The 288,358-nt window shown below is 38.9% G+C and overlaps 2 protein-coding genes across 8 annotated transcripts in view; both read right to left on the bottom strand.

Annotated features, from left to right (window-relative positions):
* Window positions 1-7,823, bottom strand: part of CHRNA1 (cholinergic receptor nicotinic alpha 1 subunit) — a 17,361-nt gene extending 9,538 nt beyond the window's left edge. Inside the window, exons 1-4 of one of the 3 annotated variants that reach the window (XM_037020657.2) lie at window positions 7,646-7,823; window positions 1,595-1,740; window positions 1,439-1,483; window positions 301-410 (exon numbers count right to left, since the gene is read on the bottom strand). In XM_037020657.2, the coding sequence (XP_036876552.2) occupies window positions 301-410; window positions 1,439-1,483; window positions 1,595-1,740; window positions 7,646-7,742 (398 nt within the window). In that variant the 5' untranslated portion in view covers window positions 7,743-7,823. The remainder of the gene's footprint in view (window positions 1-300; window positions 411-1,438; window positions 1,484-1,594; window positions 1,741-7,645) is intronic. The other 2 variants (XM_073218667.1, XM_017657562.3) reach the window with 2 other exon arrangements.
* Window positions 7,824-45,949: 38,126 nt separating this feature from the next.
* CHN1 (chimerin 1) lies at window positions 45,950-270,194 on the bottom strand. 5 transcript variants are annotated; one of them, XM_037020641.2, is made up of 14 exons: window positions 270,039-270,187; window positions 232,482-232,598; window positions 221,120-221,158; window positions 217,327-217,382; window positions 193,219-193,250; window positions 191,062-191,175; window positions 147,752-148,040; window positions 97,224-97,301; window positions 74,397-74,481; window positions 64,815-64,988; window positions 64,020-64,097; window positions 60,481-60,618; window positions 48,114-48,219; window positions 45,950-46,728 (listed from the first exon to the last, which is right to left on the bottom strand). In XM_037020641.2, exons 1-14 carry the CDS (start codon window positions 270,055-270,057, stop codon window positions 46,557-46,559), a joined length of 1,497 nt encoding a protein of 498 aa, XP_036876536.1. In that variant the 5' UTR covers window positions 270,058-270,187; the 3' UTR covers window positions 45,950-46,556. The 5 variants fall into 5 exon arrangements, with proteins under 5 accessions (XP_036876536.1, XP_036876538.1, XP_036876537.1 ...); XM_037020643.2 differs by lacking the exon at window positions 60,481-60,618 and having other exon boundaries at window positions 270,039-270,194; XM_037020642.2 differs by lacking the exon at window positions 232,482-232,598 and having other exon boundaries at window positions 270,039-270,188.
* Between the last annotated feature and the right edge of the window lie 18,164 nt (window positions 270,195-288,358).

The raw sequence follows: 288,358 nt of genomic DNA, 5'->3' as shown, positions 1-288,358 counted from the left end.
GGAACTCAATCATACAAAGTTTGGGTTCCTTGGATAGTTGCCATATATACTTCAGGAGCTCTCTGGGATTAAATGTCCCCCACCCCACAGCCCTAACTCAATTTGGCTTCGTTAATTGTTTCTATTCATTAACATGAGACACCATATGGCACCCCTAGCATGTCAACTTGGCTCTTGGATTTTGAGGGTTATTTAATGTGAACAGTGGTGAGCAGCAGAGCGGCGGCCTTTCCATCAGCGCACTTTGTTTGACTCACCTGCCCCTGGAATGCCCCACCACCACCCGCCTGTTTTGCTTACTTGTTATAGAGAACGAGGTCTGGGCGCCAGATCTTTTCTGAGGGAATGTGAATCTTTTTCAGGCCGCCATAGTTGTCTGGATTCCATTTTAGGTTGTAATCCACCCATTGCTAGAAATAAACATAATTAGCCAATTAAAAAGCTAAACACATTTTTAAAAATCTAGGGTTATCTAGAGTTCTGATGGGGTGATAATTCAGATATTGACAGAAATTGTGCTCCAGTAAGAAAGGTGTGATTCAGAATTTGGCTTTCACTTTAGTGACTAGCAGCAAAACTTACATATCACTGACTAAATGCAGGGGCTGTCGAAGCGTTCGGCCTACATTCATCATTTAGTCCTCACAGCAGTCCTGTGAGGGAAGAGCGAGCCCTGACCCTGTGTGCAGATGATAAAGAAAAGGCACCCCCAAGTCACACCACCACAGGTGGCAAATCGCCGAGCCCCATGGCCCGCCCCAAGGAAGGAGAGTGACCCTACAGCGAGCATTTTCCTCAAGGAGGAAACATCATTTTTTAAGTTTTTTTTTTCCTACATTATAAAAGCAATATATGCTCAATGTAGCAATTTAGATAACACAATGTGCTGGATTGAACTGAGTCTCCCCAAAATTCATATGTTGAAGCCCTAACCCCTGGTACCTCAGAAAGTGATCTTATTTGGAAATAGGGTCTTTAAGAGGTTATTAAGTTAAAATGAGGTCATTAGGGTGGACTCTAATCCAGGATGACTGGTGCCCTTATGAGAAAGGGATACTTGAAACCTAATACATATTCCGGAAGAAAGCCACGTGAAAGCGCAGATGGCCAACCCTGAGCAGAGGGGCGAGGCCTGGAGCAGATGCCCCCTCACAGCCCTTAGCAGGTTCTGCCAACACCTTGAGTTTTAGACCTTTGGCCTCAAGAACTATGAGACAATGCTTTTGTGTTGTTTAGACTGCCCAGTTGGTGGCTTTGTTCTGGCAGAAAAAGCAGCGAACACCCACTAACATCCATGAAGCATAAGCCCACTACCCCAAAGTATTTACTTCCAACATTTTGGTACCTATCCCTGTTCGCCAAGTTGATTTCCTCTGGGCCCTGGTTAAATTTCTGGGTGAATACAAACAACATAAGTGCAATTATCTAGGTGAATTACCTGTTTTAGTCGAACATTGGTTGTTACGATCTGATTTACTTCATCCTGAAAGAAGATAAGACCCCACCTTTAGGAGGTAAAAGGGGAGTGGGGGGAAGGGTGCTCTGGGGTGAGAGGTGCAGGTGCCATGGGGAACCTGGAGTGCTCTTGTCTCACCACATTGATGAGCTGTATCAGCTGCAGACCCACGGTAACCTCCACAGCCTGGCGGTGATCTTCCACCGGCCGTACGACGCTGTTGTAGTTTTCAAATAGCTTTCCCACCAGACGGGTCTCATGTTCAGAGCCCAGGACAAGGCCAGCTGAGATGGCAAATGACACACACTGTCAGATTCTGCTCCCCACCTTCCACACACAAGAATGTGAGTAACTGAGGTGTGAGCAGTGAAGGGAGGGTATGCAGGCCCCCATGTTGAAGGGCTCCTGCATGCAGCTTTTGTGCCTTTTCTTTCTAAGCACAGCTGTGGGTGTGGCCCTTCCCAGAGGGATGTGCCAGATGGTCATCACACTTGTGCTTTGGACAGATGAGATTCCTTAATACAGCCTCTGGCTGCATCAAGTGTGCTAGGGACATGCACACACACGAGAAGAAAGATCCACACAAAGCCAGCCTCAGTATTTCAGTCTGGCATGGTGGAATGAAATCTTGGATGGATTTCATTACTGGACTCAGATCTCAGGATGGTATGAAGAGCCAAAAATCAATACTGGTTCACACCTACTAGGATGGCCATAATTAACTACATTGAAAGTGACAAATATTGGTGAGGTTATGGAGAAACTAAAACCCCCATAATGTTGCTGGTGAGAATGTAAAATAGTGAAGCTGCTGTGGAAAACAGTTTGGCGGTTCCTCACACATATGACCTAGCAATTCCACTCCTGTGTACGTCCCCCAAAGAATTGATCACACAAGCACTTGTTTACAAATATTTATAGCTTCACCATACATAATAACTAAAAGATAGAAATGATCCAAATGTCCATCAACAGATAAATGATGAACAAATTGTGGTATTTTCATGAAGTGGAATGTTATTCAGCCATGAAAAGGAATGAAGTATTAATATGTGCTACAACATGGGCAAACCTTGAAAACATTATGCTAAATGAAATCAGACACAAAAAAGCACATATTGTATAATTCCATTTTTATGAAATATCAAGAATAGGTAAATCCATAGCGACAGCAGATTTGTGGTTACCAGGGACCAGGGGGACAGGGGAATTGGGAAATGACTGCTAATAGAACAGGATTTCTTTTTGGGGTGATGGAAAATTCTGGAACCAGATATTAATGATCATTGCATAACATTGTGAATGTATTTAATGTCACTAAATCACATATTTTTAAATTGTGATTTTATGTAATAGGTATTTTACCATGGAAAATTTTATGTAATGTGTAGTTCACCATAATTTTAAAAATATCACTATTGGTGAGTATGTCCCAGTTAAGTTGTTAAGATGTGCTTTGCTGACCTAGGTTTGGGGCTCCTGTTTGGAGCACTAATGATTCTAAGGAGCCTTTACTACATTTTCCTTCAGGTTGAAGAGCAGCAGCATCTAGTGCTCTCAGAGCCCTTGGCCCTTTTATGTCCAGTGTTATGTGGTCCTCACCAGCTCCCGAGAGGCAGGTGTGCAGGCAGACATTTCCACCTGAGATGCTGGGCAGTCAGATGCCTCCTTGTCCAAGGCCACACAGCAGTGCAGAGCCTGGATGGGAGCCCTGTCATTCCGTGTGGGCTTCTGCAGTGACTCTTAATATTATGAGTGTGCTGTGGGCAGCCCCGGGAAGTCTACCACTGCATGTACCATAATTTCTATGAGAAAAGGGTTCCAAATTCCAACAAGTGCCTTATGAAGGCATCTTTGTAACTCAAGCCTTATATGGACTGGGGATTGTCTCTTCAGGGTTGGGAGAGGAAATAGATACATGACCCATTTACCCTGAACCAGATCTCCTCTTTCTGGGGTTACTACTGAAACCACCATACCTTCTCCCTGGGCCAAGAAAACTTTAAAAATTGAATGAGTGAGATGCTCTCCCTTTTTTCCTTGGTAGTGTTAACCTATTGCCTGTAAGATAACCTGTACGAAAGGTTATTATTTTTCTCCTTGGATCCTGAGTTTGGAGGAGATTTTCTGAAAAAAATAATTTTTAAGTAAAATGTAATTGCTTTTTCTATTTTTATTAATCAGTAAAAATAATATCCAACATATCCAACTTGTTATGAGCCAGACACTCTTCTACATGCTTTATATATATAAACTAACTCTTCCAAACCTCATAACCAGGTATGGTAACTACTGTAATTGTCCTCACTTTATAGATGAGGATACTGAGACAGAGAGAGGGTAAACGACTTTCCCAGATTTCAGGAGGGGTGGAGTCAACATTCAAACCCAGAGCCCAGGCTCTCAACCACTATTTGTCACCCAGAGTTTTAGATTAGCTTAAACTGATCATGCAGTGGGTTGGAACATTTTTATCCCCCCAAAACAATGCCTTTTAATCCATATGTAGAGCTTTATTAAAGGTCATACATTTGTACTATCTCATTGAATACAGGCAGTAAGTCTTTTACTCCTACTTTAAAAATGAGAAAACTCAGGATTGGACAGATGAACAATGTATTTATGGTGCCCAGCTATTTGAAGGCATGGTTATAAGTGGAAGCATCCTGACATGAGGACCTGTGCTCCTCAACACCTCCCTGAAGGTAAATGTACCATTCCCATTTAGATTTTTTAAAATTTATTTTGATTTATTTTAATATTTTATTTTATTGTATTGTATGGTATTGTATTGTATTTTGGTTTCATTAATATACAATTACATGAGCAACATTGTGGTTACTAGGTTCCCCCCATTATCAAGTCCCCACCACATACCCCAATATAGTCACTGTCCATCAGCATAGTAAGCTGCTATAGAATCACTACTTGTCTTCTCTGTGCTGTACTGCCTTCCCCATGCCCCCCCCCGCTATATTATGTGTGCTAATCATAATGCCCTTCATTCCCCTTCTCCCTCCCTTCCCACCTACCCTCCCCAGTCCCTTTCCCTTTGGTAACTGTTAGTCCATTCTTGGGTTCTGTGATTCTGCTGCTCTTTTGTTCCTTCAGTTTTTGCTTTGTTCTTATACTCCACAGATGAGTGAAATCATTTGATACTTGTCTTTCTCTGCCTGGCTTATTTCCCTGAGCATAATACCCTCTAGCTCCATCCACGTTGTTGTGTTAGGATTTGTTTTCTTCTTATGCCTGAATAATACTCCATTGTGTATATGTACCACATCTTTTTTATCCATTCATCTACTGATGGACACTTAGATTGCTTCCGTTTCTTGGTTATTATAAATAGTGCTGCAATAAACATAGGGGTGCATCTGTCTTTTTGAGACTGGGAAACTGCATTCTTAGGGTAAATTCCTAGGAGTAGAATTCCTGGGTCAAATGGTATTTCTATTTTTGGTTTGTTGAGGAACCTCCAAACTGCTTTCCACAATGGTTGAACTAGTCCATTTAGATTTTTGAAGCATTCAGTGTAGATTAAGTATATTCATTATGACCTTCCTGGACTCTATGTAGGGAACCCCTGACCTAGCCTACCTCTTCATTTCTTGTCTCCCAAGTTTTCTGAACCCAAAAGCGTCCATGCAGAGTTTTCAAATGGCACCTTCCCCATACCATCTGCTCTTGAGGGCCCTTCAGGGGAGGTGTTATCCAAAGACTCAGCTTTTGTAATCACCCCATTGAGCCCCTGGGACATGGCAATCCTCTGTCCTCCACACCTGCTATCCTGCACCCCGTCATGATGGTCACTTATTTTTAAGTGACTGTGTATTCCAGTTTGACAGGAAGAAGATACTAGAAAGCAGCAGATAGAGCAGATTATCCATATAATCTAGCAGGAAAGCTGTGCAACCTAACCCTCCCATCCACTGGGGAGAAGTGGGGGAGCAGGCATGGCCAGTATTCCAGTGACATCCACTTCCTCCTCTCCCACCCTTGCCAGTAACAAGGGGCCTGGTTCCTTCTGTAATGTATTTCTAAGGAATTTCCAAGCAGGTGTCCATCTCTTAGATTAGATTTGTTGGTATTCCTTCTTCCTTCTCAAAGCAGGGTGAAGTGTTAGAAAACTTAATAGAACTTGAAGTCAGAATTCTATGATTCTATTCCCAGCTCCAATATGGTCCAGAGAGTTGGACTGTTTCTTCATTGACCAGTGAATCACAGTTAATATCTTCTTAAACAGGCAGTGTGTAAATTAAAAAACATATAGATAAACAAATAAATAATGTCAGTTTCCCTTTTCAGCAAAACCATGTAGGTAATCCTTACTCAGATGACTGTAGCATTAATTCATTAGTCAAATGTTTATGGATCATTTACTGTGTGCAAAGCATTGTTTTAAGAACTGAGTTATTCCAAGGTGAAACTGACATGAATCTTTTCTTTCCACCCTCATGGAGGTTGGCATTTGTCGTTTACATAAATTACTTTGAACAATTTGAAAACTAATATGCCTTAAAAAAAAGGCAGCAATGAAGTACTTGGGATTTCAGAGATGGAAGAGAGGAAAAGGTTGTAATGAAAGGTGCTATATTAGTAGGACAGAGACCATTACATGTTAAGCTACCACAGGAGAAAATGTACTGATATGAAGGAGAATTTTGCCCATAAAGGACTGATTCTAAGTAGGGGAACCCAGCCACAATTTCAAAATTTTCTTTTTGTAACTCTGATTCCAGTCTATATTTTTATGTAGGAAACTGCCTGCTGGATTGGGCAAAAGGAATTCTGTACTGTTACTAATCACCTTGGGCAATCTCAATCTCAGCGGATGCTGTATCTCTTGCTACCCTTGGCAATCTCAGGCTGGGTTTCCTGACTTCATGTAACAAATGAAGTCTCCAACTGATCACATCCCAAAAGTTATAAATCAAGTGACCTCAGGCAGGTTAGTTCAAATCTTTCAGCCTCAGTTTTTCTACAATAAAAAATTGAAATTGTTGGACCACCATGTGAATCGATACCATTGAACCCTAGGTTCAATCTAAATACATATAACATGCTTTTAAAAAATAGCCAAACATGCATTTTTGGAGGTCTTTGATGTCATAAGAGATATTTTAAAGATTTTTATATGTAAGTATACCACTTAAGAGTTTTCATTGGTTGTAGTGTTTGCACATACACACACACACACACACATATACACATTACCACCACCACCACCACCACCAGTATAGCTTTGGTTGGATCAAGTCCAAATCCCGCAGGATATGATTTGTCTGACTTTAGGCTATTTCTCTCAACTCTGCTTTTGAAAAACTTTAATAACAAAACTCCCTACCGTTTTTGCCCAGAAGGCATATGTTTGTCAGAGTGATATTGGGAGAAATCATAGAATGTCAGCTGCCTTATTTCTCAGTTGAGATGATATCACCAGTACACTTTAATGTGAAGCAATCAGCAAACATCTATTTCCTGCTACCGGAAGTTTGGGATTAAGGATACCATTTCAGTTGCTGTGTTGTGACACATTCCAGAGTTGAATGCAGGTCAAGGGCTGTGTAAGGTTTTGTAGTTTCAATTCAAAGCCAAACCTACATACAGTAATGTCCTTAAAAAAGAAGAGTAGGTAGGAATGTATTCATATGGACTTTTTTAAATTTCAGAAGTTTAAAAAATTACAAGATATTTAATCTCTTATAGAGAGAGTTTAGTTACAATTATTAATAGGTTTCTCTCTCCGGCACATGTAGCTGTCAATCATTCCTCTTCCTTATCAGAATTCTCCGAGAGCAATAAAAGGACTGTTAATTAAATTGTTTGCATTTATAACATTCCCCCAGGAGTCCCTATAGTTGTTCAAATATGAAAGCAGCTCCCAAATGGTAGAGGTCGTGCTGAATCTGATCATGTGGCTGAGTCAGATACCAGGCTCTGATGGAGAGAGAGAGACCTGCAGGTCTGTTTTGTAGCCATTGACCAGGCAGCTCCTATTTTAATTCAGTAACACCAGCTAAAAATCTTTACCCAGAGACCGAATCATGCCAACACTGGTGAGAAACTGACAGAGTAGCCATGGGCTGGCAAAGCCCTGCCATTCTGCATTCCCATCAAAGAGGCAGGACTGTGGTTTAGAGGCTTCTAGTGCTTCCGTCTCCCAGGAGAGCCCCCCACCCAGGCACTTACCTGAGCAGAGCCCAAGGAGCAGGAGGAGCGGCCTGGGCTCCATGGGTGCTGAGCACCAGCGCGGACTGATGGCCGGGAGGAGGCCTATGCTGCTCATAGGCACTGTCTGGCCGGAAGCCTGGCTATTAGAGGGTTTGGAAAGTGAGTCGGAGCTGTTGTTTCACACCACCTGTCTGTGGGAGTGACAGCTGGGCTGCTCAGAGCCCTGGAGCCCAGGGAGCTGCTGAGGGCCTGACGCTGGTACAGGGTGCCCCACTTCACACAGCTGCTCTGCCCTTGACAAGATGAGTGTGACCTGTGCTGTATTTTAAATGCCCCATGAGTCAGGTTTAATAAAAAAAAAAACTTACAGTAGGGAATGAGTTCTATTGAATGGTGAGCAACTCCAGCCCTTTTGGGTAAACTAGGACCTCATCTATGTGGATTGATTTGATCGGGGTCACTTGGTCTGAGTAGATAGTCAGCTGTTCATGTAAGACACTGATCACCCTAGATGAGAGTATAGGTCCACAGTGTACACACAGGACAGTTCATTTGTTCTGGTCTCTCCAGACTGAGAGTACCTGGGGCTTCGGTGACTGAGTGGATTCAAGGAGCATGTGGCTGGTGCTGCACCTGCTGTGGAGAGGTCCGTGTGCGATGGAGCAGATCCCACGGTGGGCGCAGGAAGGACGCACGGCCCACCTCCCATGGACTGACACTCAGGTGATGAATCATACAGGCAAGTGTCCACGGCGGAAGCAGTTGGTCCAGGTTTCCACGTTCTCCCATCCATTCCTTTGCCTACTCTCAGGGAGCAAAGAGTAGAGAGTGATGCAGCTTTTCAATTCCTTTGTTAAAGAAAAACCAACCCTAAAACCAACAGTCAGTAATTGCTCAGTCTGAGAAGTTTTTTTTGCCAAAAAGAGGAAGGAGGCAGTTATTTCAAGACACCTGCCTGTTACTTCTTGCTTCCCAAGTTGAATCAGATGAGGGTGCCCCCCCACCTCAAGTCCAGGGCAAGCATCCTAACAAGCCCCTCATTCCCATGAATCCAAACAAATAATTAGAGAAAGGGATTGGAGGGGAGAAGAGAGAGCTGCAAGTTCACATTATTTATATGGTTTCTGTTTAAATTGTAGGAGATTTATTTAAATGAAAAAAATTGGTTCCCTCCCTTCTATAGCAGAGCACCGTGACTGCCTAGCCAGGAAGCAGATCCCTCCACCCTGCGTCTTGCATCTAGATGGAGCCATGGGACTGATTTCTAGAAAATGAAATGTGAGGAAAAATTCTGAGACTTACAAACCTCTCATCAGAGCTCATCCATGCTCTTCCAATCTTCTGACTAGATGGAATGGGTATGACCCCCAGGGAAACTGTCACACCACATGCTGAAGGTAACTTCGCTCTTGACATCCTGGATACTTGAGTAACTTCAAGGAGGAGGGCACCCCATTGACCTGGTCACCAGCTCTATTTCATGAGTGAGAACAAAACTTTTATTGGGTTAAGGTACTGAAATTCTTGGGTTTATCTGTACAGCAGCTAGTGTTACCATTATTAATACAAAATTTATTGTCTTGCCTTGAGGTCTGTAGTTAAGAACAAACTCTAAAATATATAGCACTGCAGAGGAAGGCAAAAAGAATGGTATTGGAAGCTGAAAAGATAGAGGCCCACATTATTTAATAGCAAACTATTTAATAAGACTCTTGGCCTTGATGGCTTGGTGACTGAAGTGTCTATTGAACCTGTGGCTCCAGAAGTTGCAAAACCCAGTCAGTTCATGTTGGTAGTATTTGCTTTGCTTAGTGAGTCAGTACAAGGAAAAGTCAAGCTTAGGCAAGAGTTGTCTGGTTCAAGAGCAGAAATGAAAGGGAATAGAGTGAGTCCAGAAATTTGGGCCTTCCGCTTTGAACCCCAAAGGGTAAGTGATGCCATGGAAAAAAGGCTTTGAACAACAGCAGTCCTTTAAGACTTCTCATTGAACAGATACTTCGCACCACTGCAACAAAGATCAGTTTAAGGGTGCTTTCTTCACACTCCAACCTGTTTTTTCCCAGATGGCTTCAGGATGGTTGCCATTGAGTTGAAGGGGAGAAGCATAAGGGTTAGGATGCAAAGAAGAAAATGAGGCTGGAGAATTATGTCTAGTAAAGAATCCTGTGTGTGCATGCTGGCACATGAAAGTGACTGTAAACACGTGTTTCAGAAGCTTACTAAGTAGTTAAAGGAATTGTATTGGCAAAGAGTTCTTGAATACAGACCATGAAAACTTTGTTTAAGTCTTGAAACAGTCCTTGGGTGCCCAAACATGACAGAAAGCAGGCCGTGACATCTGCACAGACTCCCCAAAAGGGCACTCTCTCTACTGCCCATGTTAGACATGGCCATGGAGGTGAATGGGCAAGCAAGAATCTTGCAGGGGGCATAGCCAGGGACCGATAGACACGTGAGCTCCTCCCAGCAAACAAAAGTCAGGGTTCAACCAAGGAATTGTAGCAGACCCTCTCAGCGCCCACCAGTATTCTGTGAGCTTTCACCTCTTCTCTGAGAACTTTGCTTCCTGTCAACGCCTGCAACCCTCTGCCCCAAGGTTATTTTTTTCTGGCTATAGGAACACACGGGACAAGCTGAAAGTGCAAGAGAGCTACTGCCCCCAGACACAGCCTTCAGCCCCAGAAGGAGGACAAATACCCCAGTGTGCTCCCGCCTTGAACGGGGTCACTGAGGCACACTCTGTGCTGTGTCTGGGACTGAGTCCCTGTGGCCTGTGGTGGAAATGGCTTGACAATGATCCTTTTTCTGGCTTCCTTCTGTTGTCTGTCTCACTTTGCACCCTCTGCCGCCTCTCACATAAGCTTCTTACTGGGGTCTGCTTCTGGGGGAACTGAAGACAGAATTTCTTGCACTGTATGGGAGTGGGTCACAAAGGTGTAATTGGGTGCCTTTACCATATTTTTACCATCTTCCCAATTCTCTTCTATGGATTAACAGTTGAAACTGTAGGTTTAAAAAATTGTTAAAGCTGCTATTGTCCTCAGGAGCAAACTTCTTTTTCACTTAAATTTTATTATTCAATTGATCCAAATTTATTACATATAGACAAGTTAGAAAATAGATAAACAAAAAGAAAAATGTTTGCCATTAGGCTTCTACCAAGAAATATCCATGGTTACTGTGTTATTTTATATCTGTTCAGACCCTTTCCATGAATTTTATGTATTTATGTATGTATGTATCTTTCACTATATTAAATCCCTGCTTTATGTTACTGGAAATAAAAAGATTTACTCTAATTTTTAGGTTTTCAAGTATTAACCACTGCTAGGAAATACTCTTTTCAGGAGAAGAATGAATCAATCTTTTTTGTTTTAGCTTTATTGAGGTATAATTGACCAATAAAATTGTAAGGTATTTAAAATATACAATGTGATGATTCAATATGCATATACATTGTGGAAAGATTCTGCCCATGCATTCCTTTATGAGGATATTTTTCACTGGGCATTGCTATGTGCCAAGCAGCGTTCTAGGCATTTGGGATACATCAGTAAACAAAACAGACAAAAGATTTCTGTTCCTCAGGAAAAATGCATTCTAGCTAGAGAAAACAGAAAAACAGAAAATAACAAATATACATAGTTCACAAGTAAATTGTTTAGTATCTTCTCATGGAATGTTATGGAAAAAAGAAAACTGAAAGCAGGGTGGGGGCACCAGGACAGCTGGAGAGGAGATTGCAGCTGTCAACATGCTTCACTGAGGATGGGGCATTTGAGCAGAATTGAAAGAGGTGCAGATATTTGCATGATGATCCTTCAGGGCAGCTGAGCATTCCAGGCTGAGTCCTAAGGTGTGGGCCTGGTGTCCTCACAATGTCACAAGGAAGGCAGCCAGCCTGGGCAGAGTGTGTGATGGGGAGATGGCTAGGAGATGAGGTCGGAGGGTAGCGGGGAAGAAGGGACACAGCACTCCTTGTAGACTTTCACTCTGTGCAAGATGGGGAACCTCTGCAGGGTTTGAGCAGAGGAGTGACATGATCTGACATATATTGTAAAAGGACAGTTTTGGCTCCTGTGGTGACAAGAGGCTGTATGGGAAAGATGTTAGAGGCTACTGCAGTGACTCAGGCAGGAGAGCAGTTGCAAGAGGGTGATGAGAAGCAGTTGGATTTGGGAAATACCTTTTGACACCAGGGCTAAAAGGATTTCCTAAAGGATTGGATCTGGATGCAAAAGAAAGAGAGGATGATGATTAAAGATGATTTGCAGGGTTTTGGCTTGAGCATTAGGAAGCATTTAGGTGCCAACAAGTGGATTAAGAAGAGGCTGTGAATGAAGCAGGTTAAATGGAGTTGAAAATTGTGAGGTGTCTTAGCGACATGGTGAGTTTGAGATGTCGATTAGAAATCTGAGTAGCAGTTGGAGTATGGGTCAGGAGTTTAAGGGAGAGGTCTAGGCTAGGGTAGATGGTGCGTAAAGCCATGACTGGGTAAGGAATGCATATATGCAGAGAAGAGAAGAGAACTAACATGAAAATGTTGGGAAGAAGAGGAGGATGGGGCAAAACCTGACAAGACAGAAGCAATGAAGTGGGAGGAAATCCAGGAAAGGCGGGGTGCTGGAAGTCAGGTAGAGAGATCATGCAGAGAAGAGGATGTGCCCGGTGTTAATGCTGCTGACAGCCTGTGAGAGGAGGTGAGGACAGACTTGATTATGGAGCTTAGCAATATGGGAACCATTGGTGACCTTGACATGTACAAAACCCCACTGGAGTAGGTTTAGGAGGGGAGGCATTACAGCAGCTTTACTGCAAAGTGTAACAAAGAAATGAGGTGGTAACTGGTGGAGGGAATAAATAGAAGTCTTCGGTTTTCTGCCTTTTTCTGCCTTTTTTTTGGATGGGAAACATAACAGCATATTTGCATGATGATCATAATGATCCAGTAATGAATTTTTAAATGCTGATTATGTACTAGTGAGCTGGAAGAAAATACCCATAAAAATGTTTTCAAAAGTGAGATTTACCACATATAGTTTTCTATAACTTACAGAGCATATAACTAATATGTTTCTAGTTGAATAATGTGGCTCTGCATTTTCACTTTTAATAGTTGCAGAATATTCTATTTTTTGAGTGTATCATAGTTTGTTTAACCAACCCCATATCACTGGACCTTTGCGTGGTTTCCTTTTTTATTTTTTATTTTTTATTGTTTTGTTTTATAAACAATCATGCAGTGGACACCTTTATAAATCAGCCCAGTTTTCTGATTGTTGCCTTGGGATAAAGTCCTAAAAATGGAAGTGCTGGGTCAAAGAATGAAAACATTTAATATAATTTAATGCATATCAAACAGCCCAGATCTCCACTTAGAATGAACCAAAGTCAGTTAGGCTTTCCCTTACCCTAGTTATATTTTCTATTATACCTATCCCAGTTGCATACCGCTACACTCATTTGTGTGATTATCTCATTAATGTCTGTTTCAGTAAACTGCAGACCAGTGAATGTGGAGAGGTGCCCATTTTTGCTGGCTGCTAGATCCTCAGCTTTTGGCCCAGGGCCTGTCATATAGTGGCCATCATTCAGTCAGTATCTGTTCATGAGTGAATGAATGAATGAATGTAAAGCTCAATTCAATGAATAGGGTAGAAGAACACACTGGATAATGTCATTTGTGGATAGAGTGAGGTGTGACTATCAATCACCCACAGTGCCTTGCAGGGTACCTGGTATATAGCTACAAAATTGTGTGTAATTGACTACTTAAACAATGTATGAACAAAGGGCATCACTTTTATAAAAGCCAACCTTGTGTGGCTCAGTGAATGGAATAATTTTGCATCCTCCCGTGCTCAGCTCTTTTGAGAAATCCGTGTCTATATTTTGGTGCAGCTCCCACGAGCTTAGCTACCCCTTAGCTAAACCCTCCGTCTCCAGCGCTGATTGCTTTCTTTCAGTGGCCAGCAGGTGGCAACAGGCAGTTAGTTATTAAAGTGACAGTGGAGCGCCTGGAGCCCTCTGAATGAGACTGCTGTCGGGCTGGAGCACCCCCTGCTGTCCCCAGAGACCTGTCAGGGCCTGTCCTCCTGAAAATGCCCTGCGGGCCCTCCTGGCAGCTCCTTCCTGGGAGGCAGGCTGCTCAGGTGTGTTCTCAGGGACCCTGGGAGTGGGGGTCTCCCCTCAGAAGAGTCAAGAAAGAGGCATCAGCAATCAGCCTCTGAGAGTATGACTGCTTTTCCATTTTACAGGGTTTATACGGACAGCTCAAGAATCAAATGAAATTCACTTGCGAGTCCAATTTCTTCAAGCTCTGAGAGTTTATCAGTTCACATAAACTGACCTGCCTCTGTTGTTGTCCTGTCTGAAATGGTCAGTTTCTTTTCATTCTTTTTTTTTTTTTTCCAGCCAAGCTCAGTGCCCTGCAATTCAGGCTGATAGTTTTGTAGGAATTATTGAATCTATAACCATTAAATTCCGTAAATGCTTCTTATGATGTATGAAACAGGTTGCTGCCCACGTGCTGCGGATCCACCCTATCTTGGTGCAGTTTTTACCCCCCGTCAGCTTTACTTGCTCCTTTGTCCCCTTGAGGCTGACGGTAGGGAGGAAGTCACCTTTCGCCAGGACTCCCACTATCTACCACTTCACTGCCCCAGTGACCCCTTCGCGTGAGGGTTACATTAATGTGGCCCAGCCCACTTAGGGCTCAAGTAGCAGAGCTTACGAGCATGAGAATCTGATACTTCTGATTTCAAATGTGCTGTGCTGTCCCCTACACTCACGGTCCAAACTGTGTTCCAAGAATCCCTCAGAGGTGGTCACAAGAGAAGGGAAGGAGGGGGGGAGGTGGAAGGGGGAGATGTGGCCTATAGGATGGTGTTTTTTGCCTATCACCCTTGCTTCATCTAGAGCAATTGCACTTTAAAAGAAAAGAAAATACATATTTTTTTCCTTCTAAAAGGAAAGTTAGTGAAAGTTGTTATATATATGTGTATAAAATAAGGGAAAAAAATACCTCTGAGGATTCACCCAGTACATAGTCTCCAGGCTGCCTTCTGACTCATGGCAGACGTGTGGACCGTGACGGTAAGACACAGCAAGGCTCACAGAGACTAGAGCAGGGCCTTGGCCCCTGCAGCTTCCTCATCCAGGAAATGCTTTGACAGCAAAATTCTTTTGCACCCGCCTTCTCATATTCCCTGGCACAGATACAAGTCAAGAAAAATGAACCTGATGCAAAACTGATCATGTCCACTCCTACTGTCTGCCTTCAACAAGTTTTGACCTTCTCTGTGTCACACAGAGACTGAGTAATAGCGATCTGAGGAGGCTGGGAGGCCCAGCTGAAGGACAGCTGAAGAACTGAGGCAGGGAAAGGACAGCGTGGAGAGCCAAGAGCCTCAGACCGGGGCTCTGGAGTGGGTACAGGAAACAGAAGTGGGAGGGGCTGGGCAGAGCGCTGGAGACTGAGAGAAATGTCCAAGCAGTATTTTTAAGGAGCTTTGTTGGGTATTGAAAACACACTCCTAACTTCAGCATTTTTTCAAGAGACAGAAAAGATTCGAATTGTTTTCAGTTATGTTTTTCTGCAGGCCTAAACCACTGCCAAGACCAGATCAGGTGGGCTCCTGGGTGTACATCGGTCACGTAAGCACGCTTCAGTCATTGCTGTGGCCTGGGAGAGCGGAACCATGACTGTTTCTCAGCTTCATTTGTCAGCTGCTTGAGTTTCTATTCTGAGAGGTGGTAACTGTTGAACATTGTTATTCACTTGTGTTCCCTAAATAACTTCTAATTAATTTTAATTTGGACCAGGAATGTTCTACTGTTAACACAGTGACAGGAACTATCAAAAATAAAATTAATAAGGAACCCACTTCAGAAAAAATATTAATATTACATTACTTTACATTTCAGCAGAGATGCAGATAATACAAATTAAAATAAATGTTTTTTGCTGATTTTCCTCAAAGGAATCGTTGCATTGGAAAAGAGGTTACTTAAACATGATTTTTCACCTCATGTATTTTTCACAATGGAATTTTTCTATTTCAAAGGAATCAATTGCATTGCAGCAAGATATGCAATCAAATCAGTAACCGGATGTAGCCTTTGAAACCTCGTTTCTTAGTTGCATTAGGTATTATATTCATTACACAGTGAAATTAATGAACGATAATCCTTTGACCTTAAAAATTGCCAAAGATAAAAGTTTGTCAGGGTTCTCAGAATATCATGAAGCAGACAATACTAGAAATTAAAAAGGTTTTGTTGGAATTTTTCAATCGAATCCCCTCACCCACTACCCCATCCTTTAAGACAATGGTGTTGTCTCCTAACCATTAGTGCATGAGTCTGACAAAAACCTGAACATCCCTTTGGCTGAAAAGTGACTAAAGGAGTTAGTAATCTTGGGGTGAGTTCTTGGTCTCTTCCAAGGTGAATAAAGCCTTTTGAATCCTTTTGGATAAAAGTCGGCAAAGATCAAAGAGAACGCGAGAAGGATTTCTGATACATCAGTGAAATAGCCTGTGAAGATTCTGTACATGACACCAATCCAGGCATGCTCAAGTGTGGTCCCCAAACCTGTAAACTAATAAATGTATCGGCAGGTTTCTTTAGTGAAAGCCTGTGATACAATGAGTAAATCTGCCAAGTGCAGTGATCAACTGTGATCTTGTGTACAGTCTCATTTTCATCATTTTCTTAAGTACTATGTAATTTGGTCTTGGGACCACTAACTAATTACAGATTAGCAGGATGGGCCTTGTATGCTACTGCACAATTGGCAGGATTATTTAGATTATATTAGTATTCTACAGTTCAGTGGCAAAGAGTATAGATGTGCTTGAATATTTATGGAGCTTTACTATCTCTTTGTTAGAGAGGCCTTGCAACAAACTTAAAACGTGTGTGTCAGCTCCATAATTATCTAGGTAGACTTTTAAGTATGGGTTAGCCAAAACTTAGTCTTATTCAAGCATTATTTCATCTGTCATACTAATTTTAAGGACAGTAGCCTATTATATGATCAGTCCTTTCTAAATTGCCAAAATCTATGTGTCCCTTCTATGTGCCGACTCAGTGCATCAGCAGCACTAGCTTAGTTTTGTCACACTCTGGGCACACTGGCAGTCCCCAGGGGTGTCCGGAGCCCTTGGATAGACATGGTGTATTTGAAGGTTCGATTTTACTAGAAGACTCTGAGGGTGAAAAAATTAATCAATTTAACCATTTATTTAATGTGCTGCCAATTTCTTTATATAATTTGCCATGAAGCAAACAAAAGTATGCATTAGCTATGTTATGACCAAAAACCAAATGCTGATGAATACTTACAGTGATAGAATAAAATCTTGTAAACTAAAAAGTGTGTTTAGCTTTCACAGCTCCAGCCAGAAACCAGCTGGTGAAGCTGAGAAAAATATACTATGACCTTCATCCTGGGAGAGTCAGGGGCGATAGTCCCAGCTGGCCAGGCAAAATGGCCCAGAACCTGCTGCTCCATGTCCTGTTGAGGCCCTCTCGTTGGGTAAGAGCTCTAAGTGCTGTGGGAAGAAGGAAAAAGGATCCTTCAAGTAAAAGAACAAAACCTTCCTGTTAGGAGAGATCCTGAAAAAAGCTGGACTGGCTGAAAGCAGGCAGAGCCATTTAGGAAGCGCCCTCCTACCTCAGCTAAGCCTGCACCGGGCAGGAGCTCTCTGGGGCATAAAGGTAGCCTCCGAGGACTGTTCCCATTGCTCTCTCAGACCTAGCCATGGCACCTCCTTCGTGGAGCCTGCCCCTCTCCAGCCCACCCACCATGGGCACACAGCCGGGGGCAGGTCCAGCCTTTGCCTGCCAGAGTGTGCATTCTTGACCCCGGCCCAGGCTTCTCACTCCTGTCTTTATGTTGTCCACTCCCCAGACCACAGACTGGATTTAACCAGTGAAGAATTTAAAGCCTGGTTTTTCTATGAAAATAAATATAAAGGCAAGATTGTTTAAGATTAAGACCTCAAAGATAATGGGTACTGTTTGTGGCCCCTTTAAGCAGTCCCTGGGCCCTGTGGGGAGGCGTTCACCCTCCTCTGCCATCATGGTACCAACAGCAGACATGTCTGAGAAGCACAACTCTGAGGGACATCCCTGCAAGGTGAGGGGTCCAGACCACGTATGACGTCCTCCCCCAAGGTCAGAGGCAGCACTCTCCAGAGGGCACGCGTCCTGCAGGAGTCAGGGGCAGTTCCATACAGCTCCAGATATCCAGCCTCCTAGCAGCACATTCTGCAGGGCATTTACCCCTCCTCCCAATCTGTGCAAAATGTCAGAAAAATAAAACCAGTGTTCTTTCTTAAGGGGTTCAGAAAAGTGGTTGTGTCAATTTTGTGCAGACTGGCCCATTTTTCTATTTTCCTGTAAAATTGTTCTCAGAAGCATTTAAAGTTGTTTTGGTAATTCAACTTTTTGTTGCTTGTTCTTCATTTCAAGAAAAGATCAAGGCAGCTGTAGCTGCTGCTTGGGGAACCTGAGCTCAGGCATGTGAGGCAGGACTGCGGGGGATGGGGAAGGGGCCTGAAACGCCGTCTGAGCAGCAGACTGTTGCATGGAGGGATCTGAGGTTGAGAGTGCAGGAGGGGTTTGCTCCTTTTCCTGGACCACCATCTGCTGCCCCATTACCTGACCTTTTTCTCCTTTCTCCTGCCCCAGGGGTTTTAAGGACACATTTTGGGTGGGAAGAAATGCACCACAAGAGGACGCTAACTTAAGCTTTGATTGTGACAGTCTTTAGTTCCAGCCAGGCAAGTTCTGGGCTTAATCCTATTAATTTTGGATGCATTTTGAAGGTTCTGACGCTTCTCAGAGAGCCCCTCAACCTCTGCCTCTTTAAGATATAATTTTCTGGGGACTGATCTTTGGCTTGTTGTTTCCCAGTGAAGAATAATTTGCACATTTGGAGGGTTGTACTTCCGTTTCATTTCTATTCTGGTGGCAAAGTTGGTTAAAGAGAATCGTGTGCATTTATGAGAATGGTCACCTGAAGAAAGTGCAAGGTCTGGCCAGCAACAAAGCCAGCCCTGTCCCCCAGCCCCCTCAGGTGCACAGGGTTGTACATCCCCTTCTGCCATGAATCAGAGCTCTCTCCTGTGCCATATGCAAGAAGACAGATACTTTGCAGATGGAAATGCATCCCTGAGATGGAGACAGGGATCAATCTTCTGCCTCCCACATGGCTTAGGAAGGGCAAATTCAGAGGAACTAAGCTAAAAAAGTGAGAATATGGGAATTGGGTTGGGTTCATTCTAAGGTAGAACTGGGAAGCAGGTTTTCGGAATGAGAGGTTGTCATCAGACACCCAAGGAGGACACTCCAGGGAGCTTCCTGGAAATGTGGCCTGAATCATTACACTCGACCTGATATCAGGGAGAAAGGTCCGTGCCTTCCAGGATGAGGGGCTGAAGGGACAGGCTGCCTGGGGACGGGGGGCAAATAGGTGCAGAAAGGGCTGGAGATGAGCTGCTAGACAAAGAAAGCAAACTTGGATGATTGAGAAAACTTGGCAAGCTGGACAGTGCTGGGTCTACAAGGACCTGTGACATCCTGTATTTGCTGTGTCCTGAATTTCCTCACACTTTAGTAAAGTAACTCTTCCGTCTGGATTGGAATGGGGTATGTGCCCACCTTTCACCCTGTCACCCATAAGATGATAATAGAGGGCAACTTATTTGGGGGCATAAATTTTCATACGTTTTTTTAAAAAAATCCGTTTCATCACACCAAAATTATGCTTGATGTGTTCATGGCCTGACTTTAGCTCTCTGAATTTGCCTTTTCAAAGCCAGGCTCTTCTCCAAAAATTTGCTCTGGCAGAAGATCAAGGGAGGGCCCTATGCTCTCTAGCGAACAGTAAAATTCCGATGGGAACTTTCCCAGCATCACAGCAAGAACCCTGGCTTAACAGTCTGGCTCTGATGACTGCAGAGCATGTCCCCGCACAAGCTGTGCACCCCATCTGAGCAACAGCCCCGGCCCCAAGCAACAGAAGGCCTCGCTCGCCTGGTGTGGCAGGCGGTGCCTGGCACAGCACACCCCCCAGGCCCTTCTCCTCTGTTGCCTGCAGGCTGCTGGGCCTAGCCCATTCAGAGCCCTCCCTGTGGCCCCAGAGCCACAGCCCTGCCTGGCCCCAGTGACGGTGCTGCGGTTTGCTTATTTTGACATATTCTTCCCCAACACGTCCAGATGAAAGGCAGGAAATGTGCAGTCCCAGTTCCCATGCACAGAGTGGCTGAGCCATATTGTATCGCACCGGCAGGTTAGTCATGGGATCCCGGAGGCAAAGCCAGCGAGGGCCGATCTCAGGCCCAGGGCTGGTCTGGCACGGCGTGCACTGGGTGTTGCCCACCCTGCTTGCAGCCACAGACTGACCGCAGCCCTGCTCACTCCCGCCAGGCCTGGACTGAAGCCACCTCTGAAGGTCCCTCCCACGAGGCTCCCCTTTGCCCAGAGGGCGCTGCCCCAGAGAGAGCCCACTTCCTCCTAGGCCACTCCCAGGCCCCAGTTGCCTGCTCTTGAGCAGTTAACATGGGGCTTTCCCTGCCTTCCCATCCCTGTGAACAGGACGTCCTCCAGGTCCTCAGGACAGAGGTCTGGAAGCCCCCAGTGTTCTAAAATGGTGGTAGAAGTTTTGACCCACTAAGATACAAAGCAAAAAAATAAAAGCTGTTCTCCCCGAGTGACCTCCAGCCCTTCCGGCAATCACCCCAGTAAGCTAGATGATTCTTCTATGAACACACTGTCTTTTCCATAAGCCATAAGTAAGATTGCTTCCACCCACACTCAGGATGTCACATTTGAAAAATGACTTGTTCTGGACTAGAAAACAAACTTGCAGGAAGAATTCTATTTCTCTTCCTCCAGGTGTGTGCCATGTGGCTGGGTTATCGGGGCAATGGGGACTGTTAAGTGTCCATTTCCTGGCTTTGTGCAGTTAAACCAAGCCCTCCGTCATTAGGCTGCAGGAAGAGCATTTGCACATTTCATTTCCTTGGGGAAGATTTTTTAAAGTGGCTCTAATGCATCTACCTGATCACATTCAGATGTGTTGCATGGGAAGCAGGCGATTTGAAAGTGCAGTAAAGCCAGCTCACATGGTGCCCAGAGAGGTGTAACTTCTTGTTCAACAGAAGCCACTAAAGACAGACACTCAAGGACAAAAATGTCCTCCTGTGCCTTTGCCTGGGGCAGCTCATTAAGCAGGGACCACCTCAGCATTGACAGGACCGTCAACCGTTTTCTGTGTGTTCCAGAACATAATTGACTACAAAAAAAATTTTTTTATGTCACTCTGCCAGATACAAACCCAACGAGCAGCTGAGTTAGCTCAGATGAATCCTGGGAACATGGAAATAGCACGTTCTACAGCTAATCAGACCCAGGAATGATGACACATCTGGATGCCATCAGGAAGGTGGGATCCCAGGGACCGCAGGGGGCTGGACTCTTGCAGAGCCCACATGTTCCACTGATTTCAGAGGCCCCTTTCTGGGTGAATTCCATGGCCTCTGAGGATTAACAATCAGAGTCAGGCTTCTGTCTGCCCAAGGCTTTGGGTCTAGGAGAGTCATAGTTTTATTAGGAGCCCAAAGATATTCAAAAGAAGTCATCCAGTTCTTAATTCAAGTACAGCCCCTTGTTCCCCTCCAACTTGCTCCCATAAATTTGGATGGATTTTAAAAGACCCTTTGTTTGTTGTTATCTGACTCTCCTCCCGAGGACTAAGGACTCATACAGACTTCGACTCTCCTAAGAGTAGATGAAAACGAGCCAGGGAGGGATGCTCTGGCTCGAACGTACCCCAGTTTAAAAAGTTAATGTTGCCAGGCAGGTGCGGCATGTTCAGAGAGAAAAATAACAATGCAAAAGAGCAAGTAGAAAAGGAAATGCTTCCTCAATTTTCAAATTATTGTAATGGGGTTACGGTCACTGTTAATCACTGCCACGTGGATTATAAAGTGCGAGAGACACTGTAGGCTCTGGAAACCTTGTTTTTAGTAATGAAAGTCCCATTTAGAAACAACCGTATGACTCTCGCAGCTGGGCTCGAATCAACCAGTCAGTCAGGGCCGTGCAGGAGGTCGGTGGGGGCTTCCCAGGACGTCACACTGGACCCCGACCCTGATTGCTGGCTTTGGGGTTTCCAGTGTCCTCTACTGCCTGTGCGACATGTTACTCCTCCATCTGCTCAGCGGATTGATGGGAAAGGCCACAGGAGTAGATGAAGCCCCCTCTCAGGGTGGATGGCCGGGATGCTGCCAGATTTGGAGGCTTTTACCCTCCCCGTTTGACAGGTGGCACCACTCAGTTTGTCAAGAGGAGTGGGTCTGCACTGGCTTCAGAAAGGCAGAAAGCATTTCAAAAGAAGTAGGGTGGAAGTCTCTGGAATCTGAGCCCAGAGACCTGAAGAATCAGCCGGAGTTCTCACCTGTCAGCAGTAGAAACCAACTTTGGCTGATTTAAGTAGAAAAGAAGTGTATTGAGCAGTAATAGGAGGACTGGAGAGGGGAGCCTGGGAACAGAGAGGCAAGACGGGCTGCCACAGCCAGGCCTACAGGCAAAATCCCGCCACAGCCCCAGTCCCCCGGGGACTCTGGCCGCTGCTGGGCATCACCAGGTGGCAGCCCCTCCAGGTCCCCCAGGGGCCCCTGCAGGCTCAGGCCCCGCCCCACCCCAGCACTCCTGTGGGTGCCTGTTTCACTGTAGCAAGAGCTCCTCACTCAAGTCTAGGGGTACCCTTAACCTGCCTGTGCCTCCTCACAACGTCATACTCCCACCCTCACCCCAGCCCCGCCTGAGTTCTGAGGCTGATTCTCCCACTTTCCGGAAGGGAAACTACTGAGTACTTTTTGTTGTCAGTGGGCTATAATGAAACAAGAGGACATCCTATCCTAACCCAGTTGCCTTTGGCCCAAGCGGATGTTCTCCTCGGTGGGTGCCCAGGTCCTTCCTTCCCTTTCTCCATCAGGTGTGTGAGGCAACATCAAAGCTGTCCCTGCTCTAAAGGAAGTTTAGGATGGAACTAGTGGTCAACCAGTGGCCACGGCAAAGGTGAGAGCTGGTTAGAAAATGCTAAGCACTGGTCACAGTTCTCAGTTCTGACATGTGAAGCACAGCCACAGCTGGGGTCCCGAGCGCCCCGAGGAGCAGGAGACCCCCGCGAGCAGTAGCAGTGGGACCACCTCTCTGACGCAGGAGAAGGGCGTGGGCTGCAGAACACTGAGAGACTTTGAAAGATCATATCAAGACTTCTCTGTTTGTCTTCTCCCCAGCTTCTGCAGCCCGTCTGCAGTTGAGATAAATTCAGCACAGGAGGAAAAAGCAGCATTTCCTCCCCCTCTCTCCTCCCGTTTTAGGTGAGAGGAGGGGGTGGCATGGGGGATAGAGGAAGATCTGGCAAGCTCACCAGCTGGTGCCGTGCTGGCTGAACGGAGTGAGCTGGATCTGCGTCCCCAGGCTCCTTGGGAATCTGGTGGGTCTCAGCCATGGAGGGAGTGTAACCCCGACACCCCAGTGTCCCACAGCCAACGTGCCCCGAGCATAGCCCCATCACCAGGCTGAGGGCATGTGGCTTCTGGTGGGGGCTGTGTTTTTGGAGTACAGCTGTACTTTCAGAAGGACCCGAGGGAGATGTAGTCCTGTGGCCCGGGGACGGTACCGTAGGAACAGCTCAATCCCCTCCACAGAGCCAGCCATCCAATCACTGAGGGGTGGGCTACAGGGCAGTTCTGAGGATAGGACAGGAGCTGGAGAGATTCGATGCACCTGGGGGTGGGGAGGCACGCCCTGGGAGGTGTGCTGCGCATAGGGATCACACGAGGCCCGTGGATGACAGGGCCACCAGTAAGGCTGGGTGAGCGGGGAGCAGCGGCTTGGGGACTGAGTTCACCAACATGAGGCCTCCTGTCGGCTTAGATGCGGCCCTGCCACCCTGCTGCACGGGCGAGGCCCTAGAAAGCTTTGCAGGCAGCTTTTCAAGCAGTCATAGCATCTCACAAGAACCTGGTCTGAACAAAAGGCCCAGATTTCTCCCGGGCTGTGGAGGAGGTGGTGAAGACACAGAGGCCAGCTCACTGCTTAGGGGAGAAGTAACTCTCAGCAGTGCTAGGGACAGACGTAAGCAGAATTTTATTTGTTTCTATTTCCTAAATGGTTTGTTTTAAAATTTGGCTAGAGGCACTGTAGCTATGGAGATGAGATACTTGGGCTTGACTTCAGTTCTGTCTTGTGCATTTTAGGAGCCATAGGAGGGGCTGTCACAACTGGCCAGAGCTTTGAGCTACAGTGTCTGTACTCTAGGAGCAATGCAGTTTATTGTCCTGGTGATAAAATTCTAGTTACAGTGTTAATTAATATTTAAAAATTGTTGTTATTGGTCTTCCCTGTGATTGAGCTATGCAGATCGCTTCCTGCTCATCACCATAAACACGGGTTAAGTTTGGCTTTGTTTCGCTTCGTATGCAAACTTCTATTTGTGGCCAAGCTGAGACACAAATTGTTTGCACCTAACATGTGACAAGTGAGGGCTGGTCATCAGTCCTTTTAGCTCCTGATTGGGAAGTGTGAGGTTCAGTTACTACTGAGCCCTGACTGGGTGGGAGGGTCCTTTTGAGTGGGTGCAGCCTAGGACCCCAAGGCCAGCATGCCAGGGAGTCCTTGGCCACCAGGCAGTTTGAAAACCTTAAAGGCAGGCATGGGAAGTGGGTACGAATGGTATTTTGATAAAGGCATTACCAGTAAGTGAATATTACATTGTATGTATATACATATCTATGCAGACATCTTAATAGTAATCTTGTGGTGGAATGAGGATAAATTTCTGTTCTTTATGTTCTGTGATTTCCAGGTTTCTGCACTGAGAATACCTTACTTTTGTAGTTAGAGAAAGAAGGCAACGGAGTTTGTAAAGAGAAAGACCAAACTTTCATTTTCAAGTAACTGGTACAGTAGGATTTGTCTTCTGGAATTGTATATATGACTTGTATGTCCGTCTACCTGTCCCTCTGCCCATTTGCCATCCACCCATCTGCCCAACTACTCACCCACCCAGCTGTCTTTCCATCTGTGTATTTGCCCAGAAATGTTCCCGAGATGATATTGATCAAATGTTTGTGAAGGTTATTTCTGGGTGGTAACATTTTTAATGTCTTTACGTTCTTCTTTGTACTGACCTCTGTTGCTTAAAATTGGTAATAATGAAGTGAATCTTTTAAAGAGCAGCACAGCGTCTCCGCCCTGTTCCTGGGTGAGCCTCGGTCACAGAGCCGAGGGCATGTCCCAGCGGCAAGGCCAGGGAGGCCTCTGGCCATGTGCCCTGCTCCCTGTCCTGCAGAGACTGCCTGTCGAAGCCCCGGTCAGGGCATGTGTGTAGCTCAGCGGGAAGCAGAGAGCGAGTCTGCAGGCGACACTTGGGTCCTATTTAAACCCACAGCCAGCAACATCCTGAGCCTTTGATGTACTTTTTATGCCCAGCTGGCTGGGTCAGTAGCTGGCTTGGGTTCTGTGGTTCACAGCTCCACTGTGGCAGCAACAAGCACTAGAGTCCCCCTGCCCCTAAGAATCTTATTCTTGTGCTGTGTGTCCCCCTCCCTTGGTGCCCTGAAACTGGGGTAGAGGCTCCTGTGAAAGGATCTCCAGAGGTCCCTGGACATGGAGGTTGCTAAAGTCAAGGCTGTGTCTGTTGAATCGTTTTTAGCTCCAGTGGAATAGACAGAATCTCCTTGGTTATGGATTTGCAGAGCATTTCCTGTTTGTTGAATAGCTGGGGAGCACTTTCTCACTTGTGAGAAGGAGAATGACAGAACCACTTGGGAAAACAGGTTGGTATTCCTTACCTAGTAGAGGTGCAGAAATGCAGACTCAATGACCTAGCACATCAGCTCCAGGCAAAGGCTCTGCTTCTGCAGCTGTGTAAGGATGAGCATAAGAGTGTTTTTCCTCAGAGCCCTAAACTGGAAACAACCCACTGGCGGGACACAGGGTGAACACAGGGCTCGACATGTCCTGAATAAATTGACCTGTGCTGTACCATGCAATGTTATATGTCTGTAAAGATGAACTAACTCCAGCTAGGTGCACTGACATGGATGTAATTCACAAACATAAAGTTGAATGAATGAAGCAAATACAGAAAAAGTATTAACAGAATTATTTCACTCATGCAAGGTCTAAAAGCAGGTAACATCACACCATATTTTTTAGAGATGCATACAAAAGTGGTAGAACTGTGGAAAACATCAAGAAAAAAATTCAGGATAGGGTTACCCCAGGGGGAAGGGAAAGAGTCAGAATTGTCCATGGTTTCCCAAGGTGAAGGGGCTCCCAAGTGCCTGGCATTGTCCTCCTTAACTTTGGTGGTGGCGGCGAGGAGGTTTGCTTTCAATTATTTGTTAAGCTGTTCAATTACATTTCATGTGCTTCCTCAAATATATGTTGTATTTGACAACAACAACAATATATATATAAAAAGCAAAATGAGGCACAGGGATCTCCCAGCCTCTACAACTAGAAATGCCTCTTCTGTTCCCTGTAGGCTTGCTTTACTCCAGGGGCCTCAAGCTGCATGTTTGTCCAAGTCTCTGACCAAGGTCATAAATCACTGTGCTCTTACTTACTGTTCTACAAGGTTAGCCTTGTACCAGACCCTGGTGGGGATCAGGGTAGGGAATGTGCTGCCCCCGAGGAGATGAACATTAGAAGTAACAGTCTAGTCTATAGAGACCACGAGTGCCAGGACATTCTCAGAAGAAGGAGATCTGTGAAGGCCAGTGTGGTGTGGGTCAGCTTCTGCTGCTCCTAAGGATGAGTTGGGTTGAGACAGAAGGGGACATGGGAGTGGGAGGGGGTGTTGTGTTGGTGGAAAGGCTGTCGTGAGAGGTGGCAGATCAGGAAGTGTCAGGTGAGGCCCAGGAGGTCCCCCCGGGTGTGTGGTGAAAGCCAAGTATTGCTGGGTGGATCAGGTGGCTCAGGCAAGTTTGGAAAACCAGGAAGATGAGTTTCCTCCTCACCCTCATCTAGTTGCTAGTCTAGGTCTATCAACCAATCAATAGACTCGTTGACCTGCTATCCCTAGACACATTAAAGTCGAAACAATCTAGAGAAGAGAACTGAACTAAGAACACATGCAGAAATCCTCAGAGAAAAATAGGTGACATAAGATGAGAGAATTAAAAAAGAACTATTGTGATGCTCATTGCCAAACTCCGTGAGGAAAGAGTCTTCATCTGCCTCACGTAACACACTGATCCAAAGATCACAGGTCTCACTGTGGAAAACAGTGTGATGGCTTTTCAGAAGGTAAAGAAAGTTACTGTATGGTCCAGCAATTCTGTCAGGGTATTTACCTAAAAAATTGAAAATAGGCACTCGGATACTTGCATGCCCATCAGTGTTCATAGCAGCATTATTTGCAATAGCCAAAAGGTGGAAACAACCCAACAGTCCATCAGCAGATGAATGTATAAACAAAATTGGTATGTCCATACAATGGCCTGTTATTCACCCCGATAAAGGAATGAAGTATGGATACAGCTGCTTGAACCTTGATCACATAATGTTAAGTGAAACAAGGCAAACACAAAAGGTTGAATATTGCATGATTCCATTTATATGAGCTACCTAGAATAGGCAAATTCATAGGGACAGAAAGTAGAATAGTTGTTACCAGGGACTGGGCAAAGAAGAGAATGGGGAGTCATGGTTATGGGTACAGAGTTTGTATTTGGTATGTTGAAAAGTTCTGAAAATAGTGGTGATGGTTGTATGACCTTGACCTAAAAATGGTTAAAATGGTAAATTCCATTATGTGTATTTTACTACTTACCAGAAATAATTCCACAGGGACTATTACTGACTAGGCATATCCCCCTGCCCCCAAATTCATATGTTCCGATCCTGCCCCCCGTGTAATGGTATTAGGAGGCAGGGCCTGTGGAAGTGGTCGGGCCATGAAGATGGAGCCTTCCAGGTGAGAGGACTGCTCTTACAGGGTGAGATGAGAGGACTTGCTCCTCTCTCTGCCATGCAGCATTACAAGAACATGACTGCCTGCAAACCAGGAAGCAGGTGCTCACCGGAACCGATCTGTCAGCACCCTGATCTTGGACTTCCAGCCCGTAGAAGTGTGAGAAATAAAGGGTTGTTGTTTAAGGCATGCAGTCGGGGGTGTTTTGTTATAGCCACCCAAACTAAGGCAGGCTCAAAAGACAGTTCCTGTGGTTGAGCTGGAGGAGAGAGAGCAGGAAAATAGAAAACAAAGTAAAGTTTCCTCATTGAAGATTGAAGAAGGAGGAGAAAATGCTTTCCTTGAACTATCTCTGATGCTCTTTCTACTCCTGAGCCCCATGTGACCCTGGTGATGCCCCAGATGCCCCCAGGGAAGCATTGCTGCCACGGGAAAGTAGCCCAGCTCTCCTCCCTGTGCTCACACCTAAACAAAGGCTGAGCCCCAGATCTCCTCCGTGGAGCCGTTCCCTGGAAGATTACATTTTATGCTTCTTTTAATGTGTGAGCTCAACCTGGATGCGATTTGAAAAAGAAAATGAATTTAGAAACAAAAGATGCTGCAGTATGTCTGTATATACATGATGGAAAATGTACTTCTCAAACAGCTTGAGCAGAAAAAACTACATCCCCATGGCAACCAGATTCCAGCATGACCACGCATCTCTGCCAGGTCACCCATTCATTGTAAGCCTCAGCTCTTCAGCCCTCCCAGCAAACACAGGGGACCCCGGTGATCCACCCACTGCAATAGCTCTGTGGCGCCAGGATTGCTGGCTGAGGGCTCTGTTCTAGTCCATGAGGGACATTTCTGGAGACTTCATCTAGTCTGGGGCAGGGGACTCTGGCACAAGACATTGCCCTGTGGAAATGCAAGCCCACAGCCTATTCAAGTGCCAGGATGAGTGGGTGGGACTCGAAGCAGTTATATGTTGCTGACCAGAAAACCAGCCCCTTGGTGAACAGAGAATGCAAAAATAAAATAACTCAGATAATAAATAGATCCTTAAAGGTTTATTCCCTTCAGTAGACTCCTGATCCCTTCATGGAGTTTCCATGTCTTCTTCCCTTTGATCTTTTAGAACAAGCACTTCTTTCAAATGTGTGTTCTCAGTACCATTTTCACATTTTCATACAGCGTTTTGGAAAAGCAGACCTATGATAAGGCCCCCTTCCCCTTCCCTGTGGGAGAGGCCAAGGCCTTCTTCCCAGGCAGTCACCCTCCCTGTGGACACAAGGAAAGCTTTGAGGGGGGCCTACGGGTAGAAAGAGCCTGCAGTTTTGATGCTGCACGGCCCCTAGCCCCAGGCTGGCCAGCCTTCTCTTCATCTCTCCTGCAACATAGTTTTTTAAATCATCATGTTTTGTTCTTAAAGTCCAGTCCTGAAGTCTTTTTTCCATAACACTGCAGAAAGCCTCGGCATTCCGAGAACAGAGGCTGTCCACCCTCTGGGCATTTGACGGGGCCAGGCTTTCAGTACAAGACAAACAGACGACGGCCTGTGTTGTTCGCAGGTCATGGGGACGTTTGCCTTTACCACTTTTCCTTGCCTTTGCGCAGGGACGAAGTGGGGGAGTGCCTCCTCAAGGGCTGAGCTTCTCTGCATTTTAGCCTGAAGCTGGTCTGGGTCAGTCCTCTGGGGAGCCTCCCCCAAGGCGGAAGCACTGCAGGGCCATTTGGCACTTATTCCTTGTGAGAAATTCCCAACCCCCTCTCAGAATAACTTTCCACCAGACCCTTCGCTTCAACTTTCATAAAGTGGGCTTCAGCCCTGGACAAGTTCACCAGGGATTCAATGAGACCAAAAAATGACAATGGAATGATGTGTGGGTGAAAGCATTATATCCAACTTTATTTCCTCGGTGGCAGGTGAATCACTAGAATCCTGTCCACTCAGAGTGAGTCTGCAGGCAGCAAGCTGGTCTCTGCCTCTGGGCCCCTCTGTCCCTGCGGCCGTCTCAGTCTCTGTCCTCGGCGTTGCCACCACTCCAGCCTCTGCTCTTCTGCAGCCGTGCAGCCGCCCAGAGCACAGGGCAGAGCTCTTTACAGAGTCAGTAATAACATATTGGCCACACATGTGTAGTGGGCAAGCCGACCAGGGCTGGGTGAGAATCCTGGCCATAGAAATTTTCATTTTCTCTACAGTGGGAAAGAAGTTAATCTGGGGTTGTAGGCAAGAAAAAACCTTTGGCATAACCCAACTTCAGCTCAGTAGCAGGATGAAAACCTTTGGCTTCCCTCTGCAATCAGACAGCTGTACAGTCTGAGAAGCTCACAGGAGCTCAGAGACTTGGCACAGAGTGCAGAGAAGCGGTGTCCCTAGGAACTGAGACCTGAGCGCCAAGTCTAAGCATCTCTAGGTAATGCCTGTGGCTTTCTTTCCCTTTCTCTCCTCTCCTCTCTCCCTCTCTCTCTCTCTCTCTCTCCTCTCTCCTCTTTTTTTTCTTCTTCTATTCATTTTCAAAGTGAGATGATGACACGTCCTCCTTTTGGCAGTCATGTTTGCCTTGCTGCAGCCAGCCAGAGCTATAAGGACAAAAGCCTGTCTTCACAGATGTTTCCTCTCACAGTGATTATTTTTAATAAGGACATATCAAGGAATATACTGGCAAAATGCTCACTGATAATTTGAATAACCTCTTGAGAGGCCATTTGTCTCTTTGCTTGACCACCTGTCACATACATGCACTGGATACTAAAATTCTCTGCTAACTTATTAATTTCTTCTCCCAGATCTGGGACAAAACCAGGGTGTTTCCAGAGCAGAAACAGTGGAGACGTTAGCTGTCCTGATGGCTCTCCTCCCACCTCTGAGAAGGCTGTGAAGGGATTAGATGGGACCACTGGGAACAGGAATTGTTATCTGGTGAGCATTTGCTGACTTCTCATTTTGTGCGAAGTGTAGCACTTGGCTTTGGAAATCCAGGACAAGAGGGGGTCCCAGCTCATCCTGTTCTGGCAAAGTGGGTGGTGCCTTGTTTGGGGGTGCCTCTGAGAATGGCCCCCTGCAGACAGACTGGTGGATTCCAAGAAACCTTCCCCATTGGTCATGTGGACACTCCACTCCCCAGGGCAGCCAGCCTGGCCCAGAGGCTCTGAGGGAGTTTTCTGAGGACCCCAGTGTGGAGAAGCCTGGTGCCTTCACACTCACTAGTGGCTTCAGGGTGTCAAGTTTATACTTTATATGCCTAGTACTCCTTATTTCCTCTTGAATCATTCATGCCTGTATCAATGTTTTAAAAACTGATACTAAAGTTTTTTTTTTAATGCATAGTTTTCAGGAGCTTTACGCTAACATGATTACAGTCCTCATAAAGGGAATTGGTATATAGTATTTCCCAAATTTATTTGACTACAGAGCCCTTTGCTTTTGAAATAACTGGTGAGCTCCCCCACCTGCTAATAAAGCAAAATGAAGTTAATTGGACTGAAGGTAGTCAGGGACAACACCATACAGCTGAGCGGTGTCTCAGAGTGGGTAAGTCAGAGGAGGATATGGAGGGTTTTGGGGGTCTGGACTCAAGTGGTTAACATGTGTCTTTCAAGATGGGGGAGTACAGTAGTATGAGACTGGTGAGCATAGCAAGGGTTTGCAGGGAATCTTGACAGGTAAGCTATTGCTGGATAAACAAGCTGTTTGCCCAGGTGAGCAGTCTGTTGTCTCAGGTAAATTACCTGAAGGAATCCTCTGAAGCAGTCTTATTCTCCTTGGGCAAAGGTTTCTTGGAGCAAACAGCTAAGGCAAGTTGACACAGTGGTCTCAGCTCCTGTGGATAAAATGAGAGTTCCTGTGGCCAGGATTCTCACCTGGCCCTGGTTGGCTAGCTCACTGCACACCTGTGGGCAATACATGGCTGTTGACTCTATATAAAGAGCTCTGCCCAGTGCTCTGGGTGTGACACGGTGGCACAGCTGAAAGGTGCAGGAGAGCAGAGGCTGGAGTAGTGGCAGCGCCAAGGACAGAGGTCCAGAGGATGGCGGTGCCAGCAGAGGGGCCCAGAGGCAGAGACCAGCTTGCTGCATGCAGACTCGCTCTGAGTGGATGGGATTTTAGTGACTGACCTGCCACCTGGAAATAAAGTTGGGTATAACACTTTCACCCCAAGAACGTTTCGCTGTCAATTTCTTTGGTCACACTGAATCCATAGTGACCTTGCCCGGGTCTGAAACCCATTGGCAGGACAGCTCCTCAGCCTTCTAGCTGTGGCGGGCTGACGCAGGTTGTTGTAGTCCACGGAACAATTTCTATTTCTTACCTTTTGTGGAGTGCAACTCTCATCAAACGCAGTCTGGGAAACACAGAATTCTTCTTGAAGTGATTTTACATTGTTCATGTTGGAACCCATCTCCTTTTTTTCTGGCTTAACATCTAATTAAACTAAGCAATTTTTTAGAATAAAATTTGAGTAAGAAAACAAAGCATTGAGGACAGAGTTAGACTTAGGTCAGAAACTGGGAGGTGAGACTGAAGGGAGGCAAAGGTAGCCAAGTGTATTGACTCTATTTTCTTCTCCTCCATGTTCTTGATGTTCTGGCATTTAGTGGAGAGATTCCCCTCCCAGGGCTAGCTAATTCCTGGAGACACTCAGAGGACTCCCCTGCAAGCACCACTGTGATTTGCAGGCCAGTCAACCCACAGCCCCCATCCCCAGCTGTCACCTTCCTGGTACTGTCACACACTGAGCCAGTATCTCCCCTAGTCCTGAGCCACCCCAGAGCCAGGTACTGGGCACCTCAGGGCCACCCCTACAGTCCAGAGTCTGCTGAAACTGTTCAAACTATCCAGTCCCAGACTGCCCCAGGGAACTTACCCCGCCTCACCCATTTCCTCCTGAGAGAACCCCAGAGAGGCTCTGAGCCGCGCTCTGCCCTCCCCTTTCTGCCTCACGACCGGCCCTGGTCCTTCCCCAGGTGGCCTGCAGGGCGCACTCCGTTTCCCATTTCCAGGGATCTGCAAGTATAAACTTCCTCCTTCAAGACAGTCATTTCATGTGACTTATCATCCCCAGTTATCACAAACCCCAGGGACATTTTAACACACCAGCGGGAAATGAAGTGGAACTAAGCCTGCACACCGGGACACGTTAGAATCACCTGGGGAGCTGTCTGCCCAGGCCTTGCCTGAAGTGTGTAACTGGCCTGCAGTAGGGCCTTGGGTGACTGTTATGCCCAGCCAGGGCTGAGAAACACTGAGTTGTTCCCAAAGCGTGAGCCGGGACCAGCAGCATCACCTGGGAGCTTGTTAAAAATGCAAATTTCTGGGCCCCACCTCAGACCTCCTAATTCAAAAACTGGAGGTGGGGCCTTCATCAAGTTTTTCCAGACGGTCCTGGAGGGTGCTCGAGTTTGGAAACCATTACCCTGGGCTTAGAGCAGGGTGGAGTCAGAGAAGCAGGCCAGCAGGGGGCCGAGGCCTCATACCTCTTACATTTATGGCTGGAGGTTGTGCCAAGTCCCCGTGCTGACTGTTCGCTGCTTCTGCTCCTAGAATCCTCATGCGTCCCATAGTTCCGGGAAGCTGTGTTTGCATTTTCACTTGTCGTGGGTATTTTTTTTATTTCCATATTGATTTCTTTATTGCTCCACTGGTTGTTCAGTCACATGTTGTCTATTCTCCACATGTTTTAAAATTTTCCAGTTTTCTTATAATATATTTCAGGTCACATACCATTGTGGTCAGAAAAGATGCTTGATGTGATTTCAATTTTTTTTTTTATTTATTAAGGTTTGTTTTGTGGCCTAGCATATTGATCTATCTTGGGGAATATTCCATGTGTATTTGAGAAGAATATGTATTCTGTTGCTTTTGGGTGGAACATTCTGTTTATTTCTGTTAAGTCCCTATGATCTGACGTGTTACTTAAGAGCCAATGTTTCCTTATTGATATTTTTGTTGTTGTTGTTGAGAGGGTATCTCTCATATTTATTGATCAAATGGTTGTTAACAACAATAAAATTCTGTATAGTGGAGTCAATGCTCAATGTACAATCATTAATCCACCCCAAGCCTAATTCTCAACAGTCTCCAATCTTCTGAAGCATAGCGAACAAGTTCTTACATGGTGAACAAATTCTTACATAGTGAATAAGTTCTTACATGGTGAACAGTACAAGGGCAGTCATCACAGAAACTTTTGGTTTTGATCACGCATTATGAACTATAAACCATCAGGTCAAATATGAATATTCGTTTGATTTTTATATTTGATTTATATGTGGATCCCACATTTCTCCGTTTATTATTATTATTATTTTTTTTTTTTTAATAAAATGCTGAAGTGGTAGGTAGATGCAAGATAAAGGTAGAAAACATAGTTTAGTGTCGTAAGAGAGCAAATGTAGATGATCAGGTGTGTGCCTGTAGACTATGTGTTAATCCAAGCTAGACAAAGGCAATAAAACATCCACGGATGCAGAAGATTTCTCTCAAAACAGGGGGGGTGAGGTTCTAAGCCTCACTCCTTATTGATTTTTGGTCTGGCTGGTCTCACCAATGGTGAAAGTAGGTTATTAAAATCTATTTTTATGTTGCTGTCTATTTCTCCCTTTTAGGTCTCTGTCTTGCCAGCGCGTTTCAGCCCTGGACAAGTTCATTATGGATTCAGTGAGACTAAAAAAAATGACAGTGGAACGTTCTTGGGGTGAAAGGGTTTATACCCAACTTTATTCCCAAGGTGGCAGGTCAGTCACTAGAATCCCGTCCACTAGAATCCCGTCCACTCAGAGCGAGTCTGCAGGCAGTAGGCTGGTCTCTGCCTCTGGGCCCCTCTACCTGCAGTCATCTCAGTCTCTGTCCTTGGTGCTGCCACCACTCCAGCCTCTGCTCCCCTGCAGCTCTGCAGCCCAGAGCACTGGGCAGAGCTCTTTATGTAGAGTCAAGAACAATGTATTGCCCACATGTCTTTAGTGAGCAAGCTGACCAGGATCAGGTGAGAATCCTGGACATAGGAACCTTTACTTTTTTCACAGTCTGATAATATTTGCTTTATATATTTAGTTGCTCCTATGTTGGGTGCTGTGATGAAAATGGAAGTTGTATGGCCAGGATTCTCACCTTACCCTAAACTACTTGATGAGGTGATTAGCCTGCTGCTAGGCTACTGCTTCCACACCCTAGGCAATAAACTGTTGTTGAGTGAGTTACAGTATAAAGAGCTCTACCTGGTGCTCTGGGCAGAGGCAGAGATGGAGCTGGATTATGGACCTGCAGACTGTTGGATGCAGACGTGATTCTAGTGCTTGACCTGCCACCAGGAGAACAAAGCCAGTTATAAACTCTTTTATCTAAGAATGTTCTTAGTCTCACTGAATCCATAGTGAATTTGCCCATGGCTAAAACCCACTGGCAAGACAGGTGCATGAATATTTACAAGCGTTACATCCTCTTACTGGACTGACCCTTTTATCATTACATAATGCCCTTCTTTGTCTCTTATTATAGACTTTGTCAAAGTTTATTTTGTTGATGTAAGTATAGCTACCCTAGCTTTCTTTTGGTTTCCATTTACATGAAATGTCTTTTTCCATCCCTTTACTCTCAGTCTATTTATATCATTTTATCTTAAATGAGTCTCTTGTAGGCAGCAGATAGATGGGTCTTGTTTTTGTATCCATTTCTTTTGATTGGAACATTTATTCCATTCACATTTAATTGTTGATAGGTGTGTGCTTATTCATTTTGTTGTTGGTTGCTTGCTGTTTCATAGTTCCTCTCTTTTCCTTTCTGATTTTCCTGCTCTCTTTCTTAGCGATTTGATGATTTTCTGTAGTGGTATGCTTAGAATCCTTTGTCTTCTATCTTTTATGTAGCTATTATAGGATTTTGCTTTGTGGTTACCATGAGACTTACATAAGACAACTTATGTTTATAATAGTCTATTTTAAGATTACAGCTTAAGTTTGACTGATCCGAAAGCTTTACGTTCTCATTCCTGACTCCTTCCACATTTTGCATTTGTGATATCACAATGTTCCTAGAATCTTGGGTCAGACTGCCATTGCTGATGTAGTTGAACTTAAATTTTGTGTGCTTTTCTCACCTCCTTTCTCACATGGTTTGGATATAATTTTTTTAAAAAGCTTGAACAAATTCCTCATTATTATGAATTTTCTTTGGTAAGATTAAAAGCTATCACAGGAAAATGTGCACTTGCATGTGTGGGGAAGTTGGGGTTCCTATGGCCAGGATCCTCACTGAACTTAAAATACCTGATGATGTAACTGGCCTGTTGCTAGGCTACTGCTTCCACACCTTTAGGCAATAAGCTATTATTGTGCTGTATAGAGAGCTCGGCCCAGTGCTCTGGGTGGAGGCAGAGACGCTAGTGCTCGACCTACCACCAGAGAACAAGTTGGGTAATAAACCCTTTCACCCCAAAGAACGTTTTGCTGTCAATTTCTTTGGTCACAGTGAATCCATAGCGAACCTGCCCGGGGCTGAAACCCATTGGCAAGACAGCATGTTAAAACATTCAGGTCTTGGTCCAGGCCTTGAGTTCTTGCATGGACAAGCCCCAACTTGTGCCCAGTTGTACCTATAGATACATCAGAGGAAATTCATAATCAAGACTGATACATGTCTACATATCACCTCTAGAAGGCCCTTCTTGCTAATTTCTTTCAATGAGTTATTTTAATCTCTACACATTACAGTTACCTCCTCTGCTTTTCTGGGTTACCACAGTGACATGGGCATTAATTAGTTTCAGAATAAGATAAAATAATGCTAAGATTTTTTAGCTCACATGCTGATGTTACCACTACAATATAATTGTGACTGTGTCTGACCCCCCCAGCACTTCCAGGTGTTCACTAGAGCTCCAAAAACTAGGTCAGCTACATGGCACTTATACTTGTTGTGTTGTTTTGTGCCATTTGTGGAATAATAAAGGAAAAATTTACATTGTGAAACACACTATGGCTGAAAGACTGCATTAAAATGTAATCTCTTCAGTGGAGAACAATAAAACTCATAAATCAGATTTTCCTTACTCTCTATGGTGAAGAATGAATCATAATTTTTAGCTTCACTATGTCTTGGTTCTTGGTTTGATATGTGAAATATCATTTCTTGTGAGATCCCTGTGTGATGTGCAGGACTAGTGAAATAATTTGACTATAAAAACTAAGCATATGCTGAGAGGCTCTTATTTTAATAAGGTAGAAGAATGTGTTAACACCAACAAATATTTGACTCTATAATAAAAGTGTTAATACAACCTTTATTAATAAAATTGCCAACAGGCCTTAAATAGGATTTGGTGTATTGTGATAACCCAATTTCTTGACTACAAAACCAAGGGAAAACAGTAACTTCAGTTTTTCCTTCCTTACTGTTTGGGAAATGTGAATACTGTCACACTCTGTTTTAGATAAATGGTGAGACTCTGAGCTGTCAGGTTGAGACCACCTTTTGTTCTAGAATTACCATAACTGTCCGTGGAATTGTTAGGAGCCAAGCGCACCTGGCTGCAGTGGACTGAGAGCATCTGTGCCCAGCCTCGGGGACGCAGGGAACCTAGGGGCTAGTGGATCCACGGCAGAGGACAACATCACAGGGCTCTCTATGCTCTGTTGTCCCATTCCAAATAACACACACTCCCCTGGGGCCAGGCAGCTAAGTACTTAAGTTTTTGATGCTTCCAAATAAGGTCACAGTGGGTGTGTGTGAGGTCATCTTCATTTTCTATCTTCTTTTCTTATTGGTCAAATGAATGTTTATAGTCAAATTCAAAGTATCAAATGAAATGGTAAGAGTGTGCCTGTGAGCTCACATTTCCCCAAAGAAAGGTGATTACATCTTGATACCCTGTTTTAGCTTTTATTGACGTCTAGTGCTGAGGCTCATAGGAAATAAGATGCTCACTGAGAAAGGACAAAACTCAAGTCTGACGAGGCCAATCTGGCCCAGTAAGTCCCTTGAGAATTGGAACTGATCTTGGTCCCAGACCTAGCACAGTGCCTGACCTGTGAGGAGCAGGCAGGAAATGGGTGTGGAACAAGGAGTGTGGACGTACTTGGGCGCAGGTGGGGGCTTCACTTGGGGAGAGAATGCAAGTGAGGACTAGATCTCTGAAAGCTAGGGAAGCCGACAGATCTCCGACAGTGCTATATCCTTCTTAGCTTTCTCCTGCATTCCACAATGCATGCCTGTGCAGGAGCAGAACAGTCCAGATGTTCAGTGGAAGTGTGAGGTATGATAATGATGTAGGTAAAGGTCACTGTTACTCAGCTTATGAAAATAAATGCCTTTCACTTAATAGTAATAGACAAATGTGAATGCCATACAATTATTACAGACAAATCATGTCACAAAGATGCTTAAAGAGTTCCATAGAGGTTACCATCCAGTGACTACACAGTTGTGAGAAGAGTTTTGGGTATCCTGCTTTTGCAATGTGCATTTAAAAAACAAACTTTTTTGCTCTTTAAGTGGACTTACCAAAAATACCTAATTGGCAGTGGGGCTATAAGCTCTAAAATGCTTTGTTAAAAACGAATAGTTAGAAACCTGAACCTGATTTATTCAGAGGCCTTCCTTTTGAGCTCAAGTAACCAGAAACACAGTGATAAATAGCTGTTTTTTCACTTAGAGACATTTTTAATCTCAGTTCAATGGAGAACTAATTCCTCTGGCCAGCTGATGTAACTAACACATTAAAAAATTAGCAAAATTGGAGAAGGGGAAAATCTTTGATTTCTCAATTTCTTTAAAATTATATACAGAAAGTTGAGAAGAATTGGACTTTACATTCAGAGCAGACTATTTGTAGGGTTGCCAAATCTGTGGGTGATCATGGAGAGGTTTATTGATTCCTGCTTTCACTCCTGACTGTGGTGGAAATAAACAGAAACCTCTGCCTTAATATAAAAGATCATGAGTTAAGAAATCTCCCATTAGTCATAGAAATATACATATAAAAGACTCTAGTTAATTATTGAGAGTCCCCCTGGCTGGGAATTGTTTCTTCATTTCAAGGAGTGTCACCCAACAGCCCAGGAGTGCTCAGGGGTAACACAGCTGCAGCCTGTATCTGTGTGTCCTGAGAGGACAAACCCTGTGTGTATCCAATCTGTTTAAAAACATACCAAATGCACTTGATCACAGTGCTGGTAAACATTAACTTTGCAGACATACTCAGAACATTATCTGAACATCTGTTTAACATTTAGTATGGTCGGGCATGGCTTCAGCCTCAAGTGTACCTCTAGTTCTAATATAAGTATCTTAAGTCAACCATATCTATTCCTTTTAGGTAAAAATACAGGGTTTACATTCTAATAAAGCGTATTTCTAACTCAATTTCTCCTTTAATAGGACTTTGTACAAAATGAACTTCAGCCATGAGCATATAACAGTTCAGCAGGTTTGCCTAACCCAGGGACAGGTTCATGTGATCAGATTTCTATTGGCAAATGAATTTCATGAGTCAAAAGCACTCCTTTAGTGTATAGTACCTTTCAGTGGCCTCCATTTTAAAGAAAATGTCTGTTATATAAAATAAATCTCTGTAATTTATTTATCTATGTATCTTATGTTGCCAAGTGCCATTTTTAGGAGACTGTGTTTAGGAAGATAGCTGTGATGAACTATCTCCTGAATAACCACATTTTTCTGAAAATGAACATTAAAACATACTGCCAACTTCCGACTATAGCCAAATATGGCTAAAATATGGGAAAACTCCATATTTCTGTCAGCTCTCATCTTTGAGATAGTCTTGAAAGTATCAAGGATTGAAATAGCAAAAATGGAAATGAGTCTTGTTTTTTTTTTCTTACTTTTTAAAGCAGGATAAAACTTTAGTTCCGGAAGCATTCATTGGACAGACAAGGAAACCAGTTCTGAAGGGCATTTGCTCAAAGCCACATGGGTGGCTAGTGACATCAATCAGGCCCATTCCATGGGTTTCCTGTCATCTAGATATAAGCAGACCACCCTCCTCGGGCTGCCATGTTGTTATCTGGGACTTGTTGCAGGCAGCACTGTCTGTCAGTGCAACTGCAGGTCACCATCACGCATTGCAGATACACCAAATACTTAGAAAGTCATTCTTGTCAGCCTTTTTTCTTCTTCTGAAGGCTCTAGAAGAAACTTCTGCCTGCCCTCCCCCACCTCCCCAAAGTTAAGAAAAAATCCTAGATTTCAGTTGCAGTATTCGAGAAAGAAAATAAACCCAATGAATATTTCTAATTGAGCAGTTTTAAATTACTATTTTAGGAGCTGTGGGTAAAACTGTAATATTTCCAGAATCTCTGGCCTGGCTTTCGTGCATGTCCATATCAACAGGTGTTTCCAAGGGGTGGAGAGAAGTCCATCTCCATATCAATGGGTAATTACATGAATGAGTGAGGGCTTATCTGGACTGGAGAGGGTAGGGGGAGGATTTTCACTCGCTTTTGCTGTGGCAAGAGGGAGAGATGCCGGACGACTGCTTTTAAGTAATTAAAGGGTTTTAAACTTTATTTCTCCCTTTGACTGACTTTGGTTTCAAAGGTATTTTGCCCTGGGATTTCCCCTCCCCAGAGTTACATCTGGCGGTAGTTGGCAGGACCTCTGAACCCAAAATCTGCCTACATGGGTGGGGTGCTGGGGCAGGCTGCCCCAAGAGATGGTGGAGACATGTCTGGAACCCCTCCTGTGGATAGTGGGGAGGCGCCACTGGCTGCAGCGGTAGAGGGTGCAGCTTTACCTGGGAAGCCTCTATCTGTGGGGCTTCCAACTGGGAGCCCCTAGTGGGAAATTGGTCTACGGTAAAGCACCTCCTAGAGGGGTGGGCCTTCCCCTGAACTGCGGAAGGATGGAGACACCAGAAGCTTCAGAATTAGCCCTTCATGAGAGAGAAGACTGCTTAGAGGCCCTGAGTGGCCATGTAGCATCTGATATCATAGGGTCTCTTTTCCTCGAGACAGTTGAAAGCGTTATTGAGGAGAGAGACAAGACTTCGGCATCGCTTGGAAGAGCTGGACAATGGCCTGTGGGATGCCCTTAAGGAAGAGAGAGACTTATTGAGAAGATGGGTTGCACTCCTGGAAGATTCCTTAGCAGCGGTGAGGGGGGGAGGATGCTGGAGAAACTTTAGTGCAGAGGCCATGGGGGAGAGGGAGGAAAGATCAGTGCCTTCAGTCCTGGAGATGGTGGGTGAGCCGGGGGAGGTGGGGTGTAGTGAGGGGGGTGAGGAGGCGGGGCCGAGGGCCGATCTGCTTCCTGTCCAAAGCACCCGCCTCTCCTTATTAAAGGGCCACGTGGCTGTAATAAAAAAAATAAAAACAAAACAACCACAGGCTCCTCAGGGGGAGAAGCCGCCCTTCCCCAGGTTGTGGAGCGCTCCATGCTCCGTCCCTATACCCAGGATGAGCTGGTGGACATGAGCGTCCAGTATATGCAGAAGCCATTGGAATCTCTGCCTACATGGCTTTTATGTCTCTGGGATATGGGGGTGGAAAACATTGTTATGTCGGGTACTGAGATGAGTAGACTGGCTTCCCTGATGACTCACCCTTCCCTCAGGCAGCAGTTGCAAAGTGCCCATCATGCCTCAGGGAATCAGACACTTCTGGATTGACTGACAGCTGCCATCAGGGCAGTCTGGCCTGATCAGGGTGATTTACCATACTTACCCATTAGCTGGAAAACAACTGTAGAGCTCCAACAGGCATTGTGGGAATTGGGCATAAAAAGTACCCTCTATAATATGGATCCCCAGGGCCCTGATGAGGAGTTGTTCATGGTAGGAATGAGAAATCTGGTGCTGCATACAGATCCCACATCTCTCTTTGGGTCCCTAGTGACTACTCTTGCTCCCCACATAGGGCATCCCATAAGTGAGGCTACTTGTACTTTAGAAGATCTGGGGGAGGTTGAAACAATAAGGGCATGGAGGGAAGTTCAGGCCACAACAGAAAGGAGAGGTGCAAAAGGCCCAGTGAAGGTCTCAGAGACCTAGATGTGGGTTGATTTGATAAAGGCTAGGGTATAAAGAAAAACTTGACGGGCAGTCCAACAGGATCTTGTTAGAACTGTGGCACCAGTTAAAGCCAGAGCAGCCATTCCAGCCGTTGAGGTTCAGGACACAGAAACTGGAGTCAAAGCCTCATGTCTAGCCTGCGTTTTTGCAAAGCTTCCTGGAAAACAGTACTCAGGATTTGCCTGGGCCCTCACCCCCATAGGATGATGATTGGGCATTGCAGTTCAACTGAGGGAAGGGGTCAAGGTCCCTACCTTGGGGGAGATGAGGTGGGGCCAGAGGCCACATGTAGAATTAGCAATTCATTGGTCCCCTGTGAATGTGTCCTCATGCTGGTGGACACAGGAGCTGAGTGTTCTCTGGTTCATGCCAACCCTGAACATTTTCCCAGGCCCCCTGCTATGACAGATGGCCATGGGGGGAAGGCAATTAGAGTGAAGAAAGCCCAAATCCCACTGGGGATGGGGTATTTACCCTCAAAGGAGTACACTGTGTATATTCCTTCCATCCCTGAATGTATTTTGGGGCTGGATATCCTGCAGGGCCTGTGGTTACCGATCACTGCAGGGGGGTTCAGACTGAGGGTACGTGTGGTGAAGGAAGTTCAGAGGGGACATGCTAATCACCCACCTGTAGCTCTGCCTGTACCTCGGCAGGTGACAAATACTAAGCAGTATAAGTTGCCAGGGGAGGCACAAGGAAATTGGAGAAACTCTACAGGAGCTGGAGAAGGTGGGCATCATAAAGCCCACTCATAGTCCTTTTAATTTCCTAGTGTGGCCAGTGAAAAAGCTAGACGGCTCCTGGCGTATGACCATGGACTACAAGGAATTGAATAAAATCACAACCCCTTTGTATGCTGCTGTCCCCTCTATAGCAGCCATTATGGACACACTCAGTCATGAGCTGGGAATGTATCATTATGTAGTAGACCTTGCTAATGCTTTCTTCTCTATTGACATAGCACAGGGAAGTCAGAACAGTTTGCCTTCATGTGGGATGGTTGGCAGTGGACATTCACTGTCCTTCCACAGAGATACCTCCACAGTCCCACCATCTGTCATGGACTTGTAGCCCAGGACTTGGCCACATGGAAGAAACTACAAATGGTGCTACTGTTATCACTACACTGATGATAATCATGCACATGTCTGATTCTCTTTCAGATTTAGAAGGGGCAGTTCCTAGACTGCTGCAACATCTACGTGAGAAAAGATGGGCTATGAACAGCACCAAGGTTCAGGGACCTGGTTTGTCTGTAAAATTCTTGGGGGTTGTCTGGTTGGGTAAAAGTAGTTACTCCTGAAACAGTCATAGATAAGGGCCAGGTTTTCCCTACCCCTACCACTGTGGCAGTATTACAAGAGTTTTTGGGTATTTTTGGCTACTGGAGAGTGTTTATACTGCACTTTGCACAAATTCTGAAGCCCTTATGCTGGTTGGTACAAAAGGGCATCAGGTGGGACTGGGATGAAACATGTGCAGCTGCTTTTACTGCTGCCAAGTGGGCAGTCAAGGCTGTACAGGCCTTGAGTGTAGTGAACTCATCAAGGCCCTGTGGGCTAGATGTTCATGTAATGGAAGATGGTTATGGATGGGGTCTTTGGCAGCGGCTTGAATGAACGTGCCAACCTATTGGATTCTGATCACAACTATGGAAAGGGACAGAGGTCCGGTACATCTTAATAGATATAGAGAAGCAACTGGCTGCTGTGTAACACGCCTTGCTGGCTATGGAGCCCATTGAAGGATCAGCTCCAACCAAGGTAATAACCACCTATTTCATCGTGGGGTGGGTGTGAGACGGGACCCAAAGGCCACAGAGGGGTGTGGCACAGATGCCTACACTGACCAAATGGGGTACATATTTACAGCAGTGTAGCACCCTCTCTACTACCCTTTAAGTGGAGAACTCCAATGCTCATTGCAGCCAGTGACCTATACCAGTGGAAAGAAGATAGAACTTGCTTTTCAGCCCTTCCTAGCTGAGACTCCTTATCAGGAGGGAAAAGCCCCTATACCTGAAGGTACTTGGTATACAGATGGCTACAGTCTTGGGCAGCCCCTGAAGTGGAGGACTGTGGCTTTCCATCCTAAGACTGAGACAATATGGATGGAGGATGGAGAGGGGAAGAGCAGCCAATGGCCTGAGTTGCAGGCAGTATGGCTCGTGATCACCCAGGAACCCTCCCCTAGAGTTGTCTGCACTGACAGCTGGGCCATCTGTTGGGGCTTGACCCTGTGGCTACTGACATGGTATCATGCCAACTGGATGGTTGGTCACTGGCCCCTTTAAGCAAGAGTTGTGGCAAAACCTATGGGCCTCTGGTCAGACTAAGACTGTTACCGTATATCATGTGACTGGCCTTTTGCCTTTGGCATCCCCAGGGAATGAGGAAGCAGACACATTGGCCCAGGTGCACTGGCTAGAAGGAAAGCCTGCCTCTGATGTGGCCCAACGGTTACATCAGCGTTTGTTGTATGTACGGCAAAAGACAATGTGGGCTGTAGCCTGTCAGTGGGGCTTGCTGTTGACCTTTGAAAAAGTCAGCAGAGCCCAGAAGGAGTGCCTTGTGTGCTCTAAGAGGGACTTACACTGAGTCCTACAGCAACATGGGACAATAGGAAAGGTGGAAGAATGACTATATTGGACCCCTGCCCGTATCAGTATATCAGTTTGCCATGACTTGTGTGGACATGGCTACTGGCCTGTTGGTTTTGCTTTTCCTGCACATCATGCAGACCAGCAAACCACCAAAAATGGCCTAGAGCATCTCTCTGCAGCCTATGACTTGCCACAGGTGATTGAGAGCGATCAACATACCCACATTCCTGGACATGTGTTACAAGAATGGGTGCAGCAATTAGGAATAAAGTGTAAGTGTCATGTACCATATAACCCTACTGGGGCAGGCATGATAAAGAGGTACAATGGTTTGTTGAAATCTGGCCTGAAGTCAGACACCAATAGTCTATGGGGCCGGTCAGTTTCCTTACGGACAGTCCTATGGCATTTGAATGAGAAGCCCTGAAAAGGAGCCTTGAGCCCTGTGGATATGCTCACACACACACTGCTGCTTCTCCTATACACCTGTATGTGCAAACCAAAGAGGAGTTACTGAGGTCAGGCTAGGCCAGCAGAGCAACATCTTGCTGCCAGCCCCAACTGCATTAAACCCTGGAGACACTGTTGAGTGGACACAGCCCCGGAGTTTTCAACACATGGACCAGTGATGGCTGGCCCTCCTGGCAAGTTGGGGAAAAGGCCTGGAAGCTGGCCTCCTGTGTATTCCTGGAGTAACAACAGAGTTGCCCCCAAAGGTCACAGTAGTGTACCAAAAACATCCAGGAGGTACGAGGATCTTACGGGGAAGTTTTATCTTTATGGCCAGTGCATGTGCCTCTGGTAGCCCTACACTGACTCATCTCTAACTCCCACAGGGTGGGGAGTGAATTTGGTAACTAGACCAGGACAAGATCCCATTCCTGCCATTGTTGTATCACAGGACCACTCTCTTCCATGTGTTCTACCTGATGGACAAGATTTGCCTATGCTGGTGTCATTAAAACAAGTATCTTATTACCTTTAAGGTTATTTTCTTCTACAGTCTCTGTGGCCTGGACACGCCCCCTGGCTGCAGCTGCTGCGGACCTTGAACCTTGCTGAATCCTCCTGCTTGAGGATTGTCACGACTTCATTGCTGTTGCTATTGCATGTCATTAGTCTGGTTACAATGCTCCGGTTTTCTCACCCAGGGACCATTGCTGAAGTAGATTGTAAAGCAAGATTTCTGTAGGGGTGACCTCTGGGTAAAACTGCAGTATTTCCAGAATATCTTGCCTGGCTTTAGTGTATCTCCATAACAAAAGGTGTTTCCAAGGGGTGGAGAGAAGTACCATCTCCATATCAATGGGTAATTACATGGGCGAGCAATGACTGGACCGGAGAGGTTGGGGTGAGGATTTTTCGCTCCCTTCTGCCACAGCAGGAGAGAAATGCGGGATGACTGCTTGTAAGCAATAAATGGTTTTTAAACTTTATTTCTCCCTTTGACTGATTTTGGTTTCGAAGTATTTTGCCCCAGGATTTCCCCTCCCTGGAGTTATAGGAGCTCAACACAAAACTTTCGGCAGGAAACAAGGGAGTACTCAGTATTAAATGGCCAAACACATTTTTCCAAATACTCTCAATCATGGGAAAAAAGTAAGCTATCAATATTTTTGATTTCTAAAAGTCAAATTTAATTAGTAAGTGCATGCCAGATAATAACAAATCACAACTAAAAACCAATAATAATTTAACAGAAAATGTTCCGCATTGTACTTTTTTATTGGCATGGATAATTTACTGAAGTAACAAATCTGAAAACACACTTTGCTTTTTTGCTGGAAAGGAAATACTATGTTAGAGAACTAAGAGAAACCAGAAATAAAGCATTTGAAAGAAGTAGGCATATGTTATAGTCTACGGCAATGCAGCAGCAGCCAGAGGTACTGTTTTATTCAGTTGAGTGCATGCTTATATAAGCAGCAGAAACCAATGGCATGGAAACAAAAGCGAAGTCACGACAGATTCACTCTGTGAAACATGCTGAATCACCACCACAGACCACCCAGGATGAAGTGCTGCAGGCTTGCTGTCTCCTTTGCATGGGGTTCTCTCGCCAGACAGGGGGCTAATCATGCAATAGCCTGAGTTTCTCTTAACATGATAAACACCCAGGATTACTAGAAGGGAAAGCATTTGTTCACTGTTTTACAAGGACAGCTTAGCAGTGCTACAAAAACAATGAGAAGTTCCTTCATTTTAATCTGGTTATATGCCTAAACTTCTAGCCAAGAGATAATCCCACTAAGCCAATTAAATTACTATAAAACATTCCTTCATCTGTAAAACATTTTTTTCCTTCCAAAACATTTAAAATAATATGTCTTCATTTTTGATAAGCAGCTCTACCACCAGTCTCTGATACCGTATATCATTCAATGCAGCCATTGCGTCTAGTTCTGGAGATCTCATAAGGGTTGGGCCAAAAACAATTCCAAGGTTCTCTGCGTTCATAAGGTTCTCCTTCTCGTGGAGGGTCACTCTGAAAAACACAAGCGAGGGAGGATGATGTCGTGGGAGCCTTGGGGTTCTTCACTGGGCCTGCGCCAGACCAAAGGCCATGTGTAGGAAACTCATTAACAAACTCTGCTATGTTGTTTCCCTGCACATGTCTTTACCTTCAAGGTACTGACTTTTCATAACATAAATTGTGTTAATAAAATAGTTTAAACTTCTTGTGATCACTGCAGCTGGAGCTTGAGTGAATGTGCTGGACTGCATGGGTTCAGCTCTATCTTTGGACTCTCCTGCCCCAGGCCACAGCTGCAGGCGTATGTTTGCAAGTAGTAGAGCAGGGACCCGGCTGTCTTCATTATTCCTTCAGCCCTCCCTCCATTTGGCTACCTTGTTTGCTGTAGAGTATTTGTTTAAGTGGGGCAGCTTGTTGAGGACCTAGGGAGAGTGGTGGTGATATTATTAGGAAATGGCTCAGGATAAGCAACCCTGTCAGGGACTGTAAGTGTTTATATTCTCTTTACTGCCACAGCAAAGGCACAGAGCCTAAAATGTGAGTTACTCCTTCCCTTTAATGTGGGGTACTTAACTGCATCCATATATGAGGCAGACTTGAATTTACAAGTGAAGTTGAAAGTGTATTAAAGAAGTTTTAACTCCTGGTGCTTTTAAAGCAGGAAAACACATCAATGTTAAAAGTACCGTTGAGTTTAAATATTCATTTCCTGGTAACTCATGCCTAAAGGCAAATAAAATAGATGTCAAGTTCTGCTGTCTTTTTGCTTCTAATTAGTCTTATGTTTGAAACCCTAAAAGCACTGAAGGTTGATTATATAATTTTAGAAACTTTGCGTAGACTGGTAGAGATAGGGGGTGACCAAGCAGGAAAAGAAAGCTGCATCACCATTGATCACTTAAAAACATTAAACCAGAAGTAACTGAAATATTTTGTTTTCTATTTCTTCCTTTACTCCATCATTTTTTACAGATGATGTAAATTTTCAGCACTGGCAACATTAATTCAGTAATCTAAAATCCATCACCAAGTCTGAGGTGCCTATTTTAGAGCAGGAAGTAAGAAAAATTAGCCTTCTTGCAAGCTCCTTTTCTCTTGCTTTATTATACTAATGCTAGTGTCATTACAACTGCAACTTTTCCCTTTCCACAAAAATTAGTGCATGTCCTTGACAGAATATTGGTATTTCTAACATAGTTGCAAACAGAACTGCAATTACATTTATATCAGAATCAAGTCTGCATTCAGCACTACAGTGCAGAATATTTTAGCATTCCTCCTCTTCAACTTGAGCGATTTATTCACTCAATAGACCACTTGTCCTTCTGTCACCTTTGGTTTTGTTTCACTGAAATGTGGATGCAGTGCAAGCGTAAGCTTCAAAGTGTGTAACTTGCCTCTTCAGATGAGCCATGAGGTACCGGAGGGTTTCGCAGTGAGCAGGCGGCAGAAGCTTCAGTGCATTGTGGAGGGTTTCTAACTGCTCATCGGGATCCATAATTTCTAAAATAGGAAGTTGAATACCAAGGAGAAAAACTTTTAACAGATACCTGGTATAAATGGTTCATTTCATTCTATTCTTGTGGTGATCTTCTAAAAGTGGTAGGAAACACCTTCTCACAGATCCTTCTCTGCAGCTTTGGAAAATGTTTTTAAGGTTCAAGTCTCAGATTTCTATAGATTTAGTTTCAATGTGGCAATACATTTACTTGGAGTTTTGGGGAGAGCACCCAGTTTTTTTCACTTGAGTATCTTAGAGTCTGGTAATTATAGAAATCAGATATTGAATATATAGGATGTCTGACTATAAAAACCTCAGATACTTTTTTACCCACAGGTAAAAACTTATACTTGTAAATGAGGTCATCTTAGAACATTACAGACATATTTAAGGGATGTTGCATTGTTCAAAATATTTTGAAAATCTCCTTACTATGATGGCATGTAAGGTATGCCACCCCACTGAACCCCTGTCCAGGTCTTATTAACTGATATTCATGTTTTCTTTTTAAACCAACAAATGTTAGCCAATATTTACTTCCTCTATTCATTAGACTTAGCTTTAAATTACTGTTATATAGAAAAGTCAAATCTAACCTCAAAGCACAAAAAGATTCCACTTAGGATATTTAGAAGAGGGCAATGAAGACTTTGAAGGCAATTCCAAATGTTTTGAGAGACAACAGGGACCCTGAAATAAATGTGACTCTTCCAAAGGTGTAATCTTTGAAGGGGACCATCTTCATTTGGATATTTTAGTTCTGTATTGGCCAAAAACTCAGCACATTACTTTGAGATCACAGACTGCATTTAATTCAACAATTATTGCCATAATCAGAAACAACAGACATCTTTGGAATTCTATGGTCTCAAAAAGAGCATCCTAGTACATTCCTGCTCCACCCAAATGTAAGGAAGCTGGTTTTAGGGCAGCTGCAAAGGGACCCCAAACCACTGAGTCTTAATCAGGATAGCCACGTGGAATGCTGGAAGCCCACATGTGACCAGAATATAACATCCAACACACATGGCCAAGACTCCTAGCTAGTCTTTTCTAACTTATAAAGCAATTCATTGGCAATGTATTGGGGTCAGGTAAGAACTGATGTGGATGAACGTGGTAAGTTCCTGGCATTCACAGAGCAGACTTGATAAATTTCGTAATGTATACAGTGACTGAAGCCTTTCAATTCAAAGAAACTTTGGTTATTTTATAATTTCTGCCTAAAGCTTCCTCAGAGTTCCTGGTTTGTTTCTTAAGAAGAGAAGATTCCATTTACTGTAGAAAACTATTACTTAGTTTTTATTCACATTAGTTTTATTTTACCATAGGACTAATTAATTTGAAACTACATTATTCTGAAAATTAAAAAATGAGTAACTTAGTTTCATTTTAACTTCCATAATTACTCTATGTAGGGAGAACCATGAAATAATGTGAAGTTAAGGGTAGTGTTGGTGGGTTAGCAAACAAAATACCCTGCTCACAGAGAGCTGACAATCTCTATTGCAGGGTGACTGACAAAACACAATAAATATGGTATCTTGGAGTTGTACTATATTAAAATGAGGTAAGTAATATGGAAAAAACATGATAAGAAGCCCTGAAGTGCTGGTGTATGTGTGCAATGTTAGTGGGGGTGGTCAGGCTAGACCTCAACGAAGAAGGTCTTGAGTAAAGACTTTGAGGCAGTGGAGGAATGAACCACTTGGAGATCGGGAGGAAGAAGGTTCCAGCAGAGGATCGGCCGTGCAAAGACGCTGAGAGAGTATGCCTGTGATGTCCGAGGAAAGGCGAGGCGATGTGGCTACAGCAGAGTGAGCAAGAGGAGAGAAGGGAGTGAGGTCAGGAAGGCAACAGGGCAGGCGTCCCGGCTTTCGTGAGGACTTAGCATTTACTGAGGGAAGGGTGGGGAGGTTCTGAACTTGGGCAGTCACAATCTGACGTACATTTTTCTCAGAATCTCCTCTGACTGCTGTGTGGTAAACAGACAATGGCAGAGCAAGAGTAAACGCAGAAAGACCATCTGGTAATTATCACAAAAGCCCAGGTGAGGAAGGACACTAGCTTACATCAGGTGCGAACAACAGAGGTGCAGACAACTTACTGGATTCCCTCCCCATGAAGGATCGTGAGAAGGAGAAGAACCAAAACGAGCCACATTTTGGGTTCACGCAACTGGGGAAGAGTGAGGGCTCCAATTCGAGACGTCTTCCCGACATGCCCGTAAATGCGCGCTGTGCCTTAGTCTGGTGTTCAGGGATAGGTCCAGACTGGGGATATAACTTTGGAAACATGACAAAATGCACTTAAATATACTGATGCTGACTTCATACAGTCTTCCCTGGAATTAATTTCTACCTCATTTCCACTTAAAGGCGTATTATTTCAGCAAACACAAATCTTTAGCTACAAGAAGACCACAGCATAATTTAAGAGGGAGAAAGACAAAATGGAATGTACTAGAGATTTAAAACCATCATTGGTTTTTTGAAACACCTGAAAGGCTTGCATGTGGAAGAGGATGATGGATACTAAGACCACTGCCAACAGGAGGGACTTGAAAGCAGGCAGATCTCTGCTGCATGTAAGTAGGGCTTTACAACATGACAACTGTCCCCAGTGGACTGGCTGCCTAGAGAAGTGGTGCTCTTGCAGTTACTGGGTATTTAAAAAAGAACGTGTTGTAGAAGGAAGTCTAGTTATAAGACCCTTTCAGTACCTAAAAACTCTATGATTCTATGGTTCTCAATATAGACTTATGTTTACTCATTCAACAAATATTTAATGAGCACTTTTTATGTCAATGAGGGACTATCACAGGAGAAAGAGAACCACTGCCTGTTAGGGGGTCACTGTCCATCGGGGGGTTGGGGGCAAGACATGAAGGCAAGCTTCTGGCATGAAGGAAACAGTTGTGAAAGAGGCCCAGGCCAAAGGCAAGGGGAATGCACAGGAGAAAGATGGCCTGGGGCTGAGAGGAACAGAGAAGAGCTGGAGCTGAAAGACTGGAAAGGTGGATGTTGTGAGGGCAGGAAATGAGCACTCGGAACCTGTATTAAGATCTAGTGAAAAGCTCTTTTTAAAGTATGTACTGCCACTTCTTTATAGAGAAACTCCAATACAAGAAGAGTAAAACTTAGTCAAGCAAAAGGGGTGAATCAGTGGCAGAGCTGAGGGGAAAAATTCAGCAACTTCTCATTCCCAGGCTTCTCTTCAGGACATGTTAGTTGACTGGGGCAAAGAACCCTTATTTCTGAGTTTATCTGACTCACTCAATGTTACACATTGACAGAGTCATGTAGCTTTTCTAAGATCTTCTGGGAACAAAGTAGGCCTCTCAATTTGGTCACAGGAAGATTTCCACTCAGTGCAACCAGGAGCTAAGCTCTGGTTTCCTCATGGTCAGGAGGTGCCTGGGAAAGCACGGTTACTGAGCAGGTGACGTGAGCAGCTCCTCTCTTCCTTGTATCGGAGGGCAGCACTTCGCTAACTGGTGAGGAGAGGGGGTGAGGAAGATGGAGACATCCGGGTGGCTCAGAAGGGAGTCTCCTGGGTCGGGTACGTGAGAACCATCAAGCCTTTGATGGGATGCCCTGGCCTCCTCCAACCTTGTGTGTCCTTTCCATTTCCTGTAGCCACTACCCTTTCAAGTTACAGGTTATCCAAGGGAGGCTGCAATGGCACAGCTTAAACAACTTTTGCAGGAGAAAGCTCTAATATGAATTCTGATAATTCATTGGAAAGGGATGCTAATAAATGCCAGAGACACCTGAGACCTAAAGGACATGGTCCAGGTTTTTTTAGGGGCTGAGAGAGAAAAAAAGCTCAAGAGCACCTACAGCAGGGAGGGTCAGCTAACTCTGCCCTCCATTGGGAAGGGGCTCCTGTCCCTGCCCTCCTCCTTTTCCTAGGCCTTCTGTTCCCTGAACCAGGAGGTATGCAGAGGGGAGAGTGCAAGGGCTTTGGTGTTAAGAGAGCTGTGGGTCCGAATGCCAGTGCCCTGTCCTCTAGCGATAAGATCTTGGACAATTATACCTATACCATCTCCTTCCTTCTAAAATGAGATCATGGATGAAAGGGCCTAGAATGATTCTCAGCAATGCAGATATGCTTTATAAATCTTAGCTTCTTTCACCTTCCTATCTGCCTATACAGATGAGAGAATGGCTGTATCTATGTGTCTAAAGAATGAAATAGACTCTATGATTAGAAAAGATGCATACAAGGACACGATGTTTCACAATGATATCAATATCAAACACGAACAATAAAAATTTATGTTCTGTATATTATGTCAGGGTTTTGGTACCATGAAAATCAGACATCAAAATAGCTGAAAATAAAAGGAAAGGAATTTCTACCCTGACTTAGGAAGGTTTCTTTCTTATGAGGTGCCTTCGAAAGCGATCTGAAGGGTAAGGTAAGGGGACTTGTTGATTTTAGACAGAAGCTGTTTCAGACACCAATCCCAGGAAAATGGCCAATGGTTTGTGAGAATAATAAAGAGGGGAGATTTTCTCCAGTAACTGAGGTGGGTGTGGGGAAAGTAACTGGGGAGTGTGGGGCAAAAGGCCTTGAAATTCAGTAAGGAGGGCTTGGATTTTCTTGTAAATAGGTTAAGTCAGAGTGTAGAATTTATAACCTGGGTTTAATCATTATCTTGGCCTCTGCTATTTGGGTGCCCTTGGGTCAGGCACAGAGGTCAAGTTTCAGTTTTACTCGCAAGCAAAACAAGGACAGAAACAGAATCCAGGTGAACGCCTAGGGATGTCCTGGGGATCAGGGCAAAGCATGGCCTCAGCAGCCTTTTGTGACTGTAGTGTGCGTCCGGCGCTTTCCACAGGAGCAGCAATCACTTCTGTCTCTGGGGAGGAAATGCCTGCCTATGGAACAAGAAACCATAACCATGTTCTCAAGATCAGCACTGAATCCATCCCAAAATGAGAGGGGTTAAATTCTTATGGAAGAGGAATGGATGAAAGATGGCGGCATGAGAGGTGAGACAGAGGCTTCCTCCTAAAACCGCATATAATACGAAAATACAATTAAAACAACTAATCCTGAAAGAGCAACAGGAAAGAGGACTGTGTCAGACTGCATACACCTGGAGAAAACAGCAGACCTCACAGAACGGGGTAACGTACCACAGCTGTGTCCCAGCAGGATCCGAGCCCCTCCTCCACCCCAGCTCACCAGTGGGAGTTAGAGAAACTGAGCAGGGAGGGAGTAGAGGCCTGGGACTGCTGAACACCTAGCCCTGGAGATCTTCTCTGGGAGCAAAAACCTACATTTCATGGTACTTTCATGATACTCTCATGATTAGGGGATTGGAAAGCTGGGACAGGCAGAATTCCTGGAGAGACTGAGATCCCAGTGGCTTGTGGAAAGTAGGGATCCGTATCCGGCTGCTCTGGGACAAAAGAAAGGCGGGCAGTCTGGGAAACTTCCTAACAAGGAAGCCCTTAGCAAGAGGGCAGCTAAAGGGGCAAGGATTGAAAAGCTTACTGCTCAGGAGAAAGGACAGGTAGAAAAAATTGTCTGGGTGCACATTGCCCAGCAGGTTGGGAGCTTTCACAATTTCCAGGTGGTCCAGCTCCCGGGCTGGCTACACAACTCCAAGGACTCCCTCTGAGAAAGGCAGCCTACTGCGCCTTTCTCCCAGCCAGCCCCACCTGGCTTGCAAACCGGCAAACCCTACCCTGGCATTAGGCCAGCCAGAGGGAAGATCTGTCTACAGAAACTACAAATGCAAAGCACAGAGGCTCATACCTGTGTGCTCTGCCCACTGGCTCAGGCAGTGGTGACAGGCATAGCGGCTAGGAAACAGGAAACAGCTCTTTCTTCTTCCCAGGCACCAACACCACTCCCCTGCAATCCCCAAAATTGCTTCAGGGGCTGAGCAGCTCCAGAGAGTAGAGCTTCTAGACACTAGAGCCGCCATATACAAATATGAAAAGCCATAGGAATTTGGTTCAGAGTAAAATTAATCTAACTCCTGAGAAAGATGACATGGACCTTATGACTCTTCCTGAAAGGGAGCTCAAAATAAAAATCATTAACATGCTCATGGAGGTATGAAAAGATATTCAAGAACTCAGGAATGAATTCCGGTTGGAGATCCAATCATTGAAGAGCACAGTGGAGGGTATTAAAAATAAATTGAATACAGTGGAGGAGACGATAAATGAAATAGAAACTAGAGAAGAGGAATACAAAGAAGCTGAGGCACACAGAGAAAAAAGGATCTCTAAGAATGAAAGAATGTTGAGAGAACTATGTGACCAATCCAAACGGAACAATACTCGCATTATAGGGGTACCAGAAGAAGAAGAAGAGAGAAAACGGGATAGAAAGTGTCTTTGAGGAGGTAATTGCTGAAAACTTTCCTAATTTCAGGCCATGGAGATGCACAGATCTCCCAACACAAGGGACCCAAGGAAGACAACACCAAGACATACAGTAATTAAAATGGCAAGGACCAAGGATAAGGACAGACTATTAAAAGCAGCCAGAGAGAGAAATAAGATCACATACAAAGGAAAGCCCATCAGGCTATCATCAGACTTCTCAGCAGAAACCTTACAGGCCAGAAGGGAGTGGCATGATGTAATTACTGCAATGAAGCAGAAGGGCCTGGAACCAAGATTACTTTATCTGGCAAGGTTATCATTTAAATGTGAAGGAGGAATTAAATAATTTCCAGACAAGCAAAAGCTGAGAGAATTTACCTCCCACAAACCATCTTTACAGTGTATTTTGGAGGGACTGCTATAGATGGAAGTGTTCCTAAGGTTTAATAGCTGTCACCAGAGGTAATAAAACCACAGTAAAGAAAGTAGAACAGCTAATTACTAAGCAAATGCAAAATTAAATTAACTATCCTCAAAGTCAATCAAGGGATAGACAAAGAGTACAGAATATGATACCTAATATATAAAGAATAGAGGAGGAAGAAAAAGGAGGAGAAAAAGAAAAGAACCTTTAGATTGTGTTTGTAACAGCATATTAAGTGAGTTAAGTTAGACTCTTAGATAGTAAGGAAGTTAACCTTGAACCTTTGGTAACCACAAATCTAAAGGTTGCAATGGCAATAAGGACATACCTATCAATAATCACCCTAAATGTTAATGGACTGAATGCACCAATCAAAAGACAGAGTCACTGAATGGATAAAAAAACAAGACCCATCTATATGCTGCCTACAAGAGACTCACTTTAAACCCAAAGACATACACAGACTAAAAGTGAAGGGATGGAAAAATATATTTCATGCAAGTAATAGAGAGAAAAAAGCAGGAGTCACAGTACTTCTATCAGACGAAATAGACTCCAAAATAAAGAAAGTCACAAGAGACAAAGAAGGACATTACATAATGATAAAGGGATCAGTCCAACAGGAGGATATAACCATTATAAATATCTATGCGCCCAACACAGGAGCACCTACATATGTGAAACAAATACTACCTGAATTAAAAGGGGAAATAGAATGCAATGCATTCATTCTAGGAGATTCAACACACCACTCACTCTGAAGGACAGATCAATGAGACAGAAAATAAGTAAGGAGACAGAGGCACTGAACAACACATTAGAACAGATGGACCTAACAGACATCTACAGAACTCTACACCCAAAAGCAACAGAATACACATTCTTCTCAAGTGCACATGGAACATTTTCAAGAATAGATCATATACTAGGCCACAAAAAGAGCCTCGGTAAATTCAAAAAGATTGAAATTGTACCAACCAGTCTCTCAGACCACAAAGGTATGAAACTAGAAATAAATTACACAAAGAAAATGAAAAATCCCACAAACACATGGAAGCTTCACAACATGCTCCTAAATAACCAATGGATCAATGACCAAATAAAAACAGAGATCAAGCAATATATGGACACAAACGACAACAAGAATTCAACACTGCAAAATCTGTGGGATGCAGCCAAGGCCATGCTAAGAGGAAGGTATATTGCAATACAGGCCTACCTCAGGAAAGAAGAACAATCCCAACTGAGCACCCTAAACTCACAATTAATGAAACTAGAAAAGGAAGAACAATGGAGGCCCAAAGTCAGTAGAAGTAGGGACATAATAAAGACAAAAGCAGAAATTAATAAAATCGAGAAGAATAAAACAACAGAAAAAATCAATGAAAGCAAGAGCTGGTTCTTCGAGAAAATAAGCCCCTAGCCAGACTTATCAAGAAAAAAAGAGAGTCTATGCACATAAACAGAATCAGAAATGAGAAAGGAAAAATCACTATGGACACCACAGAAATACAAAGAATTATTAGAGAATACTATGAAAAATTATATGCTAACAAACTGGATAACCTAGAAGAAATGGACAACTTTCTAGAAAAATACAACCTTCCAAGGCTGACCAAGGAAGAAACAGAAAATCTGAACAGACCAATTACCAGCAATGAAATTGAACTGGTAATCAAAAAACTACCTAAGAACGAAACCCCTGGACCAGATGGCTTCAATGCTGAGCTTTATCAAACATTTAGTGAAGACCTAATACCCATCCTCCTTAAAGTTTTCCGAAGAGTAGAAGAAGAGGGAATACTTCCAAACTCATTCTATGAGGCCAGCATCACTCTAACACAAAAACCAGCCAAAGACACCACAAAAAAAGAAAATTACAGACCAATATCCCTGATGAACATACATGCAAAAATACTCAACAAAATATTAGCAAACCGAATTCAAAAATACATCAAAAAGATCATGCATCATGATCAAGTGGGATTCATCCCAGGGATGCAAGGATGGTACAACATTCGAAAATCCATCAACATCATCCACCACATCAACAAAAAGAAGGACAAAAACCACACGATCATCTCCATAGATGCTGAAAAAGCATTTGACAAAATTCAACATCCATTCATGATAAAAACACTCAACAAAGTGGGTATAGAGGGCAAGTACCTCAACATAATAAAGGCCATATATGACAATCCCACAGCCAACATAATCATTAACAGCGAGAAGCTGAAAGCTTTTCCTTTAAGACTGGGAACAAGACAAGGATGCCCACTCTCCCCACTTTTATTCAACATAGTGCTGGAGGTCCTAGCCATGGCAATCAGACAACACAAAGAAATAAAAGGCATCCAGAATGGCAAGGAAGAAGTTAAACTGTCCCTGTTTGCAGATGACATGATATTGTACACAAAAAACTCTAAAGAATCCACTCCAAAACTACTAGATCTAATATCTGAATTCAGCAAAGCTGCAGGTTACAAAATTAATATACAGAAATCTGTTGCATTTGTATACACTAACAATGAACTAGCAGAGAGAGAAATCAGGAAAACAATTCCATTCACAACTGCATCAAGAAGAATAAAATACCTAGGAATAAGCCTAATCAAGAAAGTGAAAGAACTACACTCTGAAAACTAGAAGACACTCTTAAGAGAAATTAAGATACCAATAAATGGAAACACATCCCGTGCTCATGGATAGGAAGAATTAATATTGTCAAAATGGCCATCCTGCCTAAAGCAATCTATAGATTCAATGCAATTTCTATCAAAATACCAACAGCATTCTTCAACCAACTAGAGAAAATTGTTCTAAATTCATATGGAACCACAAAAGACCCTGAACGGCCAAAGGAATCCTGAGAAGGAAGAATAAAGCTGGGGGGATTATGCTCCCCAACTTTAAGCTCTACCACAAAGCCACAGTAATCAAGACAATTTGGTACTGGGAGAAGAATAGACCCATAGACTAATGGAACAGACTAGAGAGCCCTGATATAAACCCAAGCATATATGGTCAATTAATATATGATAAAGAAGCCATGGACATACAATGGGGAAATGACATCCTCTTCAACAGCTGGTGTTGGCAAAACTGGACAGCTACATGCAAGAGAATGAAACTGGATTATTGTTTAACTCCATACACAAAAGTAAACTCAAAATGGATTAAAGACTTGAATGTAAGTCATGAAACCATAAAACTCTTAGAAGACAACATAGGCAAACATCTCCTGAATGTAGGCATGAGCAACTTCTTCCTGAATGCATCTCCTTGAGCAAGGGAAACAAAAGCAAAAATGAACAACTGAGACTATATCAAACTAAAAAGTTTCTGTATGGCAAAGGACATCATGAACAGAACAAAAGATACTCTACAGTATGGGAGAATATATTTGTAAATGACATACCTGACAAGGGGTTAACATCCAAAATATATAAAGAACTTACAAGCCTCAACACCCAAAAAGCAAATGACCCGATTAACAAATGGGCAGAGGATATGAAGAGACACTTCTCCAAAGAAGAAATTCAGATGGCCAACAGGCACATGAAAAGATGCTCCACATCGCTTGTCATTAGAGAAATGCAAATTAAAACCACAATGAGATATCACCTCACACCAGTTAGGATGGCCAGCACCAAAAAGACTAAGAACAACAAATGATGGCAAGATCCGGAGAAAGGGGAACCCTCCTACACTGCTGGTGGTAATGTAAGCTAGTTCAACCATTGTGGAAAGCAATATGGAGGTTCCTCAAAAAACTAAAAATAGAAATACCATTTATCCCTGGAACCCCACTCCTTGGAATTTACCCAAAGAATACAACTTCTCAGATTCAAAAAGACATATGCACGCCTATGTTTATCACAGCACTTTTTATAATAGCCAAGATATGGAAGCAACCTAAGTGTCCATCAGTAGATGAATGGATAAAGAAGATGTGGTACATGTACACAATGGAATATTATTCAGCCATAAGAAGAAAACAAATACTACCATTTGCAAGAACATGGATGGAGCTAGAGGGTATTATGCTCAGTGAAATAAGCCACGTGGAGAAAGACAAGTACCAAATGATTTCACTCATTTGTAGAGTATAACAATGAAGCAAAACTGAAGGAACAAAATAGCAGCAAACTCACAGACTCCAAGGGGGAGGGTTGTTGGAGGGCGGGTGGGGAGAGAGGGAGAAGGGGACTGAGGGCTATTATGTTTAGTACACATGGTGTGGGGGATCATGGGGAGACAGTGTAACACAGAGAAGGCACATAGTGGATCTGCGGCATCTTGCTGCCCTGATGGACAGTGGCTGCTTTGGGTTATGGGTGGGGACTTGATAATATGGGTAAATGTAGTAACCACATTGTTTTTTCATGTGAAACCTTCGTAAGAGTGTATATCAATCATACCTTAGTAAAAAATGAAAGAAGGGAAGGGAAGGGAAGGAAGGGAAGGGAATGGGAGGGGAGGGAAGGGGAGGGAAAGGAGAAAAACATCTTATGGAAGAGACCTAGAGTCTTTTAGGCTCCTAATGGGAAAACTGGTAAAAATCAGGGTAATTCTCACGGCTGTCCTCTACATGAGAGCTGAGCTGACCCAAAAGAAATCCAGGCTTCATGGAAGTGACCACAAAAATGCTTAACAAAAGCTCTAAAGAGGAAACTAAAAATGACAATAAAGTTGTATTTCATGAAATTTCAAAGTCAATACTCAAATCAGTGTTACTGAGGAAATGGTATTATTATTTAAAGATAAAGACAGCATATGATTTTTAAGAGAAAGAAGCTTATGACAGAAATAGCCTATCTTTTCTAAAAAATGGTAATGCTAACACTTAAAAGTGTTTCGAATTCTCTTACTTAAAAAAATGAAGTGTGAATTACAGGTATGAGTTTTGCACCATAAATAAAATCTGGCAAATAAGCCTTTAACTTGTTCTCATTTTCATCTCAACCAGAACTTAAAAAATAACACCTTGATCTACAACAGTGCTCCTTAAAGTATGGCCCACGGACCACTGCCAGTGTGCAGGCTGCCTGTTCACGGTCTGTCACAGGGTAAGGATGGAAACCGAGATAAGAATTACAAAACTTCTATAGCACTGTGACAGAGTGATTTTTATTCTGAATCTAATAAAAAATTATTGATCTTTTCCAATTTTATTTTTCTAGTTATTCTTTTTTATTTTATTTTACAAAAGTGTTGGCCATTATATAAGGAGCACTGGTATAAGCTCGACTTTAGAACATGAAGGTTAGCATATTACAAAGAAACTTCTGATGACAGAAATCATAAAAAACTTCTGTTAGAGAAGAGCTCAAAATTCTTGTGAGTGTATTAACCATGGAGAGAGGCTAGGGGGAAATATTGTATCAAATACACTCAAAGTACTCAGCAGGAAAAACAGGAGCAGTGATTGTGGAGGAGCATCCGTCTGTCAGGTGACGATGTGTAACAGGTGTCTGCATACTTACTGGCCGACTCTATAAACTTGGGGTAGGCATCATATGTGATGAGCGGAATTGGTAAATCCCTGAAGTACAGTTTCAGTGCACCAGTGATAATGTTGATATCTTCATACATGTTAACAGAAATATCTGCTTTCTCACCATCTTTGAAGGACGTTAAAAGAAACAGTAAGTAAATATATGGATTCACATTTTTGTATATAGTTTTTAAAGATTAGCAATGTCTCAGGTTTTAATATCAAACTTAAGTGTGCTGATAGATACAAATCAATTTTCTGTGAAAAATAAAATCTACTTTTTCAAATTTTCTATTCTGCAGTTACTGATTTTTTTCCATGTTTAATTATGGAGAATTATAAAACTTAGTAGGAGAGAAGTAGGAGATGACAACAGAAATATTTTTAAATTTCATAAGAACTTGTGAATTCCTAGGGGAATAATGTGGCATTGCTCTTCCTTTCTTTTTAAAATAAACATAGAGAATGTGAAGAATAACAACAGAGGCACTCCCAAATTGCAAAAGGCCACCTTTGATTTACACTAGGTTACACATATGTTTGGATCTTGCCTAAGCCCTGGGTGGAGGGGAGGTAATGAGAAGTAAAGGAGCAGAACAAAAAAACTTGAGTGTTAAAATAATTACAGAAGAAATTATAAAATAGAGGAATACTTTGGAGGTGCTGGGCCCTAAGGCTCTCAAGCAAAGCTGTCATTCCTTCAGAGTGGCCCCCTTTGCATTCTTCCACATTTAGTACTTTGTTCAAATACCAGCATTTTCATCTACTAATGATTTAATTAGTATCTACTGGATCTTATACTAGCGTTCTTTCATTCCATTTGGCTTGTGACAGATTTCTATCAGTTAAAAAGCAGCCTCTTCCCTACACAGCTCTTAGAACGGCTGAATTACACAACACTGAGAACAACAGATGCTGGTGAGGATGTGGAGCCACAGGAACCCTCACTCGTTGGTGGTGAGAATGCAAAATGGAGCAGCCACTTTGGAAAACAGGTGGTTTCTCACAAAGCTAAACATATTCTTGTTAACCATCAATCACACAAGATCTTAGGTATTTACCCAAGGGAGCTGAAAACTTATATCCATACAAAAACCTGTAAATAAATGTTTATAGCAGCTTTAGCCATAATTGCCAAAAACTTGGAAACAATCAAGATGTCCTTTAATTGGTAAACAGATAAACTGTGGTACATCCAGAGAAAGAAATATTATCCAGCAATAAAATGAAATGAGCTATCAAGCCATGAAGACATGGAGGAACTTTGAATGCATACTGCTAAGTAAAAGAAAACAGTCTGAAAAAGCTATTACAACTCTATGACATTCTGGAAAAGGCAAAACCATGGAGTCTGTTAAAAGGTCAGTGGTTGCCAGGGGCTCAGGGGGAGGAAGGGAAGAAAGAATAGGGGAACACAGGGATTTTTATGGTAGTGAAAGTTCTAGATGACACTGTACTGGTGGATACATGACATTATGCATTTGACAAAACCCATAGAACTGTACAATGTAAAAAGTGAACTTTAGTGTAAACTGTTGACTTTGGTTAGTAATAATGTATCAACGTTGGTTCATCATTGTAACAAATGTACTGTACTAATGCAGGATGTTGACAGGGTTAACTGTGGGTGGCATGAGGAAGGGAAGGGTTACATGGACTTTGTACTTTCTGCTCAGATTCTCGGTAAACCTCAGACTATGTAAGTCTACTTTTTAAAATTTTAGGACAGTTTTAAACAACAGGTGTTTATTAAGCAAAATAAGTACACTCTCTCACAAGAAGGGTGGAAAGCAGGCTGACCGGAAACTAGAAGCAGCCAAGTCTTTTTTTTTTTCTTCTTACTTTGGCCTGTCAGACATTTACGTTCAAGTGTGAATTAGATCATCCGTCTTGGACTTTTCGCACTTGGGTTGAAATCACATGCACTGGCAGTAGAAATATACTGTTTTCTGGAAGGAAAAGGCAATGCAGATCACCTCACTGGGGGACCTTAGGGAAGCGCACGGGTGCTGAGGGCCTAAGGACCTGGAAAGGGTGGGAGCAGAGTGTAAAGGAAGGCAGAGAATGACAAAGGCAAACTGCACCACTGTCAAAATTTTTCCTCAGGAAAAAGGAAAGGAAGTTAAAAAAAAAAAGTAAATGGTATTCTCTCCTGCCACATGGCTCTTGTATCCAGTATCTGTAAGTCATTTTTCTATGAGGGTCCAGATTTCAAAAATCCTGTCTCATTATACACATCCGATTTTTGGTTTGTGAAAATAAAGTCACCATTCTTATAGTTTAGTTACATGACGGGTTGAACAAAATTTGGAGTTTGGTTTGGGAGCCTTCTATCATTCAGGTAGTTTTCTCTATGCTAAGATATTGTATTTGTTCTACCTTAGTCCACTCTCCTTTCCTGTGTTACTCTCTAAGCCACAGCACCTTTCAGTGGTTTGACAAGGACAGGCTCAGGGCCTTTACACAGAGACTTCTGTTTCTTTGCTTCTCAACCAATACACAGCCAGTTCCTAGTCATTCTTTAAGCTGTAGCATAAATGCACAAATACTTCTTTGGGAAAGCGTCTTCTGATGTGCAGTATCACCTCCCAACCCTGACAGAGTAGGTTAAATTCTCCAGTTGTTAATTATTTTCTTTTATGGCATTTAGTCATAACAATAACCACTGTGTGATTATTACTTAATGGCAGCCCTTCATGAGTACAAGGAGCAAGTGTACATGGTTAATTGCTGTATCTAGGGTACCTGGCACAGGATAGCTGTTAAATATGTTTGAGTTAATGAATTAACAGAAAACAGACTTTAAAAAGCTAGGAGCCTAAAAGAGTAATACTGTGGGACTCATTGTATTATTATTCAACTGGTTCTTTTAAGATCTGATTCTTGATAGGAATCTCTATATTCTTTTCCAACTATTTAAAAATAATGTAAACACATTCTGGAATTTGGTGTTCAGACACTACATTCTAAATAGGGCTATAATGCAGCATTCTGTAACATTTTTTTGTTCCCTGATTGTTTCATTATTTTCGGCTTCTGACTCCTCAGCCAGATGAGGGCTCTCCCAGGGTGAGGCTCAAGGGTTTTTATTTGCTTTGATATTCCCATGGACCCTTGCTGTACCGGCATATGTTTTTATTATTTCCTCTTGACTCAAAGATGGTGATGAGGATGCACAGATGACAGGCAGAGTTAGGTGGGCCAACTCAAACCTAGGAAATCTGGGATCTGTAATGACTGAGATTCCCCCACACTTGTTTTCTCCATGATTTTTGGTGAATTTAATTGCTGTATATATTTTCGTGAACACACACCAGCCTTGGGTACTCAAATACTAGTAATATAGTTAAATTTCTTTCTTGCCCTGAAATTTAACAGTTTATTACTTACAACTGAAAAAGAAATAAAAAAAAATTATAAGCTAAGTCATTTTTATATAATAATCATCGATGACTTAGAAAAATAATTCAAAGAATAACATAAGAAATGGTGCCTTTCCCAAGGTAATGGACATGCTGAAGAACAAACCTCTGTCAAAAGCCATCTTGACATCTTCAATTAGGTCACTGAATCCTGATACTCGGTACAGCCCTTCAGAGTTAAGGCCTATAAAAATAAAGCAAGGATCTAATTAATTTGTTTGGAATTATGACTTCTCTTCAAATTTTAACTTCTTCCCATATTTCAGGCTGGGGAAGTTCTAGGTCAGAAAGAATGATGAAACATACTTATTTAGAAAGCCCTTTGCACTTTTCTAAAAGAAAACCCTTTCACTCACAGTTCTTTAACTTGGACCTACTGTCACCTGGATATTTGTAATTTACCTCATCACTGTGTCTAATTAGATCAAATATATTGAGTCTTAAGGGAAATAATTCATCATCCCACTTAACACCCTAAATTCCATTACATAACAGAAACTAAGATTTTCCCAAGTGGGAAAGAATAATGAGGGCGCAGCTCTGGTGTTTGGCTGAGGACAGTTTTAATAAAGATTTACACCTTTGCTTCTTCGACCTAAGAAAAATACAAAAACTGAAAAGTGAATTGGTATCTGTATGTCAACTATTACAGATCTGAAGCATCATCCATAAACACATTTTTATATTTCCTATAACTGGTTAAATGTACTTTAAAATCAAAGCTGGTTTATTACTTGTTAAATTAATTCAGTTCAGAGATTTCAGGTCATTTGACATCTGAAATCATCCCCCCCTAATTTTACACAGGACAACCAGGTTATGCAGCAAGGCACCCATAATGGCATTAGGGCACATTCATGGTGAATTATGAGTGCTCTGAACTGCACTGGAAATGCCTCACCTCTGGATTCAATTTCCCTGATGCACATGTCCACCACCATTGGCCGCTTAGTGATATGAGCTTTTACAAGTGTTGTGAGGTCACAGCTGTACACTTTTTTGACATGTTTCAAGTCTGGCTTACAGTCGTTTGGAACCATCTTGGAACACTGCTTATGAACATTCAAACCACAATCTGGAAAAAGAAAAAAAGGAAAGGAAAGATTCATTATTGTTTTCAGAATTGTGAGCATTCTGGAGTGTTTATTTTAGCAAAAGATACCCCAGCTTAAGTTAAGTCTAAAAGGGGAATTGCTTCTAGCAATTCCTGCAGAAGGGAAAACATTTTCCCCCTCTTTTCTCCTGGAAAATTTTGGTTTTTAGTCAGAAGACCAGAATTCTAGTTTATGCTTCATCATTTACTGGCTCTACCAACTTGGGAGAATGCCAACCCAAACCAAACTAAACTTAATATTTTAAATAAATGTCTATAAAATGTAATATTAGGCCAACTAGCCAACTAAAAATGTATCCACTTCTTTCAAGTTACATAAAAATTACACTCCATGTGGGCTACACTTGCATTTTAATACATCTGATATGAGGTAGAACTGGACCTCCACAAGAAAGAGCATCCCAGGGCCTTCTTAAAATGGTGCTGCTCATATTTATATCTTTTCTTAATCGTTGTATCATATATAGATAAAATAATAAATATGCAATTCACCTAGTAGCCTAAAATGACTAGAGCTAGTATTTGTTACTACTATTATTGCCACCTTATTAATGCCATGCACTGTTTCAAGTGCTTTACATTTATTATTTCATTTAAGTTCACAAAACTCCATGAAATAGGTACTAGTACTCTTCTCATTTTATAAACCTGATGAAGCTAAGCACATAGTAACTGGTTTTGTAATTTACCCAAGGTCATGCATTTAGTATATATTAGAGCTGAGATTCAAGCCTACGGATGATTCTACAGTCCACAATTTTAACACCTATACCACATTACCTCTACTGCAGTTATTCCTTTGCTCTGTAATTTTACTGGGTTCTAACTTCCAAAATGTCAGAATCCAAATATTTTCTAGTTAATATTTTGAGATATTTTATTTTCAACAAGAGCACACTGAACTTTGGAAGGGATAGAGAAGGCTAAAAATATCCTGCTAAATTAGATTGAAGAGTAATAAACCACAGCTGAATAAAATAAATGTCATTATGTTTTTAAGAACATAACCCATTTGTTTCTAAGTTCATGAAAACTTGATGCTGACCTCTTGTAAATATGATACAGGTGGTGTACATACAGTTTATAGCCAGGTCTTAATGGAACCAATTTGAAAATCATGACGCCATGACCACTGTCTGTGGTCCTTGGGCAAGCTCCAGTTTTGCTTGCTGTTTTGGCAGAAAGGGGAGTATAACATTTATCTTGCAAAATTGTTATGAGAATTAATGAGCCAATGCATTCAAGATGCTTTGCATATTATACAATGTTAAGACAAATGCTGGCGATCATCGTCGTCATGACTTCTGGTAAAGCTGTGATCTAGCTATAGATGGTAGTAACAATTAACGGAGACTAAGAAAATTAGCCTAAACGTATAAACTGAATTGTTTTCATTATATAGACACTCAACTTGAAGTAAGAACTTAAGGCCTGTGGTGACTCTAAGGTAGGAATTCATATGTACTGAGCACCTCCCACGTGCAGAGATGGGTGAGGTGTAGAGGGAAGTTGAATCCTTGCACGCGTGTAAGTGAGCGGCACTGGAGAGGGCATGGTTAGTGCTAAGTGTCCAGAGGTCGTCGTCACAAAGAGTAACAGCTTCTTCCTTGAACATAAAGGCTTTCAGAGCAAATTGCTTGATCTATATATAGTACCTGAAAAAATGACACAAAACCATTCTGTACAGTTAAATAATATCCAGGTGACTATATGATCCAATGCCCCAATTCCTCTTTATGTCTACATTAGAAACAGGTACCACTTCTAACTCAGTTGTAAGGCAAATCAATGCAAAATGTCCACTTAAAAGACCTTCTTTCCCCTGGACATTTTAATATTTTATATAACTTACATAACTTGGAGTTAAGGTCCACGGTCTATTAACTATGCAATTTTGAGTGAGTTACCTAACTTTTCTTTGCCTTAGTATGTAAAAGGGGAAAAAGATTTTCTTTATCTATTATTAGGTTCTATTGTTATCAACCTATTATTAAGGTCATGTGAGGCTTTAATATTAATATATGTAAAGTGCTTACACATAGTAAATTCTAAGCATTTAGCATGACTATGTTCTTTTTGTTATTATTTAGAAGAATAAAATATTCTGAGAGGTCCTTCCTACATAGTGCCCCAGGATTCATTATATGGCATAGTCATAATCGGCTTACAATCAGAAGCTAAGTTGAATTCTAGGCCAATTCTGTGTTTGTCAGAATTGATAATGCATGTGTGAGTGCAGGTCCTGAAAGGACTTGGTTGACTGCAGGTATAGAAGCTTCCTCATCTACACTGTTCTTAACCCACTTCATTTACATAAAACTATCTCCAAGTAAATATGTAATTTTTCTGACTGCTTTTACCAAATATGGGGAATTTTCAGGTACTATTTTCTCAAAGAGTTTTTGTATCTCTTGGGCCCCACCAACACAAATGTTAAATCTTTTGTTATTGACCTACACGTCTCTGAGGTTTGGTTCACTTTTTAAAATTTATGTATCTCTGTATTTTTTGAATTGGATAATTTAAGTTCACAGATTCCTGCCTCCATCATCTCCATTCTGCTACTGAGCCCATCTGGTGAGTTTATTTGTTAATAAATTTTTCAGTTCTAAAATTTCCATTTATTTATTTCAATTCATAGGTAAAATAAATTTTATTAACATTTATTTTTTATAACTTTATTTCTAGTATTTTTTCATTTGTTTCAAGAGTATTTATAAGTACATGTTGGAGCATTTTTACTGCAGATGCTTTCCTTGTCTGATAATCCTAACATCTAAGTCATCTCAATATTAGCATCTGTCATCTTTTTCCATCTGAGCTGAGACTTTCCTGGTTCTTGGTACCAACTGTAATTTTGAACTGTCTGGATATTTTGAGGGTTACAAGACTCTGCTTCCTATTGAAATCTTCAATCTTTAGGTAAACAAGTAGTTAACCTGTTTAGATTTAGCATGCACATCCTGGTCACTTTTCTAGCCTGTGGTTGAAATGTCGACCTAGTTTACAACATCTCTGTAATGCTACTGCAGCGCTATTTTGCCTACCCTATCTGTATGTTACCCAAATGACAGGACTCTATCCCCACATTCGGGGAAGGCAAAGGGCCACCTCCTAGTTACTGCAAGGTGGAGACGGAAGCCAGGGTTCGCCCACAACCTGGTTAAGGAGGAATGCTCTGTGCATGGAAGGCAAAATTATGATCAGCAGCCTCATTTGCAGGCCAGGGATGAAAACGGGGCTCTGCTCATACACTCGGGCTGAGAGGGTGCTGCTTCTACTATAGGGTTGGAATGGAAGACAGGGTCCCAGCCGCTGGCTCAGCCAAGGAGGGGTACCACTTTCTTCCTGCAAGACAGTGATGGAAGACAGGCTCCAGATGCACAGGAGGGCAGTGCACCCTTGTTACTGCAGAGCCAGGTGGAATCAGGGTCCCTCCCAGACTGCCGCTGCAGCACCCACCGAGGGGCTGGCACCTACTGATGGGGGGAGCAATGTAGCTCTCACAGGGGTTCACCTGGAGAGCAGTAGCTATGGCTACAAGATTTCTGTCTAGCTGGGCTGCCCTTTTCCCAGGGCTTTGGCTAGGAACAGCAGGCTTCTCCTGGGAATATTTTTTGTCTGCCTGTTGGCATTTATCGTTTGCAGGCATCTCTAGTGCCTAGTGTGAACACAGAAGGTTAAAAGAAGCAAATCCTAGAACACTTCCAGGAAACTCATGCTGGGTTCCTTGAGTCCCGAGATCCCTAGTCAGGCTTCCTTCTTTTCCCCAACTTCCAGAGTCTTCTGATAGCTGATGTATGTATTTTGTCTTTTGTTACTACTATTGTAAGGAATAAAACAAAACATATTTATTCACCTTGTCCAGAACCAGAAAAATTCTTACATAGTATTTTAAAGGCATTAAAATCAGCAAAGTATCATAATCTAATAATAATGTTGATGTGCCGCTTTAAATGTGTACATCGAAGTCACAGATCCATATGGAAAGGGCTGTTGGTAAAAAGGGCTGTTGGTAACAACCTCTCTCCATGTCCTTATTACATCAACAAAGACAGTGAGGCACAGAACTCAATGACTCACTCGACCTACTCAGCCAGAAAGTATTTAAACTTTGGCTTCCTGATTCTCTGCCTGTGCTCTTACCGCTGAGTGATATATACCACTCTTCACCAGGAGTACACCATGCACCCTGAGTTACTCTTTAGCTGTTGAAGATGAATTTTTTATTTTCAACTTCTTATTCAATGATCTATGTTATACTTGTTATTTGTTGCATATACTTGAGTTTAAAAGACACTGCTATTTTACTGTTATAGAGATCTATATGTGATTTGGCAAGGACTTTTAAAAAGCACTGTTAAAACCTCCACATTATATATTTTTTTGTCATATTCTTTCTTAACTGTAAATGGAAACCCAGTAGAGAGCAAATCAGTAAAATTTTGATGCATCCACATAAAATCAAAACATCTGAATGGCATAGTCTGATATTAATTTTAACTTCTCTCCTTTGAATATTTAGAGTTATCTCCCATTTTAAACATCAGCAAGCTCCCAAGTTCAATTGTGACTCAGTGAAAATGAGATAAAGTGATAACTGAGCTCAGGTTTAGGTACTGAAGGAAGAGGGAAATGTTTTCAAAACTGACATTCCTTCTTCCGTTTGAGTGAGATTAAACGATGGGACAATGTATTCTTTGAATACTTAAGAAACAAACTTTAAAAGTCAAATTTTGGCAGAATTGGATATAAAGTCCTTTACAAGACCAAAGGACATGGCAAAGTCATTAAAATAAAGCATCTTTATACCCTTATTTCACAGTGCAATATACCAGCTCTGAGCTTGCTCTGAAAATTGCTGCTTCAGAGAAGAACAGTATATCAATATTTCAGTTTGTCATTAAGACTTTATTTGGTTTTCATACTTATTTATTAAAGACATATAACTCCTATATAGTTCCATTTCTCCCAGGGACGCTCTACACTATAAATGAAAGAAAAAAGTCCATAAAAGATCATTTCATTTGTTGCATCTCTTGGTTTGGTAGGGTTTTTTTTTATGTTACTATTAAACCACATTTCTCTCTCCCAATTCTTCAAGTTAATAAGCATAGAATAAACGTAGGAAAGGAGGAATGAAAAATTCAAATCACATTTTATTCTATTCTTTAATAAAATATTTCTATTACTTAGTCTAACTTCAGGCTACTCAGATTTTCTGGGGCTTGATTTCTTTTAAGAAACTTGCATGCTTTATATCTAGAAAGCACTGAAACCTATTTTTTGAAATAAATAGCTGATATTACTTATTCTATTGATTGGATTAAGGGCAATATTAATGTGTACTTTGAAAAAAAGTTATTCATTCTTTTCTACAAGTGTTTATATTTTAAATAATTGCAAATAAACGTTTTCCCTTTAATCACCTCTCTTAGCTGCCCCACCCGGGAGAAGGTGGAACAGCCCATTTCTAACACGCATCAGAGGTCATTGCTTTCACAAGCAAAATTAAGAAGAATGCCTTGCTCTTTGAGATATTTATGAATACTGCTTTCAATTAAAAGGGGCTACATGCAAATTTTAAGCAAGTCTGACCCAACTTCTCACTGGCTTACAAGGACAAACATAACTTCTTAGATACAGTCAATTAAAGCAGTTATTAATAAAAGATATTACTTCCACTTCTTCAACCTTAAAGTCAAATGCTAATATACTTGAAGCAATAAATACATTTTATTATTAGGAAAAATCTGCTATTTCCTTTTGGGGGGGGTGGCAGCAATGAAAATGATGCACTGGAAAAATGAAGTCACTTTAATAAACAACCAATACTAAGTAGGTCTTACAGCAATTATTATTGGGCTTAATTTCTTAGAATATTCTAGTAAAGCTAAAATGAAAACAGTTCAGAAATGCTGGTGGGATAATGAACGGCCTTTTGGTGGGAGGGATATTTGGAAATCTTTGTGATTATGTAACATGTATATATAATATATATTAAAACTAGATTAACCAATAAGCTAACATTTCATAAAGAAAAGAAAAATGGTTTGGAAAACTATCTGAACAATGACCTTTTGAACTTCACTTCTGAAGGCCATCCAGTCCGCGCATCAGTTAGTAGGAGGAGCGCCGTGCCGAAGCTGCAGTTAGATGCTCCCTTGCGACATCATTTTAGTCACTTTAAAAACAGCTAGAGTCAGGGACGTGGCAGGTGAGATGACGCCTCATGGAGCCTTGTGGGCGGGGCTTGAGATCACGCCTACGATGACTGGCGTTCTCACAGTGATACCTCCCACCCCCCAGCTGTTCTCGCCGGCTGTGGAGTGCTCAGCAGCAGGCCGGGAGCGTTCAGTCCCGCAGGCCGGGAGCGTTCAGTCCCGCAGGCCCTGCTTGCCTGTCAGCTGGATTCCCAAGGGTTCCTACAGTGACTCTGCCAGTCTGGTGACTGGAACACCACCCAGCACTTTACATAATGTTGCAAAAAGAAAAAAGGAGTGGTGGTGGATACAAAATTGCTGCTTTTGGCTAACATTCCTTTGAAACTTCCTGACAAGCTCTCTTCTGTCTTGGTGGAGTTTTGAAAAAAGAAACCAGAACAAAGCAAACTGTCTCAGGGATCCAACGCAGATAAATTCTATTTTTTCTGACAGGCACTAAGCCGGCCTTCTCCTTTGGAAGTAATTTCTTTAATGCTTACAGGGCATGTGTATTGATTTAATATTGTTGCTGTAACAAATCACCACAAACTTAGTGGCTTAAAACAACAGGAGTTCATCATCTTAGAGTTCTGGAGGTCAGAGGTCCCAAATCCATGTCACTGGGCTGAAATGAAGGTGTGAGCAGGCTGCATTTCTTTTGGAGGCATTAGAGGAGGATCTCTTCCTCTCCTGGCCTTTCCTAGCTGAGTGAGGCGGCCTGCATTCCTTGGCTCAGGGCCCCCTTTCTCCACCTTCAAAGCCAGGAGCATGGCATCTTTTCTCTCCTCTGACCTCTGCTCTGTCCTTACATTTTTTCTCTGCTCTGCCTCTTCTGCCTCCCTTTTATTACTGTGATTGTGATAGCACTGGGCCCACCCTCACAACCCAGGGTACTCATCCCTTCTCAAAATCCTTAACCTGATCACAGTCGCTTTTGCCATGAAAAAGTAACATATTCACAGGTCCCAGACATTTGGAAGTAGGCATCTTTAGAGAGCCACTGTTCAGCCTACCACAGTTAGTTGTCTCTCTCTAAATTCTTAATTCTTTGCATTCTGTTTAGATAAAGCAGACAGCTCAAAGGTCAGGATGAGCCACTTCAGATCTAAGAATCCTACTGCCAATCCAAATGTAATTAGTTGTCATAGAAAACAACTAATTCAAATACCAACCTTCCACATTAAAAAAAAATGGGTTGACTTGTTCTTTATTACACATTAATATGGATCAAGTCACACATAATATATTACTTTAAAGGACATGATGTAAAATGAAAAATGTCTACACTTTTCTTTCATTCCTGCTGTTTACTCACAAGGGAAGGCTATTAGTGTGGGAGGCTGGGATGGGGCGAATCATTTTCTTTCATAGTCTATCATATATGTTCCAAAACATTTCTTTCAAATGAGATTTGGGATTGTAGCATATTGCCAAAGATTGTTCACATGTGTTGTACTGATTTTCTGTTAATAGCTAGTTCAGAATTCTTATGTAGATGGCCTTCACTTTTTTAAAACATAAATGATATACATCATTACTCCAGTAAAAGAAAAGCTTTTAAGTGAGTGACAGTCCTAAGATATTTAAGAAACTGCTGCCGAGTCTCAGCTGGTCAAGGCTATTTCACAAAGGCCAAGCAGGCTTACTGAGACCATCATTTAGTGAGTAGGGGTTTTGTGCTTTGGAATAGAGGACTCCATTTGCCTGTGAAAAACCATAATAATGTAGACGGTCTTACACGAACTTTTTCAACATTATGTTCCACTGTGTTCTCCTCCAGCTTAAAGGCTCAACCATAGTCTTCCTGATGACAGTTGTTCATTCAGATTCTGGGTTACCTCTGGTCAGAACATTAACATCATTCTCATTTACTTTGCAGACAGAGGCTTGCAAATGGGGCTCTCAGCCCTCTAGAGAAACAGCTTGATGGGCACCTCTGCACAGTTCAGAGTGGACATGTGGAGAAATCTGATTGCTCCCCGTGGCAGGACAGTCCTTGAACAGATTTGGCTAGTCATGTATGCTGGCTGCTTATCATGCCTTAGGGAGAGGCTCAGGGGCAAAGCCTGAAAGAAGGGTGGCCTGGAACATTCACATCAATGCCTACTGCACTCTGCTAGTCAAAGAAAATGTAACTCAGAAATAAAAACAAACCCCAGAAGCTTCTGCACAGAATTGACAACAAAAATATTCTATTAAAAATCATGCCACAAAAGATATGTGGATTTTTATAGTAATAAATTTGACAGAATCACTAGTTAACATTTTTAAATACTTTACTCTTGGTATACATCTTAAGTGTTAAGCTTCATATTAAAAGATGCAGAAATGGATTTTTTGATTTTATAATTTATAACAGAAAGAAACTTATATGACTAACCACTACAGATTTCAAATTTAAATGATTATTTTAAGCCTATACCAGAAATTAGAGTAGTTTGAATAAATGGCCAGTACTCATTATAATTGTTCTATACAAATACATTTCATACAATGTAAAAACTACTTATTTCATAAAGCATTTCAATGAATTCCTAAGTTGATTATTTGCTTATGTGTAAATCTTAAAAGTTTCTAAATTTGTATCTAAAAATACTATGGTCATATTTTACAAAAAGGATTTGGTATACTCAAAATTTCAAAATGTCACAAAAAATATTAGTGACTAGGTGGTGTTTCAGTTTGGTAATCATCTTTGAAGACAAATTCACAGGTTTTTAATGCTTCAATCTGATTTCACAAATTTAGTAAAGACAATCCAGCTTAACAAGTTATCTTTAAAAATTCAGTTTCCAAGACAACAATCATAGGTCTCTATATACTGCTTTTAAAAAAATAATTTTTGTAAGTTTAGTTACTACAACATCAAAGGCAAGAGTTAAATATAACAACTGTCTTACTTTTATCTCCTTTTATCAGACTTTCTCAACAACTTGACTTTTTTTTAATGAACTAATATCAGACACCCAGTCTGCTGCCCATTTAAGTACAGGAAGGTTAAGGGCAGATAAAACATGAATTTCTAAAGTGGCTGCCTGAGAACTTAGCCTATTGCACGTGTGTAAAAAAGCAAACCAGGATCCAGCCCATTGCATGTACATAACAGCAAATCTACTTATAACTTCATAACTTACTCAATAAAGACAAAAGACAAAAGAGCTCTTACCTGCACACTTTACTCCTTGAGCAATGAGGCCCCACATGAAGTTGGCACAGTACTCACACCAGTGTGGCCCTCTGAATGTGTGGACCTGAAAGAGAGTAGTGACAAAGTGTTCAGAGGGGAAACACATGAGTGAGGAGATGGCTTTTGTCCACGCAGGAACGTACAAGCCATTGTTAATACTAAAAGGCACCATATGGTTACATTTAAGAACAACCTTGGTTGAGTGGAACTGAGAGTTAAAATTTCTTTCAGAGCTTGATTCCCTGTTGTTTTAGAAATGGTGATAAATAATATTCCACAATTTACTTTTGAAAACAATTTCTATGGTGGCATTTTTTCCCGACTGGTCCCCCCAACCTGTAAGCAGATGTTATCCAATATTCTGGCATTTTCTGAGTGCTATGGCATGAGGAAGGGGAAGGAGCAATATAGGGTAGGTCCGGGTGCTAAAGGATTTTATCAGATGTCACCTTCCGTCTTCTGTGACCAGTTAGGACTACAGAGGCTGCAGGTGTAACTTAGTGACTGGTCACAACTGAATCATCAAAAGGGCCAATTTCTGTTTAAAACCATTTGATACTTACTATGTTAGCAAAGAGAATGAATATTTTTTAGAAATTGTAGAAGCTACAGTTAATGAAAAACCCTGTTTGAGTATAGTTAATTATTCACTAATCATTCCAGCTCATAAAGGTTTTACTGCATTTGATCCCTAGGAAAGCAAATGCCAAAGAAGAAAGGGTCCAGACATTAAGATACCTACAGACTTTTATGTACAGGAAAGGGAAGGCATTCTAGCTTAACACAGATTAAAAAAAAAATTGGTAGCATAGAGAAGCAACTAATCCAAACCTCAAAAATTAAAGGACAAAAGGAAAAATTTGAATATTAAGTAATTTTAGTATTTCTGAGCAAACATTGGCTGAAAATGCACCCAAGTAAAAAGTTAAAAGGAGGCGGGAACAAGGACGTCACTGATCTGTTATCAAATCACCTTTGCTTGAGATAATTTCTTAGGTATATGATTTCCTCCTCCAGGAAACAGTGATACAAGAGAGTGAAAAGCACCAAGTGCGACGATCGTTTCTAACATAACTAACTGCTAACACACCTACTGTAAATAGTGAAATTCAGAGCTAAGACTGTTATTTTTACTAGTGATCTATTTGTGTATTGAATAGGTCTTAGAAACCAAGTAAATAATTTTAAGATACATTATGTATGTGTGTGTGTGTGTGTATATATATATATGTAATTTCTTCAAATTTAAGATGCTACTGAATGTAGACTTATACTGAATATAAGACACATATATTCAATGTAGAAAAACCATGCTAATTATGACAAACTATCAATGATGAGATAAATCCCAATTTCAGAGATGTTAAAATGAAAAAAAAAAGTATATATTAGAATCAATGAAATATGGTATATTAGAATTCAAACTACTATTATTGGCTAAAATATCCATGTAAAGTATCCACATCCATGGAATGGATAACTCAGAGCCCATCCTCAGTAGGTGTGTGCTTATGACTCTGCTGCTGCCAGGTGAGCTTGAATAGAAAACAACAGCGTTGATTTTGAAAAGATGGCCATAATTTCTTCTGTCTTTTATGAAAAGGCATTAGGAATGCAGACACAGCTGCTTCTGGATTGTTAATGCTTTGCAGAGCTTGTGAATTGAAAGCATTTCCTGGAGTTCCTTAAGCAGAGCCCCAAATCAGCATTCAGTCTGATGCCTTTGTATTTGTCTATGTTCCTCTGAGTGAATAAAACTAGATAAAGTATGCTATCTTGCTTTACTCTGAGGGGAGTGAGATAGCACTGACTCAAATTTTAAAAAGTTATATAACCATGTAATAGCTATAGAATTATTAAGTTATCTGTAGGGAAAGTCTTTGGGATACAAACTGGCTTATAGGTGGCCAAATCTCAGGACAGTCTAGTATCACTTAAATTGGTAAGGTTAATAAAAATGGACCAGAAGTGTGGAGGAAGTCCCAGTTTTGGACTACCAGTAATCGCATGATAAAGGGTCTCAAAGCTATACTGGGAGAGCCAAAACAGAGTAGAGGGGTGAAACAGGTAATTTAAACAAACAGGGCACTTGGCAAACAGCACTGAGTATTGAGGTGTTATGACAGAACCAACTCCTTTCCTCACCTTTACAAAAGCAGTACTGAATGTGGCATTTTTAAAGTCTTGGGACATTTCTTCATGATTATATATGAACTGTCTGAGCAGGCCCAATGTTCTCTAATTAAGGGATCACCCATGTATTTCAGAAAGCAATCTTTAGTAAATTATTTGTAAATTTCTTTCTTGAACTTCTTTTTTATAAAGGCATCCTGAGCCATTTGGAGCTGGTGGTGTTTTGTGTTTTGAACCACTTAGGAGGTAGCTTATATCTCTCTCCAGGAAACTGTTCAAGAAATAGGCACTGAAGCACCAGAAGCCTATTAAACTTCTATTTGTATAATAGGATTTAACTGGATTCCCTTTTGAATTTTTATAACTAAAATTCATATTCCTTAAATTTCATTCATTTTGTGACCTCTATGACTCTGTGACACTGGATCATGTTCACAAAAATTGACTATCGTAGTAGTCTTTTTTATTCCCCTAGAGGTCATCAAAAGCGACACTTCATTATTTGTATTCGTTCATAAACATTTATTAAGTGATAACACATATGAAGATAAAGTGGATATTGGCCCAAAGAATTCACTGTAGGTTTTTCCCATTGAATGCAGTGTGAAAATGCTCTACAATACGTATGTGTCTGAAAAGTGTGATGGAAGCTGGGGGAAGGGCCCTGCTCAGGCTTAGATGCAAGCCAAGAGCTGAGCCTTCTGTGCAGGGCCAGCCAGGGGACCTGTGGGGCAGAACGGGAGGTGTGTTTTGGGGCAAGGTGGCATCAGGAAAGGCCATCCCATGGAAAGCAAAGGTGCATGGCACACACCAGTTAATGGGATGGTCAGAGAACTGCAAGGATGTTCAGTGTGGGTGGGGCTGGGAAGACTGGCATGGCAGGAGATAGCAAGGCACGCATGGCCTTTTCAATGCCTACAGATTTATAATTTGCCCAGTGGGCAATGCCGGGCCACCAAAGATTTTTAAGGAGAGCAACACAGCGAAGCGGGCAAGGCTGGAATCAGACACTCAGCAGGATGCTCTGGCAGAAGTTCACGTGTTGCATGACATGGATCTCAACTTGGGCAGTGGTGATGGAGAGAAAGGGACGGAGACTTATTCAGGAGGCAGTCGTTATGCTTGGTAACTAACTGAACCAGAGGCAAAGGAGAGAGGAGGAATCTGGGCTAACTTAGGATTTGGGGCCTGGTGACTAGGGGAGGCTGACATTAACAGAGGGAACAAAAATAGAGGAATAAATCTGGAAAGGAGGTGGGAGGGGACCAGTGGAGGGGAGGGTTACTGAAGATTTCTGGAAAGAGGAGGCAACTCATGGTGGAAGGTTCCTGAAGGATTCGGATAGAGATGGGGTCCAGGGCAGAGGATCCGCTTTAAATAAGAAGACAACTACATTTCTCCTTCCCTTGGTTGGAAAAGGGTAAGAGAGGAGAGGATGGCTGTGCAGGAGTAGTGGGAGCTAGAGGCCAGAAAGCTAAGAGAATTCATAGTCTATAGTCTCTGCACGAAGGAGGGAAGCTCTGTTACTAAGCAAATGGGGATGCTGGGGAAAGTGGGGAATAGGAATGCCAGAAATTCTGAGAAGGGCTGCTGGACTTGAAAGCAAGTGTCCCTCCTAGATGACACTAACGTCATACAGGAACAGAATCAAGTGCATTAAAGAAAAGAATACTTTCTTTGTAGAAGGGTGATGGAGGTGTATCTGAACTTTATCTAAATGTTTTATTTTTTACACAGTTTTACATAATCAGTGTTTATATCACATATTTTACCAATTGAGAAAAAGATACCTTAAAATAAACTGCACAAATTATACAGCTTAGAAATAGCTCTTTGGGGGTCTTGTTTGATATAGGATGATGGAAGCAGGGTGCCGTCCCTGCCCACGAGACTCTAGGGCACTGACACATGTGGGCAGCTATTTACTAATATGGGTGTATTTTGATATTACCTGTCTTAAAAAGATGAAATCAGAATGTAATGGGCCTTCAAAATAGGAAACTGAAAGTCAAAATGTGCATGTTGGGGATTCTCTCTGCTTGGGAGGATGCTAAGAATGAACTAGGGTGGGATCTGGGAGCCGGAGTCTGAAGCCCTAGATTATAACAGAGTGACTTTTGCTTGCAATGCCCTGTAATGTAGTCAATATTCCCCAGAGATCTGCAGCTGGTCAGCCTTCAGGGAATCAAAATTATTGATGTCTTTACAACAGACACTCATTAAGTGACATATTCCATGTGTCACTTTTTTTCTTTATAGGATTTTTAGACTAAATGGCCTTAGACTTTTGTTTTCTCTTGTTCTTTCCTGTCTTCTCTTGTTCTCCAAGGCTGTCAGCTCTTTCTCCTTCCTTACTCCCTTTGCAAGTCACTAATTTTAAGTTGCGGAGGAGAAGGTCTAGTAAGAGCCCTTAGCTAGCACTGCATGTAAAGCAAGAAAATGTGTCATCTATCTTCCTCTTAAAGACCCTTTTTAAAAAAAATAAATTTCTGGGTTCTTGGCTGTGTTTCCCACAGTTGAGGCTGATGGGTGGTCTTGTGACAGATGAGGGTCAATAGCACCTTACTTTATTCTAGGACATCTTCTCATCCCTAGTTACTGTTTCTTACAAGAAGAAGGCATGTCAGTTTCTGTTTACTGTATGACCTTAATGACATACACTGGCTTTTCAAAGTGGGAAACTGACCCAAACCTTTATAAACAGCACTATTTCCTCCTTAGAGTTATTTAAAAAAATCACTTGATGAAAAAAAAAAAAGACTCCTTTGGGGAAAGTGTTGTGGTAAGAAAATAAAAAAGAATAATAACTTCAGTATATAACAGTATTAGTGAGATCAGGGACAGCCCTGAGAAAAGCAACTTCGTAAGCTGGGCGGCATGTATTTTTTCTCAGCCACCTCCAAAGCTCCCGGTACGTCTTGACAAATGGAAGTGACAGAGTGATACAGCATGAATTATTCGTAAACAAAAGGCATAGCGAATGGCATTAAAAATGGTTTTAAAAACCTCTCCTCTTTTGCAGCTGGAAAAAAGATGACTTTGGGACCTCTTTTCATTGTGAACAACTCCTTTCACATTAATCACTTTCAAAACAGAGATGAAAGATTGGACTAATTAATGGACCCCAACAGAGTCTGTCATGAGAAGGTACTTGTCACAACAAGGATGCAAAGGACACATAGGCAGGGAAGTGGGGGGGCTTCTGGGGGGGCCACGCGGCACAGGCCAAGGGACGTGTTTCCTGGGCACTGACCTAGGTAAAAACTGAAGCCATTCTCAAGTAGGCCTACAAGTACACTGACCCTGGCTTCCGTCAGAAAATGAGGATGTCTTCTTCTCATCAGGTTTCTGAGATTTACACCTGTAGTTAATGTCAGTAAAAGAAATAATGGAAAAGAAATCCATGCTATTGGAAGATAAAAGAAAAATTCAGCCTAAAAGAAAAATTCAGCCTATCTTCATTATCCCCTCAAAGCCGTAACACTATCTCTAGAAATAAGCATGAATGCAAACAGCGATGGAGCATGCCTGCAAAGCCTGCTGCAAAGGTAAACTAGGTCGGAGGCGAGAAGAACATTAGGGGAAATGAAATTTAGTTACGGAAGGTGGGAATGACATTTCAGCTGCTGCTCTTCATCTGGGAGGCTATGACGAAGCAGTGCTCCAGTACGGAACTGAGTGATGAGGGGAGGGAACAGATGATCAAAACCAAACTGAAGGAATGTAGGCAGGCAGGCACGCAGCTGGGCAGGAAAGGCTTCTTCTCCCCACACCACCTTTTTTTTTTTTTTTTTTTACCATTTTTATCTTTAGGGTAACCAGAATGTACTCTTTTAAGTAACCTATTTTTGTCTCACCAAGATAGCTTAATTTTGATCCAAAAGATTTGAAATTCAGAATTTTGGTCCTAATTTCACCATTTCATTTAAAGTACTCTGACTTATGCTATTAAGTCAAGAGAAGAGAATACAGAAATTGGCTATTCTTATTAGCAACAAGTACATGAAATTTTGTAGGGGTTTCTTATAAAAAAAAGTGGGGAGGGGATACTTAAAAAAGAAGTATATTTATTATAAAGGTAATCCCTTCTTGCCTTGTTATTTAGTTAAATCTGGTCAAAACTACTTGTGGCCTTAAGATACTTGAAGAAAAGTCTGTAGCACACAGAGAGGTTTGGTTATGGTTACACGGCAGTACGGACACCGCGCTGGCCCACCTCACAAACGAACACATTCCCAGTCAGGGAGAAACAGCTCTACAAGTACAGCTGAGTTAGAGGGGTACAAAGCCTGGCTGTCTGGAAGTATTAATATTAGTTGAGACTTAGTTTTGAGGAATTGTGGGTCATAATGTAGATGGGTCCGAGGGGTTTCTTTTGTCTCTCTGTTTTCAGTTGGCTATGTATAAAGTGGATACAGAGATTATCTGTCACTTAGCTGTGGATTTTTAATACACAACCAAGTTGATTTATTTTCCTATTATACATCATTTCGAAGTACTGATTCACTATGTTGATTTTTTTTTACTACTGATATTTGAATGCAATATACTTATTCATCCAAGTAATGAAACCCAACTTTCAAAGTAGAAATGTTTTAAGCTGTGGCATGTGATGTTTTTAAACTTTAACCATGATTCAGTTTAGAGGTAAAGTTTGCATTAGAGCTTATAAGAAAAGAATTATACACTACCATGTACTGTTAGAACAGAAACACAGGTTCTGGTGTCAATGTTCTGTTCTAAGCTGCAAGAGTGCCCCCTAACCCTTAGCCGTCAAAACAGGAATCAGGCGGTGTAAACATCAAAGTTCTCAAGGCATTCCCTTTATTTATTTTTATATCACAAGGTACACATTGTATAATAATAAATGTAACTATTAATTCAAAAATACTTCCCATTTCAAAATATGGGTGTTTAAAGTATTAGAAAACCTATCATTTTAATGTTTAGACTTCTAAGTTATCAAAAAGACATATGCACCCCTATGTTTATTACAGCACCATTTTCAGTAGCCAAGATATGGAAGCAACCTAAGTGTCCATCAGTACATGAATGGATAAAGAATAAGTGGTACATATACACAATGGAATACTATTCAGCCGTAAGAAAGAAAGAAATCCTACCATTTGCAACAACATGGATGGAGCTGGAGGATATTATGCTCAGTGAGATAAGCCAGGCAGAGAAAGACAAGTACCAAATGATTTCCCTCATTTGTGGAGTATAACAATGAAGCAAAACTGAAGGAACAAAACAGCACCAGACTCACAAACTGGAGGAGTTTGTGAGTTACCAAAGGGGAGGGGTGGGGGAGGGCAAGTGTGGAGGGAAAGATAAGAGCAGCAATCAATGGAATAGAAGAAGAACAACAGAGAAAATCTTTTACTACAGCTTTAAAAAGGGTTTTAACTATATAGTTCAATCATTTCTTGTGCATTGTAGCCAAACCTTTTTGCTGGTATACTATATAATACTTCCATTCATAATGTAATGTGTGTTAACGGTAAACTTCTTTACAGGCCATTTTTACAACCAAGCCAAAAAGAAATTCATATTTCCTTCCTTATGTTACTTGGTTTAATTGGATCGTCTTTTTCTAGTTTCTTCAAGTGGAAGCTTGGCTCACTGATTTAAGACCTTTTTTTCATTTCCTAAAATAAGATTTTAATGGGATAGATTCCACACTCCATTGTTTTTTGATATGTTGTATTTTTCTTTTCATTCAGTTCAAAATACTTTCTGATGTCCCTTGTGATATCTTCCTTAATCCTTGATTTGTTTAGCAGTAAATTGTTTAAATATGTGGGAACTTTTTCAGTACGTTATTGATTCTGAATTTAATTTTTGTGGTAAAAGGATATGCTTTGCATGATTGCAATCTTTTTACATTATTGACACTTGTTTCATGGCCCAGAATATTGTCTATCTTGGTGAATCATCCATGTACACTTGGTATGTGCACTCAACTGTTGCTGAATAGAAACATTATCAATTATGTCAAACTGGTTAATACTGCTGTTCAAAGTCTTCTAATTTGCTATTGTGTATTTGTCTATTCTATCATCGAGACGAATGTGGAGATCTCCACGTATAACTGTGGATTTGTCTATTTCACTTTTCAGTTCAGTTACTTTATATATTCTGAACCTCTGCTATGTAGTTTTAAATTATGTCCTCTTGATGAATTTTACATTTTCCTCCCCCCAAAATTCCTTGTTCAGAAAACTGTTTAATATAAATATAGCTACTCTAATTTTCTTTCAATTTGTATATGCATGGCAAATCTTTTTCTTTTTACCTTTCTGGGTCTCCATATTAAAAGTGTTTTTTTGTGAATAGCGTATAGTTGGATCTTGCTTTTTTATCCAATATGACAACCTCTGCCTTAGTGGGGTGTTTGGGTCATTTCCATTTAACGTAACTATCAATATGATTGGGTTTAAATCTGCTGTCTTGCTTTTGTTTTCTGTATATTCCATTTATTATTTGTTCCTTTTTCTCTCTTTTCTTGTTTCTGGATGAATAACACTTTTTTATCAGTCTATTTAATCTCCACTATAATAGCTTATAACTATTTTTATTTTCTGGAGTGTGGCCTAAGATCTATACATCTTTACCCTATGCACCTACCTTCAAACAATATTATACCACTTCATGTATTGTGAAGGAATCTTTATGTATACTTACAGTATACTGACACTCTTCCCACCCCATTCTTCAAGTTATTGTCATACATTTTACTTGTATAAATACATAATATACTATTTTGCTTTAAACAATTATCTTTTAAAAACATTAAAATGAAGGAAACAACATCTTTTGTCCTTACCTACATGTTTACCATTCCTGGCATTCTTTATTCTTTTGTACAGATCTAAATTTCCAATTGATAATATTTTCCTTTTGTCTGAAGAACTTCCTTTAAATATTCTTGTAGTATAGGTCTCCTGGTGATGATTTCACTCAGTTTCTCTTTGTTTAAGAAACAAATACTTTTTAGTCTCCATTTTTGAAAAATATTTTTGCTAGATACAGATTCTAAGTTGACAAGTTGTTTTTGGGTACCTTGAAAGATGTGACTCCATTGTCTTGCATCGTTTCTCGTGAGAATTTTCGTGTCATTCTTTATTCATGTATATGTTTTATGTATTCTCCCCCCTCTTTCCCCACTGCTTCTAAAAAAACTGGTATGTAAGAGTATTGATGACAAACAAAAATAATTTGTTTCATCACTTGACACATTTTTCCTACACTGAAATAATCTTTAATTAAAGCTAATAAAGAGAACAGTAGTATAAAAATTTTTCTTTTAAAAAGGACGTGCAAGAGTGTGCACATTTAATGTCCTACAAAGCCATAAAACTATAAACACATGAAGCTAGAATGTGAAAATAAAATTCAAGAGAAACTGAACACATGTGTAATTGCTAGAACCGAGAGATACCCTCTACACATTTTGATAGAGTATGTGAGGGAAGAACAATTTTACCTCTTAGGCTGAGGCTAAGTACCATTTTAAGAACACAACTATTCTTTCCTATAACCTAGATTTGTTTCTTTCTGGCTGCTCTTACGATTATCTCTTTAGCACTCATTTTAGCAATTTGGTTATGATGTGCCATGGTGTTTACTTCATATTTTTTTCTATTTGGAGTTCACTGCACTTCTTGGATCTCAACAAATTTATAAATTTTTTAGTCATTATATATTCAGACTGTTTTGTTCCCTGGCCCCCTACCACTGCTCCTTCTAACTTCAATTACATTTTTAAGTTACATTGCTTGATAGTACCCTACTGGTCACTGATGTTTTTTTAAATTCTATCCTTCATTTTGGATATTTTCAATTTCCATGTTTTCCAGTTCACTAATCTTTTCTTCTGTTGTGCTTAATATTCCATTAATACCATCCAATGTGTCTTTCATTTCAGATATATTTTTAATCTCTAGAGATTTCACTTAGATTGTTTTATTTATTTGTATTTTTTTACAATTTTTTTATTAAGGTATTATTGATATACAGTCTTAATGAAGGTTTCACATGAAAAACAATGTGGTTACTACATTCACCCATATTGTCGAATCCCCCCCACACCCCATTACAGTCACTGTCCATCAGTGTAGTAAGATGCCACAGAGTCACTACTTGTCTCCTCTGTGCTACACTGTCTTCCCCATAATCTCCCCCCTACCATGTGTACTAATCATCATACCCCTCAATCCCCGTCTCCTTCCCTCCACACTTGCCCTCCCCCACCCCTCCCCTTTGGTAACTCACAAACTCTTCTTGGAGTTTGTGAGTCTGGTGCTGTTTTGTTCCTTCAGTTTTGCTTCATTGTTATACTCCACAAATGAGGGAAATCATTTGGTACTTGTCTTTCTCTGCCTGGCTTATCTCACTGAGCATAATATCCTCCAGCTCCATCCATGTTGTTGCAAATGGTAGGATTTCTTTCTTTCTTACGGCTGAATAGTATTCCATTGTGTATATGTACCACTTATTCTTTATCCATTCATGTACTGATGGACACTTAGGTTGCTTCCATATCTTGGCTACTGAAAATGGTGCTGTAATAAACATAGGGGTGCATATGTCTTTTTGAATCTGAGAACTTGTTTTCTTTGGGTAAATTCCTAGGAGTGAAATTTCAGGGTCAAATGGTATTTCTATTCTTAGTTTTTTGAGGAATTTCCACACTGCTTTCCACAATGGTTTAACTAGTTTACATTCCCACCAGCAGTGTAGGAGGGTTCCCCTTTCTCCGCATCCTCGCCAGCATTTGTTGTTCTTAGTCTTTTTGATGCTGGCCATCCTAACTGGTGTGAGGTGATATCTCACTGTGGTTTTAATTTTCATTTCCCTGATAATTAGTGATGTGGAGCATCTTTTCACGTGTCTGTTGGCCATCTGAGTTTCTTCTTTGGAGAACTGCCTGTTCGTATCCTCTGCCCATTTTTTAATCAGGTTATTTGCCTTTTGGGTGTTGAAGCATATGAGTTCTTCATATATGTTTTAAATAGCCTTCATCTCTCTCCTCACTGCAGTCTTAAGTCTGCTAACTTAGTCATATTGCTAATGCCTCATGTATCATGGTGGGCATATTCTATTCATATTGGTGGGCAAAATTATTCCCAGTCCTGAGTGAATTTCAGTGGATCTTCAGCCTATTGCTTTCTGGTGGTTTTCTGATAGTCTCCTCTCAGGCATGTCTAGATAAGTACCCAAAGACTCAAGAAGACTCCTGTGCAGATCTTCTGTGTATAGCTGTCTCCTCAGGTACTCTGCTCCATAAATTTTAGCTGCTTTGCCATACCAAATTCCACTCTCTGTGTCAGCGTGGCTAGAGGACTAGTATGCTCTCTTTAGATGCTCCCTCCATGTGCTGTGGCCTGAAAACTGCCTCTGGACAGTAAATTTCTTCTTTCAGGTATCCCAGTACTGTTACCAGTTGTTGTTCAATGTCTGATTGTTGTTTATATGCTTTTTCTGTTTGGTAGTTGTTTAAGATGGGAAGGTAAATCTAGTTCTTCCATCACAGCCGGAAGTGGAAGTTCAGATTATATTCTTGTTTCTAAAACTGATCTTTCAGGTGAACCTGAACCTGTGACCTCTCTGGGCTTCAGTCTCTATACATTAAGTAAAATTAACTTAGTAATTCTCAATGTCCCTTATAAAGACTGAACTTCCCAAGGATTCTTTTTTCATCATGCTCTGTGAGCACATCTCTCGCAGCAAAGTGTTATAATAGCATTGTATTCAGTAGATTGTATGCTACGATCTTGCAATTGGTGACTTCATTTGTTATTTAATGTTGTAGTGGGCATTTCTTAATTTTTAGCCACACAGAATAAATGTTTTAGCTTTAGATGATAGTTCTCAGTCCATGTGAATTATACTGATTCTGTCCCCAGATCTGGGTGAGAGTATATGAAGTAGGTCTAAGCCAGTCAGCATATTCCATTCTCCTGACTAGAGCTATTGGTTCAGAGATGGGCATATAAAATAACTGGTGAGTGCCTGCCAGGCCTAGACCCTATGTTCAGTCTCTCTGTGAATCCAACTAAAATCTGAGAATACATAGAGCTCCTAGAGCCTCTGCCAGCCATCCTGTCACCACAGAGCACCTGCAAATGAAGACACAGCTGGGAGACAGAGTTCTGGTGGTGTTTCAAGCCCCAAATCAGAGGACATCAACATCAGACTCTTCCTACTATGTGAGCCAATAAATCCCTTACACATTAGGCTGGACTTTCTGACACTTGCAATGGAAAGTCTCCCAACTGTTTCATCAAATAGTAAATATCAATCATGGGATTCAAATGGATTTTTAAAGAGACATGCTGAAGCAATGTCATTCAATTGTGGAGTAATGAGCTGTAACAGCAACCATCAGAGCAAACCTGCATGCCTCCTAGAGATGGTCCTTCTCTTTACGAACAAGGTCCTGTGCAAACTTGTCAGGCAGAGCCATAAACATTGACCAGGATGTGGCACATATATAAGGGTTGGCACTCCAAACAAAGGGAGTTCTATGAAAGAGAAAGAATGAACATGACATTTTAGGCCTAATTTGGGCAAACTGATTCACGTCACCAAAACATGTCACATCTAATGCAACAGACTAGAGGATATCACTTAATATAATGACAGGAATCCTCTGGTGTCCATGACTGAAAAGAAGATATATTCTTTTTCATTTTAATTTTTATGTTTGTATAAATAACATTTTAAACACACCCGGTTCTATTTTTGCTCTCCAAAGAATATAAAAAGGGAGCAGTTCATGGTGTTCTTTGAAGTGTAACAATGCTGGGCTAATTTGTCCTTTCTCTTCTAACTTTCCTATTTTGCAACAAGAAGAACCATAAGATAATTTAAGAAGAGGAGGCAGGAAAACTGGAAAAAATAATGTTGGTATGATGTGTACAGGAAAATAATTTGTAGTGCTTTCTCAGATCCCAGCAGTGCTATGGTAAAATATTTAAGAAAAAAAATCAATATTTGTCTGTATTCACTCCAGAAACCTCACCTGGACCTGTACATTCCCTTTGGTGGATGTCTCTTTTCTCTCTGCCCTTAGGACTCTTTGAGGAAAGGAATGATATTTTTCAGTTAGCCACTATTTCGTACAAATGAATGCTGACTAATGATAAGTGTACTGAGTTACAGAGACCTTGACAATATAGAAAATAACTGGGAGAGATGTTATGATGTGACCCTGTTTTCAAGCATATGCTTTAATCATCTTTATTAAAGCCATGGCAGGCTTCACTCATAAGTAAGTCTCTCTCTGTCTTTTGAGGAATGTTGACAGAGTGGGTCACAAAGAAAATGAATTATGACAGTATAATCTGTTAAATAAACAAGGCTTAAAAATAGAGATATGAAATATTACATATGTATTTCTAGTACTGGCTTAAAAATAAGCATTATTCTCAATAAATTCAATCCTCAGTTAAATCTGGAAGAGAAGAATAGATGTATGTTACAAGTGGCTACAAAAAGTTGCCTTTGCCTTTACAGTACCAGTGCATCCTAAATGTGGGAAAAACCAATCCTTGAAGGTTATTGTGTAGATACAAAACTGAAGTATTAAGAGAACAGAATTCTAGAAGAGGTGACTTTTTATTATGCATTCTTCCTATGCATCCTTAACTTGTTATTGTATTGGGAGTCACATACCAGGCTGGTTCTCTAATTTAGAATATATTTTGGAGATATTAAATCATTTTTGGAAGACTAATTGATAAATAATATTGTAATAGTTTCAGGTGTACAATATAGTGATTCTATATAAACATTTATGAAAGTAAAAGTCTATACTTATGTCACCACAATAAGTCTAGTTACTATCTGTCACCATACAAGGTTGTTACATTATCGAGTAGATTTCCTATGCTGTATATTTTAACTGCAAAATAGGGCCCTTAGTCCCCTTCACCCGTCCTGTCCATCCCCTCACTCTCCTCTGGCGACCATCAGTTTGTTCTGTGTGTCTATGAATCTGTCTTGTTTTTTAGATCCCACATATAAGTGAAATCATACAGTAGTTATCTTTAACTTATTTCATTTAGCATAATACCTTTAGGTTTCTCCATGTTGTCACAAATGGCATGATTCCATTCTTTTTGTGGCTGAGTAATATTCCATATCTTTATCCATTCATCCACCAATGGACATTCAGGTTGCTTCCATATCTTGGCTATTATAAATAATGCTGTGATGAACAAAGGGTGCATGTATCTTTTTAAATCTGTGTTTTTCTTTCTTTGGACAAATACTTAGAAGTGAATTGTTGGATCATATGGTAGTTCTATTTTTCACTTTTTTGAGGAACCTCCACACTGCTTTCCATAGTGTCCGCACCAATTTACATTCCCACCAATGGTGCACTATAGTTCCCTTTTCTCTGTATTTTCCCCAAGACTTGTTATTTCTTGTCTTTTAGGTAATAGCAATTCTGATAGGTGTGAGGTGATCTCTCATTGTAGTTTTGATTTGCATGGAGATACCAACTCTTCTAAAACATCAAGTCAGTAGGATGGACACAGATGCTGGAAATAATCATTGGCATATTAGATGTAGCTGCCTGTTGGGGTCTCAAGTTAGGAGAGTGGTTGGGAATAAGAATTAGGAGAGGTTCCACTGAGAGAGCCAGACTCTCTTTTAAGATATTTAAAAGTGATAACCCTTCATCTTAATTTCAAGGATGGCCTGAGGTTCTGGTTTTTTCCTCTTTCTTTTGTTTTTAGTTGTTTGGTTTTTAATTATATGAAAGAAATAGTACACTTACAGTAAGTTCCACTAACAGCTTCCTAGTAAGAAAGACAAGTTTGCAAATTGCTCCCCAAATTTTAAACTACTCTAATATTTTTAAGTTGTTTGCTTTGTTTTTTTAATACCATAAAAGAAACAGAGCACCTAATAAGTTCCACTAACAGTCTCTTAATGAGAAAGAAAAATTTCCAAATTTCTAAATCTTAAAGCAACACAAGCAAAAATAGACAAGCGGGGTTATATCTAATGATAAATCTGCACAGGAAAGGAAATGATCAACAGTGAAGTTAACTCACTGCTGCGTCAGGTAGTTTTTAGTCTCTGAGGAACCCCCATACTGTTTTCCATAATGGCCATACCAAACTATATTCACATCAACAACATACAAGGATTCTATTTTCTCCACATTGCTAGTTATCTTTTGTCTTTTTGATAATAGCTCTTGTAACAGGTGTGAAGTTGTATCTCACAGTGGTTTTGTTTTGCACTTCCGCAGTGCTGAGTACCTTTCCACACATCACTAATCATCAGGGAAATGCAAATTAAAACCACAGTGAGATATCACCTCACACCAGTTAGGATGGCCAGCATCGAAAAGACTAAGAACAACAAATGCTAGCGAGGATGCAGAGAAAGGGGAACCCTCCTACACTGCTGGTGGGAATGTAAGCTAGTTCAACCACTCCAGAAAGCAATATGGAGGTTCCTTGAAAAACTAAAAATAGAAATACCACTTGACCCTGGAATCCACTCCTTGGAATTTACCCAAGGAATACAACTTCTCAGATTCAGAAAGACATATGCACCCCTATGTTTATCGCAGCACTATTTACAATAGCCAAGAAATGGAAGCAACCTAAGTGTCCATCAGTAGATGAATGGATAAAGAAGATGTGGTACATATACACAATGGAATACTATTCAACCACAAGAAAGAAACAAATCCTACCATTTGCAACAACATGGATAGAGCTGGAGGATATTATGATCAGTGAAATAAGCCAGGCGGAGAAAGACAAATACCAAATGATTTCCCTCGTTTGTGGAGTATAACAATGAAGCAAAACTGAAGGAACAAAATAGCAGCAGACTCACAGACTCCAAGAAGGGACTAGTGGTTACCAAAGGGGGAGAGTGGGGAAGGGCAGGTGGGGAGGGAGGGAGATGCAGATTGAGGGGTATTATGTTTAGTACACATGGTGTGCAGGGGTCACAGGGAAGACAGTGTAGCACAGAGAAGGCAAGTAGTGACTCTGTGGCATCTTACTACACTGATGTACAGTGACTGCAATGGGGTATGGGTGGGGCCTTGATAGTATGGGTGAAGGCAGTATCCACATTGTTTTTTTATGTGAAACCTTCGTAAGAGTGTATATCAATAAAACCTTAATAAAAAAAAAAGAAGAAGTAGGAAGTCATCCAAAGACTGGATACCATGTACATCCACTTACATAATATTCAAAACTGGCAATATTCAACTTTGCTATTTTGGGTACATAAGAACAAAAACTATTAAGGAAGGACATAGGGAATGTTATCAGTAAGAGGTGCACAGGGGGCTTCTGAGGGGCTAACAATGTTTTATTTCTGACCTGGTTGTTTTATAATTAATTAGTCTTCAGATAAATTGTACAAGTATGTCTTATTTTTTCTATATGAATGATATATGTCACAATTTTTAAACAAAGAGCAACTGGCCTGAGAAAGAAAGCTCATCTTTAGTAAATGGAAAGATAAAAATAATATTATACAGACAAAAGAAAAAGAATTAACTATTCAGGTCCTTTGCTCAGTTTTAAATCAGGCTTTTTTGTTTGTTTTTTGCTCAGTTGCACTTGAGTTCCTTATTTATTTTGGAATATTAACTCCTTATCAAATACATGGTTTGCAAATATGTTCCCCCATTCCACAGGTTGCATTTTCACTCCATGAACTGTTCCCTTTGTGTGCAGAAGCTTTTTAATTTGTTGCAATCCCACCTATTTTTGCTTTTGATGACTGTACTTTTGGTTTTATATCCAGAAAAATCATTGCCCAGATTAACATCAAGAACCTTTTTTCCTATGTTTTCTACTAGTTTTATGACTTCAGGTCTTATATATATATAAGTTGTTAATCTGTCTTGAGTTGATTATATATGTATGAGATAAGGGACCAATATCATTCTTTTGCATGTAGATACCCAGTTTCCCTACATCATTTATTGAAGAGACTATTCCTTCTCCATGTAGTGTTCTTGGCACCCTTGCTGAAGATCAAGAGGCATACATTTATTTCTAGGCTTTCTATTCTCTTTCATTGGTCTACAAGTCTTTTTTTTTTTTTTTTTTTTTGCCAGTACCAATACTCTTTTGGTTAATTTGTTTTTTTTGACATTTTAAAATCAGGAAGTGTGATTCCTCCAGCTTTGTTCTTTTTGCTCAAGACTGCTTTGGCATTTGGGGTCTCTTATGGTTCCACATGAATTTTAGGATTACTTTTTCTACTTCTATAACGAATTCCATTGGGGCTTTGATAGGAATTGCATTGACTCTATAGGTCCATTTGGGTAGTATGGACAGTTTAGTAATACTAATTCTTTCAATCCACAAAATCATGGGTTTCTCTTGAGGTACATATAGCATTTTAAATTCCCTAACCTTATTAAAAGGCTAAGAAGTAGTATGTGTGCAAACCTTATGAAATGTTTCTTAATGTCAGTCAGTAAACTTTCCAATGACCTTATGACCTAGATTTGTACTCAGTGTCATAATTAGTTCCCCAGCCAACATGACAAACCATAGAAAGCATAGACGGGGCTGAGGTTGAGAGGGCCAGAATGCTGATGGGCAGTGGAGAAACAAGGATGGAGGTGCACAAGGAGTGTTTGTGGTCCTCACCATCAGCAGAGGCAGCAGTAAAGAACAGTAATGTGTATTTATTTCTGGCTTCCACACCATCTGATAAGTACTATACCAAATAGCAACAGAAACACAATGCCCACAGAGACCTTACAGAGGACCTTGCATAATGTCCTGCTTTCTCTCCATCAGCTCTCGATAAGTCTTACTGTCCTAGGGACAGAGAACCCCTGATGCATTGATTTTTGCTATTTTATCTTCACTTGCAAGTGACCCACCTTAAAAACTGGGAATTGTGTGTGTATACATGTAATATAAAAATATATACAATTCAATCTAAGCATGTATTTAGAGAAAACATTCCTTTAAAAAGTTTGTTGGACACTCCATGTTCCTATCCACAGGAGAGGCAATAATAAGTAACATTATTACTGAAGCTTAATAATGATAGAGTCCAGGTTGCCTTTTCCATTTTGTCATACTGCATTTCACTTCTTTTATATTACCACTAATTCATAACAACTCAAATTTTTTAGCACTTAAAATGTGAAAACAGTTTCTCCAGTCAACATAAGACATGCTGGTATTGTGGGTTTTATTTCATTTTAAAAACTCACATGAATTTCATTAAAAAAAATTCAGTTCTTAAGATCATTATAAGAGTTCATTTCTGTGTTGAAATTTCTGCTGCCATGAGAACTGGTTTCAAAATAATAACCACAACCACCATCACAACAAAGATCCCCCACATCATGAGTGTCCACAAAACATTTTCTTAGGTATGGGGACAAGGGAAGGAAGAATGGAGGGAGAAGAGTGGGGAGGTGGCACTGTGGAGGTTGGTGGGGGTAGTACTTAAAGGTGGCAGGCATGGTCCTTGGTTACAGTACTCCATTGAGTATAAATATAACTAGTTCTAAAAAATACACTTTCATATATAGCCTATCTTAATCCTTTTAAAAAAATCAACATATTGTAAATTTGTCTCTATAAGGGCCTTAATAAAGTTTTAATAATGGAAAAGTTTTATTAACAAATCTAATGCTTCCCAACATGATTTAATCAGAGCATTTTAGAGCTGGAAGAGAATTTATAGATCATGTAGTTTAGCTCTACATTTCACACTAAATATTTTTATTTGTTGGTTCACTTTGTTTTTATTTTCAAATGTGACTCAATTAAAGATGATAGGTCTTGGGTTTGTCTGTATGCTTTGAAGGCAAGACCACTTTGAGCAGGAACACTGGCCATTATTCAAACACAGAATGTCTGATCTATTGGCCAGGAATGACAGGTTCACAATTATCACTTTATCCCAATAGGTCTTGAATCAGTAACTTTACTAAATATTATAAGGTTCATGTTGTAGTGTTATTTTAATTATGGTATCAATTCACATTTCAGGTTTCATTGTTACATATTTTATCTTGGCAACAATAAATCTATTAATATCATATATATCTTTCATTCATATGCAGAATGCAAAAATCTAAACCTCCAAAATCATCGTCACCACTTCAAGACTACCTTAAAAAAGAACTAAACTCATATTTTAAAGTATCTACTCACTATAATTATTAATGTTTTAATTATTTAATTTGTCTAAGTAGCCAGGTTTCAGTTTCTATAATTATTATATGCAGTTTTGATTTTACTTTGTAAAGCTATTCGAATTAAACATACCAAATGAAACACTGAATACTTACAACATTTGGAGGGAGTAAGAGAAATACAGAGGCTTTTAACTGTATTCTGTGGTGCATGGAAGTGCAACTGCTCTTATGTAACGTCTAACTCTGCCCGGGCGCTAAGGAAGAAGAGCTTTCTTTAGCCCCCCACAACGATGCCGGGGTTCTCAATTGCCTTATGACCTCTGCAACTGGGCAAGAAAAACAGTCTGGGTATGAGTTCAGAAAAAAAATACCCTCTTAGGGGCAATCAGTAACAAAAATAGTGGCTATGATGTACCTACACACACCAGGAATTCAATTTTTCTGACGTAGAATCAGAGGTTTAGAGAGATGAGGCAGTGCCCAAGGTCACACACATAACAAGCAAGCGCCCAAGGACCAGGGCTGCTCTCCAGTGCCATTCTCTCCAGACAGCCTCAGATGTGTAACGCCACTGCTGTGGGCTGAGCGCCTTGCTCTTACTTTTAGCGTCAGGGGGTTTTTGTTCAGTTTTTGTTTTTTTTAAGTGTGCTCAAGAAATTAGTTTCTCCCCCCTCTCCCCACCCTCATTGTGTCAGGATGAGGGCAGCTCTTAGGATGAGAGGTTGATCCAGGAGACAGTTAAAATTATTTTTGCTCTAAGTTATGTTAACAACTTTTAACAGTAACTGTTTCAAAGGATGCGTTACATTTTTAAAATGATGACCTCACTGAGAGAATTATCTTTCTTGTGATAGATTCTTTATCAAATTCTTTTAACAAAAAAAAGAAAAAAAAAAAAAAGGACCAGGTTACATAACAGCAAAATGGGAAGCCTTCCTGTTCTGTTTCTCGAGTTAAGAAAAAAAAACAAAGAAAACAAATAAACTACCTGTCTGGAGTTAGACCCAGTTGATTTTTTAAATTATTTCACCTTGGTAAGTGTTTTCACCCATGGTATAAGACACTCTAGTTTCATCTTCTGAAGTGAGATTTGGAAGCTGTTCTACACCACAGAGCAATGTTACATAACAAGGCAGTTCAAGAAGCAAAAAAAAAACCTGGCTGAAATCAAGCTTTGGTGAGTGGGCTTCTGACCAGGCAGAAGGCACTTGTACAAACACGGGGAGCAGCCAGTGGCAAGGCCACATGAATGATCATCATGTAAATGCTCAGTGTTTTCCCCACAATGAATCTGAACTATATACACGGACATATCACAAGCAGTGACCTTCTAAGGAACACCCGTGTAGGAGAGAACTGCTTCTGCCACAGGGTCTGGATTCTTTTATGGTTGTCCAAAGTCCCTCCACAACTCTTTCTTTTCTCTTCCTTATAATGCTGTCCCGAAGAAACATTTTTTAAATAGCAAAGAGTAATTTCAACAGGAAGAGTCAAATTCTGAGACTTCTGACCTTATTAGCAATCATAAAAATATGTAATGTAACTTACTGACATGAGCTCTTTCCTGAACACATTTTTTTTCAAAACAGTAAGTTCAAGCTGGTTTTAATTTTTTAGCTCCAGAGAAGGAAGCAGACTTCTACTTTTTAATGTGCTCTTTAAAGACAAGTATCTTTAGAACAGTTTGGTACCAGACTCGAGTCACAATTGCTCCCTCAGTCAGCACTTTCTGGCTGTACAAAATTTGCTCATTAAAGCTGTGTGTTAAACTAAAATTGTGAAATTACGGGAAGATAGAACAACAAGTAAGTGAATGTGCCCGTTTATTCAAATCCTTGAGCAGACCTATTATTTGTTTTTAACTGTATTGATACAAAGCATGTATAATGAACTTAGTATTAAACTAACATCCTTAATAGGTCAATCTGTTCTGCTGAACACACCAGAGGGTACATCTTTGGAGAAATGTTTAAAAATATAATTTCTACACAGTATGCATGGTTTCTTGCTTAGGAACTAAAATGGCTATTTGGGGGACTTAACATCCACATAACTTTTATATTTGCAAAAGTATATATTTGGGGTTATTTTTCTGATAAAAATCCTACAAGACCAGGTTGTATGTCTCTCAAGAAACTGAGGCTAGTAATCTGCATGTATTATTTAGGTTCATAAATGGAAGATGTGGTTGAGACTGGATGCACTTACTGAATGGTCTCAATTTCATTTTAAATCAAAGATACTGTTCAAAGATAAGATTCTTAATGATATGTTTAAAGAGAAGAAAATGCTTCTTGGTTTACCTAGTTAGCAATCTTTACATATCCCATACATTTTAGAATTTACTGTTTATCCCAAAATGATACGAAGACCATAAAAATCTATTCCTCATTATGGAGAAAGCAGAGTGCACTGGGAACTTGGTATTTAGTATTTGAGTAAAATAAATGCTAGTGTTAAAAATCAGGATGAATTGTAAATTTGGAATGAAATTTCCTACTAGAGCATGGTGTAGTCTATCTGCTGAATAAACATTAAATAAATTAATGAAGATCAATTTCCAGCCTTGTCTTTTGAAACCAGATACTCCCCTCACATTAAAACTAATGACATTTTATCTAAATTATGAATATTTATGTCTCAAGAACTTCTTCATAAAGTTGTATAACTATTAGGAAGTTACTAAAGAAATGCTAGCCCACAATCCACTCAGTGTACCTGGGTCTCCTTAGGCACGGCCTCATATGGTATGTTCTCTGAATTAGGGTGCAAAGGACTGAACTTCAAGGCCTTACATCATGCTATAAATATAGGCAAAATCTATACACAGCTTGAATCAACACACACATCACCTTAATGAAAGATGATTAAAGTATAGTTGGTAAAACACATTAACATTAATGAAAACTACACACACACAAGATGAAAACAAACAGTCAAAAAGTGAAGAGAAGCTGCTTCTCAGCAGCATCAACAGTCCCCTGGTAGCCACCTCCTTTAATCAGGTCAATTCATTAACAGGGGAAAAAGGACAGAAACTGTGGGAAATGCAGACCATCTCCTTAATCCAGATGCAATGGCACATCTCTTACAGCCAAAGCTTTTCATCAGCAATGAGCAGAGGTAAGATCTAATCCTCTCATGAAATGTCCGACAAATGTAGTTAGACATATTTGCATCACAAATAAAAATAACACCGAAATCATTATTAAATAAGACCTTTAAATATGAGACAAGACTTTTATCATTAAATATACATGGTTAAACAGAATACTAAATCAGCATGAGAGAAAATGGGATTGGATTCTATTAGCTTTATTCAGCTGTTTCTTAAATAAAATCATGCTTAAAACATCTTCATTCCTTAAATAACAATAACATTTTAGTCCAGTCACCCTAGTTTTAAAAAGACATCAGAAGACATTCCTTTAGTATTGTATCTTTCAAGTAATGTGCATTTCCTTCCTTATAAGAAAAGGTATATTAGAAACAAGTCCTCTTACCTTGAAATTGTGAACCTTTTCATATTTTGGAATTTGCTCATTTTCTTTCAGAGTTGCTCTTCTAACAAGTGATGTCAACTGCGAATAAGCAAAGAGTTTCAGAGGTTGCCAGATTGTCACAGACGACTTTTGAGAACCCAGTTTCATTCCCAAGGCTGCTATCAATAAATCTTGTTGACGGCCTTCTTGTTTTGATTTGTGAACTGAAGCTCTATTAGTTTTCCTTCCCGACCAAGACTCTTTGGATGGCATTTTGCAATTCACAGGAAAGAAATAAAACCTTTATTGATCTATGTCTGTCGATGAATTCTATTCAGCTAACAAATGAGCATTCTGCCAACCGGCACAGAACCCTAACCTACAGAGAGCTGCAGAGAAACAGCAGAGAAAGGTGGAGGAGGATGATGAAGCACTTCTTAAAAAGAGGTCGACTAACCAGAAAAATTCTTCCTTCTTCCTTTTTTTTTTTAAAGGGCTCTATATTTAAGCTTCTGAAAACTTGAGTCTGAATAGAAAGAGTCGATGCTAACATACAAAACATTCAGCATTTCTCTATCCCTTTGTAGAAGCCATGCAATTTTGACAAATGATACATTTCTAAAAGCTTTCTTCTCTATTCAACATATTAATGTGCATTCTGAATGAAAGTGCCTACATGCTGCCTGCAGTCAGTTTCTAGCAGCAGACACCCTGTGAAGCCCCTAGCAGGGGAGGTGGGGAAGGGGGGGATTTGACAAGGAAGGCTGGATTAGACTGGCCACCGTAAGAAAGGAAATAACCAATGAAAATCCAGGAACAGTATTCAAGTATTATATTCCTCAACTCTGTCTCTTTTTCTCCCTCCTCTCATGTAAGACTTTCTTGCTGGATCAAGGCAAAAAAAAAATATCAGTGGGAAGATGATCAGCAACGAATGAGTCATGCATCATTACAAAATAGAATATTTTTTAACCTATTAAAAACAAAGGAAAATTAACACACAGCATCAGATTTTAAAAAGTGCACTACTGCCAGGTAAATTATAAAAGGCTGATCTACATCCTCCTTTGTGCATATGACCTGAGGTTAGTAAACCAAAATTCAATGTTATTAAATATGAGCAAAAGCAGATTCAGCATTTTGATGAAAAAGAAAAGGAGTTTAACTAGGTATTATATTATTTTCATGTAGAACAAGGAAGATGCTAAAAACACTGCTAACACCTTGGGGTAGTCGGGTTTGTCTCCCTACTCTGAGGAGTTGGATCTGTATCAAATAGATCCAACCATAATTTTAATTCTTGGTCTCAACATTTCTTCATTCAAAGAGCTTGGGGCCAAGTCAAAGTGGGAGCCAGCTGGGAATAATTCCCCAAGTATACAGGTCCCAGGTGTAGTGTGCCTGTGCTTACAGGACCCCTGGATGTTTGTTTGCTGCTGTTTGTTTTCCCATATGGGTTCCCTAAACATCTACCAACTGTTTCCTTACGCTATAGTAACTAAGTTTGACCATTAGACCATTATGATTCTAACGTTACAGTGTAAAGAACCCATATTTAAATGAATTCAGTCCATTTTCTTAGTACAATTTATCTCAGATTTTATAAACTATAGAAGGTTTGTGCCCCATGCAGATTCTAGTTTTAACTAAGGAATGAAGTGGTCCTTATACCATGCCAGATAACAGAAATACTGAATGAATGATTTTCTGAACATCCTCAAGTATTTTAATTACTTGAGTCCACAGTTCCTTCTTTTAAAATGGTTTATTCTTTAAAACTCACTTCTAAATATATTAATTAAAAAAGTATTAAAAATCCCACTTCTAAGAAGTTAATATTTACATCTATAGATTCATTTCCACATATTTATACCCACTGTGTGATTGAGACCAAAAAAATGCTCCCATTATAAGAGGAAATATAATAGAATTTTTCCCTTACCTAACCTAAATTACTTTTCAGCTTAGACCTAGTTTATCATGTGGTAACTAAAAATAAAAAGGCCAACCAACTCTTTAGTCATATACAACTAAAGTCTAGTTTATCCCATTCCCAGTAGGCACCAGAAAAAAAAGTCTCCAAAGGCAAATTTCACCAGTGAATTTTTTTCCCTTTATAATGTGTAACATTTAATGTTTAAATTACTAAATTAAAGAAAATAATCACCCACCTAATCAAGTAGCTTTTTGTTTTCCTGAGTATTTCTGATCAAGGTCCTCTAGTATAGATCATCCCATCCTTCAGCTATAGCAACTAAAAATCAACCAAAGTAAAAAAATATTCATGGTAGACTAATACAGAAAATTCATGGCTGAGTGAAATGGAACATTTGTCATTGAGAAGCAAGGTCTACTGTAGACTCTGCAGAATCATACTGTTCTTCCTGGGTTGTTTTTCTACCCAATCAAAATACTGCATTAACTGCAACGTGGACAATGAGGAGATACAAAACCAACAGTTCAGGATGAAAAGTTCTTAACTACCTCTCACGGCTCAACTGAATACACCTTCAATAACTGGAACTGAATTTCTGCATTTGAGAGCTTTTAAGTAGTAAGAACTGCTAATTCTAAAATTTATAGCCAATATCAATGTTCTAATGTTCAAAAAAAATGTGTACCACTCATATTTATCTGGCCGTATCTACATAGATAGTTACAGCATCTGTTAATAATGACTGTCATTTACTGATTAAATACTTGCGTTCCAAGCACTCAACTAAGCACTTAACATATAAAATCCCATTAAATCCACAGAAAAACACTTATGAGGCATATACTATCGCCATTTTATAGTTGAAAGAACTGAGGCCTACAGAAGTTAACTTCCCAAAATTGCACAGCTAGTAAGTGGTGTATAAGAGTTGGGCTCTAATCACAAGCTATATCTATCCAATTGAAAAAATGAGAGGAAATTATGGAGTCTGCGGGTAATTGTTTTCTTCTTTTTGATTCAAGGTTCAATTTCAAAGGGTAGCAATAGATGGTAAGACAGAATAAGCAATGAGTAACAATGGATGGTTAGAAAAAGTAATAGTAACTAAGATTACTATTTGTTATAGTAATTCAAGTTTCACTGAGTGTATGCAGTAGTAGTGCAGCCCTCACGGCTCCATGCAAACACCCCCTTCCTTCCTGAGGCCTGGATGATTTGCACCAATTAGATGTGATCTTGCCTTCACTTGTTCATTAATTATGAGATGTATCATATTTGCTCCCATTACAAGATGGGAAACCCAGAACCCTTCACTTGTTCATTAATTATGAGATATATCACGTTCCACCTCCTATCACAGTTACCCATGTAGCTGCTTATATAGAATTGGGTTACATACATCTTAGTATAAACCCCGAATCTAGCATGGTAGCTTGCACAAATTAAGGTTCAATAAATATTTGGTAAAAAAAATTAAACCAAAAGAAGGCAACTATTTTTACTGGGGGACAATATGTTATAATTAAAAAGATGGATCAGAGACACTGAAATCTGCATCCTGATCTTGGAAGATTTGCTTGATGCTGTGGTTATGTCACCTATAAACTATGAATGATAATGCCTGCTTCATAGGTGATTCGGCGGTTTAAACAGGATGCACATAAAAGAGAAAAGTTCTACAGACAGCAAGCATTCAATGAATGTTAGTATTACAGGGGTGTTGTGCCAAGTATGAGCTGCAGGGTATGCATGTAGTATAAGGCATAGGTTCCAGCCCTCAAGGAATTAGTAGATTAATCTGCTTTTGGTTTATACCACCCAAACATGCCTGGAAACCACTGTCCTTCTTTTTGGCTTATGGTCTGTAGCAAGTTTCCCAAATTCTAGTTCTAATCCTAACTTTTAAAAGGCATGTAATGACATGTATACTAGTTGAGGGAGCAGGATTGGGAAGGGGGTGGAAATGAGTGACTTGTAAAAGGCTGCAGTCAGGAAGTGCTTAAGCCTGTGATTTGAATCCCTGTCTTTTGTCTCCAAAGTCTGGCAGCTCTTTCTGCTGCCTTAAAATGAGAGTAGAGATAAATCCAAGATGTTAGGGATACAGCTCCCTCATATTCTGGTTCTATAAAATAGAAAAAAATAGCTTAACTGGGTGGGGGTCTAAAATGGCAGGACACATATCTCACAAGGTCATTCTTGCTGCAATCAAGAATTTACTTTGCTTGGGAATCTTTGGCCTGTCTTAGACCTGACTCTGTCCATCCTTGATACTGACAACATTTCTGTGTGATCACCTGAATGAGAGTGACAGCCTGGAAAAGGAGATGTTAAATGAGCAGATTCCACAACCTTCTCTGTTTCTACCACCTATACCATCTGTAATATAGAGAAGTGGACTATAAAACGTGTGTGGGTGTGGTGGTGGAGATGGGAAGTTGCCTGAGGAATAAGGTAAAGAAGGAAGAAATAGGTGACCTTGGAAAGGAACACATTTCCTGTTTTTCAAATAAATTTCCACCAGTGATCCCACTACTGTTTTTTGTCTAGTAATAAAACTGTATTTGTGCTGAGCTAGCGTCTCATTTTCACCAAGTTTAGTATAACAGTACCTTGGGTTCTGGAACTAGATGCAATATAATCAGTTGTAAGAAATACATATTTGTGAACCACTGTGTTATATTTGAAACCAACATAAGATTGTGTATCAATGATACTTTAATAATTAAAAAGAAATACATATTTGGTCAGTCATATACATACATATATATATATATATTTGCCCTAATTTCAAACTATACCACAAAGCTATAGTAACCAAAACACTGTGGTACTGGCACAAAAAGAGATATACAAACCAATGGAAGAGAAAACAGAACCTAGAAATAGACCCACACCTATATAGTAAATTATTGTATGACAAAGGAAGCAAGGATATGTAATGGAGAAAAGACAGTCTCTTCAATAAATGGTGTTGGGAAAATGGGACAGCTACATGCAAAAGAATAAAATTAACTTAAAATTAACTTAATTTTACACAAAATTAACACAAAAATAAACTTAAAATTGACTAAAGACCTACATATAAGACCTGAAACAAGAAAACTCCTTGAAAAAAACACAGGCAGTAAACTCTTGAACATTAGCATTCAGTCATTTTATTTTGAAAAAAAAAAAAAAAAAGTCTCTTCAGGCAAGGGGATGGGAGTGTTGACCCAAAAGCAAAACTAAACTAAACTACATCAAACTAAAAAACTTATGGACAGCAAAGGACACCATCTACAAAATGAAAAGGCAACCTTATATGAGAGAATATATTTGCAAATGATATACCTGATAAGGGGTTAATATCCAAAATATATGAAGAACTCATACAACTCAACACCAAACACACCAAATAATCCAATTTAAAAATGGGCAGAGGGCCTGAATAGTCATTTGCCCAAAGAAGACACAGATGGCAAATAGACACATGAAGAGATGCTCAACATCACTCATCATCAGGGAAATGCAAATCAAACCACAATGACGTATCACCTCACACCAGTCAGAATGGCTAATACAAACAAGACAAGAAATAACTAGTGCTGGTGAGGCTGTGGGGGAAAGGGAACCCTCTTGCACTGCTGGTAGGGTTGCAAATTGGTACAGACACTATGGAAAGCAGTATGGAGGTTTCTCAAAAAACTAAAAATTGAAATACCATATGACCCAGAAATTCCACTTCTGGGAATTCTACCTAAGGAAAACAAAATCACTAATCTGAAAAGATACATGCAGCCCTATGTTTATCACAGCACTACTTACAATAGCTAAAACATGGAAACAACCTAAACGTCCATTGATAGATGAATGGATAAAAAAATATAATAGAATATTATTCCACCATAAAAAATGAAATCTTGCCATTTATGACAACATGGATGGACCTAGAGGGTATTATGGTGAGATACACCAGACAGAGAAAGACAAATACCGTATGATTTCACTTATGTGTGGAATCTATAAAATAAACAAAATAAAACTGAAATGGACTCATAAACACAGAGAACAGACTGGTGGTTACCATAGGGGAGGGGGTTGGGGGAAAGGGTGAAATAGATGAAAAGGGGAAAAAAAATCACTGAGAATGTTTGATAACTGGATCTGGGTGATGGTTACATGAGTGTACACACATGTCAAAATTCATCAGGCTATACACTAAGATTTGTGCACTTTATTGTGTACCTCAATAAAAAAATAGATTATATATATACTTTCAAAAAATTAAAAAAGGACACAACCAATTATGAGGGCTCTACCCACATGACCTCAAAAAAAAAGAATGAGATAATATATGGAAAGCATTTTGCATTACTCCTGGAAAGAAGGTAATCAATAAACAGAATCACCTATCCTTTTGTTGTATTCAAGGACCTAAATTTCCAAGAACAGGATTAGTATAATGTGTGACTGATCCGCATTAAAGACCCAAGGCCACTGTCCTAAGCAATGTGAGCTTCAGAGCGAGTTGTAACCACGTGGTTTAAGGACACATCAGAAGTATCACTGTCTCCAATCTTTTACTCTCCTCTGTCTTAGCAATGAATCCTGGGGCTCAAACTGAGTCATCCCTGTTCTGTCCACCTTCTCACTTCAACCCCTGCTTAATGGGAAGGATCTTCTTGCCTCTCATATTATCTATTGCATCAACTTAGTCAACATGAAGGTACAAATGACTGATTACACTTCCTCTTCTATGAATATCTGGTTTTTAACACCGTACCAAGATTTAAACCAAAGGAATAAATCTCCAATTACTGAACGTCAGAAATCACTGAAGTTGGGGTATTTTCTAGGAAACTGGAAGGCTCTTACATGAATAGTCTTTTCCTTTGTAATGTCATCATGACACTACAGGCTCAAGGGCACAATGCTCCAGTTAACTAAGCTATGGTGCTATCTGAAAAGCACCATAAAAAATGTTCTAGTTGACATACCCTGAACCTTGGGTAGAAGTCAATAACTGCATTGGCTTGGGTAAACCTGATTCAGGCTTAGCAAAATCCTGCAATTTCTATAAAATGTTAAAATTGAGGTATAAACAACACAAATTCTCTAAAACCTCCAATATCAAGTTATATCATGAAGATTTATGGATCCAAGCAAATATAGCTCACTCTAGATACAGATTATTAGCACCTTTGTCCCCTGAATTACAATGTGTAACCTAATTTCTCTCCATTAGATCTAAGAGTGGGATATATTCCAAAGTACTTAACAACAATGCCTCAGATCACAAATATTAACAGATGACTGCATGGCACTGAACTAGTAAATGCTTTACATACATGATGTAGTTTAGTTGTTAAAACAATAAGGAAGATATTATAATTTTCATTTTAAGATGAAGAAACAGAAGCACAGAGAAGTTAAGTACCTTGGCCAAGGACACCTAACTAGAATATGGTGAGAATTTGAACCCAGGTCTAAGTGACTTCAAATTCTGTGTCTTTTTTCTGGACTATCCTGCCTCTCATATTATCTATTGTTAACATGCAATCTGGAAAGCTATCATTTGAATATATTTCTGGATCACTTATATTCTAGAACCCCTCAGATCCCTAGCCATTTTAGTACTACTTATATTTGAATTTAAAATGTCTAAGAGATTCATCACAATCAAAATTTTCAAATGCATCTTAAGTCAAAAACACTAGAGACAGCTATACAAAACTGTTTAAAAATTTCTCAAGTTATGTCAGGATAAATAACTTTTTATGTTGCACAAGAAAGTGATTTTCTGAAGGGCTCTAAATTTTTATGGTACTGGCATCAGTTGCCTCATAATTCCTAACAGTCTTCATTACATAGCTCCTCTAGCATTAACATAATAGCCACCTAAACACATAACAATAAGGCACATCATTCATTCCAGCTTAATACATTTAAATCACACTATACTAGCACTGACAGTACCAAACTCCTGTACACTCTAACACAATCCCTGACAGATTCACATGCAACAATTTTAAACACAAGACATTTGAAAACATAATGCAAACAAAAAAATACAGCCCTGCATTCCTTTAAGAAAACAAAAGAAATGATCAAATTCTCCAAGCATCAGTTTGAAGGGACCACTGTACACTCTGCAGAAGCAATGCCGGGCCCAGAGAGGAGGGGCAGGGTAGCACAAGCTTAGTTTCTGAGCCCGGTTCTGACTGATACCACGAGCCAAGTCACTGAATTTTTTTTAGTCCCAGATGGACTACATGAACTCCACGATCTTCTCTATATTTTCAGTAAGAATTAAAAGGAGAAAGGAAGGTCCATACTCATTCAGCACATAGGGATCAAAAGATGTAGGTGTGTCTGCATGGGAAAGGCCAGCTTGGCCAAGTCCACTGCATCCCCACAAGGCAGCTGGCTGATGTAACTGAGAGTCAGACTGCAGGCTTGGAGACTTATATCTGTCAACGAGAGGAGATCCTGTCTGGTTCTCAAAGGGAGACTGGCATTGTAATACCAGGCTCATGAGCTGACAGGGAAAGCAGAATGACAGCTGTTTAAGTTAGATATGAGATATGAGATAAGAGATAAAATTATCATAAAGTGGGTGACCAACATGCTCTTTTTTGGTAGTGCACTCACAATGGAAACAAAAAATAATTAGGAAGCTAATGAGAATGGAATCAGAACAAGTAGAGTGGGACAGACGAACTGAATATTTAATGCACAGGGTTTAAGGTATCTGTTGTATGCTCTACAATTAGGATGGCCTTGCCAACGGACCAGAACACTAAACATCCATCTAGTGGGTCTACCTCAATTTCAAGTCAGAACTTAGATGCACAAAGGCAACCTCTACCTCTCTGAATTTTCTTTTTCCAGGTGTCTCATTGTGATGTTTTTGCGTATTTCTGCTCAAATATTATAGGTGGTGATTTTAGCATTAATTCATAAGACACAGTCTTATTTTTTCATTTACAAGTTCTTAAAGGATACTAGATTGTAACCCTGATGTTTTGGTAACAATTTATATAATAGGTGCTTTGGGAAGATAAAATTTAAGAAATGGAAGATGTTTACCTGTCCTGAATTATGTAACCACAATATATACATGTAATATATATAAAATTATCTAAGTATAAAATATTCTAGTCTAACAATCCAATATTTGGCCACTGGCAGTGATGTTTGTATGGTGATGATCATAACATTCTTTCTTGGTTCTTCCTAATGAAATGTTGAAATTGACCCCATTAAACTTCTCAATTTTCCCTTTAAATGAACTGGAGGGGCTACTGAGAGAGATGTGTCATTAACAGTTTGATTTTTGTTTTACTCATATTTTTGATACCTATTTCCTGCAAGACTTAAAGAAACACTATTACTGTTCTGTAACTATAAAGGAGATGAAATTGGAGTTCTAAGACCTTATCAACAACAATAAGGGACTTTACGTCCAGTGCAAAACTGTTGAATCAAAGACAGTTTCACTTTTTCACACTTTTTCTTGTAATAACATATAGAAAATACAACTGAAAAGCCAACTCAGATTGATATACTATGAGTATTTTCAGATTTAAAACTGCCATGTGAGGTTATTTCAAGCTATGGCAGTCCAGTGAGCCTTTTGCAATCACCAATTTCAGAGGCAAGCCAGTGGATCAGAATAAAAGCTATTCATTCTACTTTTAGTATTCTCATCCCTTCAATGACTTCTGTTGATTAGGATAGGATGAAGTCTATGTGATTTGTTTAATATTAAATGGACCAATTACCAACTTACTTGAAAGTTATAAAAGCTTATTCCTATATGTGTAACTTTAATATTCCAATGGTAGTTTATTTTAATATTTCTTTTATGCCCCAATAAAGATAAAAGTTAACTCAAGGTATGAAGTATATTTGTGAAGTCAAACATACTTTTGAAAACCTATTTTTATTATTTGAGACTGACAATAGTGGCCTGAAGGCAAAAACTTACCTTTTAATAAACAATGATTCTGAGAAAGTGTAAACACGAGCATAATTCATAGATGTGTTAACTGTTTGCCTCATTGCCATATATTAACTTACCTTTTCTTTGTAATGACACACTACATAGCATGTTTTACATCAATGATTTAAAAAAATTAAAAATAGCCTGTATCTGGCCATTTTGTAAAATCAACTTTTTATATCATGTTCATAGTATTTTATTTTATGAAATATCTGTTAGTTCAAAGGATTCTAGTGTAATTATTAAACTTTAACAAACCCTCACTTGAATGCTCTCCTTAATATAAGAGATAGATTATTTTATTTATAAATACTTAGTGTCCATATGGAACCCGACATCTTACGAGCAATTTGTGGCATCTGGACCAGGCCCAGAAATGATCAGTGTGTTAGAAAGTCAGACTGCAATCAACTTCTTGTGAGGAGGAAGGAAAGATTAAAGGGTAATTTAACATCCACCTTTCAGTGACATTTTAATGTATTGAAAGGGATCCACACTGCTGTTTTCCTCCTCCACAAAGGATAGGTTAATGGGAAATAATTTAAGGAGTAATGAAGATCTTAGGTTGTAAGGTCAAATGCTATTTAAAGTTAACTTGCCAGCTCAAGCCAGTGCTTTACTACCTTTTCCACCAAAATGTCCCCAAGAGCAATCGATGGCGAACAAGGATGTGCAGGGCTCTCTAAGATTCCCCACGATGTATAATATAAAAATGTTTTCAATCAATTAATGCTGGGTAAAATTGATATTCTAGGGACATGTGTCATTTTATCTTTAGATTTAGCACATCCCTGATAAACAGCAGAAAATTCACGTTTAGTTGCAAGAGGGCAGGCGTGGGTGACTGAGGGAGTCCTCAGAGACCTCTTCTAGCAATAGGCCTGATTCTATAGCCACGCTCCATAGCAACAAGGAATCTGTGAGGGAACTGACTTAATGATCCTGTTCTAGTTTACAATAACTTTAATTACTGCACTTTTTTGCCTATTTGGTTTAAAAAAACAAATCCGGGCCCAGCTCTTAAATTGCTCCCAGACCAGTAGCACTCATGCAGAGCTTTAGATTCGATGAAGCGCTTTATCATATACACTATTTCATTGTATCCTCACATTTCTGTTTTTCAGAAAGAAAATTCAGCGATATTAAGGTATTTGCTCAGGGGCAGATTATCAGTAAGCAAAGGAGCCGTGAGGAAGACCCCAGCTTCCTGACTTCACACTATCCCTTCTCCACTTTGCTGTGCATTCCTGGGACCTGGAGATACAATCACTCAACATGTGATGAGACTGACTCTTACCTTAGTAAGACCCAGGATTACAAAGACCCAGACCATTCAGCAAGCAGAAATACTGACACCTAAAAATGACCATTTCCAATTCAGTTCTAAGCCTGATAAGTGGTTTACAACATACAGGGAAGTAAGGTCAGCCTTGGTGATTAATTTCTGGCATTTTAAAAGCCTTTCCCTTTATTTTGATGGTGGTGAGTAGACTTGAGATAAAGCACGAAAATGGGACAAGAGTCACACCATTGTAAAATCTACATAGCCTGCGAAAAAGGTCCCGCACCCGCTTATTCTTTAACTTAATCTATATGCTTTTCTTCTTCTTCCAGCCCCTTAATGAATTAAGTAACTTTGTAACCAGGATAAGACAGACCTCTGTAGTGTAAACAAACCTAACTGTGTAAAGAATCCTAAGACCCAAATCAACAGTCACCTAAAAAACCCTATTTTTAAGACAGAATTCCAAAGCAATATTAATCACCTGTATATATGGTGCCTTATACTGACCTCTACCGGAAAGGTTATATAAAACCCCAAACCCTAAACTTAAGTGTGTCTCCTTTCTGCACTCCTGAGTATGTACTGTCTTATCAAGTAAACTTCATTGCTGCATAAGCCTACTGCACTTCATCTCACAATTCCTTTTCTCAATAAAGAACTCGCTGACCTCCACCTCCGTTGGTGAGTGTCTTTGTCACTTTGCTGTTCCATTCAGCTTTCTAGTCTCAAATGCAATCTTTTCTCTCCTTTTTACTTCCAACAAGTGGAGAAGCCGCTGCTGTGTAGGTAGGGGCTTGCTTCCCAATGCCCGAGTGACCTGGAGGGAACTGTGAGCTGTTCAATCATGTTCTTTAGCAGCCTGCTGGAAAAGCTTCCTTTCCTTGCTTTGGGAAGTTCTTAGATCACAAACTCACTCATCCTGTGCTCTGTGGCTCTCCCGAATTCTGGTAGGGATGTGATTCCCACCCTTTGTAGATCAAGCAGACAGTGGACACCAGGTGACTCTGGCTCTAAAAGTTGGCAAGGGAAAGTGGCCATTTTCTTATAATGGCTATTCCTTAAAATACCTTATATCCCAGTTTTAAAAAAGTAACGGTAGGTCAGAGGTCCAAGAAGGGCATTTTAAATATTGTTTCCTCATTTGAGAGCCAAAATGTATGCAAATATGAACTGAAAATATGTTACAATTTGTGACAACATTGGTATCTTAACAACACAGCTGATTAAACGACCAGACTGAATTGAACACATTTGTTGAGTCAGGAGAACAGGTGCCGCCTGAAGTACAAAGGGTGCTTGGGATTCATGAGCTGCACTTTTTGGTTCTAAAGACTGTTGAATCATTCCTGTTTATATTATGCAGGACCAAAACAACTATTACTGGAAGAATAGTGCAAAGTGCTATGAAAATTTATGTATGAATAAAACCCCTCTGTAATGATGAGTTGCAAGAAAATGTTAGAAGAAAAGGGGATCTGCGGAGTATATACCACTAGTAAATGTACTTTCAAGTTTGATTATTTTTCTTCCTAACAACTCAAAACCATAACTTGCTAAAAACTACAAGATGAAACTATTTTCAAATGCATGTCTTAATAAGGAAGACATTAAAATAAGAAGTTTGACGTAAAAGAAAAAATAACCCACTTAAAATAACTCCTACTGCAAGATCAGCTGCAGAATTTTTTAAGTGGATGCTTTTGTTACATATTTCACTGCAAGAAATATCAAATAAGGACATCAATTGCATAACGTTTTTTTGTTGTTTCCATTTTTAAAAGAACCTGGCCTCTGAAATAGTAAGTATAGAATTTAATATATTATTTTGTACCAATGAGACTGCTTTTAATCAACAACATCATATTAAATGTTATTGTAGTCACATAGACTTCTTTTTCCTAACCCTGCTTCTTCTGTTGTTTCTGCTGTAGATTACATTTAGTTTAGTTTTACACCTCATTTGAAAAACTCTCTGAGAGTTACCTTCATACAAAATAATGTAAAAGGTATCTGGGTTCTTTGTAGGGATTGTTTACTTGAAGAAAAGTATTGTTTGAGTTGCAAGCTGACCTAGCTGCTCATTCTATGGAATACCATTTTTTTTACTTGGAACAATAACTAGCGTAAATTTTGGTCATTCAGAGTTAACAATTATTCAAAAATGAAAAGTGAGATAAGTGAAGAGAGGCTTAAAGATGGCAGCATGAGAGGTGAGACAGAGAACTCCTCCCCAAACCACATATAATATGAAAATAGAGCACATACATTTATTCCTGAAACAGCAACAGGGAAGAAGGCTGCGGCAGACTGCCTACACCTTAGGAAACCAGACCTCAAGGAAAAGGTAAAGTACCAAAGCTGTGTCACAGAGGGACCCAAGCCTTTCCTGCACCTCAGCTCAGCACAGGAAGGGAGGGAAATGGAATGGGGTGAGGGGGGGGGAGGCCTAGGACTGCTGAACTCACAGCCCTGAAGATCTGCTCTGGGAGCACGAACCTATATTACACGGTGGTCTGGAAATTAGTGGAGTTGGAAAGCTAAGATCAGTGGAATACTTGGAGACACTGAGATTCTAGCCGCTTGTGGAAAACAGGGATACATATCAGGCCACTTTGGGAAAAAAGAAAGGCAGCAGTCTGAGAGACTTTTTAACAGCGAGAGGGCCGCTAAAGGGGCAAGGATTGCACAGAGCTTGCTACTCAGGAGAAAGGACAGGTGGACAAAATTGTCTGGGTGCAGTCTGCCCAGCAGGTTGGGAACTTTCAGGAGCTTCAGGCGCTCCATCCCCCTGGCTGGCAACACAGCTATGAGTCCCCCACCATGTATACAACCTGCCGCGAATTACTCCTGCCTGGCATGAGCTCACGAAATAGCTGCCCCCACCATTGAGGAAGGCCAGCCAGAGGGCAGCCATGCCTGTGGCAGCTACAAGTACAAAGCACAGACGCTTCTCCCTGCATGCTCAGCCCACTGGCCCTGGCAGTGGAGGCAGGCACTGCAGCTGGGAAGCAGGAAAGAGCTCTTTCCTCCTAACAGGCACCAGTGCAGCTCAACTGCGACCCCTGCTATCACTCCAGGGGCTGAGCAGCTCCAGAGAGTAGAGTTTCTGGGAAATAGAGGGTGCCACATACAAATATAAAACGTCAAAGGAACTTAGTTCAAACCAAAATCCCACAGACATCAGAAAGACGGCCAAGTGAAATTGAACTCATGAATCTTCCTGAAAGGGATTTTAAAATAAAAATCATAAACATGCTCATAGAGCTACAGAAAAATATTCAAGAACTCAGGGAGGAATTCAAGAATGAGATATGAATGCTGAAGAATACAGTATCTACAATGAAACATACAATGGAGGGAATTAAAAGCAGATTAGATGAGTAGAGGAGATGGTAAATGAAACATACATTAGAGAACAGGAATACAAACAAGCTGAGGCACAGAGCAAAAAAGGATCTTTAGGAAAGAAAGAATATTGAGAGAACTGTGTGATAAATCCAAATGGAATATTTGCATTATACGGGTACTAGAAGAAGAAGAGAGAAAAAGGGACAGAAAGTCTCTTTGAGAAGGTAATTGCTGAGAACTTCCCCAGTCTGGGGAAGATGATAGTCTCTCAGGCCATGGAGGTAGGCAGATCTTCAAACACAAAGGACTCAAGGAAGACAACACCAAGACATATCATAATTAAAATGGCAGAGATCAAGGATAAGGACAGAGTATTAAAAGCGGCCAGAGAGAGAAAAAAGATCACATACAAAGGAAAACCCATCAGGCTACCATCAGACTTCTCAGCAGAAACCTTACAGGCCAGAAGGGAGTGGCAAGATGTATTTAATGCAATGAAGCAGAAGGGCCTGGAACCAAGAATACTCTACCAGCAAGATTATCATTTAAATTTGAAGAAGGGCTTAAACAATTTCCAGATAAGCAAAAGCTGAAAGAATTTACCTCCCACAAACTATCTTTACAGTGTATTTTGCAGGGACTGCTATAGATGGAAGCATTCCTAAGGCTACATAGCTGTCACTAGAGGACATAAAACCACACTAAAGAAAGTAGACCAGTTAATTACTAAGCAGATGCAAAATCATATCAATTACCCCCAAAGTTAGTCAAGGGATAGACTTAAGAGTACAGAATATGAAACATAATATATAAAGAATGGAGGAGGAAGAAAAAGGAGGGGGAAAAAAAGGACCTTTAGATTGTGTTTGTAATAACATACTAAGTGAGTTAAATTAAGACTGCTAGATAGTAAGGAAGTTAACCTTGAACCTTTGGTAACCACGACTCTAAAGCCTACAATGGCAATAAGTACATACCTATCAATAATCAGCCTAAATGTAAATGGTCTGAATGCATCAATCAAAAGACACAGAGTCACTGAATGGATAAAAAACAAGACCTGTCTATATGCTGCCTACAAGAGACTCACTTCAAACCCAAAGACGTACACAGACTGAAAGTAAAGGGATGGAAAAAGATTTCATGCAACTAAAAGGGAGAAAAAGGCAGGAGTTGCAGTACTTGTATCAGACAAAATAAACTTCAAAACAGAATGTAACAAGAGACAAGGACATTACATAATGATAAAGGGGTCAGTCCAACAAGAGGATATAACCATTATAAATAGCTATGCACGCAACATAGGAGCACCTATGTATGTGAAGTAAATACTAACAGAATTAAAGGAGGAAACAGAATGCAATACATTCATTTTAGGAGACTTCAACACACCACTCACACCAAAGGAAAGATCAACCAGACACAGAAGAAGAAAGGAGACAGAGGCATTGAACAACACATTAGAACAGATGGATCCAACAGACATCTATAGAACACTCCAGCCAAAAGCAGTAGGACACACATTATTCTCAAGTACACACGGAACATTTTCAAGAATATATCACATACTAGGCCACCAAAAGAGCCTCGGTAAATTCAAAAAGACTGAAATTGTACCAAGTAGCTTCTCGGACCACAAAGGTATGAAACCAGAAATAAATTATGCAAAGAAAACAAAAAAGCCCACAAACACATGGAGGCTTAATAACATGCTAAGTAATCAGTGGATCAATGACCAAATAAAAACAGAGATCAAGCAATATATGGGGACAAATGAAATAACTGCAAAATCTGTGGGATACAGCGAAGGCCATGCTAAGAGGGAAGTATATTGCAATACAGGCCTACCTCAGGAAAGAACAATCCCATATGAACAGTCTAAACTCACAATTAATGAAACTAGAAAAAGAGGAAAAAAATGAAGCCCAAAGTCAGTAGAAGAAGGGACAAAATAAAGATTAGAGTATAAATAAATAAAATTGAGAAGAAAAAAGCAGGGGTTGGTTCTTTGAGAAAACACACAAAATAGATAAAACCCCTAGCCAGACTGATCAAGAAAAGAAGAGAGTCTAGCCACATAAATATAATTAGAAATGAGAAAGGAAAAATTACTACCAACACCACAGAAATACAAAGAATTATGAGAGAATGCTATGAAAAATTATAAGCTAACAAACTGGATAACCTAGAAGAAATGGACAGCTTTCTAGAAAAATACAACCTTTCAAGGCAGACCCAGGAAGAAAAGAAAATCTGAAGAGACCAATTACCAGCAAAAAAATTGAATTGGTAATAAAAAAATTACTTATGAACAAAATCACTCAACCAGATAGCTTCACCGCGGAATTTTATCAAACATTTAGTGAAGACATAATAGCCATCCACCTTAAAGTTTTCCAAAATGGAGAATAGGAGGGAATACTTCCAAATTCATTCTATGAGGCCAGCATCTCTCTAATACCAAAACTAGGCAAAGACACCATGAAAAAAGAAAATTACAGACCAATATTCCTGATGCACATAGATGCAAAAATACTCAACAAAATATTAGCAAAACAAATTAAAAAATAGATCAAAAAGATCATCCATCATGATCATATACCACATCAACAGAAAAAAGGACAAAAACCACATGATCATCTCCATAGATGCTGAAAAAGCATCTGACAAAATTCAACATCCATTCATGATAAAAACTCTCAACAAAATGGGTATAGAGGGCAAATACCTCAACATAATAAAGGCAACATCATAAACCCACAGACAACATCATACTTAACAGTGAAAAGCTGAAAGCTTTTTCTATAAAATCAGGAACAAGACAAGGATGCCCACTCTCCCCACTTTTATTCAACATAGTTCTAGAGGTCCTTGCCATGGCAATCAGACAACACAAAGAAATAAAAGGCATCAAGACTGGCAAGGAAGAAGTTAAACTGTCCCTGTTTGCAGATGACATGATATTGTACATAAAAGACCTTGAAGAATCCACTCCAAAACTACTAGATCTAATATCTGAATTCAGCAAAGCTGCAGGATATAAAATCAATATGTAGAAATCTGTTCCATTCCTATATATACTAATGATGAATTAGCAGAAAGAGAAGGAAAGCAATTCCATTCATAATTGCATCAGAAAGAATAAAACACCTAGGAATAAACCTAACCAAGGAAGTGAAAGACCTATACCCTGAAAACTAGAAGACACCAATAAATGGAAACACATCCTGTGCTCATGGATAGGAAGAATTAATATTGTGAAAATGGCTTTCCTGCCTAAAGTAATCTATAGATTAAATGCAAGCCCTATCAAAATACCAATGGCATTCTTCAACGAACTAGAGTAAACAGTTCTAAAATTCACATGGAACCACAAAAGACCCCAAACAGCCAAAGGAATCCTGAGGAGTAATCAAAAGCTGTGGGGATTACGATCCCCAACTTCAAGCTCTATTACACCGTAATCAGAACAATTCAGTACTAGCACAAGAACAGACCCATACATCAATGGAGCAGAATAGAGAGCCCAGATATAAACCCAAGCATACATGGTCAATTAATATACAGTAAAGGAGCCATGGATATAGAATTGGGAAATGATAGCTCCTTCAACAACTGGTCTTGGCAAACTGGATGACTACATGTAAGAGAATGAAACAGGATTATTGTCTAACTCCATACACAAAGTAAACTCAAAATGGATCAAAGACCTGAATGTAAGTCATGAAACCATAAAACTCTTAGAAGAAAACATAGGCAAAAATCTCTTGAATATAAACATGAGCAACTTTTTCCTGAACGCATCTCCTCAGGCAAGGGAAACAAAAGCAAAAATGAACAAATGGGACTACATCAAACTAAAAAGCTCTGTACAGCAAAGGTCACAATCAGGAGAACAAAAAGGCATCCTACAGTATGGGAGAATATATTTGTAAATGACAAATCCGACAAGGGGTTAACATAAAAAATATGTAAAGTACTCATATACCTCAACACCATTAAAAAATGGGCAGAGGATATGAACAGACAGTTCTCCAAAGAAGAAATTCAGATGGCCAACAGGCACATGAAAAGATGCTCCACATCGCTAATTATCAGGGATATGCAAATTCAAACAACAATGAAATATCACCTCACACCAGTTAGGATGGTCAACATTGAAATGACTAGCAGCAACAAATGCTGGCAAGCATGTGGAGAAAGGAGAACCCTCCTATACTGCTGGTGAGAATGATGTAAACTAGTTCAACCATTGTGGAAAGAAGTACGGAGATTCCTCAAAAAACTAAAAATAGAAATACCATTTGACCCAGGAATTCCACTCCTAGGAATTTACCCAAACAAAAAAACTTCAGATTCAAGAAGTCATATGCACCCCTATGTTTATCACAGCACTATTTTCAATAACCAAGATATGGAAGCAACCTAAGTGTCCATCAGTAGATGAATGGATAAAGAGGAGGTGGTACTTATACACAATGGAACTATTCAGCCATAAGAAAGAAACAAATCCTGCCATTTGCAACGACATGGATGGAGCTAGAGGGTATTATGCTCAGTGAAATAAGTCAGGCAGAGAAAGACAAATATCAAATGATTACTCTCATTGTGGAGTCTAACAATGAAGCAAAATTGAAGGAACAAAACAGCAACAGACACACAGACTCCAAGAAAGGACTAACGGTTACCAAAGGGGACGGGTGAGGCAGGGTGGGCAGAGAGGGAGAGAGAAGGGGATTGAGGGGTATTATGATTATATATGGTGTGGTGGGGGCGGTCACAGGGAAGTCTGTGTAGCACAGAGAAGACAAGTAGTGACTCTGTGACATCTTACTACACTGACGGACAGTGACTTCAATGGGGTACGGGGCAGACTTGATAATATGGGTGAATGTAGTAACCACAATGTTTTTCATGTGAAACCTTCGTAAGAGTGTATAATCAATGATACCTTAAGAAAATTAAAAAAAGAAAGAAAAGTGATTCTGCCACCTCAAGGAAAACAACTTAAAGGCAATGGTAACATTCAAATTTTCAGTGAAAATAAGAATTTTGGAAATTTCATATCTGCCATCTTGATCTTGACAGCTTCCCACTATTTGAATTGGTTTTCTTATGAGAAAAATGATACTAACAAATGAGTTTTTGATATTGTAAAAAGAAATTTGTTAATGTTTAGAAGATCTACATAACTCAGTGCACTAGTATTTTTCAAATGACCAATGAATGTTACAGAATCATGCATAGTTAACAGACCAATGGATTTTCATGTAACAGAGCAAGAAATACTTACTGATATAAGGTTCTGAAGTCTACATTGAAGGAACCTTTAGAAAACTACCACTTATCCTGATATATATATATAATCAAATATTACTCAGCCATAAAAAAGAATGAAATCCCACTTTTTGGGACAACATGGATGGACCTAAAGGTATTATACTAAGTAAAATAAGCTAGACAGACAAAGACAAATACATGATTTCACTTACATGTGGAATCTAAAAAATCAAAACAAGCACACACAAGAAAACAGAAACAGACTGATAAATACAGAGAACAAACTGTTACTTGCCAGAGGGAAAGGATGGGGAATGGTTGAAATAGATTAAGAGGATTAAGAGATACAAACTTCCAGTTATAAAATAAGTAATAGGGATGTAAAGTAGAGCATAGGGAATGCAGTCAATAACATTGCACTAACTGTATGGTGACAGCTGCTTACCATAGTGGTGAGCATTTCATGTGTATGTTGAAATTGTGCTGTACACTTGAAACCAATATAATATTGTATGTCAACTATACTTGAAAATAAAAAAACTACCACTTATCCAGTTTTGATGTGGTATCAAAGACAAATATCTGTAATTACCTGAAAAGGCTATTAAAATACTGCTCTCTTTTCCAAAAGCATATTTTTATCAAGTCAGATTTACTTCATATTCTTCAACGTATCACCATAGACTGAAAGTCTATGATTTATGAGAATCCAGTTGTTTTAATAAAGACATACACTGAAGAGATTTTCAGAAATGTAAATGACGTGACTCTTCTAATTAAATTTGTTTCATAAAATATCATTTTAGTAATAATGTTATTGTGTTAACATGTAATGGCTTTATTACTGTTTTTTAAAATGAATTAATAATTTTTAAAGTCTGTCTTAATTTTCAATTTAGTAAGTATCAATAGATATGACCGACATAAAAAAGCTCTTTGAGGTTCTCAACAATTTTTAAAGTGTAAAAGGCTTCTGAGTCCAAGACTTTTGAGAACAACTGATCTGTTAGTTGTCATCTTTACTGCGCAACAGGATCTCTCCGACTACCGCCACCTCCTCCCTCCCTCTCCTCTCTCTCTCTCTCTCTCTCTCTCACACACACACACACACACACAAACGAATATAAAAAAGCAAAAAGCAAACATATTATTAGATGTCTGGGCCCTGTGTTGATCCTACTGAATCAAAATTCCAGCAGGCATTCTACTGTACATAAAAACTTCATTGGCGAGAACTTTGATCTGATTTGGCTCTTTAATAAAACACCACTTATTACTGCATATTTCAGAACATCCCTAAAAGTTTGTTTTACATTTTTTAAAATTATTACTTCTCATTACCATCTTTAGTAATAGCATCTTTCATTTTTATAGTTTTGAATGCTAATCCTTGTTCATTGTTATTGGCTTCCCTGCTTCTGAGAGAGATCACAGAAGGTGTTAACTGTCAAATTGAGGGTTTTTTTGTTTCATTTTCCTTCTTTTGCTTCTAACTTATAATAAACTCAACAGTAAGTTTTTTTTTTTAAGAGGGCATCTCTCATATTTATTGATCAAATGGTTGTTAACAACAATAAAATTCTGTATAGTGGGGTCAATGCTCAATGCACAATCATTAATCCATCTCAAGACTAATTCTCGTCAGTCTCCAATCTTCTGAAGCATAATGAACAGGTTCTTACATGGTGAACGAATTCTTACATAGTGAATAAGTTCTTAAATGGTGAACAGTACAAGGGCATTCATCACAGAAACTTTCGGTTTTGATCACGCATTATGAACTATGATCAGGACAAATATGAATATTCGTTTGATTTTTATACTTGATTTATATGTGGATCCCACATTTCTCCCTTTATTATTATTATTATTTTTATTTTTAATAAAATGCTGAAGTGGTAGGTAGATGCAAGATAAAGGTAGAAAACATAGTTTAGTGTTGTAAGAGAGCAATTGTAGATGATCAGGAGTGTGCCTGTAGACTATGTGCTAATCCGAGCTACACAAGGGCAATAAAATATCCACAGATGCAGAAGCTTTCTCTCAAAACAAGGGGGGGGGTGAGGTTCTAAGCTTCACCACTGTTGTTCCCCGATTTCAAACCTGATGGCCCCCCTGCAACTGTGCCTGTCTTAGGTTGTTCATCCCTTGAGGAATCTTACCCGTCTCTGGCTAACCAGTCATCTTCTGGGGCCATACAGGGAAATGTAAAGTTGGTAAGTAAGAGAGAAGCCATATTGTTTGAAAAGGTTAGCTTTTTACTTCTTTGCAGATTTATGCCCTGTGGCTTCTATGCCCAGCACTTGTCTCGAGGTATCTTTACCACCTGGAGGAATTATGATGCTCGGTAAATTTGATATGAGGCACGAATTCTATTTAAGGGTTGTAATTAGGAAGGAACAAGAAAGCTATAGAGGTAGCATATGGAAGAAAACATGGGAGGATAGATTATTTCTTTGACATATCTTCTTGTAGAGTACCTTAAGCATGTATAGGTTTTAAACTACTAACTAACTTGCACACACATATTAACATAATAGGACTATGGTGACATAAACAAAGCAAATCTATAATTACCATCCATCTCCAGTGAAGCCAAGAAAACCAGTTAGGCACCCTAGGCATTTGTGAGAATTTGTCTATGATATGATGGATATTGTCCAACTGTACTTAAACAGTCTGAGAGAAATCAGACAAATTAAAGCAACCCATTTCTGGGATCTGTTCACATCCCATATGTTTTTTAACCGCAGATAGTCTATAGTCTTAAGATTTTGGAGCGCTACAACTTGCACCCCTCCCAACTCCTGGTTGAGTTCCAACAGTACAGATCCACTCAAATTCATTGTCTCACTGTATGCACATGCCAGCCTAGACATCTCCCTCCTCATTCCAATGGCAAGTCCAGGAAACGGTGGGATGGACGCAGCCACAACTGCAGCATCGCCTGGGTCCCTGTGGAGGCTTTTTGATGATCATCCGCCGGCACGAGTCCTCCAGAGAGTGCGGATGCCGAAAGCTCCTCCTCATATCGTATCTTAGTTCATTTTCTAGGTAACCAAGCTAGGCCTTGATCTTCTGCATAAAAACAAACAGATCCTTTGCCCACACTTTGACATGCCCTTTATATCACTGTGTAGAACTCATTGGAGGTCAGCACACAGGAACTGCTTTTTTTTTTTTTCTATTAAGAGAAAGGAATATTATCAGAAAAGAGTACCTCCATAGCTGATCATCTGACACCCTTTAAGTGATCAACGTTAAGGATATTTAAAGCACGCGTTGATCTTTGATTTACCAATAGTTTTATCGTATCAAGAAGTAATCCCCCTTTTCTTTCTTTCTTCTTTTTTAAATCTTTAATCTACACTTACATGAAGAATACTATGTTTACTATGCTCTCCCCTATACCAAGTCCCCCCTAAAAAACCACACTATACTCACTGTCCATCAGCATAGCAAAATGTTGTAGAATCACTACTTCTCCTCTCTGCGTTGTAGAGCCCATCCTCCCCTTTCTCCCTCCCCCACCATGCATGCTAATTTTAATGCCCCCCTTCTTCTTCCCCCATCTTATCCCTCCCTGCCCACCCATCCTCCCCAGTTCCTTTCCCTTTGGTACCTGTTAGTCCATTTTTGGATTCTGTAATTCCGCTACTGTTTTGTTCCTTCAATTTTTCCTTTGTTCTTATACTCCTCAGATGAGTGAAATCATTTGGTATTTCTCTTTCTCTGCTTGGCTTATTTCACTGAGCATAGTACTCTCCAGCTCCATCCATGTTGCTGCAAATGGTAGGATTTTCCCTCTTCTTATGGTTGAGTAGTATTCCATTGTGTATATGTACCACTTCTTCTTTATCCATTCATCTACCGATGGACACTTACGTTGCTTCCAATTTTTGGCTATTGTAAATAGTGCTGCGATAAACATAGGGGTGCATCTGTCTTTCTCAAACTTGATTGCTGCATTCTTAGGGTAAATTCCTAGGAGTGGAATTCCTGGGTCAAACGGTAGATCTGTTTTGAGCATTTTGATGAACCTCCATACTGCTTTCCACAGTGGTTGAACTAATTTACATTCCCACCAGCAGTGTAGGAGGGTTCCCCTTTCTCCACAGCCTTGCCAACATTTGTTGTTGTTTGTCTTTTGGATGGCAGCCATCCTTACTGGTGTGAGGTGATACCTCATTATAGTTTTAATTTGCATTTCTCTGATAATTAGCGATGAGGAGCATCTTTTCATGTGTCTGTTGGCCATCTGTATTTCTTTTTTAGAGTACTGTCTGTTCAGTTCCTCTGCCCATTTTTTAATTGGGTTATTTGTTTTTTGTTTGTTGAGGCGTGTGAGCTCTTTATATATTCTGGACGTCAAGCCTTTATCGGATCTGTCATTTTCAAATATATTCTCCCATACTGTAGGGTTCCTTTTTGTTCTATTGATGGTGTCTTTCGCTGTACAGAAGCTTTTCAGCTTAATGTAGTCAGTCCCACGTGCTCATTTTTGCTGTTGCTTTCCTTGCCCGGGGAGATATGTTCAAGAAGAGGTCACTCATGTTTATGTCTAAGAGGTTTTGCCTATGTTTTTTCCCAAGAGTTTAATGGTTTCATGACTTACATTCAGGTCTTTGATCCATTTTGAGTTTACCTTTGTATATGGGGTTAGACAAAGGTCCAGTTTCATTCTCCTATATGTAGCTTTCCAGTTTTGCCAGCACCATTTTGCCATTGTATGTCCATGGCTCCTTTATCAAATATTAATTGACCATACATGTTTGGGTTAATGTTTGGAGTCTCTAATCTGTTCCACTGGTCTGTGGCTCTGTTCTTGTGCCAGTACCAAATTGTCTCGATTACCATGGCTTTGTAATAGAGCTTGAAGTTGGGGAGTGAGATCCCCCCTACTTTATTCTTCTTTTTCAGGATTGCTTTGGCTATTTGGGGTCTTTGGTGTTTCCATATGACTATTTGAATTATTTGTTCCAGTTCATTGAAGAATGTTGCTGGTAATTTGAGAGGGATTGCATCAAATCTGTATATTGCTTTGGGCAGGATGGCCATTTTGACGATATTAATTCTTCCTAGCCATGAGCATGGGATGAGTTTCCATTTGTTAGTGTCCCCTTTAATTTCTCTTAAGAGTGACTTGTAGTTTTCAGGGTATAGGTCTTTTACTTCTTTGGTTAGGTTTATTCCTAGGTATTTTATTCTTTTTGATGCAATGGTGAATGGAATTGTTTTCCTGATTTCTCTTTCTATTGGTTTATTATTAGTGTATAGGAAAGCTACAGATTTCTGTGTGTTAATTTTGTATCCTGCAACTTTGCTGTATTCCGATATCAGTTCTAGTACTTTTGGAGTGGAGTCTTTAGGGTTTTTTATGTACAGTATCATATCATCTGCAAATAGTGACAGTTTAACTTCTTCTTAACCAATCTGGATTCCTTGTATTTCTTTGTTTTGTCTGATCTGATTGCCGTGGCTAGACCTCCAGTACTATGTTCAATAACAGTGGGGAGAGTGGGCATCCCTGTCTGGTTCCCGATCTCAGAGGAAATGCTTTCAGCTTCTCGCTGTTCAGTATAATGCTGGCTGTGGGTTTATCATATATGGCCTTTATTATGTTGAGGTACTTGCCCTCTATTCCCATTTTGCTGAGAGTTTTTATCATGAATAGATGTTGAATTTTGTCAAATGCTTTTTCAGCATCTATGGAGACGATCATGTGGTTTTTGTCTTTCTTTTTGTTGATTTGGTGGATGATGTTGATGGATTTTCGAATGTTGTACCATCCTTGCATCCCTGGGATGAATCCCACTTGGTCATGGTGTATGATCCTTTTGATATATTGTTGAATTCTGTTTGCTAATATTTTATTAAGTATTTTTGCATCTACATTCATCAGGGATATTGGTCTGTAATTTTCTTTTTTGGTGGGCTCTTTGCCTGGTTTTGGTATTAGAGTGATGTTGGCTTCATAGAATGAGTTTGGGAGTATTCCCTCCTCTTCTATTTTTTGGAACACTTTAAGGAGAATGGGTGTTATGTCTTCTCTGTGTGTCTGATAAAATTAAATCCGTCCGGCCCCGGGATTTTGTTCTTGGGTAGTTTTTTGATTACCGTTTCAATTTCTTTGCTCGTAATTGGTTTGTTTAACTTTTGTGTTTCTTCCTTGGTCAGTCTTGGGAGGTTTTATTTCTCTAGGAAGTTGTCCATTTCTTCTTGGTTTTCCAGCTTGTTGGCATATAGGTTTTCATAGTAGTCTTTAATAATTCTTTGTGTTTCTGTGGAGTCTGTCGTGATTATTCCGTTCTCATTTGTGATGCTGTTGATTTGTGTTGTTTCTCTTTTTCTCTTAATAAGTTTGGCTAGAGGCTTATCTATTTTGTTTATTTTCTCAAAGAACCAGCTCTTGGTTTTGTTGATTTTCGCTACTGTTTTATTCTTCTCAATTTTGTTTATTTCTTCTCTGATCTTTATTATGTCCCTCCTTCTGCTGACTTTAGGCCTCTCATTTGTTCTTCTTTTTCCAGTTTCGATAATTGTGATGTTAGACTATTCATTTGGGATTGTTCTTCCTTCTTCAAGTGTGCCTGGATCGCTATATATTTTCCTCTTAAGACTGCTTTTGCTGCATTCCACAGAAGTTGGGGCTTTGTGTTGTTGTTGTCATTTGTTTCTATATATTCCTCGATCTCTATTTTAATTTCTTCATTGATCCATTGATTATTTAGAAGCATGTTGTTAAGCCTCCATGTGTTTGTAAGCCTTTGTGTTTTCTCTGTAGAATTTATTTCTAGTTTTATACGTTTGTGGTCTGAAAAATTGGTTGGTAGAATTTCAATATTTTGGAATTTACTGAGGCTCTTTTTGTGAGCTAGTATGTGGTCTATTCTGGAGAAAGTTCCATGTGCACTTGAGAAGAATGTATATCCTGTTGCTTTTAGATGTAGAGTTTTATGGATGTCTATTAGGTCCATCTGTTCTAGTGTGTTGTTCAGTGCCTGTGTGTCCTTACTTATTTTCTGCCTGGTGCATCTATCCTTTGGGGTGAGTGGTGTGTTGAAGTCTCCTAAAATGAATGCATTGCAGTCTGTTTCCCTCTTTAGTTCTGTTAGTATTTGTTTCACATATGCTGGTGCTCCTGTGTTGGGTGCATATATATTTAGAATGGTTATATCCTCTTGTTGGACTGAGCCCTTTATCATTATGTAGTGTCCTTCTTTATCTCTTGTTAATTTCCTTGTTTTGAAGTCTATTTTGTCTGATATTAGTACTGCAACCCCTGCTTTCTTCTCACTGTTGTTTGCCTGAAATATGTTTTTCCATCCCTTGACTTTTAGTCTGTGCCTGTCTTTGGGCTTGAGGTGAGTTTCTTGTAAGCAGCATATAGATGGGTCTTGCTTTTTTATCCATTCTATTACTCTGTGTCATTTCATTGGTGCATTAAGTCCATTTACGTTTAGGGTGACTATTGAGAGATATGTACTTATTGCCATTGCAGGCTTTAGATTCGTGGTTACCAAAGGTTCAAGGTTAGCTTCTTTAGTATCTTACTGCCTAACTTAGCTCACTTATTGAGCTGTTATATGCACTGTCTGGAGATTCTTTTCTTCTCTCCCTTCTTATTCCTCCTCCTCCATTCTTCATATGTTGTGTGTTTAGTTCTGTGCTCTTTTTAGGAGTGCTCCCATCTAGAGCAGTCCCTATAAGATGCCCTGTAGAGGTGGTTTGTGGGAAGCAAATTCCCTCAGCTTTTGCATGTCTGGGAATTGTTTAATCTCCCCATCATATTTAAATGATAGTCATGCTGGATACAGTATCTGTGGTTCAAGGCCCTTCTGTTTCATTGCATTAAATATATCATGCCATTCTCTTCTGGCCTGTAGGGTTTCTGTCGAGAAGTCTGATGTTAGCCTGATGGGTTTTCCTTTATAGATGACCTTTTTCTTTCTAGCTGCCTTTAATACTCTTTCCTTGTCTTTGATCCTTGCCGTTTTAATTATTATGTGTCTTGGTGTTGTCCTCCTTGGATCCTTTCTGTTGGGGGTTCTGTGTATTTCCGTGGTCTGTTCGATTATTTCCTCCCCCAGTTTGGGGAAGTTTTCAGCAATTATTTCTTCAAAGAGACTTTTCTATCCCTTTTCCTCTTTCTTCTTCTTCTGGTATCCCTATAATACGAATATTATTCCTTTTGGATTGGTCACATAGTTCTCTTAGTGTTGTTTCGTTCCTGGAGATTCTTTTATCTCTCTCTATGTCAGCTTGTATACATTCCTGTTCTCTCGTTTCTATTCCTTCAATGGCTTCTTGCATCTTATCTATTCTGCTTATAAATCCTTCCAGGGTTTGTTTCACTTCTGTGATCTCCTTCCTGACATCTGTGATCTCCCTCCGGACTTCATCCCACTGCTCTTGCATTTTTCTCTGCATCTCATCCCATTGCTCTTGCATTTTTCTCTGCAGCTCTGTCAGCATGTTCATGATTTTTATTTTGAATTCTTTTTCAGGAAGACTGGTTAGGTCTGTCCCCTTCTCAGGTGTTGTCTCTGTGATCTTTGTCTGCCTGTAGTTTTGCCTTTTCATAGTGATAGAGATAGTTTGCAGAGCTGGTACAAGTGACAGCTGGGAGAGCTTTACTTCTTGTTGGTTTGTGGCCTTCCTCTCCCCCTTCATGAGGCGCTGGGTTCTCGCAGGTGTGGATGTGGTCTGGATGTTGTCCAGTGTTCTCTGGTCTCTATTTTAGGAAGAGTTGGCTTTGTTATATTTTCATAGATATATGTGGTCTTGGGAGATTTCCGCTGCTCTACTCACGCTGCCATCCTGGCTCCTCAACAGTAAGTTTTACATATAGTCTCTAGAGTATTGATTTGAAAAACACTTCAACTGTCTTCTAAATCTTGTTTGTTTAGGAGGTGACTATCAGCTCAGAGGTTTTTTTTGTCAATTTCAAAAAGCTAAGTAAGCTTCAACTTTGACAATGAAATGCTAATACGCACTTTGAAGACTGAAAAGATGAAATTCTGAAAATGTCAACCTAAATTTAAGTGAACTGTTGAAAATGTAAAAGTATGCCAACTTATCTTAAATATAATAAATGTAACATGCCTTATATACATCTTTGTTACCAGTACATTTCATTAATACACAGATAAGTTAAGTTACCCACTTAATATGGTTCTATTATAAAAACTTCAAAGAAATTTGCCCATATGTCACTTTACTAAGTATACTATGATTTAAAATTCATATGCTGAATTGACAGCTTTGCAAATTTATGTATAAATTACACTATTAGGTAAGTATAAAATCCTTTCTTATTTACTTTTGTTTTTGTTTTGTTGTTTCTATGAGAGGAACAAAACCATTTGGATTTGTACGTTTCTGTGGGATTTAGAGATAAAAGACGTGAGGGTACAACTTGGCAGAAGTAACCATTACAGAACTAAATTATACTATGGGGAAGGATATTTTGTTTCTTTTTTTATATTAAAAAATTCAATAGTCATAGCTTTTCTTATTCTGCAAATTGGAATTCTTTATTCTTTTAACGTGTTAAGAGTTTGTTTCAAACACTGAGCATAAGAGCCACAGTTCTACAGTGATGGGCCTCAGTGGGTAAAGGGCCCACATGAACCACTTCAACTTCCTTTGGACAAATTTCATGGTGTTTTAACTTTTCACTTTTGAGGAATCTAATCACTCAAAATGCAGTGATCCACTTGTCTAAATACTAACAGAGTCCAATGTTCAGTCTCTGCCATGACACTGAAGGGCACTTGGTGGAAGGGTCTGGTGGTCCTCTGTGATTTCATTTTTAAAAATAAAAAATGTACTGTTAAAATGCACCTCTCAAATCCCTTGATAACTCTCCATAAGCCTATCAACCCACAAGATAGCCATGTCGTCGTAATACCTACCATCAGAAGGATTGCTATTAACATTAAAGGAGATATAACCTGGTAAAGTACTTAGCACACTTTCTGATGTATGAAGGCTCAATAAAAGTTATTTCTATTATTATTCTTAGTTTTATAGCCCATAGAAATGCATATTGGGCAGCTAGAAGAGACTTTCAATTTCCTGAAGCCAAAGGAAATTATGTCACTGGCTCAAAAACGTACTGTCCTAGTCAGTAGCAGAGACAAGTCCATATTTTAATCTGCATGTTTTCAGTCACTCTAAACTATTAGAATTGTAAGTTCTCAGAAGTAAAGAACCTTAAGTGTGAAAAACCTCTTGAGGGTTAGCAAAGAAAACTTATGGGTTGTAAATGATGACAGCTAGAAGGGATAAGAATGTCATTTAGGATGCTGAGTCCTTCATTTTACATTTAACCAGAGAAGTTAATGACATACTTCAAGAAACACCATTAGTTAAAGTCATAAGACAAGGATCCAGTTCTACTGTCCCAAGGAGATGACCAATAAAAAAATGGTTGTTTTGGAATGTGTGTGGGAATGGCTGCATAAATAGGATATATGATGATAATTAAAGCTCTTTCTGAAGTGCTTCTATTTCAGGAATAAAGGTACTTCTTTATAGAAAATGAGTATCATAAAATAAGCAATTAAACAAAACCTCAAAAAATAAGAAATTAAGGAAAGGAAATGGATAGAGACATTTGAACCAGATCCTATGGGATGCTCCAAAATATGACCAAACACTAGCATATATGGCTATAGGAATTCTTTTACAAGTCTTAACATCAGATGAAATGTTAAAGTTCCTATTAAATATTCTGCCCTACAGAGAGAAAAATCCATTTATCTTAAAAGTTTAGAATATTTTTGCACGAAACCAAAGTATTTAAAATTTAAAACACTTGTTTACAATTTAGTATCACTATGAATTAAAAAACATATATGAAAAAAATCACCTACTACAAAATAATTATGAAGACTGCTTCCAAATAAAGTAGCTGTCATATTCATTAGCTAGGCAAAAGCATTTTGGGAGTTTTATCTGTAAAGCATACAAAGGGAATTCGCAATTCACCTTGAAATGAGTGGTAATTAGAATGTTATGTCTACAAGATAGCAAAAATGGTTCTGGTGTAGATAATAGTTTCAGTTAAGCCCCCTGCACACATGGCAGATGGAAATGATAGAAATACTTTCCCCTCATAAGACTTCATTAACTTGGAATTGGTTAACTCTGAAGAGTAGACAAGCTTGGCTATTACATATGATGCTAATGTACAGCTTTTTATATTCAAAAAATTCAGAAATATGTTTCTCTCATGTAAAAGTTTTGTATATTTTACAATACAGACTAGTTCAAGAAAAACAATTATATATGCTTTTAACTTATCCCTAAAGTTAATTAACTTATAAAGTTAAATTTCTGGTTATTTTTATTCCTAAAGAAATATTTAGGGAATTAAACATGCTAGAAACAAATCCTTTATTTGAAAAGGCTATTTATCAATAAACAAAATTCCGAATTTAGGAAATTTATTAAAATGACTCTAGAATAATCTGAATTACACTAATCTGAACTAAGCCAAAGAAACATTTTTACTTAATGTTTTTAAAAAAAGATTACTTAAAGGAAGGGAGCAAAGATGGTGGCATGAGTAGTTCAGTGGAAATCTCCTCCCAAAAACATATATACTTTTGAAAATACAACAAATACAACTATTACTAAAAGAGAGACCAGTGGATACAGTACAACAGTCAGGCTACATCTACATCTGCAAGAACTCAGCATCACACGAAGGGGGTCAGAAACAAGCCGTGGCCCGGCGGGACCCGAATGCTCCCCTACCCCAAAACCCGGCGGGAAGAAAGGAGTCGGAGTGGAGAGGGAGTGAAAGCAAAAGACTGCTAAACAACCAGCTCTAGAAATTACACTGGGAGCGCAGACACAAGGTGCAAAGGGTGCTGGATATTAGAGAAATGGAAAAGCAAAACCTGTGGGAAGGTCCCTGCAACTGGCACCCCTGAGACAAAAGAAAAGCAAGTGCTTTTTGCAAGTCTCAAAGGGACAGGGACCTCACAGCTGGACGAAGTTGTCCTGACACAGGCACCCCAGCACCTGGGAATCCGGGGAACTCTAGGCGACCTATCCCCCTGGGTGGCAGCGCAGCTCTGAAGCCCTTCACAGTGATAAGCAGCCTGCCAGTCATTCCCCCAACTGGTGCAGACTCCGACACACTGGCCCAGTAGTGGAAGAGCAGCAGCACGCACTGGGTGCAGCAGTGCCACAGGGGCCCAGGAGTAGACCACATGAGCCAGAGGCGGCAGCAGCCGAGCAGCCCAAGACTGGCCTGCATGAGCGGGTGGCGGTGGCAGTGCCCGAGCAGCCCAGGACCAGCCCACATAAGCCAACACTGGCGGCAACAGGGCAGCCTACGTGAGCCCGCGGCGGTGGCGCCACAGGTGACAGGGAGCGGCCTGTGAGAGCCCACAGCGGCGGTGACCGAGTGGCCTGGGAGTGGCCCATGCACACTGGTGGCAGCAGTGCCAGGGAGGCCCGGGAGCAGCCTGTGTGTGCTGGCGGCGGTAGCGCCAGAGGGGCCCGGAAGCAGCACGTGCGCGGGCAGCACCAGAGGGGAGGGGGAGAGGCCCGTGCGAGCCTGCAGTGATGGCGACCAAGCAGCCTGGGAGTGGCCCACGTGTGCGAGCAGCAGCGGCACCAGAGGGGTACGGGAGCAGCCTGGGCATACCTGCGGCAGCGCCAGAGGGGCCTGAGTGCAGCCTGCACACGCAGGCAGTGGTGAAGCCAGAGGGGCCTGGGAGTGGCCCGCGGGAGCCGGTGGCGGTGGCGGAGGAGCAGCCCAGGAGCAGTCGCGCCCCCAGCAGCCGCCCCGAATCTTAGCCTGGCGCACAGTCGACTGGGGCCAGACCCAAAGGCTGCTGCTGGCACACAGCTGCTCGGCAGGGGCACCACTTTCGCAGGGGAGTGCACCTGGTGTGCCTGCCACTCCCTGCAGGGCTCTGTGCTACTATGACGGAGACCGCACCCACAGCAGTTTAGGGGATTAATCCAGATGCTGCTCCAGGAGTGCAGGTAACCAACACAGGCAGCGCAGAAGGGAAGGCGACCGACAAGCAGGAAAGGACTTTGTTCTCCCAGCTGACACATGCACTACCTACCTACAGCTACCTCTATCACCATGAAAAGGCAGAAGAAAGATTTTAGTCCAGTCCAAAATAGGCCAGACAACCCCTGAGAGAGGGCCTGGGGAGATAGACCTATCCAATCTCCCCAAAAAAGAATTCAAAATAAAGGTCATAACCATGGTGCTGGATCTGCAGAGAAATATGCAAGAGCTAAAGGAGCAAGTACAGAGGGAGACTACAGAAATAAAACAATCTCTGGAAGGACTTAAGAGCAGACTGGACGAGGTGCAAGAGGCCGTTAATGGAATAGAAATCAGAGAACAGGAAACACAGAGAAGCTGACACAGAGAGAGATAAAAGGATCTCCAGGAATGAAACAATATTGAGAGAACTGTGTGACCAATCCAAATGGAACACTATTTGCATTACAGGGGTACCAGAAGAAGAAGAGAGAGAAAAATGGATAGAAAGTGTCGTTGAAGAAATAACTGCTGAAAACATCCCCAAGCTGGGGAGGGAGATAGTCGTTCAGACTACATTCAGCACACAGAACTCCCAACAGAAGGGACAAAAAGAGGACAACACCAAGACACAGAATAATTAAAATGGCAACGATCAAGGACAAGGACAGAGTATTAAAGGCAGCCAGAGAGAGAAAAAAGGTCACCTACAAAGGGAAACCCATCAGGTTATCATCAGATTTCTCAACAGAAACCTTACAGGCCAGAAGAGAATGGCATGATATATTTAATGCAATGAAACAGAAGGGCCTTGAACTAGGAATACTGTATCCAGCATGACTGTTATTTAAACATGAAGGAGGGATTAAACAATTCCCAGCAAGCAAAAGTCAAGGGAATTTGCCTTCCACAAACTACCTCTACAGGGTATTTTAGAGGGACTGCTCTAGATTGAAGCTCTCCTAAGGCTAAATAGATGTCATCAGAGAAAATAGAATCACAACAAAGAAAGCAGACCAACCAAATACTAACTAAAGGCAAAAAATAAAATCAACTACCCACAAAAGCAGTCAAAGGAAACACAAAAGAGCACAGAATAAAACACCAAACATATAAAGAATGGAGGAGGAAGAATAAGAAGGGAGAGAAATAAAGAATCATCAGACAGTGTTTATAATAGCTCAATAAGCGAGTTAAGTTAGACAGTAAGATAGTAAGGAAGCTAACCTTGAACCTTTGGTAACCACGAACCTAAAGCCTGCAATGGCAATAAGAACGTATCTTTCAATAATCACCATAAATGTAAATGGACTGAATATACCAATCAAAAGACACATAGTAATAGAATGGATAAAAAAGCAAGACCCATCTATATGCTGCTTAAAAGAGACTCACCTCAAACCCAAAGACATGCACAGACTAAAAGTCAAGGGATGGAAAACGATATTTCATGCAAACAACAGGGAGAAAAAAGCAGGTGTCGCAGTACTAGTATCAGACAAAATAGACTTCAAAACAAGAAAATCAGAAGAGATAAAGAAGGACATTAAATAATGATAAAGGGGTCAGTCCAACAAGAGGATATAACCATTATAAATATATATGCACCCAATACAGGAGCACAAGCATATGTGAAACAAATACTAACAGAATTAAAGGAGGAAACAGAATGCAATGCATTCATTTTGGGAGACGTCAACACACCACTCACTCAAAGCAATAGATCCACCAGACAGAAAATAAGTAAGGACACAGAGGCACTGAACAACACACTAGAACAGATGAACTTAATAGACATCTATAAAACTCTACATCCAAAAGCAACAGGATACACATTCTTCTTAAGTGCACATGGAACATTCCCCAGGATAGACCATATACTAGGCCACAAAAAGAGCCTCAGTAAATTAAAAAAGATTGAAATCCTACCAACCAACTTTTCAGACCACAAAGGTATAAAACTAGAAATAAATTGTACAAAGAAAACAAAAAAGCCCACAAACACATGGAGGCTTAACAACACACTCCTAAATAATCAATGGATCAATGACCAAATAGAGATCAAGCAATATATGGAAACAAATGACAACACCACCACAAAGCCCCAACTTCTGTGGAATGCAGCAAAAGCAGTCTTAAGAGGAAAGTATATAGCAATCCAGGCATATTTAAAGAAGAACAATCCCAAATGAATAGTCTAACGTCACAATTATCGAAATTGGAAAAAGAAGAACAAATGAGGCCTAAAGTCAGCAGAAGGAGGGATATATAATAAAGATCAGAGAAGAAATAAATAAAATTGAGAAGAATAAAACAATAGAAAAAAATCAACGAAACCAAGAGGTGGTTCTTTGAGAAAATAAACAAAGTAGATAAGCCTCTAGCCAGACTTATTAAGAGAAAAAGAGAATCAACACACATCAAGAGATTCAGAAACGAGAAAGGAAAAATCAGGACGGTCCCCACAGAAATACAAAGAATTATTAGAGTATACTATGAAAACCTATATGCTAACAAGCAGGAAAACCTAGAAAAAATGGACAATTTCCTAGAAAAATACAACTTTCCAAGACTGACCAAGGAAGAAACACAAAATCTAAACAAACCAATTACGAGCAATGAAATTGAAGCGATAATGAAAAAACTACCCAAGAACAAAATCCCCGGGCCAGATGGATTTAACTCGGAATTTTATCAGACATATAGAGAAGACATAATACCCATTCTCCTTAAAGTTTTCCAAAAAATAGAAGAGGAGGGAATCCTCCCAAACTCATTCTATGAAGCCAACATCGTCCTAATACCTAAACCAGGCAAAGACTCCACCAAAAAAGGAAACTACAGAACAATATCCCTGATGAACATAGACTTAGAGGATATTAACAAATGATAACTCATCCCATGCAAAAATACTCAACAAAATATTAGCAAACTGAATTAAAAAATACACCATGACCAAGTAGGATTCATCCCAGGGATGCAAGGATGGTACAACATTTGAAAATCCATCAACATCATCCACCACATAAACAAAAAGGACAAAAATCACACGATCATCTCCATAGATGCTGAAAAAGCATTCAACAAAATTCAACATCCATTCATGATAAAAACTCTCAACAAAATGGACATAGAGGGCAAGTACCTCAACATAATAAAGGCCATATATGATAAACCCACAGCCAACATCATACTGAACAGCAAGAACCTGAAAACTTTTCCTCTGAGATTGGGTACAAGACAGCGATGCCCACTCTCCCCACTGTTATTTAACATAGTACTAGAGGTCCTAGCTGTAGCAATTAGACAAAAAACAAAGAAATACAAGGAATCCAGATTGGTAAGAAATTAAACTGTCACTATTTGCAGATGACATGATACTGCACATAAAAAAACCCTAAAGACTCCACTCCAAAAGTACTAAAACAAATATCGGAATTCATCAAAGTTGCAGGATACAAAATTAACACACAGAAATCTGTGGCTTTCCTATACACTAACAATGAATCAGTAGAAAGAGAAATCAGGAAAACAATTCCATTCACAAAAGCATCAAAAAGAATAAAATACCTAAGAATAAACATAACCAAGGAAGTGAAAGACCTATACCCTGAAAACTATAAGATGCTCCTAAGACAAATTAAAGAGGACACTAACAAATGGAAACTCATCCCATGCTTCTGGCGAGGAAGAATTAATATTGTCAAAATGGCCATCCTGCCCAAAGCAATATACAGATTTGCTAAAATCCCTATCAAATTACCAACAGCATTCTTCAATGACCTGGAACAAATAGTTCAAAAATTCATATGGAACCACAAAAGACCCCAAATAGCCAAAGCAATCCTGAGAAGGAAGAGTAAAGTAGGGGGATCTCGCTCCCCAACTTCAAGCTCTACAACAAACCCACAGTAATGAAGACAATTTGGTACTGACACAAGAACAGAGCAACAGACCAGTGGAACAGATTAGAGACTCCAAACATTAACCCAAACATATATGGTCAATTAATATACGATAAAGGAGCCACGGACATACAGTGGGGAAACGACAGTCTCTTCAACAGATGGTGCTGACAAAACTGGACAGCTACATGTAAGAGAATGAAACTGGATCATTGTCTAACCTCACACACAACAGTAAATTCGAAATGGATCAAACACTTGAACATAAGTCATGAAACCATAAAACTCTTAGAAAAAAACATAGGCAAAAATCTCTTAGACAAACATGAGCGACTTCTTCATGAACATATCTCCCTGGGCAAGGGAAACAAAAGCAAAAATGAACAAGTGGGACTATATCAAGCTGAAAGGCTTCTGTACAGCAAAGGAACATTGATAGAACAAAAAGCTATCCTACAGTATGGGAGAATATATTCATAAATGACAGATCCGATAAAGAGTTGACATCCAAAATACATAAAGAGCTCATGTACCTCAACAAACAAAAAGCAAATAATCCAATTAAAAAATAGGCAGAGGAGCTGAATAGACAGTTCTCCAAAGAAGAAATTCAGATGGCCAACAGACACAGGAAAAGATACTCCACATCACTAATCATGAGAAATGCAAATTAAAACCACAATGAGATATAACCTCACACTAGTAAGGATTGCCACTATCCAAAAGACAGACAACAACAAATGTTGGTGAGGTTGTGGAGAAAGGGGAACCCTCCTACACTGCTGGTGGGAATGTAAACTAGTTCAACCATTGTGGAAAGCAGTATGGAGGTTCCTCAAAAAGCTCAAAATAGAAATATTATTTGACCCAGGAATTCCACTTCTAGACATTTACCTTAAGAATGCAGCAGCCCAGTTTGAAAAAAAACAGCTGCACCCCTATGTTTATCGCAGCACTATTTACAATAGCCAAGAAATGGAAGCAACCTAAGTGTCCATCAGTAGATGAATGGATAAAGAAGATGTGGTACAGATACACAATGGAATATTATTCAGCCATAAGAAGAAAACAAATCCTACCATTTGCAACAACATGGATGGAACTAGAGGGTATTATGCTCAGTGAAATAAGCCAGGCGGAGAAAGACAAGTACCAAATGATTTCACTCGTATGTGGAGTATAAGAACAAAGAAAAACTGAAGGAACAAAACAGCAGCAGAATCACAGAACCCATGAATGGACTAACAGTTACCAAAGGGAAAGGGACTGGGGAGGATGGGTGCGAAGGGAGGGATAAGGGCAGGGACAAAGAAAGGTGGCATTATGATTAGCATGTATAATGTGGTGGGGGGGGCCCTGGGAGGGCTGTATAACACAGAGAAGACAAGTAGTGATTCTACAGCATTTTACTACGCTGACGGACAGTTACTGTAATGGGGGTTTGTGGGGGGGACTTGGTGAACGGGGGAGCTTGGTAAGCATAGTGTTCTTCATGTAATTGTACATTAATGATGGCAAAAAAAAGAAAAAAAAAGATTACTCAAGGAAGATCCAAAAAGCATGGACAGCATTCAGGAAAAAGAGCACTGCTTGCCAATCAGCTAAGCACAAACTTCCTGGGAAAAAGAGTTTTTCTCTCTGTACCCCAATTTCTTCATCATTTAAAGTGAGGATAATCTTTAAATTTCTTTTTAATATTCTGGGTATACAAGACAGAAAATTAGCTTCATGAGAAGATCCATGATTGTCCTCTTTCATCCTGGTACCAAATTGGATACTTCATAAATATTTATAAAATGAATGAAAAAATATATTAACGGAGTGGCTAAATAACTATTATATATGAACCTTTTGAAATATTAAACAGACATTTAAAATGATACAGCAGAAATACATTTATTCATGTAGAAATGTTTTTTTATAACCTAACAGCCAATAAAGCAAATACAAAATAGTTTATATAAGAAACGTGTTCTCTTTCTCTCTTACACACATAAACTCTAGAAGGATAAAGAACAGAATATTATTGATTATATTATCCATCAATAGTGGGACTTGGTGTGATTTTAATGTTATTGTTTATTTTTTTAAATAACATGATTTATTTGTACAGTAAGAATATAAAAGTTTCAAATAATTAATGTTTAAGTCTTGAAGAAAATCAATCAAAATGTTAACAGTTGTCTTTGGATGGTGGGGTTGTAAGTAATCCCCTCTCCTTTCTTTTTTTTACTTCATACTTTTCATATATTTTACAAAGAACATATATTTCTTCAAGACTCAGGAAAAACTCTTAATTAGATGTATCAACACAATTCATTTTTTAAATTTAAGAGCAGTTGTAGGCAATATGATTGGACTTCTTCACAAATACTACCTTATACATATTGGTGTAACATGGTAAGCTAGCCAGTAAAAATAAAACATTTCTACAATTCTCTACTACTTTCACAAGGTGGTGCTCTCCTCGCCACCACTATTCCCCTTCCTCCTCACCTGAGGAAACACTAGACCTCCACAATGTGGCCAACAAATTATGCAAAGTCCCAAGAGAGCGTCCCAAGAAGAGGTTTTGAGGCCCTGAGACTTGCCTGCTTAGGGAGCAGTTCCAGATCCCCAGAGGACCTGCTCTAGTCCAACTATATTGAAATTCATTGCTAAGATTAATATGCAAATAATTTAATCTGTTTGTTAAGAAATCAGAGTGAAGTCAAGGTTCTGCTTATATTAAAATTCCCCTCATTCATTCACATTCCAATAGGCTTTTCTGAGGGAGACAGATGAATTTATAACCACCTCTCCAGAACTTTTCTGCAGTCCATAGTTCACCCATATGAGCTTATTTCACAAGCGAATGTTATTCTCTACCTGGGACTGAGCAGGGGAGAACACTAGTCTATAGGACTCCTGAGTGGGTTGCATCTGCATGTTTCAGAAATGCAGGAAGAAAAATCTAAGTGCCTTAGTTGTCTCAAAAAAGCTTTCGTGGTGTTCCACAGGGAATTCTGGAATCATACCACTGCCAAGAATGCCTTTTCCCCTCTGAGGAGACTGGGATGGGGGAGCAGAAATGGTAGTATCTCTCACTGTGACATGTGGTACAGTTCACATTCACAGAGTAGGGAACACTCTACTTTCCTATCAACTTTGACTGAGACTAACACCTGCTGTGGGACCTATTCCAGTCCAGAGAAGAAGGGCAAGGGGACAGCAGTTATTAAAGGAGGGCTGGCTGAGTGCACCTGGTCCAGGTCCAAGATCTCAGCAGAGCAGAGAAGATCTTCCTTCCTAAACCTACGAATCATCTTTCATTGTGCACCCAAATGTATAAAAGTCCTTATTACAGATTGAAAAGTGGAGAGTCTATAGTGAGGATTGAAACCTTCAACAAATTACAGTGCCTTGTAATCACTACTACACACCAGTAATTTCTTTGTTACTCATATCTCACTAAAAAAAATGACCAGTGAAATTTTACTCTAAAATCAGAGAAAAGGAAGGTAGATATTTAAAGATACTAAGATGAAGTACTTACAATAGATAAAAAGAGAAAAAAATGAAGGTAAAGAGCGCTACAAATATGAAAAACTAAAAAGTTAAATAGGATGTCATTGGTCATATCAACACTTAAAAAAAAATTCTTGTCCTGATAGAAATCTAATCAGTGGTTGCCCTAGGGCAGGAAGTAGGGGTGGGATTTTCTACAAAGGGGCACTAGGGAACTTTCTGGAGTAACGAAATGTTCTGTATCTGATGTAGTGGTGGCTACACAGGCAATATACGTTTACCAAAGCTCATCAAACTGTACATGTAACTGTGTGCCTATTCCAGTCCATTTTACTCTATGTAAATTATGCTTCGGTAAAGTTGACTTATTAAAAAATTCTTGGAAAATAACCCTATAAAAAGATATGGGCTCATTGCAGTTTCCACATTACAAGAAAAAACAGAACTTTCTCAAGGGATAGAGGAGTACAGTTTTTTCCTCACTATGAACTTCGGCAGCAGCCCAAAGTCATTCTACAGTCATTAAGCAAACTATACCTACAACTGGGATCCCTTCCTGTTGAGTGGGTGAAAGGAAGGGAAGTGTACATCTCTTACGATGGTGCTAAACAATCTGCAGCTTGTATAAATGCTTCTGCTTCTGGAGGGAAATTTCATAGCAGTGGTAACCTTTTATCAAACATTGCTGGTAAATAAGTACAAGTTACAGTAACATAGAAATTATCTAGGAAAATGTTTAAGATGTATGAGATATAAAATTTAATCAAGTAAACGAGGTAAACAGGAACTAGAGCATTTAGCGAATTTATAGATAGTTACAGAAGTTAAGGAAATAAGAGTTATGTAACCTGGTTTGATTCATGTGACTGAACAAATCACAGTAAAAATAATGTAGCAGCACACTTCAAAGGAGACAAGCAGGGCACGATTAGTAGTTGTTATTAAAGTCTATAATTTCATAGTGAATCTATTTTTGCAATAAATGCTCAGCTTTAGAGCATTTCTGCCCAATTGTAGTAACTTGAAGGAGACCCAAGAAGGGTTAAGGGCTAATTTATAGAAATTATAAAACAATTATAATTATAAAAACAATTAAGTTTTTATAACGTGCCGAAGGAAAGGCTCAGGGCATAACTCTGAGAGGTCCAAATGTTAGGGGGACAGAGAAACGACTCCAAGTATAAAGGGGAAACATGATGGAGCAAAAAGCATAAGATTAGAATTACAGTTTACATCACTGAGTATGAGAGCTAATGTAAGGATTTACTGAAACTGGACAGCGGATTCTAAGAAATGCCCACGAAGTTAATTTGTGTGCAACATGGGAAGGCCAGGTGATTGCCTGATAGTCTCAGCTTGCTTTGGACCTCAAAATGCTATCACATTCCTAAAGCCACCAGAATTGATTTGTTTCACAAGGTTAAATGGATGGGGATCTTGCCACCAATGATTATTTCCCCACCAAAATGCTAAAGACTCCGAAATAGCAATGGTGTAAGAATTTCTGATAGCTTCCTTTTCCAACCCTCAAACTGGTAATTTAAGAGTTATTTTATTTGTTAATTGGCCCATATACAGAAATCTTCCAAACTGCAGCTGGCTTGGAAAATTACAATGTGCTCTTCCGTTGGCTGGCTATTTGGAGCCGAGGAACTCAAATTTACCTTCCATCTTCCTATTTCCATCTGGTTTTCTCTAACGGCTCTCAATTACTAATCCTTTTAGTGGTCATAAGATGCAAGGACAGATGAGAGTCCCACATATAAATTCCTGGACTCTGTTTGACTTATCTTTAATCAGCATGAGATTCTTTGGTGGGTCTACACTGTCCCAACACATGACAGACAGCCATGAGTTTGGGGAGATGCCACTCTGCAATCTGGCTTCTCTTTATCTCTAAAGAGGTGCACTAGCTACCACCCTTCACAAACAATTTCTTGTCATTAAGACAATTTTTCTGTGCCTCAAATGCTACATCTGTGCAGCGAGGACTGGCCCTCCCTTCCTCACAGGGACACTGTAAGGATTCTGAGTACTTAAAGGGAAAAATAGAGAGTATAAAATCAAGTTGAATTACTATGCCTTTCCTTCTCAGTCTCAGGACTGGTTTATATTAGGGCCTTGGGTTTGGCTGAATTCATAAAATATACTAACTTACTTGTTTGTTCATTTAGTCAACAACTGTTTACGTAAAACTCAAGGTACTGAATCAGATGTGAAACAATAGTGAGGGATTAAGACCTTGAACTGGGTAGAATGCCAGAATGTCATATTAATTTCTGATCCACAACTGAAAAAAATTAGTGTTTTTGTCTACAAAAATGTTTTCTGTGAATCTTCTGCATCCGTGGATGTCTTGCTGCCCTTGTCTAGCCTGGATTAATACTTAGTCCATAGGCACACACCTGATCATGTGATCATCTACATTTGCCCTCTTACAGCACTAAACTATGTTTTCTACCTTTATCTTGCATCTACCTACCACTTCAGCATTTTATTAAAAATAAAAATAATAATAATAATAGAGGGAGAAATGTGGGATCAACATATAAATCAAGTACAAAAATCAAATGAATATTCATATTTGACCTGATTGTTTATGGGTCATAATGCGTGATCAAAACCGAAAGTTTCTGTGATGACTGCCCTTGTACTGTTCACCATGTAAGAATTTATTCACTATGTAAGAATTCGTTCACCATGTAAGAACTTGTTCGTTATGCTTCAGAAGATTGGAGACTGACGAGAATTAGGCTTGAGATGGATTAATGATTGTACATTGAGCATTGACCCCCCTATACTGAATTTTATTGTTGTTAACAACCATTTGATCAATAAATATGAGAGATGCCCTCTCAAAAAAAATAAATAAAAAAAAAATGTTTTCTGTGATCTACTGGGCTATTATACCAGCAAATTCAAATTAGACTAAGTCCAACCTAATATTATTGAATTCCTGTATTACTAATACAGGTTATATATGCATGTAGCTTGCCTCCTGCTATTAAGATGCCTAAGTGTTAATTAAATAAAGCAGAAACAATGAAAACATTAACATGTAAGTTCTCTGAAGAAAGGCATATATCTTTTTCATCTTTTATCCCTTCTAGAGCCTAGCCTGTTTCCTTACAAAGAGAGAGGGAGTATGCATTAATGCTGAATTAAATGCAAATGATTTTGATAGATGAGTTAGTTCATGGAGAGTAAGGAAGAAATGGGGATGAAATTTCTGCCATGCTCTTAACTTGCAAAAGTTTCAACCTAACTTTTGAGTAACAATAAGAATGTATTTATATAGACAGCTCAAGAAAGACTATTTAGAAAATGAAGTGTGAAGAAATTAAGGCAAAAGAACGAAAAAGTTTACGCAGCAGGAGTTAAGAAAAGAGGTAGACATAGAAGTTAGGGGAAATTTGAGAAATCCTAATGGACTCAACATGGAGTGTAGTTTCCATAAAAGTTCACTGTCAGGTAGAGAGACAGGAGATTTTAGTTTTTTACATTCAGGGAAAGCAGAGTTAAAATAGTGGTCAATAATAAAATGCAAATACCATAGGAAAATAACATATTTTAGCCTTCAAAGTCATTAGCACATTATTAGGCAAAGACACATACTTCCTGATTAGACATAATTAAAGGTATTACAGTATTATGAAAAGAGAAACTCTATTGGATGAAGCAGTTAAGTGTCTTTTGTAGTTGCTTTGAACTTAGAGGACAGTCCAAGCACTAAAAAGATGGGTCTCAAAGAGAAATATAAACATACTACTGTTTCTAGTAATGGCTGGGGGAACAGTCCTAGGGTCTCTGAATGGTCAGTGATCTGGCTGGCGATCGCTCTGATCCCAGAGTGCACTAATGCATCATGTACAGGGAAGATTCATCACAAAATCTCACTGCTACTCATAACCACTATGGCAATGGAATTCATAGTCCTCATTTTAGGGACTGAGGCAATGTGAGACCCAGGAAGATTAAGGATTTGCTTAAGACCACATAGATTAATATGGACTTACATACTGACCACGTAGTTTTTAATTTTTATTGATTTCTTAAGAAGGATGTTTACAGAAGATAGACCCACTATTAGAAATTCTGTATGAAAGTTGTAGTCTTCCTCAGAAATTACTAAAATTGCATATATTGGCTTTTTTTTATGCAAATAAGTCACCCTGGGCACAACTGGCAGCTCTTTAAGGTCCTGTCACCCCTGGGTGAACTGATCCTAACCTGGAATAAGTCAGAGTGGAGACTTGAGCATGTGAACTGAGTAGGGGACAGAGGGAATAAATGTGGATAAAGGCAGGGGTAAGAAGGAGAGTAAGAGGAGCACAGCTTAAGGAGGAACAAGGAAGGAGAAAAAGAGGCTTAAAAGAGTGGCAATGCACAAAATCAAGAAAACAAACATGATTATCTGCAGACTGGGTCATGCTATCCATTCTTCTGCTACTGTCACCTTTATAGGGATTAAGTTTAAGTATGGCCTTCGTGCTGGGTCTTCTATATCGGAACTACAGAATATGGGATACAGATAATGCACTATTTTTTAAGCAAAGTAAAAACACTGAGAAGAGTTACTTTGTGGGAGACTAAGACAATTTGCACATAAGACTGCCTGGGCTCTGTTTGCTATCTAAGGGAAAAGAACCCTGTCATTACACAGTTACCCAAAGACTTCTAGTAATTATGGGAGTTTTTCACTTGGCTCTGTTTACATTTCAACTTCAAACTTCACAAGGCTTTTCTGTATTTATGCAGTCTGGTGATCCCCAAAGAAGTCTTTAAAAAGATATTTAAATGTAAAAGAAATTCTTTAAGAATAAGTTAATATGACAATATGCCAAGCATTACATATTCAAATTATTCCAAATTTTCAGGGGAGGAAAAATTACACACACACACACACACACACACACACACACACACACACACACACACACAGGTTTAGTTTGGTGAAGTTCCAAAAAATCAACTAATTGATTTTGCACACGCTTGCCAACACAGGTCATGATGGGAGACAGGTTTGGAGCCTAGATTACTAAATCCAAAAGTAAAGGGGTTCTGGCCAGATTCAGAATTCTGACTCATAGTATGGTTTCTGAAATGCAAATTATGTATTTTATTTGATAGCTTATGTCATTAAAAATTTTACAAGGCCTTCTTCTAAACCTTGGTTTTGAAATGTTTAAAATTATATTATTAGTAAGTATAAAATTTTCATTAAAAACTATTGCATTCAGTCACTGGTCCAGTATCTGTTGAAGTACAAATATTACAGTCACTACTTTGAAGAAGAAACTATTTAAATACAGTTCCAAGATAAATTTTTTAAAAGAGCTAATAAAAGTTGGGCTCTTGGCCAACCTTGACTGCTAAAGCTAAGCCATTTTAGAAGAGAAGGAAATCTGGCTTTTCAAGACATTGTAACTTCATGACTATCTCTCAAAACTTTTTGAAAAATTGTTTTTAGTTTCTAATTGATATTTCAAGCTGGAGAAGCAATGTAAATAATGAGAACAATGATATATATATATCATTTTTATGGTCATAAAACCATCCTGCCAACCTTCCACCAAAGCTCAGAAGTCATATGTTCAACTTAACACTTTAAGGACCAAAAAAAAAAAAAACCAAGTGGAATTCTCATCCTTCACCTTTAAAACAAGGGAAGAGTTTAAGAGATCATCTGGTTCAAAATTGCTCAGAGGAGGTTTCATGAAACATTATTTTCATAAAATATTCTGAATATCAGTGGGGTGATTCAGATAAGTTTGGGAGCACTTGTGGAGAGTCATAATGCAGTTATTCCATTAGTGAAGCTTACAGAAAAGCAATAGTTACATTTCTTAAAAATTTTTCAATTTTTATTAATCCTATTTGAATGCTTTCTGCAGCAACTTTTTACTAAAATCCTATAAAATTAATGCTTTGTAGAAAACCCTGTATATTATGTATGAAGAATCTTAAGTCCAGACAGGCTAGGGGATTGTCCCTAAGTCATAGAATTAGTTGGTAGATAAGCTAAATCAGATCTCACCTTTTTTATTTTCAGATCTCACCTTTTAGGACCCCACTTTGGCGCTACTCCTAGCACCGTTAGGCTCTCTACTGTAACACCTACACTCCTTGAAGGATCGATCACAGACTATAATAAGGACCACATCTTGGAGATCATCCAGTCTAAAGACCTATTAAAGGTGGGGAAATACATCTCACAGAAGTGAGGCAGTTTGCCCAAAGTGACACAAAATCAAATTCTATAGTAGAACAAGAACAGAACTTAGATCTTAATTTCATCATCAGTAACCTTTCACAACAGCATACTAACTCCTGCAAAACCAACACTTCTTGTCTTTGAGGAAAAGGAGTTGGGGGCAAGATGGGCTTTAGTTATTTAGGACCCAGTAAAATATTTATTACTTGTATCAATAGGTATTTACAATCAATTAAACATGATTGTCTTTACTAACAAATGTCATCCACTGTGACAGGGAATCAATGTTTTAAGCTGTTGAACAGGTAATCATCCCTGTCTCACTGGATGACACCTGTAAATAAAATAAATCTATTTTTGAGTGAGTAGATTTTAAGCCAATTAGATTTAAGATACATGCAGTTTATAGCAGAGTTATCTTTTTAAATGATTCTTAATTATGTACTGCTAAAGAAAAGGACTTTTCAGTGTCACCTACTTGACTATATGCAGCTATCACTGGCCATCAGCACAAAAGCATGCAGGTAATGTATATGTGATATTGCCAGAATACATAAGAAGTCAGGGATCCTAGAGCTAAAAGGGTCTTCTAGGCATTATCTACCTCAGTCTCTTGCATCTGTGAATATTATTTTCACTTTGTAGGAGGATGACAAAGGTCTTACGAAGTTAAACGATGAGCCCAGTATTTAATAGCTAAGTCTCTTTAGCTCACCTTGATGTTGAAAACATTATATATACAAAACACGTTAGCAAAGATTATCTTTAGGCTGACTGACTTTGAAAGACTCATCTATACAGATTTTTTAAAGCATTGTACAAATGTTCTTAGCATATTCTAGCACACCTGTATAAAATGCATTCTCAGTATTATATATTTAAATACAAGCATTACTGAAAAATGTCACAAATGGGAAATAACTGAAGGTAAGAAAATGGAAATTAGAGACTGAAAAGAACAATATTAAATATAGCATGCACTTAGGGTTTTAAATTCTGGTTATGTCCCTCCTGCCAAAGGAATTTACAGATTCAATGCAATTCCCTACCAAATATCAGTATTATTTTCCAATGAAGTAGAATAATCCTAAAATTCATATGGAACCAAAAAAGACCCTGAATAGCCAAAGTAATCCTGAGAAAGAACAACAAAGCTTGAGATATCATGCTCCCTGACTCCAAGCTATACTACAAAGCTACAGTAAGCAAAACAGTATGGTACTGGCACAAGAACAGACCCATAGATCAATGGAACAGAATAGAGCACCCAACTATAAACCCACACATATATGATCAATTTATATATGATAAAGTAGCCATGAATATACAGTGGGGAAAAGATAGCCTCTTCAATAACTGGTGTTGGGAAAATGGGACAGCTACATGCAAGAGAATGAAACTGGATTACTGTCTAATTCCATACACAATAGTAAACTCAAAATGGATCAAAGACCTAAATGTAAGACATGAAACCATAAAACTCCTAGAACAAAACATAGGCAAAAATCTCCTGAACATAAGCATGAGCAATTTTTTTCCTAGACACATTTCTTGGGCAAGGGAAACAAAATAAAAAATGAACAAGTGGGACCACATCAAACTAAAAAGCTTCTGTACAGCAAAGGACACCATCAGCAAAACAAAAAGGCACCCCACAGTATGGGAGAATATATTCATAAATGATTTGTCCAATAATGGGTCAACATCTAAAATACACAAAAAACTCATACCCTTCAACACCAAAAAAAACCACACCCAAATAACCTGATTAAAAATTGGGTAGAGGACCCGAATAGACACTTTTCCAAAGAAGAAATAGAGATGGCCAACAAGCACATGAAAAAAAGTTCCACATTGTTAATCATCAGGGAAATGCAAATCAAAACCACAAAGAGATATTACTTCACACCAGTTAGAATGGCCACTATCAAAAAGACATTAAATAACAAAGAGTTGGCAAGGATGTGGAGAAAAGGGAACCTTCTACATGGTTGATGGGAATGTAAATTGGTATAGCCCCTGTGGAAAGCAATACAGAGGTTCCTCAAAACACTAAAAATGGAAATACCATATGATCCAGTAATTCCACTTCTAGGAATTTACCCAAAGAAAACAAAATCCCTGATTCAAAAAGATATATGCATTGCTGCATTATTTACAAGAGCCAAGATATGGAAGCAATCTTAAGTGTCCATCAATAGTTGAATGGATAAATAAGATGTGCTACATAAACACAATGGAATATTATTCAGCCATAAAAAAAATCCTGCCATTTGCAACAACATGGATGGACCCAGAGGGTATTACGCTAAGTGAAATAAGCCAGGTAGAGACGACAAATAACATATGATTTCACTTACTTGTGGAATATTAAAATAAAACAAAACAGCAGTAGACTCAGACACTAAGAAGGTAGTTACTATGGGGGAGGGGTTGCAGTGAGTTGGTGGGGTATAAAGAGGCACAAAAATTCTCAATCATAGTAAGTTGGTCATGGGGACAGCAGTAGCATGGAGAATATATTATATCATGCTATAGAATATAGCCAATGATTCTGTAACATCTTCCTATATTGACAGATAGTAACTACACTAGTGGGGGTGAGGACTTAATAATATGGGTAAATATTACCATATTTAATAATATGGGTAATACTATGAATCACTGTGTTGTATACTTGAAACCAATATAAGACTGTGTTATCAACAATACTTCAATAAAAAAAAAATTCTGGTGAGTTCCAAAAAAGATTTGTGGTTCCTAATAAATATAAGTATATAAAAAAACATTATCTACAAATTTTCTACAGTCTGTAATTTAAAATGTTGGTTTCTCTATAGTCACAAAACGCTACTCTAAGTAAAATCTGCCAGAAACTAAAATTTGGGCTGGACAATGAACATTTTAAATTTCCATTCTTTACCTAAGTACTCTAAGACAACTGAAAGTATTTTAGGATGCTGCTTTGAGGTAATATGGCTGTTGTAATAACACTGCCACTTAACTCAAATTGAGTGCTGACTAGATGCCAAGTACCATTTGTTTACTTTATGCATACTATCATCCTCACAACAACTTGATTACTATTACAATTTTGCAAATAAGAACATCAAAGCACAGAAAAATTACATAACTTGCCAAAGCTCACTCAATTGGTAAAATGGTGGAATTTGCAAACAAATCTATTTGGTGACAGAATACAAGATCAAACCACTATACAATACTGCATTTCTTTAATATGACAACTGAAGATTCTCAGAGATATAAGAATTAATAAATACAATTCCACTTAGAATATATAAAATTTCCCCAACTAAATTTCACACAACACAAAACACTAGGAAATTCTCTCATTCTTTTCCTTGGGATTGAGAGCAGAAGCTAGGGACAATTTTCAAATAAAATGATCTTAATGCCAAGGAATTAAAACTTCTGATATTCAGCTACATGTATGACCACTAAAATATAACAAATTGTCTAGAAAAAAACTGTCTTTTATTATTAGAGCAAAGTCTTTCTAATTCAATTACTTCTTAAGAATCCATAAAGAGATCATTCCTCCTATTACTCAAGACTGATTCTTAAAACAGCATTTAGTTATTGATAGATATGTTAATCACATATTTTTAAAATATGGGTATATATCATTTTTCTAATGAAAAGAATTATTTAGAAAGTAAATTATGTTTAATGAAAACAAAAAAGTAATTTTGACTGATAATGCAACACTCTCAATTTCTTATGTTATAGCCATCTTTTCTTTACCAGAAGTTATGCTTCTGACCAAAACCCCTATACTTTACTAGAGGCCATTTACACAACATATTTTAAAAACTGAAACTGATAAAATAGGAAATAATCTGGAGTACAAAAATATACCTGACATACTTTAACTGAACAAGAATTAGATAGATGCAAAGCTCAACACCACAAAAACTAGACATTAAGGAAAATGCATATCCTTCTCAAAGCACTCTGGAGAAGTAATAATCTCTTCTGGCAATAATGGTTTTCTTATAAGGACCCCAAACAGAAGAAGAACAAGTGTGGTTTCATGGTAGCTTACCCTTTTCTCTGATACCCCATCCTGGCCTGTAGACTCTCTCTCATCATGTGTCTCTTTCAGGACTGGCATATGTTTTTGGTATGCTGGCTCTCTGCTTAAGGTTGTGTATCCTATGTGCTCATAAATTGGGTTTATCGTCATCTTGGCAATGTATTCTGCTGCCTTGGTTTCAATATAGAGAGTAATCAATCCATCAGTCACCAGATCGTGGATGGACTCAAAACGCTTCTCCCCAACAAAGTGCTTGCCATCGTAGTAGAGCCTGAAGTTTCTGGTTTGACTTCCAAATCTGCCTCAATGAAATGGGAAAGATGTTTTTAAGAAAAGTAAGCAAGTGAATTCTTTCTGGAAAAAAAAAGCAAAAAACAAAAAACCATTGCTTTGTGTGTGTCTGTTAAACTGTGGCTAATCTCTGTGAATTGCCTGGAATATAGAAATTAAACTTTTGAACACAAACAATGAAACTGCAACAGCTAGGGATAACTAGCCAAAAGCATGCCTATTCTAGAAGGAAAAATGTGTTCCTATTTATCTTTTTAAGCCACTTCATTGTGCCTACAGCAAAAACAAGGGAAAATAAACCTCATATTCTATTAGAACACATTCTGTATTCAATTGGTCAACTCCATGATATAGGATATTTCTATATTAATGTGTTCTCTTCAAGTTGATCAATAAAAATATTTAGTGGACTTTAGACCCCAGCATTCATGCCTTCTTATGGGAAAGCTCCATTTAGGGCTCACATGAATGTGTATTTAAAGTAGAGCTGATTCCAGGACCTGAGTCATACAGTAGGGCTGCATGGCACAGAAACATATTTTCGCTATTTCCAGCCATGGGTCAATGAAGCTCTTCCCTTTTACACAGTCATTCATTTGTACCTGCTTGTTGAGTCCGGGCAAAAAATGTTCGCAATACATATACAGGGTATGTAAGTCGAAAGCTATTGGACTCCAGGAACTATTCTCACTTTTGAGTCATGTTTTGGCGACATACTTTAAAACCTGGGGAATAACAGTTTATTTTTATGATAATTTCAGTATTTCCTACAGCAAACCTCAGAGGTGGATAGACGTTGGCATGACTAGCATCAGCGTCCTTGCAAGAATACAAAGGCAAGAAAGTGCACTGACTTTAATGAAAGCTGACCCAAAAGGCACCAAAGGCCAGTATCATGGTCTCCTAAAGTAGCTCCAAGTGAGCCTAAATTAAAAATGAAACAAGTCAGAAAGGATGTATTTAATTTCACTGTTAAAATTACATAGGACAGAGATGAGCTAAAATGCTATAACACTACCCTGTTTAATACTAAGACAAAAGAGGACTGCAAAGTTATGCAACAATATTATTGTGGTACAGGTTGTATTCCAGAAGGAGAGGAGTTAGAAACTTTTTAATTGTCATTTTTAATGTGTCCTTAAAAAAGGAAGCAAAATATTTTTTAAAAAATGGCCTGGGGTATCTCTGCTCCTGTAGTTCTCATTAGACTAATACTTATAAGAACTCAACATTCTAGCCATTCTGGTCCTTGTTCTAAAATAAAATTTATCCACCTTTTGATTCTTTAGAAGCAACTAAATTTTTATTTACACTCCAGTGAATGATCCACATAATTTTGCTTTTCCATTCTTCATTTTCCTCTATTAATGTTAAAGATACATTACTCCCAAGGAAGTTATTATAGTGTAAAAAATTGAAGGTAAAATTTCTACCAAAGTTAAATATAAATTTTTAAAGTTTAATGTACTGCTTTTATTTCCTCTTTACCAATATATACTGTTATCGAGAAATAAACATGGAAAGCCACTTTATAATTTGTATAAGGTTCTTACAATAATAAACACAGCATTGTTTAACATTGAGTTCCTTTATGTGTCAGTTTTATTCAGAGGCATTTCAATGAAGGATTAGACTGTTTTACTCCTACAGGGGCTTATAATTTTACAATGGGCATTGCCACAATGGGCATGGCAGTTAAAGACTAAGTAATGGTGGCAAGCATGTGTCACTTACTGTCTTCTGAAATGTAAGAAGTATAGGAGCATAGGGTGGAAAGGAAGATTGCTCAACTGGCCTCATGTGGGCTGAGCTGGGCTGGATGAAAGAGCAAAGTCTTGGATTAGACTTTCTGGCACTTCACAATGGGCTTTCTAATTCCTCCAAGGAGATCATGTCCTGGCTACCTCTTATTGGGTGAAAAAGACTAACTAAGTTTGTCCTTTTCTCTTTCTCATCATGATTTCAAAAGCCCCTAAACACAGTTCCTAATTCCTCTTCAGCCTGCACTTCAGTCTAGACTTCCAGTACAATCAAACTTTCAGTCTTAAGAGAGCTGATAACTAAAATAACTCATAACATGGATTGATTAAAAGTTAACCTCAAAGAACAAGATTCCATCTTAGAATTATGATTGATTTTCTAAAGAAAAAAATGTATTATTTTAAATACAAGATCTGTAAGCTTTCTTCGCCTACTCTGGACTGCCTTCTCTTACTTTGGAAGTTAACATGAAGAATAGCATCGCATCACAGACCAACAGAGATATCTCCCCCTCTGTGATCTGAAAGGCATGGTTTCCAGAAAATCTTTTAGTGAGGTAGGGAATGGATGTACCCATTCAAAAAAGACATAAAAGGGGAGATGCCAAATCTAAGGGTAAATAAAGAATACCTCCTTATAAAAGTGTACTGCTCATAGATTGTCATTTATTCAACAAACATTTAACAAGAAACCCAGGAAACCTGCAAATATCAGGGAGTTTATAATGAAGTTCCTGTTCCCTTAGTTACCTCAGTGAGAAAGAGACTGAGGTAAAACAAATCAATACAAATACAGGATGAAATGTTGAATTTTAGAGTTTATCTTTCGATTGATTTCTAAAAAATTACTGTAAAAATGTGTATAACCTTGTTTCAATATAGAAAAGTTACATTTCTGTGCAGTGATTCATGAAACCAAGTGAATCCAGTATACACCATGAAAACTAAGAAACTCCCTGTTAATAAGATCTCAGAGCATACATACTTAAACTGGCATAAGATCTCAGAGGTACTGTTTATGTCAAAGCACAAAAGCATCTTTTCAGACTTGAAATAGGGTTTGACCAGGGAAAGGCAAGCGTGGGTCCTATGTGTTTAACAGGAAACCTCAGGCTTTGCATCAGACAGAGTAGGTTTAAATCCTGTTATCTGCCACTTCTTAGCTGGTGATTTGGGAAAATCATTCTTCAGATTCTGCATCTAGAAAATAGGAATAATATCACCCTACTATATGGCTGCATAACAAATTTAAGTTAAAGCTAAGTACTTAGTAGGTTCGATGAATGGTAGATAGTTCCCTTTCTCCTTCTCTACTAGCCTAGACTCTGCAGAGAATGACAGAATGAGTTTTCAAACAATAAAACGGAAGAGATATATTCAATAGATATTCATTTTGAAGTGGGTTGAATAAACAATTGGTAACAGTGGTTGTACAGGAACATCTCTGCACTGGTTGATTTTACAGCCAACAAAAGGTAAAGGGGAGCTCTTTGTGAATTTCTCTTCTGAATGTCCCTGAATAAGTTTTTACTACTTGGTTAGACAGAGTGGAACTATAACAAAGGGCAGGGTGAGAGAAACAAAGAGTATTTCCACTGTGCCTTGGAAGTAGATCTCTGAATTCAAAGGAGAAAGGCCAGTACATATACTCAAATAACAGGACACATTATACACATCTAGTGACAACTGCTAAATGTACTGCAGAGTACTGATTCATAAAAGCTGTTAAAGCTAAACCATTTTACCTCCATTTTTACAGGAAAACTGTCTCTTCATTTTATATTTATTATCTGCCTCTGCCCTTGCTTTTTAATAATTGTTCATCCTTTGGTAAACATGTTTGAAACTGTATAGGTCCAACTCTCACCTAGGTAGAGTTCAACAAATGAAAATCCATTTTCTCCAAAGTGGTACTGTAGTTAACAAATAGAAAAGACAGATTGGGATAATTTGCTTTGAACTGCCACTGCTGTACTAAATTACTACTTTCCTGAAATGTTTTTTTCTCCAGTGATTCCAGGTTTTGGTTTTTATATCTCAAAAAGTTGTTTAATGCTGTGCCTAGTTGCACTCAGATGAATTACAAAATATATAATTCTAACATCTAGCTTTAAAAAAGGAACAAAAACCTTAGTATCATTCTTTTTATTTTTTAGCAAGTAAATTATATTCATAAAAATCCAGTCTAGAGGTACAAAGTGATGAAAATATGTACAAAGAATAGCCTTTGGGATTTTATTTTGCTTTTTCCTAAAACCAAGAATAAGTTCTGATTTGAGGTCAAAGTATTTGGAAGTATCTCTTCAAAGGAAAGCTCCAAGCTAACAGATGTTTCCTATTAACAAAAAGAAAACAAAACATATACAACACACTTGTCTAAGTTAACAATAAAATGTTAGAACTATTTCCAGACACTAACATACAAGAACAATTCTGTCATAAGCATATATTTGTTTACTGTTTACCAGAGTCAAAGAAGCTAATCTAATGGTAAAATACAAATGTCATAAATTAATTTACTCATAAACATATCTTTGAAAGAAACATTAAAACAGAGACATTCACTTAAATACTAAAAAATGAGCATACATTGGATTAAGTAAATAACAAGGGCTAAGGAAGAAGGACATAGCTATACACGATTTTAGAATTAGTTTCTCCACTTAAAACTTGTTAGGCTACTACTTTTGTCCATCTTGCTATATAATTCCAGATGGTAAAATGGGGTGAAAATATTAAAATATGTGAACTTATGATGATCTCCCCTTGGTAGAATAAATCATCTCCAGGAAAGGAGCAAAGCAATGTGCCTAACTAAACCTCCAAAGGCACCAGGAAGCTCTGGAAGGGGGAACTGATACAAAAGGGTAAGTTGCAGGTCTGCTTAAGCAGCAGTGAGGTATCTCCCCTCCTCAATCTTTTCTGCAATGTCCCCATTACCCAACTCTGGTGGAAGACTTAAGTCCTGTTCTCTGGATAGAGTAAAACAAGGAGATAGGGAGCTGAGAACACCAGGCAAAGCTGAAGGGAGAGGTAGAACCCTGAAAACTAAGTGGTTTTAAATACTGAAGATTGAGAGCTCCATCCCTCTTCACCACTGCTTCTCAGAGGCTTGGATCCTTCCTGATTGGAGACTGGAAGATTCTTCTCTGAGGAACCTGATCAGCCCAACTAAAAAGACTTAAGAATAGAAACATCACCCACTAGTAGGTAGGTTTCTCTCAAGCTCTCAGAACTACCAGTCAGCTTTTTAGCACCAAATAAGCTTAAAGATGAGTGGTTAGCCATAGGCTACCTGACAGCTGAGGAAAGACTCCCTCATGAAGGATAAAGACAGATAAACAGAATCAAAGTAAGCTGAAGGAAACAAACTGTCCAAGAAGATGAAAAAATTTTTTTTAATTATCAATATGCTCAAAGTAGGATGTTTCCTATATCTATTCTTGAGTAGTTTGGCAAGAAACATAAGGCTGCTGTAAAAAGAAAGAAAGAAATACAGCATACATGGAAAAAGTAAGTAGAAAAAAGAATTTAGCACAAATGAAAAATTTAAAGGAAAAAAACAAGATAAAGTTGAGAAAATTTTCAAGAAGAGTACAAAGACAAAAAATAGGAGACAAATAAGACAGTGAATCAATCCAGGTAGTCCAACATCTAATAGGAGTTCTAGAAAGAGATAACAAAGAACATAGAAGGGGAAGAAATCAAAGAGAAAATTCAAGAAAATTTATCACAATTCAAGGACATAAGTTTACACAATGGACAAAAATAGGCCCACACCAAGAAGGTAAGCATGAAAACATGCTCAAAGAGTAGTCCAGTATATACAAATTAAATCCCACGATAGGCAAAATTTAGCAAGTCCAAAAATACCAAGCACTAGCAAGGATAATGAGCATCTAATTTAACCAGCACCTGGTGTACAGTTTAACAAAAGGGCTGTATATTACCTAGGGAAGCTGAATATCTGCATGTCCTGTGATACAGCAATCATATTCCTAGGTAATATCCTAGGCAGTATGAGTGATTAGGTGCACTTGGACACACACAGAGTAATGCTCATAAAATGTCTAAGAACAGAAATGACATATTCCTAGTAAATTGTTTTATAAACGTTGTGATTGTTAATTTTTTATGTCAACTTGCTTTGGCGTTTAAATCGGTGAACTCTGGGTAAAGCAGAGTGCTCTCCGTAACTGGCTGGGCCTCACCCAGTCAGATGAAACCCCGGGTCGAACAGAAAGACTGGCCTCACCAAGCAGGAGGGAATTCCCCGGCAGACGGACTTCAAGCTTCTCCTGGATCTTCGGCTCTCCTGGATCTCGAGCTAGCCAGCCCAGACTGCAGATTTGGCCTGCCAGCTTCCGGAATCACATAAGCCAACTGCTTATGATAAATCTCTCTATATATAGATACAGACGTTCTATTGGTTCTGTTTCTCTGGAGAATGTTGATTAATACAATGAAATACTATGCAGCAAGGAAAAACCCAGATACAGGCAACAACATGGATGAATTTTACAAATGTAATGTTTGGAAAAAAGAACAAGTAACAAAAGCATACATACAGTATGGTTTGATTATATAAAGTCCAAAGGCAGACAAAATCCAACTGTATTATATTGGAATGTATATATGGATGGTAGACTATATGGAAAAGCAGTAAAAGATAAATCTAAAGTGAGTATTGTGGTTTACTATACTGTGGAAGATAGGGATAATGACAAGCAAGGGAAATATGGGGAATTTCTAGACTACCATTCATGTGTCTTGATGAGTAGGGATTATATAGGTTTACATATATTTACATGTGATCAATGATCAATTTGTAATTGTACAATGAGTTTTATATACTTCTCTGCATTTTATTTTATAATAAATTTGTTTAAAAAATAAAAGCAAAGAATATAGCATCCAAATGATAGTCAAAGACCTTGGTCTGGAAGAAAAAGCAATCAGAAACAGATTCCCTTTACACTGAAGAACTTAAGAATATAAATTCAATAGAATTCAATGAAGAGTTTTTTAAAAGAACGAGATGAAAAATGAGACTACAGAGCTAATAAAAACAAATTGAGTACCAAAATAATGTTACTACAAATCTAATAAACAGCTAGAAACAGCAGGGAATAGAATCAAAACTAAAAAGCAAATTGATGGTATGGAGGTAAGGCTTGAAAAATCTCATTGGAGGCAAAGGAAAAACAAAAGAGTAAATCAGTTAGAAAGAATATAATAAACATAAGACTAAAACAGTCCAACATAAAAAATGTCCCTGAAGTTCAAATGCCAACAAATGGAAGAGAAAAACTACTCAGAAATACAGTCTGGGAAATATTCCGGGAAGGGAAGAAAGAACTGCACCTCAAGACTGAAAAAGCACACTGTGTAATGGATGAGCTTATAAAAGCACTATCAACATTAAAACATACCCTGCTTTAAAACTAAATCTGAAGAATAAACAAAGAATTTTTCAGATAACCAGGCAGGAAACAGTGAAACCTTCAAGTGGGGGGAAAAGCAAGATTGTTCTCAGACTTCTTTACACTAACAAAAAGTGTCAAAAAACAATACTGTGATAACCATAAAGTGTTGGGGGTAAGAAAAATACAGTGTGGACATTCTATCCAAACAAGCTGTTGTTTAAATTAAAAACAACAACAAGACATTCTTGATATAAAGTTATACCTTTTTTCTTTAAAACTTCTTTTATTGTATAAGAGTACAATATTATATTGGTTTCAGGTATACAACATAGTGATTCAACAATTATACCATTATTAAATGCTCACCACGTGTTGTTACCATCTGTCCGCATACAATGACATGGCAATATTATTGACTGAATACCCTATGCAGTACTATGCCATGTATTTTTTTTTGTATTAAGGTATCATTGATACACAATCTGATGAAGGTTTCACATGAAAAACAATGTGGTTACTACATTCACCCACATTATCGAGTCCCCCTGATACCCCATTGCAGTCACTGTCTATCAGTGTAGTAAGATGCCACAGTCACTACTTGTCTTCTCTGTGCTACATTGTCTTGCCCATGATCCCCCCCATGCCATGTGTACTAATCATAATACCCCTCAATCCCTTTCTCTCTCCCTCCCCACCTGCCACACCCCCTTCCCTTTGGTAACCGCTGGTCCCTTGTTGGAGTTTGTGAGTCTGCTGCTGTTTTATTCCTTCAGTTTTCTTTCATTGTTATACTCCACAAATGAGGTAAATCATTTGTTATTTGTCTTTCTCTGTCTGACTTATTATGACTGAGCATAATACCCCCTAGCTCCATAGAACGGAAATGGTAGGATCTGTTTCTTTCTCATGGCTGAATAGCATCCCATTGTATATGTACCACCTCTTCTTTATCCATTCATCTACTGATGGACACTTAGGTTGCTTCCATATCTTGGCTATTGTAAATAGTGCTGCAGCAAACATAGGGGTGCATATGTCTTTTTTTTTTGTATCAATACACCAAAAAAGCAACCACATGAGCAACATTGTGGTTACTAGATTCCCCCCCATTATCAAGTCCCCACCACATACCCCATTACAGTCACTGTCCATCAGCATAGTAAGTGCGTATGTCTTTTTGAATCTGAGATCTTGCTTTCTTTGGGTAAATTCCTAGGGGTGGAATTCCCAGGTCAAATGGTATTTCTATTCTTAGTTTTTTGAGGAACCTCCATATTGCTTTCCACAATGGTTGAACTAATTTACATTCCCACCAACAGCGTAGGAGGGTTCCCCTTTCTCTGCATCCTCACCAACATTTGTTGTTCCTAGTCTTTTTGATGTTGGCCATCCTAACTGGTGTGAGGTGATATCTCATTGTTGTTTGAATTCACATTTCCCTGTTGATTAGCGATGTGGAGCATCTTTTCATATGCCTGTTGGCCATCTGAATTTCTTCTTTGGAGAAGTGTCTGTTCATATCCTCCGCCCATTTTTTAAAAGGGTTACTTGCTTTTTTGGGTGCTAAGGCATGTGAGTTCTTTACATATTTTGGATGTTAACCCCTTGTCAGATATGTTGTTTACAAATATATTCTTCCATACTGTAGGAAGCCTTTTTGTTCTACTGACAGTGTTCTTTGCTGTACAGAAGCTTTTTAGTTTGATGTAGTCCCATTTGTTCATTTATGTTTTGTTTCCCTTGCCCGAGGAGATGTGTTCAAGAAAAAGTTGCTCATGTTTATATTCAAGAGATTTTTGCCTATGTTTTCTTCTAAGAGTTTTATGGTTATAAAGTTACAGCTTCTTTTCAAAACTCTTTAGAAGACAACAAATAATAATGTTTCTTTCTTTACAAATACTGAATTTAGTTGCAGCAATTTTACAATTTAAGAAATACCTAGAACTGTTCTTCACAATCGATCTACATCTATTAGAATTCACTTCGATGACATGGAGTGAATCTTTCATAATGATGAATTGGTGGGTAAGCTCCCTTATATTCTTAGGATACCAGCCAACAAAACTGTAGTAATGAAACCAAATCTAAGAGAAGGCTTGATAAGTGGAGCCAGTCTTGATGACCTCTTCTATCACACCAAATGGTTTTCAAGGGGCCCCAAAGAACCAAGCCCTTAAAAGTCCCTTAAATTCAAGGAGAAGCTTATTCACTGATACAATTTTAGTGAAAGTATCTTGTATCATTAAATTTATAAAATCTCTCTCTTATCCATGTCTTATTTCTGTATCTACTAATTCTTGCAACCCCTACTGCCAATCTTCCTCATTTCTATCAAAATCTCTTAAACAATGATCATTATACAGAATGTCAGGGGTAAGTCAGTGGATGAACAACTAAAAGCTTAGTGCTTTATTGTACTTTTAATACAGTCAGTGATACTGTGTTTTATATGACAAGGGATTCTGTAAGGCTGAGAAAGAATTTGAGTAAGTATATGTTATTCCAAAAAATAAGATGTCTGTACTATCACAAAAAACACACCTCATATTTCAACTGTACTGTTCAATGATAGCTAAGAAAATTATAAGATAGATTAAAATATGAGAATATGTTAAGGTAATAAAATGTATATAACCTAATCAAACATAAATGGAAGAAGAGAGGATGCCTTAATTTTCTGGAACTATACTGCCTACTAGAGCTTTTAATTAATAACATGCTTTGTTTGACCTACCTATACATGCTGGTTCACCTGCAATCATGAAATAAAACTGCATGTTGTATAAGAGTTCTGGCTTCTCTTACTTTACAGAAATCTCAAGTCTGAAGGATGATTCAGAAGATAAAAGAGACCTTTGTGATTGTCTAATCCTATGCTATATTGCTTGTTGGAAATCCAGGCTCACAGACTCCATGCCAGACCATCAGATTCAGAATCTGCACTGTTAACAAGATCCTAGGGTGATTCCTATATGGTTTAAATTTTCAGAAACATAAGCTTAATCCCACCCTTTTGCATTTGGAAGTAGCACACACACGCACGCGCATGCACGCGCACACACACACACACACACAGACTCTCTCTCTTTCTTTCTCTCTCTCTCTCTCTCTCTCCCTCCCCCTTGTTTAAAGTAAAATGCTTATTTTGCTCCATTAATAAAGACTGATTTATAGTCTCTCTCTGGAAGGTTTCCTAGCTTGAGTTCACATACACTGCTCTCCCCAGCTATCTCTAATCACTGACCCATCAACAGGTCCCCAACCAAACCTATCCACTCCCTCATCTCTTCCCCCTTCAGAAAACCAACTCTTCTCCAACATCCCTTACAAGAACTCTGCTAAAACTTTTATGATAATCTTAGTTTGTTCAATCTCTCTGTACATTTAAATTTTTATTTGTTGTTTGATCTTTCTGAAGACATGAAAACTCCATCCATCCTGCCTTCAGCCACCATAGTTTATTCCAAGAGACATCCTATCATATCATTTTCCCCTCTTGAAAATTGTTAACAGTTCATTACTGCGTATAAAAAGAAGTCCAAACACTTCAGCAAGCCTGGAGCCCTTGAGAATCAGTTATTAGTTTTACTTTAAAGCACCAGAGATGGCACAGTGCTTGGCACATATTAGGCCCTATGTAAGTGGCTGTTGAATAGAATTAGTAAAGGCTTCATTAACACTTTCCTGAAGTTGGCCAGCTAATGTAACAAAAAGTACTTGAAAAAAGTACTTTTATGTACACATGTAACATAGAATTTATTCTTCTTATGCATACATGTAACATGGAATTGCTAAAACCAGCAGATTACTAGAACTTTGTTGGTCATAATTAAAAAAGAAGTGATAATTATGATGATAGAGTGCTTTGCATATTGTCAACTTGTAGTAAATAAATGAAAACAACTTTTCTAATACAGCAAAGCAATTATAGTAACTTCTGTTGTCCAGTTTTCATTGTGCTATTAAATCAGAGAAATAATATTAAATATTATGTCTGGCCAATAAATAAATGTATATATTTACATACAAAAAGTACTGTACACTATGATTGTATAATTGTACAAAATATTGTACACATCATACATTATATTTTTAAAACCAGGCAGGTTCAGAAACGATTAGTAGATTTATATTAATAACAATAAATTTGGCTTATTCAAGAGTCAGTGATCAGTATCACCAAAGGCTTATTAAAATCTTTCATGAGTCTACTGCTTCAGTATAAAATTTCACACTACAACAGAAGTTTAAAAATCTATTTTGGAGTTACATATATATACATATGTGAATGCTTGTAGAGTTCCCTCTATATGAAAGTGTGTTCATGTATGTGTGTGTGTATGTACACACACACACAGATGTTCATATACATGTTTTCTAGGTCTCTATTACTTGATTCCTTCAAATAACAAAATGCTTTATTTAACCATTTCTGTATAAATTACACAGTTCTAAGTATCAGATATGGAATACATTTTAATATTTTTCTTGAAGACTCAGGTTTATTATCATGAATATACTACTAAAATTTTAGCATCTGAATACACAACCATCCCAGGGACTGTATTGTGCTGCCATTCCCTGCTCTACACTGCCCTCAATCACTAAACTTTTGGTTCTCGAATCAAGTTTTATATTTTTAAAATCATCTCTCAGATTATCACCTGTGTTCACCATCAAATCTGCTACTTTTCATCTGCTGAAAGCTTGGAAAAAAAAGACAAAGATTTAACATTTTATATAAAGCTATACTAAATAGTCTCATGGGAATTATTAAGTATTCCTTTGCAATAAACAATGGGCTCTGTAGCAGCTATTTGGCCACTCAAAGGCATTTTCCATTTATTTCCAGAGACCTGAGGTTGTCAAAAGTTTCGGCTCTGTTTGATAAGTAGGATGTTACTGCAGATGAGTAGAGGCAGGCCTAAATTTGGTTATATATATTCCTTTAAGTTTATTACTTAGTGGTCATTAACAATCAGCAAATTACTATATAAAATGTATCATAAAGATGCCTCACTTTAAAAAATCAATTTATTAATGTGTAATTTATATACAATAAACTGCTTCCATTTAAAGTGTAATATTCAATGAGTTTTAACAACTACTATCACAGTCAAGATTCACCACATCTCCAACATCCCCCAAAGTATCCTTGAGTCCTTTTGCAGCCTCTCTCTTCTTCATTCTATTCAACCCATTATGTTTTCTGTCACTATAATTTTCTATTTTATGTAAACGTAATTCTACACTGTATATTCCTTTGTGTTTGGATTCTGTTTTTAACAAGAAGATTTACTTTAAATTGAGGAACACTATTCTCATCCGATCTTTTTTTCTTTCCTCATCAGATTTTAAATACAATTATACCAGCAGGTTCACTTTACGAAAGCAATAAACCAAGTATGTAGTTGCTGCTATGTGTCTGGGGCTGCCAAATAGCCTCTTGTCTCTAATGAAGATGTTAGGCATCAGATACAATCAACCTGACAGTTGGAAAAAAGAATTATCAACCTGGCCATGGTTGCTACTTGTTGACTTTTAACGGCTAATAAGTAAAAGGCTTAAAATATAATATGCAATGTAGCAGTCTGTGTTCATTTAAATGATATGATTTAATATTTTTGGAATGTTATATGCTAGGGACTATACATGTGTTAGGCAGGAAAATAGATATGAACGGGGCAGAAAGAGAAAAAGGCCAGAAGTCTACTAAAAAGACCCAAGTTAATCAATTAAAGCTCAAAAGCCAGGAGCAACTTAGCCAGAATGTTTGAATTTTCCCCAGATAAAGGAGGAATATAGCCTCAGCATAGTCCATGTCTTTATTATGTTAATAATGCAGGCCCAGTTTTTTTTTTACCTTTACCTATATACTGTTTTTTTTTTTCTCCTTCTGGCCCTAATTAAGTAGTTTGTAACTTAGGCAACTAATTTAGCATGCAGGCCCAGCATACAACATAGTAAAAGGCAGGAAGGATTCCATTTTAAAGATTGTATTTTAATACCCAGGAAGTTAAGAAACTTGCTCATTATCAAACAGACAATAACTCAGCCTATTTTTCCGGGCTGGACAGGCAGCCTTGTTTGATATGCTCCCAGACCAAGACTCCGGGAGAAATCAGTTGTGTTAATTCTAGGTATGCAAAGACCACTTAACACATCTGCACCCCCAAGCCTTAGTCACATTCTTAAAGAATCCTTAAAAGGGGAAACCTTAAAAGAGCAACCTTCTCTCTAAGTGTGTAACCTTTTAATCTTAAACTTTCTCTCTCCAACCTTTCAGGGAGCCTCTCCTTGCTGAGGTTGCCTACTGCACTTTTTCTCTCTTTAAGTAACTTAAAAAAAAACTTTTACTCTGCTTCACTACTGTGTCTCTGCCCTTCAAATTCTTTGTTGCGGTGGGGACAAGGACCGAGGAAAATATCCAACACTCCCCCAACACATGCATTCCCAAATAATCCTCCCATACATATGAGTATTATAATTACATCCACATTTTAGAGATAAGGAAACTTAGATTTAGGAAGATAATTAATTTTCCCAAAATCATACAGAAGATGCTGGAACCAGTGTTTGAATCCAAGACTGTCTGACTGCAAAGCCATGTTCTGAACCACTGACCATACGTACTGATTTAAAAGCACAGGGCCAAAGAGGCCATTCAAAAAAGCCCAATAACTGGGTTATGTACCTTTTAGAGCAACATAGAAAAGAATCATGAATATCTATCCACTTCAGAATTCCTAGAAAAGAGCAATAAATGGACTGAAAAAAAGTAGCTTTCTTCAGTTCTTTATTTATACAAAGAATTGTATCACAGAGAAGCACTCTAAATCTAATAGTTAGCCTATGTAATTTATTAAATAAGCCTAGTATATAACAAGCACTGCATGACGTTTAAGGAAACCAAGATGAGTAAGACTTAGTTCTTGCCCTGGAGGCCCTCAACCCATTTGTAACGACAGGCATGTAAACAGATTAGGTCTTTAGGTGGTACCTTGTTCCTATGTATACTCAGGGAACATGTGAAGATCTTCTCAGAAAATAAATTAATAACCATGTGCTCAACAGTACCAGGTGTAAATGTATTCAGTAAAGACTCAAATATAATCGTGCACATTAAGCACTGTCCCTAAAAATAAAAACACCTGAGTCATGAATGGATTTCTAAGTGAGCCTAAAAACCTAGCAGCAAACATCTATTGGAACCTTTACAAAATTTTTGAAAGAAAAGCAGGATGAGTCATTCCATAGCTTGGAGAACCACAATTGAGAGCAGAACACAGAGCCAAAAGCTAACACAATAGTCTGAAACAAGTAGATGGAGCAGGAGGAGGGAGACACACTCTTTCAGAACAATGACAAGAGCCATAGGGCAGCTATTTTAGCTTGGAGAGAACATGAGATATGCATAGGAGATCTGTTCTATCAGACTCAGGGAAGATGGGACAATTTAAGGAGAGGTGTGGGGTGGGAGAGCAAATCAGAAGAAACAGTATTTTTAGTAAGATATATATATATAAAAGATATATAAGAGCAAGATGGAGGAATAGGAAGTCCTGACCCTTGTTCCTTCATAGACACCAGATTAGCAACAACATATGAACCAAAATCTTTTATGAGAAGTTTAGAATTAAGAAATTGCAATACCCTAGGTGAGCGCAAAGCTAAGAACAGGCACACTGAAACAGGTAAGAAGGGCTATTTCATTTCATCGGCTATTGCCTATTACAACTGTCCCTTCCCCAAGTCAACACAGCTCAACTCAGGCTGTGGCTTTTCCCTGGGGAGTGTGGTGGAGGAAGAAGAGTAGAACATGTGTCCAATTTTCTGGCTCTTCAGAGGGCTGTCCGAGTGACTGATTATTGTCACCTGCCTCAGATGGCTAATGGGAGCAGCACAGTTTGGATGTCCGAGTGTGCTAAGAGCACGGGAGAGCAGGAGCAGACTGCTCTCTCATCAGAGAGCCTGCAGTGCCAGAGGGAGAGGCTGGCGTGACTTGGTGCAATCAGGAAAAGGTGCTCAACTGGTTGTTGGGGCATGTGTTCAATATTTTCAGAGAGCTGCCCAAGGGTCTGGTTTCTGCCTTGCCTGATCTCGGGAGCTTACAGAGGGCTGGCATACTTCGGATGCCTGGGAATACTGAGAACAAGGAGAGGAGGGCAGCTTGCTCCTGCAGCATGAGAGAGCCTGTAGTACCACAGACAGATATCAGACAGTACAAATACTACAAGGTCCTGAAAAACAAATGGACAAACTTCTCTAACTGGGAAATCACACACATAAGCTCAGAGAAGTCACATCTCTCTCAAAGGTGTCAAAGGTTCCTGGAATCTCTACCAGAGTAAACTAGTATAGGTCTTCCTCTGTATGAAGCCATTCTGTAAAGACTGGGAGAAATGGCTATTTTTACAAATGTATAAAACTCAGGAAAAAAAAAAACACATAAAGAATCAGGGAAACAAGGCCCAATCAATGAAACAAAATAAACCTCCAGAAACCAAGTCCAAAGAAACAGCGATCTATTAATTACCTGACACATAATTCAAAATAATTTTCTTAAAATATTAAAAAAGGATCAAAAGAGCACAGATAGACAGCTAAATGAAAGGAAATCTAGAAAAAAATATATGAACTAAGAGCTAGGAACTTCAAAAAACGAACCAAACAAATTTTGGAGCTAAAGAATACAACAAATTAGAAAGGTTTAGTCAACCTGTATTCAACAAATTTGGAGCCAAGAATACCCAATGGGGAAAAGACAGCCTCTTCAACAAAAGGTGCTGGGAAAAAATGAAGAAACACATGCAGAACAATAGAAGTGCACTCCTATATCATGCCACTCACAAAAATTAACATGAAATATATCAAAGACTGATATATATCAAAAACATAACAGCTGATACCATAAAACTCCTAAGAAAATGCAGAGAAGAAGCTCATCAGTACTGGCTTTGGCAATGATTTTTTAGACATGACACCGAAAGCACAAAAAACAAAAGTAAAAATCAACAAATGTGACTCAAAACATCAAATTCAAAAGCTTCTGAACAGCAAAAGAAACAAAATGAAAAGACAACCTACAAAATGGGAGAAAAATTTTGCAAATCATTTATTGTATACGGTGTTAGTATCCAAAATATATAAAGCATCCCTATAACCTAATAACACACACACTCCAAAAATACCCAAAAACAATCCAGTTTAGAAATGGGCAGAGAATTAAGTAGATATTTTTCCAAAGAGGGCATCAAAATGGCCAACAGGCAAACAAAAAGATGCTCAACATCACTAATCATCAAAGAAATGCAAATCAAAACCACAGTGAGATATCGTCCCACACCTGTTAGAATAGGTATCATGAAACATCAAAAGACAATGGGTGCGGGCAAAGACGTGGTGTAAAGGACACCCTTATACACCACTGGGGGGAGAGTGAACTGGTCCAACCGCTCTGGAAAACAGAATAGAAGTTCCTCAAAAAATTAAAAATAGATCTATCATATGACCCAGCAATTCCATTTCTGGGTATATGTCCAAGGGAACTGAAAACAGGAATTCAAGAGATACAGGAACTCCCATGTCTATCATAGCATTATTCACAGCAGCCGAAATATGGAAACAACCTAAATGCCCATCAATGGATAAATGGATAAAAATGTGGTATATTTAGGAGTACAAGTACTTACATTTGGTACACAATGGAATACTATTCAGCCACAAGACAGAAGGATTTTCTGTCATTTGCAACAACATGGATGGACCTCGAACACACTATGATAAGTGAGATATGTAAGACAGAAAAAGAAATACTGGATGATATCACTTATATGGCAAATCTAAAAAATCAAACCTGTAAAAAACAAACAGTAAAATGGTGGTAACCAGGGGATGGGGGTAGGGTGATCATGTTTAAGGATACAAACTTGTAACAAGTAGTAAATAAGCCATAGTGATCTAATGCACAGTATAATGAATACAGACAATATCATTGTATTATAATTATGTGATAAATACCATTACAATGGCAATCATACTGTAATACATAAATGTATCAACATAACACACAATACACTTTAAATTTACAGTTACTTGTCAAGTTTATTCAATATGAAAAAAGAAAGGCTCAACATCAGATATGATCAAGCAGAAGAAAGAATCAGCAAACTTGAAGACAAGTCATTTGAGACAGAGGAACAAAAAGAAAAAAGAATGAAAAGTGAATTTCCTAAGGGACTTACACGATATCATCAAAAGTACCATTACACATATTATACGAGCTTCAGAAGGAGAAGACAGCAAGAGAAAGGGACAGAGAGCTTATTTAAAGAAAAAAATGGCCAAAAACTTCCCAAATCAGAGGAAGGAAATGGGACATAAAAATTCAAGAAGCTCAAAGAACTTCAACCAGGCCAAACTTAAAGAGGTCCGTACCAAGACACATTATAATCAAACTGTCAAAAGTCAAAGACAAAGAGACACTCTTGGAAGCAGCATGAGAAAGGTGATCATCATGTACAAGGGAGCGCCCATATTACTGTCAGTGGCTTTCTCAGCAGAACCCTGACAGGCCAATAGGGAGTGGGATGATATATTCAAATTGCTGAAAGAAAAAATAATGCCAGCCACAAACACTACATCAGGCAAAGATGTCCATAAAAAATGAAAGAGAAATAAAGACTTTTCTAAATAAATGTAAGCTGAAGGAGTTGATCATCACTAGACCTCCTTTATAACAAATGCTAAAGGAAGACCTGCAAGTTGAAACAAAAGGATGCTAGACAATAACATAAAAGCATATAAAAATATAAAGCACACTGATAAATGTAACTCTATAGACAAATACAGAACCACTTTGACAGTGGTTGATAAGCAGTTGATTCTGGTATAGAATTTAAAAGAAAAAAGCATAAAAACACTACATTAACAGACAAAATACAAAAATGTAATTTGTGAAACCAATAACATAAGTAGAAATGGCAACATATAAAAGTTTTTGGATACAACTAAAATTAAGTTTTATCAGCTTAAAATAGATTATTATAATTATACAATGTCTCATGTAAGCTTCATGGTAACTAAAAAGATACTACCAATAGAAGATACACAAAAGAAAATAAAGGAATCAAAGCATGTCCACAGAAAAAAAATCAATGAAATACAAGGGAAGGCAGCAAGAGAAAAAAAAGAACAAAATAGTTATAAAGCAGGCAGAAAAGAATGAACAACATGGCAAGAGTAAGTCCTTCCCTAACAATGATTACCTGAAATGTGAACAGATTAAACTCCTCAATCAAAAGACAATGAGTGCATAAAAAAAGACTCGACTATGTGCTGTCTACAAGAGACTCACTTTAAATATAGACACACACAGGCTAAAAGTCAGTGTATGGAAAAGATCTCCTAAGCAAATGGTAACCAAAAGAGAGCAGGGGTGGCCATATTTATATAAGATCAAATAGACTTTAAGTCAAAAACTGTCCCAAGAGACAAAGAAAGATATAATAGTAAAAAAAAAAGGACAATTTACCAGGAAGATAGAAAAATAAAATATATATGTACCTAACATCAGAGCATCTGAATATATGATGCAAACATTCACAGAATTAAAGGGAGACATGGCCAGTAACACAATATTAGTAGTAGATCTCAATACCCCACTTTCAATAATGGACAGAGCAATTAGACACATCAATAAAATGGAAGACCTGAACACCACCACAGACTAACTGGGCCCAACAGACATATACCGAACACCCACCCAACAGCAGCAGAATATGCATTCTTAAGCACACAGAGAGTGTTCTCCAGGAGACATCACCAAAAAAAGTCTTAACACATTTAAGAAGATTTAATCATACCAAGTATATTTTCCTCACAATGGAATGAAACTAGAAGTCAACAGCAGTACAAAAACTGGAAAATTCACAAATATGTGGAAATTAGAGAATACACTCTTGAATAAACAATGCGTCAAAGAAGAAATCACAAGGGGATGAAAAAATATTTTGAGATAAATAAAAACAAAACATACTAAGAGGTAAGTTTATATCAATAAATACCTACATTAAAAAGAAGATCTCAAGTCAACAATTTAACTTTACTCCTCAAGGAATTAGAAAAAGAACAAACTAAACACAAAGTTAACAGAAGGAAGGAAATATTCTGTACTTAGTACAGAAATAAATGAAATAGAGAATGGGAAAAAAAATCAATAAAACTTAGAGTTGGTTTTTTAAAAAAAATCAACAAAATTGACAAGCACATAGCCAGATTAAAGATAGACAGACAAATGAAACATAACAGCACAGAAATAAACACTTCTGTACATGGTCAAATGATCTTTGATATGGGTGTCAAGGCTACACAATGGGTAAAGGAGTCTTTTCAACAAATCGTGCTGGGGAAAACTGGGTATCCACATGCAAAAGAATGAAGATGGACCGTTATCTTACACCATATTAACTCAAGGTAGATTTAAGACCTGAAAGAGTAAAACTCCTAGAAGAAAACAGGGGGAAAGCTTGACGACAGTTGAATGGGCAGTGATTTCTTGGATATGACCCAAAAGCACAAAGTAACAAAAACAAAAATGGACAAATGGGACTCCATCAAATTTTAAAATGTCTACACTGTAAAGGAAACAATCAACAGAGGATAAAGGTAAACTATGGAATGGGAGAAAATATTTGCAAACCATACATCAGATATGGGGTTAATATCCAGGATATAAAAAAAGAACTCATACAACTCAATAAAATTTTTTTCTATCGGTCAAAGGACTTTAGAATAGACAGTTCTCCAAAGAAGACATATGAATTGCCAAGAAGCATATGAAAGATGCTCAACATCACTAACAATCAGGGAGGTACAAATCAAACCATTAAGGTATCACCTCATACCTTTTAGGTTGCCCCTATAAAAAAAAAACAAATAACTAGGATATTGATAAGGATGTGGAGAAATTGGGACCCTTGTACACTTGGTAGGATTGTAAATGGTGCAGCTGCTATGGAAAACAGTATGGAGGTTCCTCAAAAAGTTAAAAATAGAACCACCACATGACCTAGCAATCCCACTTTAGGGTTACATACCCAAAAGAACTGAAAACAGACCTCAAAGACGTATCTGCACATCTGTGTACACTGCGGCATTATTCACAATAGGCAAAATGTGGAGGCAATCTAAATGTCCATCAAAGGATGAATGGATAAAGAAAATGTGAGCCAATTACAAAAAGATATATACAAAATAATTCTACTTATTTGAAGTATCTAAAGTAATCAAATGCATAGAAACAAAAAGGAGAATGGTGGTTGCCAGTGGCTGGGGAAAGTAAAGCGAGAGTGGCTGTTAAATAGGTACAGAGTTGTCATGCAAGATGAAAACGTCCTAGAGATCTGTTTTCAACAGTGTGCATAAAGTAAGCAATACTGTAATCTACACTTAAAAATTAAGAGGGTAAATAATACATATGTATATATGTGTAAATATGTATGTATACACATATAGTTCAGAAAATGAGGATGTAGATTAGGAGTACCAAAAGGACAATCCATTGAGACAAATTAATAACTGCTTTCCTCAACAAATGCAAATACAGCTTTTCATATAAGACAACAGAAATTATCATCCTTAATCCATATACTGTACTTGTAGCTATCTGAAATCTAAATATTGAAAACATATCTGGTGCAAGGAGAAAATGAAAGGCTTCACCAATTAATTAAAACAACCCCTAAACTGGACTTCCAACCACATTTATGAATGATTATGTGACATTTAAAGTCATTAACATTCTGCATTTTTTACTCGTATAAACTGGAAACTGAGAAGTCATAAAGGCCAAATATATAACACAATTTTGAAAATCCACACTCCTTTACATATGATATATATATATATATTCATTATAGCTCAATACAGTATAAAGAGACTGGTTGCATTCCTGAGATAGAATTGGGTATTGTTACATCACTCATTAACTCCTCCATGTATTAGATACAACAAAGATTAAGTTTATAAAAGAGAAAACCATAAATCTCCTTTCTTCACATCTCCATGTTTTCTCTTCCCTCTCTTCAATCCTAAGTACATACTTGATTTCCTTCTGTTTTCAAGACATAATGTCACCTACTTGTCACTTCTTTTTAACCTCTTGTGAGTTTCTTTTTTTAAACTAAATACAATTAAGTCACAGTTTTCTAAAAACCATATGGTGACATTTGACTAGGATAGAGAGGGCAGTATAATTAGGTAGGTGCATGAATTTAATATATATTTGGTTCCAATATCACTGTAGTTAATTCTGCTTTTCAGTAAATCTTCAAAACTCATTATTTGTTGGTCAAATATCAGACTCAACCAGTTTTACGTAAGAAATTGAAAATAGAAGATGGTTCAATATCTGCAAAATCAATCAATGTGACATACTACATTAAAATATTTAATATATTTTAATGCTTCCATTTCTTGGCTATTGTAAATAGTGCTGTGATAAACATAGGGGTGCAGCTGCTTTTTTCAAACTGGGCTGCTGCATTCTTAAGGTAAATTCCTAGGAGTGGAATTCCTGGATCAAGTGGTATTTCTATTTTGAGTTTTTTGAGGAACCTCCATACTGCTTTCCACAATGGTTGAACTAATTTACGTTCCCACCAGCAGTGTAGGAAGGTTCCCCTTTCTCCACATCCTCGCCAACATTTGTTGTGGTTTGTCTTTTGGATGGTGGCGATCTTTACTGGTGTGAGGTGATATCTCATTGTGGTTTAATTTGCATTTCTCTGATGACTAGTGATGTGGAGCACCTTTTCATGTGTCTGTTGGCCATCTGAATTTCTTCTTTGGAGAACTGTCTGTTCAGCTCCTCTGCCCATTTTTAATTGGATTATTTGCTTTTTTGTTTGTTGAGGTGCATGAGCTCTTTATATATTTTGGATGCCAACCCTTGATTGGATCTGTCATTTATGAATATATTCTCCCATATATTGCAAATGGTAGGATGTTTTCTTCTTATGGCTGAATAATATTCCATTGTGTATATGTACCACATCTATGTTCATTGCAGCACTATTCACAATAGCCAAGAAATGGAAGCAACCTAAGTGTCCATCAGTAGATGAATGGATAAAGAAGATGTGGTACATATACACAATGGAATATTATTCAGCCATAAGAAGAAAAGAAATCCTACCATTTGCAACAACATGGATGGAGCTAGAGGGTATTACGCTCAGTGAAATAAGCCAGGTGGAGAAAGACAAGTACCAAATGATTTTACTCATATGTGGAGTATAAGAACAAAAAGGCACCCTGTAGGATGCCTTTATGTTCTATTGGTGGTGTCCTTTGCTGTACAGAAGCTTTTCAGTTTGATGGAGTCCCACTTGTTCCTTTTTGCTTTTGTTTCCCTTGCCCGGGGAGATATGTTCATGAAGAAATCACTCATGTTTATGTCCAAGAGATTTTTGCCTGTTTTTTTCAAAGAGTTTTATGGTTTCATGACTTACATTCAGGTCTTTGATTGATTTCAAATTTGCTTTTGTATATGGTGTTAGACAATGATCCAGTTTCATTCTCTTACATGCAGCTGTCCAGTTTTACCAACACCAGCTGTTGAAGAGGCTGTCATTTCCCCATTGTATGTCCATGGCTCTTTTATCATATACTAATTGACCATATATGTTTGGGTTAATATCTGGACTCTCTATTCTGTTCCACTGTTCTGTGGGTCTGTTCTTGTACCAAATTGTCTTGATTACTGTGGCTTTGTAGTAGAGCTTGAAGTTGGGGAGCGAGATCCCCCTTGCTTTATTCTTTCTCCTCAGGATTGCTTTGGCTATTCGGGGTCTTTTGTGGTTCCATATGAATTTTAAAACTATTTTTTCCAGGTCATCAAAGAATGCTGTTGGTATTTTGATAGGCATTGCATTGAATATGTAGATTGCTTTAGGCAGGATGGCCATTTTGACAATATTAATTCTTCTAGCCAAGAGCATGGGATTAGTTTCCATTTGTTACTGTCCTCTTTAATTTCTCTTAAGAGTGTCTTGTAGTTTTAAGGGTATAGGTCTTTCTCTTCCTTGGTTAGGTTTATTCCTAAGTATTTTATTCTTTTTGATCAACCAGTTATATTTTAATGTGTATCACCTAACCATAATATATGCTCATCACATAATGGGATAAATCACACTTTCACCTATACTACCAATGTTTAATCAACATTTAAATCACATATACTTTAACAAAATGGCTTATAAAAATATGAAAGAACAGGGGAGAGAGGAGGGAAGAAAAGAAAGAGAAGAGTTTCTTTCCCCATTTTGTATTGATATATTCTGGCAAATTCTAAAATTGGTATGTTCTGAATTTCTGGAATCTGTGTGTTCTGGCAAAATGTGGCTGGAAAAAGTTGGAATTACTTGGAAACTCATGCTCTTTCTTAATCAAAATCAATATTCCACCGAAATTTAGAGAATGAAAGATGATTTTTCCCAAAATAAGCAGTACTTTAGTTACTTTGTATGATTACTGCATTTTTACCATTTTGTACCTAATAATCTGAGAGAAAATGCATTCATTCTTCTACAGGGAAGAAGTCTATCCTTGAGCAGTTGGCAGCATAAATGACAAAAGATCAACTTAGGAACACGACAAAATTATCTTTAGAAAAACGATTGTATGTGTCTGTGTCAGAGAGAGATTTAAGTACACATATACATAAATGTATTTTTTCCAGACATTTCTAACATGTTAGTTTTATCAAATGAATAAAAAAAAATTAAAGCATTCGACAGTTCATCTCCACAGAACAGAAGTATTCTTCCTTTTCCACAGTACTTAATAAAAGCAATGAAAAGTTTTATCAACCTATTTGGTGGCTAGTTGAGCTACACATATTTTTATATACTTTTATTTTGGAAAGAAACATGTAACTTGGCTAAAAAAAAAAGTAACAACTGAATTGAAAACTTGCTGAACAAAATAGCTCTTACCGCCTGGAGAGTTTCCTCTGCACTGGTCACAACCTAGTCTATTCTGGTATGTGGTGGAAAGTGTGGGTGGGAGGAGGAAAGGAAAGAAGAACCAGTTCTTAGTATATCCCCAAATGAGTGACTGACTCTAAATAAGACAAAATCTGACAAAACTAGTCTTTTGCTTCTGCCTCAGAGACTGCTGATCATCTCCCAGTATCTTCCTCCATAATAGACCCTGGTTTTCAGGCGTGAACATGGTTCCATAACCTGAACAGTACATTTCTCAGAGTCCCTCGCCTTGCTTTAGCTCACAAGAATTAAGTGAAAGTGCTATGGATCGCTACCCCTCCTGCCTTCTTATTCAGTTGGAATGTGGATATAACATCCGATGTTTCCAGTAGCCACCATGAGATAAACTTAGAAGCCACACACAGGAAAGCGACAGACAGGAGTAGCCTGGATCTCTCTCCTTGTTGGAGGGCCACACCAGCCTTGAAGTCCAGATTTCTTGAATATGGGAGAAATATAAACATGTATTTTGTGTAAGGAACAGTCAGCTCTTATGCAATTACCTGTAGTCCAACCTAATCCCAGTTCTTATTCTTTACTGCACAAAGATAGTCTACTTCTTCCCTGTTATTGGGAGATTTCCTTTTATTAAGTCATATCTTTCTGACTGAGTATGAGAACTATTTGAAGTGATACTATGAACGATTATCCTGCCACCAGTTAGCCTTGTCTAAGATGTCTATGATAGTAACAAAGAGCTAAAATAATGCGTAAACAGTAAGTCCTTAAAATATTTTCCAATACCTGCATGCTTTATTTGTTGTTATGACAATATAGTAAAATCAAGAGTGTAATTTTACTCTATCATTATATAGTAATGGGGATTGGCCTTGCTTGGAACATTTCCAGAAAATTCCAGGGGAGTCATAGTGTTTTAAACATCTTGGTTTGCTAGTCAAACAGGCACCTTTGCCTCCTAGGCTTCCACACTGTGTTACCACCTTCCTCATTTCCTTTTAAAAGTGCATTTAGCCAGGTAGGATCTCTCTGAATGAAAAAGTGAGAGAGCCTAGCAAGAGAAAAATTTTGATAACTAAAAATATACAGCCCTCAGGAGAGGACAAATACAGTATAATAAAATTAGAAAGAGTCAAGGTATAGATAACTTTTTTAAATCACTGATAATTTGTTTTAAAATCACTGATAAAAACTTTAAAAAACATTGATAAATAGGAATTATATTTGAACAACAAAAGCAAAGAGAAAGTAAAAACATTAATATCCCATAAATATCTTCTCTCCGTGGCCACGACCTGGTACACAAGTGAACTCTAGAACACATAAGGAGGTTAAAGATTTGCCAAGTGCAGTAGGAATAAAACATGGTGGTTTATGTGGGGAGCTAGCAAACAAAGCTCACTGGCCAAATTCAGGCCACATATTTATATGGTCCAGGAGCTAAAAATGAGTTTTATATTTTTAAATGTTTACATTTTAAATGGCTATATAAAAATCTAATTAACATGATGCTCTCAGTTGGCCTGCAAAGCCTTTAATACTACTGGATGCTTTACAGAAAAAGCTTGTCAACACCTGATCTATGTGACTAGCCAAGTCTTTTTGACTACACTTTAAGGAAAAGAACAGTAAGTGTAACTTTAATTTTGAGAAGCTTGTCAAGTTGTATAGTATAGTCAATAGCAGTATGTTAATAATCCCCCCAAATTGGGAAAGGACTACTTAGAATTTGAACCACTGGTTAACAATTAGCAAATAAATCTGCTTAGAATTTATGCCCTACGGTATTCTGTGAGATGCTAGTAAGTGCTATTTGTAGTCAAAAAGTTAGGGAAATACTTATAGAAAGTTGAACAAATTACTGTTTTTTATGCAGATATGTGTGTTCATTTTGCTTTACCATAAGGCTTTTCAGAGTCTTAAAAAAATCTCCCAGACAGGAAAATAGTATGCACCAGTGATGCCAGGGTTCTTGTTTGCAGTCAAAGAATGAATTTAGCAAACACCCAAGGTAGGAGAGCCAGGGAGAGACTTTTATTTAGAGATACAGTGCTCCTGGCTCACACCAGGAGAGGACAAGAGAGCCCGGAGTGGTGTGTTGTCTAGGGGATTTATAGGCGGTTGAGGATTTTTGGGAACTGGGCTTAGGGTGTGGACCTGTACCACCTGCCCTGCCCCTAAGGTGGGCTGGGTTGTTGTCTGTTTGCTAGGGCTGTTTACAGTAAAGTCATGGGTTATGCTGAGATACCCTTCTTTATTTGCAGAACACTCAAACATTCCAGGCCAAGTTGCTCCTGGCCTTTTGAGCTTTAACTGATCTCACTGAAGATGTCTATATTCCTAGTCTGGTATCTTTACCCTAGAGAATTAGTGTGACTTTGCATAATGCTTAACACAAGAGTTTCTCGATAGGGACTTCTCTGCACATTGTTACATTGCTCTGACTGTAAATATCCTGTCTTGCTTTTTCTGGAGACCCTCACCCTACCCAGACTACACCTATGGTCCCTGTCTCACCAGTTTCTAAGTTTATTTTACCTTACTTCTGTGACACATATTAATTCCTTTAAGAAAGTATTCCATAGAATACAGTTTGGGAAATATTTACCTCAAATGATATCAGAAAAAATTATTGGGGATTATGTGGAAAACACATCTGGATCATAAAATCTAGAAGAGAACCAGCTTAACTATCAAATCTCTTGGGGAGGTGGTGCCTTCCAGGCTAAAAAGGAATGGAATAAATCATTAAGAAAAAGATTCACTGAAAATGTAACCATGTAAAATCAAAATTATCTTTATGTCAAAACCAACAAAAACAGAGAAAGCATGCAAAGTAAATATGATAAATAGTTGCATACATAATAAATACATAAATAATTTATAGGGCAATGGACATGGACAGATCATAAAGAGAAAATGTCACAAGTAACTTGCTTGTATGCCTTCACCACTGCCCTGCCCTCCCTTGGCTGTTATTCCTACTGAAACTGAAAAGAAATTCAAACTTAAGTCATATCACAACCCAGCTTAAAATGTGTCCCTGGCTACCCATGGCTCCCGGGACAAAGAGCAAAATCCTTATCATGGCCTACAGGAAGCAGATTCCCCAGCCTCTCCCTTGCCCTCTTAGTCCTGCTTCACACAATCCATCAGTTCTTGAATGAGACTACTTTCTCAGAATAGCCTTCCCTGGCTGCAATTCCTTGGATTTAGATCCCATTCTCCTTGATACAGTCACAGCACCCTGCACTTGCCCTCCTTAGTGCTCACCTCAGCTTTTAACTTTATATTTGTAGGACAATTTCATTAAAGTCTAACACCCTCTTCACTACCTGATAAACCCCACAAGGCCAAGGATCTTGACTGTCTTGTTCATCCCCCTATCCTCAGCACTCAAAAGAGTATTATTACAATTTTTTAAAAACAAAGCAGCCAACAATATAAAATACTTTTTAAAAATGCCAAAATATTATTTATCTTGGGGGCAGTGAAACTATCAGTAATATTTTTCTTTTCCTACTTTTTCTACATTTTACATATTTTCTACAGCACACGTTAATAGAAAATATAAAAGTTTACCATGGACCCAAATTTAAATAAGTAAATAGTGTGAAGTAAGAAAAAGTGAAAAATCAGTTTTAAAAACATTGGGAAGTAAAACTTGAACTTATGAAGAATTAATTAAATAGCAACTTTCACACGTATTTATTGACATGGAAAGTGTTCATGATATGCAGATAACTGAAAAATATACCATAAAATAGTACATTTGGTATGAAACCATTTTTGTTTAACTAAGGAAAGCACTAGAATCTCATATACTACAAATTTAACAGTGACTATCTCTGGGTAGTGACATTAGAGGTGATTTTTTTGCTTTTCTGTCTGCTTTTCCACATTTTAAATGTTTTCTGTATTGCACATATGCTAGGGAGAAACTAAATAATCTCTTTAAACAGCTAGGATTCTTTTGCATGTACAATATGGTTCAATTTGCAGCCTGTTTTCAAAGATTACCTTATATCAATCTACCTATTCTCTACTGTATCACATCAATCACTTCCTATGGTTTATTTTATTATAAGCATGTTTACCTGAGGGTCCTTCATATAAACTGGAATTATCACACCAATACTTTAGCAAAGCTTACAGCACTGATAATATGGCATAACATTTTTAAGTAAATTATGCTATCCTTCTTATTAATAGCAAATTTCTAACACTGCAGGACTATGAAATTCTATTTTTATGTGTGTTATCACCTACTCTTATATCCAGAATATTTCCCCAAAAACAATTCAAAATGATGGTTAACTAAGAGAAGCAGTTTTGAAAAATTATTCTGCAGAACATTATTTCCATTTATTCCAAATAGCACAACAAGAAAGTTCGCAGAAAATGAAAGGAAACCATGGTAACCAATTAAACCTATCATGAGCTATCAGATCAAAAGAACACTTAGTACATTACACATCAACGCCTACCAGCAGCAGAACCCTTCCCCAGTTCCTTTAGATCCTTCTTCCAAAACATGAAAAAAGCTTTCAACCAATTTTCATGTTTTAAAAATGTGAAAAGCTCCTTCAGCAATATCTACCACAATTCTCTGACTTTACCCAGGAAGTCTGTGGCTGAGGTCACTTTAAAACTCAACCTAATGTTCTGACATTTAATTAAGAATTGTTGGTTTTTCAAACATTAGCAAAATTACATTTTTTACTTCAATGCATTTTATCATTTTCTGATACAGTAGCAATAGTTTGTTCATACTAAATCTACAGCACTATAAAGATCAAAACACATTCTCACTGGAATTCCTTAATAGATTCTTACAAGGATGCTAAACTCAAAGCCACAATAAATTAAATCACAACTGCATTGACTTAATACAGAGGAACCCCATTTTATCATCTTGCTGTTCATTCTATCACCAATCACCAACCCCCATCACAGGAACTGAAGCTAACCTCACAGAAACTAGCTCACCATGTTCTTAAACCACCAACCGTCAGCTAAAACTAAATAACAAGGTATTTATGCTTTTGTCAGGCATTAACTGTTTACTACATAATTATAAAGCCAGGCAGACAATGGGGCAAACCTCTGCAAAATTTAGAGATTATCTTTGCTGTAATGGGTAACCACTCCCTAATAATTATCACCTAAAATATTTTATTTTTCATGAAAATACATGTGTATTTTACATGTCATAAAATATATGGTATACATATCACAAAAATAAATGTATATTACATGCATGATCAATTTCTGGAAGTTTAGACAAACAATTGTGAGTGGCATTATCTTCAAGTAATGGAAACTAAAAGTATGTGGTGGGAAAGTGATATAGTTTATCGTTATATACATTTCTTTTAATTAAAATTTTTTTTACCTCATCCATTGTTTTCAGAACCATAAGAGATAAAATAAGTTACATGGATGCAAATATGCTATTATTTTTATAGATAATCACTGCTGTTTTTCTCTGAAAAGTTATCCAAACTCATTACAAAATTATTTTTAGCACAAATGATTACCAAATGATTTTATAATAGAATTTTAGCTTAAATAATTAAACTGTATATATAATAATATAGCTTTTCTTGTTTTCTTTGGGTGGGGGGTGAAAAGTTAATGGTCAGAATTAGTTGAAGTAAATCTCATCCTAGAATGCTTTAAACAAAGGTTTTACCTGCTTTATAAAAACAGTAGTGTGTTGATAAATATCTTAATTGGAAACTCATTGATTTAAAAGCCAAGAGTTGATTCTTAGGTCACATTCCTTGTCATCATGTACTGGTTTGTATATAAATATAAAAAGTATAGAAATAATGGTTTATTATTATTTTAGGTGTTGTTTATAACAAGTTATATCCTCTATTTCTTAGTTTTTTGTTCTTGGGCAAGTATTGGTTGTTTTTTAATCTACAAAATGCAGAAAATATATTATCTACTACATAGGCTTACTTTGTACATAAAACCGAGTTTTCTAACCTGTAAGCCATGAACAGAGTTTATAGGTTATAAGCTATCAAATCTGTCCAGCCCTTACAGAAGCTGGGAAGGTCTGATGCAGTGAAAATCCATCAGCCAGTCACATCTGGCCATGATCTACCTTGTACATTTACCTCAGTGCACCATACAACATCATAATTTCCAATGGGTGTCACAATATAGAAAAGTATACAAATACTCAAAGATAATTCACATAAATTATTTACCATAGTGCCTAATACAGTAAATATTCAGCAAATGTTAACTCCTACTATATTTATAAAACTTTTAAGACCATTAATAGTAATAGAATTATTTGGATGGATCAAATCCTTCACTGGAAAGGAGGCACATTATTAACAAATTCTGGGGCTATACATGGTAACCAAGAAACAGATCCTAAGTGAAGAGAACCTGATATGTTTTCTACTGCACCTTAAAACAGATCCACAAGTTTGATTCCAGTTTCTTTTTGCAAAGTAGATAACCAAAGTTAGAGATAACTCTTTTATATCAAAGGTTCTGTTGTTTAGCCCCAAAAATGTTCTTGAAACTCAGCTCTACCCTAAATGGAGTGCTGATTGGAATTTGCCTTCTGCTGTGCCTTAAACATACAAAAACTAAAAATATCTTGAAATCAGCTTTTTTATTTTTCTACTTTCTGCTTTAAATCCATTGCAATATATGCATGCTTTTGAGATGGAACTGAAGTTTGAATAGACAGTATACCATTGACTAAAAACCATTTTGAGCATAAAAAATGAAGTACCATCGAGGAGTAAGGTACAAATCAAAACCACAATGAGAGACCACTTCACCCCCATTTAAGATATCACACCTACTGTGTGAATCAAAGACATAATAACAAGTACTGGCAATGAGTGGAGAACTGGAAACCCCATACATCGCTGGTGGCATTGTAAAATGGTAAAACTACTATGGAAAAAACTGACAGTTCCTCAAAATGTTAAACATAGAATCACCATATGTTCCAGCATGTTCACTCCTAGGTATATACACAAGAGAAATAAAAACTATGCCCACAAAAAAACATGTTATTCATACTAGCATTATGTATAGCAACATTATTCATAATAGCCAAAAACTGGAAACAACTCAAATGTTCATCGACTGATGAATGGATAAACAAAATGTGGTATATAACATTATTCAAATATACATTAATAAAAAGGAATAAAGTAGTGATACATACAACAACATGGATGAACCTCGTAAACATGATTGGAGAAACAAGCCACTCACAAAAGAACACCTATTATATATGACTCCATTTATATGAAATGTCCAGGATGTATAAATCTATCCCGACAAAAGTAGGTCAATGGCTCCCAGGGTTGGGGAGGGCTGGGGAGAAATGGGAAGTGACTGCAAAAGGTTATGGAATTTCTTTTCAGGGTGACTGAATGCTCTAAAATGGATTCTGTTGCATTAACTTTGGGAATGCACTAAAAACCATTGAATTGTAAGATATAAATGATGAATTGGTATGTTAATAAATAAAATTTTAAAATGGCTAAAAAAAAAAGAGCAAGATATAAAAACATACAAAAGCCAAACTTACAAATAAGGTTAGCGAATAAAAGATTGTGATTTACTAATACACAGAAACATTACTTGGTTGCCACAGGTAGATGTTTCTGAACATTCTCTGGATAAGAGATAAATCTTTTTTGATCCAGGATAAAAAGCAGAAAACAGGGGGAAAAAAATCAGTATGACAATCTTCCTTTCTTTATCAATTTAACACATTAGCAAAAAGTCTTTCAGGCTCATTTATCAAAAAAGGGTGTAAATAAAAAGAAAAAAAATGGGGAGAGTGTCTATCTGAACTTAACAAATAGAAGAAATCTGGTACATTCCCCCCCACCTTTTACCCCTTCTACTCAAACACTTATTTCTAATTTCTTAATTGAAAAATGAGAAATAAATCAAAGGGTCTTCATACTTGACCTCTTTAAAGTTTTCTCTCCCTGTAGACTGAACACATAGGAAGCCTTGCTTGATGTGCATAGAGTTCAGATCAGAAGAAACTGACTAAATCAAATGTTTTATGGAATATTTCTCAAACTGTTCCACTTAGAGATTTCATGAAAAGAGGGCTTCCTGATTGAGTTTACGAAATGGAGTATAGTTTTTTATCAATACTCACAGGCTCTGAGAAGTATTGCAGGAAAAAAATCCAACGGATTATGTTTTCTGGCAGGGAGACTCCCACAGTCCCTTGTGTCCATGGCATCTTAGGGAAAGCACTGCCAGCGCCAGCCAGGACTCCCTTCTCCCAGACCCTGGACTCCAGAGGACTGTGCTCTGTGACTGGCTTTTTTATTGCCCCCAAGGCTGACCAATTCTTCTCCTCATATTTAAAAAGCTTGATAGTCTCATTTAGAGTGAAATCTTCAGAGATTTAGGAAGTATTATCTTCAGTTTTGATCCAAGGCTGAAGCCAGGGTCTTTGAGTCTTCTCAAAATGAAAACAGCCCTGTTCATTTTCTGTCTGACTCTAAAGGTGATCACCATTAACTTCATCACTAATAAATGAACACTGTGAACATTGTGGTGGTCATTCTTTTAGACATCTCTCTGCTTACCCATATACCCAATAGATACACAATTTAACATAAGTAACATGATACTATACATACTGTCCAGTATACTGAATTTTCTTTTTTAGATAAACATATACTATAAAATTTCAAAAACTATCAAATGATATATTTTTAAAATAAAACAGAATAAATATATCCAAACATAGAATTACAATATGTTTTTGCAGTTTTTAAATTCTCATTTGCTCTCCATCTAAAATTTTTCTGAATAATTCTTATCTTGATGGTCAAAATATAATCAACAGCCCTGTATGGCCCTGGGAAGATGACTGGTTAGCCAGAGACAGGTAAGATTCCTCAAGGGAGGAACAACCTAAGACAGGCACAGTCGCAGAGGGGCCATCAGGTGAGAAATTGGGGATCAACAGAGGTGAGGCTTAGAACCTCACTCCCCTTGTTTTGAGAGAAATCTTCTGCATCCGTGGATGTTTTGTTGCCCTTGTCTAGCTTGGATTAACACATAGTCTACAGGCACACACCTGATCATCTACATTTGCCCTCTTACAGCACTAAACTACATTTTCTACCTTTATCTTGCATCTACCTACCACTTCAGCATTTTATTAAAAATATTAATAATAATAAGGGAGAAATGTGGGATTCACATATAAATCAAGTATAAAAATCAAACGAATAATCATAATTGACCTGATTGTTTATAGTTCATGATGTGTGATCAAAACCGGAAGTTTCTGTGATGACTGCCCTTGCACTGTTCACCATGTAAAAACTTGTTCGTTATGCTTCAGAAGATGGAGACTGTTGAGAATTAGGCTTGGGGTTGATTAATGATTATGCATTGAGTCCCCTATACAGAATTTTATTGTTGTTAACAACCATATGATCAATAAACATGAGAGATGCCCTCTCAAAAAATATATATATATATATATAATCAACAGGAAACGGCCAAACACTGTAGGTATAAAGCATTCTCTGGAATATTCAAGTACAGAATTTGGGGATTATCAAGATTCATACACATATGTCATCTTGCTCATCTCCCAATTTAGAGACTCTAAAATGAGTCAGACTTGACAAAAAATGCCTCTGGAGTTGCCAAATTTGGAGTTCACATTTCTCCTCAAAGTGAGTCCTTTAAAATCTGTAAGATATCTAGAAAGATATCTCTTTTAAAGATCAGTTCTACACAGCCAGAGGAAAACAGCTTACTAAGTTAATTACCTTCATAATTCTGGAAAACTTAGTTCCCACCACCTTTTACACTCATTATTCTTATTACTCCCACTAAATTCTTATGATCCTTCTAAATTACAGTGGGAACCATCACTCTCTTCTATTAAAAGTCTTTAGTGACTCCCATTTCCTACAGATAAAGTCCAAATTCTTAAGCATGAAATACCAGGCTTTTCTGGCAAACTTTTGCTAAAACTTCCCTGTATCCTCAATTTCCAGCAGCCTGCCATAAACCAAATGTTTCATGCTATTCTATACATTCTTTCCTTGATCAGTTCTTCCCAAAAGGCTTATTTTTCATCACATCATATCCTTCTACCTGGCAAAATTCTAGGCTATCTTTAAGAGCCAGCTTAAATGTCTTCTTGCCCCATCTCAACAGTATCTGGTAGAATACAGAAGCTCAACATATGCTAAATTTTTTATGTGGCAGTTACCTGAGGGGTTACTTAATTATCCAATTTAACAATGAAGACCAACCTCCTGATTTCCATGAAAGGCTTGACACATTAGTGACACACCAAGTATAAATATTTTAAAGTATATTAGTCAAGGTACTATGATTTCGCTGTGCTAAAATTATAAGCATAATTAGGCCTCCCATATTACCTTTAAAATACTAAATTACTTTAAGTCAGTTTGGAAAATATTTAAATCAAGTTCTGAAAATATTATGGGCAAAGGAACTTCATCAAAACAGAATTTACAAAACTCTAGTGCCTGGCCTCATATAAAACTCTTTTTGGAACTCATACCAGAATTTCTCACTATTTTCCAAAGCTTGACCTGGATATACTACTTTAATAAAAGATTGGTCAGGAATTCTACCATAGATTGATCCTCACTGAAAACAAGAAAACTACCTACTAGGTGGTACTGTGTAACTGATACATTTCCTCTCCTCACTCCAATCTTCTCCCTTCTTTTAAAACAAAAAAGAAAACCTGATTTTGTTTGGTTATCCACACTTCCTCCCAACGCCTCATCTTCCAGAAGACACTGACCCTATCTCCCTCCTCCAGCACCAAGTGCTCGTTAGGCAAGCAGTCAGTACATACATTTCCCTACAGATTGTTACTGGCCAAGGGGTGGGAAAAGGGAGACCTGTAATGGCCCCACTGAGCTGAAGGGAGGGATGCGTACTGCAATGGAGAGGAGAGGGCAGAAGCAGAGAAGCACACAACTCTGCCCCTGGCAGCCACCTCTTTGCCACAAGGAAAACCAGCCTTAAACTGGAGTTGATATTGAGTGGCCATGAATAGAAATGGAAAGATCACAAGTCCTTGGTAACATCACTGAGATACTTATCATCCACGCTATTGCATTTCTTAATTTCTCATTATGTGAGATATTTCCTTAAATAATTTTTTAAGCCAGTAGAGGTTGCTTATTTTGAGTATCAGATAACACCTGCAGCTGAAATCATCTCAATTGATAAAAGAATCTGATTCTTGAAAGTGAGATGCTGTTAATACAGACTTCTAAAAGGTCTCTTTTATAATCCCCATTTTACAAATAGGAAACTAAAGCTTGGAAAATTTAAATATATATAATAAGGTTAGGCAACTAGAACTCATGTTCGTCAGGCTCTACAAGCTATACTACACTTCATTTCCAAAGTTCTAATAGTGTAGAGTATGTAATTGCAATTATTTTGTGATAGATGTTTTAAAATCTCAATTCTCTGACATTCCTCTTCTCTTTCAAATTGTACGTTTTACACTGAAAGTTTTCCTGTTTAAGTCACTAGTATTTTAAATGTTTCTTCTTCCAGCTTTCTTTTCTAGTTTTATTAAAATTTCTTTCAAGTAAATTATTTCCTAGTTCAGTTAAAAAAAAAAAAAGACTGTATTTTTCTTCCCAGTAAAAATGAACAAATTTAGCAGATCAAGTCATTGAGAAAAAGGGGTATTTTATATCAAAGGAAACCAACATTTCAGACAACAAAACAGTAAGCCAAAGGAATGCATAACTTTAATCCTGAGGATATCTTAAACATACATTGATATAGAGAGGTTTTTAGTATTTCCAAGAAAATTCTTGGACAGAGTCCAAACAACTGTGCCCCCATTAAATAGATGGCTTAGAAGGAATAATAGTGAGATCCTACTGTGCAGTTATGATTCTTCTATTTGCACATTTTAATTAAAGCAGAGAAAGTAAACAACTATTAGGATCATAGTGCTATTCATAAATTTGTTGAGGTAGTAAACACCTCTTTGCATTCACAGCAATTCCATAAAGATATATGAAAATTTCATATAAAAATAGTGGAAAAACTGGTTTTTAATGGGTTGTGATTGGACTATTATGCTGAAATTATTTAGACTCTTTAATAGGTAGAGTGGTGATAATGAGGAAATAAATACCAAACATTTAAAAGGTCACTTCATATGATCACTTATATTAGCTCTCCACTAGTCTTTTCACTTTATTTTACTCTTTACAAAAATAAAAGACAAATATTGACTAAACACTGACTGCTTAAATAACAGTAAGAAGCTCTTGTGGGGTTTAAAATATATGTAGAAATAAATAACTGAAAATATTAAGACAAAATTAGGAGGGAGGAAAATGGAGTTCAAAGTGTTCTAAGACTCTAACATTACTGATAAAAGCTATTATTTACATTAAATATAAAGGAGTCAAGGACACATGTTGTAATCTTTTGTTTAAGCATTAAGAAAGAACAGCAAAAAATATAGAGTTGGCCTGCGTGGGTCCAAAGCCCGCAAGACGGAGGCGCAGGCGCTGGCCGTCCGAGGTGGGCGGTGTTGGCCTGTGGCTCCGGGGCCCAGGAGGGACGATCCTGGAGCTGTCTGCTCCCGCCCAACTCTATTACAACAGGTTGTTGATCATTATGAAAATCCTAGGAACGTGGGGGTCCCTTGATAAGACATCTAAAAATGTTGGAAATGGATTGATGCAGACTCCAGCATGTGGTGATGTAATGAAATTACAGATTCAAGTGTTTGAAAAGGGGAAGATTGTGGATGCCAAGTCTAAAACATTTGGCTGGGGTTCTGCGATTGCCTCCAGCTTGTAGCCACTAAATGGGTAAAAGAGAAGACGGTGGAGGAAGCCTTGACCATCAAAAAACACAGTTATCGCCAAGGAGATCTGCCTCCCTCCTGTGAAACCGCGCTGCTCCATGCTGGCTGAACATGCAATCAAGGCCACCTGGCCGATTACAAACTGAAACAAGAAAACACGAAAAGACAGGCGGAAAAGAACTGAATGAACCCTTGGTGAAACCTGTAGCAGGTCATTATCAGCTGTTTGCCCGCCCGCAGTGCCATCACCTTAGAAGTCAGAAGCCTGTCACTCTACAATAACGGACCTATGAGATACGCACATCTGCTGTTCCCACTGTGACTGTAATGCAAGCAAAACACACACTTTCATTGTGCGGAATCCTGGGCTTTCTTTCAGCCCACTTTTGTCGCCTTCACCAGCTCATGTGTATTTTCAATTGGGTGCGGGGCCTCAAAACCGAGATCACTAATGAACTGCTAAGCTCTGGTAGTCCATATATCTAATTTGCCCCAAATCTATTCTGTGGAAGATGACCAAAAGAACTCCTTGCTATGAGATTTGATAGAACCAATTATTGTATATAAAACATATATGCATATTATAATAAATAAATGAATGCTTTTTCTCTAGCTAAAAAAAATAATATACAACTCAAGTTAATAGAAAAAAATGGAATAGTAAAATGACTTGTAAAATAAGTCAACAAAGAAAAAGTAACATAAAGCAGGAGGGTCAAACAGAAAATAAATAAGGTAGTATTTTAAACCAAAATATATCAATAATTGCTTTAATGTAAATGGATTAAAGCCTTTAACTAAAATTAAAAACTTAAAAACACCAAAAATAAAATAAAGGACAAGTCACAAACTTTAAGGAGATATTTGAATTCACATATAACCAAATGATTAGTATCCAGAACAAATGACTTTATGAATCCAAAGAAAAATCAATGCAACCCAACAGAAGAAAGGGTAAGGGGTTTGAATAGGCATTTCACAGAAGAGAAAATGTGAACAGTCAATAAACATGAAAAGATGCTCAGTTTCATTAGGAATCAAAGACATGCAAATTAATCATGAGACACCATCAGACTGGCATCTGGCAGGCAGTATGAAATGAAAGCAAAACAGGAAACAATAGGAATTCCTATACACTGTTGTAGAATCAACATCAGCACAACTACTTTGGAAAAAGTTGTCATTATCCAATAAATAATAAAGCAAAAGGTCTAATAAAGAAAAAGCAGCAGTTTTTATATCTAAGTAAATATTCTAGATAAAATCTTAATGCACACCAGAAGACATTTATGAGATTATTTATACAGCAGGACTGTTTTTAACAGTACCAAACTAGAAATCACCCACATCCGTCAATAGTGGGATGGATAAATATAGTATATTTATTTAATGGGTTAGTATATAGCAGTGAAAATGAATGAATTATAGCCATGTGCTACAATAGGGAAATATCTCAGGACCATAATGTTGAGGGAAAAAAAATTGAAGAATACATTCTTTATGTTCTATTTATTTAAAGTTCAAAAGTGAGTAAATCAAAACAATGTATTATTTAGGGATATAAACGTGTCATAAACCTACAGAGAAAAGTAAGGGAATGATCATCAGGATAGGTTTGCCAGTGTGAGGGGCAGGAGGAAGCAGGAGGGAGAAGGAGAGGGGCACACAGTACACAGGACACTCCAGTGGCAATGGCTGTTTCTTAAATAGAGGCTGAGCACATAACAGAATATGATCATATTTAATAATATCTGTATTTGTTGTAAGTTTTTTTAATATATTTAACAGTTAACAAAAAGCATAATACAAAACATGTACTGGCTATATCCGTTTTCATTTGTCATTCCGTACATACAACCTAGCACCTAGTATATTTTTTCTCTAGTGAAAAAAATTGTATAATGACATAAAAGTTAGTTCTAAAACTTCAAAATCATAAAGAAGTTCTCTTGAATTATCTGAGATTACTTGTAACTAATATTTGCCATCTTATTAAACTATAGTTAATCTAAATGTTGTCAAAATCAATGTACAGAAAATTCCAAAATCACTTTGAAACACTTCATGCTTCATGAGGTTTAATCTAGTGCCTGGGGTAGTATCTTACCTTCAACCACAAACTCAAACCATGTGGACGCCTGTTTGCCTTCACTGTATAAAAAACTTTCACTGAGCAACAGTCATTCTTCTTGAACCAAGAGGTCAACAAGAGCAAAGGCAGAAAAGCCAGAGAAGGCCTGGCCTGAAATCAGGCTGAGCTGAAATATGGAAGGAGATACAGCTAATGAGGAAAGATGCAGGCTACAGATGACCTCCCATGCTATGCAGTGAGCATCTATCTCTTTTTTGATTGCTGAAAATTGGTACTGTGACAGCCACTTATAATACATACCTAATACCTCACATTATACACAAAGATCATCACTGAAAGATTAGGCCCCACAAGTATCAGGAAGATGCCAGCAATGGAGGGAAGTGTGTTCTTTGAAACCTTGTACTCAACACTGAACCTCTGCTGACTGCCACATCAGATTATATGATTGATCACTTAAGACACTGTGGAAGACACACTGGAGGGGAAAAGGCTAAATACAGGGGGATTTCTTAGGCTATTATTGAATTAGTCCAAAAGTGGCTTCAAATGGATCAAAGACCTGAATGTAAGTCACAAAACCATAAAACTCATAGAAGAAAACACAGGCAAAAATCTCTTGAATATAAACATGAGCAACTTTTTCCTGAACACAACTCCTTCGGCAAGGGAAACAAAATAAAAAATGAACAAATGGGACTATATCAAACTAAAAAGCTTCTGAACAGCAAAAGTCACCATCAGCAGAATAAAAAGGCATCCTACAGTTGGGAGAATATATTTGTAAACAACTTACCTGACAAGGAATTAACATCCAAAATATATAAAGAACTCACATGCCTCAACACCCAAAAAGCAAATAACCCGATTAAAAAATGGATGGAGAATCTGAATAGACACTTCTCCAAAGAAGAAATTCAGATGGCCAACAGGCACATAAAATGATGCTCCACATCACTTATTATCAGGGAAATGCAAATTAAAACCACAATGAGGTATCACCTCACACCAGTTAGGATGGCCAACATCCAAAAGACAAGCAACAAATGCTGGCAAGGATGCAGAGAAAGGGGAGCCTTCCTACACTGTTGGTGGGAATGTAAATTAGTTCAACCATTGTGGAAAGCAACATGGAGGTTCCTCACAAAACTAAAAACAGAAATACCATTTGACCCAGGAATTCCACTCCAAAGAATTTACCCAAAGAAAACAAGATCCCAGATTCAAAAAGACATTATGTACCCCTATGTTTATCTCAGCACTATTTACAATAGCCAAGATATGGGAGCAACCTGAGTGTCCATCAACAGTTGAATGGATAAAGAAGAGGTGGTACATATACACAATGGAATATTATTTAGCCATAAGAAGAAAACAAATCTTACCATTTGCAACAACATGGATGGAGCTAGAGGGTATTTTGCTCAGTGAAATAAACCAGGCAGATAAAGACAAGTACAAATGATTTCATTTATTTGTGAGTATAACAACAAAGCAAAACTGAAGGAACAAAACAGCAGCAGACTCACAGACTCCAAGAAGGGAAAGGGGATGGGTGGTTGGGTGGGGCGGGAGAAGGGAATAAAGGTGCACTATAATTCACAATCACAATATAGGATAGGAGGCCATGGGGAAGGTAGTACAGCAGAGAGAAAACAAGTAATGACTCTATAGCATCTTACTATACTGAAAGATAGTGACTGCAATGGGGTGGGGGGATGAGTACTTGATAATATGGGTGAATGCTGAAACCACATTGTATATCAATGATACTTTAATTAAAAACAAATAAACAAACATGGGAATGATAATTGCCAAGATTAATATTGTGGTTATCTCTCAGGAGCAGAGAGGAAAATACAATTGAAGAAGTGTATATTAGAAGGCCAAACTATACCTATAATAATCTGTGTCTTTAAGTAGTATGTAGGGAATGATCTGGCAAATGCTTTTGTACCTATCTCTTTTATGACAAATAATAAATCTGTAAAAATGTTAAAAGCCAACAAAACACTTCTATCAATCTAATGTTCATCTGCTCCCCAATTTGTATTCTAGGATTTCCTGGGCCAAAGCAGATGGGAAATGATTCTAAGATTAAAGGCGGAAGTGGCATCAGAGAGGGTGACAGAGTGGAAATGAGGAAGAGCTTAGAAGGTTTGGTTGCTACTTTTCTCCAAACTAAATCCTCAACCCTAGGGGTTTGCTGCTGTCATCTAGTGAACACCGCAGGATAGCCATGTTAGAATATGAGAAGCAGCACAGCAAAATGGAAAGCACGTGAGCTTTGCAATAAGGCAAAACTGAGTTTATATTCCAGTTTTTTAACTCACTATGTGACCTCAGAGGCAAGCAGTGGAGTCAGCAACAAAGGGGACAGACAGGGAGAGAGAGTTATGCAGAGTTGTCTCTGCATCCCCTCACCTTCTTCTTCCTAATTCTGGTCCACCAGACTTAATCTCAAGGCTTATTTATCCCAGACACTCAGATGGCTAAACTATTTGGGAATGCAGTATTGCAGAATCTCATAATTATAACATGTTAGGAGTACAAAGATGAAGAAACTGGCTTCAAGAAATTATGTGACTTTCCCCAAATCAATCTTCTAGTTGATTCAGTAGCAAAATGAATTAAGTATTTCTGTTTCCAGCCCAGAATTTTTCCCTATATACCATAATTAAAACCTGAAAACAATAAAATTAAGTAACTGAAAGGGGGTTTACACTTTATAGCTTACCATAAAAGGCAAATATCCATGAACTCCTGTCATATGCTCTATTCTCGGAGTATGGAAGTAATTCAAAATGAACAGTATGAACTAATACTGAATTATCATTCTTTTTGTCAGAAAGATGAGTATAAATCCTTTGGATGGGAGTAACAATAGTCCCTGCTCACTCAAGCAAGCACACGCATTTGGAGGAGTTACACATGGTCATGTTAGCGTCCTAAACATCATCTGTATATTCTCTCCTTATATCCACCAAAATAAATGTCATTTCTTACACCTCTTCCCTAGGAAGTTTCTACTTTTCTGGCTTTTCCAAAGAATGGATGAATTAATGTATAAGTGAACAAACGCACCAATGAATAAAGACAATGGATAATTAACCCAAGCCTTTGAAAAGGCAGCAATGTAGAGTGATTAAGAACACAGACTCTGAAGCGAGACTGTGCAGGTTCAAATAACAGAGGTATGAATTATTAAATGTATGACCTTGGCCAAGTTGTCCAATCCTGTAAGTCCTTCATTTCCTTATCTGTAAAGTGGAGATAGTAAAAGAACATACATCCTAGAGTTGTTGTGAAGATTCAGTGAGGTTAGAATCCTGGCATATGTTAAACACAATGGATAAGCATGACAGTGTATTATTGTTGTGTTATTATTGCAGCATTGATGGAAAGACATGTTTCTGGGCAATGTACTGTGCAATGCAAGCTAAGAACACAGCCAAAGTGCTAGGCAAAGTTCAGTTGACAGGAAAGAGCCAAGAGCTCCCAAGAAAAGCCAACCTAAAAGAAATGACATTAGCTCTAATTTGATGTTACAAAGATCTTTCTCTAAGTTCCTTTCCTTATTTACGAAATACATATGAGTCGATACCACAGGACAGACAGGAGAAAATGGGTAAGATGAAATATAAGAAAGCAGCCATAATAAAAATACTTTAAAAGTTTTTCAGTTTTTAATTACTGAGTGCTGCTATTCATGAGGAATTTTTTAAGGGTCTCAAAGCCATTAAAATGGTATTATGTCCCAAGAAAACAAGAACCAATTCAATTACATGCTGGATGCTTTTAAAATGTAAAGCCCTCTATTAAGAGGGTTTTAAATGAAGCAGTTATAATTACAGGTCCATGACCAACCTTAGAGCCAAAGTGTAGGTTCCTGGCTGACGCTGGCTCTCTCGAATGAGGTAGCTCCCCTCAGCCACACTCAAGAGCTGGTCTGCTACTTCTCGGGAGATCATGCCGTGAAACCTAAAAAACAAAGTCAACTCAGAAACTGCATGCTTTCCACCATTGTCAATAAAACAAGAGAAAGCAAAAACCCCCACCTTCTCCTGTTGTTTTCTAAACAAAGTGCTGCCATATAACGGAAGGGGAGCGGTTTAGTTTAACCATGCTTGTGTTTCTCTGGGCCTGGCCCCTGGCCAGCTTCTCTGTGGTGACAAGAACAGCATCAAAGTAGCTATCCAGTCTATTTAGCAATCATGGAATCAAAATTCACATCCATCTAAGGGAAGATCAACTACCTTTCCCAAGAGGACAATTCCCTTCTTAAATAGCCATCTGACCATATGGACATGCTAAAAAATATACAGAAATGTGTCCCATTTCCTTTCTTTACACTAGTAGCACTGCCAAAAATTTTGGCTCACAGCCTATGCTGGCAATTTTCCAGGACCCTGGGTTGCTCTTAACTGGCATGATTGCCCAATAATGTGCATAATCTGCATCACTGGATACTCAAGCCAAAAGCAAACAACTGTAATACTTGCTTTCACTCCCTGCTAAAACCCTATTTTTGATTAAGAGAAAAAAGGAGGGAGAAGAATAAACATAAATAACACTCTTCACACAACACAGTAGATTTATCTAGAGCAACCTAACAGAAAACACTGAAAAAGAAAGAGAATCAGTGGTGACTCTATATTTTTTTATATTAGAAATATAAAACCACCTTGTATTTGTATATTGATATATAATTTACAAAGGATTTGCACATATATTACATCCTTTTAGTAACTCAAAGATAATGGAACTGATTGCTCAAATGAAATTGCAGCTTTTACCAGTATGGGAGAGAAAAAGTCTCTTGAATTTGGAATTATACATTTAAAATGCATTGAAAGGGGGAGAGCAGTAACTTTCTGGAGTTTTACTCATTGGAATGATTCAGTCTTTCTCAATTTAAGTATCAAAAGTTCAAGGTAGGTATGTTAGAATCATGACAATTAGAACAGCCTGGTTAACAGTGGGCTCATGGACTTTCTGATCCCCATAAATTCCTCAGTCTTTCAGAACCAGGTCTACTCTGACTCTGCTGGAAGCAAGATGGTAACTTATATTCCTGGTAGTAACACATATCATTAGATTAATATATTGGTATATTATTTTAAGTTTACATAGTATCAATCGATAAAGTTAGTAAAATTCTATTTTTAAAAACTCAATTTAAAAGAAAACCCCATTCAAGAAAACAAATTTTGGAACAAAACTTGACCATGGAATTTAAAGAAACTTTAAAGAATTTTCAAGTATTTTAAATAACTTTAACATATTTGCAGATACATTACTGTTTATCTAATATGACCTTAAGACATGAAGAACAAACAACTATATTTGGGGAATGATGGGATTTTAGGTGGGTTTTTTTTTCTTTTCTCCAAAGGGCTATGTTTGTTTTGCTAATGACCAGAAAAAATTAAGGACTTTAAAAATTATTACATTTTTCAAAAAATAGGAAAATGCTCATTGTTACTATTAAATGGAAAAACGTTATAAAATTATACATTTACTATCTCAATTTTGTAAAGACCATTAGGAAAATAGGTTTTCAGAAGGGAATACTTCAAAGTGCTAACATTACTTATTTCTGGGTAGCATGAATTTACTTATAGAAAATTTGGAAAATAAAGAAAAGTACAAATACAGAAAAAAACCACCCATACTCCACTATATGTACAAATGTGTATATATATATATCTATATGTTTAATATATACATACAACACACAAATACACATTTTCCTCATATCCATCTAGGATTATTTACTTATTTATATGGCTTGCATCTTTAACATTATTGCATATACATTTTTCTACGTTATTTTCTTCTCTATATTTGTTTTTATTTTCTGTATTTTCACCAGTTAGAATAATTATATCTGTAATTGGAAAAGTAACTTATCCCAACTTAAATATCTCCTTCATCTTGTTTTATTTTTATTAAAAACATCTATTTACCTGTCTCTCCTACACATTCCAATCTTTACAATGTTTTCTGATAGTCCATACTTACTCTCTTCCATAATACTTTGGTCTGTTTTCTACCTGTTGGGAAATTAAAAAAAAAAAAAAAGTATTTGTGAAAATGCAGATGTTTAGAACATAACTCAACACTTTGCATAGGTGACAAACTAAGGCATATATTAAGAAAAAGATTTAGAATAAGATTAGAAAAACCCGAGTCTGGAGGCCCAGTTCCATCAGCAGATTAATTGTGCCATTTGGACAAAGACCTATTCCTTATCTATAAAGCACTGTGTAATGTAAAAAGAGTTGGACTAAATTCTTTCATTTCTAGATCTGAAAAAATATTTGCATCACTTTATCCAAAAAGTAAAATAAAACATCCAAAAACTTAATGCCACAATTGTGTCAGAACAGACTGTGGCTTTCTTGCCCATTCCCTCCCTGTTATTCCATACTCCCCATTCTGTTAAATTTCTCCATCAGCTCTTCCTCACCAGTTTATATCCCCTAGCTTTTCATGCCAAGTGTGCTGGCTGTATCCAAGGGCCCAGCAGAAAAGAGTTAAAGGCATTTCCTAGGGAGACCAAAGACAGTACTTGCCCTGTTTATTCAAGAACATTTACTGAATAGCAAATATGTGATATTCACTATCCTCCTGGAAGGGGGACATATCACTGTAATAAAACAAAAATCATCATTATTCATTTGATACTTAGAGACAGACAATAAAGAAGTTTAAATAAATCAACAGGAAATAGGGAGTAGTGCTAAGTGCTATAATGAAAATAAGAATGGGTGACGTAAAGGGGGGTGCTAAGGAGGTATCTAAGTTGCATGGTTAGGAGATGCTTCTCTGAGATGACAATTAAACTGGGTCCTGAATGACAAAAAGCAAGAAATAACGGGCAGAATCATAGGAATGGAATAAGTTCTCTGTAGGAGGTACTTGGTCGATACCATGAACTACATTCACTGAGTTTGTGCTAAGTGTTTTAATTATATTTGAAGATAATTTAATCCTCACAGTGAGATAAGGAATTATTCTACTTTATCCTCATAAGATTATATTACCATTCTCATTTTATTGATGAAGAAACTGAGTATCAGCAAGACTAGATAACTTGTTCAAGGTTACAGAGTGGTAGAGTCTAAGGCAAAGCTCAGATTCTAACTCAGGAATAGCAAAAATCGCTCAAACCCTTTCTCTATTGGACACTGCCTCATCTGCACTACTTAAATATGGTAGTTCCCAAAGCAACTCAAAGACTATCCTTTCATTGACTATTTCCCTTGGCCTCTATACAGAGCCTGACTGCTAAGTCTAAGTTACCCAACCACTGGTCATCAAGGTCTGGTACTGTTTACAAACTTGAATATATATTCACAGTATAGAAAAAAATTCTGTGTTTCAATGAAAAACTATCCATCACCTCTAGCACACACTACTGGTTTATCTAGCCTAGTCTGTTGTCTTTGAGCTACACTGGAACTCTCTTAAGTTGTAGGTAACTGATACATAAATTTTTTCCTGTGTAGTAGAGGTTTAATTGACTTCTTTCCTACCCTCCTCCCTGTGGAAAAACTAGTTTTGTCCCATTTGCAATTCACCTCAACATTCCTTGACTTCATATAAATTTGTACGGACTTTTCCTCTGAACTGATTAAAACATCTGCTGGTTTCCTCATTTTATAAATAAATAAAAATTTTAACACATGTCCATCTTCATATCTTTAGGAGAAATATTTTACATTTTCCTGAAAATTGTATTTAAATAATACTTTACCCGCCAGGAATCATCGCTGTTTGCTTACATTGTAGTCTGGTTATTTATCTTTTCAAGGTAAATTCCACCTGATCTGGTCTTGTTGCACAACTTCTCTGCTCATAAAATTCAGTGTACTAAAAATATGCCAGGTGATCCCTACAGCTACAGATGATGGCTATCTTATTTTTAGATCTAGAGCTTACTAGGAAGGGGCCTTGCATCTGCTTGAGAGCAAACCTTTGCTTTTGAGATAAAAAATCAATGTCTTAATTAATCTGAGGTTCTGCAGTATCATGTGATGAAATATGTTCCAGAAGAACAATTTTTCAATGTGCATTAAAACTAAAAATTGGCAAACCTCAGTATTTATTCTAAGGGAACACTTGCACAGGTACACATGGAGACATGTAGAAGAACGTTCACTAAAACATGGTCATTTTAAAAATGGAAATAAATACACTCCAACAGTAGAAAAACTGTACTTATTTATATTATAAATAATATGCAGTTTGAAGGAATGATAAAGATATATAGGGACTAATATGAAGAAGTCACCAAGATAAACTACTGAATACAAACATAAGCCACGGGGTATTGACACAGCATGATACCATGAACACACGATACTGTGATATATACTTACAGTATAGAGAGAGATCTGGACAATATATACCAAATTCAGATGGTAACCTCTAGGAAGGTGGGGGAGAACTGAACTGAGAGGCTTATGGGAAAGGCAAAAAGGGAACTTCACTATTGTCTGTAATACAGTTTTTAGATAAGGAATGTATTCATGCATTACTTACTTGCTAATATCACCTTTAAAAAATAGAAATCAAGATTAACTTCTGTGCAACGTACTACTGGAGTCTCAGACACATTAGAATGGGGTCCCTCAATTGGGTTCCCCAACATTTTGAGAAAAGATCATGTCCTTCCCCTCAAATCATGAGATTTTTGCAAGTGGTTGAAGGTGAAGTGCATTATCAGACCTATGGGACTCAGGTAAAAAGAGAGAAAAGTTCTTGAATACATTCCATTCATGAAAATTCTGGACATACAAAGAAGTGGTTGTGGCCACAAATAGTGTGGCAGTCCAGTGGTGTTACAACACAAGATAAATACTGATTATTTATTTGATAGTCCTGCATCAAGTCACATATGCTTCCACTGATTGCCTAAGTAATCATCTTCACAACACAACTGATTTGGCCTTACATTGCTGAACAATTATTCTACTTTATTCCAAAGAATTTTGAATTAAATGAAATTAAGTAAACACTGATGATTAACATAGTACTGCTATAGTACGAAGTAAGTCCAAAATAAAACTCACACATCAAGTATACTTGTTCTGTGTGTCCATAATGGAAATGTCAAATAAAACTTAGACATTCAAACTAATTTTTTTCTGTCTTACCTAGATAGTGAATTGGGTGTGACATAATGAGTTATAAGAAATACTTATCTGGTCATTCATGTGACCAAATATATATTTCCCAGGTTTGCCCTGTGTCTCTCTTCATCTGGCTGTTAAATTGTATCCTTTACAGTATCCTTTATTAAACTGGTAAACCTAAGTGTTTTCCTGAGTTCTGTGAGCCGCTCTAGCAAATTAATGGAACCTAAGGGGGAGGTCGTGGGAACCTCCAATCTGTAGCCACAGGTAAGAAGCACAGGGAGCTGCCTGGAGCTTACAACCGGAGTCTGGAGTGGGTGGTGAAGGGCAGTCTTGTAGGACAGGGCCCTTCCCTTATCCTGGGAATCTGGTGCTGTCCCCGGGCAAATAGCATCAGAATTGAGTAGAGTTCTCCAACACCCTGCTGGTGTTCAAGAATTGCTTGGTGTAAGTATGTGCAGGAAAACCCCCTCCCACATACTTACACATATAGACATTGGGTCCAGGTACCCCAATGAAGTTACACTACTATTGCTGCTGTGTTTAATATTGTTACTGTTATATATATAGAGAGAGGGAATACACCATGGCATTTGGTGTCAGAAATGCTGCATTGGGGGATCAGAATATGCGACTCCAAAATATGCCACTGGAGCATAAGGATTATTTTGAGCTGAATACAATTAATAAGAAACAGCAAACAAAGGCAGAACAATCTGCCCTCTTATGTTTTACCTAAGGCAGGGCATAAATTTCCTTTTGTAAAGGTGCCTCCCTCCCATAACAGGAAGTGGAGAGCAGAATGACTCCAGAGACAACTCTTTATCACCTGAAATGACTTTAGTCTACGTAATAAACCTTACCAAACAACCTTTATTTACTACACATTTCCTAACCACTGTTCCACAGCCCACTAAGAAGCCCAAACCTCCTTTGTCTAGTCTCTCTTGGACACTTTCCACCCTTTGTTAAAATGGTATATGAGCCCCTGGGTGTAACTGCCTCTTTTGGGTTTTCATTTACCTGCTGCGCACCCCACTCTTTCAAATTAAAGTCTTATTTCTTGTATCTTATTTTCCACAAAAAGAGCTTGTTTAATATAGAAATGTCTTCCTTTCCAAAGGAAATCTGAGAACAGTAGAAATAAACACTGTATTACAAATGTTAATCCCCTCTCCTCCTCCTCACAATTATATAACTTCAGCTTTCAGATTACTTCTTTTAATAAGGAAAGTGTGTTTTATGGCTATAGTTGAAAGCAGTTATTCTAAAAGAATATTATTCTAATTTATTCAAATTTAAAGAATATGTATTTCTGAAGGCAATGCTGTCACTGGCTAATGCCCTAAGCACCTCAAAAGCCTCTGTTTTGCTCATTTCTATTTTAGGACCCTAAGGTTTCCAAAGCACCTGATGTCTTCCAAAGTTGTTGTTCACTTCAGTTTCAGGAAGAGATTAAATCACTAACTGTTCTAAACCAGTTTGGTTTACACCACAGGAGCAATGTCTATGCAGATGAACCAGGAAGTGTCTGAGAGTCACCTTTGCCTCGTAGTAAAACCCTGCCCAGTGGGGAGCTGCAACACAAATCTAGGCAAAACGATGTACACAGAACATGTTTTCAACCTGCACCTAAGCAACTTACACCCACCTCTACATGTAATGACAAAACCTTCCCTTTTTAAAATTCATTTCTTAGTCCCAATAAAAGAAACTTGCATTCTATTGGTCATGGAGCCTTGCTTTGGAAAGTGATTCCCCATGGATTTCTTATTTGCTGCAAATAAGATTTTACTTTGAGTGGCAATAACTTCTGGTGAAGGTTTTTGATTTCAACTCACCAAGAAGAGAACTCATATTGAGTAGGTAACAATGTCACCCGAACAATGAACTAAAACATTCAGAAAATTTCCAAAATGATTTTTCCTATCAGTGGTACTGACCTGATCAGAAGTCACAAGAAATTATTGTTTCCTGACTTCTCGTTCACATTGTAAAAAATGGTACATGTAGGCAAGCACTTTAAGCCTAGTTTGGCAGTCTGTATGACTCTTATAAACATTAGAGAGTACATACATGAAATTTCAAGAAATAATAGGACTTCAGCCAAATATTATTATTTTCTTAAGCAGCAGTTTAGAGTATGCATATAAAGGTCATCCACAAAAATAAAATACCTTCCAGTGCCAAGATTTTGTTTTGTATTGTTTTTCAAAATGGCTCAGTTGTTTGGAGTCACAGAAGGGGAAAAAGGGAGAAAAATACATATTTGATATTTGCTTCCTACAGTGGTAGATTCATGATTAAAGGCTAGCAAGTCAGTCAAAACTCTAGCTATAGATCTATTTTAATTTCCTATTTTAAAAATTGGGGATTGGAGGGAATGGGAGAGAGGCAGAGGGAGGCAGGGGGAAGGGTTGTAAAATGGCTCAAAGACAATGGAAGACTGAAATGAAGTAATCTGGAAAGTTGTGCCGCATATAGACAATGCACAGTTTCCAATGAAACACAAATTTTTCACTATATTTTCTCTATTGTTTTTTCTCATTGCATTGCATACCATAGAAAATATCAAAGTGGATAATAGTTAAGCTTCAACAAGTCAAAAATATTACAAAAACTTCAAGAATAAAGCAGTGCCAGTACAGTGGAAAAGTAAGTACAAAGAACTACACAGCTGGAAATGATGTAGGAAAGGCAAGAGAAATGAGAGCAGAAATGGTAGGAACTTAAAAGGATTGTTCAACTTTTCATCTCCCATTAACAGTAAGGAAACTTACAGGTACCTGCTTTCCTCCTCAATTCTGTAGCATTTTTTATGGTGCTTAGACCAAAGTTAGAAGTACTAAGAATACAACTTTCTTCCCATTTTATTTTAGACTTTTCCAAGAAAACCATTAACCTTCAGTATGCCAAACAGGTTAGCTCTCTATTTACTCTCAGATTTAAACAATTCAAAAAAGAGTATTTACAGTTTTCTAAACTATATTACATCTAATTTTCTAGATTACATTAGAAAAGGTTAATAGGTAAATTTTAAAAAACAAACTTCTTCATATTCACTATTTCCCCACTTTAGAGTCAAGTAACTTTTAGGTAGTAGGGGTAGGTAAAGAGGTGAGAACTACTAATGTGTTTATGAAAGTTAACTGGTAAAAGGCTCCTTTTTGGAATTACAGTTGTGATCTCCCAACTTTATAAATGTACTTCTACATCAACGTATTACAGGTTTTGATGTCAAAGAGTATCATCTTACTACCCAGTTGCTTACAAACACTGATTTTAAATGAGCAAAAGATGATTCTAAAATAAAAGGCCATTCACAAGTAAAATAAGGTGAAAACAGGCTTTTGAGTGACAGACTGATTTTTAAAATAAACAGTTCATTTTAATAATTCAGTACTACGACCTAGCATTCACAAAGGAATGCTTTCCAGCTACAAAGCATATTATGTGTTAAATAACAGATCATCACAACACCCAAGAGATGCATTACCATGATAAACTTTAATTTTATAGAATCAGAAATTGAGCTCGACGCTGTGGTCAGCATATATTGGCAATCAGTAGTGAAGCTACAATTTCAGTTAAAGTGCTTTCCCCCCACTCCTGTACCAAAGTCTTAGGCTCCTAAGAAGAATATACATCCTCCAAAACAGAGTAAACGTAAAAGAAGCGCTTTGTTGCTGAAAGAGGAGTGGGGATGTGAACTTATAAGTCCAAGCAGGCTTACTGCTGAATCTGAGAGGAACCCCTCTTGTCCTGGCCAGCAGAACAAAGGAAAAAAGGGTCTCTAACAGGTCAAGAGGTTTTGTATGGCCGGGCTTTGGCAGGCGCTTTGAGGGAAGGGCTCAGGGGAAAACGTGGGCTTGTGGCTTGCTGAAGTGCCCTCTGGAGGATGCCTGTAGCCTAGGTAAGGTGAAATCTAGGTCTCTCTTGACATGGTGGGTGGACTTATTCAAACGGCAGTACTCAGATCCAGATTTTATCAGTTCCTCCCATTCATTCGCTTAACAAGCTTTATTAAGCACCTACTTACATAAACCTTCCTAAGCCAGTCTTCTGGTCTCTAAAATGTCCAGCTTTCTCCTTGATTCATCTTCCACACTACAATGCAAACAGAATGTGCTTTCTAAGCCCAAATTAAGTCACCTTTTGCCCCTGCTTAAAACACTTTCATTTCCTATAGCTATCAGGATAAAGTCCAAACTTCAAAGCTTTAGCACACAGATTGTGTTAGTGATGCCTGCTCAGCTCTCTGGTTTTATCTGCCACTCTTCCAAAAGTACTCTGCCCTTGGCCACAGTAATTACACATACATGTAATAAGTTAACTGCCACCATTTCTGCTATAGTGGTTGACTTACTGTTCCCTTCCCCACCTAGACAATAGGCTCCTTGAGGAGAGCGGTCTTGCTTTATTGGACTTGAATCCTTAAGACTTGGCAGACAGAAGCCCCTTAGAGAACACTGATTCAATGAATAAATAAATACATGCCACAGAAAGAACTGGAGCTTCCCTAAGGGATGTAGTCATGAATACACACATTTTTGTAAACCACACAATAAGAACATTGGGTTGCAAAATGCATTACACAAAGTTATCTCATTCATCCATTCATTCATTCAACAAACATTTAACAACAGTCTTTACTGTGCACCAGTTACCACAGACAGGTGCTGGCTAAAATCTACTGGGATTAGCCAGGTAAGTAAAGAAATGATTACAATTTTCTGCTTCTTTCTATAACCAGACCTGATGAGAAACTTTTTAAAAACATGTGCTAGAAAAACTGAAGGAAAAAAACAGCAGCAGACTCACAGACTCCAAGAAGGGAATAGAGGTTACTAAAGGGGAGGGGTATGGGAGGGTAGATGGGGAGGGAAGGAGAAAGGGATTGAGGAGGTATTGTGTTTAGTACACATGGTGTGCGGGGGTCACGGGGAAGACAGTGTAGCACAGAGAAGGCAAATAGTGAATCTGTGGCAGCTTACTACACTGTTGGGCACTGACTACAGTGGTGTATGGCGGGGGGGGGGGACTCGATAATATGGGTGAATGTAGTAACTGTTAGGGTCCAGGAACTCAGGGTTTTCCCGAGAGAACAAAGCACACAGGCATGGAGATGTAAGTACAGGCAAAGTCTTTATTCAGCCAGCAAGCTGGGGTCGACAGCACCTCCCCTGACACGCAGGCCGAGTCCGAGCTGCCGACCCCCAGGCAACTTTACGTATTGCTTATATAGGATTTTCACAGCCGTTACACCGAAGCCCGCGCATTTCTACAACCAATAATTTTAAAACACATTCTATATTGTAACCAATGGGAAACATTGTAACCTTTTAGGGAACACTCCAGTTGCCTGACCGCTTCAATTGTTATCTCTTCTTACCCAAGCATGTCTATGTGACTTATCATGGATCACATCCCCAGGCTGTTGCCCACTTCTAGTTATCTAACTTAAAGCAGGCGCATTTCTAAGCTTAGCCTCGGGTTGTTTATTCAAAACTGGGTGGCCCATGCTTTAGGCAGTTAGGTTAAATGTTATTAGTCCTTTTTCCTGACTCTTGATGCCCTCTGCCCTCCTTTACAATGTTATTAGTTCTTTTTCCTGACTCTTGATGCCCTCTGCCCTCCTTTACAGTAACCACAGTGGTTTTTCATGTGAAACCTTCATAAGAGTGTATATCAATAATACCTTAATAAAAAATGTGCTAGCAAAATGCTTATCAAACATACATCAAACTGGTATTGTTACCAGAATTAGAATATAATGTAAAATTTGTCATTTTTTGTACATTTCTCATTACATTAACAGCACTGACTTGAGTTTGGCACATTTTGTACAGCCTTAGTCTGCTTTATGCATCTGCCCTAGAAAACACAACTGTAGTTATTACAATAATGAGGAACTGTGCTCAAAATGCTATCCAGCTCCGGGGGGCGGAGCCAAGATGGCGGCGTGAGTAGAGCAGTGGAAATCTCCTCCCAAAAACACATAGAGCTATGAAAATATAACAAAGAAAAATCTTCCTAAAATAGAGACCACAGGACACAGGACAACATCCAGACCACATCCACACCTGCAAGAACCCAGCGCCTTGTGAAGGGGGTAAGATACAAGCCCCAGCCCGGCGGGACCCGAGCGCCCCTCCCCCCGGCTCCCGGCGGGTGGAGAGAAACCGGAGCGGTTTTTTTTTTTTTTTTTTGGCGAGCGCTTTTTGGAAGCCTTAGAGGGACGGGCCCCCGTTGCTGGGGAGGCACGGTGACGGGACCGGTGAGGAGGTGCCTGGGAACGGCGCCGGAGGACAAAGAATATCCCGCGTTTCTCCCTGCGAGACCTGGGGGCGGGTGCCTGAGACCGGTGCCTGAGGACGGAGGAGGTCGCGCGTTTTTCCCCTTTTTTTTTTTTTCTCTTTTTGGCGAGCGCTTTTTGGAAGCCTTGAAGGGACGGGGACCCCAGTGCTAGGGAGGCACGGTGGCGGGACTGGTGAGCTGGTGCCTGGGACCGGCGCCTGAGAACAAAGAATATTGAGCGTTCCTTCCCTGCGGGACCGGTGGGTGGGTGCTTTTTGGAAGCCTTGAAAGGACAGGGACCCTGGTGCTAGGGAGACAGGGCAGCAGGACCAGTGAGCGGGTGCCTGGGACCGGCACCTGAGGACAAAAAAAAAAAAAAAAATCGCTTGTTTTTTCCTTTTTTTTCCTTTTTTTTTTCTCTTTCTTTCTGTTCCCTCTCTCATTGTTGCTGTTGTTGTTTTGGTTTGGAGAGTGCTTTTTGGAAATCTTAAAGGGCAGGACAGGTCACTTAGACCAGAAGCAGGGAATCTGGGGATCTCTGGGCACTCTAACCCCCTGGGCAGCAGGGAGCACAGAGGCCCCTTACGGAGATAAATAGTCTCCTGGCTGCTCCCCCTCCAACGGGGCTCCACCATTTTGGAGGAACAGCCCCAGCCAGGCCAAGCCCACAGCAACAGCGGAGATAAACCCCAAAGCAACTGGGCAGGAAGCAGAAGCCCTGTCTGCGCACAGCTGCCCAGCACAAGCCACTAGAGGTCGCTATTCTCCCAGGAAAAGGCTACAAACCAACAAGAAGGGAAGCTCTTCCAGCGGTCACTTGTACCAGCTCTGCAAACTATCTCTATCACCATGAAAAGGCAAAACTACAGGCAGACAAAGATCACAGAGACAACACCTGAGAAGGAGACAAACCTAACTAGTCCTCCTGAAAAAGAATTCAAAATAAAAATCATGAACATGCTGACAGAGATGCAGAAAAAAATGCAAGAGCAATGGGATGAGATGCAGAGAAAAATGCAAGAGCAGTGGGATGAGATGCAGAGAAAAATGCAAGAGCAGTGGGATGATGTCCGGAAGGAGATCACAGATGTCAGGAAAGAGATCACAGAAGTGAAACAATCCCTGGAAGGATTTATAAGCAGAACGGATAAGATGCAAGAGGCCATTGAAGGAATAGAAGCCAGAGAACAGGAACGTATAGAAGCTGACATAGAGAGAGATAAAAGGATCTCCAGGAATGAAACAACACTAAGAGAAATATGTGACCAATACAAAAGGAAAAACATTCGTATTATAGGGATACCAGAAGAGGAAGAAAGAGGAAAAGGGATAGAAAGTGTCTTTGAAGAAATAATTGCTGAAAACTTCCCCAAACTGGGGGAGGAAATAATCGAACAGACCATGGAATTATACAGAACCCCCAACAGAAAGGATCCAAGGAGGACAACACCAAGACACATAATAATTAAAATGGCAAGGATCAAGGACAAGGAAAGAGTTTTAAAGGCAGCTAGAGAGAAAAAGGTCTCCTATAAAGGAAAACCAATCAGGCTAACATCAGACTTCTCAACAGAAACCCTACAGGCCAGAAGAGAATGGCATGATATACTTAATGCAATGAAACAGAAGGGCCTTGAACCAAGGATACTGTATCCAGCACGACTATCATTTAAATATGATGGTGGGATCAAACAATTCCCAGACAAGCAAAAGCTGAGGGAATTTGCTTCCCACAAACCACCTCTACAGGGCATCCTACAGGGACTGCTCTAGATGGGAGCACCCCTAAAAAGAGCACAGAACAAAACACACAACATATGAAGAATGGAGGAGGAGGAATAAGAAGGGAGAGAAGAAAAGACTCTCCAGACAGTGTATATAACAGCTCAATAAGCGAGCTAAGTTAGGCAGTAAGATACTAAAGAAGCTAACCTTGAACCTTTGGTAACCACGAATCTAAAGCCTGCAATGGCAATAAGTACATATCTTTCAATAGTCACCCTAAATGTAAATGGACTTCATGCACCAATCAAAAGACATAGAGTAATAGAATGGATAAAAAAGCAAGACCCATCTATATGCTGCTTACAAGAAACTCACCTTAAACCCAAAGATAAGCATAGACTAAAAGTCAAGGGATGGCAAAACATATTTCAGGCAAACAACAGTGAGAAGAAAGCAGGGGTTGCAGTACTAATATCAGACAAAATAGACTTCAAAACAAAGAAAGTAACAAGAGATAAAGAAGGCCACTACATAATGATAAAGGGCTTAGTCCAACAAGAGGATATAACCATTCTAAATATATATGCACCCAATACAGGAGCACCAGCATATGTGAAGCAAATACTAACAGAACTAAAGAGGGAAACAGACTGCAATGCATTCATTGTAGGAGACTTCAACACACCACTCACCCCAAAGGATAGATCCACCGGGCAGAAAATAAGTAAAGACACACAGGCACTGAACAACACACTAGAACAGATGGACCTAATAGACATCTATAGAACTTTACATCCAAAAGCAACAGGATATACATTCTTCTCAAGTGCACATGGAACATTCTCCAGAATAGACCACATACTAGCTCACAAAAAGAGCCTCAGTAAATTCCACAATATTGAAATTCTACCAACCAATTTTTCAGACCACAAAGGTATGAAAGTAGAAATAAATTCTACAAAGAAAACAAAAAGGCTCACAAACACATGGAGGCTTAACAACATGCTACTAAATAATCAATGGATCAATGAACAAATCAAAATAGAGATCAAGGAATATATAGAAACAAATGACAACAACAACACTAAGCCCCAACTTCTGTGGGATGCAGCGAAAGCAGTCTTAAGAGGAAAGTATATAGCAATCCAGGCACACTTGAAGAAGGAAGAACAATCCCAAATGAATAGTCTAACATCACAATTATTAAAACTGGAAAAAGAAGAACAAATGAGGCCTAAAGTCAGCAGAAGGAGGGACATAATAAAGATCAGAGAAGAAATAAACAAAATTGAGAAGAATAAAACAATAGCAAAAATCAACGAAACCAAGAGCTGGTTCTTTGAGAAAATAAACAAAATAGATAAGCCTCTAGCCCAACTTATTAAGAGAAAAAGAGAGTCAACACAAATCAACATAATCAGAAATGAGAATGGAAAAATCACGACAGACTCCACAGAAATACAAAGAATTATTAAAGACTACTATGAAAACCTATATGCCAACAAGCTGGAAAACCTAGAAGAAATGGACAACTTCCTAGAAAAATACAACCTCCCAAGACTGACCAAGGAAGAAACACAAAAGTTAAACAAACCAATTACAAGCAAAGAAATTGAAACAGTAATCAAAAAACTACCCAAGAACAAAACCCCGGGGCCGGACGGATTTACCTCGGAATTTTATCAGACACACAGAGAAGACATAATACCCATTCTCCTTAAAGTGTTCCACAAAATAGAAGAAGAGGGAATACTCCCAAACTCATTCTATGAAGCCAACATCACCCTAATACCAAAACCAGGCAAAGACCCCACCAAAAAAGAAAATTACAGACCAATATCCCTGATGAATGTAGATGCAAAAATACTCAATAAAATATTAGCAAACAGAATTCAACAGTATATCAAAAGGATCATACACCATGACCAAGTGGGGTTCATCCCAGGGATGCAAGGATGGTACAACATTCGAAAATCCATCAACATCATCCACCACATCAACAAAAAGAAAGACAAAAACCACATGATCATCTCCATAGATGCTGAAAAAGCATTTGACAAAATTCAACATCCATTCATGATAAAAACTCTCAGCAAAATGGGAATAGAGGGCAAGTACCTCAACATAATAAAGGCCATATATGATAAACCCACAGCCAGCATTATACTGAACAGCGAGAAGCTGAAAGCATTTCCACTGAGATCGGGAACCAGACAGGGATGCCCACTCTCCCCACTGTTATTTAACATAGTACTGGAGGTCCTAGCCACGGCAATCAGACAAAACAAAGAAATACAAGGAATCCAGATTGGTAAAGAAGAAGTTAAACTGTCACTATTTGCAGATGATATGATACTGTACATAAAAAACCCTAAAGACTCCACTCAAAAACTACTAGAACTGATATCGGAATACAGCAAAGTTGCAGGATACAAAATCAACACACAGAAATCTGTAGCTTTCCTATACACTAACAACGAATCAATAGAAAGAGAAATCAGGAAAACAATTCCATTCACCATTGCATCAAAAAGAATAAAATACCTAGGAATAAACCTAACCAAGGAAGTGAAAGACTTATACTCTGAAAACTACAAGTCACTCTTAAGAGAAATTAAAGGGGACACTAATAAATGGAAACTCATCCCATGCTCATGGCTAGGAAGAATTAATATCGTCAAAATGGCCATCCTGCCGAAAGCAATATACAAATTTGATGCAATCCCTCTCAAATTACCAGCAACATTCTTCAATGAATTGGAACAAATAATTCAAAAATTCATATGGAAACACCAAAGACCCCGAATAGCCAAAGCAATCCTGAAAAAGAAGAATAAAGTAGGGGGGATCTCACTCCCCAACTTCAAGCTCTACTACAAAGCCATAGTAATCAAGACAATTTGGTACTGGCACAAGAACAGAGCCACAGACCAGTGGAACAGATTAGAGACCCCAGAAATTAACCCAAACATATATGGTCAATTAATATTTGATAAAGGAGCCATGGACATACAATGGCAAAATGACAGTCTCTTCAACAGATGGTGCTGGCAAAACTGGACAGCTACATGTAGGAGAATGAAACTGGACCATTGTCTAACCCCATATACAAAGGTAAACTCAAAATGGATCAAAGACCTGAATGTAAGTCACGAAACCATTAAACTCTTGGAAAAAAACATAGGCAAAAACCTCTTAGACATAAACATGAGTGATCTCTTCTTGAACATATCTCCCCGGGCAAGGAAAACAACAGCAAAAATGAGCAAGTGGGACTACATTAAGCTGAAAAGCTTCTGTACAGCGAAAGACACCATCAATAGAACAAAAAGGAACCCTACAGTATGGGAGAATATATTTGAAAATGACAGATCTGATAAAGGCTTGACGTCCAGAATATATAAAGAGCTCACACGCCTCAACAAACAAAAAACAAATAACCCAATTAAAAAATGGGCAGAGGAACTGAACAGACAGTTCTCCAAAAAAGAAATACAGATGGCCAAGAGACACATGAAAAGATACTCCACATCGCTAATTATCAGAGAAATGCAAATTAAAACTACAATGAGGTATCACCTCACACCAGTAAGGATAGCTGCCATCCAAAAGACAAACAACAACAAATGTTGGCGAGGCTGTGGAGAAAGGGGAACCCTCCTACACTGCTGGTGGGAATGTAAATTAGTTCAACCATTGTGGAAAGCAGTATGGAGGTGCATCAAAATGCTCAAAACAGACCTACCATTTGACCCAGGAATTCCACTCCTAGGAATTTACCCTAAGAACGCAGCAATCAAGTTTGAGAAAGACAGATGCACTCCTATGTTTATCGCAGCACTATTTGCAATAGCCAAGAATTGGAAGCAACCTAAATGTCCATCTGTAGATGAATGGATAAAGAAGATGTGGTACATATACACAATGGAATACTACTCAGCCATAAGAAGTGGAAAAATCCAACCATTTGCAGCAACATGGATGGAGCTGGAGAGTATTATGCTCAGTGAAATAAGCCAAGCGGAGAAAGAGTAATACCAAATGATTTCACTCATCTGAGGAGTATAGGAACAAAGGAAAAACTGAAGGAACAAAACAGCAGCAGAATTACAGAACCCAAAAATGGACTAACAGGTACCAAAGGGAAAGGAACTGGGGAGGATGGGTGGGCAGGGAGGGATAAGGGGGGGGAAGAAGAAGGGGGGTATTAAGATTAGCATGCATGCGGGGGAGGAAGAAAGGGGAGGGTGGGCTGCACAACACAGAGAGGACAAGTAGTGACTCTACCACATTTTGCTAAGCTGATGGACAGTAACCGTAATGTGGTTGTTAGGGGGGACCTGATATAGGGGAGAGCATAGTAAACATAGTATTCTTCAGGTAAGTGTAGATTAAAAATTTAAAATAATAAAGAAAGAAAGAAAGAAAAGGGGGATTACTCCTTAACAGGATAAAACTATTGGTAAATCAAAGATCAACGCATGCTTTAAATATCCTTAATGTTGATCACTTAAAGGGTGTCAGATGATCAGCTATGGAGGTACTCTTTTCTGATAATATTCCTTTCTCTTAATTAAAAAAAAAAAAAAAAAAAAAAAGCAGTTACTGTGTGCTGACCTCCAATGAGTTCTGCACAGTGGTATAGAGGGCATGTCAAAGTGTGGGCAAAGGGTCTGTTTGTTTCTATGCAGAAGATCAAGGCCTAGCTTGGATACCCAGAAAATGAACTAAGATACGATATGAGGAGGAGCTTCCGGCATCAGCACTCTCTGGAGGACTCGTGCCGGGGGATGATCATCAAAAAGCCTCCACAGGGATCCGGACGATGCTGCGGTTGTGGCTGCATCCAGCCCACCGTCTCCTGGACTTGCCATAAGAAGGAGGAGGGAGATGTCTAGGCTGGCATGTGCATACAGTGAGACAACGAATTTGACTGGATCTGTACTGTTGGAACTCAACCAGGAGTTGGGAGGGGTGCAAGTTGTAGCACCCCAAAATCTCATGACTATAGACTATCTATGGTTAAAAGAACATATGGGATGTGAACAGATCCCAGAAATGGGCTGCTTTAATTTGTCTGATGGTTCAAGTACAGTTGGAAAATATCCATCATATCATAGATAAATTTTCACAAATGCCTAGGGTGCCTAAATGGTTTTCTTGGCTTCACTGGAGATGGCTGGTAATTATAGATTTGCTTTGTTTATGTCACCGTATTCCTATTATGTTAATATGTGTGTGCAAATTAGTTAGTAGTTTAAAACCTATACATACTTAAAGTACTATACAAGAAGATATGTCAAAGAAATAATCAATCCTCCCAAGTTTCCTTCATATGCTACATCTATAGCTTTTCTTCTTCCTTCCTAATTACAAACCTTAAATAGAATTCGTGCCTCATATCGAATTTACCGAGTATCATAATTCCTCCAGGTGGTAAAGATACCTCGAGACAAGTGCTGGGCATAGAAGCCACAGGGCATAAATCTGCAAAGAAGTAAAAAGCTAACCTTTGCAAACAATATGGCTTCTCTCTCACTTACCAACTTTACATTTCCCTGTATGGCCCCGGAAGATGACTGGTTAGCCAGAGACGGGTAAGATTCCTCAAGGGAGGAACAACCTAAGACAGGCACAGTCGCAGGGGGGCCATCAGGTGAGAATTTGGGGATCAACAGAGGTGAGGCTCAGAACCTCACCCCCCCTGCTTTGAGAGAAATCTTCTGCATCCGTGGATGTCTTGCTGCCCTTGTCTAGCCTGGATTAATACTTAGTCCATAGGCACACACCTGATCATCTGATCATCTACATTTGCCTTCTTACAGCACTAAACTATGTTTTCTACCTTTATCTTGCATCTACCTACCACTTCAGCATTTTATTAAAAATAAAAATAATAATAATAATAGGAGAAATGTGGGATCAACATATAAATCAAGTACAAAAATCAAATGAATATTCATATTTGACCTGATGGTTTATAGGTCATATTGCATGATCAAAACCGAAAGTTTCTGTGATGACTGCCCTTGTACTGTTCACCATGTAAGAATTTATTCACTCTGTAAGAATTCGTTCACCATGTAAGAACTTGTTCGTTATGCTTCAGAAGATTGGAGACTGACGAGAATTAGGCTTGAGATGGATTAATGATTGTACATTGAGCATTGACCCCCCTATACTGAATTTTATTGTTGTTAACAACCATTTGATCAATAAATATGAGAGATGCCCTCTCAAAAAAAAATAAAAATAAAAATAAAAAAATAAAAAAATAAAAAAATGCTATCCAGCTCCCTTCAACTCAACTCCAAAAATGTGTCACAGAGACTAAAGACTCGGTCTTAATACATTTAGAAGTTATAATTACATTCCCACTGTTTGACTGCCAGAAAAAAAAGTGTGTCCATTTTAAAAGCTTCATGTTTAAGGATGGTCAAATACCAAACTGGTTTGATTTATACCATATTATTATGAATCACCTAAGGATACAGAATTTCTTTGATATCTCTACCTAATATATATTTCATATATTTACAGTTTATGTCTATATCTATGCACATACATACCTATACACACATGTACGTATACATTTACTTGATTTCAACCAGGTACTTGACATAAAATAACAAGATCATTTTTTTTCATATCTGACAATCATGTAAGTGTATACTTAATATTTATGTTCATTATGAACTCCCATTTCAGAAATACTGACTAAATTATGTATTTATGCATATCTATATTGAAACAGAGTTGTACATACAAACATTTGTACCATCACTTTATAGGTAATAAGGGATTTACAAGGGTAGTTCTGATTACATAAGGCTTTCACTTTATGTGCTAAGAAGTAACTCTATCATAGGATACAGCTGCATCATAAGAGTATTAAGAATCATTTTCAAGCTTTTAAGTATTTGCCTGATTTCTAAAGCATGCCTACAATACTTAGCTGTGTACTTAGATATCTTTCCTGTTTAAAAAAGATTTATATTTACATTTCAAAATTTGGGGAAAAAATCTGTTTTAACATTCATAATAACAACTGGCAGTATTCTCTTAAATTAGAAAAGCTGTATTAGTTACAACTTTCTTTTTGTCAAATTATGTTACTTTTTACTATTAGATATATTATTGTGTTTAAACAATCTGCCTACAATAATTTATTATTTATTTTACCAGTTGAATAATTCAGGCTTTAAAATAAGGTGCTACACATCTTGGTTTCAAGAATGCTAACAGAAATTCAGCTGAGAAAGAGCAGAACATGGAGTTCACCATATATACTTAATAACTTCTATTTAAAAGAACCATCAACTTTTCTATTGTATTTTTCTCTTTTTCTCTTTAAAGTTGAGTGGTAGTTAAATCCTGTTGGCTTTTACACTTTAAAATATAATGGCCATTTACTGCTTAATGTCCCAAATTCAATTCCTCAGTTAAGTATTTGAGGCTGAACATCAACAGGTTCCTCACTACATCTATCTTTAGTGCTCATCAATCCCAAGAACCTTTAGTTCTTCCAAACCAAACATTTATCACTTACTAAGGACTAAGACTGAAGCCTTTTTTCCCTAAGAAGTATTTTTAGGTTAGCTCCATCTCGACTAATCCTATAATTTCATTTCAAATAAATATTTAAGTTATTTGATTGTTTTACAGGAATTTCATGAGACTGAACATGGCTCAAAATAGGTAGAGCATTAGTATTAGTGGCTTATATTTTCAATGTCTATATTCATAAATCTAATCACTAGAGCACTATTGAGTGTGAATGTCATTTCTTTAAAAGGAGACTTTTTAGTTATTTAGTAACTGCCCTTTAATTACCACCTGATGAAAACAAGAAGACATTGATCATCATAAAGTCTGGCCCTATAAAAAAAGAAACAAGTTATCTCTACTAATTTCCAAACTAAATATACATATTTTATGCTTGTACAATCTTTACTAAATGAAACTTAAGTAACTAATAGCTTATCAGTTTTGATATTGTGTGAGGATGATTATAATGTGCAAGGAGAGCTAGTCCACAGTAACTCCTTTAGCAAGTGAAGCATTCCTTGCCCATCAATTTGCCATTAGAATACGCTTGCTAATTTCTTGGTAAAGAAAACTAACCAGAGTGAAAATGATGAGCAGATCCCTCAATTTAAGTAAGGAAATCTCAACAGTACCATTTGTTCTTCTGGTTTCCTTTATGCCTCTCCTATACGCCTTCCTTTAACCAAGAGTACAGAATGTGACATTCTAGTTCTTCAGCGGATGGCAGTATTCAGTCAACCACATCTCAAAAGCAAATCAAGAGAAATTATTTTCAGAGTCCTTAAGAGCCATCCTCTGTCCTACTTCTATGTTGTGTCTTTGCATCAAGGCAGACCAGAAGGCTACAGACCTAGACTCCATCAGTTTAGTCCTTAAAAAATTGGCTGATTTGTTGCTCTAATTGTTGTGCCAACTGCCAGAAGAACAACTATAAACCCACTTTTGCATGGGCTGTGAAACTACAGTTGGACACTAATAAACATATAATAAGCTACATGATATTTTTTAAAACAATTTAGTTCAGGTAAAAGCTGGATCCTATTCTTAAGGGTTATGTACTTCATTACTGTGATCCTCTTTCCACACAATTGATCCTCAATCAGACCTGCCATCATTTGGCATATTTGTTGCTTCTTTTTTATTTTCCTAAAATTTTCTCTTTTTATTTCTCTTACTATGTCTTCATTTATGTGGCCTCAAATTCTTTTGACAAAGGCAAAGTACAGATATTTCTCAATAAAAATAACTGTGTCACTAACACTTGTGGATTTTTCACAGAACTGCCAATATCTCAATTACAGTTAAAAGTTTAAAAAGTTATATCTGGTCAGAATATGAAATAAAATGGGACATTTTATTAAATAGCATTTTTTAAAAATTCTTACATATGTAGAATCACTTCATCATCCTTGATCATGGCATAGTTAGAAATGGAATGTAATCATCAACCACCACATATTCATTCCATATATACATGCACACTGGACATCTACATATACACTAACTGCCAGAGGATATTTAAAAGATAATCTCATGAAATGCCGAATTTTGTACATTGCTTTTCTGTGTGACTAACCATATACTTTCAGAGCTATTCAACATTTTTTAAAACAATGGAGAAGCAATTCTTTTTAATAATATATTATCTAAGAAAGTTACTATGATTCTATATTACCTAATATATAATCCATATTCAAATTTCTCTGACTGTATCCAAAATCTGTATCTTTAAATGGAGATAGATATACAAGTATAGAGATAGATATCTATCTCCAGGAGCCTATCAAGGTACATGCACTGTATTTGGTTGGCATGTCTCTTTAGTCTCCTGTATTTTAGAATAGTCCTACCACTGTTATTTCTTTTATAGAAATGGCATTACTTACAAACACAGGACAGCTGTATTACAGAAAGTTTGCATTCTGGATTTGTCTGATTCATACTTCATAAACAGATTTAAGTTAACCATTTTAGGCAGCCATTGTGTATGTCTCATTGAATCACTTCAGGAGACATGTTAGTTTGTCCCATTACAGATAATACTAAATTTGATCACCTGGCTAAGGGTGTAACTGCCAGATCTTTCCACTACAAAGATGTATTTTTCCCTTTACAATTCATAAATAATTGGTGGGGTGATACCTTGAGACCATGTGAATATGCTGTTTACCTACAATCTTTCACTCAAAGGTTTTAATGTCCAATAATGATCCTTGCCTGACTCAATTACTAATGCAAATCATTTTTAGCCACCATTCCTGTAAAGAACTTAAAATTTTTCCCACTTTTTTTTCTCTTTGTATTGAAGTAGGCTTTTTTTTTAGTGCCATTATTGACTTAGAAATTCTTTTTTCATTCAATGTATTATAATTCACTATAATATTATTCTTTTTGATGTCAAGTTATCTCAAATTTTGCCTGTGGGAACCCTTCAAGTAGGTTTCTATATATTTTTGACATGCCCCCAACCATATTTGAGTCATTTTTGCTTTCTGACATAGTAAAATGTTCCCAGATCTCTCTGCCCCAGATTTTGGAACTGGGAATTTCTCTAAGGAGCACTGACTCCTTTTAGTGGGAAATAGTATTTGGAAACCAAAATTTGGGCATTGGGTATGTTCATTCTTACTGCGGCATCATTGCCTCTAAGTCCTTTCCATGAACTGATAGGAAATCTCTTTTTTTAAACTATAAGTTCATAGTGATATATCCAATTCAAATTCAAAACTACAGTACACTTCTCAATTTTCCCCATTCCATAATTTACATCTCCTGAGAACACTGGTTCTCCAGAATCCAATATAATTACTCATTTGCTCTCTCCTGTATTACACACAAAAGAATTTCAGAATTACTACATAAGTACCACTAACAAGTCTACTAGGTACAGTTAAAGATCTTTGTGTAAGTTACAGTTCTTAAGACTATTTCCCTCTAAATTTGTACAGTCAGAATAATATGTTTAAATTAGTTAAATTAATTTTTTTGATGATTGTTATGAATTTGTTAGGTTCATTTGTTTCTATTTGTATTCAATTTCAGGATTTGTTATTTTTTATTTAATGCTGTTGTTTGTGAAATACTTGTATAGTTTAGAAGTCACAACTACATATAAAAACATATCCTCAAAGAAGTCTCACTTCATCCTTATCCTCTCCCTATTACTTACTCCTTACCCACTCCTTAAAGACAACTATTTTACTGGTCTCTGGGTTAATCCTTCCTGTGTTTCTCTTTTGCAAAAATAAACTTTATTTTTTCCTATTTTCCCCTCTTTATTACTAAAAAGGGACCATAATTACTAAATGTAAGTACTTATTTCAATGTGAAAATTATTCCGTATCAGCTCATAGAAATGTTCCTTATTCTTTCCAGTTATTATAGTTTTGTCAATCAGTCTCCTATGGACAGACATTTGGTTTTCCCCAGTATTCTAACACCACAAACAATCCTACAGTGAACAACTTTGAGCATACCTTATTCCACATTTGTACAGGGTAAATCCCTAGAACATGGTAGTAGGCCAAAGAGTAAATACAGGTACATTCTTGCTAGATATTGCAAAATCTCATAAAGTTACAGCATTTCACATTTGCATCAGCAGTATGTAAAAGTCTTTGTTTACTCACTGGCTTACCAACTAAGCATATTCCAAGGTTTTGAACTTCTGCCAATCTAAGAAGTGAAAATGGTCTCCCCATGTATTTTTTTGTGCATTTCTCCTATTATTAATGAAGCTGAATAACTTTTCATATAATGTCAGATGTCATATCTTTTTTGGTTGAACTGTCCATGTCCTTCTCATTTTCAAAATCTTGATTTAAATTTTTTAATGGAAAAATTACTTAAATTGTTATAATAATACCTTTAAACTGTTTTAAAAATAAAGAATAACAAAAATTGAAAGATGAATATATAAACCAAATGAAAAGAACACTAACATAATTTAAAACTATACTATTACACATATTATATGCTGTGTCATATTATATCCAATCCATTAAAAAAAGTGACAGCTCTTCATGAATATACCTCCCTGGGCAAGGGAAACAAAAGCAAAAAAGAACAAGAGGGACTATATCAAACTAAAAAGCTTCTACACAGCAAAGGACACCATCAATAAAACAAAAAGGCACCCTACAGTATAGGAGAATATATTTATAAATGACAGATCTGATAAAGGGTTGACATCCAAAATATATAAAGAGCTCACAAACCTCAACAAACAAAAAGCAAATAATCCAATAATAAAATGGGCACAGGATCTGAACAGACACTTCTCCAAAGGAGAAATTCAGATGGCCAACAGGCACATGAAGAGATGCTCCACATCGCTAATCATCAGGGAAACGCAAATTGAAACCACAATGAGATATCACCTCACACCAGTTAGGACTGCCACCATCCAAAAGACAAACAACAACAAATGTTGACGAGGATGTGGAGAAAGGGGAACCCTTCTACACCACTGGTGGGAATGTAAATTAGTTCAACCATTGTGGAAAGCAGTATGGAGGTTCCTCAAAAAACTCAAAATAGAAATACCATTTGACCCAGGAATTCCACTCTTAGGAATTTATACTAAGAATGCAGCAGCCCAGTTTGAAAAAGACATATGCATCCCTATGTTTATCACAGCACTATTTACAATAGCCAAGATATGGAAGCAACCTAAGTGTCCATCAGTAGATGAATGGATAATGAAGATGTGGTACATATGCACAATGGAATATTATTCAGCCATAAGAAGAAAACAAATCCTACCATTTGCAACAACATGGATGGAGCTAGAGGGTATTATGCTCAGTGAAATAAGCCAGGTAGAGAAAGACAAGTACCAAATGATTTCACTCATCTGTGGAGTATAAGAACAAAGAAAAAAACTGAAGGAACAAAACAGCAGCATACACACAGAACCCAAGAATGGACTAACAGTTACCAAAGGGAAAGGGACTGGGAAGGATGGTGGGAAGGGAGGGATAAGGGGGAAAATGGGGCATTACGATTAGCACACATAATGTAGTGGGGGGGGAACATTGGGAAGGCAGTATATACAGAGAAGACAAGTAATGATTCTTTTAGCATCTGACTACGCTGACGGACAGTGACTGTAATGGGGTATGTTGGGGGGACTTGATAATAGGGAGAGTCTAGTAACCATAATGTTGTTCAAGTAATTGTACATTAATGATACTAAAAAAAAAACACTAGTAAAAGAAGTTTGACACACAAAAAAAGTGGCAGCTCTTTAAAGTGAGAAGAATATTAAGAAAAATGCCAATTCATTCGAGTTCCAATTTTATGATGCTTACTAGCATAAATAGTTAATCCCACAAATAACCAAGCCATTGAAGAAGGTGAAAGTTTGGGAAAGAGATGACTGAGAGCCATTTCATTGTAACAGTTTCATTACACCCACCTCATTAGTACAGGTAACTCTTCTAGGATGAGGAGCTTCCTGTTGCAGCTGATACACTAAAAATATAAAATAAAAGATGTCAGTTTCCCTTATGTAGAACATCTGAATATATCAGGAATCAAAAACTGGCTGCTTTTTTATTTCCACAAGAAAACTACTGTGTAGTTCTGTTATTACATTAAAATTTGTTATGAACAAAGCAAGGGAAAGGAAGCAAATTGAATTTAGTAAAAGCCCAGGAGCAAGCACAAACACAAAAATCATAATCCACACAGGTGTCTTTTTACCTTGTAAATCAGTAAGAGATATTTGGCTCTGTTCTCCATAATCTGGTCATTTATTTTCCCCAATTCTTTGTGGACATATTACATAAAGCACATCTTTGATATAAATCAATAATGGTTATGTATTTTTAAGCACATTATTATGTGACAAAATTGAACCTAAAATTAGGATTTATGTGTTAGAAGTAACAGATATGTTGTTTCTCTCCCCTATTTAAATTGCCAACATCTATCTTCAAACATAATTACCCCTAAAAACAAAATTTCTGACCCAAAGTTACCACCAGTTCTTCAACTATGGCAAATACAGCAAAAGAAAGAATTCAGGTATTGAAATAACTTGCCAAGGAGAGGATAATTTTTAGTGTATCTGAAAATGAGTCAGTTAAAATCATACTGATACCATGACTTTCGAGCCTCACCTCAGGCTCTAATTTGAAATAAAGAATGAATAAAATGAATGGTTGTCAGAGAAAAGATATTTATGTATGTCTAAGTTTATCTTAGAGGGAATTTTTTTCTATTTCCACATACTTAATCACATAAAATTGAATTTAAGTTAATACTTTAAATACTTAAGATATTTCATCAACAAAACATCAAACTACCCAGACATCTCTGATTGTCAGATAATGAATGACTCAGATTTCAACTGGGTATCATTACATAGACTCCATCCCTCATTTCATTCATATATATCACAGGAACATACATAAATTAGACTATATATAAAAATACATAATTAGGCTATGTATATGTATGTATGTATACACACTATATATGAGAACATACCCAGACATACATCCTTGTTCTGTATCACTATGTATGTTTGAGTTTGTTCTGAGATGGGGAAGGGAAGCAAGCAAGCACTGAAACCAAACTTGCGTGGCCCTAGAGTGTGCGTGTTATCACCCAGATAATACATGTGTGATCTCCACATTCTCAAGAGAAACCAAAATATGATTTGCAAAGAAGGGAGGATTATTCAGGTCTATCCCTCCATATTGGTAACTAACGATGGGAAAATTCAGTTCACCTTTCTGCTTTTAGTCAGTGATTCTCAAAAGATCAGTTACTTTCCTTTGTCAAGGAAATTCTTTAGAGAGTATTGTCACCTACAGAAACTAAATTATGAGAACTGAATGGTACTCAAGAAGGATGTTATAAGTTGCCAGAGAATGTAAAATGTTGATTTTGGTTCAAAGTACACATACTATAGTACATGGTTATCATCAGTAATGCATATTTACCTATTCAGTAAGCAAACATTTAAGATAAGCCTGTATGAAAAAAGGAGTGACAATATCAAAACGTGAGAATTTCACCCTTTGTTTTTTAATCAGGCTCAAAGGTTATAGTTCTGTTTCATGAAGAGAAGTAATTTTTAGACAAATGCCTCCTCATTGGCACCAATGATAAGTCTATCTTTAAGGTTCATTATAATAAATAATACATAAAAGGGAGTTTTGGATATTGTACAACTGAATATAACATAAATTCAGGGACTACCTATCAAAAGAATCACTAAAAAGTATACACAATAATAAAGACTCATTCAGACCCTTCTCAGTTTGGAAGTTTTGGTAATTTAAACGGAAACTCAGATGAAATTTCAATTGCCCAATCATTAAATGCTTCACCAAAACTTAATAGCTAAATTCAAGATGAGAAGATACATGATTAAAGTACTTAACATTATTCAATTACTTTAGAAATGTCAATGCTTATATACTTATACATGAATTTCTCAGTACCTGGAGACAATCCATTGTTAATCAAGTTCAGAGATTATAGTTTGGTACTTGAGGTTCAAAACTGGCTCACCAGTGTTTTGTTTGCTGTTTTCTACATTTAAATTTGTTCTTATTTAAAAATTAAGAGATTTAACTATCTAACAACAATAAAAGCAAAAGAAAATTCCAGTGTCTCTTGAAAAATCAGGATGTGACAGCGTTGGACTTAAAGTTTCAGATGATCACAATAAGGGGGTGCTGTGAGCTACTCCCCACAGACAGGCGTCCAGGCTCTACCTTCTGAGAGCAGCCGCCTGACTCTCTGGCCTCATTTATTACCTGTAGCTCCCGAGTTTAAGGAAGCAATATATACCGAAAAGCAATAAAACTGTACTTGTTTTAAAAGAGCCCTCATCTTAAGACTTCTTACTAATTCTATTTTCCTAGTGGTTTGCGTTTGTCAGGTTTTACAATTACATTGAAGGGATTTCAGGCATTGAGGCTTCTAAAAGAAACTATAAAATCAGTAGCAGAAGTCTCACCAACAATTAAATCTGACATTTTTTAATACAAATGGTAGCTGCTATAAGACAGTTGAAGATATAAAGAAAATGCATCATAAGTATGTGCAAGGTACAAATCAGAGCAAAGGGAACAAAGAAACTGAAAATGAGAAAATACAAAGAATTTTTAAATAGGCTTTTAGTCAATGAAATTATAAGACAAAAATCTTTAAGAAGAGTATTAGTCATTTTCATACACACTTTGAACTATACTCCCCAGAAGCAAAAAGGCACCAGCAGGGATGTGGGAGAAGCACAAATGGCAGTATTTTTAGAGACTGTTCATATCTTGCACCCTATAATTAGCCCAATGTAGTACACGATGAAAATAAAACTATCCATTGTTTAGAACGTAAAACTAACAAGAATCTGAACTGCTGCTCCTTAAGTCAGCAAATTTCAGCAACTTATAAATATAAAAATTTAGAGTAACTCAACATTTACTAAGATACTAATACTATATATTTAAAGTACAGGTTTCTTAGGTTGCTAACTCTACGGACAACAAAAATTTACAGTACTGGTTTTTGCAGTAGTGTATTCATGGATCTCTTTTTAAAACTAATTTAGTTACATTAACCCTATTTCCACTTTTAAAAAATCTGAAATATCTTTTACTCAGAAAATAGTAATATGCTGTAGGAAACAAGGAAGGGAAAATAAAGGACTAAGAACCTAAACTCTTGAAGAAACTATTCCAACGCAAAATTTAAAGAGTAATACAGAACTCAAATGTTCCTCTTCTACATTTGGGAAAGCAATTCCTAAAAAATTAACCAAAAAAATTCTTTTGCCTCTTTTCACCCATTCACTCTATCAAGATAACCTCCTGACCTACCATATTTATATATTCCTTTTTCATAAAAAGAATCAGGATATGAGAATAATTAGATTGCTTGAATTCTTAGCTTCACTTTGCATTAGTTTTATCAGCTATTATTAACAAGTAGCCTCAAGATCAATAGGGAATTCCATGCAAGCTCAGAGTGGGATGAGATGTATTCCAGACATGCAAACCATATACAGACTTTGTGGAAACACTCCTGTTTTCTCACAATTTCTTCTTTCATGCTATTCCCAAATCCTGATGTGAACTGATTTTTCAATAATCGGTACAATATGGAACGGATCCTCATACCTAATGATCCTAATATTTTTATGTTACTTATAAAGCACTATAACCCACCCAATTTAAAATTATTTCTATACTTACAGTAAGATTTCCAAACAGGAGGTCTATATTCATCTGCATCTGAAAGAATAAAGAACATTACTAAATATTTATCATTTTAAACAAGATATTCTAATCACTAATTTATTTAATATATATTTGTTGAGGTGTTATTAGTCCTAGGCATTGTGCTAGACACTAAAATTCCAAAAGATTTTTATCTTAGTCCTTACTTTCTTGGAGTAGTTTCATGAAGATGTTCAAAGAAAATTACCGTATTTATTCAAGTGCTTATCACACAAAAACATTAATGTTAATTTTTATTGCTTGCACTCATTTTTTACAGTCTCTGAGGTAATACCAATAAGGTCTTTGTTTCTTTGGACTTCATGCTATTATTATTTCACTGAAAGACCCCTGAAATCTTTGGAATTTTTCAGTCAAATTGACCAGATAACAACTTTAAACCTCATAAATATAGTTCTTTATGTCCCCCCACCATATTTGGGGGATTCCAGATTAACTGGTTTTACTAACATCAGTGAAGTACAGCAAGGTAACTGATCTTAGTCTTCATACAACCTGGACAATCAAAACCAGGAAATGAGAAACACGTCAGTGGAAGGGAGCCTATCTAGGGAGCCACAAAGAACATGAGGTGAACATCTGCTCTTCAGGTCCATTTCCCTTCACTCTGCTTGAGTGTGGATGCAGGAGACAGTGTGGAGAGGCAGTGGGAAGAGATAGAAATACAAACACACGAGGGAAATGGGGGAATTAGAGAAAGGAGAGGGGACACTGTTGGTCATCAGTAAAAGCACAACTGGGAAATAATCTTGTCAGCCAAAAGTGCTGCCTGCAAGGCCATGTGGCCAAACCAGCTGACACAGCGTCTTGGTGTGGGAAGGTGCGGCTAGCCACCTCACCGGGCTCTGCTGGCATCCAACACAAACTCATTAAAGAAATAATTCGGCCAAAAATCTGGGTCTCTGAGGAGGCCATAAAATTCCTGGAAAATTTATTGAGAAGACTAAATCTAACACATGCTGGTCAGGTAAAAATGGCTATAGAGTAGAAACATTAGACACCCAACTCCCAACTTTTAAAATGAAATCAAACAATTTATGATGTGCTATAAACCACACAAACACTTTGAGGGCTATGACAAGACTACTAATAATAGGCATAAGGACACAAAAAGGAAATTCTAAGCTACATAGAAATTGCTTGGCACTCAAAAGTATTCAAACATGTCTTCTTAAAGAATAAAAGATTACATGAGTAAATGAATGATGAACTAAGTAATACAATACAGTTGATTCCCATTACGATAGTTACATTCTATAGTCACTTTGAACAATGAATTTGTGCGTATTGAACCATTGCTCCTAGGGGAAACACAAAGTAAGGTTTCTGTGGGCCTCTAGTCACAACATTTTCATCAACCGAACAATACATAACCTTGCTTTGCATGTGTTTCTGTTTAAAGACACCTTATTTCATATAATTGTTGATTGATTAACATTGACTTCACAGCCAATGGCACTGTAATTCATGCCACAGTGAAGTTTATCCAACAAATACATCTCCTTCCTAAGATACAGCAGAGCCTTCTTGTGCTTAAGAACACCAGGCAGCAGTTCAGCACTATGCTTGGGGGCTGGGGGCCATTTTAAACAGCAAAATCACCTGGCATCAGGAAGCCCAAACACAGAAGAAATAGCAAGTAAAATGGATGGAGCAAAGACTCAAAGGAGGGAGGAAGTAATGGGCTCAAAAGTCACAGGTGGTAGGCAAGGCCCGGGAAGGTGGAGAGAGTTCTACTTCTAAGAGGGAAAGTAAGAAGACTGGTTCTGCTTGAGACATTCTCCTCTGTGACTGCAAGAAATCTAAACAAATTCAAGGAAAAAAAATGAGATAAGTGAACTACATAAAGACCACATTGATTAGTATGTACAGTATGACCACATTTTTATAAATGAAAGAAATGTGTATGTACATGTGATTAGGTATGTGCACATGTACATACGGGGGCAGAGGAACAAGGAGAGGGAGTATGAAAGACCTAGTATGACATACTAACTCACTTGGCAGTAGTTACCTCTGCCTGGATCAGCCTTTCTCATCCAGGTTCCTCATCTGAACTATAAAGCACAGAAAATGTTTGAGTGACTATTTTCTCAGTACTCCCATGTGCGGTAGATAGCCAGTGTCTCTCTAGAAGCACAGAAGAGAAGTTAACTTATCACATACAGTGGAGACCCTAGGCCACTGAGGTGTTATTTTCTCCCAAAACCAGGAGGACAAAGGCTTCTCTAGACAGTAATTTTTTATTTAACATATCTATGTAATTTTTTTAAAATTATACAATGAATGCATTACATTTGTGCTAAGGAAGAAAAGGAACTATTAAAAAAAAGTACTAAGACAGTATATCTTGCTCCCTTTGGGCTCCTAAGAGTTTTATGACTATGAGTATTCTATTAATATAGTTCTAGTTCTTTTCCAAAATAACTAGTTCTGATTAGATTTTTAAAAAATAAGCAATATTCAGTTACTACATGAAACAGTCAAGAAATTTGACAGCCTAGGGACTTTTTTTAGTTTAGTTTAATCAGACATTGATCTGATAAATACTTTAATTTACTTTAATCCATGGAAAGTTTAGTTGTCCTTTCAAGTTTGGTTAGCTGTTCTGAATTATATAAAATTAAAATTTTCTAAAACGTCAAAAAAAAAGTACTAAGACAACTATTTGTGAAAAGAGGAAAATATGGAAACTGTTTCCATTAGAGAAAAGTCCCAATTAAGGAACTCAATAGGAAGTTCTGTTTTGAGTGGACTCTTAAAATCATATTTCCAGTCTGAGATGTTTAGAAATCAACTTTGTGGCAAATTTATACATAAAGCACCATCTTCTAAAGTCCCTGAATTCCCACTCAGAATCTCTGTGGAAGTCTTCATTTATCAGTTCTCTCTGTTTCAACTGAATCTGCTGAATGGCAAGCATTCATTATGAAAAATAGAATGGTTTTTTAATTAAATTTTCTTTCACTTGTGGTTAATTGTTAGAATTGTTGAGTCAAGGAAATCTTACTTTAGCAATATATTTTATCATGTTTATGAAAAATGATTCCAATTTTTTTCTTGCTTTTTAAAACTAAAAGATACAGATTTTAAGCAAGATCTAGTGTTAAACTTGCTTTTGCCTATCATTTTCTTTTGGGCTTTTTTTCCCTAAATATAAGTATTTTCAGGACATTCATTTGTCCTTTAATATTAAAAATTTCAAGATACTTATCTGTACCTTTAGGCAATGATTAAAGAAACCTTAGCAAAATACATCTAGGATAATATTTTTGATATCATATGATATGATTTACAATATTAGGGCTATTACTCAGTGATTGACAAGATTAAATTTATTTTTATAAATAATGTTCTGAATTTTTAGATTAACTTAAAACATTGTACAATTGATTAAATCCTTATGTTCCCTCTAATTAGATCCTATTCACATCCAATATATTATGGATATTGTTGAAAATGACTTTTGAAAACAAAATTAATTTCATTCTTTTTATGACATATCATGTAGTTAAATCTTATAAATTCTTTAGAAAAATATTCCTCTTCTGAAGTTTAAAATTGCTTAACTTTTTATTCTAAAACAGTTTATTCCAGAACATAGAATGTTAAATTTAAGCTGTTTATTGTTTTAGGCTCAAACCACAATAGCTTTTACAAATTCTTAACAATACGATGGGTTTTCTCAAAAGGACTATGCTGCATTTTAAATGAGGTTTAAATTAATGACACATGAACACCCAAAAACTATGTGATTAATCTTGTAAAGCACATTTGTTTCAGATTGCCTTTGGCTTGAAAATTAACAATTTTGATTTCTATAAAAAAGAATGACATTTATTGATACAAAAAAGAACATTTCTTTCCTTCAAATGAAGACTCAACTTTCAGCCAACTGACAAGAGATTCCCTGTCCTGCTTTAACCAGAAAATGTAAGGCACTGAAGATATTTTGCTGTTTTGTTTCTGTACTAAATTTTGGCACATCAAAATAATGAGATGTTTGTGATCACAAAACTCTAACTAGAAAGTGATCTTTTAAAAGAACAGGGCATAAAATTCGCAATAAATACCAATTACTATTATTAATATTTCAAAGAGTCACAAAGAAAACCACCAACCGTCTTCCTATAAAAGAAATGTATCTCTTGGAATACAAAAATTCCCAGTAAATATTAAAACTCTCATAATAACAGAGACTATTCTAAACTAATGAAGAAACGAATAAATATGGTTTCTAGATTAAAAGTAAACTAGGCTTCTAGGTACCTCATATCCTGACTAAACTTTCCTAGAAAATCCTTCAAAATGTGGTAAGAAAGCATTTCAACTAGGATAATTAAAATTCACTCTACAAAGTCTTGGCCAAATCAGGTCAGTTAAATTCACCCTTAGAAGAAACAAAGTCATTTAAAGCCATTCCACGTTGAAAACTGATGTGTCATAATAAAATTGTGACAGAAATAAACTATCTTTAAAACCAAAGATAATTGTTTTTAATTCTTCAGGGAATAATGACCCAGAACTGTTAAAATATGGGGGGAGGAAATCTTGCAAGACTGTGCAACTCCAGTGCTCACAGGTCATCAAAGATCTCCAAAACCAATTATTTTGCAAATAAACAGCATTCAAGTCTTCCCAGGGACCCAAGCTTGGGCCATCAAAGCCTCCTAAATGAAATGTGAATCAAACTTGGAAACTGCTCCTTTTTACAACTGAAGCTTGGCCTTTTATTAGAAGACCTAAGCTATGTTTCTTTCCTCGAACCAATTTGGCAGACCTAGCGAACACCCTACACACACAAGTCCTCCTGCTTACTTTGACCTTTCTATTGTACTCTTGGAAAGAAAAAGCTGTACACAGGAACTGGGTCATTCAACTCAATTCAAAGGTAAGGGTTGTCATTTTCCAATCTACTATTTATTTTTCTAGACAACAAGTTATTCCTCTCTGATGTTTCTTGTTAAAAAATTTGATAATTTCTGATAATATTTACCTAAATATGTTGGTACATTAACAGAAAGTCCTTAGATAGGCCAACTTAACCACCAGTTTTCCATCAGAACTTCAAGGAGAGATGTAGCTCCTACCAACCTCTCAATAACACCTCAGCATTCTCAAATAGGCTCCCATTTGGACTTGGCATGGTAAGTAAAAATGTTCACCTTAATAATATGATACATTTCCTAAAAACCTTTACCATTAAAAAATTAGAATACACAAAATTCAACAATAAAGTATATAGGCTTTTGCTTGGTTTCTCTGAATCTCACAATGCCTACAATTAAACTACAATAAATTAATTTTTATGAAGTCCTTGTAGTTTATCTTTGAAAGAATATACCATATACTATACACATTTCACCACGCACAAAAAAGAATATACCTGATGAACACTTTTTCCAAATACAACAACTTAGACTTTTAACCATCCAGAGCACTTGAAGTTACAGGTATTAAAGATGAAACCACATGAAAACTGCAGATTTTTTACTTTTTACAAATACAAATTCTGGAAAATAACCAACTGAAAATATACTTTAGTGGGGATCTTCCTAGTTATTTACCTAAGAACTGTAACTCTATTCTCTGAAATGTCTCACCTCCTTCTCTATACAGTAGACACAGTATATATATCCTCCTTGCCCTTTTCTTAAAGGAAGAGTTGCTAACATTGTTCTTGTTGTTATTCATCCTTTGGGATAAAGTATTCCCAGCACATGCATTTCCCATACACCAACATAGTCTTGCAGCAATGACTCACTTGGATCCTTGCCCTTGGAAAAGGAGTCTATCACCATAGTCTCAGCCTTAGGAGTACACAATAGAATATTTTTATTAATATTTACATTATTTTTTAACACAGATTCATAGAATAATTAGGGTTTCCCAAGGATAAGAGTCAGTATGTCATTTTGCAGGTAAGCACTAAAACAGCAACCTTTCAGAATCTTGCCTTACATCAGTATTTTCAAGTTTATTCAGGAAGACAGGTACTCAGAAAACAGGATATAAAAACCCTTAAACTATGGGGAAAAGAGAGAGAACACTATCACTAATAAGATATTACAGATAACTGATACGGCAAAAGATGACAACATTCCTCATCTTTCATGATTATTTTCCAATGCACTTCTCTGGCAAAATTAACCAGTCACATTTTTTTTAAAAAGGTAGATCTTAAAGAACACGGCAAAGCTTGCTTTAGATTACAAAATGTAGAGCTAAATGTGGAATAATAAGACAGCTCATAGCTGTAGGAAAGAGCAGTCAGATATGGAAGTAATATTGTGTCAACCACAAATGAGTGGAGCTGGATAATTCCAAGCACATGCTATGTCCCAAGGTATAATAAAATGCTCAGCATGTTTTAATTAACTGTGCTTTGACTGCACACATGACAGTATAGGCTGCCAAGATGCAGAAATTCTTTGGAAATGAGAATGTGTAATCCAAATTGATGCCTAGTTTTGACTGATAGCTATTGTTACCTATTTTTCTTCCTCTGAGAGCATAATCCAGGGCATGAAAGATCTTTGTTGCTATCAATTGCATCCACGAAGACCTAAAATGAACATGTAATGGACTTAGTCTTAAAGAAGTTCCTGTACTGTGCAGACATTAGGAGCAACTAACTGAAAGTATAATAGCAACAAAAGCCCACCTTTTCTCAATTCTAAAATCCAAATGTTTTGAGAAGTAGAAGTATTTTTATAACTCATTTGCCAGCAAACTCTGGTCTGACCTAAACCTAAAAGTATTTTTATAATTCTTTTTGACTCATTAGTGGCAAAAACCTCATCTGAACAGATGTGAGAATATTTACAGTCTGTTTACTCCATTGAGTGTGACTGTTGTTTCATTGCAGAAATATTAGTATGTGCTTACAGAGTGATGTCTCAGACACTGGTGGCAGATACAATATACTATAAAATATACTTTACATGTATCTATCTCTATATGTATATATGAAGTGTATTACCATTCTAAAATCTGGAAAATTTTGTATTATAATACACATCTATTATCAAAGGTTTTGGATAAGGGATCAAAGACCTACCACTATTATTAATATTTATGGCTGATCATGTTGAAACATAAATCAGAACATGACACTCTTCTGCTAGATTCTCTCCAACGACTTCCTGTATAAAAGTCAAATTCTTTACAACTGCCTGGAAGATTGCTATTCAAAGAGGATGAGAATGTTCTCTGATATGGTTTCAATCTCAGTTGCATCTGACCTTTAGGAAACTGCCATTTCTCAAGTTTTAGTGTAGAAAATATCTCTTTTCCAACTACCTGTAAGATTGCTATCCAGAGAGGACCACAACAGTGACACTACTTATAATTTGTTAGAAATACAGAATTGCAGGCCCCATCTCCAACGATGAATTAGAATCTGCATTTTCACAAGATCTCCAGGTTATGTGCATGCACCTGATTTTCCAGAAGCACTGACTTACAAGACTCCAGATCATCTGACCCTCCTCCCTTGCTGAATTCATCTCCTACTTATCTCCCCCTCACCCACTTTTCTCTAGCCTCTTTGGTTTCCTTGCCACTTATCAAACATATGAGAAACACTTCCACCTAGCTGTCTCTCAGACTGGAATGTTCCTCCTGCAGGTATTTCCACCTGTGAGAGATATGATCTGTTCCCTCACTTGCTTCAGTTCTTTATTCTAAAGTCACCTTCTAAATGAGGCCTTCTCTATAACCATTATCTAAAATGTTCAAAACCCCCACAATGTATATTCTCCTCAGTTTTCACTAGCTGTCATTTTTTTCTCTTCTGTATTTATCACAATCCAAAATACTAACCTTTTACCAAATTATGTTTGAAAAAGACATATGCACCCCCATGTTTATCACAGCACTATTTACAATAGCCAAGAAATGGAAGCAACCTAAATGTCCATCAGTAGATAAATGGATAAAGAAGATGTGGTACATATACACAACGGAATGTTATTCAGCCATAAGAAGAAAACAAATCCTACCGTTTGTAACAACATGGATGGAGCTAGAGGGTATTATGCTCAGTGAAATAAGCCAGGCAGAGAAAGACAAGTACCAAATGATTTTACTTGTCTGTGGAGTATAAGAACAAAGAAAAAAACTGAAGGAACAACAGCAGCAGACTCACAGAACCCAAGAATGGACTAATAGTTACCAAAGGGAAAGGGACTGGGGAGGAGGGGTGGGAAGGGAGAGATAAGGGGAAAAAAAGGGGCATTACTACTAGGAGACATAATGTGGGGGTGGGGGGCACAGGGAGGGCTGTACAACACAGAGAAGACAGTAGTGATTCTGTAGCATCTTACTACACTGATGGACAGTGACTGTAATGGGGTATGTGGGGGGGACTTGATGGGAGGAGTCTAGTAAACAATGTTGCTCATGTAATTGTAGATTAATGATACCAAAAAAAAAAAAAGAAGTTACATGCCTTTTTCACTATATTGACATTTGTACTAGTAGTGCAAAAGCTCTAGTGGGCAAAACTGCTGGTGCTTCAGCACACAGAAAATGCAACGGCACCAAACTGTCAGTTGTCACTGAATTTTTGTCACCATACATTCATAGCTGTAAAAAAAATTTCAATTTCACCTAGGAATGTCCTTGATGAATTGAAGAAGTTTTAAAAATATTAATTTTATGAAATCTTGACCCATGTATGTGTCTATTTAATATTGTGTGGTTAAATAAGTTTGCATAAGACATATCTGTTGCATAGTACAGTATGTCCTGAGGACAAGCACATGTGAGATCATTTGCGTTGTGAGCTGAACTAGCTGCAGTTTTTGGAATGTCAACTTTGTGAACAATTTTATAAACATTTCACTGGAAAGAATGACTGGCAAGCAAACTATTCAGACTTGGGTATCTGGGTAGAGATTTTCTTGAAAATGAATGAAGTCACCTTGTTACTTCCAAGAAAACAACTGACAGTATTTATGGCCAGTCAAAAATAATCCAGGCTTTGAAGTGAAAATTAGAATTTGGGGAGACTTGTATTCACCAGTTTGTTAATATGTAAAGACTTTTCTGAGGAGATCAATAATTGGTAGTAAAGAATCCAATTTGTTAATATATTGTACAATGAAATGTGTTAACATCTGTGTGATGCAAAGATTTATAAGAAATATGTATTTAGTCATTCAGATGATCAAAATATATTTCTCAGATGTATTTAGTCTTAGTTCTGAAAAAAATGCTTTAAAGCCATAAAGGTGAAATGGGTGTCTTGTTATGTTAATAGAGAGACTTCTGGACTCCACACAGGTGCAGGGGCTGGATGCAAGAGGAACCAACCATGTGATTGGAAAGTAGGAACTTTTAGCCCCCAAGCTCCAACCTCCTGGGAGGGAAGAGGGGCTTGAGTCAGCCATGGCCAATGACTCAGTTACAATTGTGACTATGCAATAAAGCCTTCACAAACACCAATAGTAGAGCATTTGCTCCTTTTTGTGCATCCTGCTTCCTGTCCAGAGAGAGAGCTTCTATGCTTGGGGAACCAGAATGCTTCCTTATGCCACCTCAGTCCACAGGGATTAAAAGCTTCTTTATCTGAGACCTTGCCCTATGTATCTCTTCATCTGGCTATTAACTTGTATCCTTTACAGTATCCTTTATTAAACTGGTAAATATGTGTTTCCCTGAGTTCTGTGAGACAGTGTAGCAAATAAATGGAACCTAAGAGGGAGGTGGTTGGAACTTCTAATATGGAATTGGTGGGGGAGCAGTCTTATAGGATTGAGCCCTTAACTTGGGGAATCTGGTGCTGACTTCAGCCAACTGAGTTGAATTCTGGGACACACTGCTGGTGCTTATGAATTGCTAGGTGTGGTGCATGGGAAAACCCCCTCCTCTCCATACACACATTGGAATTGGGTCTGGGAACCCAAACAGAATTTGAAAGATTTGCATAATTCAATGCAATTCAATATTTTTGAAATGACAAATACATGACAGAACAAAATCATGCATGGGTAAAAGATGCAGTCAAAGTACAAGACAGACAGACCAAAATGTAACAAAGTACAGAATGTTCTCTGATATGGTTTCAGTCTCAGTTGCCTCTGACCTTTAAGAAACTGCCATTTCTCAAGTTCTAGTGTAGAAAATATCTCTATTCCAACTACTTATCTGTATAAGGCCACATCTTCCTTCATATTCTCCAAACAACATATTACAACAGATTATTGCAAATGAACTTTCTTCTAAGCTAGATATTAAAGTTTCTAAAAACATAAAAGAATGCCACTCTTCTCACTACTTTAGAGTTATATTTCAAAAAAATGTTACTGATGCTAACATGGGTTTATTATTATTTTTAAATCAACTGATATTTTAAATTTTTCTCAATTTTATTTTCAAATACAGTAAATAATAATACATATAACCCACATAAATAAATGTTCCTTAGGTTCCTCAATAATGTTGAAGAAGGGTCCTGAGATTAAAACGTTTGAGAACCACTGTACTAAAATGTTAACTAGCAGGTAGTAATAAATTTTGTTGCACTGAATACTTACATTGTGCTAGGCTCTTGTTAAATGATTTTAACACATATTTATGCCTCTCAACAGCCTCATAAAGTAGGTATTATTACTAGCACCATTTTTACAGATAAGAACCAGTACTTAAGAGAGAGCAGTCATTTGTTTAAAGTCACTGGCAGCAGAGCCAGTACCAGAGCTGAGATCACGTGACTACAGGTTCCCCAGCCATCGCTGTGTTCCTAACCACTACTGATACTATAATAAAGCATACTAGGTTAGAAACTAGGCAAACAGTGCAAAGTCAGGTGACTACATTTAAAAATATAAAGGAAATAAAAAAGGGCCAAAATAAACAGGCACATGAAAAGATGCTCCACATCACTAAACATCAGGGAAATGCAAATTAAAACCACAATGAGATTATCACCTCACACCAGTTAGGATGGCCAACATTGAAAAGACTAGGAACAACAAATGCTGGAGAGGATACAGAGAAAGGGGAACCCTCCTACACTGCTGGTGGGAATGTGAACTAGTTCAACCATTTCGGAAAGCAATATGAAGCTTCCTCAAAAAACTAAGAACAGAAATACCATTTGACCCCAGAATTCCACTCCTAGGAATTTACCCAAAGAAAACAACTCAGATTCAAAAAGACATATACACCCCTATGTTTATCACAGCACTATTTACAATAGCCAAGATATGGAAGGAACCTAAGTGTCCATCAGTAGATGAATGAATAAAGAAGGTGTGGTACATATACACAATGGAATACTATTAAGCCATAAAAAAGAAACAAATCTTACCATTTATGGCAGCATGGATGGAGCTGGTGGGTGTTGTGCTCGGTGGGGTGGGTCGGGTAGAGAGTGACGGGTGCTGGGTGATTTCCCTCATTTGTGAGGTGTGGCAATGAAGCAAAACTGAAAGAACAAAATAGCAGCAGACTCACAGACTCCAAGGGACTAGTAGTTACCAAAGGGGAGGGGTGGGGGAGGGCGGGTGGGGAGGGAGGGAGAAGGGGATTGTGTGGTATCATGATTGGTACACACGGTGTGTGTGGAGTCACAGGGAAGACTGTGTAGCTCAGAGAAGACAAATAGGGACTCTGTGGCATCTTACCACACTGATGGACAGTGACTGCAGTGGGGTATGGGGGTGGGGTGTACTTGATAATAAGGGTGAATGTAATAACCACATTGCTTTTCTTATGAAACCTTCATAAGTATATATCAATGATACCTTAATTTAAAAAAAGGGTCAAAATACAATGTCAAATGGGTAGGGGATTGAAGGAGGTTCATGTGAGCACAAGAAAGGCAAAGGCAACTCAGAGGCAGAATGCAGGATGTCTGAGGAGGTATTTCAAGCATAGCCCATTGGGTACAACAACTATCAGCAGACTAAAGAATGAACAACCAAACCCCTGAGGTGTCTATTTAGCTTCAAGACCAGCTTCCAAGGACAGTACAGACAAGCTAGTGTCCTTTACAGTCAGCTTCACTCATGATGCTGTTAACATCTTCTTGCTGCTATTGGTCTCCCTGTAGCTCAAGTCTGAGTAATGCATTTAATGAAATGTTTAGGATAGTCTCTGGTTCCCATGCCCAAAGAGTTTCTACATATTAAATCTATCAACTCCAGTAAGTGCCTTCTCTCAGACCCACAGTAGGGTGATATCCTGAAGTTTCATCATCTTGACTGGGTTAGTACCAAAAAGAGTACTTAACTGTGTGCATTTTATGAAGGAGTCCCATAAGGTCTAGAACAGTAATTCATTCCCATCTTCAAATTTTCCTAAGGTAAAAATCCCACTAGAATATGCAGATATACTTTCTACAATCTTTAAATTTCTACTTCTTGTAATATTTAAACCATGAATCACTTTTGTTAAAGATGATTTAAAAATAAGTGATCTAGGATTGAGAAGGAAAACAAGATGTAGTGGATGGCAGAACAGCAGTCATTTTAGCAATGCAGCCTTCAGACAGCGGAAGTCAGGGCAAGGGAAGTGAAACCTGGGACCCATTCCCCTCACTCTACTGAGAAGGGGGCCATGAAGTCAGGTCAGACTGTTCACCTGTGTGCTCAGTGCTGAGACTGAGGAATTAAGTTACATAACCCTATCAGAAATAAGGTTTGAAAAATTCTTACTCAGCTCTGCATACAGAAGACTAGAAATAGAAAAATACATAGTATCTGCAGCAATGGGGAAAAAAAGTGAATTTATATGAATATTCTCAAAATTTTGGATGGAGATCCTGAAAAGTTCCTAGTATATACAAGGGATGATAAATGACAACTGATACTCGTTTACTCTAGTCTTCTATCTTCATTTTATATCAGTGAATATAAAAAGAAAATTATGAGGGCTTTCATAACTGCACTGGTGATCCAGAATCACCCTACCACTATTTCAGCCTTAAACCCTTTAGTTCCTCAACCACAAATTCTTCTACATGGGGCTTTTGAAGTAAAAATCTAAGATTAGAAAGAGAATATTGGGTTACACTGATCATGCTCCTGGTATTTTCCACAGCTGACTGGGCTGCTGTCCAATCATCGTATCTCCTTCCTACCACAGCCCAGACTTCAACATACGGTATACAGAACTAGAGTGACTCAACATTGTGCTGGATCACAAAACAGGAAACATGCGTATGAAACACAGTTAAATGTCTTAGATTCCAGAGAGCACTGTGGTCTTCGTGAAAGACAGCAATGGACCAACTGAGGCTGCTCAAAGTCCAGTCACAAAATACAATCTTCTGAGGAAGGGCAGAAGCCCAGAGCAGAAGCTGACAATATATCTGTCAGGAAAATCATGGAAAAGTAAGTTCTGGGGTTCTTTTGCTATGAACATATCAAGCAAAAGAACAAGAATGCCTGAGCGCTGCACCCCCGGGGTACTGAGGAAGAAGAGGATTATGCACCATCCGCGCCAGGCTGGCGTGAGATTCAGGACTGACTGAGGACCTGTTTTACTTTGTGCTACTGGCTTTGGCAGTACAGGGTACTGGTTACAAGCGTGAACTCTGGGGGTGCTCTACTAGCACTCTAATTGAGACTGACCTTGTGGACAAGCCAACTGGACAAATGAGTATTAGCCAAAAAAAAATTTTTTTTCTAATTTGATTCCTGAGATACCTTACATTAAGGAAATTTCTAGGTGCCAGCAGTAAGATTTTCATGTTCTTCAGAACATCTAAGATGCCATACCCTAAGCCCTCACAGAATAACATTCTTGTCATTCTGCAATGAGCATTTCCTAAGCTATTGAGTTTTTTCTGTAGGATGAATGACAGTTTGACAAAAAAGTGACTATATGAGAAAGAATCAGAGTTGGCCAACTGGATTTCAGCCAACATTTACCTGATATGATTTCAGTCCCCATGCATATGAGAATTATATATATGACAATCATAAATATATCAATCTATGTATCTACATATGTATATAAATCAAGCAGAGGGAAAAACAGGTACTGGTTAAAACCATATAATGTTTGAGTTAAAGCAGTACAAAGGATCTCTTAAATGAATGTAGCTAGAACTCAAATACCCACCGTACTTTACATGTGTAATGTTACATTCCAACAGTTTTACCAGAAGGAAAAGATAATCAGTTCGTTTTCAATATCAAAAGTCTTCTCTTATTTAACTTGACTTGATGCAGCTTTCTAATATGCAGTATTATTTGTTATTCAAAAAACCAACTAAGTGATTTATGTCATGCAGCTGTGAACAAGTATTTTGTTTAAAATAGTATCTGCATGCTTCACTGCATTAACACTATTAGAATGCCCTCAAGGGCTGAATACTATGGATTGGAAAAGAAAACGTCACTGTCACTGGAAAATGAAAAAAGACTTCACTGATTCAAACCAACATCAAGCACAGAGAAATGATAGCAGTGGAAAAACATTTTCTTGTGTCTTTATCAGTCTGTAACAGAGAATTATTTTAACTCTCTAATAAGACTTAACAGTTCTTAAACAAAAATAAATAAATTTTAATAGTTCATAAGTTAGGTCATTCTGTTTTCTGTTTTCTCATAAATTTTTAAATATTTCGTATATTTGAAAGTCAATGTAAATATGCTAGAAGTATTTTCTCAACAACAATGAAATGCTCAAAAATAAAGGAGGAATATAATTTCATTCATATCATTAAGAAATATACACAATTGAGACTGAATTCTTTCATGCACATAATATATACATAAAATAAACAATTTCAGAAAACTTGAGTTCTCCATACAAAACATGTGCCTGTCATTTTAAAGAAAATTTTCTTGATTTTCTATGTAAAAAGCAAATGATGAAAGCCAAAAGCAATGATAAAAACATCATGGAACATACAGACACAAGCCGTACTGCCCACAGAGGTTAACTGTTCTAACAAACCTGCCTAATAGACAAGGAAAATAATTTCTGCATTTTACTGGTAAATATAGTATTTTCTGAAAGTACAAGAAATTTTAAGAAAACTCATGGTGGCAAACAAATGTGTATCAACTTTACCATCTTATACCTCTACTGCTCAGCAATAAAATGCTGATAGAATCAGAAGCAAGCTAAACCAGTAATTTTTGAAATATCTATTTATAGTATAAATGCAAGTGTTTCCTCTAAAAAGAAAGCATACTGGAGGAAAAATCGTTTTTCTCAATCTGTTTGAGAACCAAATTTTCATTTCTGTGATTTCTTCTCTCAGTTCTTTATTTAAAAAATATCCAAACCTATGAAAATTTTTAAATAGTACAGGATCACCTTTCTTTCATCTAAATTCACTAACTGCATTCTTCCCCATTTGTTACCTCCTCTTCCCTCTTCTCTATCTATAGACACCCCCCAAACAACTTGGGAGTAAGTTCTGGCATCATAAAACTCCACTCATAAACAGTTCAGCATCTATCTCCTAAAAATAAAACATTGTCCTATACAACCAAGAAATTAACCCTCTCTGAGCCAGGAAAAACAGCCATCACCATTACTATCCAGGTCCATGACACTGATTTTTGCATATTTAAGTTATTTTATGAATAACTTATGCCCCCAGTGGACAGCACCATTCTTTGCAGCCAACTGCTAACCAACAGTCACACAAACACATTTTCTAAATACTGATTCCAGGATTCAAATACACCTCTAATAGATGTTAGCTTATCATTGCTCTGGTTCTTTTTGCACTTGCACTGTCAAAATGCAATGAATATTTCATATTTCAAAACCATCTTCTTTATGTTCTTACTGGTATTTCTGGTATTTCCTCTTGTACATGTATACATAACATTTGTGAAAACTCAACTTATAATTTTGTTGAAGAGAAGAAAATCATCTTTATTCCATAACTGAAAGGAAAGGAGCGACACATAGCAGCAATTCACCGGAGAGTTCCGCTTTATTAGGGAAAGGTGCTGGGTTATATAGGAGGGGGCATGAATTGATTGAGGTGTCACTTCTACGGGGCTGGTGGCTGTTGGCTAGATGCTGGGATTGGGAGGGGGGCGAGAGGTGATTGGGCTTCAGGTGGCGCCGGCGGGAACTGAGGACCCCGAAGAGAAGCCGGAAGTTTGCCATCTTACTGGTGGGGACCCTTCATTCCCCCCTTTCTCCTCTATGGGTTTGTGGACGTTGCTTTCTCTCTGGCTGCTTCCTGCTGAACAGGGGCGGAGAAGGGAGTGAGGGCTTGAGGATTGGGAGGAAAGGGTTGATAGGACTCCCCACAGTAAGGACGAGTAGATGTGGACTTCTTCAGGTTGGAAATCAATGAAGGTTCCCTGTAACCATAGGTTGGCCAAGAGGATATGGGTGTTAGGAGCCAGGCGTCTGTGGCTATTGTTTCCAGGAACAGTTTCCAGTGGAGAGAGGGGTCCATCTCAGCGTGTGGTGAGGAGGTCACATGAGGGTGAGGGATCTTCTGTGGCCAGAAGCTGGTAGTTCCTGAGTAAAAGCTGGTTGAAAGCTTGATTAGAGATTTTTCCGACTTGGGATTTGATGAACTTTATTATACAGGGTAAGAAGAGACAGGCGAGAAGAATGATTATTATGGGGCCTGCAATGGGCCAGAGCCAGGTGAGGAGGGGGTTTGTTAGTATTGACGAGAATGGGTTGGAATTGGAAGCAGAGTGGAGACTGGAGGCAAGGTCGGTGAGTTTGGTGATGTCAGTTTCTACAATGCCAGATTCGTTGATGTAATAGCAGCACTCTTCCCAGAGGAAGACGCAGGTGCCGCCCTTCTTGGCTGTAAGCAGATCTAGGGCCCGCCGGTTTTGAAGGGTGACTTTAGCTAGCGAAGTGACCTGTCTTTGGAGAGAGGCTAGAGAATCGGCAGTGGATGTCAGGGCTCCCTCAAGTTTGGCGTTGAGATCTCTAACTGCCTATAGAGAGTGACCCAAGGCTCCTCCCGAAAACCCTGCCCCAATGGCTGAGGTGATCAAAGAGCTACTGACCATGATGGGAAGGAAAGCAGCTCTTTTTGTGCGCGAGGGCAAGGGAGGTTGGAGCTCAAGGAATTCTGCCATGCTGTAAAGTGTTAACTGTGGGATTAGGGTGACGAGAATGCAGGGTGTATCGGAGTTGAGAGGCAGTGAGTTGAAAAGACTGCCATTACACTAAAAGAAGTGTCCCGGTTGCATAAAAGTCTTAGAGCCGGAGGTAGGGGTGTAGATAGAGAGGCAGTGAAGTGCACTGGAGGGGGGTGGAGTTGGGCCTACACAGTGGTGGATGGTGAGATTATCTGAGTATTCTGGTTCCCATAGGGGTATGTCTGCCATGGGGCAGAGGGGTTGTCTTTCTGCATGGAAGGAGTAGTTGGAAATATTAAGGGGCATGGCGGCCAGCAGTGGGCGCTGTAGTGATGCGCACAAGAAACAATTGGCGGGGTTAAGGGTGTGGTTGAGAAAGATGGTGGTGTCTTGAATGAGCTGTAATGAAGAGTAGGAGAAATGGGAAGAGGGGTGGGGATAAGAAGATGAAGAGGCACTATCAAGAGTTTGGATAATGACTTTTTCGGAATGTCTGCTATCTGATGCAACTTGAGAGATCTGGGAATGAGAGGGAACATACTTTCGAGAGATATGAAGGGTACTGTGAGGGGTCGAGGACCCCCTGTAGTAAACTGAGGCTGTGACTCTGGCAGCCCATCGAGAGTCCCAGGGATCTGGGATTGATAAGCAGAATGAGCCATTGGGATATTTCATGAAACGGTTGGAGGAGTAATACTGTGGGTACTGGAAGTTACCTATGTAGTGAATGGTGCAAGACCAGTAGGGACATCTCCCGTAGGTATCTGGCCATCGCCTGCAATAGGCTTGTTTTTGGTCATAGAGGAAGCAGAGGTAGGGAGAATAAGGGTAGCTGCTAGTGAACACTTCAGTGGAGGGAGGAAAGTGGAGGTGTAAAGGCTCAGAGCAGCTTTTCAGAGGGCAGTCTGGTGTGGCAATGAGGGCAGTAACTTTTGTTTGATGCTGTGTGTAAGTCTGTCTGACTTTGAATCGCCACACAAAGGAGGCTGGGGTGGTGGGGAAGACAATAGGAATGAGGAAAAAAAGCGAGAGAGCAGTAAAGGAGGAAAAAGTCATGATTCGGGTATGGATGGCAAAGAGGGTGAACGGGATATTGGAGGAAAGAGGACAGTAAGGTCAGGAGTCTGGAGGGAGGGAGAGTCTGTAAACTTTTGTAGGTTAAGAGATCTTTTAGGTGATGTGGGGACAGAATGGTAAGGGGCGCCCTGAATGTCAGTTTATGAGCTGCCTTCTGCAAGAGCTGCCCAGCGGCTAATGCCCGTAGGCAGGGGGCCCATCCCCGAACTGTGGGGTCTAATTGCTTGGAGAGATAAGCTACTGGGGCAAAGGATGGGCCATAATATTGGCCTAGGACTCCTAGAGCTTGACTGGGCCTCTCATGAATGTATAATGAGAAGGGCTTCGACAAATCAGGAAGATGGAGAGCTGGGGCTTCCACAAGGGCTTGACAGAGCTTAATGAAGGAGTGTTGGGGTGAGGAGGATAATGGTTTTTTAGGGGGGGCTCTTGCTGAGGTCGTATAGGGGTTTTGCCAACAGGGAGCAGGGAGAAGTTACGGATTTACGGTCTAAAATATCTAGCCAGGCTTAGAAAGGAAAGGATTTCTGTCTTGGTTTTGGGAATGGGCAGGTCAGAGAGGAGCCATTTTCTGTCTAAGGTAATGGACTTTCTTTGTTGAGATAGAAGGAATCTGAGGTAAGTGACAGGAGGGGAAGAGATTTGAGCTTTGACGGGGGATACTCGGTAACTTCTGGACGCTAGAAGGTTAAGTAGGGAGGCAGTGTCAAGTTGAGACTGTTCTCACGAGAGACTGCAGAGTAGAAGATTGTCCATGTATTATAATAAGGTGGACTTCGAGTGATCATGATGAAACTGTTTGAGGTCTTGAGCTAGGACCTGTCTAAAAATATGGGGACTATCTCGGAAGCTTTGTGGCAAAACTCTCCAGGTGAGTTGTTCAGAATGTCTTGTGTATGGGTCCGTCCAGGTGAAGATGAAAAAATCTTGGGAGCAGGCGTCTAGAGGGATAGAAAAATGGGTCCTTGAGATCTAGGACTGAGAAATGGGATGCTGAGACTGTATGGATTTGGAACTAAGGGATGGATAGGGACAATGGCTATGTTGATGAGGCGAAGGTCTTGGACAAGGCGGCAAGATCCGTTGGTTTTTTTAACAGCTAATATGGGGGTATTAAATGGGGAGTGAGTGGGTCTGCTTGAATGATGGGTTGGAGGCCTATGAGGGCTGAAGTGGTTAGGGGGTATTGGGCCTGACAGATATACTGAGAGGGGTCACATAATTTGATAGAGGCAGGGGGACATAGGGCCACGGAGGGGCTTGTAATGTCCCAAACTTTGGGATTTACAGAGTGTATGAGGGCAGAACCGGAGCTTTCATTGGGTAGAGGGGGGTCGTCGGCTATGAGGGCCATCAGAAAGGGAGTACTGGGGGCTGTGGGAGTGGATATAGTTATGGAAACGTGGAGGAGGGAAAGGATGTCTCGTCCTAGTAAAGGGATGGGACACTGGGGCATAACCAGGAAGGAGTGGGAGAAAGGTATGGGATTGTCTTGGATTGTGCATAAAAGGGTGGGTGGGGGGTTTAATGGGAAAATCTGTTTACCTCCTACTCTGACTATAGGAGTAATGGCTGGCGTGGTAGGGCCCCGGTATTCTCACAAGACTGAGAAGGTGGCTCCTGTATCTAGGAGGAAGGAGATGGGGTGACCGTCTACTGTTAAAGTAACCCTGGGCTCCTGTTTGGTGATGGAAATGGTCGGGCGAGAAGCCACCGGGCCCCATCAATCTTCTTCTGCCAGCCCCACTACGGCGGGCTTAGGATGGGGGTTGTTCGTCCAGCCTCCCCTTTGGGTGGTTGGTCAATCAGACCCCCAGTGGCCCTTTTTGTGGCATCTGGGGCATGGGGTGGTAGGAGATCTGGGGGAGGGGCACGCCCTTGACCAATGTCGCTCTTTTCTGCACTTGAAACAAGCTCTTGGGGGGGCTTGTTTGTAGAGGGGTGCCCAGGTTGTGGTTTTATCAGCTGGGCCAACATCTGGAAATTGGCCTGATCAGCCTTTTGTTTACGGCATTCTTTCTCCTCCTCCCGCTTATGGAAGACTTTAAAGGCCACTGTTAGTATCTCAGTCTGTGGGGTAGCGGGGCCCTGTTCTAAGTTTTTGAGTTTAGCTTTAATGTCGGGGTAGCCTTGAGCTAGGAAGTATGTCATAAGGACATGTCTTCCTTCAGGTGTTTCTGGGTCCAGGCTGGTATACTGTAATAGGGCTTGAGTGAGTCTGTCTAAGAACTCGGAGGGGATTTCATCTCTCTTTTGAATTATGTCTTGGAGCTTTTGAAAATTGACTACTTTACAAGCTGCCCTTTTTCAGACCTGCTATTAAGCAGGAGGCAAAAATATCTCGAGAGCGGAGACTCATGGAGGTGTTATAATTTCAGTGTGGGTCTTGTTCGGGGATAGCAGTGGGGCTAGGGGGATAGGTGGGGTCAGTCCTGTGGGTTTCAGTAGCCTGCATTTGGGTGAAGTCCTAAACTCGTTTACGCTCTTCAGGGAGGAGAGTATTGGCCAGGAGCATGAAAATGTCATGATGTGTGAGGCTGTAAGACTGGAGGGTCTATTGAAACTCCCTGATGTATGTCATGGGATCAGTGGAAAAGTAACTTAGGCATTTCTCTAGTTAGGCTAAATCTCTTAAGGAGAAAGGGACGTGAATGCGCACGATGCCTTTGGATCCTACTACCTCCCGGAGGGGGGCGATAATTTTGGGAGGCTCTCGGGACTGAGTCTGAGGGGGACTGAAGGGTTCTGGCTCAGTCTGTGGGGGAGTGACGCGGTCTAGCCGTGCCTAGTCGAGCAGGTCCTGAAGTGCAGAAGGGGTGCAAAGAAAATAAAGAAAGATAGAATCGGACCCACATGTCGCCAGCTAGCAGCCCAGCTGCTTGCCTCTGCTGCTTTAGTTGGGCTTGAACTCATGACTCTGAGGTTAAGAGTCCCATGCTCTACTGAGCTACAGCAGGGCTCCAGTTAATTGCTTATGGAATGCGTTGTTTTCTATTCCTGCCACATCCGCAAGTGGGGGAAGGGCATAGCTAGAAGCAGGGGTGGTGTTTCTACACATCTTCAAGGTCTCCCTATTTTCAGAGTGAGGAGTCTTGGCAAGATATGTTTTTGTGGACAGATAACTTCTAAGGACTGCACCGGTTGTTCTCTAGCTTGTGCTTTCCCATGCTGCGTTCAGACATGGGGGGAGGTGGTTTCCCATTCTCTCTACAAACATGTGAGAAGACAAAGGCGGTCCCTAACAGGGGAGAAACAGGTGATGAGGGCAAAGACGGAGGACGCCCCTGGGACCTAGTTAAAGGGGGGCTGAAAGGCTCAGGCTTAATCTGCAGGGAATGAAGGTGGAGGGGGTGAGATGGGGGAGATGGTTGGGGAGGAAGGGAGAAGGGCTGTTGTAGGAGAAGAAGGGGAAGGGAGTGAACGGGAGGCTTCTGCGGGGGCGGTGCCTTGCAGGCTAGGAGAACTTGGGAGGGGGCGGGGAGAGGAGGAGGCGGAAAGCTTCGATATAGGGAATCTCCTTCCATTTTTTCAGGCGCTGGCAGTAGTTAAAAAGATCGCGAGTGATGTTAGGATCAAGAGTTCCCCCTGCGGGCCATTGCTTGTTATTGTCTAGGGGGGTATATCGGCCAATCTTGGGAGCAATATTTACGGAGAAGTTTTGGTTTTATATCAGGCGTCAGGGAGAGGGTAGCCAGATGCTTAAGCAGGCATTCAAGAGGTGAACTTTCAGGGAGGGATGAGGAGGCTCCCATGGCTAAAGGACAGAGAAGGAGACAAACGGGAAGACGAATGGAGATCCTCGGACTGGAAGCAGACCACAAGGAGACAAAGGGCGTCCCCGATGATCCTTGGTGGTCTGCGGAAACTCGTATACGAGTCGGAATTTCTTGGAAAGTGTGGGTCGTCACCCAGACTTCCCTAAGAAGGCAGAGTGCCGGAGTCTCGAGGTACCTAGCGCTAGGCGTTTTCGGCGGACGGAACAGAAGGAGGAGGGGGGGAAAGGGAGCGTTCTCATCCACAAAGAAGTCACCTCGTTTATGGCTCTTGGAGGGGGGTGCCTGAGAGTCAGCTGTAGCCGTGAAGGCCTGAGGCAGGGATTTATGACTGTCAGAGGAGGGGCCTGAGCGTCCGCCGCAGCCGTGAAGGCCTAAGGCGGGGAGAGTTCCCTCCTCATCCCCGAGCGTCAGGGCCTTGCCGGACGATCACGGTCAATGGCACTGCGATAGCTCGGGGAAAAGTGGCCCACTCCGGGGGGAAAACTTACCTAAAGGCCAGAGAGGAGTGGTGAGTGTGATGAGCCAGCGCCGGAAAAAGAGGACGAGGGCAAGCTGCTGCTGGTGTCGGGGGAAGACGGGGCCCAGTTGGGGTGTCCCGTCTCCCGGGTTTCGGCACCAATGAAAGGAAAGGAGCGACACATAGCAGCAATTCACTGGAGAGTTCCGCTTTATTAGGGAAAGGTGCTGGGTTATATAGGAGGGGGCATGAATTGATTGAGGTGTCACTTCTACGGGGCTGGTGGCTGTTGGCTAGGTGCTGGGATTGGGAGGGGGGCGAGAGGTGATTGGGCTTCAGGTGGCGCCGGCGGGAACTGAGGACCCCGAAGAGAAGCCGGAAGTTTGCCATCTTACTGGTGGGGACCCTTCAATAACTGTAAAACATTTTCATTTTTAGATTTATAAAAACTAATTTAAATGACCAATCCAATAAATCTGTCATTTCTACATCATCTATTTCCTTCCTGTCAGTTTTGTACATACACACCTGTCTTAGGCATTAGTCCTCTCAAGAACTGTATCGGACACCTTTTGGTACACAAACACAAAAAATTAAAAGATAGTGTCAATTGTCCCACGAGCAAAACAAGACGGTCCAGATTCCTGCTGAAAAATAGGATGCAATGAAATTCTTCCTGTTGAATGACTAACTTGATTTGAATACCTTATTTCCTTTTTTCCTTAAACATATATTGTTCATCATCAATTGTTCAATATTAGAAAATTCAAACAATAGTTGACAAGCTTTTTCTATAAAGGACCAGTTAGGAAACATTTTAAGCTTTGCAAGCCAGACCACCTCTGTCTCAACTACTTAATTCTGCCTTTATAGAGGAGACATAGCCATAGACAGTATGTAGGTAGGCATGGTTATTCCCATTTAAGTAATGATGAAGTAATTCTTAGGACCAGGAAGTAGCAAAACGTTTCCAGGTACAGGAAAAATAAGATCATAAAAATCCCTTAATGTATCTTAAGATTTATAAAGAAACTTATATGGCAATTACAAGATACTGTTCTATTTTAAAAATAAGTAAATTCTTCTTCTTTAAAAGACACCTTATAAATAGTTAGAATTGCTCAAAAAAGAAACTCAAAAATTAACACTAAGTAAAAAGGACCCGGATGGTATATCCAGGTTTAAGAAAACCATCAAATATCCTCAATTGTGTACAATATGTCCTTTCATTCTGTTTTGTGTTTTGATCCAGGATCGAATCAAGATTCACATACTGCATTTAGTTTCCATGTCTCCTTAGTGTTCTTTAATCAAGAACATTCTGCTCCTCTACCTTTTAAAAACATGTTTCATGTGTGGATAAAATTGTAATATTTCCAGAATATCTCTCCTGGCTTTAGTACATCTGCATATCAATAGGCATTCAGAGGTGTAAAGAAGTGTGGCTTTAGTTTATTTGCATCATTCCTCAGGGGTGGAGAGAAGTTCATCTCCATATCAATGGGTAATTACCTGGGCAAGAAGGGCTTATCTGTACCTGAGGTAAGGGGAGGGCCAGTTTGCCTCTGCTGTGTGGGAAAGAAAGAAAGGGCCCCAGACTGCAGTTTGTAAGCAATAAACGGATTTTAAACTTTATTCCTCCCTGTGACTGATTTCGGTTTTTAGAGGTATTTTGCCCTGGGATTTCCTCTCCCCGGACTTACACATGACAGTGACATTTCAAAAAAATCTGAACCACTTGTCTTGAAGAATGCCCACATTTCTGCATTTCTGTGACTATTTCCCTGTGATTCAGATCAGGGCCTGCTACAGAATTTTTAAATACCCTGTTCAAAGACTATTAAGAATTTCATGAAGGTGAAATTGCAGCCCTGTGTTGCCTGCAAGTTCAACAACCCTAAAGCCAGCCTTAATTCAGGTTAAACATTTGTATAAGCATACTACAGAGATGATTCATAGTGATGCTGGGGTTCTTGTTCACGAAGCCGAAGAATGAACTTCACAAAAAGTCAAGGTAGGAGAGCAAAGTACAGGCTTTTATTTAGAAATAAAGTGAGAGAATGGAGCTCTGGCTCACGCCAGAAGGGGACAAGAGAGCCCATAGTGGTGCGTTGTCTAGGGTGTTTTATAGGTGTTAGGCTGGAGGAAGGAAAAACAAGGACATGCAAACAGAACAGAGAGATGCCATAGGGGAAGAACAGACCAGACCCCAAGGTCTGTGCCTTATATGGAAAGGGGACAGCTCTTCCTGAATTCCAGCCTTCTGATGTGCCAACTAAGACCAGGATGTCAGCCTCCTCCCTTTTGGAAGGAAAAAAAGTTTCTAGTTGTCTATTATGTCACCTTCAGCCAATCATACCTCTCCACACCCCCTAGGATAGCTTGCCCACTCCTCCCCCTCCTAATCCCCTATAAGCCCCCACCTCCCTGACCGGGTATGACTTCCCCGGCCTGTAACACCCAGACCTGGAACATCACCAGGGAGTGGCATTCAAATAAACTACCTGGCCCTTTGTTGCCTCTCTTCGCCTGCTTATTTTGGCTAAAATTTATCTTACAGATCCTAGTGTGTTTTCAATAACCTTAACATCTTCCACAAAGACCCTCAGCTCCTAAAATAGAAATAAGCAATTTTCAAAAGGTTAAATTGAAGCTCATCAATTTTACAGAGTCAAGCTTTCTGGATATCTACACTTTTAACATTTCAAATATATAAACATTTAGATTTTCCTTCTTAAATTTTTGCTGAATTTAAGCACAGGAACAATAGAGGAAACAGGTTGGCAAGCGCCATCTTGTGGACTCACTAAAAAATGTTTTCATTCAATTCAACAGTACAGTTCCAGAAGCAAATTACAAATATTCAATACAATATTCTCAATATTCAAAATGTTACTTTAACTTAAATCGAAGTATTCACTAAAGGTTAATTTTCTAGTGTCCAAATACCAATAACTTTAATGAGGTATTTTTGTGGATCTGAGGTAAGATCTTTCTTCTAAAGCACCAGAAACATTTATAGCCAAACCATCACATTTGATCTTTACAACATCCTCAGGTTAGACTGGAGAGAGGTATTATATATTAATGAAGCCTGAGAATCTTATATACCAAAACAACTAAAAAAATCATCTAGTCAGTAAAGAAATCAGAATGATTCTCCTAATTTCATAGTGTAGCAAACAAAATCATAGAACAGTGCCTTGTAAAAAGAGGCTTTTTGTTGTTTATAACAAGAAAAACAACAAAGTTATTAAAAATTCTTAATTCAGTGGAACTACTAAATAGATACATCCAAAGACCCATTCTTTCTGTGTGTGCATGTCTTATAAGCAAAAGTTCACAAATTGAGTTAATAATTCAGGTATACACAGTATATGAAGATGGGGGGAAAAAAACCCAGAAGACTAATAGGAAAGAAAATGCCCCGAAGTCATGTTCACATGATTCTTTTTCTACTTTAGATATAGCATGGTTTTATTATTTCATATAATATTAAAGAGGAAACATTAATATTCTAAATTTACACAGTGACCTGGAGTTCCTCACGGCCAGCCCAAAGATGTGTTTTCTTTGGCCTACACAGTACTTTATTTTAAAGGCCAAAATCACCAACATTTAAAACCAGGAAATTCCTCATAATGTTACCTATCTGCCCACTACAGGATTCTGAAATGTGGTTTACATTTTGTCTTTGTAACTTCCCTAATTTTTTTCCAGGGTTCTTTTTCCTGGTACTCTTTTTTAGGGGAAAGGGGAAGTGCGCAAGGGCATCCAAGCTCAGATCTTAACTGTTAGAAAGCACTGCTAACTGCTCTAGGATCTTCTCTAATTTCCTACTTAAAAGGTGCTTAATCACAATTAATTTGTTAATTACCTAACAATACCTGGAGTTTACAGAATATTCATCTTTTTAAAACTATGTTCTGAGATCCAAAACCTTGAGAGAGCTTTCTGCTTTGCAAAGGGAAATTCAAGCCTACAACTGGCTGGAAGAACTGGGAAGATGCAGGTTATGGTTTAACATTTTCTTCATGGGAATAAAAAAAAACTAAAGACATGGGGGGAGATGGGGAAGAACATTTCTTGGCCATTTCATTGAAATGACAGAATTTTTAATTTCTACCACTTCCCACATCCATTTTGATAAAAGTAACCCAGAGCATACCATTTTGCTAGTGTCACTAATGATTTTTTTCTTACTAGTTTTATAAGTGATTATTTACAACATAATTACTATAACAGATTTCATTGCCTTGTGAGAATATGGTATATAATATTTCTATAGCAGCTTTCTCAGGGGCTGTGAATCTTTTTATAACAAGGCACTGAAAAATAAAATGTGAAGCCCATTAAACTTCATCTTTCTGCTAAGTTCTTTAGAAATAAGGCACAATTTAAAGTGGTAATAAATAAAATGTTAAATGTATATTCACCCAAGTTTTCAGCATTAACAATGTATTTTTGTAATCAGGAAAAAGTTTCAGATGGAACTAATTTAAGGAAACAGATTTGAAATATAGAGTATGAGAATTTAAAGTGGCAGATGACTTCATTCATGTCAGTTTGTATGACCATGTCTAAGTTTAAGTTTTGCCCAAAAATTGAAACTTTGAAAAACTGCTGCTTGGTGGCATTTATTATTAAAAGCTCCTGTATTTTCTCAATTAAAAAATTTTAGATGAAGTTCATCTGTGATAAAGTCTTAGTCTCTCAATCTACGGATTACTGGTTAAATGAAATTGCATAATCCTTCTGTTTAAAATTTAAAATAAATGGCAAATAAATATGTCAACTTTTCTTTGTATTATTAATATAAAATCACATAAGCAACACTGTGGTTACTAGATTCCCCCCATTATCAAGTCCCCACCACATAACCTAGTACAGTCACTGTCCATGAGGGTAGTAAGAAGCTACAGAGTCACTACCAGTCTTCTCTATGCTATACTGCCTTCCCTGTGACCCACCCTATGAAATGTGTGCTAATCACAATGTCCCTTATTCCCCTTCTCCCTCCCTTCTCACACACAGGCCCCAGTGGCTTTCCTTTTGGTAACTGTTAGTCTGTTCTTGGGTTCTATGAATCTAGTGCTCTTTTGTTCCTTCAGTTTTTGCTATGTTCTTATGCTCCACAGATGAGTGAAATCATTTGGTACTTGTCTTTCTCCACCTGGCTTATTTCACTGAGCATAATACCCTCTAGCTCCATCCATGTTGTTGCAAATGGTAGGATTTGTTTACTTCTTATGGCTGAATAATATTCCATTGTGTATATGTACCACACCTTTATCCATTCATCTACTGATGGACACTGAAGTTGCTTCCATTTCTTGGCTATTGTAAATAGTGCTGTGATAAACACAGGGGTGCATATGTCTTTTTGAAAATGGGATCCTACATTCTTAGGGTAAATTCCTAGGACTGGAATTCCCAGGTAAAATGGTATTTCTATTTTGAGCTTTTTGAGGAACCTCCATACTGCTTTCCACAATGGTTGAACTAGTTTACATTCCCACCAGCGGTGTAGGAGAGTTCCCCTTTCTCTGCATCTTTGCCAGCATGTGATGTTCCTAGTCTTTTCGATGTTGGTCATATAAACTGGTGTGAGGTGATATTTCATTGTGGTTTTAATTTGCATTTCCCTGATGACAAGCGATGAGGAGCATCTTTTCATGTGCCTGTTGGCCATCTGAGTTTCTTTGAGAAGTGTCTGTTCATATACTCCACCCAGTTTTTAATCGGGTTATTTGCTTTTTGGGTGTTGAGGCATATCTTTATATATTTTGGATGTTAACCCCTTGTAGGATATGTCACTTACAAATATATTCTCCCATACTGTAGGATGCCTTTTTGTTCTGCTGATGGTATCCTTTGCTGTACAGAAGCTTTTTAGCATGACATAGTCCAATTTGTTCATTTGTATTTTGTTTCCCTTTCCTGAACAGATGTGTTCAGAAAAACATTTCTCATGTTTATACTCAGGATACTTTTGCCTATGTTGTCTTCTAAGAGTTTTATGGTTTCATGACTTACATTCAGGTCTTTGATCCATTTCGAGTTTACTTTTGTGTATGGGATTGGACAATAATCTACTTTCATTCTCTTGCATGTAGCTTGCCCAGTTTTGTCAATACCAGTTGTTGAAGAGGATGTCATTTCCCCATTGTATATCCATGGCCCCTTTCTTGTATATTAATTGACCATATATGCTTGGGTTTATAACTGGGCTCTCTAGTCTGTTCCATTGGTCTGTGGGTTCTTGTGCCAGTATCAAATTGCCTTGATTACTGTGGCTTTGTAGTAGAGCTTGAAGTCGGGGAGCGAGATCCCGCCAGCTTTATTCTTCCTTCTCAGGATTGCTTTGGCTATTTGGGGTCTTTTGTGCTTCCATACGAATTTTAGAATTACTTGTTCTAGTTTGTTGAAGAATGCTGTTAGTATTTTGATAGAGATTTCATGGAACCTGTAGGTTGCTTTACATAAGATGGCCAGTTTGACAATATTAATTCTTCCTATCCATGAGCACGGGATGTTTCCATTCATTGGTATCATCTTTAATTTCTCTCATGAATGTCTTGTAGTTTTCAGAGTATAGGTCTTTCACTTCCTTGGTTAGGTTTATTCCTAGGTATTTTGTTCTTTTTGATACAATTGTGGATGGAATTGTTTTCCTGATTTCTTTCTGCTAGTTCATCATTAGTGTATAGGAAGGCAACAGATTTCTGTGTATTAATTTTATATCCTGCAAATTTACTGAATTCAGATATTAGTTCTAGTAGTTTTGGAGTGGATTCTTTAGGGTTTTTTATGTACAATATCATGTCATCTGCAAACAGTTACAGTTTGACTTCCTCCTTACCAATCTGGATGCCTTTTATTTCTTTGTGTTGTCTGATTGCCATGGCTAGGACATCCAGTATTATGTTGAATAAAATCAGGGAGTGGGCATCCTCGTCTTGTTCCTGATCTTAGGGGAAAAGCTTTCAGCTTTTTGCTGTTAAGTATGATGTTGGCTGTAGGTTTGTCATATATGGCCTTTATTATGTTGAGGTACTTGCCCTCCATACCCACTTTGTTGAGACTTTTTATCATGAATAAATGTTGAATTCTGTCAAATGCTTTTTCAGCATCTACGGAGATGATCATGTGGTTTTTCTCCATCTTTTTGTTGATATGGTGGATGATGTTGACGAATTTTCGAATGTTGTACCATCCTTGCATCCCTGGCATAAATCATACTTGACCATAATGAATGATCTTTTTGATGTATTTTTGAATTCAGTTTGGTAATATTTTGTTGAGTATTTTTGCATCTATGTTCATCAGGGATATTGGTCTGTAATTTTCTTTTTTTGGTGGGGTCTTTGCCTGGTTTTGGTATTAGAGTGATGCTGGGCTCATAGAATGAGTTTGGGAGTATTCCCTCTCCTACTTTTTCGAAAACTTTAAGGAGAATGGGTATTAGGTCTTCACTAAATGTTTGATAAAATTCAGCTGTGAAACCATCTGGTCCAGGTGTTTTATTCTTAGGTAGTTTTTTCATTAACAATTCAATTTCTTGCTGGTAATTGGTCTATTCAGATTTTCTGTTTATTCCTGGGTCAGCCTTGGAAGGCTGTATTTTTCTAGAAGGTTGTGCATTTCTTCTAGGTTATCCAGTTTGTTACCATATAATTTTTCATAGCATTCTTTCATAATTCTTTGTACTTCTGTGGTGTCCACGGTGATTTTTCCTTTCTCATTCCTGATTCTGCTATGTGCATAGACTCTCTTTTTTTCTTGGTAAGTCTGGCTAGGGGGTTTCTATTTTGTTTATTTTCTCAAAGAACCAGCTCCTGCTTTCATTGATTCTTTCTATTGTTTTATTCTTCTCAATTTTACTTATTTCTGCTCTAATCTTTATTACGTCCCTCCTTCTACAGACTATGGGCCTCATTTGTTCCTCTTTTTTCAGTTTTGTTAATTGTGAGCTTAGACTGTTCATTTGGGATTGTTCTTCTTTCCTGAGGTAGGCCTGTACTGCGACATACTTCCCTCTTAACACAGCCTTCGCTGTGTCCCGCAGATTTTGCGGTGTTGAATTACTGTTGTCATTTGTCTCCATATATTGCTTGATCTCTGTTTTTATTTGGTCATTGATTCATTGATTATGTAGGAGCATGTTATTAAGCCTCCGTGAGTTTCTGGGCTTTTCGTTTTCTTTGTGTAATTTATTTCTAGTTTTATACCTTTGTGGTCTGAGAAGCTGCTTGGTACAATTTCAATCTTTTTTAATTTACCGAGGTTCTTTTTGTGGTCTAGTATATGATCTATTCTTGAAAATGTTTCATGTGCACTTGAGAAGAATGTGTCTTCTGTTACTTTTGGATGGAGTGTTCTGTAGATGTCCATTAGGCCCATCTGTTCTAATATGTTGTTCAGTGCCACTGTCTCCTTACTTTTCTGTCTGGTTGATCTGTTCTTTGGAGTGAGTGGTGTGTTGAAGTCTCCTAGAATGAATGTATCGCATTCTATTTCCCCCTTTAATTCTGTTAGTATTTGTTTCACATATGTAGGTGTTCCTCTGTTAGGTGCATTAGTATTTATAATAGTTATATCCTCTTGTTGGACTGACCTGTTTATCGTTATGTAATATCCTTCTTTGTCTCTTGTTACTTTGTTTTGAAGTCTATTTTGTCTGATACAAGTACTGCAACACCTGCTTTTATCTCCCTATTAGTTGCATGAAATCTTTTTCCATCCCTTTACTTTCAGTCTGTGTATGTCTTTGGGTTTGAAGTGAGTCTCTTGTAGGCAGCATATAGATGGGTCTTATTTTTTTATCCATTCAGTGACTCTGTGTCTTTTGATTGGTGCATTCAGACCATTTACATTTGGGGTGATTATCGATAGGTACTACGTATTTATTACCATTGTAGGCTTTAGATTCGTGGTTACCAAAGGTTCAAGGGTAATTCCCTTACTATGTAACAGTCTAACTCACTTAGTATACTATTATAAACACAATCTAAAGATTATTTTTTTTCCCTCCTTTTTCTTCCTCCTCCATTCTTCATATATTACATTTCATATTCTGTTCTCTTTGTCTATCCCTTGATTGACTTTGGGGGTAGTTGATTTGACTTTGCATCTGCTTAGTATTTAATTGTTCTACTTTCTTTGCTGTGGTTTTATTTCCCCTGATGACAGCTATTTAGCCTTAGGAATACTTCCATCTATAGCAGTCCCTCCAAAATGCACTGTAGAGGTGGTTTGTGGGAGCTAAATTCTCTCAGCTTTTGCTTATCTGGAAATTGTTTAATCCCTCCTTCAAATTTAAATGACAATCTTGTCGGGTAAAGTATTCTGGTCCAAGGCTCTTCTGCTTCATTGCATTAAATAAATCATGCCATTCCCTTCTGGCCTGTAAGGTTTCTGTTGAGAAGTCTGATGATAGCCTGATGGGTTTTTCCTGTGTATGTGATCTTTTTTCTCTCTCTAACTGCTTTTAAAAGTCTGTCCTTGTCCTTGATCTTTGCTATTTTAATTATTATATGTCTTGGTGTTGTCTTCCTTGAGTCCCCTGTGGGAGATCTGTGCAACTTCATGGCCTGAGAGACTATCTCCTTCCCCAAACAGGGGAAGTTTTCAGCAATTATCTCCTCAAAGACACTTCCTATCCCTTTTCCTCTCTCTTCTTCTTCTGGTACCCCTATAATGCGAATACTGTTCCATTTGGACTGGTCACACATGTCTCTCAATATTCGTTCATTCTTAGACATCCTTTTTTCTCTGTGCCTCAGCTTCTTTATATTCCTCCTCTCTAATTTCTATTCCATTTACCATCTCTTCTACTACATCTGCTTTCAAATCCCTCCATTGTATGTTTCATTTCAGATATGGAATTTCTTAATGATTGAATCTCCGTCCCAAATCCATTCGAATTCTTGAATATTTTTCTGTACCTCCATGAGCATGTTTATGATTTTTATTTTAAAATCTCTCTTAGGAAGATTGGCGAGTTGTTTCATTTGCCCCTTTTCTTGATGTTTCTGAGATTTTTGTTTGAACCAGATTCCTTTGATGTTTCATATTTGTATGTGGTGCCCTGTAGTGCCCAGAAGCTCTAGTCTCTGGAGCTCCTCAGTCCCTGGAGTGATGTTGGGGATTGCAGGAGAGCTGCGCTGGTGCCTGATGGGGAGGAAAGAGCTGTTTCCTGCTTCCCGGCTGCAGTGCTGGTCTCCACTGTCAGAATCAGTGGGCTGAGCACAGGTATAAGCCTCTGCGCTTTGTGTCTGTAGCTGCTATAGGTGGGGCCTCCCTCTGGCTGGCCTAACGCCACCGCAGGGACTGCCGGTTTGTGAGCCAGTGCTGGCAGGCCAGGAGGAAGGCGCAGCAGACTGCATATCACAGTGGCAGACCTTGGAGCTGAGTAGCTAGCCAGGGGTATGGAACTCCTGAAGCTCCTGAAAGTTCCAAACCTCCTGGGCAAGGCATGCCCAGACAACCTTGTCCACCTATCCCTTCTCCTGAGCAGCAAGCTTTGTGCAAACCCTGCCAGCAGCCCTCTCACTGCTAGGAAGCCTCTCAGATCACCTGCCTTTCCGTTGTCCCAGAGCAGATGGATGTGGATCCCCATCCTCCACAAATGGCTGGAATCTCAGTCCCTCCAAGTATTCCACTTGTCTTAGCTTTCCAACCCCACTAATCTCCAGAGCACCATGCAATGTAGGTTTGTGCTCCCAGAACAGATCTCAAGGGCTGGGTGTTCAGCAGTCCTAGGCTTCCACTCGCTCCCTGCTCCATTTTTCTTCCTCCCGCTGGTGAGCTGGGGTGGGGGAAGAGCTTGGATCCTGCTGGATCATGGCTTTGGTATGTTACCCTGTTTCGTGAAGTCTGCTCTGTTCTCCCGGTGTATGCAGTCTGATGTAGCCTTCTTTCCTGTTGCTCTTTTAGGATTAGTGGTATTAACTATATTTTCATATTATATGTGGTTTTGGGAGGATTTCTCTTTCTCACCTCTCATGCCGCCATCTTGAATCTCCTAAATATGTCAACTTTTAAAAATTGTTCCTTGCCACGTAATTATGGCTGTTGAAAATTCACAGCAAGCAATATATTAAAACTGCATAATTATTTTCAATGTAACCTTACTAATGAAAAAAAACTATCCTGAGACAGATCTTTTGCAAATTTTCTAATATTAATACACCTAACATACATTAATTTTCCTTCTTCCTCGGTAAAAGAAAAAATAATTCATTAAAAGATCTAAAAAGTTGGACATTTTCTGTTGAGACTTTTAGCAATTTTTGATTAAGTGAAAATTATTTCAAAAAGACTTTTTAAAATTTGCTAATGCCTTTTTTCCCTAGGGTCAATTATTATACTTGAAAAACAAGATGAAAGGTGAAAATTTTTTATTAGAGGAGTGAAGTCAGAAAGTACCCTTAGCTGTCTTATCCTAAAGGCACACATCCTGGGCCCTCTGTGTGCAATCACTTTTCCTTCCCTCCCATCCTTCCCAAAGTTGGTCCTGGAGAAACACCAGAAGAGAGAGCAAGAGGTCCTCAGTCTGGAGAGACCTAAGAACAAGAGAGGGAGTTGGATGGGGCAGAGGGGAGGGCTGCCATGCCAGAAAGAGGCTTGTCTCTCTGTGGGACTTCAGGCCATCTGTCTAGAAAATTCAGGATGACTGGCCTCTAAATATTCTGCAAATCTCCTTCCTGTACAACAATGTCTGTTTCCATCTGTTTATTACTGTACTGTTAATCCATCTTGTTCCTTTTTCTTGTTCTTTTGAAATAACTTACCTTTTAACGTCAACTAAAATAGTGAACTGACAAGGTGAGATTCATTTCTCATTCAAGGATTATAACTTTAAGTCTCTGCTTAACTTTCAAGCATATGATGAAGGAAAAAAACAGGAACTGTATTTTCACTGTTCTCATCTTTATGTATTTTGCACACATATATCCAAATCTGAGAATATTAACAAATGCCATCCAAAGACTTATTATACTAGCAGTATCACCAAAAACAATTTACAGAAGTGGCAAAGTCAGTTTTATCAATTTTTTTGGTATCATTAATCTACAATTACATGAGGAAAATTATGTTTACTAAGTTCCCCCCTTCACCAAGTCCCCCTAACCCCCATTACAGTCACTGTCCATCTGCCAAGATGCTGTAGAATCACTACCTGTCTTCTCTGTGTTGCACAGCCCTCCCTGTACCTCCCCCCACATTATACATGCTAATCGTAATGCCTCCTTTCTTTTTGCCCCCCTTATCCCTCCCTTCCCACCCATCCTTCCCAGTCCCTTTCCTTTTGGTAACTGTTAGTTCATTCTTGGGTTCTGTGATTCTGCTGCTGTCTTGTTCCTTCAGTTTTTTCTTTGTTCTTATACTCCACATATGAGTGAAACATTTGGTACTTGTCTTTCTCCGCCTGGATTATTTCACTGAGCATAATACCCTCTAGCTCCATCCATGCTGGTGCAAATGGTAGGATTTGTTTTCTTCTTATGGCTCAATAATATTCCATTGTGTATATGTACCACATCTTCTTTATCCATTCATCTACTGATGGACACTGAGGTTGCTTCCATTTTTTGGCTATTGTAAATAGTGCTGTGATAAACATAAGGGTGCATCTGTCTTTTTCAAACTGGGCTGCTGTATTCTTAGGGTAAATTCCTAGAAGTGGAATTCCTGGGTCAAACAGTATTTCTATTTTGAGCTTTTTGAGGAACCTCCATACTGCTTTCCACAATGGTTGAATTACTTTACATTCCCACCAGCAGTGTAGGAGGGTTCCCCTTTCTCCACAACCTCACCAACATTTGTTGTTGTTTGTCTTTTGGATGGTGAAGATCCTTACTGGTGTGAGGTGATATCTCATTGTGGTTTTAATTTGCATTTCTCTGAGGACTAATGATGTGGAGCATCTTTTCATGTGTCTATTGGCCATTTGAATTTCTTCTTTGAAGAATTGTCTGTTCAGATCCTCTGACCATTTTTTTATTGGATTATTTGCTTTTTGTTTGTTAAGGTACGTGAGCTCTTTATATATTTTGGATGTCAACCCTTTATTGGATCTGTCATTTATGAATACATTCTCCCATACTGTAGGATGCCTTTTTGTTTTATTTTTGGTGTCCTTTGTGTGACAGACTTTTCAGCTTGATATAGTCCCCCTTGTTCATTTTTGCTTTTGTTTCCCTTGCCCAGGGAGATATGTTCATGAATAAGTCGCTCATGTTTATGTCCAAGAGATTTTTGCCTATGTTTTTTCCTAAGAGTTTTATGGTTTCATGACTTACATTCAGGTCTTTGATCCATTTCAAATTTACTTTTGTGTATGGGGTTAGACAATGATCCAGTTTCATTCTCTTATATGTAGCTGTCCAGTTTTATCAACACCAATTGTTCAAGAGGCTGTCATTTCCCCATTGTATGTCCATGGCTCCTTTATCGTATATTAATTGACCATATATGTTTGGGTTAATGTCTGGAGTCTCTATTCTGTTCCACTGGTCTGTGGCTCTGTTCTTGTGCCAGTACCAAATTGTCTTGACTACTGTGGCTTTGTAGTAGAGCTTGAAGTTGGGGAGCAAGATCCCCCCCTACTTTATTCTTCCTTCTCAGGATTGCTTTGGCTATTCAGGGTCTTTGGTGGTTCCATATGAATCTTTGAACTATTTGTTCCAGTTCGTTGAAGAATGCTTTTGGTAATTTGATAGGGATTGCATTGAATCTGTAGATTGCTTTGGGCAGGATGGCCATCTTGACGATATTAATTCTTCCTAGCCAAGAGCATGGGATGAGTTTCCATTTGTTAGTGTCCCCTTTAATTTCTCTTAAGAGTGTCTTGTAGTTTTCAGAGTACAGGTCTTTCACTTCCTTGGTTAGGTTTATTCCTAGGTATTTTATTCTTTTTAATGCAATTGTGAATGGAATTGTTTTCCTGATTTCTCTTTCTGTTAGTTCATCGTTAGTGTATAGGAAAGCCACAGATATCTGGGTATGAATTTTGTATCCTGCAACTTGGCTGAATTCCGATATTAGTTCTAGTAGTTTTGGAGTGGATTCTTTAGGGTTTTTTATGTACAATAATATCATGTCGTCTGCAAATAGTGATAGTTTGACTTCTTCTTTACCAATCTGGATTCCCTGTATTTCTTTGTTTTGTCTAATTGCCATGGCTAGGATCTCCAGTACTATGTTGAATAACAGTGGGGAGAGTAGGCATCCCTGTCTTGTTCCCGATGTTAGAGGAAAAGCTTTCAGCTTCTCGCTGTCCAGTATGATGTTGGCTGTGGGTTTGTGATATATGGCCTTTATTATGTTGAGGTACTTGCCCTCTATACCCATTTTGTTGAGAGTTTTTATCATGAATGGATGTTGAATTTTGTCGAATGCTTTTTTGGCATCTATGGAGATGGTCATGTGATTTTTGTCCTTTTTGTTTATGTGGTGGATGATATTGATGGTTTTTCAAATGCTGTATCATCAATTTTTTTCCATAACTAAATGACATATTATTAGCAGTATGTGAAATGCCCTATAAACCACTGACTTCATCTTTCTTTTGGGGTTTCAGTGCTTTATGGAAAATAACCATTAGTGTGAGCTTCTTGTTCCACTGCTCAGTGACTTCTCTTCAGCAACTCTAAAAAGACTTATTGAGCCATTTTTTAAATGGAGGAACAATATTCAAACGTCCTATGAACTTGACTAACACACCAACGTCTGAAAAGGAAGCTTGAACAAGGAAGGGCTTCCCTTCACCATCTCCTTACTAGTGCCCTGAAAAAGTCTAAAAGAACAGAGAACAGTTATCAAACCAGAAGTCCCCATCATTTCCCTAACCTCTAGCATGGTATAATCTTCAGCTGAATACTGGACTCATGGCCACATTAAAAGAGCCAGCAAATCAACCTTGATTAACCCCATGTTTGCAGATGCTGGTTCATGTCCCTTCTGCTCTGCTTTGAGAGTTGAAAAAGGATGAAGAGATCTTGTACAAAATATTAAAGCAGTATAAACCCAACTAGAATTTCACCAGAAACTGTTGAAATATTAAGTTAATAAAAGCAACCAATCCCCAAGTAAATGATGTATCTGCCCTTGACATGCAACAAAACTGCAGGAATATATGTACTTGTTCCTTTAAAGTTTTAAAATAAGATAATTGGCAACAAAAACAATATGAGAAATTTTGAGATGTGTTTACTATTGTTAACTTATTAAAGCATTATGAAGTTACAGAAAAAAACTAAATGTTCTATATTTCTACCATAGAAATTACTAAACTACAGAGGTACTGTGGTTTAAGAACTATTTTATTAACTTAACAAATATTTTTTCACCCCTCCCATGTGTGGAATCACTGTCCCAAGCACTCTAAAGAATGAGTCTTACACCTTACAGAAACCATCAGCCTAGAAAAGACATGATGAAAATGCATTAACTGCTGTGAAAGGAACACATTGGCAGATGTCACAGGAGATTTGCAGATAAAATGATAAAGAAGATGAAAGGAATTCCTTTTGAATGGGTGTCAGGGAGCAGAGGGATTGCAATGCTGAAGATAGGGTAGAGCAGGAATTGGAAATACAAAGGATAGACATGGCAGCTATTGCAAAGATTGAGTCTGCAAGCACTAGCAGCTGACTAGGTATTAAAGGCAAGGGAAGAGAGGATGGAAGAACAAAAGCTAAGGATTTCGTGCTGGGAACATGTGGAATGTTCAGTGTATGCAGGAAGTCCTCAGAGAATTGGAGAGCATAGAAACACAGGTCTGGAGATGGGAGACCTGAGAATCATCCACATAGCACTCACTGTTGAAGGTTACATACTCCCAAGTGAGAAAGGGAAGCCAGTTCTTGGAGAGCACTGACATACACAGGAGAAAATAAAGGAAGCTAAGGAATAGAGAAAAAGGAGAAAAGGAGTAGCAGGAGAACACAATGTCTTGAAAGACAAGAGAAAAAAGTTTCAAGAAAAAAGAGGCAATCAGAAATATCAAATAGTGCAGAAAGATCAAATGTGAAGATAGGAAAAACCACTGTTTCCTGGCTATTAATTGATAAAGCACTTCCAGCAGAACAGAAGCAGACGTAGGAAATTCTCCTCAAGCAAACTGTAGTCAAGTTCCTCTAAGCCATCTTCTTGTCTGGGCCTCAACCTTGGCCTCCACCTTGCCAGGCCTATGAAGCCCACATTTAGCAGATGGGAAGAAATGGTGCAGACAAGGATTCAAGAGAAGGCAGGCACGCAGGAAGAGGAGGGAGAGCAGAGAGAATGCTCCTTCAATAGACCTCTGCTAAGAGGTGGGCCACTAATAAAACTCGTAATGGTGCTTGAGAGAGTTTCAAAGTTAAGGAAAGGTTTTCTCAAATGGAACAGGAAAGCACGGCTATAATCTAAGGGAAACATCCAGGGGAGAGGAAGAAACTAAAGATGTAAGACAGAAAAATAAATCCCCATCCTTATTATTTTCAGTCCTCTTGTGCTGCAACTTTTTGCAAACCACCTCAAATTCTTCCTGAAACAATGACAGGTATTAATAAACAAGTAAATTTTTTCTTCTATCCATTTAAAAACATCAATGTTTAAATTGCTGTTTATATCTGCTCTTCTAATAAACATGTGAAAATGAACAGGAATGTTAATATAGCACACAAATTTAATATTATGAGAGGAAGATTATATTTTTCTTAGTTTTAGACCTCCAAAAGGTTAAGTTAGCCATTTTCATACTGAATACCTATTCAATTTGATTATGTTCCCTACTGTGAGGGTAAAACATGAACAAACCAAGCTAATTTATGTGTAATTCCTTTGTACTACTGAAATGAAAAGGAACAGCAGCTTAATAAAATGGAATTTGTTATCTAATTATACCAAATAATTTAGAAACATCTGCTGGTGGTTAGTAATACTATAGTTAAATCTTGAAGAATCTGCTCCCAGAGAGATTTCCATTTTATTCAAGACTTTGTGAGCTTCCAGTTGGGAAATCCATATTAGAGTATGAAAGCAAGGGAAGATATAATGGCACATTTACCAAATTTTTTTTAAGAATCAACAAATGAATGAAAAATAGATGTGTATCACATGGATTTGGGCCTTAAAATTAACTTCCAAATTTAAACACAGAAGACTACTGCAATATCCAACATTCATTCAAACATTTACTAAGTAGCTGGTATGCATCAGACACTGTGGCAGTTGTTAAGGATACAAAAAAGAAATCCATAGCTTATCTATTAGGCAACTTCACCTAACAGAGAAGACAGGACAATATAAACTAACCATTATATCACATGGTAAGTGGTAGGGCAGAGACATATATAGGGCAATATGGATGCAGAAAAAAAAGTAACTCAAAAAGGAAGACTACTTATTCTAGCTGAATTTTGCAAGATGTGTAGAGGTGAGTGAGGGCAAAGAAGGACTTGGGAAGTTACGGTGCCAAAGGTAAACTGAGTACAATCCTTTCTGAAAACCTCAAGTAGTTCAGTATGGCTGAAGCACAGCCTTTGAGAAGAGAGTAAGAGATAAGGCCAGATAACGTAAGCAGGGGGTCCTATCCTGAAAGCCTATGTGCAGGCTAGGGAATTTGGACTTAATGGTGATGGGGACCCACCGGATGATTTTACATAAAGAAAGTGCACTGTTAGACTAACCAGTTTCTAAGAGGCAGGGTGAAGTTTCCATTTGTGGACTCATTTTATAATAAGCAAGAATCAACACAAAATAATAAAGGAAGAAAAAAGATAAATGACAGCAAATGCTTGAACTGATTCAAGGTCTTTCACAGGATAAGCACAGGGAGTAACAGTTCACTGTTACATATCATTCTTTGTTCATTCATTTACTCATTGAATTAACCTGGACTGAACACATATTATATGCCAAACACTGAATTTCCAGTCTTTGATATATTTTAAGTGCCATGAGGGCAGGGTCCAGTCCTGATTATAGTCTGGATTACCTACAAAAGAAGCAAGCAATGCCTGTTGGCCAGTATATTTTTCACATATTCAGAGTGCAAGAAGTATCAAGTGTCCAGCACTATCAGAGTCTATCTGGTCTTCAACTTATATCCCTGAACCAGATCTCCACCAGAGCATTCTCAAAGTCTACAATAGCACATGCCAAGTATTTAGATGTACACATAAACCAAGAAGATTGCAGAACCACTTGTTCAAGTGGGTAAACAGGCCTGTGATGATAACAAATGCAGAAACTCTGCTGCTATCTTGATTTTTGTTAATATGACAATAACATTACTGACAATATTAAGTACTATGTATCTTCAATCACTATGTTAAGAACCTTACATAGATGATCTCATTTATGTTTGTAGCAATGTGGGATTAGCCTGTTTACATACGAAAGAAATAAAACTAGAATATACAGCTGACACTTGGCAGAGAAAGAATTAAATGCAGCACTTTTACTCCAAAATCTAAGCCCTTTCCTCTACACTACATGCTATAGAAGTACCCTCCACAATCTTCCCATGTCAGTCAGCGTAAAATCTCAAGTCCTCCCCATTGCCAAAGGGTCTGTGACCTCACACTCCACCATCCCCCAGGTGCCTCTGTCACATCACCTACCACTTTTCTGTGGCTTATTCTGCTCTAGCCATGTTGCCCTTCTCTCTGCTCCTCAAAACTGTCCAGCACATTCTGCCTCTAAGCCTGATCCCTGAGGAAATTCCCCACTTCATATGATTCATTCCTTCAGTTTCTTCAAGTCTCTGCTCAAAATCCACCTTGGCCATGGTCCCTTCCCTGAGCACTCTGCCACAGAGCTAGCCTGTGTACCTGACACATATTAGGCCCTCAATTCATCAAAGAGATGAAGAAACAAATCAGGCCACAAAATAGGAAAACACAGCCCAAGCACCAGAGGTACTCCCCAGAAGTACGGAACACTGCACTTCTTGTCACTTCCTTTTTTCACCAGGTGGCATCATGCTTTCCTTCTCCCAAGCCCAAATGCCCTGTGCTTTTACAGTGTGTGCTTAGTACACTACCTTCTACAGGGCCTTCTCACGAATAACCACCCTCTAAAAAAAAAACTGCCTGTGATATAATGAGTCATAATAAATATTTGGTCATTCAGATGACCAAATATATATTTCCCAGGTATATTTGGTCTTCATTCACATTTCCTGAAGACACTGTAGAGTCTTATTAAAGGAGAAATGGATGTCCTGTCATGTTACTGAGAAACTTTTGGACCCCACGCAGGGGCGGGGGCTGGAGGCTGAACCAGCCAATGGCCAATAATTTGGTCAGTCATGACTATGCAATATAACCCTCACAAAAACCAGAAGAGCTCATGGCGCCCTTGAGATGCTGCTTCTCTGTTGGGAAGAGCTTACACACTCAAGGAATCAGAACACTCCCAACATGCCATGGAGCCAGGCCCCATATGGTGTCCTTTATTAAACTGGTAAACTGTTTTCCTGAGTTCTGTGAGCTGCTCTAGCAAATTAATAGAACCTAAGGGGGAGGTTGTGGGAACCTGCGATCTGCAGCAGGTAGGTCAGAAGCACAGGTAATGGCCTGGGGCCTGCGACAGATGGTGGAGGGCAGTCTTGTAGGATGGAGCCCTCAACCTGGGGAATCTGGTGCTGTCTCCTGGCAGATAGTATCAGAATTGAGTGCTTGGACACCCTGCTGGTATTCGAGACTTGCTTTGGTGTTACGTGTGGGAAGACCCCTGGCCCCTGCAACGCACACACTGGCATGGGTCCAGGAACACAAAAAGGAGTCAGCACACCATCGCACTGGCTCTCTCTCACACAGGGTAGCTTCCTCAGTCAAAATGCTGGCCCTGTCTTCCTACTTTAAGATATTTAGTCCATAAATTAAAATCATTCTTTCATGCTATAAAAAGATATGGATCTATATTTAGCATGTTATTCCTCACAGGTAACATGCTACAAATTATACTCTAATCTTGGCATAGTAGTATAAAATTCATTCACCATGGAAGGCCTTCAGTTAGGCAGATGTGTACATATCCCTCAGACAGACATCCAACACCACTTACCTGCTGTCTGTTCTCCCTGACACAAGCTACTTTAATCCTAAAATCATCTCTGACAAAGTAATTTCACAGCATTAGGAGATGAAAAATAAAGTTCTAAATGGAAGGTATAAGACAGAATATCCTGAGGGCTGAAGATATGTGGTAATGGCAGAAATGGGAAATACCAGGAAAAATTAACAATTTAAAGACCTGTTCAGTTTTTTAAACATCAAGTCTGTGGTCATAAAAATCGATGGAAGCAGAGATTTTTTTTTCCTGCTTGCTTTATAGGAAATACACATGGTCCAATGAAACCCAAAGGTAAAAAAATCAGAATGGAAAGTGAAAGGAACAACTTTCAGGGCAGCTGGATAAAACACAACAACGAGGTGGCCCCGTGCCACCCTGCTGAGCAGCCGGTGACAGGCCTAGCCTCACTCATCTTCCCTTCTTCCACAGAGTATTCAATTGCTGGCATTATTTCCAAGAAGTGAACACTTTTCTAAATTTAAAACAACCATTCAGAACAGGTAGGGGCATTTTTAATCTATCAATTTTTTATTTTGTTTGTGTTTCTTAGGGAATAAAAAAAAGGTTTCTAAAACCATTAAGTTCTAAAAGGTACCTGAATATAAAACCAGTCTTTTAAAAATAGTAATTTGTGTTTTTTACAGTTTATATTACATTTTCCTTCTAGGCAATCCAGTTCCCCCAGCCCAGCAATTTCAAAACTACTATCCAGCTTGAGATACAATTCGCATACCATAAAATCTGCCTTTCAAAGTATGCCATGCAGTGGTTTTAATATATTCACATAATAGTTATTCTGGTTTTTAAAAATAAGGAGCCAAATTAAGAACATATATTTAAAACTCTGTCAGATGTAATTTCTTTGTCAACATGACTTTTCAATGTAAAAATACAGTTACACCATTCTGTTTTCTTAGTTTCTTCCCACTCTTGTTTTTTAAGGATAATAAGATTATATTAACAAATAAAAATTAAAGTTCATGGGAATAATTTTCTATGTAATAACTTATTACTGGTAATTTGTTAGGTATTACTTATTACTGGTAATACCAGGCCAGGCTCAAGGATTTATCTTAAATTGGGTTTGCACAAAGAGTCTGGTAACATCATTTAGTTTTTACATTGCAGATAAGTAAGTTTTTTAAAGGTACTGTTATTGATACTTCATGTAAGATTGAGAAAACATCAATTACCTGTATTACACACTATTACTTTCTAGAGGGACTTTGAGAAAAATTACACAAACCCCAGGCCTAGCAGGGAACTCTTTGTTATGTCTGCTCTCAAGGTGAAAGGAAACCGTTAATTCTTAGGTAAACCAACCTGATGGAAAGTGTGTAACTTCTTATACTAACATCGTTCCTTTATAGCTATGATTATATGATATAGAAAGCATGAACAAAGAGTATTCTTCTGCTTAATTATCTTATTAGTACTTCAGTCTAAAAAATGAATTCTCAGTGGGGTTAATAGTGTCCTCAAGAGAGCAAAAATTGGCTTTGGGGGGTCAAAAAAACTTACTTTTTGTGCGTAAAGCAGATATACATACAGCCATAAACATTTTATCTCCACTAAGTTTCATGGATAAAACAATTAAGAAAAATTGTCTAAATGGATTCTTATGCCTGGTGATTTTTAAAAAATGAGAAATATTGATCTAAAAGAAACTAAAACTCTTGAAAAATCTATCAAATTTTTATAATGAAGGTATCATTCCCTTCTATGCTCAAAGATGAGGATGCATACACCATCTTATCTGCAGGCACATGTGACTCACAAGACTGTATCACCAATATTCTTCTTGTACTGTACATAGATGGTGACTATCGGAGTTATAGAACTGTATTCTTTGATCTTTCTTACATAATACCAAATCGCCACACCTTAAAAGAAAAATCTTAAAGTGGAAATATAAAGCTTTTGACACCACAAAGAGAAGGAATGCTGACAAGTATTCTAATAAACACAGTGATTTTAATAACAGCTAAAAATACGAATTATTCTAAGAAAAGTAGCTGGGCTCTCACCTGTTGCTTAGATAACTCGCTCTCATATTCTTTGATGAGCAACATCTAAAAAATTAAAATATTAACACAGAGTGTATCCAAGTGGGAATTTCTTATAAAATTAGCTTTTGGTCAAATATTTCTTATTGAAAATGTGCAGGTGATTTATCATTTTTAAAATAAATTTTAATGTCACAACAGTCATGGGAAATTAGAAAATATCCTAACTGCATCACAAAGAATATGCCTTTGCCATTTAAGTGCTCCACAGAATCTCCACAAAGATGCCCATAGGCAGGTGTGTCAGGGCAGTGAGAGGCCTAAGAAGGCAGCACTATAAAGTTTCCATGGCAGTAGAAGAGTCAAGAGTTAAAAAGGTAAGAAATTGCAGTGAAATCCTAAAAATTAGAAGTGACCTATGGTAGTGATGATAGTGACTAAATGGTAATGAGAGGAAAAATTATAAAGAGGAGAGGGTGCAATGCCAGAGCTAATAATGTCCAGATAGAGAAGGCAGTAATTCAGAGGTCAGCCAGCCCAGCTGGACTATAATTGAGTTCCCAACCTCATCAGTTTGGGCTGAAAACCACAGCCCCACTTAGCTCTAAATGACAGAGACTCCTGCCAAGGGATAACCTAGCAGGATGCTTTTCCCTAGTACCCGTCTACTAGCACTCTGGGTGTTTTGTCAGGTACAGCTAAGAAGTTCGAAATTAGACGATCTGAGACTTTCCTTCTAGCATATCAATTAGAAGACATGAGCTTCTCTGCTAGGAAAGTTCAGACAAAGACTACATGGAAATAGGTAGTTATGTACAAACACTACAGTTCTGGAACATAAGCTCTTAGACCACAGGGATCATGTCTCTTGCACACTGCTATAGGTGTTTGTTGAATGAATGAGCAACATGAGTGAGCCAGGTATGAACCACATTTGGATAATGTTCATGACTTGAGGATCTTAAGTTATTTTGATTGATGCTGATGACTGAGGGATGGATTCATTTGAAAGGCAAAGAAAAAAATACAGAAAAGTTTCCAAACCTTCAAAAATGCACATTTTCAGCTCCCAAATGAGAGTGTAAAATCAGGAAGAATTGGGGTCTGGATCTTCTATCACAGAATAAAACAGAAATTTGCACTAAACTATCCTTTTCAGCAGCAAAAGCAATTAACAGTGAAGACAAAAGATGGTCTTCACTCTTCAGCTTAATTTAACAAGTATTTTGAGTTCCTACACCATACTTAAGTTAAATGTATACAAATGCAAATTGTATTAGGTAATTTTAGAGGCTCTCATTTTTTTAAATGGAGCTTTCACTAACTTTCTATAAAAAGAATAATCTTTACAATTATGAAAAACTTGGACGGAAACGTAAAACACAAAGCAAAAGAAACTAGTCTCTGTTGCTGGCTGCTATGCACTGCATTGTGTTGTCCCCCAAATTCACACGCTGAAGCCCTAACCCTCAATGTGATGGTATTTGGAGATGAGGCCTTTGGGAGGTAATTAGATGTAGATGACATCATGAGGGTGGGGTCCACATGATGGGTTTAGTGCCCATTTAAAAACAGACCAAAGAGCTTGCTCTTCCCCTCTCTCCACCAGGTAAAAGCACAGCAAAAAGGAGGCTGCCTGTACGCCAGGCAGAGGGCCCTCCCGGAAGTGAATGTACAGACACCTCAATCTGAGACTTTCCTCCCTCCAAAACTGTGAGAAATCAATGTCTACTGAAATAAATGTCAGCCACCCAGTATATGGTATTTTACTAGAGCGTTCCCAGCAGACCTAAGCTAGCAGCCTAAATACGTAAGATAGGATCCTGGCAGTTGTTACTTTAATGAAGCTTAGTAACTTCTGAGCTCTGGCTTTAATGACTGATTAGTCACACTTACCTAGTTTCTTGTTCCTACCTTCTCTTCACCACCATCTCACAGAGCTTTACTATCTTTTTGCTCCTTTATTCTAGGCTGGTTATTTAAGAGCAAACACAAAGGATATGAGACACTTAATAAGGCCAACTAGTTAAACAGTAGCAATATGTAAAATAAAATCCATTTCTTCTAAACTCTGGGGACTGCTCTTAATATTTACCAAAAGCTATTCTGAATTGGATAAGTTTGAGCAAATCTACTCTTTATCTAATACAAACTTAAGTGTGCATAAGAATCCCAGGGGAGTCCCTTTAAAATCTGCTTCCCCTACATTACGATTAGCATGTATAGCGTTGAGGGGGGGCACAGGGAGGGCTGTGCAACACATAGAAGACAAGTAGTGATTCTACAGCATCTTACTATGTTGATGGACAGTGACTGTGAACGGGGATGTGGGGGAGACTTGGTGAAGGGGGGAGCCTAGTAAACATAATGTCCTTCATGTAATTGCAGATTGATACCAAAATAAATAAATAAATAAATAAATAAATAAATAAATAAATAAATAAATAAATAAATGAATGAATGAATGAATGAATAAATAAATAAATAAATGAATAAATGAATCCACTTCCCCTAGAAATGCAGGTTCTGCAGGTCTCTAGCCAAGGGAATCTATATTCTTATCTCAGATGACTGATGAGTGGTGTGCAATCACACTTTTGAGAAATGCTGCTGCTCTATCATTACTGAAAAACAGCCTCTGCACATAGGTGACTTTGCTTTGTGACAGAGAAATGTTGCTAAATTGTAACCAAATTGGATTTTATAAACTAAATTCTATTTTCCCACAAGTCGACTTTAAAATTTACTTCATTCACTCTGAGGGATGGGAATGGTTTCTTATCCCTTTTTCTGGAGATCACATTCCATGTTCTTCCTTTCCGCATCTCCACCTAAAGATTTAATAACTTAGGAATCGTTTTAGAAGAGCTCCAATTCTCCCCAATTTGTCTGTTTTATTCATTCAGCAAAGTAGTTGATTTGGAAACCTTACCTTTGAAAACAAACCTTGAAAATGCAGACTTTGTCTTTAAGAAGGAAAATGATTGTTAAAAAATGTTTTAAAAGAGAAATTTATTTATGGAAAAGTTACTGCTGTGTGTTAGTTACAACAGTGTAAGATAAATCCTGCTTCAAAAGAAAATATCAACTTTGAGTAAAGCTTTCCATCATTTTAAAATTTTGTACCAAAAAAGTCTACACTCAAGGAAAATGTTTCTACTAAGTAATGCAGATGAGATCCATAGTTTTGGAAAGCAAGTGTGATTTTTTATTATTTCTTTTAAAGAAAGAAGAAACGATTTTTTTAAAGCACCTATAAAAAACCAGCACCAAATAAGAAATGTCATATCCCAATATGGTAGATATTTGGGTAAAGTAAACATAGCTCCAAACTAAATACTGGCAGGTTTTGTTGTAGGCTCGGTTTTATCCCAAAAAGACCATGTGACCTGGGGAAATACCATCTCTGCATCTAAATTTCATTTATAAAATAAGATGGTTAAATAGAAGTAATTCTGATTCCAGCAGATTAATTCACCTGCAGTATTAGCATCAAAAAGCATTTCTGGTATGTGATACCTCTAACATGCTTGATCAAACGACCCCTAACGTAACTGGAAATTTGATATTGCGAGTAACTTAACTAGGACTGCCCTTGTAGCTGTCAGTTACATAGCACTGCACTGCCTTTCTCTGAAAGACGGAATGCTTTGAGCATCTAAATTCCACACACTGAGTTTTCTTAAAGAGAGGTACTATGTACTACGGTCTGTTTTTGTAAAAGGAAATCATGTATCTTCCAATCCTTCTTCCCAACCCATTGTCATTGAAGACTCTGGAAAAAAAGGACCTTTAAGTCTTAACCAGTGAAACAATAGTGTTGCAGTAATTACATCACAAAAATAACATTTCTTTTCTAAAATACTAATATTCTCCTGAGATTGCTTTGTTCCAGTAGCCAACTTTGTTCCTTCTGCTCTTATACTCGTTAGCGTAAACATTTTTTCATTTCAACAAATATTAAGTTCACCACTTATTCTTGTTTCCAACGGAATAGACCAAGAAAATAACACCCGTCCCCCGCCCAAAATCCAACAAGAATTAACATATGCATTTGGCAATACCAGGGAGGACAGGATGCACAGATATCTTATTGAAAATAAACTTTCCAGAATCTTTATTTACTGACTTGAGAAACGTCGGTTTAGAAACAACCAGCTAAACTTCGCTCTCAAGTTGGCGTCTTGGAGACTCTCGGTTTACCAAACACCCAGGACCTGAGAGTCTCGCAGCCCAGAATTGGCCAGGGGAGCACACGCCCATCGGCCCTGCCTGGAGAGGAGACAATGGGAGAGGCCCACGGGAGCGAGCCGGGCGCGCGGGCGCCCCAACTCCGCGCCGTAGGCCCGCGTCCGACCAGGCGCGCCGCGTCCCCTCCCCGGGCCCCCCGAGCCCCCGATGCCGGGGCGCGGCCCACCTGCAGCGGCACGGGCGAAGGGCTGCACTTACCAAACAGGGTCAAGGCCATGGTAAAGGCGCTGGCCCACTGCTTGCCGCCGCCCGCCGGTCCACGCGCTCCTCCAGGCCGGCCACTGATCACCGCACGGGCCAGACGCGCTCACACCTCGGAGGGAGCCGGGAGCCGGAGGGGCGTGGTGGGGCCGCGGGCGCGCGGCGAGGCAGCAAGCCGGGCCGCTGGGGGCCGCTGCAAGAAAAAGTTATTCACGCGTTATTGTCAGGCGCACCGCACTAGGCGAGACCCGCTAGCCCCAGGCGAGCCGGCACTTGCCGCTGCCATCTGTTCACTACGCGGAGCGCGCGCAGGCGGCGGTACCTGCGAGGCAGGAGGGCTGGGCCGCGGCGCAGTGGCAGGCGGAGACTCGGCGCCGCAGTGGCGGCGGCGGAGGAGAGAGAAGCAGCCTCGCAGTCCCCGGCGGGGCACGCTCACTCCGCATCTCGCGGCCTCGTAGACGCCATCTTGCGACAGCGTCTCCCACAGGATCTGCCGCGGCGCCGCCTCCCGCGTCCCGCTCGGGCGGCCGAGCCCCGTGCGTTCCCATGGCAACGGGCGCGCGCGGGGGCCGCGGGCACGCGCCCCTCCCGCCCCGGGCCTCCGGGAGGAGGCCTGCTGGGGCTCCGTGGGGGCGGGGGCGGCGTGCGTTTTCGCTGCAGTCCGAGGACTTTCCTTGAGTGGGATTCGCGGAAGCGCAGAGGAGAAAAACTGAGGTGTTACTCGAAAGAGGAAGAGTCACAGGAGGATGCTCTGTGAATTTAAGTCCCGCGCCTGGGTCACCTGGGGATCGAGTTCGCTTACGGATCATCTCCCCCACGGCGCCATCGCGGTTAACGGAGAGTCTGGAGCCTGGGTCTCGGGGAGGGAGCCTGGAGTCAGACTGAAGCTCTGCGTGTTTTCTCTTCTCCCCCTTGGTCTGATCAGATTGTAATGTCTGTGGAAACAGGAGTCGGTAAAAACAATACCTGGGATTACCTATAATAATTTGTTAGAAGGCCAGTGCTTAAATCCAGTTTTCTTCCTTTTACTTCACACCTCTTTGATGTCGTCTCTGGAAAAATCAACATTTCTCACCGACTGGCACTTCTTTACCACAAAAGATTGTTCTCCTGAGCTTTTTGCATTTATCTGATGATCACTGGCAACATCCTTCTCTCTTTGATGTTCTTTACTTGTCTCTGCCTTTGCATTAATTAACGAGAAGCTGTATAACGCCTTGAGATTATCAGCCAAAAGATGCTCTTGAAAAGCTCAATTGTGATTTTTTTTTTTGTCGTTTTCACTTAATGCGTTAAATAATTCACTATTCTCTAGTTGCTTTATTTGTTCCCTGTTTTAAGAGCTTCCTTTTTTCTATTTCTCTGCTCAGGGACTTAACACTGTTTCAGTATCTAATCATGTACATTTCCCTTGGCACTCGCGTTTTCCAACGTGCATCTTTCAGTTCCTCAGATTCCCCAATGTCATTTTCCTCTTCTCTCTAATTTTCAACTAATTCTTATAAGAATATTATAAAAATGTCTTCTATTTATCTTGAGGATCAAAATGGTTATAAAAATGAAAATTACTACTTCAAATAGAACCATAGTTAATCCATCATCATTTCACAGCACAAACATCAGAAGAAAAAGAAGAACAGGCTGGAAGGAGGAGCCAAGCCTTTTGTTTCCTGTCAGTTAAGAAAAAAAAAATAGTAAAAATAATTCAACATGAATAGGCAAATGCTATATACTTGAAATTTCTGATGTGGTCAAATGGCTGTCCTTTGGCCACTGATAACAAAATAAATCCTGAAATTCCCAGAATTTTAAATCTTTAATGAAAAGAACTCTTGATTTTGCACAGTCTTTCTGCTCATGAAAAATTATGAACACATGGCTCATGAAGATGAATGAGAAATTCAGGAAGGCTTTATGCAACAGATTTTATAACCATGTGAAAGATTGCTGCTGATGTGCTCTGCACCAGATAAAATCAGAAACTAAAGACACCATTTACTGTCTCAACCAGTGATCTTCAACCGTTTTGGGGACCTAATTTTCCTTTGAAGTTGTAATGAAAAATAAAGTCCCCTTTACTTGGAAAATGCTTCTGTAAATACATACACTTACCAAAAAATTTTTCACAAAATTTCAGTGGGATTATGGACCAGTCAGAGACTTAGGTTAACCCCCAGATAGCCTTTGTAATCTCAGGAAGTTTTGCCTTTAAATTAAAATTTTTAAATTTCCCCTTTCACAAAGAAGCATGGAATTTTGAACAGGAAGGGACAAAACCAATTTCCAGATAAGGAATCTGAGGGCCCCGTGTTCAGAAGAATTTCCCAAATGTGCATAGCTACCAATTTAATGGCAGAACTCATAGGAAACCTCAGGCATCTGGGGTTCTCACTGACCTCCCCCACTCTCCGTCCTCCACCAATTTAGAGAGTACATGGTTTGAATTTAAAGAGAAAATCTGTTTAGTATTAGAAGCAGAGTAGCAAGGGAGGTATTTTGTCCTCAGCCATTTTGCATGTTTGGGTCGTCTTATAGTTGGGGATGTTGAATTTTGTCCCAGAGTTTTTATTCACATGCTCTTCTACTCAGAACTGTGTATCCAATCAGGCTAAGACAGGTGAAGTGTTTTCTCTCCTCTTTGCTAAACTGTCTTACAGAGGTCCCAGAGCATCAAGGCTTTGGTGCTACAGCTCAGCTTGCTGGTAAATCTTTGTTCTTAGGGCTTATCCTGGAATGAGTCAGAGGGAAATAACAGTCCTATTCTCAGATTTACCTTCCCATCTTACGCTCAAGCTTTGGTTCCTGGACCAGCTTTGCACTAACTAGTTGTGGCCAAACACGGGTGAATCCTTATGACAGACTCGGACTCAGACTTGCACTCCCCTTCCTCTTAGAGTTCGTTTAAGGATAAATCTCTCCCATGGCGCCGTCGGGGTTAACGGAGAGTCTGCAGCCTGGGACCTGAGGCCAGGGGGACTCGGGGAGGGAGCCTGGAGTCAGGCTGAAGCACTGCGTGTTTTTTCCTTTCCCCTTGGTCTTAGGAGCCACTAGGAGTACTTCTGATCAGATTGTAATGTCTGTGGAAACAGGAGTTGGTAAAAAAATATCTGAGATTACCTAAAATAATTTGTTACCAGGCCAGTGCTTAAACCCAGTTTTCTTCCTTTTACTACCTCTTTGCTATTGTCTCAGGAAAAATATTTCTCACTGATTGGCACTTCTTTACCACAAAAGATTGTTCTCCTGAGCTTTTTGCATTTATCTGATACCTGTGACACCTCTCACCCCAGATGTTTTTAGGATACCATTTGAACAGTGCAACTAAATGTTACCATGTTTGCCTTTGAAGCATCTAGCTTTCCACAAATAACTCCTTGCAATTGATTTCCTTAGTGGTTTGATGCTCTAACAAAATGCTTTCTGTACTTGATCAAAGTGCTGTGACTTGAAAATAGTATTCATTTTTATCATATTGTATTATCTGATGAGGAATAAAGTGTGATTCCTTCTCACCTAGCTGGAAATAAAGCCATAGCCTTTCAGCTACCAGATTCAATGAAGGGAAGGGCGTTAACCACTTGGGGGTGATTATCATGGGTGGTGCCTTAGGTTGTTTATTAAAAAGGGTGAAGAATGAAGTGACTTTTCAAAACAATATGTTTTCATTCAAAGAACTTCATATTACCGAGCAGTGTTTGCCCAGTCCTTATTTTATTCCTTCCAAAACGAAAAGAAAGTTGTTTGTAGAAAATGTGTGTGTGTGTGTGTGTGTGTGTGTGTGTGTGTGTGTGTGTGTGTGTGTGTGTGTGTGTGTGTGTGTGTGTGTGCGCGCGCACGCATAGGTGTGAAGAGAGGGGAAACAGATTTTTGGGTTTACACACAAGCACCTAGAAGGGACAGATTTGTTTTCTGTGTTAGTAACAAGTTGTTAGATTTTTAGAGACAAGTGTTTTTACTCTTTCTGGTTCCTGTCCTCATTTGAAAGGTGAAGGGATGGGACTAAGTTATCTCTAATGTCCCTTTTAGGTTTAGCTGTCATTCTGTGATATTTTAAAGTACTCAGATTAGCTGGATTATGGATAAAACAGAGAAGACATGTTTACTTTAATATTCAATACATTATTTATTCAATATATTTAAAGTGCTGATATATCTGGTAAGTCTGAGTCATACATTACAGTTCATAAATACCTACTGTAATAAAGTCATTAAAAAATGGTACTGCTACTTCATGGGCAATATTTATATTAATGTTTTATTTATTGTATAAAGAGCAACATTTTCTCAGGTTTAACAGGATTAAAATTAAAAGTATTCACTGAAAAATCATTTCAAATTTCCTAAAACGGTTTCTCATTTTCAAGTTTTGTTGACTAAAGAGAACTTAGACAACCCTTAAAAAATTTTTTTCTACATTTTAAACTAATGACTTATTACAAGTGTTTTGGATTCTGTTTCTGTTACCCATTTAGCTTTGTTCCCATTGGTAAACATTGATTTGTTCCTGAGTCAGTTTTGAATGAAGCAGAAATTAATGAAGCAGTTTCTGCCTCACAATAAGTTAAAATTACAGTACTTTATCATATCAACACAGCTTTAAACACCAAAAATACCAGTGCTATTAATACAGTTCCCAAAATGGTGCAGAAGTTTGCTGTTGAAGAAAGGAATTACAGAGTGTATTTCTGCTAATGTAATGGAAATATTTTCTATTTCTCAGTTACACAGTTTAAGATTTAAATTTTTTATTCAATATATTCACAATATGTGGTCTTGTCTTTATGTTATCTATCTTATATGTATGTTACCAATTGAAATATTTATTTCCATAGTGTGAATGTGTGTAGAGTGGATTTGGTTTGTTTTTAGTAATGTTTGCCTTAAACACCTAATCCAGATGATTTTTCTCCTCTTTCTTTTATTTGAGGTTTTCTGAGTAATTCTTTACCTGATATTTGCATGGCATTTCATGATTTATAAATAGCATTTTCACAGGGAAAAGCCATGTACAAACAATTAATGGAAGTGGCATTTGCCTTGAATGTAAGGATTTAAACCATAAAACTATTTAGAAAAAAAAAGAATATGTCATAGCCATAAAATTTGCCTTTAAGCTTAAATAATTCAAATTAATGTTCAGGAGCATTAATTGTGTTCTATTGACCACCAGAGGGTGCCTAAATTATATCCACAGGAGTAATCTTGGATGGTAGAAATGAAGTGAAATTTGAAAAATACATAACAATCCTTAAGAATTGAAAACCTTCTCAGTTCCTTTAACCAGTGCTTCTTATGAAGTAGCAGAAGATAATCCCCCCAAAATCATTCTGAAAGGGGAGGTAGCTGTGGGCTGGTCACACACAGCCTACAGCTATGCCTATTTCTGAGCAGTGTTTGCCCAGTCCTTATTACATCTCTTCCAAAGTGAAAAGAAACTGTGTTTGTAGAAAGTGTGGGGGGTGGGGAGGGGGGTATGAAGGGAAAGGAAAACGCGATTCAAAAGCATATCAAAGGTTTTGGTTTTTTTGTGTTTTTTTTTATCCCTGACTCAAGATAATGGACTTTCTGTTAATTACTTAGCTTGAAGGGGGAATTTTAGTTCAATAGGTGATGGGACCACATGTATTACTATGAACCCTAGGTTAGAATTGTCCAAAAGCCACAGGTCCTATATTTTTTAATTGTGTGACAGAACTTATTCTAACATATCAAAATTACCACTGGTTTGTGCTGGCCAAGAAAAAAATGGTAAAAAAGGACTGTTTTTACTTTGTTTTGACTACATGTTTATATGAATACTTATCACCTGGTAAATACCATGGCAGATCTTTGGGAATTTTGTGTAAGCTTAAAATCAAATACATTTTCAAATACATATTAGATAAAATAACAGTGATTATGGCTGCTCTCAAGTAAAAGTTTTGTTCTGAACTACAATCATATTATAGTGGTCTAAGCCAGCATTTCCATTTGTGTGTATTTTTCTGAAGTCACCAGGCATGTCTAATGCACAGTGTAGCTAAACGTCTGTTTGACTGGATCAGCTGGGTTTCTGCCAGATTTTGTTTTCAAGAGGGTATTAGGAGATTTGGCTACAAATCAAATCTCCCTAACATGGCCATGGTTTTTCTGGGTAATGTGTGTGTCCAAAATAAGATGACTTTTTTGGATTACACTGTGAATCAACAAAATAGCTATGAACTCCAGGTGAGTGTCACACAACCACTATTGAAATAACAGAGCTGAAAAAGAGAGCACTGTTATTTCCATGATTAAAATCACAATCTGGCTCAAACCTTGTCTACTCCTGTGATGGATTTTACATAAAGCTCTGTGGTATACTATTGTAAAATAGGACTTGCATCAGACATTTAGAACAATGCGCCAAGTGGAATTCATCCATCTCTCCTTCATCCAATCAACAAGTATTTACTGAGTACCTGTGGTACAACCAGGCATTGCACTAGATTCTGGTAAAGGAGTCAAAGGTGACTCACACACATATTCAGATTTTTAAAAACTTGCAGTCCCTGGAAATAAGACTTATAAATGGTACAATGACACGGGACACAAGAGAGGTAAAGATGAAATATTGTAGGAGTTCAAAGAAGAGAAAGATTATTTCCAGATGATGAAACAGACGAAGTCTTCGGGACAACTGAAGCTCTCCTTTGGAGTAATGACCAGAATTAGGCAAACAGGAGAGATAAAGGGAGAGGTGGAGTTTAGGGAAAAGGGAGGAGCATGACGTAAGTCTTGAGGAAAGAGATGGGCAATCATGAGAGGAGAATTGCACACAGGACATCTTGGCTATAGCAAGGGCTTGTAGAAGGAGAGAGGTTGGGGACATAAGAAGGCCAAGCTGTGGCTTTGATGCTTACTATGTCATCTGAACTCTGCAGCTTTCTACAAGTGCTTGAGGCAACTGGGAATTTGGATTATGTCAAATTCTAGTCTCAGAATTTTTTTATTGTCTTATTTTCTAGGAAGAAATTTTTGAGTACATGACACACCTATATACATGTATATATGTAAACATTCATACATATGTGTGCTTTTGTTGTAAGCTAGTAAGGCATTTTAAGATGCAGTTTGTCATTAATGACATAAATCTATACTTTAAAGTCTTCTTGATACTTTCTCATTCTTAGAGCAACTTCTAGCCAGATCCTATTAGATCATTATTTTATTTCATGTGGCTAACAAAGAGCTTGTACCAAGCATAGGAGTTATGTCAGTTCTGCCTTTTCTTTTACATTTACTTGCACTTGCATTATTAGTATGATTTTCAACACATGGTTTCTTTGAAAGATCTTTTTAAGATAGCTGTCCAGTGGTAAGGATTAATTTATTAAAAAGCATGTAATACAACCCATAAATCCATTTAACTTGACCATGTAAATAGCAGTGAGTTGCAATGAGCCCAGTGAGAAAAGGTGCATCATCCGCACTGCCAGCCCATCTGATAGTGGGACTTCCTCTCTCCCTTCAGGATAACTTGCACATGATGCATGTGAAGTGGGAAATTCCCAGCATACAAACTGAATAAGGGAATCTGTGTCAATCTGTACACAAAATACTAATAACTGTTAAATTTTTCCTCACCTAGAAAAAAAACTAATAACTATATACAGAAGGTCTACTTTGTCTTTCCACGTAACAGTGGAAGCTTTCAGCATACTGTGAAGGCATGCACACTCTACTTTGGAGATTACTGCCGTAGACATTGGGAAACCAGGGTAAATAATTGCATAGTGGTATCATCAGGGCTGACCTTCAGAAAGGTGAATCTGATATCTGTGTGTAGAGTAGGTTAAAGTGAGAGAAACTGAATTACAGGGGCTCTTAGTTCAAGCCCTACTATTACAATTGTTACCAAATTCTAAGAATTCTGATCTCAAGTTTGAGTAAGCCTAGCTTTCAAATGGTTCCAGGAATGTCACTCAAAGCCTTCACTCTCCCAGGAAAAAGGAGGCTAAACTTCAGGAAGTTAGGAGTAGAGAAAGAATACTAGCCATACAGAGACAAGAGGGCTAGCACTTCCACAGCTTAGAAACCAAGCATGGTGGAAGAGTTTTGACATTTTGTTTACTCTTAATATTGCATGGAAGCATAGCCTATAAAACACATAGCTTCTAGAACACTGGATTTCACTGAATCCAGGGTTGAGGTAGGGAACTGTCATCTGCTACCTCCCTAAAACTTCTCCGGTACCACAGTACGTCCTGAAAAACTCTGATCAGAAAGATCTGGCTTCAAATCTTAGCTTCACCTCTCACTACCTAATGTGACTGGGGACAGGTTTAAATCATTTTTGGACTGTAGTTTCCTTCTCTGTAAAATGAAGTAGTCTCTGCATCACTTGGTTTGCAACCTTTTGGTTGATATGGACAGAAACTTAATACAAATTAGCTTAAAGAAAGAAAGAGAAAAACCCAGAGTCAGGGGGAGCTTCAGGGAAGGCTGATCCAGCAGAGCAAAAAAATGACTCCAAAGACATAGTCCCTCCTTTGTCCAGTCACTACCTTCATATAACACAGGGTGCCCCCACCAATGGCATCTGCAGGCTCTCCCCTTGTGGCAGCAAAATGGCTTCAGAGGTGCCAGACCTCACACATCCTACCCCTCCATCCAAGGGGAGAGAGTCTTGCCCAAGTCCAGGACTCTTTCACCTTCATTGGCCTGAGCTGGGATATTTGCCCACCCATGAATCATGATGTGACCATGGAGAGTGGGTGAATGCTGCCAATCACAAGCTACCCTGAACCTGAGAGGATCAATCCTCCCAAACCTCACGGCCCAGGTGAATTCCCCAGGGGAAACCCAGCATACAATTTGGAGGAGAGAGGAGCTGGGCAGGCAGCTTACACATGTCTGCCTTTTGGGGTCATTCTGAGGATTAAATAAAGCACAGGATTAATTAAATGTGTTGAATTGTTGGGCAGTCAACAAATATGGTTTTTCTTCTTCTCTCCATAAGTGTTATCTTCCTCTGTATTTGGGAAAAGCCAAATTTTTCTGAAGGCAGGGACCCAAATCTTATGCCAACAAGTTCTCTCTTTACTAAATAATCTATTCTCAAATGTAGAGCAATGCCCAACTCTTTCAACCTTGTAAATATTTACTTCCCAGACTCTTTACAGTCATGGTGGCATTGCCAACACTATCAGTAGGCAACAAAAATTGTGATCAGTCTTCCATAAAATGTGTTTGTCTATTGTGCAATGTCAACTAAATAGCTGGGCTTTTTCTCATTAAAACAGCCACTTGATTTGTCATCATATTGTTCAGTTTTAAAATAATTTAAATCTCTTTCAAAATACATAATTGATTCAACATCAGGAAAATTATTTTCTCTATGCTTTAGGATTTCCATCTGAGCCTCAACTGAGATTTCAAGTTTGATTGTGTGATGAACCAGTAGGCTTTATAGCAGCACACTTACATAGACAGTATTCACGGGTGGGGGTGGGGGGTGTTAGTTATGTTAATAACTGGCTAATAACACTGGAACTTATTAAGACAGGGACCATGGGTTTAGGCAGAGTAGGGGGAGGGCCTCCAGAGAAAAAGCAGAGCATGATAATTACAGTCAGAACAATGTAACAATGTGCAAAGAAGTCCCTTTCAAAACTGTGTTAAGCATTACGCAAAGTCAGAGTCACACTAATTCTCTAGGGTAAACATACCAGACTAGGAATATAGACATCATCAACGAGATTAGTTAAAGCTCAAAAGCCAGGAGCAACTTGACCTGGAATATTTAAGTGTTCTGCAGATAAAGAGAAATGTCTTAGCAAACCCATGAATTCACTGTATCAATTAGATAACAACACTGTAAAATTTACCTTAGCCTGCTAAAAGGCCCACCTTATTTTTAACTGTATCTATATGCTACATTTCCTTCTCTGATCCTAATCAAATAATTTGCAACCTAGGAAAAAGACTAATTTAGTAAGCAAGCCCAACTATAAATAGCCAAGAAGTTAAGAAGTAAGATTCTTAACACACTTTAGCAAACAGGCAACAACCTAGTCCACCTTGGGGGCAGGGCAGGCAGTCTTAATTGACATGCTCCCAGAGGGAAACTGCTATCCTAAGAAAGAATCAGAGTAGCAAATTTCTTCTGTTACTCATCAAAAATGAGCATTCTGGGACCACTCAACAAGTCTGCACCCCTAGCCTTTTACCCCCATTCCTGAAAATCCTCAACCACGCATAAAACCCCTAGACAACAATCCAACCACGGACTCTCTTGTCCCCTTCTGGTGTGAGCCAGGAGCTCTGTCCTCTCACTTTATCTCTAAATAAAAGCCTCTACCTTGCTCTCCTATCTTGCATGTTTGCAAAGTTCATTCTTCAACTCCGTGAACAAGAACCCAGGCATCATTATCATAAAATGAATATATTCCAGATCCACAAATGGCCTCATCTCTGCAAAGAGTTGCATTTTGAGAAAGAGATGATCTGTCAAAAGTTAAAAAGGAATTTTAGTCTTCAATTGCATTTTACAAAGAATATGATAAGTTATCCACTGTATGCCACTGCGATATAATGAGTTGTAAGAAATATATACTGAAAAGAAAGGAAGGAAGGAAGGAAGGAAGGAAGGAAGGAAGGAAGGAAGGAAGGAAGGAAGGAAGGTAGGAAGGAAGGGAGGGAGGGAGGGGAGAAGGAAAGAAGGAAGGAAGGAAGGAAGAAAGGAAGGAAGGAAGGAAGGAAGGAAGGAAGGAAGGAAGGAAGGAAGGAAGGAAGGAAGGAAGGAATATATATATATATACTGGTCCATGATGACCAATATATATATATATATATATATATATATATATATATACTGGTCATTCAGATGACCAACTATGCATTTCCCAGGCATATTGGTATTCAGTCATAGTCCTGAAAACACTTCAGGGCCTTAAAGGTGAAATGGGTGTCTTGTCATGTTAATGAAAGACTTTGGACCCCACCCAAGGTCAGGGGCTGGAGGCTGAATCAGCCCATTGCCAATAATTTAGTCAATCATGACTGTGCAATGAAGCCCTTGTAAAATCCCCTGAGAAAAGCTTGTAGGTCGTGTCTCTCTGTCAGAGGGAGTTTCTATGCTTGAGGAACCAGAAAGCTTCCATGTGCCACCCAGCCGGCTCCAAGCTCCTTGAGGATAGAAGCTCCTTTATTTGGAACCGTGCCCTATTTTCTCTTCATCTGGCTGTGAACTTCTATCCTTTATGGTGTTCTTTATTAAGCTGGTAAATGTGTTTACCTGAGTTCTGTGAGCCACTCTAGCAAATTAACGGAACGTAAGGGGGAGGTCGTGGGAACCTCCAATCTGTAGCCAGTTGATCGGAAGCCCAGGAAAGTACCTGGTGTGGGGAGTGGAGGGCAGTTTGTAGGACAGAGCCCTTAACCTGGGGAATCTGATGCTGTCTCTGGGTGTTTCAACTTGGTGCCTAAATTCTTCACTAAACAGGGGTCCATGAACTGGCTCAACAAGCAATAATCTTCCTGTTCTCCTGACACTCAGCTTTAGTCTTTCTCTGGCTATTATCTCAATTCTGCACCACCAAAAAAGCTAAGAAATCTGGCCTTTTCATTAGAAGGTGAGATGGCAAGAAATATCACCAACACAAAATTCTAATAAATTTTGTTCCCAGCTTCAAATGAGGGCCAGGAACTGTATGAAATACATTGCATACATTTTCTCATATGAATGTCAGAGCAAACTTGTGAGGGGACATCCCGTAGTCTAGGACTTCCAGCTCAGAACGTCAATGCTTGGTTAACTAGAGCATACTGCCTTTCTCTATAAAAAGGTCTGGCCACAGCAAATTTTTATCATTAGTGTTTGCTCATCAATGACCCTTATTGTAGAAGTTAGCCTAATACCATAAACAAATATTTTTCTATTAAAAAATAGAGTTTAGAACTGATGCTCCAATTTGAATTCAGTTTAGAAATTTAACATATATTCATTTAATGAAGCACCTATTTGTGATGATAATGTAGCAGGAGCTCAGATATACAATGAAATCTATTTAATAAAGCAAAGAACAGTTATAACCAAAACATCTATTATGAACTCTATGTTTTGCAAAGTGCTCTGATAGAAATTTTTTATATGTGTTTTGGGCAGACCGAATGAAGGAAACATTATATAATTGGAGCTGGGTTAAATTTTTTTAATGCTTGGGGAAGGGTTAACCTGCAGCTCTTTCCCCCAAATCTCTCTGGGTAATGGTGAGTGGGGGGAGACAGCTGTTGAAGAAGGAAAAGGGGTCCTCAGAGCCTGCCTGTCATTGGACCATCAGTGCCACTGGAATGCCCATACATTGCTCACCCAGGAATTATAAGGCGTTAAAAGATAATAAATAGGTCAGCAGATAAGTGCGAGGATGAAACTTATTTTACTGACAAGATTTTAAAAATTCCAGTCTGAGGTAGAATAAAAACTTCCTGTTGAGTATTTATTGTATCCATAAGTGACTTCATTACTAATCCTTTTTTCTGAGTTTGGGTTAGTCTGATTCCTAGGCTTTAAAAATGTTGTAAGTGCCTAGTACCTCTCAGCTATGAAGGGAAACCAGCTGTCTCAGGGTATGTCTTCCTGCGTTTCCTGTGTTTTTTCTGAGGAACAATGCAAACTGGAGAGAGAGAACCTCTAGAGACAGGGGGAACTAAGGCGGCAGTCCTAATAAAAAGAAGAAAACATCCAGAATGAGAAAAGCTCTTGTATCCGTTCTTCGCCCAGCGTGGCCAGGCCCCTCCCTGTGTCCTCCACCCCTTTCAATCCTCAGCACCTTGAGTTAGTTGTCCCTCCAGATGGAAGCTACGTCTCCCTTTAGTTCTAACAGCCTCCCTTCCACCACCACCATGACAGGAAACATTAGGCTTTCTACCATTCAACATGCATTTTTATCCCATTAGTTAATGGAATGAAATGGCTAATTCATTTCTCCAGGGTTTTTTTTCATTTAACAGTACAATCTCCTTCAGGAAAGAACTGGTGTTTGCTTGTCTTACCATAATCAGTCAGAAGCAGGCATATCTTAGAGTGAGGGAGTCAAGCTGGACAGCACCCACCTTCTACAGTCCTTCTCATTCTCCTAGATCCTGGGGACCTTAATGTTCCACCCCTCCTTGTCCACCCCCAAATTGGGACAGTGTCATTTAACTGAAAATATTTACTGCCAGTTCTTCTTTAGGGCCTCCCTAGTTTTTAAGCCTGTGTAGCCCATGGCAGCACAGGGATATGCTAATACAGGTTCTTGATAAAAACAAAACAAAAACAAAATATGTAATGATACATAAGATATATATTAATATATATAATGTTATTTCTCATCTGAGATCCCAAAACAATCATTTAAACTTAAATTTTCCATGAAGTCCCCCCACCAAGAAGTAATCAATCCTTTTAACCCCTGGAAAACTCTGTTTCAAGTTCAAGTATGGGTCTAAACGTAGTTTACATTTTATTATGATTGAGGCTCCATGTGCATATATGTAAAGTATATATTTGTGAGTAATACACATGTACACACATACACATTCTATCTTTCTACCTACCGGATCCTTAGTCCATTAAAAGTAGGGTTCTGTTGTGTTTTTCTATTTCCCAGCACAGAGATACTCTGCAAATATCAGTTGAATATATGAATGTAAATATAATAACTCTTACAATGATTTCACATAGGCTATCTATGTCCTGTATCGCCTAGTGGGGAGCATGCCAGGATATTGATAGCATTCTGGTTGATGGTTTACATTGCCCTGCTCCAGCCTATATTTTGGCAAAAGCAAGTGGAGAGTTTTGTTAAAGTTTGTACTTCCAGAATAGTGACGTGATAGAGGATTAAGGAGCACCAGAATATAAGAGGTTAATTATAACTGCTGAGCATATGGCTTTTCCACGTTTAGTTTGTAGTTCAGTGGAATAAGCTTTGCAAAGTCAAGCCAGATTTTCTTTCACACCAGTTTCCAGAAAATCTTACTTTATATGAACTGTCTTTCTATATACCCTAGTGCCAGAGACAGGTGCCAACTTTTTCCTTGTAAAAAACATTTTCAATTACAAAACTACTATTTTTCTATATATAGCAATTATAAAAATACATATACAAAAAGAAAAAAGGAAAGAGAAACTGCTGTTAATTCCACTATCAAAAAGTAACCAATGCTAACATTTTGGTTTCTATTCTTTGAGATTAGTTCTCTAACTGTATAGATGTGGCATATGCAAATATGGATTTGCCCCTTTCTCTGCCTCCTTGAATCCAAATGGTTACATGCTAGTACTGTGTGATTTTAGCCTCTACCACAGTCATTCAGTAGGTCCATGGATGGACACTGACCTAAGCTGGACCATTCAGAATTACCCTCTGAGGATGCAGCCATTGTATTTAAGTTAGGGGCTACTGGAAATAATCTTTGAACAAGTGAAAAAAGAAACAGAAAACAGTCCTGAGAGAAGGAGATGCATTGGGAAAACAAAACAAACAGGATAGAGAGCCCTGATAGCCTCCAGGTGTCTGGTTCCAATTATTCTAAGGCTTGGAGGAACAGCAGCTTTCTGTAAGTTCTGCAGGCAGGCTAGGTGCTGCGGTGTGCTGCCCAGATCCTCCCCATCGAGACTGAGGATCGTTTGCCCAGATGCCCAAATGTCTGTCGTTGATGCCTCATAGCTGAGTCACTTCTCAGAACTTGCCCTTAGACTGAAAGAGCTGCTTGGACCAAGGTCACACACCTCCTGCAGCGGCAGCCTCCGTTCGGTGATTGCCTGATATGTGAGCATGAAGGCCTGGGCTCCTTGCCTCGATATTGGACAACCCAGAGCTTTCCATGCCATTAACTGTGGCACTGATTACAAATCATCACAGTTCAACTTTGCCCCTGCCCAATACTCCTTTCCTCACCCTCTTCAGGGTATTGATTCAAAGAGCACTACCCACTAACTTTCTGCTGCAAATCTCTATCTCCATCTGTTTCCTGGGGAGACTGACATAAGACAGGGGGTGCGGCAGGGACATCTAAATGTCCCACATAACACATTCTCCCTTTCTTCCTTTGTAATATGGTTTATACTATACCCTGCTAATAAATGACTCCACCATGTTAAGCTAGCACAAGTAGCTTCTTGCTTTTTGCAGCCAAAAGGCTTCTAACTAATAATTATTTCCTTATAAATTTTTAGAAATAAAATTAATGTTATATAAGAGATACACATTTTTAAGACTTTTGACCCCTTTGCCACCTCATCCTTCAGAAACATTGCACCAATTTACATTTTCTTCAATAGCATGTGAAAGTGACCATATCCCAGACTCTGCACAACACTGACATTATCCTTTTTTTCATTCTTTCATTCAACAAAAGTTTATTGAGTGCCCGCCATATCCGTGGTTATGTACTTAGGGCTTTAGGATAAATCCCTGCCCTCGTGGAGCTTGCATTCCGGGTGTGAAGAGACAATTAACAAAATAAGTGAGTAAGCTGTAGTATACACCAGAAGCTGGTGAGAGCTACAAAGACATATGAAGTGGGAGGGGGGCAGGCAGTGCAGGGGGTCGGGGGTGTCTGTTTTAAGTGCAGTGATCACAGATGCCCTCACTTAGATGGTGACTTTTCAGCAAAGACCTGATGGAGGGTCAGGAACAAGGCATGAGAATATCTGGGGGAAGAGCATTTTTGGCAGAGGGAACAGCAAGTTCTAGAGGCGAAATCACATCTCACATGTTCAAACAACAGAAACCAGGCCTGAGGCTAGAGCTGAGGGGTAAAGGAGGAGTGGGTGATGTGGTTGGTGCGGTAATGGGGGCTGCTATGTGGTCCTGGGAATCGAGGCTTTCACAGGAGATGGAGAGCAGTTGGAGGGATTGGAGTAGAGGAGTGGCGTGTTACCAATTACGGTTGGAAGGGTGCCCTCTAGCTGTTGCATTCAGACTACAGAGAAGGCAAATTTGGAAGCAGGAGAACAGTGAGGAGACTGTCTATCTGCTAAACCAAAAATAATTACTCCATTGTTTATTTTGCTTTTGAATATTTTATATGTAAATTGGCTTGTATTTCTTCTATTCGAAATGGCCTATTTTAAGATGTCTACTGATGTTTCTAGTTGCATATTTGTTTTTTAGGAATTTTCAATGATATTAAGAATGTAGCTCTTTCAAGTAGTGACTCTGTGGCATCTTACTACACTGATGGACAGTGACTGCAATGGGTTATGGGGGGGACTTGACAATATGGGTGAATGTATTAACCACTTCGTTTTTCATGTGAAACCTTCATAAGAGTGTATATCAATGATAACTTAATAATAAAAAAATGTAGCTTTTTGTCATATATATATAGCTCTCTGTCCCCAATTGTTGTTTTAATTTAATCCTAGTTATTTTTTTTATTAGATAGAGACATTTTTAATTTTAATGAGGACACATTTTTTTAAACTTTTCCCTTAGGGATTTTAATTATGATATCACACTTAGAAAGTATTTTGCAAGATTCTTGCTACTTTGTAATCCCAATTGTAGGCTCTTTTATTTTCAAATATTAGAAGCTGGCTTAATTAAGGGAAACCTACTCCAACATTTTGGATTTAAAATGGAACCTAGATGTAGGACATTTAACCAGGCCACATGAGATTCTGGAACTGGGAACTAAAACCTCACCTGGAACCAAAACATCTTTCCCATTTCTCTGAGCTTACCTGCCCTCTACTCTCTACTGCCCTTTAAGCAGCAGCTTCATTCTTCTCTCTTCTTTTCTGACAAACTACTTCTCCGTACTGTGTCTGCCCCAGTTCCATCACCACTGACAAGTGAACTATCATCTCTGTGCCTTAATTTCAGCTCATGGGAAAGACAGCCGGATTCACACAGTGCATCCAGTAGACTGGCCTATTCCCCTCCACTCCCATGACAAGATGTGTCCAGGGGGTGATGGAGTCAGAAACTATAAGGAGTTCATCTTGAGGGGAGGAGCATATGGAGAAAGGGCAGTTCTCAGAAGGAAGAGGGGACATGCATTGAGCATATACCATAAAAGATGTATAATCCACATTTATCTACATTTTTAATAGTATTTTTATGCTTTAAAATTTTCCATATATCTGAAATCAATCTTTGTGTAAGCCATGCTTTAGATCTACTGCTTTATTTTACACTTTATTGCAAAAGGCTAGTCACTTGTCCCCCAAAATTTGATAGAAAATAAGTTAAACTGGTGCCAAAATTGCTATAGAAGTGAAGCAGATGTCTTATATTTCAGATCACTTAAAGTACTTTGATGGCCACTGCTATTTAAATAATGTTTATTTCAATGTCAGAAATTCCTCTTGGTTATTGTTTTGTTGTTACTGTTCATTACCGACTCAAAAACAGATGAAAGGATAGAATCAAACAAACATGTTTATTCTACCTAATTCTACCTAGTGGCTCATTGACACGAGGAAGATGGGAGCAACCACCAGGCTCTCATGCTTGAGGAATCCTTGTCCAGACCTTGGTGGAGAAACAGCTGCATGCAGAAAGGCACATCTTTCCAATCCCTTTAACCTTTAGTACTTATTATGTAGGGGCTTCTTATTTTTGTCCAGTAACATGATTTTTAAATTAATTATATCATGATTTTTTTAAACCCACCAAATAACTACAGGTGAATTATTTTTTGATTCTCAATTTTTTCACTTACTATATGTCATAGTTGAATCACGTGATTTCTAATGTTCCTACAAACAGAAAAATTCTGATTACTGATTTATTAGTTTCCTGTGTAGAAATCTGTTGTGCTGTATGAAACCTTTAACTAAATGCTTTTCCTCCAAGGCCTTTCATGTCCACTAGAGTCAATACTTCCAAAGACTAGCTTACCAAAAACACATTAAAAAAATTAGCCTACACTTAATAATTTTTCCAATTGTGGTAATTGGGAGAGGAGGATTATACTCTTTTCCAAATGTGTAATCAACTCTTTAAAAAAGAGAGCGTTCTTAACAGCATTTTTTGAGATATACTTGACATGACAAACAGTGCATATTTAAAATGCACACTTTGATACATTTGGATATATGTATATACCCATGAAACTATCACCACAGTCAAAATTATAAACATAGTCATCACCCCAATTTTCTTGTTCTCTTGGATAATTCCCTACTCTAGCTACTCGCCCCAGAAAACCATTGATCTCCTTTCTGTCACTATAAATTAGCTTGCACTTTTTAGAATTTTGTCTCAACTGAATCATATACTATGTAACCTTTCTTGGCTGGCTGCTTTCATTCAGCATAATTATTTTAGATTGATCTATGTCATTGTGTGCAAAAATAG

The sequence above is a fragment of the Manis javanica genome, chromosome 12, assembly GCF_040802235.1.
Source record: "Manis javanica isolate MJ-LG chromosome 12, MJ_LKY, whole genome shotgun sequence".
Classification (NCBI taxonomy): domain Eukaryota; kingdom Metazoa; phylum Chordata; class Mammalia; order Pholidota; family Manidae; genus Manis; species Manis javanica.
The sequence above is the reverse complement of the archived record's forward strand: the minus strand, read 5'-3'. Positions and strand labels throughout refer to the sequence as shown.

Bases quoted from the DNA above. Each gene is read 5' to 3' on its own strand.
- CHN1 (XM_037020641.2), bottom strand. The intron at 217,383-221,119 runs GTAAGTATAGAA...TTATATTTTTAG, and splicing joins TCCTGTTTGGAAATCTTACT to TGTATCAGCTGCAACAGGAA. The intron at 60,619-64,019 runs GTTTGTTCTTCA...CGTCCTTCAAAG, and splicing joins CAAGATGGCTTTTGACAGAG to ATGGTGAGAAAGCAGATATT.